The 235628-nt window shown below is 42.3% G+C and overlaps 7 protein-coding genes across 8 annotated transcripts; 5 read left to right on the forward strand and 2 right to left on the reverse strand.

The window, feature by feature from the left end:
• Positions 1-2144: 2144 nt before the first annotated feature.
• On the forward strand, positions 2145-28710 carry SLC43A2 (solute carrier family 43 member 2; the record flags this gene model as incomplete). The annotated part of the gene is made up of 13 exons (XM_082008508.1): positions 2145-2304; positions 9692-9881; positions 10890-10945; positions 11669-11745; positions 18068-18160; positions 18991-19124; positions 19566-19768; positions 20401-20544; positions 24108-24243; positions 24687-24819; positions 25814-25887; positions 27594-27717; positions 28549-28710. The coding sequence occupies 13 exons, from the start codon at positions 2145-2147 to the stop codon at positions 28708-28710; spliced, it is 1686 nt and encodes a 561-aa protein (XP_081864634.1).
• A 6313-nt stretch (positions 28711-35023) lies between these two features.
• PITPNA (phosphatidylinositol transfer protein alpha) lies at positions 35024-56939 on the forward strand (the record flags this gene model as incomplete). Its single annotated transcript, XM_082008743.1, has 10 exons — positions 35024-35043; positions 40357-40387; positions 45963-46108; positions 46695-46794; positions 51505-51579; positions 51844-51927; positions 53308-53385; positions 54319-54429; positions 56068-56190; positions 56892-56939. 10 exons carry the CDS (start codon positions 35024-35026, stop codon positions 56937-56939), a joined length of 816 nt encoding a protein of 271 aa, XP_081864869.1.
• A 6753-nt stretch (positions 56940-63692) lies between these two features.
• INPP5K (inositol polyphosphate-5-phosphatase K) lies at positions 63693-76908 on the forward strand (the record flags this gene model as incomplete). Its single annotated transcript, XM_082008689.1, has 11 exons — positions 63693-64149; positions 64836-64944; positions 67870-67986; positions 68317-68489; positions 70017-70128; positions 70695-70804; positions 73147-73339; positions 73576-73713; positions 74247-74330; positions 75608-75712; positions 76810-76908. The coding sequence occupies exons 1-11, from the start codon at positions 64028-64030 to the stop codon at positions 76906-76908; spliced, it is 1362 nt and encodes a 453-aa protein (XP_081864815.1). The 5' UTR covers positions 63693-64027.
• A 5959-nt stretch (positions 76909-82867) lies between these two features.
• MYO1C (myosin IC) lies at positions 82868-141247 on the forward strand (the record flags this gene model as incomplete). Its single annotated transcript, XM_082008639.1, has 32 exons — positions 82868-82957; positions 119618-119773; positions 120393-120508; positions 123785-123983; positions 124900-124980; positions 125764-125943; positions 126131-126229; positions 126463-126576; positions 127144-127215; positions 127511-127630; positions 127863-127945; positions 128629-128734; positions 129118-129198; positions 129577-129668; positions 130789-130883; positions 131122-131168; positions 131451-131531; positions 131716-131821; positions 132345-132462; positions 132695-132808; positions 132990-133066; positions 133238-133306; positions 133732-133816; positions 134034-134193; positions 134964-135047; positions 136798-136891; positions 136992-137047; positions 137531-137666; positions 139184-139254; positions 139697-139794; positions 140074-140173; positions 141221-141247. Exons 1-32 carry the CDS (start codon positions 82883-82885, stop codon positions 141245-141247), a joined length of 3192 nt encoding a protein of 1063 aa, XP_081864765.1. The 5' UTR covers positions 82868-82882.
• Positions 141248-143839: 2592 nt separating this feature from the next.
• Positions 143840-168406, reverse strand: YWHAE (tyrosine 3-monooxygenase/tryptophan 5-monooxygenase activation protein epsilon; the record flags this gene model as incomplete). Its single annotated transcript, XM_082008374.1, has 6 exons — positions 143840-144402; positions 148453-148589; positions 149413-149619; positions 150424-150530; positions 155974-156173; positions 168343-168406. The coding sequence occupies 6 exons, from the start codon at positions 168404-168406 to the stop codon at positions 144350-144352; spliced, it is 768 nt and encodes a 255-aa protein (XP_081864500.1). The 3' UTR covers positions 143840-144349.
• Positions 168407-175349: 6943 nt separating this feature from the next.
• On the reverse strand, positions 175350-190144 carry CRK (CRK proto-oncogene, adaptor protein; the record flags this gene model as incomplete). Of its 2 annotated transcripts, none has more annotated exons than XM_082008782.1 (3): positions 175350-175487; positions 181348-181883; positions 189901-190144. In XM_082008782.1, 3 exons carry the CDS (start codon positions 190142-190144, stop codon positions 175350-175352), a joined length of 918 nt encoding a protein of 305 aa, XP_081864908.1. The 2 variants fall into 2 exon arrangements, with proteins under 2 accessions (XP_081864908.1, XP_081864907.1); XM_082008781.1 differs by lacking the exon at positions 175350-175487 and adding an exon at positions 178285-178488.
• A 4303-nt stretch (positions 190145-194447) lies between these two features.
• Positions 194448-212801, forward strand: NCBP3 (nuclear cap binding subunit 3). Its single transcript, XM_082008459.1, has 13 exons — positions 194448-194615; positions 196274-196339; positions 199620-199725; positions 200688-200813; positions 203164-203292; positions 205596-205669; positions 206592-206700; positions 207464-207563; positions 207891-207997; positions 209107-209392; positions 210190-210347; positions 211530-211694; positions 212226-212801. The coding sequence occupies exons 1-13, from the start codon at positions 194463-194465 to the stop codon at positions 212459-212461; spliced, it is 1815 nt and encodes a 604-aa protein (XP_081864585.1). The 5' UTR covers positions 194448-194462; the 3' UTR covers positions 212462-212801.
• Positions 212802-235628: the final 22827 nt, after the last annotated feature.

The following is a 235628-nucleotide window of genomic DNA, read 5'->3' on the forward strand; positions in this document are numbered from 1 at the left end:
CCCAGCCCCGGAGCGCCGCAACGGTTGTTGCGCCCGGGTGCGTGTGCCCGTCCCGGTCGGGAGAGCCCAGGTACGGCCCGGTGACCACGGCGGGTACTGGGGGGCGGACGACGACACCGGGGGTGGTGGGTGTGGTGGTACCGGGCCGGGGAGGGTGTGGGGGGGAAGTACCGGGTGGGCGCGCGGCCCGGCACGTGCCCCGGCGGCAGCGGCGGGCGCGGTCATTGGCCGGGGCGGCGACCAATCAGCAGCGGCGCCTGTTTGCTCCGGAGGACGGATAAAAAGCCCGGGGTGGGAGCACGGCGGCGCGGAGTGGGGCTGCGGCGGAGGGTGAGCGGCGGGGGCGGGCTGGGGCCCACGGCGCGGTGGGGTATTTGTGTGGGGTGCGCTGAGGGGAGTGGGTGCGTGCTGGGTGGGGTTTACGTGGGATGGAGGAGCGGGGCGGGGTTTGCATCGGAGGAGGGTAGCAGGGTGCATGAGGTGGGTTGGGGGGGGAAGGGGGCGCATAGGGGGATTCGTGCGTGGGAGTGGCGTGCGGTGGGGGGAGAGGGGGGTTGATGGGGAAGAGCTGGGTGCGTGGGAGCGGTCTGTGGGCAGGGAGCGGGGTGCTCTGGGGGGTTGGTCGGGGAAGGAGAGAGCGGGATGCAGCAGGGCTGTTTTGGAGGAGCGCGGCGTGCGTGGGGAGGTGTGGGTGGGGAGCGGGGTGCGTTGGGGGCGAATGGGGCGCATGGGGGGGGTGACTGGTAGGGGAGGGAGCAGGCTGCACCTTTTGCCACAGAGCGGATCCCTGTGCTGAGGAAGGACGCGGGGGACTGGGGAGGGGGCCTGTGGGGGCAGGGACGAGGAAGAGGAGACGGCGGAGGAAATGCGTCGTGGGCTGCGCTGGGGGAGCGGGCCTGTGCGGTGGGTGGGTGTGCGTGGGAGGGTGCACGGCTGCAGGCTGGCTTCGTGGGGCAGGGGTCTCTGCACCAGCTTCTGTGGCTGGAGGGTGGCCCTGTCCTCCTGGCACCCTTGCAGGGAGCTGGGCCAGGGGTGTGTGTGTCCCCCCAAAGCAATCCAGGGCTGGGGCCTCTCCGTGTGGAAAGCCCTGAGCAACTGCCTTGGGCTGTGGTGTGTAGCCAGCGGATTTCCCCATCGTGCCCGATCAGGGCATGCTTTGAGCTGGGAAAAGGCTCAGCTTGTCCAAAATGGCCACCTGCCTTATGACCCCGGTGCTGCGCACCTCGGGGCTCCCTGGAGCAGCCCCTCGGCCAGCCAGTCCTGCTCCTGAAGCTTCTGCTTGCGCTTGTGGGCCCCGGGGACTTGGACGACTGGAGTTGGAGATGGTTAATCCGGCTGCAGCATCTGTGGGGCAGCCTGGGGATGCCAGTGTGCCGAGGTGGAGGAGCGTGTGCCATGGGCTGTCCTGGCCATTGTACCTGCCTGGCTACACGGCTAGGATGGGGCAGGATGCGGCCTGCCTCGTGTCCCAGCTGGGTGGTCTGGCAGTTAGCAAAAGTGCTCCTCGATGAGCTATCTGTGGTATAAACTGCATATGTAGGACTCATGGCACATATAGGACCCATGCTCACCTTCCAGAACAAATCTGTGCTCCTGTGTGGGGCAGAGCAGACCTGGTGGGTCACTAAAGCCACCGTTAGGGCTGTGGGGCTGCCTCCTCTGTCTCTGCCTCTGCCTGCAAGCAGTCAGGAGATTGGGGTGCTGGCTGAAGCCCCCCTACTCTGGCACGTGTTTCCTCGCTGCCTCACAAATGGGCTGCCTGCCCTGTACAGGTGATGGAGCAGTGGGCTCCAGGCAGTTGATATTTGCTGCATTTTCATACCTGTTGCTCGGGAAGTGGAACGGAGTCCTTGAACGCTCCTCTGTCGCGCAGTGTGTGCACTGGAGGGGCTGCTCCAAGGGCACCTGTGCTCCTCCATCCCTCCAGGTAACTTGGCAAGCTAGTACCTGCAAAAACAAGTTTTACACCTGAGTGCCTTTCATTCAGCAGGCAGGTTTGCTTGTGTTCCAGTGGAGAGATGTAGTCTTAAATCATGCTTTTTTTGCACTCTTTGAGCAGTATGTGCTTTGTCTGTGGACTCACTGGACGTTGTTCTGGTCCCTGCAGGTTGATACTCTGGACGAGGCCATCTTCTCACATAGCAATGGCACCCACGCTTGCTACTGCCCATCGCCGGCGCTGGTGGATGGCATTCACAGCCATCATTGAGAACCTGCTCTTCTCTGCCGTCCTACTGGGCTGGGGGTCTCTCCTCATCATGCTGAAAGCAGAAGGGTTTTACTCCTACCTGTGCCACGAGTCAGGTAAGGATGCTGGAGACTTGTGTGAATAAGTGGCTGCTGAGGTTTGCTGGTGTGGTTCCCTGTCTTAGGGTGGTGTGGAACTAGCCAGAGTAGGGCTGAGCTCTGGGTCAGTCCTGGGGTAGAAGAAAGGGATGTGTGCTCCTTTCCAAAACCGATGGCATCCTTCTGATGGTGTAATGTGCCTGTAGTTGCTCTTGCTTTGCAAAGTGAATGGAAAAGAGGCTTTAAAGATTAGGTAAGGCTTTCCTGGAAAGTCTTTTCCACTTGGCTATGAGTTCTTCCTCTGCGTGGTGGCCTGGCTGATCTCTGCAAGGGAAGGTCTGATGGCTTCTGGAAGATGATGATTTGCAGGGAGGGTATCCTGAGATTGCAGGAGGAAACTATGGGCACTCTTTCCTTAGTGACAGGAAAGAAAAGAGCATGGGTGAAAATGAGATTGGAGGAGTCTAGTGCTGCTGTTGAGAAGTAGCAGAAGTAAATACTACTGATGTTTTGTTACTCTCCCTCTTCAAACACCCAGGATGTGCTCAAAGCAGGCCACGTCTCTGTCAGGGCTGGAGATCCACCTTCTGGCTCAGGCAGAGGAAGCGGTTGTCCATATTTCAGACACAGCGTTGCAGGGAAGGAGGCAATCTTGTGGCGTGGGAAGGATAACACTGGGAAAAACATGTAGGTGGATGTATATCCCCAGCCTGGGCATGGTCAGAATTGTGGTCTGGGGAATCTCACACTACAGTAGGGTGGACAGTGGAGCTAAAAGGAAGCTGAGGGTAAAGGTGTTGTATGGATCTGGAAAGCTGCTTTAGTGACAGAAGGTTTGCATGTGCTCAGAGAAGGGAACAGCAGAGTGAAGAGCGGCAAGAGGTAGGTATTTGGGCTCTGTCCACCGATGTGTGATGGTGGATGAGATGTGAAGGTGGATCAGCCCATTCAGGGCTGGTGACTGTGGAGATGGAGCAGGAAGCAGTAGGGGAAGAAAGAGGTGAAAATAAGAGCATGGACCCCAGAGCTCTCAGTGGGTAATGGCTGAGAATAGTGGGGGAAGTCTGAAATGTGGGGAAACAAAAGTCCAATCAAAAAGTGACTGAATAGTTGTGATGATGCTTTGGGGTTTTTTTCCCTCATTCATCAGCTGCTTGTTACAGTTGTCTTCTGCTTTGCGTGCCAGTGGGCGGCTGCCTCAGTCTTGTAGAGCCTGGGTTGCTGCACCTGGCAAACATGCACGTGTTCAAGTCTTTTACCAGCTGTAGCTTGGCTGCTTAATTTCCTTCCTATCCTCTGATCATAGCATGACGCTACCAAGCGTGTCCGTGTCACTTGGGTCTCCAGCAGTACTGCAGGCTGCATGAGGGAGAGGCCTCAGCAGTGGGAGACCATTTAGGACTTCTGTTCAAGGCTGCTCAGCTCTTGCCAAGCCATGGTGACTCTGTCACAGGCCTGTGACAGAGATCTCATTAAACCTATCGGGTGGAAACTTTCTGTCATTGAGATAAAACACATGAGAGTTGATAAGGAAATGCTGACTGTCTCCGAAAGCAGCCATTTTCCTATCTGCTTCCCAAGATGTGCCGTGCTGACAAGAGCCCCACTTCACTTGGGGCCCACCTCCTACTCTTTGCTTTGATTGCTTTCAATTCATCTGCCTTTGTCCCAAATCTGAGATTCACCTTGGCTTCTCACCCATGTTTGCCAGTCTGTGGTTTGTCTGGCTCTCCCCATGGGAGTGCCCATGCCACAGACCCCAGGGAAGATGCAAATGTTTGGACAGTGCTGAAATTACTGTCCTGGGGGCAATTTCCTCCTCCCAGTGACCAGCCTGTGCCCTGAGGCAGGAGAACTTATTCCCTGAAAAGAAATTTATGTAGTCAAATGTTCCCATTGTCCTCAAATATCTGGCCATCACTGCTGAACTCAGTGATGGCTTGTGATGAGCACTGAGGACCAGTTATGCCGGTTTCCTCGTTCATCCGTGCTTACTCACTTTCCTTTCTTTGGTTTTGTCCTCATTGTAATAATATCATCAATTTGATAGGGAAGAGTCCTAGCTCCAAGTGTGGGGAGAGCAGATTCCCATGCAGCTGCCCTGCAGCGGTCCGTGAATGACCGGCACCAAGCTGAGTTTGACTTCTGCTGGGGCTAGGATGGCCCAGTGGTTGCCTTTTTCAGCAAAAACTATTGAATCCTGCAGCCTGAGTGGGTATTTGGCTGGAAAGTTGGTGCAAACAAATTGTAACTAGTAGCCTTTGGGCACTTGTTGTTCCTAATGCTGCTGTGTGCATGTAAGTATTGCAAAAAAAAAAAAAAGACTTTTCCTAATGAGCCAAAGGTTCTTGGCAGGGCTTTTTGTTTGTCAGCAAAAGCTCTTGCACTTTGTGATGCCTTCCAATGAAAGAGAAAACTAAACCTTGTCCCTTCTGCAGGCTCTTCTCTGAAGGTATCAGCAGCTGCCCAGAAAGTGACTGCAATTCATGAAGGGCTCCTTGTCCTCCTGTTGAATCCCCCCACCCTTGCCCTGCCTGCCCTTGATTTCTGGTATTGGATTTTACTCGGCCACCATGCAAACACGTGGGGTCTGCCGGACTCTCAACTCAGCTGTGTGAGGGCAGGGATGGACACCTAGAAAAAAATCTCCATTAAAGTAACAAATATTTTTAAAGTAATTGCGCAACAGGATTTGAGTGGGGGGTTGTACCTGTTCTGGGCAGCAGGTTTGGCCACATCCTGAGAGGTATGTGTGAAATTTGCTGACAAGGAGTCTGGTAGTGGCACTTTGTTCCCATTTTAATTTTACTACACTACTACTTGGCCCTTAACCAACTGAAGCAGCATCTTTTATTCAGTGTGAGTGCTGATTCTGCAGTCTTTATCAGGATTCGGGCCTTATCAGCTCTTGGGGAACTTGATCTGTTCAGGGTCTTGTGTTGCTGTGATGTCACTGGGATTGTGAAGCTCAAGGCTTGGATCTGAGACATGTTTAAAAAAAAAAGTCTTGGTAATCTGCTCACAAAGAGCAGAGATAAGGAGCCAGCTGAACAGAGGGCCTTCCTCTAAGACAGGGCTGCAGAAAACCAAAGGGATGATAAGCTAATTCACTTACGGCAGATTAATGCACCTTAACATGGGCTTAGGAGGAAGGTGCTGCCTTACAGCATTTTGCTCTTACTTATTTGGGGTCTGTGCTGGAGAACTTGCAGTCTGAAGGTCCCTCCCAAGCTAAGATGTGATGATGTCTTGTGGAAAGGCTGCACGTGCGACCCTGTAAACAGGAAAAGAGTAAATGTGGTAAATGTTCAATTTCTACAGGAAACATGCTGTGTCGATTAGCAGCTGTCAGTGGTATCGGAGAGCTGCTTGGGAAGGTGCCGGCCCCGGGTGAGAATTGCTGCAAAATGAAACAGCAGCTGGGGAGAGAATGGGAGTTTAACTGGACACTCTGCCTCAGTCCTATGAGGCTTTCAGCTGGGTGCCCAGGGAGGGGGTCCTGGAGGTGCACGTGGATGGGCAGGCGGAGAGGGAAACCCAAATTAATTGCATTTGCAGTGGTATAAAACAAGAACATCTCCTCCCAGTTCCCAGAAGTATGACACCATCCTGAAAAGAGAAAACATGTTCTTATGTGGGCAGACTGTAGACCAGTTGTTTGCACATGTCTTTCACTGTGATTTATTTATTTATTTTTTAACCAATGCTCCCAATGCAGGCCTTGATTTCTTTTTTTTTTCCTTTCTTTTAAAAAAAAGAGGAAGGTGAAGCTGTGCAGGCTGTGTCCCACAGAGCTATTTGCCAGGGTGGCTGGGGGTGTCTTGCCTGCTTGGCTCAGTCTGATCCAAGAAACAGATGAAAGGAAACCTTCTCTCTGCCATCTGAGATGGCAGTCAGTCCTGAAAAAGCCAGACTCATTCCTCTGGTACTGCGTTGTGTCCCTGGTATTTGAAGAGGTCAGCAAAGAGTAGTTAATGATTGACCCTCTCATGAAACCTACAGCACTTAATTTGGGAGAAAGGATGACTTTCAATGTTCCAGTAACAGCCTGAACAAATCCCAGTGATGAGCTTGACATAAATGATTACCGAGGCAGCTTTCCTCTCACCTAAGCTGTCATTCTTTAAATAGTAACTTGAACTACTAATTGGGCAGTAGAAATCCTGCTGTTGTAGGGGGAGCGCTGTAAAAATAGGCAGTATGTTCTTCTAATTGCTGATAAAGACTTGCAGCTTCTTTTAGCACGACAGTGAGAGTGGTGGGCACACACAGACTGAGCCTGCACCGCGGGCTTACCTGGGTGGCACTCTCTGTGTGTCAGACCTGGCATGCTTGCATGCAGGTGGACTTGGCAGGAGAATTTGGGGAGGGCAGCCCTGTCGGCACAGAGACAGCCCTTCCCCAAAGCACTGTGGTAGATGGAGCCAGGCACGTAGGAGACTTTCCCCAGCAGTGTGGCATGCACTGATCTGGAACAGGATCTGAGCTGTGATTGAGGGAAACTGCTGTTTGCTGTAACCAGGTGCATTAGGTAGGTGAGTAGTTAGGCAGGTTCTCTGCCCATTAATCTCCTCCTAGCTGCATGTCATATGCTGCCACTTGCTCTCCTGTGTGCTGATGACCTGCTGGCGCACGAATCTGTGCTCCTCAAAGAGACAGCTCTCGGCTGGACCTTGTGCATGCTGCACACACCTGCAGCCTCTCCAAAATGTTCTATTTATGCAGGTGGCTCAAAGGATCAGAGGATGTCAGTGTGCCAAGGGCTGCTTGAATCATTTCCATTACGCCTCAGTGGACCTTCTCTTGTTGTTCAGGGGCTGCTTCTATTTCCACAAACAATTTGTATTTCCACATAGCGCTGTTGCCTGGCCCCTCCTTGGAGCTGGCGATGAGCAGCTGTAAATAAGGTTGTTGGTACAAGCAGGGGCTGAAGTTTGGTGCCCTGTTCTCAGTCTTCCTGGCTGCAGCAAGTCTTCAGAGGGCCAAGTTTCCTGCTGTTTGAGCTGTGTCCTTTTCGCCTCCCGTTGTTGCTGCTCGTGGTGCACGCCATCAGAGGGTCCCCTAGCAGGCGTATGCTGTGGGAGCTCATGGGGTCATGCTGCAACTGTAGACCTCAATACAATAACAGTAATTCATCTACTCCAGCTTTAAATGCTGAGTATTTGTTTTGCGATCTCTTTGTGGAGAGGGCTGACAGGCTCTTCGATGCATGCAGTCAGAAGTTATAAGGTCACTGCACTATCCATGTCCCTCCACCCTTCTTCCACTCCACAGCTGAGCTATCTCTGTAGAGTGCTGACACAGGGAAACCTCTACTACTTTGTCACTCCCCCCCCTCCTTGTTTTCCCAAGTTTAACCTCTCACCCACATCTGTTTCCTATAAATTTATCTTTGTGGAGAGCCCAAAAAGCCTTGATGCTGTGGGTGAAGCTGTGTGCCTGTGCCTGCCTCATGGAGATGCTGTCAGAAGTCGGCATTTAAGATCCTGGGCCACACCAAGAGGAGGCTGTGAGGGAAAGATGGATGAAAAAGATTGAGATGTAGTGTAAGAACTGCAGAGAGCCTCCCAAGTCTGTCCAGGACTGATTTCTAAGGATGTGACTTGGGAGCCTGGGGCTGGAGTGCTGTCATGGGACATGTGGCCTTTTGGGGATATCTCTGTTTATTCTGGCTATCCATGACTGGAGGGCAAGAGAAGGGACAGATGAAGTTATCAATCGGGTCCACATGGCAAAGGGAAGGAACAGTCATCACTGCCCATTGGCGGTTTGAGACCATCTTAGTAAAGGTATTGGTGAGAGCAGTGTAAATGGAGAGGAATGCTGAGTGCCTTCCCTGGAGTGCTGGGAGGGGACAAAGGTAGGTTTGCAGGCAGCTTGTAAGCCTTGGATATCAGTGTCTGAATTCCTGCTAATACCTGCTGTCTGGAAGGTGGAGTGTGACTTGTTTGCAATGGACACAAAGCTGGGAGGGTTGTTTTGGCCAGCTAGGAGAACCAGGGTGACACCAGCGACTGTAATGGTGCTGAGGCTTGGGTAGAAGGGAAGGAGTTATAAGATGGGGCTATGTGGTCTCCAGAGACGCAGGGAGGGCGAGAGAAGCCAAGGGGATCTCCTCCATGAGCCGCACCAAGCAGTGAATGTGAAGTCACTGGTACGTGAGGGATTCCTGCTAACTAACTAACCAGGGCTCGCTGGGAATCTCTAGTCTTGCTTCATGCGCATGGTTATGTAGGTGGCTTCTCTTTCTATTCCTCCTTTAATATTGAACTTTGTCAGATCAATTATTAAATATGGAGGAGAGCATTTTATGTCACTGGCTTGCGGCAGTGGTAAGAAAGCAAGTGCTTTGTCATACCAGCAAAGGTTACTTATAAGTCAGATAAGCATTGGGAGGAGAAGTGGAGTACACTAGAGCTCTGGGTTAATGAAAGTCTAAAGGCACACGTGCTTGCTTGAGGAGTTGTAAGCCACCTCGGGATAGGCTTGTAACAGGAGCAGAAATGACATGAGGCAGTAAAACTGCTGCTGCAAAGAAAAGGGAACTTTTTTTTTTCTTAAACTGTCCTGTTTCTGTCTCTGTTACACAATGTGGGCTCTGTTCAGCATGGGAGTTTACATGCAGAGTTCCTCATGTAAGGGCAAGAACAGAAAGCTGGAGATATAATTGATCTGTATGGCCTACACCCGCTTGGAAAGAATAGAAAAAGCTAATTATGAGGCAAGAGTTAAAGATGCATCAATCCATTAACGAACGGAGAAGGAAGGTGAGCTGCCAGCCCTCCTGGGAATAGGGTAGTTAAATCCAGGAAGGATTTTTCTGAGCCAGGGCAGACGGGAAGCAGGGTGGCTGCTGCAAAGCCATCCCTCATCCCAGTGCCTGCAGTGAGGGTAGGAAGCTTGTTGTTTGAGCAGGCTGTCACTCTGTGCCAGGCCTTGTCAGCCCAGTGTCTGGAAATAACTGATTTGGCTGCAGTTACTGCTCCTAGTTTAGTTAGGGAAAAGATCTGTGAGAACATGCCAGTTGTGGATTAGGAGGACCTTATTTTTGTATTTGTCCCTTCAGGTTCTGTGGGTTTAGTCCCCTGTAATTGCCAGGGCCTTGCTGTATAGTTGTCTTTACAAATTAACGAATTTCTGTCCTTAGCTCTGTCCTTAAGTTGTTACCCTGCTGCTGCTTGGGATACTTGTCCCCTGGGTGCCTGTATGCCCTTTTCTGCTCCCAGCTGAGCTCATCAGGTTTTCTGCTGCTGCTCTTTCTCTTCTCCATTTCTCACTGATGATAATACAAAATGGAGTGTGCTGTGGCACCCTGCATGTGGAGCTTTTCTCTTCCCTCCTTCCTGCAATGCTGCAAGCCCCATCCTAACAAGCTGCAATGATGATCCTCTATTATCCTGCGTAGGAAACACCACCAGCAGCCCTGAACATGAGAACAGCTCAGCTTCAGAGCACAAATGGCCTTCCTGCAATGCCCAGGATGAAATGCTGAACTTGGCCTTCACCATTGGGTCCTTCCTACTCAGTGCAATCACGTTGCCCCTGGGGATTGTCATGGACAAGTACGGCCCTCGCAAGCTGCGGCTGCTTGGAAGGTTGGTGTCCTGGGCTCCCTGGGTGGGCTGAGGGGCAAATTTGCATGTTGTCTGGGGTAGATGGGTGCTGTTTGGGTGCTGTGCCTGTTGCAGTGTCCCTGCAGCCTCACGAGTTGTATGAGGGATGGGTCTGGGAGTTGCTGGCCATGCACAGGGCACCGGAGCAGCTCTGGGATGATTTCAGCCAGCACAGTGAGTTGTTCCATACGGGAAGGGCCTGGGACTCCACGTCCACACTTCAGCTCTCCAGCGTTGCTCTGTGCTCCCTTGGCCAGATGGAGCCCGGAGGAAGAGCGGAGTCATTTGTGAGTCATGGAGGCTAGCTTTTTCCTTGAGCTGGGAGCTATGTCCTGAGAGGCACAAAACCAAGATGTTACATCACCATTTGCAAGCTGGGGAGTTAACTTGGGGATAAACATGTCCTGCTTGCCTTTTCTAGGGCCCTTCTCTGCCGTGTGGTGTGTGTTCTGCCTCAACTAGTGAGGTGGTTAGCTGCTTCCATCATGGCATGTAGGGATTAGTGACTTGTTGGGCACAGTGGACCCCAGCACTGCTGAATTTCAATGCGCTGAACCGTACCAGAAACCAAACTGGCCTGTAAGCAGAGTGGGAAAAACAGTCCCTGACTCGGACCCTACCAGAGAGGAGCAGGTAAAGGCTGTGAGTGCTGTGACCACAGCTGGGTCTCAGGATGAAGGCTGCTGCTGTCTTTGGTCACCTCAAGGTGAGGGTTGGCAAAGCGCTGTGCCAGAAAACCAGTAGGGAATTTGGGTCCAGCAAGAGCTGCGTCAGTACTGGGAGGAAAGGTTGTTGCCTTAGCCATTGTGCAAGATTTGTCTGTAATATTTTGTTATTTCCCTGGATTTTTCTTTCCAAATCACCAGCTTCCCTCCCTCTTACAGAAATTATACTGTGCTTGCTTAACAAGGTGCTGAGGAGGTAGAAGGATGTGTAATTTACTGCATGTGAGGCTGTCTCTAAAACTCACGGTTTTGGTTCCCTTTTCAGTGCCTGCTTTGCTGTGTCCTGTGTGCTCATTGCCTACGGTGCCAGTAACCCGGACTGTAAGTAGGCACTTCTCTGCTGAGCTGGGAGGGCTTTGGGGCTGTGGCTTGTGGTTTTCTGGGGGAAGCAGACAAGCATGCATGGCACTGCATGCTCTGTCACACCTCCAGTGCTGTACTGGGGTCTTGCTGAGGGCACAAGCCAAGCATCTGCTGGCCTGTGGGAGCTAAGCGGCTCTGGGGAGGGCTGGTGTTTCACAACCCTAAGTGGAGAGCGTAGCAAGGGCTAAATGTCTGAGATAGCCAGGTCTCTCAGCTTTGCATTTGGGCAGGGCTGGGTCCTGTAAAGGAGCAATTCCAAACAAGTTCATGGCTTTTTCAGGGTTGGGAAATAGGTAATAGCACATGATGTGTAATTGGCTTTCTCACCAGGGATAGATGGAGCTTGTTCCTCAAGACCAGGTAGTGGGATGACACTTTCAATCCAGTTCTTTCAATTAAATCTTCCTTTTAAGACCCATTCAGACAAGCTGCATCAGCAAGTCTGTTCATTAGGAAAAAAGACCCATCCATCCTGGAGAGAGATGATCATTCCATCCTGAACTCTGTTTTGTAGGAGAGCCCTGGCCCTGGGAGTGTCTGGAGAGATGGGTGCTTGGTCAGGGTGGCATATCCTGAGATATCCATGGAGATTTTTGTGTCAGGACCAAAGCCCTGAGGGCTCTGTCTCCTTTCCCTCTCCACCCTAGTAGAGGCTAAGGGTGTTTTTTTTTCTTGTTGCAGCTCTGTCTGTGCTGATATTCATTGCGCTGGCTCTGAATGGCTTTGGTGGGATGTGCATGACCTTCACATCACTTACGGTAATTGAAGAGTTATTACCTGACTCTATTTTATTCCTTACTATGGCTGTGAGGTGGGCTAGCAGGAAAGAACAAAGAGGATCTCTTGCCTGTGGCCTGAATAGCACATGTTTTTATTTGGTACAAAGGGTCAGTCACTCTTATTGGAAAAGCTGAGTACTAGGTTATTATTCTAAGGCTTTTTTTTCCCCCAGGTTTTTTTTTTTCCCACCTGCCCCTTGCATCTCGGGTGAAGTTGGGGGGTGGGGGGGGGGGGGGGGAGGAAGTGTTTTTGTCAAGGACTTAAATTGTCATATGCCTGTACATGCAGTGCTCAGCTACCTGGCACAGGCTGGACATGTGTTTGCACTGGATTTAGCATTGACATACTGCAGAAAGAATCGGCAGGGCACAAACCCTTGCAGCTGGGCATGACCAGCTTTCTGCAAGTGCAGTTTGCATCTCACCCCAGGAAAATGGTTGTTCTTGAGCACAAAAACTTTTACTCTGAGGGGTGAGTCTCCCTTATGGGTTTCCCTAGAAATGTTGCATTGTTCAATGCACCCAGCTCCATCTGCACAGCCCATTTAGATCTGTTTAGTCCCTGGATTGTATTGCAAGCACTGGTCAACAACTGTCAGCTGGATCTCTGCATTTTGGGGATCTTTTTGCCTGGAGACAGAAGCAGTATCATCCTCCAAGTAGCTGCTTTATTTTCTACCTCATTACAGTGATCCTTGTCAGTGTGGCTTAAACAGGGCTGGGTGGAAAGTCTACCAGAAAACAGTCTGGGCAGCACTGATGTTTCTTGAGCTGTGATTAAAAACTTTCATATTTGAATTGCGTTACCTTGAACTTGCTGTTGAAGTAAAACTTTCTGTTAAGATTACCTCTAATTTAACAAGGCTCAGACACTGGCTGAACTCCTGAGACCTAAATTTGGCAAGAGGCTGGGTTTACAGATAACTGGGTGTACTGTGATGTTGCTGCTGCTGTTGCTTTCATATATTCAAAGCTTTCAAAACTCTTTGCAGATGTCAGTTTCTCCTTCGTATGTAGTGTTCTTCACTGGAAGCCTTGGCCGTGGTCCCAAAGAACTATGGGGCAAATGTCATCCTGCCATGCTTCAAATAAAAGCAAGGAAGAGAGGAGCACATCAGTACTGCTGTGGGAGAGGAGAGGATTCCCATCCTGCTCCTGGCAGCATTGGTTATTGTCTCTCTGGGTGGTTATTGCAGGGTCACAGATTATTTTAGCGGCACTGGTGATGATAGCAGGGAGGGCAAGGATAGGGCAGAAATAGATTGGATGTGCTGTACTGTGGCTTTTAGCACCAGAAGGAAGCAAAGCCACTTATTAGCACCCTCATTAGCGAGCCAGTTCCGCAGCACTAAGGAAGTACAGCGGCAGGAAAAAGGTCGAGTCTTCCAAGAAGAGATCCGAGCCTTGAGGAGGTCTGAAGCAAGTAGCGATGCTGTGAGTTCACACAGGGAGACCTCGGGTGGAGTCCATCCCCCTCCAGACAGCAGTGTGTTTTGTAAAGAGCTGAGGTGGCTTCAGGCCTGACTTCTCAAATCCGGATTCAGGTGTCACTGCTTGTGCCTCCTTGCAGAGCCGCACAGAGGCATTTCGGTACCTGAGGCACATGAATGTGATTAAAAATAGTCTAAAGTGGGAGGGAAGCACTTCTTCACCTGCATCACGGCATAGCTGTGGTGGTGACTGTTAAAAGCAGGTGTATTTTTGCTCATTGGCAGCTCACTGTTTTGTCCTTGCGTGGTTCTGCCTGCAAGCTGGGGCGCTTGCAGGTGGTGCAACAAGAGCAGTCTTCTGCGGCGACATGGTGATGTCTTGTGGGTCCCTTCCAGCTGTGGCCCACGGATACAGGGAGTGTAGCAAGAGAGGGACATGGGGATGACAGGTCCACGGCTTGCGGGCTCCAGGTGACGTGGCTTGCACGCACTGTGCTCTGCATTGTGCCTGGGAGAGGCTGAATTAAGCGCTGAAAGGGGAAACTCGAAGACCTTTTTAAGGACGTTCATTACACAGAGGTGTGAGCACTGATCAACTTCTGGTGCCAGGTAAGCTTGTTCTGGCTGACACAGGCACTGACTGCTGAGTGCACATGTGCGCGCGCAAGTCAAAGCAAGGTGACTTCCTTCTCCTACCAGCCGCAAGTGACCTGAAGTGCTCCAGGAAATGGGTCAAACCCATTGGTGCATGAGCTGGTCCTTGGCCACCCCAGGCAGGTTACAGTTGCTGCTTCGTAGCCAGATGGCTGTGAAGGGAGCCCCTGCAGCGTGTGGGCTTGGGATGCTCACCGGGTGCTGTGGCTTGTAGGGCTTCATCATGTTGAAACCTCCCAGGACACCCACATGTGTGGGCATGGTGTGCTCTAACAGGAGGGCAGGAGGTGGGGATGCACGGTGCTGGAGCAAGGGATCTCTGAGGTTTACAGCCTGGGATGGTACGAAGCTTTGCCTCTTGGGTTTAAAGCCTTTTTCAGTAACAAGTCCCCAGGGTATCATGAAAGCCCATGGCAAGCTGCGGAGCCAAAGCAAGCTGCCATTGCTGGGTGCCTTGCGTTGTGGCATGGGGAAGGGGGGGAGTGAGCGAGTGGTGCTGTTCCCAGTTCTGGGAACAAGGTCAGACTGTGCCTGTTGTTAAAATGCGGCGGGGAGATCTCTGCCTCGTGACTTCATCTTGGCCAATACAAGTGAAGATTGGAAATGGAAACAGTTCTGTGTTGGTGGCTCTGACAGCAACACAGGAATCTGGCGCTGGTTCTGCTCCGAAGCTATTTCATGCAAAGAAATAAACATGTGTGATAAATTACCACAAAGAGCCTTTTATAGATTGTTTTCTGCCCTGTTTTCCTTTCAAAGAATTACAGCTGCTTTGCTCTTATTTTCTGGTACAAACAGCGCCCTTTAATCGGAGCGGGGGGGCATCTCTGTGTAGGGGATCTTCTCTGCTCGGAAATATTAGGAAAACTTAGGGCTCTGTGATCTTTTGTTCATTGGAGAATGGGAACAGGAATTTCCATATGCTTTGGACAAAGCAGGCAGTCTGAGGCTTTCCTGGAGAACATATTTTTAGTGTCTGTATGACTTCCAAATATACCCCTGATAGGGAAAACAAAGTTTAGCTTGAACAAAAATACTGTTCTCCAGTAGTCTAGTTTGCAGTCCCTTGACTTTTTCCACTGTTCTTTCAAACAGTCCTTGCAAGAGGAGGGAAACTGGGTTTTGTAATACCACTGTGGTATCTTTTGTATATGGATGGTCTCCAGGAAAAAGCTGAAAAAATTATAAAAAATTATTGAAGGTCTTAAACTCACTATAGGACAGATGAGAAAATAATCTGCAAGAAAAAATTATTTCATCAGTTTAGGATTGCATAGCTGTAATAAAGGACTCCAAGAAAAAACAGTTATGGCAAAATTAAGTTAGTATTTTTTAGACAGGGCATAAAGTTAATAATGCTTTGAGTATTATTACCTTTAAACAGAAGGTGTAAGAGTTTTTGTTGTTGTAGGTCTTGTGGAATTGGGGCTGTCATACCAGAATGGGCAGAAGCTAGTGGAGGAGTCCCTTCTGGCTTGTAGAGATAACATCAGAGTGAGGATCAGATCTTTTTGGTGGCAGAAAAACAAAGAGCCTACTTGCTCTGTGGCTTGGCTTTTTTTTTCCTCTCTCTATGGTTCATTTTTTCCAATCCTTGCTGCTATAAAGACAGCATGAAAAATGCCTTAGTAAATATTGTGTGTTATTTCAGTAGCCAGTCTTTAGAGGAGACCTGCACAGGCATTGCCAGTGCTGGCACTTGCACTCTCAGAGGTTTTCTGTCTGGGCATGGATGACTTTCTCCCCTCACCTCCCCTCTGCCCCTCCAGGTAGTCTCGGGCTTCTTCTCCCAAGTGCTCAGTGTTTGCAGTTTCTGCTTTAATTGGGTTTGATAAGACCTTAAATCTCCTATGTCCATTTTTTTAATCTATCTGCTTGCTTGGTGCCAAACAGGTTTTTAGGAAATCTCTTAGCCTTTCTAGGCCTTCTGTCCCCATCTAGGCAGAAGCAAACTTTGGGTCTCCCCAGACGTGACTACTTGTTTTTGGTCCTGCTCTGTCTCCAGTAGCTCTCAGAGCAGGAGGATCCACCTGGGAGTTGCTTGTCTGCTATATGAAAAAGGCTTTTTGTGATCTCTGGGGCTCTGGGGAAAACCTGCCTGAGCCAAGAAGCAGCTGTGTTTGTGGAGCTCTTGCCCTGCTCTGAGCTCCCCAGCAGGAGCAGCTGTTTGCTGTAATTTCTGGAGATTATTTTAGGTTTGGGGTATTTGCAATGAAATGAATGCCCTGCCTGGTGACAGTGGCTAGCCTTTTTGCGACCTGCAGGTACTGTATTCTGCAGATGCTGTTTTCTGGGGTGTGTATTTAGGCCACTGCTTCCAAGAAGAGATTTTTGTGCCTGGTAACAGACCTTTGGATCCTTTGCTGTTTCCTGTCTGCAGCTCCTGAAAGCAGCCTTGGCAGCTCTCCCGTATGCGGGGATCTGGGGATGGGTGTGGGGATCTTCGCTGCAGAGGAGTGCAGTGTTCTCTGCCTCTGCTGCGTGCGTCTGCTCGGGGTTCACCAGCACCATCAGGCTCAGCACATCGCTGCTGCTGTTCCCTGGCTGGGGTTATCTGAGGACCTGGAGACTGCACTGCATAGGAAGCTCTGCAGTGAGACAGAGGGATGATAAACAGCCAGATGGATCCTAGAGTGTTCCTGCACAGGAATACTTGTGTTGTAAACACGCTGGTCCTGCCATGACACAAGCCAGATTATGCTATTCCTGGGAAAGATGGATTTGTTTTCCAGCAGTGAAAGGGGAATGTGATGACAGCATTTGCTTGCTCAGACTCAGTCTAATATTTTCTGAATAATTTTGTTCAGCAGCATCTTTATACAGATAAAATGCTGGTAGTGCTTTCAGTCCTAGAAGGCACTTGCAGTGTCCTGCTTTGAGGCCCTCAGACTGACGTGGTGATGCCCAAATGAATTTGGGGAGTAAGTGACCTAAAAAAAGGAGGTGGGAGGGAAATCTGACTGCAGCAGAATCTCTGCTCATTGACCAGCTTCAGGAGGTATCTGCTGAGGCTACAACTTCAAAGCTTCTCCCTGTAATTTCCAGTTTGCAGGCCATCATTAGTCAGTGATGGAAACTTTTTCACTTCTGGTTGTTTAGAAAAACGGAGAGTTCCTCCTTTCCCAGGAGAGTGGGAAGGTCTCTCAGCTCTTTCGGCCTCTTCCACTCTGCTTGTTGGTCCTGAGTGGAAGCAGAGGCTGGAGAGCCAGACTGGGAGTGCTTTTGCTGTTGAGGTGGCAGAAGTGGCTGCTGTGAGCTGCTTCTAGCTGCCCCTGCTGAGAGCTTTGCTTTCCCAACAGATCCTTGCAGAACCAGCCTGGTCTGCCCTCAGCAATGCAATCACACCTGACAGGAGCCCAGGCGGTGAAGTGGAGTGGGTGGCAGGAATAGCAACATGAGGTGCAGTTGCCCACTCCTTGCTGTGGAGTTCAGCAGCTCTGTGGTTGCACTGGGCATAAAGCCTTGGAAATCTGGTGTTTGTGATTGCTTTCCTGCACCTAGCTCCAAGATAGTGTGCTTGGGCATCAGAGCCGTCCAACACATGGAGAAATTACCAGCTTTAGCCCCTCTCGTAGAGAGAGTCTGCTTTCACAGAAGGAACCAGGGACCTAGCTAGAAATGGAAGTGCAAACAGCAGCACAGTTCGTGTTTGTATCTGTTCCTTCTTGTTGTAACAGGAACTTTCTGGTCTACTGCAAAGATTTGGGTGCTGACCCAAGGTTCCTAAACAAATGTGGCAGTTCAAGGTGTTGCGGGGTGTGTTAGACTGTGCAGCAATCGCATCCTGTGTCTAACAACTCTAGACTGAAAAGAAGGTGTAATGTAGAGAACTTGGGCACATACATTTGGGAGAGGAAAAGAGGTAGTGGCTATGGGCTTGGGGTAAGGTTCTCTTAAAGCACCAGGGCTGGAGCAAACACTCCTGTGCTAAAGGGAACCAATGCAAAATATGCTGCTAGTCTGGGAAGAAGCAGTGTCATTAAGCACATAAATCTTAGACTGTAGAGCTTCCCTGATGCTGGAGACACCAATGCAACCTGCAGAGCAATATCCTGAAGAGCTAAGTCATTCTTGAATAAAACTGGCTGCTTCAGATTCTGGTATTCAGAAAGTCTTAATCCTAAATGCCAGATTTATGTCTTCTCAAGAAAGTCTCCTTCCCTTTTATTCCTTTCTGTTGGCAGCAGCCTGTTTCAACAAATTTTTTCTTTCCCTAGCTGCCCAACATGTTTGGTGACCTTCGTTCCACGTTCATTGCGCTGATGATTGGCTCCTATGCTTCCTCTGCTGTGACTTTTCCAGGAATCAAGGTGAGGCTGTGGGATCATGACTCATGACTGGTGGTGTTGTGCTGGAGTCTTGCACCATTTAGCAATAATGTGGCAAGAAAGAGGTACTATTTGTTAAAGCACTCTTTTAGAGATGTGCCTTTGCAAGATTCAGTTCCCATCTCTGTAAAGACTTCCCAAGTGACTGCCTCAAGAATTCAATAAATACTGCAGAGAGAACAGTCTGTTCACTAATAAGCAGTAAAATTTCAAGGTTGTTAAGTAAAAATGAGTAACTGAAGACCTTTACAAAAGGTTGCTTTTTTAAACTCTGAGTGTATATATATGTATTTTTAATACACATGTATATTTAATCTGTGTGATTGTCACAGATGGTAGGCTTTGAACACTGTTCAGAGCTAGCAAACAGCACTGAGGGCACAGAAGAGAGAGTCACTTGGGCTGCCTTGGTAGATCACTAGTGATTCTGAACCAGAGATGTTTCATTGCAGCGTTAGCATAAGGGGGATATAGTAAAGGTAAGGCAGTCTCAAGTGTGCAGGGAAGTTCCTGTTGGCTTTCCAAGGAAAAAGTCCTAGATGAAAACTTGGGATGGCAGTCATCTGCAATACAGCTGCATGCTATTCCAACTGAACATCCTGTTGTTGCTCTAGCTGCTGTTAAAGATGTATGTATACATCTCTTTCTGAGCCTGCATGTTACAGAACTGTTCTTTGTTGCCACTTGAGTTAAACCCACTTTCAATGTAGCATATTTTTCTTTCCCACAGCTTCCTTTCAAACCTCATTCAAAGAATATTGAAGTATCTTTCTGTTCTTATAGCCAAAACCATATTCCCTTGTGATTCCCAGGTTATATATGACTTTGGGGTCTCCTTCATCCTTATTCTGCTTGTCTGGGCAAGCTGTGCAGGACTAGTTTTCCTCAACTGCTTCTTCAACTGGCCACTGGAGCCTTTCCCAGGACCAGAAGACATGGACTATTCGTAAGTGTCCTCTAGACTGGCCTTGAGGGCTAATCCCATTTTTAATCCTCTAGAAAGTGCTGGCACAGCTAAATTAGACGAGTGGACAGGGAACTCCCTTGTGTGTTGTCTATTGCTGCCATTCCTTCTTAGGTTGAGGATTTATGTCTGCCATTAGTGTTAATGTCTTGACTGGTGAGTATCTGTGGAAAGTTGAACTTTCCGAAGTGTAGGAATCATGAAAGAAAATGATTTGTCAGTAGTCATAAGTATTTCTATATTGACCTGTGCCAAATTGGCCTGGGGAAGTATCTCTCTGTGCTCTGGATCCAGACCACTTGTGGGTTTGTAGGTGGAAGCTAGTGCCTTGAATCCATACATAGCCTCTCTGACTCCTGCAACTTTGTTGCCTCTGATTTCTCACCCTGTGTTGCAGCTCTCATGCTCTTTACTGCCCAACAGGGTGAAAATAAAGTTCAGCTGGCTGGGATTTGACCACAAAATCACTGGGAAACAGTTTTACAAGCAAGTAACGACTGTGGGGCGCCGTCTCAGTGTGGGGAGCTCCATGAAGGGCCCCAAGGAGCCAACAGCCTTGCAAGAGAACAACAAGCTCTGTCTGTCTACGGTGGACCTAGAAGTGAAGTGCCAGCCTGACAACGCAGGTGTGGTTCCATGAGTGCCCCAGGGATGCTTGTGCTGGCAAAAGGCTGTCGGCCTCTCTACTCTGCTCCAGACCTGTTTATAAGAGAGTGATACATGATCCATGTGTTGCCAGGGCCACGTGCCAGCCACCATTATTTAAATACAAGTTCAGTTACATAAGGAATCCTGTCCTTGTATACTTGTCTAAATATACCATATGCTGTTGCCAGTGGTGGGGACAACAGCATGGTTAACTGGTGTGGCTGCAGAAGGACAGTGCAGTTGGTCACTGCTGTCTCGGGTAGACTGTTGCCATCATGACCAAGCCTCCCTTACTCATGGGTATGGCTTTGCAATATGGTTTGAAGCTTCCTTTTGCTCTAATCCACAGAATTAGGTGAGTCTTCCTTCACGCTCCCTTGCCTCGGTTACTGGTAGCCAAACCCTAAGCATCTATTGCTGTTCATTATGGAAGTCTGTAAGGCACCAGGTAGTTGCTAACTGTGAACTCCTTGGAGCTACCATTGGCACGCAGTGTTGGAATGACCAGCTAGGAGAAGACCTACTAACCCAGATGAAAGCCTCTTCTGAAACTGTACATGTTTACAAAGTTATGTTGCCTCCTTCAGGGACTCTATTATTCCCTCTGCAGCTTCTCCCTCCTTCATGAAGAGTGTCTTCAGTCCTATCTTGCTGCTCAGCCTTATCACCATGTGTGTCACTCAGCTGCGACTAATCTTCTACATGGGGGCCATGAATACCATCCTTGAGTTTCTGTCTGGAGATGAAGATCAAGGTAGGGTAACCTGAAGACCTTTATCTGCTTCCTTGGAACTGGTACCTGGCCCAGACTGGGTCCTCGCAAGAGGCCAGCGAGCCTGATTACTCAGCAGATACACAGTGTATGGCAATTAGTGGTGTCAAGAGTGCGGCTGACAGCTGCTGGTGGGGTCTAGTGGAGGGCTGGAACTGACCCAGGACAGAGGGGCAGCGAGGCAGACACTTGAATGTCAAGCTAATTTTAACCCAGTGTCTGTTAAATACTATTCCATGTTATTTCCTCAGATGAGTTGTTGAAAGTAGCCTCTCAGGATGGACTGTGATAGTTTTTTTCTAATTGGAAAACCTATTTTATCAGGTATTTGCTTTGCTTATCCTGAGCAAGCACAAAGTACAGAGCAGCTGACTCTCATGACTAATGGTTGGACTAGGTGTCTCAGCCCAGCAACTGGGGGTGGGAGAAGTGAAGTCATAGCTGTTTTGTATAGCTTGGTGTGTGCTGGGGAGGCTCAGGGGTGCTCACTGTGCTGGACTCGTCTGTATTTATAGCTCTGATTCAGTACATGGAGCAAACAGGAAAGAGTACGTTAGTTTACAGTTGTTGAAAATACCCAGGATTGCAAAACAAGACTTAGTCTTTTTTTTTTGTCCTTTGTAGTAAGATCCAGTTTGAACTTGTTAAATCTGGATTGCATGAAGCTGATAAATCGAGAGGCACTCCTCTGAAAACAGGAGTGAGCTCTGGGGGAGGGAACTGAGGAAACTCCAAGTGCCCTGGCATTCCCTGAATTGCTTTGTTTCTGGAGCCTTTGACAGCCTGCAGCATTCAGCTCGTTATCTCCTGGCTCAAGAGCCAGTTTAGACATTAAACAGTAAACAGGACAAACTTCACACTGCCTACCTTTCCCAGCAGTGCTTAGTTTTCTGCTTACCTTGTAACTCTTTCATGCTGAATTTTTTTCTTTTTACTCTGGCTTGCTCTAGTTACTTCTCTTTCATTTTTTCCTCTCCTCCCCTCCTTGGTATTTTAGAATTAACATTAACTATATATGCTGCCAATTCTGTTTACATCAAGCTCCATGTTAAAAAAGGGATTGTGCCCCTCGGGTGTATTGTGTTTTTTTCTGTGCCACCTTTGAGATTTCTTCCCATTTTCCCTCTTCTCCCCCTGAATGTAGCCTGGGCTTGCAATGCAGTCCGCTTACTGTCTTGGTGTTTCCATGGCATCAGCAAAACAGTGGTATTGTCTAGTCGCAGCAGCGTCAGGCTGCAAGAGCAATTCCAAGATGTGTGCAGCTCTCTAGAAATGTAATCTGTGCAGATCAGGAGAGAATGGGATGCTGCTCCCTTGGATTCCTCATTCTTCTTGCAGAGTTATTTACTTGAATGTGACTTGTTTAGAGAGCTCCCTCCACCTGCAACTGCTCTCAGGAGCATTCAGCAAGAGAAGAGGAGAGTTGAGTCAATCCTGCAAGTATTATGGTCAAAGAAAACTTAAATATTCCTGAGAGCAGAACAGGAGAGAAGGATGCAGGGAAAATCATTCAGATAGGGAGTAAAGTCTTTAATTTGCAGTGAGGTACTTGAGGTACTTGTACTGAGGTCCTTGAAAGTCCTGCTTCCTGTGCAGATTATGGTGATTTAGACCTGGTGGAAAAAAGCAGTCAGCCTGTGGCTACTTACCTTCTGAAAACCTCCAAAAATTGGGGGACAAGCTAAGGGGTTGAGTAGCTCTGTAAATGACTCTGTAATTGAGTTGTAGGAAGGCAGGAGAGAGTACGCTTGTATCTAGAACTTGAAATTTGGCTGCATCTTTTTTAAACCAGCACCTTGCTTTCACATGTGGTAATAATACTTGGAGACCTTGGATAGAATCAGGCTCGGCTGGAAAACTCAGCTGTATGAGGTGCTTGCTCAGGATAGTTTTGAGGGGAAAAAACATGTGGAGCAGTGGATGTGAAGAGTCGTGCTGTTGTGTGTGCCCTTTGTCTGTTTGGTCTATCCAGGCATCTGCTTCTGCCATATACTTCTGCTGGTACTTGCTAGGTATTGTGTTTTTGGTTTTTTTTTCCTCCTCCTCAGGAAAGGATGTTTGAGATGATAAATTGAGGAGGCCCTGTTTTGTAGCAGCTACTGTCCCTGTCTCCTCTTCTCTTGATGCCATAAATTTCTTTCTCTGCTTCAAGTTAGCTTCTGCTCTTGCTGTTTAGAGCCCAAGATTAAGTGTTCAGAATAGCATGAAGAGGCAAAACATGACAACATGGCTTGCTTCTTACCCTCTATCAAAAAATAACCAGACAACATCAAATCAACTCCAGGAGAGTCTGTAGAGGGTGATGCCACCTGTCTCTCTTGCCTACAGTTATAGCAGTTGCTATAATGAGATGGGATGTGGGGCCACTTCAGGTCTTGCCTTGCAGAGGTAACGGGGACATGAATGTGAGTTTGGAGGCTGGAGCTGGAAGTTCCTCTTGGTTCCCTTGCTGGCAGCTGGAGCCAGAAGAGTATCATCAGGTGCCATGCCTGGGCACAGCAAGGCAGCTGTGCTGGGGTTTGCTACAACTGTATAGGAGAGAAGGGCTTGTTGGAAGCTTTTCTCCATTACCAAGTTGATTTTGGTATATGTCCTGGCTGATCTAGCTTTGGCTAGACCTAGAAATGCATTAGGAGGGACAAACTAAAATTCCTTTTGGTTGTTTTGCTTACAGTGCTGTAACTTGTAAGCACTCTGTGCTGAGATGGGCAGTTTCAGAATTACATCCTTATTTCAGAGCTGTGGTACACCGTGACTCACCAGCCCTTCTGCATGATGCCTACAAATCCGTCATGTGGGCTGCAGAGAGGAAGTGGAAAAAGCACTGTGGGGTGGGGGAACTGTTCAGTAACAGGAGGAGGCAGTTTCTTCTAAGTCTGCTGGCATCAGCTTTCCCTTAGCAAGCCATGTAGACACTTCTCCCATCTTTAACACATGGGGAATTTTCATCAGTTTGAGGTTTTTAATGATTGCTCTGAGATGCTGTGGTTTTTGCTTCCAGTTTCTGCACCCTCTGCCTCCAAACTTGTCCATTTTGCACAAAATGGGTTAGTCTTCACCTTCCTAGCCTGGCTTGTCCTTGCTGAAGCTTCCCAGCTGGAAAAGGTGTAGCTGGAGCTTCCAGCAAGGCAGGAGAGAAATTACTAAGGCAGGGTTTGCTGTGAAGGATGTATTGCTTGTAAGAACTTTCCCTGTTGGTCCTAGCCAGAAGAAACCTTATTGGCACTAAACAGTTGTTGGGCCCCATTCCTGGAGCCCTACTTGCTGTTGGGCTGATCCTGCTCAGAATACTAGTGCAGGATCAGAATGGTTAAAGCACGTGTGCCCAGTGTGTCCACTCTAATGTCATGCCTCTGGGAGGCTAAATGATGAAGTAGGGCTTTGGTGTTCCAGCTCCTTCAGCCCTGCCTGTGCGTATGCAGAATCTGGGCTCTTAATGGAAGAGCGATCAATGGGGAGGAACAGTTTCTTTCCTGTCTTTTTTTCTGTTGCTGCTATAGTACCACTTGGACTGACAACTTTTTAAATTTTTTTTTTTCCTGCAGTGGCTCTCTACACTTCCATTTTTGGGGTATTGCAACTGTTGTGTTTGCTGACGGCACCTGTGATCGGGTACATCATGGATTGGCGACTGAAAGAATGCGATGATGGCTTAGAGAACGAGGAGAACAACGCTGAGCAGTGCGTAGTGGTGCGCCACACGGGACATACATCCACATAGCAGGCCCCCTCTGCTCTGCATGATGTGTTTTATGATGAAAGACTGAAAAGAATATTGGTTCTTCAGTATAGAAAAGGAAGCCTGAAGGAAGATTTGATAATTGCAGAGGAAAGGACCAAACTACCTTCCATGTCCACTAAGATCAGTCAAGAAGAGCAAATCTAAATTGTAGCAGGGGAGGCTTAGACTTCCCTTCTAGCCTAACAGTAAGAGTAACAGCACTGAAATAATTGCCCAGATGTTCCTCAGCTTCCACTGATGGAGATTTCAGCACTTCCTTAGGCAGACCTCTAGCCAAACTGGTTTAGATAGGAGTTGATATGTGATATGTGGAGAATCTTGCTGTGAGTTCCAGAAGCTGCTGAAAGTGCTTTTTATAACATAGGTTTTGCTATCCTTCCAGAAGTGACAAGAAAAAGAAAAAACGTGATCGTCAGATCCAGAAAATCACCAATGCCACCAATGCCTTTGTATTCACAAATGTGCTGCTGGTTGGATTTGGAATCACTTGCCTTATTCCTAATCTACCATTGCAGGTGAATAGGTCAAATGGGTGGGTGTGCTGGAGGGTTGGCAGCGTGGGTCCTGACACAATGACAGGCATGACAGTGCCAGGAGGGTACTGTAAGCCAGCAGAACCAGGCTAGTGGCAGGAGGGCTTTCTGGCACTGCTGGGAGGCTTCTGTACTACTTTGGGAACCCCAGTCTTAAGCTGAAACAAGTAATACCATGCAGTTTACATCTCTCTCTTGAGAGAACTTAGAAGCAGCTATAGTTAAAATGTCAGAGTTTATCCACAATTTATTCAAACTTAGAAGTTTCTGCAGCTGAGCTATGTAACAACAAATGCTTTCCTACCGAGATCCTCTCAGCAGTGCCTGTGCATTTAACCTGGGCTTGATTTAAGCTGCTGAGAGAAGTTGCTACAAGAAGCATGGCACTGATATAGAGAGAGAGAGAGCGCGCGCTATCTATCTCTATCAGGTTATTTCTGCATCAAATGCTATGCCCAATGGTACCTGTGGGATTATAAACCTGTTAAAATATTTATTTTGTAGCACCACCTGTTTTTGGCAAGGAGTTTAGTGATTTTTTGCTATACTTAAACATGCTTTGATGACATAGGCAAACAGATACAGTTTGCTCAGACTTGCATATTGTCCACAATAACTTGTAGAAAATCAACTAAATAGGCCACAAACATAACAAAAAAGCACTGTGACCCTGGCCACAGTTTGGGGACATGTCCTTGCAGCAGTGCCATCTACAAATGAGATAGGTCTTGTGTGTGGTTAACCTCAGGGGGCACTACAGGTTAGCCTTTGCAAAGTAAGGAAAAGCAGAGCTTTTAGAGATTAGTGCAAATCGCTTCCATTGTGCAGACCTTTCAGTTCTGGTTCCTTGGTTCTGGTTCCTCAAGCCCAGCTTTGTAACTAGAAAGGAGAAGAGCTTTTAGGAATGGCTGTATGTTAGGGTCTGGCACACCTAGGTGGTATCTAGGATGTGACATTTTTCTACTTTTCTTTCCAGATTCTTTCCTTCATTTTGCACACAATTGTGAGAGGATTCATCCACTCAGCTGTGGGAGGCCTCTATGCAGCTGTGTAAGTCTCTGCTTACCTATAATGTGTGACTGGCCAGATAAACTGGTTTGGGATGATAAGCTGTGCAGATGAGAGGGAGATCAGGAAGGGAAGTCAGTCTGATCATGGTCAGTGGGGGAAAAATGATGCAACTTGTTTCCTCAGTCACCACTGGATATGATGGTAGCTGGACTTAAGTCCTAGCTGATGCTTTCCTTCTTTAGAAACAGCGAACCCCTTTGGCATAGCTACTGCAATGAGACAGGCACAGCTATATGTGAGCCTCAGGTGAGACTAGGCTATTGACACTAAGGTTGTATAGGAAAAACTCAAGGCTTTTTTCTCTTATAATGAGTAGTTATGTGCATGTGTCCAGGTAAAACATTAATGTAATTGAATACATTGCTACTGGTCTGCTCTGAAAGACATTGGTAGAGCATTGCTCAAGATACCATTAGTAATGCCTACTCCCTTTCCCAGGACAGATCATCCATCCTGTTTCCAACTTATCAAAATTATCAATAGCTTAACCTGAATATTCTCTTCCTTATTAAGCAATGTTTTTGCTTTTGAAAACAGATCTGACCCTCTGTCCTGAGCTGTTGGACAGAGGAACAGAAGGAAGCTGTTATTTTTCAGAGAATCGCAGAATCGTTGAGGTCGGAAGGGACCTCAATCGTTGAGACCATCTAGTCCAACCCTCATGCTCAAGCAGGGTCAGCTAGAGCAGGTTGCCCAGGACTGCATCCAGTTGGGTTTTGAATATCTCCACGGATGGAGACTCCACACCTCCACAGACTCCTGTCAAAGGTTTTGGTCCCAGTGTCTGGGGAATCCAGACTAGAAAACCCATCTAAGACTCTGCTTCAAAAATGCATAAGCTTTTGGTTCCCTGGCAGCTAGAAGCAGAAGATTTTTGTCTTAGGCAAGGTAAATGCCTGTTGCTGTACATATCAGCTTGCTTGTAAACTAATCCTGTTTGACCATTGTAACTCTCTGGAACTTTGTGGAGTGAGGTATTTTTTCTTTGAATGTGACTTCTTTGAATATGAAGGTTTTGATCCATTTCTTTCTTTCCAAGCTTAGTTTAACCTGACCCTTTTTAAGTGCTGCTCAGTCATGGAAAGAGAAAGATGTTAGACTCTTCCTGAAATTTATTTTTCCATTAGTAGTATCTGATATTCAGCACTTTCCAATCAACAGTATTGTTTAGTGTGACATGGGATCAGACTTGTCCTCTAAAAAGGAAAACAAAATACTAACCTGTTGTGCAGGTTTCACTCACTTCTAAAGGGAGCAAATTGTTATGACCAGATGAAAATGATTGCTCAGCCGCAAATGCTGTCATCTGGATAAAGAGGCCCTGCTTTTAACTTGTAAATATCAACACTCTTCTCCCTCTGCAATAGGAACAGCAGTTTTATAAGCACTTCCACCTGCCTATGGTAGAGCTGCAAAACAAGTGCTGGATCTGATACTACTTAAGTTTGAGAGCTCAGGATGAGAGTAGTCTTGTCACCAGCTGCGTTCTGTTCTAGAGAGCACTGTGCACACCATCGGGTATAACTCAGTACTCTATAAAAAGAGGTAGTTATAAAAGTTCTTCATATTATGCCTGTCTTGGGACTGTGCTCTGTTGTGTTAGTCGATTGGGAATGTAATCTGATCTGGGTGATGTGAACAGCCAAGGTGACATATAATAATGCTGTTGCTTTCTCTGTTGACAGATACCCCTCTACTCAGTTTGGCAGCTTGACAGGGTTGCAGTCGTTGATCAGTGCCCTTTTTGCCCTTCTGCAGCAGCCTCTTTTTATGGCATTGACAGGACCTTTGGAAGGAGACCCTCTTTGGGCAAGTTCTTCTCAAATTTCATGTGAAGTCTTGGTGGTTAAGATAATTTTGGCTCATTTCTTTGAAAACAAAAGGACTCCTGTGCATGGACCAAGGTTAAAAACAGCTGGAATTTTGCATGTCCCTCAGTCTGCTGTTACTTTGGTGCTGTCCAGGAGACCCTTCCCTGTGTAATGGTTTCCTGGGATGGAAAGCCACTAAGGGAGAAGGCTGTGCAAGTGCTTCCTGCTAACGTTTTGTGTGGCGAGTCAAAATCTGTCAGGTAAAAGTGAGTGAGTCTATGTGGACCTCAAAATGCAGTAGTAATACTCTGTTCCCCTGAGAGCTATTAGCTCTGATTACCAGTACATTTTTGGTTTGCCGATGCTAATGTCCGAAAAGCTGAGTGGCTTTTGAGGGTAGGGCTAATGTGGTGTCTTGATGCGAGTCTGCCTGGGCAGCTCATTAAAATCATGACATGGGTGATTCCTGGGGAAGAGTCCTGGTCTCTAGGTTACAGGTGCCAACCCCAGCAGCCTGTGGCTCTTCAGTTGGCAAACTTGGTGTAAAAGAACTGCAGCTTAAACAGCCCTCCCTGTTCTATGGAACAAGACACCCACAGCTGTGATCCAGAGCAACAAATTCTTGCAGCATTTAGGTTATACACGTGGTGCTCAGGGCACAGGAGTGTAAATATAAATACAGTGAAGGTTGTTGCCAATACACAGAGCAGGGCGTCTCCTGGTTTGCCCGCAGCTGAATGATGTGGGCTGGGTTCTGACACTTTGTCATGCGTCACTGGGTTGTCGTCTTCCTAGCCTGCCTAATTTTGTTTTGTCTTTCTTCCTGCAGGTGAATGTTGGCTTGCTTGGCGTGAGCTTCCTGGGTTTCTGCCTTCCAATCTACCTGGTCTGCTATAGACGGAGGCTAGAGAGAGAAAAAAAACAGAAGATGGATGATGCCAAACTCTTCCTCAAAATCAATGGCACTCCCAATGAGGAAGCCTTTGTTTAAACTGGTGCTTGAAATACAACCTCCCCTGTACAGGTTTCTACCACATCCGTGGGTTCTACCTGTGGTGTAAGCCAGGTTTTTTCTCTCCTGGCTCTGCCAGTCTTTGCTCATCATTGGAGTGAGGGCCCAACATCATGACTGAGCTTTCCTCAGATATATGGCAGGAGGAGACTTCCCACTCCTTACTCCAGGACACGGGATGCTTTTCCTTTTTATAAAGGTCATGCAGATATTGTGTCGTAAATTATCCCCTGATCACACTCTCCAGCAGCAGAATATCTGCATAGGAACTTGGGGAGAGAAGGAATAGAGGGATGGGGGAAGAGGGAAGAAAGACTGTAATTTGAGTTTGCAAATGTAACACACTGAAGTTTGTTTCCTCACCCTCTTCCCCCAACCTTGGCTGACGTTCTCGGATGCAAGCTGCACTCCCCTCTCCCTGAGGCTTTATAATGGTCTTTATGCTTGAAATGTAGCTGGACCCAATGGTTTTACTGTCTACCCAGACATACCCTACACTGTTTCTGAGGCAGGGAAGGGGCTTTTATTCCTATATGTGTGAACACAGCTTCAGTGTCTTGCTAAATGTTGGCTGCTAGCACTGACAGCTCCCAAACCTTTTATTACTGCAAATGACATGGACTGTGAGAATGGATCTGCCTTTCACACTGAAATGAAGAGCCTAGTGGATTGCTTGGTCCTAGACCAAGCCTTCAAAGACCCACAAACCACCTCTATGTGTTTTAAACTGTCTGCAGTCCCGGAACCTTTGAGATAGGAATTGGATCTTGTTTACCGATGAAGTGCTTTGAGACTTGTTGCCTTCTTTTCCCTCCGACATGACCCTGGGAAGGGAGCAGCAGCATGTATTTAGTGGAGTAGAGAAGCTTCTTGAAGCAGCGTCCTGGGGCTCCAAATACCTTGGTGTTCACATGTCATGAGCTGACTTGCTGTTGAAAAGGATCAAGAGTGTGGAATGCTCCTTTGTGTCTGGTAACTGGATCCTGTGGACACATGGTAGGGTGATGTGGTGATGTAACTCTTCCTTTAGCCATAGCTTATTTACATTGTTCTGATAGTAGCCCCCAAGCTGCTGAACACCAGGTTACTGTGACTGACCAAAAAGCTGCCGGTTTGGCTGTATTAAGAGCCTTCTACGATGTTGATGCTCTGTCTGGACAGAGTACGTGGTGATTGATTGTATGGTGAAGCTGACTTAGAGCAATATATGTGGGTAAAGGTGGCCCAGGCCTGTTCACCATGGAGGGAATACAAAGGGAATTCTTATCCTGCTTGTTTTTATAGAGGTTTTCTTAAGTATTGTCTAAAGTTGACTTTTCTGCCCTTAACCTTCTTGTTGAGGTTGGAAGCTCAGCCTCTGTAGCCTTGTGACTCGTGTTAGCCACTGTACCATTTGGACCTGCTTGGAGCAGGACCATGCAGTGTTAAGGATGAATGCCAGCGGGTGTGCAGCAGCAAACGCGCTGGGCTAGGCTGAGCTAGTGGCTGCGGGAAGGTTGGGGGTAGAAATTTATGAAAATGTAGTGGTGGTGCTTTCTGAACTGCCAGCTCCTGCATTACTGCAAGGCCTGGCAGGGGGGTAAGTCATTCAACTTCATGTCTGGTGGGAAAAGTACAAAATGCAATCACTGCTCCCTTAGCTCTAAGCTGGGGATTAAACAATGGCGTGCCGGGACCTTCCTTTGAGGAATGACCTGGAAACGGTGTTAACTCCTTTACTGGTGGTTCGAAGCATGCAGATGCTCCGCCCAGCCAGGCCTTCACCTTCCCTAAATAGCAAGCTTGGTGACCTCCCGCAGGATGGCTGGAAGCCCTGCGGGGTCCTTTGCTGGTGGCCTTGCCAGCATGGGATGACAAGGCAGCTTCGTGGGACAGCAGCGCCATCTCGAGTCCCTGCCTCCAGCCAGCCTCCTGCGGGCAGTTCAGATGCTGCTCCACTCCATGGTACCTTTTAGTCTTCAGTCACCTATTTGGAAGTGACTTGCCACTTGAGTATTTTACGTATTTGTAGATTTTTTTTTTTTAAATGTGTTGCCTTTATTAAATGTGCTTGTTCCAAGACAGCCTTATTGCCTGCTGTCAATGCTTGATTCTTCTAGAACTTTTTGTCTTTTGTTGGCCTCTAGCTTTGGTGATGATCCTGCAATCTTCCCAGCTTTTCTTTTGTGTTGAGCAATAATTAAGGAGGCAGAGTTTTGATTTGTTTTCCTCTTCACCTGATGTTGTCTTAAGTACATGTTCAGAGACCCACCAGCAGTAGTTCAGCTTGCCTAGATTTCCAGAGGGCTTTCTGCAGATTTCTGTATTCCATATTACTATAATTACTTCTAAATATTTTGAGAAGATTCCTACTCTTGCTCTGAGATATTTGTGACATGGCAATGACAGATTAAGTATCTTTTTTTTTTTTAGTATGAGCTCAGGTGAGTGTTGGAGCCACAGTCCTCAGACTCATGGTATCTTAAAACAGAGGTGGCTGTTAGAGGGTGGTGATGTGCTAATTCAGCATTACTTCCACTTCAGTTTCAGAATATTGAACGTGATAGCTTCCACTGTTAATGTCGCTCGACTTCATGATATAAATGTCTTTGCAAAATGGTGGAATACAGAGTGGTATATTTTCACAAACTCAGAGTGGAGATGCTGCTGCCTCTGAAGTATGTGCAGCTAAATTAAACAAAGAACACCCTTTTATTCCTACCATCTACCTCCCTACTGCAGTTCCTTGTTCCTGCCCTCTATTAGGAATACCCTCTAACACAGTTTCATCTGATAAAATGGTGGATATATGTGCTTACAGTCTCTGCTGATGTGCCATGGTGTTTCGAAGCTGCTGGTCAGCTGTGAGGAAGAGAGCTTATGCCTTTGAGTCACAGTTTCAGGCTCTGTTTGCAGCCTGAGAGTAAAGGGTGCCTTTGGCTTGCAATCACAAGGACTAGTGGGTACACAATGAAGTTTCAGTTGTTCGGGGTTGAACGGACAGATGGGCGTGCTTTCTCATGCAGCGCAAAGCCAAACTGTGGAATTAATTGCTGCAGAATGTACTGGGGAACAGAAGTATAAATGTTTTTTTTAAAAAGGGGCTGGTTAAACAATGGTCTGATGCATCCACTAACTCAGGGAGATTTTAAGTTGCTGTAAATAAGAAAATTATGCTGAGGAAAGATGACTTTTCTATGGGCTCTTAAGAATTGGTCAAAGATGGAGACAATATATGCTAGGCTAGGTAAAACACTCGTCTGATCTTGTGGGGTTTAGTTTACTCTGACAGTTGTGAACCAAACTAATTTTAAAAGCAGTCTCAAATTGATCTATCAAAAAAACTGTATCTGCATGTAAGATGTGCAAATACTCTACTGATTGTGGCATAACTGCTTAAATGCTGTGCCTCCTGCAGGGGTGAGCCCCTCAGGACAGAGTATTCTGGTTTCAGCTTCTTCTAAATGTGGTCTTGCACGGTCCAAAAACAAACACTGTTGGGATGGTCCTGTTATACATTATTGTTCATGGTCAGTTTGCCTTATGGATGCTTATGGAAATGTATTACTTACATTTGGAATGGAAAACAGCATTGCTACTTTCTAGCCAAGCGATGCAGGACCAAGAAAACTCCTCATGCACTCTTCTGTGTGTGAGCCACCTTGTGGAAAAAAATAATGGGCTACTAAAGGCTAAAGCGCCACATCAATTTAAATCAATAATGCATTTACCTGTAGAACTCAAATACAGGTCAATGTGTTTTAACTGCTTTCATAATTCATAAATGCTAGAATTTGTAGGGTTGGGTTTTTTTAATGCCCCTTGTACCCCCTTACCCTCATCCATGTGAGAAGCAGAAGGAGGGTGGTCATGGGAATGACTTCATCTCTGCCATAGAAGCATCCCGAACTGAATGTAATGAAGCAGAAACCTGATCTGTGAGTACTTCCTTTTTGTAGGAGCCCTCAGAGTCAAGGGTGTTGCTGTCTAAAGGTGATTATACCTTCTGGAAATGCTGCTCCTGGCCTCTACAGACTCACATGCATTTAATATGCATCCATATATTAAAAAAAAAAAAATTAAATTAATGGAGTGGGGAAGGGAGGGTGACAGCTTTTTCCTTTCACTAATCTGTCAGTACCTAAACCCCATCAACAGAGTCTTTATAGCACTAATGCAATGATGCTATCAAGAGTAGCAGAGAAAATCTCTGCTGTTTTGCTTAATAGGATACTTACAACTTTATTCAGTTACTGTCACAGAGTATTTGTATCCTTGAGATGAAACTGGACACAGATGTCTGCAAAAAAAGGCAAATATTGCTGAGACTCCAACTTAACTGCAATGCTGCTACAGCGATTAAAATATTCAACTCCCACAACAAAGCCTGGCCTTTTCATGCTTTGTCTACAATGGAAAATTGTATGAGATTTTAACTAAGACAGTAAATCACTAAAATGTTTTAAAGTAGGAGATTTCCCTCTTGGCAGGCTGATTAATTTGGAAAAGATGCCACAAAATATAAAGCAGATACTGTACGATAAAAAGAATGAAATCTTTAAAACTGCAGGGTTTTTTTTTCCCCCTTTGAGTCTTCTTTGCATGTGCAGAGCTTTTGATTCTCCCTACTTCCCAGTACAAAGTATTCATAATGGAAACTAGTACTACAGTAAGATTTGTGATGGGATGGGACTGTGTTTTGGTTTTGTTTTTTAAAAAGCAAGCCACTTCTGATTTGTATTTCACACTTATCTTCTCTGGAATAGCTGAAACACTGCTGTGTTATGTAGATGCATTCTTATGTGTTAATTATAAACCCTACAGCTCCTTGGTTTTCTGTCTGTGCTGCCCAGCTTGTCTCTGCACAATGTTTTTGTCAGGTGTCCTGTGCTCTACATTGTCATCCTTCCTACTGCTGCTTGTCTGTTCCTTATGCCTGACCCTCTGTCACTTGCTTTTTATTCTTGGGACAATCCCCTTTTTCAGAAAGCTCCCTCTTTTTAACCCGACAACATTATTAACCTCCCCTACCTCCTCCTGTTCACAAAAAATTTTTGTAGTGTTTGTCAAAGTTGCATTGTAAACTCCTTATGGCAGACCTGTGTCATCTTTTCTGTGTTTGTAAGGTGATGTGTATTCTTGCAGTACTATCTAAAAATAAATGTGGTATTAAGTTAATCATTAGTTTTCTGTTTGAGGCTGAACATAATAAAGGTATTGCTTTGTTCCTAACAAGACTATGTAAATGTGAATGCTTTACACACTGTCATCTGCCACATTGCCTGGCTGCACATTGAAGGTTTTCTTGACTCTGTTCTCTAGGTTAGGAGCTAACAGCCTGATTTTAACCAATCTCTAAGAAAATGTTACTTTTTATTTTTTTCGTAACAACATAAATGGCAGGTTAAGGAAGCGCTTGAGGCCAGTTCACCCTGTGTAACGGAACTTAACTAGTGAAAGGTTCACAACTGGGGCCTTGAGCTGGCAATGCTACAGAAGAGAGGCAGAGCACCCATGTGGTTAGCCATGCTCGAGCTGGGTGATGCTAAAACTGTATGGCGTTTTATTTTTCCTATCCAACAACGACCATCGTTGCTCTGTGCTTCCAAAGTAGTAAAACCCGTGCTCTTCAGCTGTTTTTTGAGTACAGATCAATTTTGCACTTGATTTCTAATAAATATCTGGGCTTATTCTTAATGCCCAGTACAGCCCCGCTGGCCTTTGCTCGGAAATGGGACTGAAAATGAGAGAGGCCTTGACAGTTGCCGTAAATCACCACCTGGGGACGAGCCGCAGCCCCATTCCCCGATGACACACGTACACTCTCTGCCTGCCGCCTTGACCTACCCCTGCCTCTCCGCGCTAATACCTACGTCGTTTGTCAGTCTCCCCCGCCTCCCCGAAACAGGGGTACATGTCGTCACGGGGCAGCCGCGCCACAAACCCCGGGCGGTGGCCGCCTGGGGCAGCGCGTCCCCCTGCGGCCGGGCCGAGGGGAGGGGCGGCGTCCTGAGGGAAACGCTCGCGCCCGCCGGCGCGGAGGGCGGGAAGGTCTCGCGCCCGCTTCCCCCCGCCCTCACCCCGCGGCCAGCGTCCGCCCGCGCGCGCGCTGCTTGCTGCTGAGGTAAGGACGCCTGCGTGGCGCCGTGACGCAACCGTTGCCGCAGAAACGCCCCGCCCCTGCTCCCGCCGCCCCGTGTCGTTCCCCCCCCCCCTCCCCGTCCCGGTGCGGCGCGGTCCAGCGGAGCGGCCGGGAGGCGCCTGTCACCTTCAACGGGGCCGGCCCGGGCGGGAGGCGCGCGGTGGCGCCGCCATGGTGCTCATCAAGGAATAGTGAGTGTGGGGAGCTTCCCCCATCCCCGACCCCCTTCACCCCTCCGGCTGCGCTCCGGTCGCTCCCGGCCACACTCGCCTGGGCCTGGCGCGGTCACCAGCCGTGGGTAGGCGGCCCGGCCCTACACTGCGGCCGGCGTCAGGCCGCGGAGAGGGAGGGGGCAGCGCTGTGTGAGGGCCGCGGCGCCGGTGGGGGCGGGAGTGAAGGTCACGGCGGCGGTGGGGTGGAGGTGCCCCGGGAGCCGGCGGCTGCCGGCAGCACTCTCCGCTTGGGCAACCGGCGGGCATCGGCCTCCCGCTCCCCTGCTCGGCGCACCGCCGGTGCGGCTCGGGGAGCCCAGCGGCGGGCGGCCCGGCTTGCGCCCCCCAGGGCCTCCCCGGCCACTTGTCCTCGCCTCCGGCTCTGCGCTGTGTGTGTGTGGAGGGGGAGGTTCCGGTGGCTCGCGGGGGACACTGATGGCGCCGAGGGCCTGGCCGGGGTCGGGGGTCGGGCTCGCACCACGGCTGGGAGCCGCCGGGTCAGTGCAGAGCGCCGGGCACCTTGTCCCGCCTCTGGTTGTAACAGGGGTAAGTGGCGAGCCTGGTTTTCATCCCACTCTTCTCATTTACCTGTCTAATCTCTAACCAGTGACTCGAACAGGAGTGAATGTGCTAGAAATAAGATAGCTCCAAAATACATTTTTTGCGTGGAAACCTCTCCTTGGAGTTCTTTGCTGTCCCTGAGGCTGCTGTGGTGGTTCTGCCCCGTGATGTGGAAGAAGGGTGGAAAACAGGCTGGGTGATCTATCCTGAGTGTACGTGTGTGTAACTATTAGTCAGAATTTTTTTGTAGAATTTCGTTCAGCTGCTTTACGCTTCTTAACGTGGTATGCTCTGTTGGGCCAGTGCACTTTAATTAGGTGTCTTTGAGCTCTGCATACTACTGCACATATTTCTTTCCTGAATTCTTAAGGTTAACTGAAGCACATTCTTAAGGTAAGAGCATTCTATAATTTTAAACTTCTTTGACTGATGGAAGAGGCTTTTTTTCCTTTTCTATTTCCCCTTATAGAAGATAGGTGTGACCCCAATGATAAAGTGGGTTTTTACCATTTAAACGTGTTTACCTACATGACAGTGTCCTCCTTACAGCAATTACTTTGCCAGATCATGGACCATGGTGTGGATTTAAATATTAAAACTATGTTGAGGTTGGTACTGATCCTTGTAGTTGTCTTTAATCTTGATTAACTTTTTTTTTTTCCCACCAATCCTTAAACCCTTGCTATTTTTATCCAACAACAGGGGTGTAGAATTTAAGAGCAGCAGAAGAGCTGGTCTTTGTAACATAGAGACACCGTTACCTTCTGTAGTGTTAAACTGGATAGCAGGCAGAAACCTGGGCTAAGTGCTTGGCTTTGGGTGCATGAAAAGATAATTAACTTGTTATTCTAGAACATCTGTTTCATTGATATTTTCCTATTAATTTAGTTTGTTAATGTACTTTTCCTCTTACAGCACCTGTCTGGTTTATTTCTATTGGCCATTATGTATCTTTTTCATGCTTCTGCTTAGAATCTCTTGCCCTGTACTGCAGTAAAGCTCGCTTGCCAGTGAGCTGTGCTACCTACAGGGCGTCTTGTAAAGATGGGAACATAGGTACTTTGAATTTCCAGATTTCTGTGAGTATTGAAAAATACATTTTGATGAGCATCACTTCCAAAAGTCATTTTACCTGATATTATCATTTACCTCACCAAGTCAACATATCTGCTGGTCTTTCACACTGCCTGTTCCAGAAGCGAAATGTAAAGTATAAATGTTAAGACTAAAGATTAAAAGAGCAGAATTACTAAGTTTGTTTCTTTTTACATGTTTCCATTTTTATTTTCAGAAGGGTCAACAAACCTTTTAAGTCTGGTCATTAGCTATACTGTCCTGTTTCTTTTCTTCCCATCTTTGTGTTTTTATGAAGACGTATGTGGCTCTAAGGACAGTCAAGGTTGCCACTGTGCTTTATAAATGAGCATTTGTTTTTGACTTCTTGCGATTCCCAACTAGCTCTAACAGTTGCCCATGCTGAGTTGTGTCAGTGTATTGGTCCTGGTATAAATCTTCCTTGATGTTGTATATGAAAGTTGCCCACTTTATGTGCTATTTGAGATGTTTTTTGACTAAACCTCATGTTCCAGGAAGCAGTTGTTTAAGGCATGTAGAAACTACTTGTTTTGGTGTGACCTGGATATTTGAAGTACTTTCCTATTACTGTTTTGTCCATTCTGGTTGCCCCAACACTGCATACAGGTACCTTACTGCCCACCTAGTGTAGGTGCTAAAAATTGAGCGAGCTGTAACTGCATGTCATCTGAGCAGATTATTCTTCCATCTCTGTGACCCCTTGTCACGTCCTCCCTGCTAAATCAAATGGATATTATTATGTGCTCCATAGGTATTTTAGAAAATGTTACAGAAATAGAGCAATATAACAAAAACCTGATGTCACCTCTTTTATTGTCAGACAATCTGTATCACCTTTTCTGTACAGTTTCTTGTACTGATGGTTATGCAGTGATAACTTTAATGTTTTTATTTGGTGTCCTATCAGTCTTTCAGACTTATCTTTCATTGCTACCTATTCATGCTACAGATAAGCTGCGTGGGTTTTGTTCATTTGTTTGATTGTATTTTTTTTTGTTTCAGGGTTTGTAAATGCTGGTTCAGGTCTTGCTTGCTCTCTCTATTTTGATTTAAACTGCATTGGAAGACCTTGAGGAGAATCAGAGTGTAGAGACTCACTTCCCTTTCCTGTGAAGTGACGATAATGACACTGACCTTCTCTGCAGCTGTACTTCCCTTTGCTGTCATTTGAGGCAGATTTTAATCTAGGAGGGATCTTAAGTGTTCTTGATCATTTTCAGGCCTTTGATATGGCAGGCAACCACATGGTATATTTTCTCATAAGTTGATCAAGTTCTGTCCTAAAGTTAGGAGTCTTTGTCCCTGTTGCTGCTCCTGCAAAGCTTTTCCTCTGGATCCTCTTGAGTAGTCTTCCCTCCTCCTCCTTTACCACTTGACTACCTATAAGTGTTAGTCACCCCCCCTCCGCATTCTTTGTTTGCTAGGCTAAACGGATTGTAAACTATTTAGCTTCTTCGTGTTTCTGTTTCTCCACTCCTGAACATTGAACTCTAAGATAATATTCATATCTAGTGTCTTCCAGTTTCCTAAATGGAGTTTCATTAGCTTACAATCTTTTTACTCCAGGTGTTCTAAAGAAAAATATTTGAACTCCATTCCAAAGCCATTGTTTCTTCCCTATTTCTTGGTCTTTCACCTTTTCTTATCATCCTACCCCTCTCTTCATTCTTACTGCAGTTTTACCCAGTTAACTAAACTAATGTCGTGCTTGATGGCATAGTCTACCTGTGGAAATCCATTTTCTGGTTTTTGTTCTCCCTTATGTAAGGAATACCGTACTGAACTGGATCAAAGGTCCTCTTTCGTCTTGCCTTCTAGCAGATACTTTTAAGAAACCATATATATAGTGAGTAGAATTATTGTTGTTCAGTGTATCCTACCAGTCAGTGGCATATGGACTTCCACAAATTGATCAAATCCCATTTTAAAATTGCTTATATTTCTTGTGTTTGGCAAGGAGTCCCATAACTTAAGTATGCATGATGTAAAGAAGTACACTTGGTTGGTCTTCAGTCTGCTGCCTAATGATTTTTATTCTGTCCTGAGTTACTCTGTGGTAAGACATAGTCATTGTTCCTTCTCCATTCACTTTTTCACGACTCTCTAATGCTCTACCATATCTTATCCCTTTAACTGTTTTTTTTGCAAGTCTGAAAAGCTACTTTCTTCTCGCACAGAAGCTTTTTCCTATCTCAAATTATCTTTTTTTGCCTTCCTTCCCTTGTTCTGTATCCTCTTTGAGATGAGGTGACCAGAACTACATGTAATATTTCAGATGTTGATGCATGAGAGATTATAGTGGCATAACTGTTGTTTTTTCTGTGTGTATGTATGGTGTTCCAACTTCTGATGTTGTGTTTATTTTTGAACTGCCACTGAGCTGACGTTTCCAAATGCTTTTCCATAAGGACACCAAGATATTTGTTGGTGATAGCTAATTTGGGGCTCATTAACCCAATGTGTTTGAGGAAAACGAGTGCCTATTGTGCATTATTCTGTTTTTATTGACACTCAACTTCCATCTGCAGTTCTCAGTAGTCTCTCTGCAGTACTTTGCAGCTGGTATAAAGTGTTGCTGTCATAAGTAATCTTGCATAATCTGTAAACTTTTGCCCCTCTTGCAGTTTGTCCTGTGGTGTCTTATTGGTGGCATTCCTCTAGCGCAGAAAAAAATTCAATTTTTACCAGTATTGCGTTTTAAAATCACTTTATTAATAAAGAGGACTTTTTTTTCTGATCGCATTATATCCTAATTTCTTTGAGACTAATTCCCAAAGAACTGGGAATTCTTCCACCTGCAGTAGCCATATCCATTTCATAGCTGTATCTTGCTTTGGTTCCTTGTTTCAACATCATCCTTACTGAAAGCAGAGGTCAAATACAAATCTAGTTTTGGAGATCTACATAGTATTTTTAAAGGCTTTAACATGCATGCACCTTTATGAGCTTTAAATTTAGTTTTAGTCTTGTCTTTTTAAAAAAAACCTCAGCGTGACTTCTGGAAGTTTTTGCTCTATAGTCTAGCTAGTTGATTCCAAGGGGCATTCAGGAAACCACAATGTGGGGAAAAAAAAAAAAAAGTGACTCATGTATAGAAATGGCAACACCTTCCTTCACAGTCAGCTCTGAGAAAGCCTTCCGTACAGTTCTCTATTTATTGTTGTCTCTTACATATATACAAATAAAACATATATAAACGTATAAACAAATCTTGCAGTGGCTTGTGACTATCACAGTTCTCTGGAAAATTGTTGAAGCACATAGCAACGCTCTACCACAACTTGACGGGAAATAAACGTGACTGTTGAAAGGATGTAGTGAGAAGGAACATGCAACTGTTTTGCTGCTGTGCAGATTTGTAGGCTGGTAAGATATTACCGGCAAGGGTCTATGAGAATTATACAGTTTTAGTATAGGATTGCAATTATGCTATCTCATGTATTGATTCTCTTTGAGGCTATTGTATAAATGGTCTTGGGACTTATGAGAGTAAGTGCTAGGGATGCTAGCACTAGGCGGATACTGGAATACTGGGGGAGAGGAGACCTGTGTAGCCATCGCTGTGAGGAATGTGTCATGTATATTTTGCAGCTGCAGGGATATTTGTTAACTTTCTGTTTTTGTATTGCCTTTCAGCCGCGTTATCCTGCCTGTGTCTGTGGAGGAGGTAAGTAATTTTCTTGTTGCTTCCTTTCTTTAGGACTGTAGACTTGTGATCAAAGCAGTTTCCAGCAAAACTGGAAAAATGCAAGAGAAGGATATAGCTCTCTTCAGGACCCTGTGTGCTCTTACTCATTCACCATCATTTTGACAAAATAATTTAATTTCTTTAAGCCTGAGGGTACTGATACTCTCTCCCATAAAGTACTTTCAGATGTGTTGATTACAAATCTTGACTGACTTGTCAGCCTGTTCTAAAGTGCAATTTCCTTTTCATTAATACTATTGTTCTCTTTTCTTTTTTTTTAACATAAAGAGGAAGCTTTAGTACAAATTTAAATTACCCTTTAAACTGTGTTTTCCTGGAAGTCTCTTGTTTTAAACTCTTAGACAAAGAGCAACAATTTCTTTTGATTTGTGAGGCTGGTACAGCAAAAGAAAGTTTCTGTATATCTTACTCAGGACTCTTTAAGACATGTGTTCTCTAGCTTTTGCAGAAAGAAAACTTTCTTTTTGTTTAGGTAAAGCTCTAATTGAGAGAAGAAATACAGTTTATAGTGGAGGTCGTAATTTTGATTGCCAAACTAGTCATGAAATAGCTGTGCAAAGTCTGTGGCTGATGCCCTGATGCTTTTTCTGGGTGTTGCAGCTTACCTTTCCAGCACTTTTGCAGAGAATCTGACCATAAAAACGTTTTCAATTTGTTTAATGTTCATACTAGCAAGGTAGATGAGAAATTGAAATGACAGAGTCTATAGCATTTCTGTAGTAGATTCCTCCTTCTGGACATTCCCCCCCCCGTGATCCTTGTCTGTAAGCCTTCGGTTTGTAAGCTCTGATCAAGGGCTTGTTCTAACTCTTAGGGAGAGCTGTGATAACAGCACTCTTGTTCGTTTTTCTTTCTCCTGAATATAGCAGCTACTATGGCAGAGACAGTGGTGAGCCAGATCATGGCAGCACTATGTTGTAAACATAGATCACTGGCAACGCAGTTTTAAACATATCCCTTTCATAACTCTCTACTCCTTTGACAGAATGCAGTTTAGAACTTGCTGTAGTGTATTCCTGCAGCCATGAGATTGCCTAGCTATTGCTTTTCTTTTACTAGCCAGAGTTCCTTGTTCCTGTGGATTAGTCTGCTGTGACAGGCATCACATGGAAAGTCTAGACTTCTGATCAGAGAGTGGCTTTAGGTCTATGTACTATATTAATGAGACCGTTAATGCCAAAAGTGTGCCTGTTGCTTACTTCTTACCTGTAGATTATATGCTTTCTGCATGAATCTCTTTCAAGCGGTTTTAACAGAAGTCTGACTAAAGTATTAGAATAGGTATGTTTAGATCTTTTATTGTGCTTGAGTGCTACTTGTGTGGGGAAGTCCTTGACAAAGAAAGGACTAATGTGCTAAGCTTTAGCAAGTAAGCAAAGGATGCAAACTTGCAAGTTAGAGAAAGTTACAGGTAAATGGTAAGGTACTCCAGAGCTCAATAAACTGAAGACCTTAGCGTGAATAGCAGGAGCCCTGCCTCGTAGTGATATACTTCCTAGGTATCGAGTTGTGTAAAGAGGAAGTCAAAGCATCAGTACACAGATTGTTTCTTTGAGGGGGTTAGACTGGATGGAACCCAGCACAGGGTTTTTCTGAGTTCTCTGATACTAGGATTAGCCTTCATCCAGTTAAAGTGAGTACCTTGTTACGTTCTTTTCCCTCCGGAGCTGGCTGTTCAGTGCCAGGCATGTTTGAGCCTTCCGTGTAGGCTGCCTGTGTGAAAAATTGAGGTTTCGGGCAGTATGTAAATCTGTCAGTCTCTAGCAACCTCCTTGTCTGAGGATGCCCTGGGGTCATCTGTTTAAGAAGGTGTACTCTTCTGGATCGGAGGAGTTCCAGAGAGTTGAGTAACCTACGGAAAAGCCTATAAAGTGAAGAGGAAATAAACATCATTAGAAGAGAAGGAATGAAAATACTAGAGAGAATACCTTAATGTGCTTGGATTATGGATAGACTGCCAACTTGACCCAATTTCATTTCTCACCAAACTTACATATTGTCACCATGTCCCCTGAATGATGCCCCTTTTCAAGGTCTGGTGGTTTTCATAAGATAGGCCAGATTTCAGGAAACAGTTTCCTAAGCAGAAAGAGTTCTAAAGTTTGCTTAGTTTTGCATATATACTTGCGTGGTATGGTCGTTTTGAAAGGTTATTTCCATTATTGACTCAAAGAATGACTACTGCTTTAAATTTGTGTATTGCTTCATCCCCCTTCCTGTGTGGAAAGATGCTGACACATCTGTGCATCACTTGGTCACTACACTGCTGTCTGTGCTCCAAACCAGCTGTTACAACTTCATTGCTTTCAAGGATTTCCTTGTGCACAAAACTTTTAAATAGGGCTTTGCAGACTTCTTGTGGCTCTTGACTGTGTAGCTGCTTCTTAAGCATCTCTGGCCAGCAAGAGGACTTCTGATTTCACTTTAATATGGGAAATTTTTGCTCGAAAGACTTAAGAATTTACGCCTTCAGCATGTAAATTCCTGCCAAAAGTCTGATGCCAATGCGTAAAAAAGAGAATGAAATTAATTGTGGCTTTGAAGCATTGTATTAGGGCTGAGGGAGTCTTCTGTGCTGTTCTGTGGTATGCCAGAGATTCTGTGTTCTGTCCCCTCACCCCTAGCAATCAGAGCTTAATCAATAGTAAGGAATTAAAGAGAAAACCAGTGATCAGGAAGACACTGGGGAGATCTGACTTGATGAATAAAGAGTTCAACGCTGAATAGTTAGCAAAGTAACTGCTAAGATGGGAACAAAACGGTGGAGGAGAAGCCCTGGTGATGACTAAAACTTGAAGGCTCGGATGTAGGAGTTAGACTGTAGCAGACTGTCTTCTATGAGGAAACTCTGCCAAAATGTGGTCCTGCTCAAGTGCAGGCTGCAAGCTGCACTCCTGTGTTGTTTTATACATTGTCGCACTGCAGGGAGGAAAAAGAAAACCACCTTGTTGTATCTTAGGTGCTAACCTTTATTCTTGTACTCTGACCAACATCACGTTGCACAGTGCCAACTCAAAGTGTGGACTTGAGCGGCTGTGTGGGTGTCTTGCCAGCTGCCACTTTGAAATGCTGGTATGGATTAGAGCTGTGTGTACACATTCTGTGCTGCCTCTTTGTTCCTCTCACATGGGAAGGAGCTTGCCAAACACAAAGGACTCTTACTTAATTAATTGTGTTCAAAGCTGCTTTCAGGAGAATAACTGTTCATGAAGATGGCTACATTGAGATCAGGCCTTCTGAAAGAAATTTGGTGTAATGAAGATATGCTGTCAGCTGTATAAGAGGTGTTGTGGAACAGATCAAGAGGGATAACTTCCTGCAGAAGAGAAGAAGGTTTTCAGGAGCTCTCAGGTCTGCAAGGACAGGTCTTCCTGATACTTTGGACTTCACAGAGACAGAATCTGTTTTGCTGTTAACTTTTGCTGGCAGATGCTGTGGGATTTGTTCATTGGGACAGTTTTATCTGGGCCTTTTCCTCTTTTATCAATGCGATTAAAGGATCAGAAATAACAGGGAAGATTAAATGGTGAAGATGCCAAACCAAAGGGCTTATCCTCTTAGTGTCTGAACTTTGACCTGCATATTTAAAAGGGAGAAGGAATGAATGAGACACTGTTACTAAGAGGAATTAATTTGTGCCCCTGGAGACCTGTCTTGAGACTTGCTGCAAAGCAGTCAGAGCTATTCAGTCCTCACCTCTAATGCTGTAGTTGCCAAACTCATGATAAGTTCTCTTCTGTATGAGTATACATGTGGCTCTTCCTCTAATAAATCAACTTGCTTCTAAGATTTCACAACTCTCATGTTTTGCTCTTCAGGAGGGATGAGAGTATTCTGTTTTGTGTGCTCATCTGTAGGGACTCATAAGGAAGGCAATGTAGTGTATGAAATCTCAGAAGGCAGAGAGTTGTATTGCAGCCCACAATCCAGACCGAAATCCAATCTGCTTGGTGACAGTGCAGGAACTGTCCAGCCAAGTTGAGGGGTCCTTGTATAACCTGGGCCAGTACCTTCTGGAGAGAACCAGCAGAGTTGTTGCTCTTAGCTTGAAACTGGTCTATAGATTGATTCTTCTTACAGATTACTTTTGCTGGCTGTTTGTTTTGTTTTGTTTTCAGGGACAGTCTAACAGATAGTCAGGCTTATTTAATATGCCTATGTGTTGAACTTGAGACTCTCTGGTATGCTTTTTGCCCTGTCCCAGATTAACTGGGGCCAGGACATCTAGCCTTACTACTTTGGCTTACCATCTACTACTCTTCCAATAGGAATAAATGTTTTCTTGGTCTTTATTAGCATCAGATGGTGCAAAATACCATAGAGCTTGGGTACTGTTTTTATTTTGGATTTTCTGACAACAAAATTTAACCACTGTAGAAATCTTCCTTCATTGCTGAAGAAGTACCAGCCCAGTGAAGTATTTCTGGGTTGTCAGCTCTGAGCAGTATTCCACTTTTCCAGCCTGGGTTTCAGTGTAGGGAGTGGTAAGTGCTATTCCTGATTCTGATGCACAGCCCTATGCTGGGAAAAAGGAGGAGGGCCTAAACAGTGTTCCATTGCTTTGTAGCTAGTTTTGGAGTTTTGGGGGGTTTTGGTGTTTGGATTTTTTTAATCATTGCACTTCTGATGCTTAATACTTTGTGGATTACCATTTCAGACTGCCTCTCTGTACTGCCTTTGGCAACAGTTGGTGTTCTGCTTGCTTTCAGTTCTGAAGACTCAGCTCTGTTTGAACACTTCCTTCTGACTTAGTGCTTTAGCTTCTTTGTCCTCAAATCTTGTCTGCTCATCTAACTTCACCTCAAAGAGGCTTGTGTGAATTTTCTTCATTTGATCACATTTCTTTTGAGCTCTGCATCCCCGTTTTTAGCTACCAAAGGCAAGAGTGTAGTAGTCTTTACATCTTCTGCAGAGAATAATGTTCTGTTTTGATCATGTTCTTGATTTTCCTTTGCTCTTTCCTGTGAAACATTTGCACATGCTTCTTATGAAAGAGATTGTATAGTATGAAGTAGTTTGAGTGATTCCTGGGAAATAATGCTGCCATTTTGTCAAAAAACGTAATGCCACGTTCTTTGGGATTCTTCTGGATAAAGTACTGTGTGCTTATTAATTTAGGACTGGTGGTGCGTTATTCTCCATTTGGCCCGAACAATGGGAACACCTGTGTGCCAAAAAGATGGAAGAACAATGGATTTTGCAACTGTGTGCCTGAGGTCTCCTGTGTTTTCTTTAAATGTCGTCCTGACGCTCCTTCAATCTGTTTAACTTTCTACTCAGTTTGTGGTGTTATGGAGCTTGAGATTTAAGGGTTAAAGCTAACTATCCTATTGGCAGTCCTTTCCTCTTAACTACCACTCAAACTTTCTATATCAAAATGAAATTAAATGAGCTGCTTATCTGGATGCACAAGTGGATGTCCTTTTTCTCTGCCTTCTCCCCAGATAATAGATTTGTCATTGGCTTCTTCTGGTAAAGTTATTACTTCTGCTAAATTATAGCTATCACAATAATGTGTCTTTAACTTCTTTAGTATCAAGTGGGACAGCTGTACTCTGTGGCAGAAGCCAGTAAAAATGAAACTGGTGGAGGTGAAGGAGTGGAGGTCCTGGTGAACGAACCCTACGAAAGAGATGGAGAGCGTGGGCAGTACACACACAAGATCTACCACTTACAGAGGTATGTGAAACGTTTTATTCCCAGAGTCAGGCAAGGCTCCTTGGGCAAGAGGAAGATGCCGGTAGGGTTGCAGCAACTGTGTAAATCACAGATTATGTAAAGGGTGAAAGACATGCAGGTAAGACAGGAGTGAAACATCAGCTGGCATGTGATCCAGCTGCAAGTGAGCATCACTGGTGCACCTGTCTGCCCCTGTAAGCGTGGCTGTTGTTGTCCCGAGAAAATCTGTCTCGGGACAGAAAATATGATCCTGTTACCAAGGATTTTGATACTTAGATGTGGCTAAAGAGCAAAATGCCTCCTAGATTTCAAGCAGTCTTCAGCGGCCCTCCCTTTCTTTTTCCCCCCCTTCTTTTTTCTTTCCTTACGTAAGGAAGGTTTAGATTATGTTGTCAATTCAGCAGTGTCCGGAAAACATCGTACTCAGAGTGGGGAGAATCCTACCAATTCCACCAGTGTGCACATGTGCAAAACTCTCTAGCATTGGCATTTCAGGTGATACTCTGCCTGTCTCAGTGTCTGGGCCATAGCTCTCGTGACATTTAGTTCTTATCAATGCCTTCCTTCCTATTTCCAAATTCTGCAGCAAAGTGCCAACATTTGTGAGAATGCTGGCCCCTGAAGGAGCTCTGAATATACATGAAAAAGCATGGAATGCCTATCCTTACTGCAGAACAGGTGAGTGTGTGGGGAAGGACTGAGGATTGCTGGCTTTCTGGTTTCGTGGAGGCAAGGAGGGAGGGTGGGAAAGGATAATAAAGGAGGCAACCAGAAGGGAAGCTGTTTCAGCTCTTCCCTTAGATTTCTGTTCTCTAAGCCCTTTCTGTGGTCAGGAAAAGCAAAATATAGTGCTGTGGAGTTAAAAGAAATGTCCTTGTCTGATGTGCTGCTAATGAATGACAGTGGAAAAGAACAGACCAAGAAATGGATGTTAGTCCTACTAAAGGAACAGGTGCGTAACACTAGTGAAATGAATGTATGAGGGATGATTCTATGTACACAAGCGCAGCATAGCCTGGTGGGGAAAAAAAAAATAGAAGATGCAGGAGGGGAACAGGGAAGATCTTGGGTTGCCTCTTGCTTAGTGCATTTTGATGGGAGCAACAGTGTTATGCGATCGATATTTGCTCAATTGCAGTATCCCTGGTTAGTTGCTTCTGGGTTAGGGGCGTAACAGAGATACCCAAATCGCGTGCAACAAGTGTAAAGTGAATCCATCTGTAAAGTCTGGGGTGAGGCTCTGGAAGCTGTGCAAAGTGGTGAAATAATGTCAAACTTTTTTTCCACAGGAGTGTTTAGTATCTTATTTACTCACTGAAGTTATCAGCCACAGTGTTCAACCACTGCTGTTTTTCTGGTCTTTCTTGCTGTAGGAACTGCAAATTTGAGTTTGCCTCCAAACTTACATAGTATTTTTGGCTGTGTTTTTTGTTGTTTGTATCTTTGAAGGATACATTTTCTGCTATTTGGTAGTGATACAGTTGCTATGGGAACTGTAAACTTAAAAATTGCAACTGTTCTTGAAACTCAGTATAGAAAAATCTATTTTTCAGCAATTTACTTAAGAGAATTTTAAATTAAGTGTTTTAAAAGAAGGAAAAAGCTTTGCAGTGGAGGAGGATAACGTTACTTCAGTATGTGAAATTACATGCAGCAGTCTAGTGGAATGGATATTTCAAATACAAAATTCAGGAAGTGTCATCATCAACTGCAGAATAAGTTTTTAATGTGTCACATATTTCAAGATGCTGAAACAAAGTTATTTACAATCTATCTTTCTCATTTTTATGCAGTTTTCTTGCTGCATATTACTTAAATTACCTAATAAATGTCTAGTTTATTTTCATGTTAAGTACACTGAACTGGTTTAAACACAGTTTTTTCATTAACTCTTTAAATTGTGGAAACATATCAGACTAAGTTGACTCCAGTAGGTTTTGTTAGACATGTCTAGCTATAACCTCCTCCTCCTCCTCTTTTTCTTCTCCACCAATTTCTGAAACAAAGGTATGGAGTTAGCTTGTTTTGTCACTCTTAGCTGCTTATCCTTCAGTTACACACTACTAACATTCTACCTAAGTGTAATAAAGTAAAATTAAATACTAAAAATACAAAATACTAAATCAAGTACAAGACTTTCCAACACAGTTGAAATATTCAGATTTTGGTATGCTAGAAATGATTAAAAAAAATCCTCAACTGTAATAAACATCAGTATAATATGAGATAGAAAGTGCTTTGTTGTGGGGGTTGGAGCAGAAGGCAGTTTTTATGCGGAGGCTGACAAATCTGTTTAGAGAATCTGCCAGCCTGACGTGAATCAAGAAAAGCTCAGAGAAGTTGCCGAAACCTTCACTTGCTAGTACTGGGCAGGCAGAAGAACCCATGTATGTGGTGTAGGCTGCCTTGTGCGTTATCATTTTACTTTGGGACGCGCTCGGATATTTTGGTCATACGTGAAGAAAACTTGGATGGCCTCATGTGAATCTTTGTGCAACGTAAAATGCCATGCTGGCTTTCAGTCCTCTCACTAGAGTTTGAAACTTAAAAGCCAGGGACACTGTAAGAACTAAACCTAGGTTGACTGTGTAGGAGTTCGTGGTACTTCTGCCTGTGCCCTCCTGTACCAAGGTGGTATTAGCGTGCTGCGCTCTGGAGCACTGCTTACTTGCAAATCAGCTATCACATACAGACTTTTAAGTTTGAATAAAGCAGTACTTTTAGTTAATTGTGCATCATGGTATTTTTTTTAATTATATGAGATTATCCTTCTTACATTTCCCTATATCTCCTCTGAAAAGTTCAATTATTACTTTATTATGCATATTATATACCACTATCAAAGCAGCACTGCAGGTTGAGGGAATTTAAATGCCTAGCTTATTACTTCCTGCAATTCTGCACACTTGTTTGTGCTGTAATATGTTGGTTTTATGTACTTTGAATGGAAGCCTTGCTTTGCTGCTTTGAGAGTATGAACTGTAAATGAGATTGTTGTTGTATGCACTTAAACAACTTCTACAGTAAAAACGAAGTGAGGATTGCCTAATAGTTATAACTGTGGGCTGGTGCCAAGGAGAACAGTGTTTTTTGTCTTTTCTGCAGTCTGGCTTTAATGTTGCTTAAATGTTTTTAGAAAAGCAATTTGATGCGTGTTCCCCTCTTCTGGGTGTCATCATTAAATACCTGTGGCCAAATGTCAAGAAATTGAAAAGTTACAGCTGCAGCTGAAATGTGTAGGAGCTGCTGCTGTAATGCCTCAAGTACAGGCTGTAATTTGTAGCAAGCTGAGCATTTAAGTTTTAATGGACATTTCTAAAGAGATTAATTTGTTTGCTTTACAAATGAGGAGTCTTCCCCACAGAGAAGAATTTAGGAAGGTGAAGAAACCTGTTTTAAGGCAGCTTCATAGTGATGGTGCATAGTCATGGAAAAGCAGTTTGTCATGGGAAGGTGGGAAGGCTCTAGTTTATAATTACTGCTGGTTTATTCAGTATTTTGCGTGGACTAGCAGGAAGAAACTACTTGCAGAAAGAATTAAATGTTCTTTGAGATGAAGTTCAGCCTTCTAAAAATTAGCCTCTGCTCTGCTTCCTTGTTCTCTCCCTCCACCCCAACATGTCAGTCTAAATGATTAGCCTTCTGTAAATTTGTTGTGAAAAGCAACTTTCAAATTGTTAGGGGTTTAGAGCAGTCCAAGGCCCAGCAGTAGGCAATTAAGGTAGCTGCGTGTGCATGATGGGTGATAAGGGGTGGTACTGTCTACAGGGTGTTGGGTTGGAAACTCACAAATTGTAATAATACCTTTAAAACCATATTGCTTCTCAGTAAAGCCCTCATGTTAAACTTCAGAACGAACCAGCACAGTTCAACTCTAGCTGCAGACATCCTTATTCTTAGAATAGAATTGCTAACATACTCTGATGGCTCAGGTAGAACACATGCTGACTGTTACAGGATCTTTAATTGCTTTTCTGTGTTGAATAATTGAGCCTTACTATCCAGGGAGTTTAGTTACCATGAGCAGTAGAGATGCAGAGGGTCTGGTTACTGCGTGCAGAAGCGATGAGGTCTGTACTGGCCTGAAATCCAGCATGTGTTTGCTTCAGAACTGTGGAGAGGTTTCTTATCTGCAAGCTGAGAAAGGATTGGTAAAATGTCGTCAGCTGAACATACTTATTCCATCTTCTCATCCAGCTGGCTGGAGTCCAGAGAGCTGAAGTGGCAGTACATAATTAATTGCTGGCCCTCTGGGTTTCTCCAAGTCTGAGAATTTCCAGAGGCGAAGGGGGTGAAATTAGCTGTTCTTTATTGACTTCTAGGGTTTTTTCTTCAGTAGCATCAGCAGCCCTCTGGGAAGCTGAAGTTGTCCCTGTTTTGCTGATAGGGGGAGGAGGGCGATGGTTGCTGTACATACTTTTTTTCACTAAAGTACTGTATCTCTTTCTTTTCATGTGTTGATTTCTTGGACCAGTTATTACAGTAAGTATTGTTTTTACTGATGATCTATGGAAACATGTAATGTCTGAAATGAAGCGTTCTGGGTATAAGAAGCTCTTTAGCCTGAGCTAAAGGTACTTTAGCTTTTGTTGTTCTAAGATCGTGTATATTAAACCCCCTTACCCACTGTGGCATATCCGCAAACACTTTGTACCTAGGGACAGGCATCTTTCTTTACTGCAGCAATGCTCAGCTTTACACCATTGCCTAGAAAAACTGATGAAAAGAAAGTTGGCTCATGCCATTATGTCACTTTGAGTAATCTGTCTTCTGAATTTGATATTTCCTTTTTACATACTGAGTGTTTCACTGGCTTGTGCTTTTGTTTCTACTCCCTTGAGGGAGGATAGGGTTACCTTTGGAAGTCCTTTTCTACTCACAGTAATAATGAGAAATGGAAAGTTCTTTGCTTACTTGGCGGAACTGTGTTTCTTGTCCCTTCCCTTTCCAGTGTCAAAAGCTCTCAACACATCAGTTTCATATTGTTGTTCATTTGAAGAGTTTCATCCAAATATATACTCAGTGCTAGATCAATAATCTCTTTGAAAAGACAATTTCTGCCTAGATAACTTAGGTTTCTCCTTCTAAACTCTGAACAGAGTGGCAGCTATTGTCCTTTAAAGAAAAAGCTACTTATAAACTCCAAATGTTTCACTAAAACAATGGAACTTTTTTTTTTCCCAGTGAACAGCTTGTGGTTTATTTCATCTTAGGTATTTAGTGATCAAACAATATTTCTAAAAACAATGATGTATTTACAGATAATTCTGAAGTTCCCTAAGTCAAACCCCAATCAAGTTATAATTCTTTGAGTTGACTTTCTTACTGCTTATCTAGCTAATAAGAAGACAAGTTATATATCCAAAGAATAACAAGAAGCTTTATTTTGATGACAGAATGAGTATATGAAGGATGACTTCCTGATCAAAATTGAAACCTGGCATAAATCAGATCTTGGAACACAAGAGAATGTAAGTACTTGTGCTGTGTATTTTATTCATGTCTTCTCATATATGCTGAATAAAATTGTCCCCCAAACACTTGTTCTATGTGAGCACCTTTGCTTCTTTAGAAGATCTCGTATTGTGTTTTTACCGTGGTGTGTCCTCTCTGTACGAGGAAGGGGGACACTGGGTGTCTGTATCTCCATCTGTTTTTTTTTTTTTTACTGTCTTAGAATGGGAGTGCTCTGTAGTTGAATCAGTTACATTATTAGTCTTGTACTTTCACTGCAGGTTCATAAACTGGAGCCAGATGTATGGAAGAATGTAGAAGCTATTTATATAGACATTGCTGATCGGAGTCAAGTACTTCCCAAGGTATGGTAGGTGGGTAAGAGCTCCCTAGTGTGAGCGGCCTTGTGCTGAGAGGGGGATAATGTACGAACTGTGTTCCCAGGGATGGTCATAGGTAACAGGACATATGAGAGGATGGGAAGAGGAACAAAGGCTTTCCTTAGAAGTGTTTAAGCAAGCTAGAGGAAGAGCTCTTTAAAAAGCTATGTCAAGGCTGTCTGTAAAATGTGTTGATTAGCCTTACAGTGCATGTAACAGTGTATATATGTCGTTCTACAGCACTGCAGCTGATGATAATGCTTGAATAAGAAGAAATGGCACTGCCCTTTCCATACAGGATCTTTTTTAATCTACCTCCTTTTTGAAGCTGACCCATGGCTTCACAAGTGTATCTTGAAATCATGTAGCTAATACTTTGTTCTAAGAATTACTACACTTACTGTAAGAAACTAAGGGATTTTTCTGTACTGTGCTGGAAAAAAAACCCAACTATATAAAAATGGAATGTTGTTTGAGTTTCCCCACTTAGTATTTCTGATACCATTCAAATATGGCTAATTTACCTGTTCTCAAACTTGGCCTTGGGCATTAAAACAGATCTAGTACTTATTTTGGCTTTTCTTTCCAATAAAGATGAATTGGTAGAACATGAGTAGCATCTGATTCTGATAGGTTAGGCAGGTACTAAGCTGTATCAGCAAATGCAAACTACTCTGAATTAAATGTTGTCAGGGAGCAAGGAGAATTCACGTGGAGCCGAAGAATCTGGAAGAAGATGCCATCAGTTGATTGCTTTTGGCACTAAACTGATGATGATTTCAGTTTGTTTTAATTTTAGTTAAATTGGGGGTAGGAGTCCAGTACACACCCCAGTCTTAATCCAAGATGCAGGAAGGGAATGCTGCAAATCATGTGTTGTGCAATAAGGGGTGTAACTGATGCCTCTTTCTTTTTGGTGGTACTGTGAGTTTGACTGTACTTGTCTTCTAGTGTGCAATATGTGAGTATCATACTGATACAGCGCTGTGAAGAATATGAGATAACACAGCTCCAGAGAACATGGCTATTTTCTGCAGCAGCACTGTTTAGCTGCCAGTGGTTACAGGAAACCTATCCTGAGGATATAAGACAGATCTTACGATAGTCTTACCCCAAAGGAGTCCTTACAAAGGTCACATCAGTTTGTTACCACTTCTTCACATAGGTCTAGGACACAGCACAGGGGGGGAGAAATATGTTTCCTTGAAGAGTGCCTGACCTAATGTTGAAGTCTGAAAACAATAGCTCTTGAGAAGGCAGTTAGAGGTTAGTCTTTGCCCACCAGAAAAATAAACCCTTTGTGACAGTGAGCAGCTGGATAACAGTAGGATAATTTGTGTTTAATCTTCTGTGTCTATCCAATAGGATTACAAGGCAGAAGAGGATCCAGCAAAATTCAAATCTGTCAAGACTGGACGTGGACCTCTAGGTCCCAACTGGAAGGTATGTACTGCATGAATATCAAATTGCATGAAAGAAGTATAGATACTGGGGCTTGGAGCCAAAGATATGTATGTAAAACACTTGATTCACTTCTGTAGAAGGAAACGCAAAACTCAGCTGCTGATCTGTTCTGAAGTTCACAGAAATGGAAGGGTTTGATACAAATAGATAGAATGAGTTCCAAGAAATAGCCAGAGCTGTCTGGTGTTCAGCCCAAGGGTTCACCCAAGAGAATTCAAGGATCAAATAGCTGAGTTATGAGCAGCAGTGTTTAACCTTTCATTTAAATCCTTGGCATCTGAAGACTCTAGAAGTGCAAATACGATACCAGTCTTTAAAAGGGACCCTGAATGGGATCTGAGTTGCTATGGGTATGCAAGTCTGATCTCTAGCAGGCAAACTTAGTAGAAGCTGAGGTTGATATGATTCACTTGGGAAGAGTGGATATGGCTCCTGTAAAAGGAAGTAGGAAAGTCCACTTTACAAACCTTGTGGGGTTTTCTTTAAGACTTGATAATTATGTGGATGACTCTGATGATACAATCAATTTCCAAAATTGTTCAGGTAGGAACTTTGTCAAAAGACTTTTAAGGAGACTAAGTAGCCATGGCATAACAGTGAAGATACTGAAAGACGTAAATTTAACGGAAGAAACAATGGAGAACAGAGGAGAGGAAGGAATGGTCCATCCTCAAAATCGAGGGAAGCCCACCTGTGGAAGAAACTGGGTTCTATTTTCATTATGCTCTTAAATACCCTGGAAAAGGGGTGAGCAAAGATGTGACAAAACTTGCCAATGAAAGATAGGCAAGGTTTAAGGACACAAGATGATTGTGAGGAATTGTAGAAAGACTCCATAGTATGACTGAAGGAGCTGCTTGCTTGGAGACATTTGACCTGAGCCCTGATGTGAATATCTTTGTGTCTTTGCAGAAGGAGCTGGGGAAACAGACAGACTGTCCATACATGTGTGCTTACAAACTGGTAACAGTCAAGTTCAAGTGGTGGGGTCTGCAAAATAAAGTTGAGAACTTTATACAGAAGGTGAGTGCTTTGAAGGGGAGGGATGTGGAAATGTTTCCTCTTCCATCTGCCTTAGCACTTCAGCTTCTTCTAATAGCATATCCTGTCTGGACATACTAACTGGAAAGCCAGTCAGGTCACTTCAGGCAATACAGTCAAGGCCTCTGCCTGATACGCTGCAATCAATTAAAGTTCGATTCAATTTGCTGCTAATCCAGGGGCAGGGCTGGCTGATTGTTCTGTGAATTGGCTATTGAACCGTGTTCATTCTAATGTATGAAGATAAACTAGCTGTTTTGCCTTGTTTAATAGATTTGCCTGAGAATTGTGGTTATTTGGTAGTCGATTTGTGAATGATGAGATGATGCATGTATACCGGGGTTATTCTGGTCAGGGGCAAGACATGTTTTTGTGGAGAGATAGTTACAGCTTCAGTTATCTGAGCCTAATCAGCTGAGGATCTTTCTGCCAAGTCCTAGAGCTCTAGTCAAGTTTTCCTCTCATAGTCTGCTGCTTGTAAAACCTGTGTTAAAAAATAAGCAGATGGTGGGAAACTTCATTAACTTAAAACATGAGTAATTCGTATCCTGAAAAGAGCTTTTTTTTGTGGCTGAGTTCATAAACCATGAACTGTAGCAGGATGCTAGACCTGGGAATCAGTATATACAATTTTCCAGGCAATGCCATCTTCATAAAATGCCTGTGACTTCAGATCACGGAGACTTCTCAGTGGTTAATATTGATAAACTACAATGCTGCTTCTGCAAAAACAATTATCTGGTGATATAAATCTAAAGAGAACTCTAAGGGGGAATGACCATGCTGCTGCATGATTTCAAATACCTCTAACAAAAGCTCTGAACAAAGCGGTGTCTTGAATCCCTTTCTGAGTGTGCCTTCAGCTACACGTTTGTGTCAAAGTAGTGGAGATTCTTTTGCTGAGAGCAAGTTATCAGATGTGAAACCATAATTAGTAAAACTGAAGTGTCCTTCCTTAATGAGAACTTTCCAAGAGGCATCGTATACTCCTGTCTAATATAATGATTTTGTCTAGCTTATCTTCTATAAAATGGAATTAAATTGCTCCTAACTTGAAGTAGCTTGTGCGCATTAGTTACCTCTGCTTAAAGGTTTTCAGCTATGGAAAACAAATTTAGGCTTTTTTTAGGTCACTGCAAAAGAAAAAAGCAAGATAGGTACATGTCAACCCTTTATACTTGCTAATATCCCATTTTTAGCAAGTGAAGAATTATTTTAAAAATACGTTTATTCTGTTTCTCCTTTTTTGTGCACCTTCAGGCCAGCTATCATGCTCTAAGTAAACCCAATCTGAAGCACTTTATTCAGTCAGAACAATACTGTCAAATCAAAGGAAATTACTAAAGCATTCACTAATTCTTTCAATGCACTGTGCAGGCTGCTGTCTAGGCTTGGGAGAAAAATGCATTTCTCTGGGGATTCAAGGCTCTAGATATTCTGTTAAAAGAAGAAAAATTAGCTAGCTCCAGTTTCCAATTGTGGTAGCTATATAGAAAGGTGGGCGAGGGAGCTGGTTCTTCAGTATACACATCTCTGAAAATTGTTATGATCTGGTTAGATCCATATTAATTGTCCTATGAGTAAGCTCACTTGTATATTTTATTCCTCCTCCTTTTGCAGCAAGAAAAGCGTCTCTTCACAAACTTCCATCGGCAGCTCTTCTGCTGGCTTGATAAGTGGGTTGATCTGACTATGGAGGACATTCGTAGGATGGAGGAGGAGACCAAGAGACAGCTGGATGAGGTCAGTGGAAAAGCAGGGCAGGTGTGGGTTTTGTGAGAAACTGTTTCTATCCAGTACAGTAGAGAGGAAAGTCTGCTGCATTGTCATAGCGTAGTGTGTATTGTCCTCCTGCTATTTAGGTCATGCTGCTTGTGGTTTGAGTGACTGGCTATGACTCTGTTGTGCTGGCATCTCCTTCTAATCATTATGGACTTCTTCTGTTTGTTGTTGAGCCAATAAATGTGTTGAACCACAGGTAATGAGGGCATGAGTGGCAATGATTCATTTACTGCTTTAATATCTTCTGTTAGCTTTTACCCAAAGCTGAATGGTCATTTTTGTCCTCGTTAGTTTCCAAAAACCAGTTCAGTAAAAGGATTTTTAGCTCTAAGTATTATAAGCAGGTAGTGGGGGTATGTAACAGGGTTCTTACTATGAGAAACATGAATTCGGTAATAATGAGTACATTGTTCCATGATTCGTGTCCTGCACTGCACCCTTCTCTTCCTTCACGCCTCAGAATATTTCATGTACCCTCTGCCCTTTGGATAACTGTTTCAAATCCGTAGCAGACCTGCAGCTTAACCAACATATTCATAAACAGTGATTTGGGATGCTCAGATTTAATCAGTCTTACATAAAGGAGGTAACTTAATGTTCCATACCAAGAAATTTTAGATAACATGTAAGAATCAGTACTTGAATAGTGTTTCCTCTTTCAGATGCGAGAAAAAGATCCAGTGAAAGGAATGACAGCTGCAGATGACTAACATGACTTCTTCCTTGTGCACTGTAGGTATCAAGAGAGTTTGACAAAACTCTGTATTGCTCTATTTAGGAGAAAAAATACATTTGGGTAAGAAATGATCCTGTTCATAGCTTCTGGCAAGCAAATCTGTGGTATTAATAGTTTTTACAGTGAATCTGTTTCACTGACAGGTTAACGAGTGAGTTTACTGTTTTGTTTCAGAACGATTCTAAAGAAATGTTTGACTGAAAAGTGTAAGAAAAATGTGTTAGAACCTTTTGTAGACTTCACTGCTGTTCTTATTTCTGTAATGCATGAGTTACTTTCCATGACTTGCAGAGAAACTTGTGTCAGTCCCGAAAGAATAAGTTGGACCTGCAAATACTTAGAATACATTTGAAAATTGAAAATTCCTTGCAAATACATTTGGAATGTATTTCTCCCATTGTTTGTTAACAGTATTTACACTTGAATATCACAGGAGAAGCAGCAATGACAATTTTAAAGCTTTTGACTTGTTTTTCATCTATTTCATTATGAGTATGCTATCTTGGCAGGGGAGGGACTATCATACTGGAGAACAGATATGAATTTGCCTTTTTTGGCCCAATCCCTAGGCTGTGTTCTAGACAGCATGCTTGGATGATAATGCGTAAGCAGTACTGAGAATGTTGAACCTTATTCTGTTAAATTGTGTAATTGTTTTGGGGTTTGGTTTTGGTGAATTTTTCTTAGACACTGTACAAAAATGTGGTACAGTATTAGGGAAGTAAGAAGGCAAGGAGAAAGAAGAGATTGTCCATTTATGTAGAGAAGTCCAAGTTAGTAGCCACAGCTTTTCTAAGGCAGTAAAACACCATTCTGTCTGTCATTGGAAAGAACAAGGTGGGGCAGAACCACAGCCTTATCAAGGACTGACTGTTTATTTCTGCGTATGCTCTGTTAATCTGCCAGTTGTTTGGTGGTGAGGGAGTGTCTGAAGGGGTGTCTTCTGGTAGATATATTTTAATTTTTTAATGCAACTTTTTTAGTTTCCTCTTCAGTTTCCTCTTCACATTTACTCTAGTTCTTAGAGAAATGAGTTGGTGATCTTCTCAATTGTACTGTAGCCTCTGGACTTGTTAGATTGTTTAAATTGCAATTTCTGTTTGTAATTTTTAGGCTATGTTGGAAATTATGCTCTGGATTAGTGCTGAAGTGTAATGATGCAGTGGACTGGTGTATTGTGTATTGGTGTATTGTCTGCACTGGTGACAGTGTGTCTCATTTGCTTTCTGAAGGTTCAACCTTGACGCTTCTTTTGACACACTGTTCTTCCAAAGTGGTTCTAAAATGTTTTATTGTTGTCTCTTCATTTCAGTTTGCAAAACAGTCATCAGGAAGGCCTGGGGAATCCACACTCTTGACTGACGGACCATCTCTGGATCAAGCCTTTCTATATCCAATCGGCAGGCAATTTTAAATCTCCCATAGCTAATTCTAGATGCCCCTTAATATTGTGAGCAAATAGACCGTCTGGTACTAAGCACTCCAATGTTAGCACGTATATGAAGGAGGTAGCTCCTTGGAGTCGTGTGACTTAGAGATCGCTGTATTTATGACTTCTCCCTCCTTTTTTTTTTTTTCATTGTGTTCAGACCAATTTCCACGTGGCCCTGTTTGATTTCCAAGTGACATTTTTAGCTAAAATAGTCTTGTGATGTGGTGATTTCGATTTTTTTCTTTTTTTTTTTTTTTCAAGTGGGATAAACTGCCACCTTTGTTCCTGCCCAGCCCTTCACCATTCTTTGAATGTCTATTTGGAGAGGGAAACTGTCAGTATCTTAGAGTGCAAAGCTATTCCACAAAATGCTATGCTCTGACCCTTGCTCCCAGGGTAAGAAATTTAATGGCATGTAACCTGAATACATAATCAGGAGTAGCCAGATATAGTTCTTGGTCTGTGATGAATTGTGATACGTGGCTTCTGCACAGCATTACTTTGTTCTGTCTTAGTACACATGAATTAAAGACTGCACAGAAGCTCCGTTCAGTGCCCCTATGCTAGGGCCTTCAGCACATAACTGTTGAGTTTCAATTTAGTGGTACGTGGTCCCTTTGGCCCATGTAGCTATGTTGTCCTTCAGCTGTGTGTGTCAGGCTTACAAAATCATTATGAAAAGTTGCTTGACATATGTTGCAACTTCCTGGTTATTTACTAAGACTTCCCATAACTTACAAGCTAAAATTATTTTGACTAATAATAATAATGTGATTCTCCTTGGACAAATAGGGATGTAGCAAAAGCTGGTGTACAAGTAAAGTCTTAGTATCTAATTACATCCAGGTGCCTGGGTTGGTGGTTCTGCTCAGCAATAATATTCTTCCTATTGCAAGACTGACTAAAATATCTCCTTTTCATGCTATAAAAAAGCAACTTCTAAAGACCCTGCAGTTATTTTCTAGGATATCTGTCAGTTACTATAAATCACAAAGGATACTGTTAATGTAAAGAGCTCTAGTTATTTAATGAACTCATATACTTACTGTAACTATCCTTTATGTTGATATCAGCTTTAGACAATCAAATAAGCAGAACAGTATCAAAGAAAAACTGCTTTATTAAATACATATGAGAAAAAAACCAAAACAATTTCTTTGCTTATGCCTAAGGCCCAATGTTTGATTTTTCTTCTTTTTTTTTTTCCCTAGTAGTAATCACTTTATTTTCCACTTCTGTATTTGGCGGCACTAACACAAAATACTGAATGCCAAACACAGTCGTGGGGTGGGTGTATCGCCACTTTTCAGGAGTCTTCTTGGCGTTCTGTAATACATCCGACTCCTTCAGCCCTTCACATTCCTGCAAATAGGAGATCCTGAAATGATCCCGTGCCATGCTGAGCAAGTATGTGCTGGGATCTGAGCTGTTTCCAGTGTGAGGGAAGATGCTCTGGAGGGAGAGGATGGCGTTTGGTTTCTGGGGAGGGGGCAGTTTATCCCTTTATTTTTAGTTTATTTTGCCTTACTCATGTCTAAGTGCAATAAGCTCTGAATTGTACCAGTAACTCTGGCAGGCTCTTCTCAGTGACCTCAGATGGTTTTGTGGGGTGGGGTTTGAGGGATTTTTAGCAATCTCAGCAGGCAGAAGTAAAAGTAAAACAAATTTATTGTAAAATAGGTGAAGAAACTAAATTTTAATCTGTCAGGCTATTTGGGACCAGGATGTTTTGTGGCATCTATAACTGTTCAAGAAGTATTCTAGGAGTGTAGGCCCCACTTACAGTTCTTTCAGTTTAAAGTATTTTTAACTGAGAATTTATGTGCTGACCTCTGTTCATGTTTGTTGGTTACGTTTTGAGGGATTCTTACACTTAAGGACAACCTGAGAATACACACAGCACACTTGTTCTTTCAATTTGTGTTATCCAAGAGGCTTTCTATCCAATGACGCTGATCGCTCTGGAAGCAGATTGTAACATTCCACCATGCAATCCTTTTTTTGATCCTCTGATTTCAGAGTAAGAGCCTTTATGCAAAGCTTTCCTGATTAGTGGAAAAACTGCGGAAAAAAAATGCAGGAACTCCAGCCTGAATACTTCCACAACCCTCCTTGCTTTCTTTCCTTCCAGTTTAATCCAAAGTGAAAGCATCCCTCAGCCTTGGGATAGACAAATCCCATAAAGACCTTTCAGTCTCGATGCTTGGTTCCTGCTAGTGAGCGTAGCAAAGATCACGCAGCATTACCATGCTGTTCTCTTTCATCGGCTTTGGCAAGAACCCCTCAGCCCGCCAGCTCCCAGCGTGGTTGTCGCTGGGCTCTTTGTTCTGGGGTGATGGCTGGGCCGTGACCCCCTCTCCCATCCACGCTGGGTGGGTTTCGGGGGGCTGGAGGCCGGTATGTCGCCGCAGCCCAGGTCAGGCCCGTTTGCTGGCGGGGCTGCTTGCCCCCTCACACTGCACCTCTCTGGGTTCATCCCTGCTGGGCCTCCCTGACACGTTCCGATCGGTTCATCATGCTCTTTCCTTTGGCAACACACACTTTGTAGAATGGGTTAGATTATCTCGTCGTTTCTTTAAATGTGAGTTTGTGCCTTTTTTTGTCTCCTAAATCTTCCAATACCGGCATATTGGAAACGAAATCTAATAAAATACTAGACAGAGCTTTACGCCTCCGCCTCCTTTGTTTTGGGTGCTGCCGGGGGGGGTGTCGCGAGGCGGCCCCGGGCTTGCGAAGGCGGCCTCGGTGCTGCCAGGCGCCTGCGCGCGCCGCCGCGGTCCTCCCGCCCGCCTGGCGGCGTCTCCGCGCGCCGCCCTCCTTCCGCAGCCGCCGTCCCGCCCCCGTCTCGCGGGCCAATGGGCGCGGAGCGCTGCCGGCAGCGGGCGCGTCGCCGCTGAGGGGAGTGAGGAGGCCGCGGGCCGGGCAGGGCGAGGCCGGGGCCTCCGCCGTCCCCTCCGCAGCGCTTCCTGACCGGAACCCTGGGGATGGAGCCTGCGGGCGCGGCGCAGCAGGGCGCCGTGAGGCAGCTGAGGTGAGCGGTCGGGGGCGGAGGGGCGGCTCGACGTGAGGCGCAGGTCCGAGCGCGGCTTTTGCCAGTGCGGGAGAAAAGTAGCTAAGTCGTTACGTAATTAGCTCAGAATTAGCGGAACTTGTGTTTCTGCTTATTAACAGGGAGTTATACTAATTGGCGATGTTAGGTAGTTATCTGAAATAGGAAAGAAAAGCTGATTTTTCTGATTTGAAAGCGTCGGTTCGGGGGAGGAGTTCGGGTTTCAGGGAGGCTTATTGAGTATTGTTTGGGTCTTAGGACTCCAGAGACCTTCTTAACGTTTAACGAGGGCAAGATCTCCTGTTTGCTGTTAACGTATCTAGTGTCTCAAATTCCTCACTTGTCGTGAGGAGCTTGAATAAATCTTTGACTTCTGCTTTCCTGGTGTTTTTACATTGCATCTTCACGTCGTGCCTTCGGTGGTGATGAGTTGCGATGTCACGCGCTGTGGGCTTGGTTCACTAGAGATATCTGTTTGAAGGGTAGTTGAGTAGTTGTCTGTAATGGGAAAATTAAAAAAAAACACAGGGAAACGAACGCTAACATTTGCAGAAAGATCTTAAAAGCCATCTTAACGCACTGTTATAAACAGTATGACCCTAAAAAATTCTCTGCTCTGGAATCGTGTCAGGAGTCAGTGACACTAAATAACATCTTCACTAGTTTGCTTGTATTTAGGAACATGTTTGCAGAAAGCTTACTTGAGGCTGTACTCTAGCGGTACTGAAAGCTTCCAGAATAGTTTCAGCAGTGTCCTCCTCCCTTTGGTAAAGGCTGGCTTTGTGGCATCAAATGAAAATTGGTATCGCTCTTGTCTCCCCTCCATACTGTGGACAGTACTTGTATGGCCTTGTGAAGTAGTCAGGAGCATCAGCAGACCTTTGGGATTGCATAATGTGGTAGGTTATTTGCTTTGCAGATGCGTGTACTTTCCTCACTATTAGGTTTTTACCTGCAAACATAGTCATAAGCTACAATGAAACTGAATTATTAAGGACGTTCTTGGAATTTTTACAAGCATTTTTTCTTACGGTGTAAATTCTAGTACTGCAGTCTTTCTGTGTTCTTAACAGTAGTGTGAATACTGGACACTTTGAGGAATTTAATTTCTGTCAGTAATGACTGATGACTTCAATATTATTTCAGTTTTATCTAATCAGATAATTGTCTTCCAAATTTAGTAACTTGAGAGAGTTCCCAAGGGATGCATCTCTGACAGCAGAATTAGATCTGCAGCATTCATACTTCCCCCTCCTTCCCCCCCCGAATTTGTTTTAGAATAGGTTTTGTCTGACTTCAGTGTAGTCTTACAAGGAGAATCTATCAGTGAGAGAAATTATGGATCATTGAATTAGTCTGGTATGCAAAGTCACTTTCCAGCTCTTCCACATACATTGTGTGCCACCTTGAGCAGGCAGGTGATTGGGGCATAAAAATACGGCCCTAATAATGGATGTATTGGTGGGATTCACTATTTAACTGTCAGTGTTTGTAGAGTCCTTATAGGACCCTAAGGTGGATGGAAAATTAACAACTTACTATTTTTTAAGTCTGTCTGACGTGTAACAAGACTGACGGTGAAGTGAATACCTTTTTAGAAGCTCTGATGTTGAACTTACCATCTTATAGAAAAACAGTAGACAAGTCCTATGGCATGTGAATGTTTCTGACAGTGCTCGAGAGGAGCCATAGGTTTGCTTGGTTTTGGTCAGAGCTGTGTATTTGTATTTTTGGGAGCTGGAGATTATATTTCTACTAGCCTACAGATGGAGGCACATGATTGATTCAAATCAACATTAAATTCGTTTAAATCTTGAGCTTATAGAATTAATCACATTAAATCTATTGTGAAGAAACAAGTCACTGTGTGAGGTAGGATGTGATTGCAGCTTTTGTAACAACCCTTTGAGTGTGGTGGTAATGCTACGTTTTTTTTCAGCATTGCTCTGTCTACATTTGTCCTTTGGCATTAGAAGCAATGCTGAATTTCACATGAGTGAAAACTTGATCTGGAAGACCCTTAGTCATATGTTTCTTTTATACTTAGGATTTTAATGGGCTAGTCCTTCAGAGTGTAGTTATTCTTTCCTTTTGAGCAAATGGCATCCTTCAGTGACGAAGGTGCATTTCAAGATTCAGCAGCCCTCTCCCTAAACGATTTGGAAAACCTGCACAACTTCCGCAGCCGTTCTGCAAGTTTCAGCAGCACAGGGTCCAGTGGCCGCTTGCAGCTCCGTCAACGAGTAGCCCAGCTTATGGCTTGTGTAGAGGACATCAGCTCGGATGATGAAATTCATGAAGAAGTGTCTCGCACTCTAGATGAAGCTTTCCTTATCTGGGGGAAAAAGCTGAAGCATAAGTGGCAAGAATTCAGGTTTTGTTCCCTCTAGTTGATTGGTTTTGTATTGTGCGCTTTTTTTTTTTTTTAATGCTAGATAGTAGCTTTCTGATTGATGAAAAGTTACAGAAAGTCTTTGTTTTCCATAGAGAGAAATTCTGTGGGGAAATTAGATGCTCTTAGGATTGGTTACCTGTTCACGTTTCAATTTTAGCATTGGTTTTCTGTGATTTTTTTGTTTGTATGTTTGCTTGTAGACTACACTTAGTTACCTGGAATGTAGGCACAGCTTCTCCACCTCCTGATGTCACTAGTTTACTCCAGCTCAATTCACTGGGCCCAACTATGGATATGTATGTTATAGGGTAAGTATATATTAAAGAACTTGCTTTGTAAGTTATTGCAAAACTGCTAAGTCTCAACAGCGTACTGTCTGTTTTGGGAGGACTGTGCTATGTGCATCACTGCCTAGGACGTGGTTTAATATTATTGCTAACAAAAGGTGAAGACTAGGATTAGTGATTTAAACAGAGATGATTTATAGCAAGAGAATCTTCTCTCCTTTCTGCTGTCGTTTTGTGATAAAATATAGAATATCTTTTTTTTAAACACCCAAAAAGTTTTTGGCTGCTGTTTTGTGTTGTTGGCGTGTAGAGGCATATTCATTTTGATATGAAAGTTATCCAAGATTCAGCATCTTTTGAAGAAATTAGTGCAACTTTATTGGGCACTATCTGCCATCATGTTTCCAAACTTTCTTGAAATTGTAAAGACCTGACAGGTTGTTTGTCGTAACATATCTTGAATCTAGCATTGTCTTAAACTCTGTCTTGAGGTGTATATAAGCTCCTTTCACTTTGCTTTTCTCAGTGTTAGATGTGTTAGACCTGTGGATGGGTTAAACTGCTTGTAAATGAGAAACGGAACAGCAAGAAATTTCTGATTTATGCTGAGAGAGGTCTGTTAGGATTTTGTGGTCTATCCTCTGAAAAGGTTATATGAATTCTGTTAAAACCAAGTGATACAGTGTGAGTAATCTTGATGTATTCAGCTTACAGGAGGTGAACTCCAGAATCACAAATTTTCTGTCTGACTTGGCATTTGATGATCCATGGAGCATTTTTTTCATGACCGTGTTGTCTCCATTGGGATATATCAAGGTAATTGTTTACATCTCTTGTCACAGCAGTGAAGGAAAATGTCTTCCCCAGCTCCTTTCGGATTTTTTTTCTCCTTAAACTCTCCATAAAAGATAAGTTTATGGTGGTTTTTGCAGATGTCAGTAACTTCCACAGGTACATGTATGTGAGAAGTGATCGTCATCACACTTGTGTTTTCCAGCTTTGTTGATAAAGGCAATTTTATTTTTTTTCTATTAATAATAATGTCCTTAATTTTAGCAGTAAAAAATTGATGTACAGTTTTTTGTTTCTCATTTGGAATAGTTGGGCAGTTTTGATGCTTTTGCAGCCCAGATGACAAACAACAGGAGGTTGTTCAGATATACTGGCAATGGCCTGTATAAATGCAGCAGAACTGTGTGGTGAATAGAAAAATACTCCTGTCATAAGAAGAATACATTCTCAAGGAACAGAGTAATGAAGATTTATTTAAAATGAAATGCAATGTAAACTTACACTCAACAGCATATTTCTTGTGGCCACAATATTTCTATCTCTCTCTTGTTTGTAGAAATTTTTTTTTTGCTCTGTGCAGTATTGGGGAACTGTATTGTGATGCTTCTAATGTAGTCTGCTTAAGTACCTGCTTTCACTATAAATATCCCAAGCAATGGCAGTGACTTTCGTTATGACCGGTAAGGTTTCTTTTTCTTTTTTTTTCCCCAGCTTGTTTGCAGGTGAAAATAAATTGCATATATATAAAACAGGATTTTAGTGGGTATTTGTATTTCTCTGAGGACCTTATTTTTGACTGAAGACCTAGAACATTGTATGGTAGGTTAAATAACATGATTTTGGTAATATCGGAGGTATAAGATCAGCTAAAGTACTAGCTATTTTAATAATGCAAACAATAGACATAGGAGGATATCCTGACTTTCTCTAATAAAGATATATTAAAAGCCTTTTGAATGTTGTATTGGTTTTCTAAATCAAGCATTATTTCAGGGTGATTTTGCTGAGAAGATTGTATTATCTGCATGCTAATCAGACTCAGTAGTTGTGCTGTTATTTTAACTGTAATTAAACAAACCCATCGGGAATTGTAAAAAGGAAAAAAAAACATTGTTCATTCTAGTGTAAGTAATTGCTGATAAACATTCAAGATCTGGTTGTGGGCTGATTTTCAGGCCCTGTATACAGACAGTTAAAAAGAATTCCTAGTGGTATGCATGGTTGATTTTGAATTCTAATTTATAAATGTGGCACTTCCGGACACACTAATGAATGGATGCTGCCACCTAATGGCTTTCAGCAGGACTTGATTAGCTCTAACAATAAGAGGGGACTGTCAGGCCAGGTCAAAATCAAAACAGGCAGTGAGGAGAGCTTATGCTAGGACTTACCTGGGAAGTTGGCTGGGGAGGAGAGAAACAGTTACCCCTTCTCTGCTGACCTGTGTCAAGGTTGGGTGTAGAGGGGTAGTTGTCCCTTGGGGCCTTCTGTCCCTTCGATAACAGAGTCCATTTTCAGAGTGTGAAGTTGGTTGGAGTCAGTCAATTCTTTCACCATAAACAGAATCACGTCCGCTCTGTGAAAAGTTTTTGCTTGATTTGGCACTACATATTGGTGTGACTAGTGCTGGTTCCAGCAGAGAAGGGATCCATTGTGTTCTGATGTTCAAGACCTATAGAGAGAAGAGTTTTCATATGGATCTTGACAAATGTTCTGGGGACTGGCCCATGGCAGAATGAAATGTAGCAAAGAATAGAGGGACTGAAAGACCTTGGTATCTCATGAACATAATAATGGAAAAGAGAATACTGGTTACACCAAACGTCTGATCAGATACAAATATTTATGCATCATCTAGTAATTGAGAGCCGTCATTTCAGTACACTGCTTAGTATTTTGTTGGGTTCAAGAACAAAGAAAACATTAATGTATATTCTGAAATAATTTAATTGTGTAGATGTGGAGACAAAGAAAGGAGGAATTCTGTTTTAAATTTTGGGCTGAGTTTGTGTACTTCTCCAGCAGTTGTATAGTCAGTGTTATTCTTAATATCAGGTTTTGTTCTAATGTAGTCTTTCTCTAAGTTCATCCAGCATAAAATTGAACTACAATTAATATATTTCAATGTCTGTATTTTAAATTGAAGCATTATCATTAAAACAAACACTTGCAATGAATTTTGTGTCTCATGCCAGGAACATTGTAAAGTTCATAAATTTTTAATGAAGAACATCTTTGTTAGACTATTTCCACACACAAAAGATCAACCTAACCACAAAAAAACCTCAGTATCTTAAAGTTTAAACAGTGTCTTACGTGCTCCCTAAGCTTCTTTGCTTTGGAAGTGTTTGGTAGATCAGTTTTTACAGGCATTGTAGGCAAGAATTACTGCTGTTTGCAGCTCATTGTTTTTGCAAATGCCTAGGAGTAACTGCTGTGCTTTTTAGGCATTTTAATGACATTTAGAATGATTAGTTATATGCTGAAGGATGTTTCAGTTTGAAGAACTTGCTCCTGTTAGAGGACTTGTAGGTGTGCACTATTAAGATGATAAGTGACAAAAAAAGGGTTTGGTTCTTCATGAAGAGGGTGCTAAAGGCAGAAACAAGAGACTGGTGAGGCAGAAGAAAGGTCTTTAAACATGGTTGGGCAAATACATGTGTTTTGAGGTCAGCTTCAGATTTGTAATGTAATGTTACAACTAATGTTAATTTGTTGAGAGATTCATCAGATTTGTTTATAAGCAAGTCTGCTGTAGGAGTGTATTCTTTACAGCACTGAAATGCGTCTGCATTTACTGTGTCACGGTATCGAAGCCAGGCTTGGCAAGGGAATTGCATGACTTCTGCTATGGTGTTGTTCACCTAAAAGCTCCTATGGAGTAGAATTCCAAAGAAGTTCCAGATACCTCCCTGGGAATGACCATGCCCTCTTTCATATCTCTTCCAGCTCTCCTCTGTTCGCATGCAGGGATTACTACTTCTGATCTTTGTGAAGCACGTCCACCTTCCTTTCGTACGGGACATACATACCCACTACACACGCACAGGCCTGTACGGATACTGGGTAAGTATCTGAGACTTGGTTGCCTTGGTTACGTATGCTTATGGTGGTGTGTTCCTCTATATGGTTTCACGGTGGGAGAGAGGCTATATGGTTTACTTAAAAAAGAATAAACTGACAAGCAGTGAGACTCACATGTTTGAACCTTGTATGCAAGTGCGCAGCACAGACCATTTTTTTTACCAGTTTATTAATTGATATACGACTTACGTAGGAGGAAATTGTATTCATTTAAATCTGAATAGCAAGGTGTAAAAATTTATCAATGGTGTTAATAGTTACGTTGGCAGGTGTTGACTAGTTTCAGAGAATGTTGTTAACCTTCCATGCCAGGGGAACAAAGGAGGAGTCACCGTTCGCATGTCTCTCTATGGCCATACAATTTGTTTCATGAACTGCCACTTGCCAGCTCACATGGAGAACACAGAGCAGCGATTGGATGACTTTGAGAAAATTCTAGAAATGCAGTTTGAAGGAGAGAATATTCCAAGTACTTTGGATCATGAGTGAGTTGTTGAGACCCTATTCTGTCTGTATTGTTTTTTATTTTTTATATGGTAAACTCATGCACTGAAGACTTTTGGTTTTGGAGTTTTCATCCATTGCTTTTATTTTAAATGTCTTTTCATCCTTGACCCTGAATCCTGGGAGGAAAAGATAACCTGAAAGATGGAGGTCTATTTTGCAAGACTGTTCTCTTCCAGTCTTAAATTTGTTTTAAATTAAATTTGTTAGCATATGTACCGCACATGTGACATGCTAGAGAGCTGTAGAAGCTAAAGCCTGTTTATATCAAAAATCCTTTCAATCACTATTAAATGTTTATCTTCTTCCCTTTTTTGAGCGTTGTGTGATGTTTTGGGCCATTTTTATTCCTGTTGTAATTTTAGTATCTGGCTGAGGGCTTCTTAGCCTTTAAAACTTTGATTGATGATTTTTGTAGCTAAATGAATTGCACTTCCCTCAGGTGTCTCAGGAAAGAAAAACTCAAAACAAACCTGATCTGGGCCACTAATTGAGCTCTTGTTCCTTAATTCTGCAGCAACTATTTGTATGTTGCATTGTTTTCATATGCTAGAGTCTAAAGATGTTAATACAACCACTTAAAAAAGGGTTGAGAAAAACATTTTAGTTTGGTAGGGTTTTTTTTTAATACCCATAAAACTGCCAGGACAGATAAATCCTAGTTATGTAATATCACTTTAGTTGTTAATGAGTTCATTAAAATTAGGTTAAAATGTAGGACATACGAGTTTCAAAATCATTACTTTTCCTACCTTACTATAAGTGTTTGATATTTCAAACTAACGTGTTACATTTTCTTGATTATGTGCATGGGCAGGTACCAAGTCACCTACTGCCGTCCTCTAAGAAGAAATTACAAATGGCATTAAAATAAAAGTTTTGTTTCCATAAGATTGAGTTTGGGGTATCCACCCCTGAAAAAACGTTGAAAATAGAGATTTTGCAAAGAGAAGTTAGTTTACATGAAAAGGCAGCTTTTCTGTTGTTTAAAACGTTGCTGATAATACACTCCAGTGCTTTATAATAACAACTTGCTTTCCTAATGATGACAGAATGCCCAATATGTATCCCTGCTTTCCCAAGGCACTAAACCACAGCTCTGAGTTAGTGGATTAACATAGCCAACTGGTATATAGGTCATGCATTTTGTGAATTATTTTACCTACTGTTAAAATGTAATTTTAAATCTGTGTCTAAGAGAGATGTAAGTCGTTAGGAGACTCGGGATAAGTTAATATTCAGGCAGTAATGAGCAAGCAGTGAGAACGCAAGGAACTTAATTTACTATTTCAATTCTTTTAAAATTTTTGTTTAGCAGCAGGTTATCCTTGTGTAAGCTTATCTGTAACTACTTAATGTTTGTGTTTAAGCTGTTTAGATTAAGTAATATAAGTGATTAGAGCACCTAATTAGTGTAATGGCTTGTATTCTGTTGAATTCTTCCCTTGTGTTAATGGATTCCTAGAAATCTTCCTTGGCTGCTTCTTTTTTTTTTTTTTTTAATTTAGTGTTCTCTTCTGGTTTGGAGATCTAAACTTCCGGATAGCAGATTATGGCATACATTTTGTCCGAGAAACAATAAATAACAAGCGTTACAATCTGTTGTGGGAAAAGGACCAGGTATGTTGTCTTAATCTGTTTGGGGGTTTTGTTTGTTTGCTTTGGTTTTAATGCATACAAACAAAACACAGTAGTTAACATTATCTCCTGAGTTTCTAACTGCTATTAAAGAACACAAATTCAGAGTAGTCATGAGGTAGAACAGAGCTAGCTGTTTGCTCTGTCACTCCTCAGTCATAAGCCCCAATTAATTACAAACTTTTTCTGTCTTTGCTTAGTTTCTTACTCATTTGCAATGCTTGTGTTTAAAGCTTTCTTTGAACTTCATGGCTTGTGAATTGTTCCTCACCTTAATTTCTCCTCCTTTTTTCTTCTCCCAAGAATTATGTTTAAGAGAAACTTATTGTGGAACTTTTTTTGAGTAGAACTGCTACAAAATTTTTAAACAGATTTTGTCAAGAGTTCTGGCAGTAACAAAGAGGCACTTCTGAATTTACCTTTCCAAATATGTTGTGCTGACTGAGATGTTGAATTCTTGGAAGATGCTTTCTCAGCTCCTTTCTCAATTGCCCTTTAAGCTCTGGTTTTTAAACATAATCTTTAAAAGCTACTTTTTATTTCGGCAGTTAAATATGGCAAAAAAGAAGGAAGCGTTTCTTCAGGAATTCATAGAGGGTCCTCTGCAGTTTAAACCCACCTACAAATTTGACCTTTATTCGGATGTATATGATACAAGGTAAAAGCATAATAAGATGAGTTTAGACATGGAATATTAGAGTGAATGTGGTGCTTCACTAAGTATCACTGTAGTAAGCAAACCTGAATTTCCTGAATGTACTGGTTAACTGGGCCTATTGTGCTATTCTGTTAGGCTCATTCAGTGGTCAAATCTGAATAAATCACTGAAGAAGCCCGAGTCTGCTGGTTGCAATGATGATAGTAGTGAAACAACCTAGCTTTCTTTTTGGAAAGATTAGATTAACAGAATAAACCAGTGGTTGTTTAAGCCACTTCTTTTTTGTTCTTTAATACTAAAAGTGCCCATTGGTTCTCAGAAATCAGCAAAAGGAAAAAAAGTAATTGCAATTTTTGTTTTCCTTCTCCATTTAAGCATTCCATTTGATACTACTGGTATTTGAAAATAAGTATCTTTATACATTTTTTAAGTAGAAAATGGAGTAGCTTAAGTTTCCGGAGTTTTTCTCTGACACTAAAGTTTGTTGTTAAGTATTAGTCTTATGTTTCAACAGAAGGATAAGTTCCTGTCCAAACAGGGGTTTTGTACTGATCTTTTTCTTTGCTTCCAGAGAGCGGAAGTCCCTGTTTTGGTTTAAGTAAGAAGAGAACTTTCTGTATTTCATAGATTTGTAAATATTTCAGAATCAAAACAAAGCTCCTTCCCGAGCTTTTGATTTGATTTTTGTGAAATATTTGAAAATCAGATGACAGCTGATTTTCTTCAGGGATTTTCTGAACCTGTCTGAAAGCTGTAGTGTTATCTACTCTGCTGTTGCACTTAATATTGGAAGTTTATTCATTTGGATCCAAAGACATTTTGCTCCCTAATTGAGTGTGAAGAGATATAATGGGACCAGCAGTAAATCGAGTTAAGAAAAAATACTTATAATGCTCCAAACCTAGACATTCTAAGAATGATTCATAGCTTAATAGTCTGTATTGGCTCATTTAAAGAACAAAAAGTATGGTTACACATAGTGTGTGCATTCTGCTGTTATTAAAGCTAGCAGAGATATTTTGGTCGGATTAGGGGTGATCAGTAGACCACAAGGCATGCCCTCTTGAAAAGTGTGCTTTATATGAAGCGCACAGTATTGTGTTATCTTTGATACTTTTTCAATGTGTATGTTGAGGTTTTGTTTCCCATCTATGGGAAACATATCTAATATACTGTTTTCTGTTAAATAGTGAGTGTATTAACTTTGAGCTCTTCTTCTGGTATTTTCTTGCACAGCAGAGCAGACATATGGTAGCTCTTAAAGATTTCTGTCGGTTTATATAATTACTGGAGTAAGTGGGATATGGGCCCTTAGTTGTTTAAAATCTTTCCACCTTATTAAAGGTGAGTCAGACTTGTGCATGGGAAGGGGTAAAACAAAAGTATGTTGAATATTGAACTAAATGGAATTTCCAGTTTATGATGATTTTGATATTCAGAGTTATTAAACTGACAGTTTTCCTTACACATCCTGCTCATTAACTTTTATAATTCAATCCAGTCCATTCTAATTCCTCTTCCATAGGGTATGATCTTTTCTCCATTTCAATTTGAAGTGATACATCCATACAGAGAGTTGCTGTTAAGTCTTCCTCCCACTACAGAGAGAACCACGAAAGGCTCATGTCTTCTGTTGTTATTGATATGGTATAAAAGGAAACTCTAAATTATGATTATAGTTTGATGTATAGCACAGTTGCAGGCACAACTTTCTTGATTATGGAATTTTTAAAGCCTTTTGTTATGAGACAGCAATAACTTGCAAACTTGAAATGTAGGCTAGTACAAGTTAGAGGAACTTTAAATAAAGCATTGCTGTGTCACCTGTAATTAGTATAAGCCATCTAAGTTTTTCCATTTTTTGTTGTTAAAAGAAACTTGGTCTTAAATGCTTTGAATAATTTCAAACATCATTCAAAGTCTTCGTACATCTTCCTTAATTTTGTGCCCCTTTTCTCAAAATATAACTATACATTTGACGCTTGGGGCATTTGCTGTATTATCTCAATGTTCTCGCATGTTTTTATGGAGTGTTTTAGGAGAAAGTATCATTTCCCCTGTGAAGCTGAATAACCCATTGAAATGCCCTTCTCCCCTTCATTTTACTCCTCTCTTAGAAACCTATGAAATGAATCTGTGGTAAATGGAATTGAGTTCAAATTAAGGAAACCTTGGTTGTAAAGCATATTGAACAGAGCTGTAAAATGAAGCTTGGATGTGATTGCCTTCTTTTATTAATATGTATCTGACAGTCTTTCAACTTTGAGTAGATTTTGCACAGTATTCTTAGCTTTTGGTAACTCTTTTTCTTCTCATTTCACTTTTATCTTACACTTTTGCAGTGAGAAGAAAAGAAAGCCAGCATGGACTGATAGAATTCTTTGGAGAGTGAAAAATCTCTGCCAACATGCATCAAAAGATGGCGAATTCTCTGAAGAAGAACAGACAATTTCTGTTACTTTGAATAACTATATCAGTCACATGAGCTATGGCATCAGCGATCACAAACCTGTTACAGGAACTTTTGGGCTTGAGGTGCTGTCCCAGTTATGTTGTTAAAAAGTTTGTTTTACTAAGTCTTGCCTTACAGAAGCTGATTTTCTAAACTTTGTATGTCATAATCCCAGTGTTTCATCCTGATCAGCAAATTGCTTTCAGGTTATTTCCATTCAGTTAAGAGTCCCACAGCAGGTGTGGCAGAGAATAACCTGAAAAGAATAACTGAAAGAATGACAGACTTGACTGAATTTAAATTCTGTTCTTTTGTCTAGTTGAAGCCTCTTTTATCAGATCCTTTGGTCACACTGAATCCTGAGGGTGAGTGGAGTGCAGAACATGATGTTCTAATCAGCTATTCTGCAGTGCCTGAATTCCCAAGCAGTGCTTGGGACTGGATTGGACTCTTCAAGGTAATGTTACCACATCATAGCTCTTTACTCTTAATAAAGATGGTGCATGTGACTGGAGGAGGTAGTTGATAGTCTTCCTCTCATAGGATGTTGTGATTCTTGCTAGTGCAAAACTCTCTGAAATAGTTGTGTATCCTTGATTGCTGTTAGTTTCTGTATGCCAACAGCTTAGTTGCATAGAATGCAAGCTCTTTTGCACCTTTTAAATTCTCTGCTAATATTTATTTAAGTAAAATGGTACAGAAGCTGTGGAAAGGAATTGTCCTCCCCTAATGCCTTCAGTTCAAAAAATTTGTACAGCAAAGAAAGTACAAAAATAAAAGAAAGTCAGTGGAAGGGTGAGAGAACAGAGCAGTTGCACCCTCTCGGAAACTAAAGATTTGTGCATGCCCCCAAAATATTTTGATCCTAAAAGTGCAGTGTTTTAATTACTTCAGCGAAGTAGTAAACATGTCTCTCAGAACTTTGAATCTTCAATGTGGTGTGGTTTTTGTTTCCTTCAGAAGGCTGATGGTTTGCATCTTTCTTTGCAGGTGGATTTCAGGCATGTGAATGACTATTTTACTTATGCTTGGGTAGAAGATGATGAAATTTCTTCTAACAAAGACAGTAAACAAGTAAGCCAATTATATTTCTTTCATTTCTATATTTCAATTATATCTCTTTGTAAAGTTTCCCACAGAGTAGCATTCAACGTTTGTTTGTTCCATATCCCTTGTGGGTTCTGTGTCTTCTTTCCTAGTCGAAGCTAAGTGGGAGTGATGCTACTGTTCAAAGTCCCTCTTCTTAATTCATATTAATATTCAGATAGTCTAGCATGCCTTCTCAGGTGTGATCATATTGTTTAAGGGAATTGACAAAAAAGCAATTTATCCCTGTAGTGACTTTTCATTGTAGTAAAAACTGCTGTCATTTTATATTTGGTCTCTTTCTGCCACTGAAATAAGTAACGGGCCATTTTTTCATCTGATTGTCAAAGTTGCTCAATGTATCCTAAATATTTATTGTGTGATTTTCATTACAGTTCTAAGTACCTAATGTTACTCATACAGTTAGTTCCAGATAATCTTATACAGCTACAGATTAGGGTTTCTCGGACTTTCCTTCATTTTGGCTATTGCGTGTTTTGATCCCTCTTTAAAAGCTTCTGTCTGTTACATAGCTTTCTCGTAGTGATGGTTTAAAATAAATCAATGAATGAAGCTTACTTTGAATACAAATTATCTGTTCCCAGAGGTATTTATCTGCATAAACAAATTCAGATTTAATTTTGGAGACACAGTGAGTGCCAGGATGGATGAGATTTTCCAGACAACAATGGAGAGCAGTTACTTCTTGTTAGAGATTTTATGAAGTTAACGTCAAGTTTACAACAAGAGCCCAAAATGTATTGTATCAATATTCTGAATCTCAAAATTTCTCTGATATTGTGCTTTCTTATCACTAAGTTTAGAAATGTAAGCACTTTGGACGTTGTTTTAGCAGGATACTGTGGGCTGCAGTTTAGGATCTTTCGGGTAGTACAGAACCGAAGTGGTGGGTTTGCTCTGCTGTTCGATATAACAGCTTACTCCCACCGGGAGGCAGTTCATCTCCCTCCTTGCTGCTTGTGTGGCCTTGCCCCTTCCCTTACAACAGCTGAGTTTCTTCTCACTTCTTGCTGAACCGTCACCTTCCTAACATCGTGAAGGATATTCTCTTTTCTTCCCTGATTTAGTTTTCAGATGGTTTCATGAGTTATGTCTGTCCTCATCCTTTTCAGCTTATGTTTAAAAACTTGCTTATAAATAGTAAATACTGATTTTTATGGTGTCCTGAATGGCAGAGACTTCTTTTTTGTAAGCTTTTTTCTCAATGGAAATTGCCCATTGCTTATTATTATTCTTATTGACAGGTTTACATGAGTGCTGCAGAAATACCCGATATGGGAGGAGAATTTTTGCTTTGTTATTACAGCAATAATTTGCAGTCAATAGTTGGTATCAGCCAACCTTTTCAGGTAATATATTTGGAAGCTTTGATTGACGTTGATGAGATTTTTGTTTCTTTTGCTTTCACATGCATCTGAACATAGGTGTGTGCAGCTGTATTAATCCTGGGGGAGGTGGCAGCAGAAGTAATTGCAAAAAGGATATGTTCTGGCTAACATCCTGTAAAAAAATTGCTGATATGCTGCAAGACTCTGAGTAGCTATTTTTGCAACACGTTGTTGTAATGAAATAAGACAAATTTCTCTGTCTCTGCTTTCATTTTGGAACTTCAGGCTCTGTCAGTTAGGTCCCTAGTTTCGGTAAAGATGAGAACTCAACTCAACTTAAATGCTGCCAAGGTTCTGACAGGTTGTGAGTGAGCTCTTTGTGCTTCATTCTGTGGTAGATAGATTTGCACAGAAGTGTTTCCTGTATATTTAGTCACTTGAATTTGGGAAAGAGAGGACAACTGGAACTCAAGTGATTTGTTTAACAGGCTTCTTTGTTTAATTTCTGAAAGGATGACTTAAATTAACCTGCATAGACTAGATGAAGTGACCAAGCATTGCTTCTTCTACACAAGCACTTTTTTTCCAAAATCATTTTGTGTATAATTTTCCATGCTGTCGTGGCTGTGTGAATGTGTCATAGAATGGTTGAAGTCAAAGTTCTGCGTTGTCGTTGGATGAAGGGGTTTTAGAAGACTCTGAAACTCCGTTACCTTAGGGGATACAGTAATGAAAGTTGCTGGGCTGGCTGGTATATCTCAGTGATACTGTTCATACTTTTCTTTCTATATTGGTGAGAAACGTTGCAGAGTCCAGTGCTTCAGTTGTCTGAGTTTAATATCTACCACAAGCTCTGCAGGATGGTTGTCAGTTGTATGTGGATACAACCCACCGTATACCTTTCTTTTTGCATGACACTTAATGTTTTGAAATCAGTTTAGTGAGGTTTTTACTAAATTTTTTTTAAATTTCATAATTGCTGTACAGATGCATCACTTTTAAATTTCTCAGTTTCTAGCAGGTAAGACATGTTTATATAATGGTGTATTGACAGTACAGAGCAACATAGTGTTTCTGAAATGTGTTAATTTGTTTTTTAACTATTGTCTGTCTTCTAGATTCAGCCTAACAGAACATTAATAGAAAAGGATGTGACACAGGAAGAGAACAGTTGGATGCAGAAACCTGACAATCTGGAATCGCACACAGAGTTCTGAAGGCAGAAAGGGCATTTAGTGGTCCCAATTCAGGAGTCAGATGATTCTTTATGTCTTAGTGATTATAAGCTTTTACTCTTAGAAGATGGAGTAAGACAGTGCAAGTAAGACAGGTAGGATTGTTCAGAAACTTTGTAAGCTCATAGAAGATAATTTATTGTGGAAACAGATATTTTTATTGTTATGGGGAGAGTAACTCTCTTGCACTGGATGAGAACTGTAAAAATAGCACTTAATGAATACTGTATGTTTTAAGGTGATAGACATTTCTAATACAGTGTTTTAACCTAAATAAGTTACAATCTGTAATAGATTTTTAGGCTTGCTCCTTAGAGGATATTTTATTTACAATACAATATTTACTATGCTGTAAACACTTAATCATTGATTTCCAAATTTTGAGTTTGAATGAAATTATTTAAAAATTTATTTATTAGATACAGCTAGTTAGCTTGTTTTAAAATTTTATTTGACTTTCAAATGTAAGCTAATTACCTTTTGGGAAACACATGTGGCAACAAGTCACATGAAAACAAAATCTTTGGAGTGTGTAAATTCGCCTTTGGTAGTAGATCCCTTTTCTTCATGCCTTACTAATAACTGTTTGTAGGATTTCCCATTTCTAATTTTCCAGATTGAGATGCGTTTAGCAAAACACACTTTGCCTGATTTTTTTTTTTAATTCTTCTTTTATAAAACAATTTAGCAAGTTGCCTATTGTGTTTCTCCCTCTGATTTAAAAAAGTAAAATAAACTCACTTTTATACTAGTACCTGGCTCAGAGTTAACCAAGATCTGACAATTTCTGAAGGAAATTGCTTAAGTTGAGAAATGCTTTAGCATAGGTGAGCAGACCATAGTTCATGAAGCACTTGTTGGCAAAGAGCTGATGATCATGGTACTAACCCTGATTGTTTTCTGTTGTCATACTGAATTTAGAAAGCTAAAGCCATATTTGAGTATTTCCTGATACAATCTTGCCACATAATTGCTACGCTTACTACAGAGATGATGGGAATTATAAATGGGGAATTTCAGTGGAACAACTTTGTTCTATGGCATAATCTGTGCTACCAAAATTGTAAATCTCTGCAATTTATAGCAATTGGTCTGCAAAATGTCTGTTTTTCTAGAGGTGTGTAGACCTTAGTGCATCTTGTGCACTTGAGGGTGGTCATGAAATAAGAAAAATCATGTACTTTTAAAAACCTGAAAGGTAGTTAGCTTCAGAAATGGTTTTGTTTCTTGATGAGGAAATGGAGATGCTTAGAAAGGTTTGGAAGAGCCACCAACATTCCACAGAATCTCAGACTGCAGTGCTGTCTTGCAGAGCACTTGTGAGTCTCCTGTGTTCTAGATACACAGCTTCGAGCTACCTACTGTGTATGGTAAGTCAAGTTACTTACTAATCACTGTCATGTTGGTTATGGATGGAAAAAAGAAAATTTGGTTCAAATGGAAGAGCAAAGCAAAGGATGTTGGTGTGTTTATGCTGGAATATTGCTTCAGAACTGAATGGATTCCTTTTTGCTCTTTTTCTCAAAGCCTTATTTTTTTCAGGATTCTTTTGAGATAGAAAGTATAACACCTTGATATGACATTTGTTTTGCAGTTACTTGCTTATATCATCCACTGTATAAAATCTTCTGGGGTTCGGGCATCTTTGTGGAAGCTATAACATAGGTTAACTGGTTAGATAGTTGCAGTGTGGGATTTAAGAACACCTAGCCTCTGTAAATTTTGTTTAGTTGTATCTCAGCTTAATGCTTGGTGTTGGGAACTGTTTCCAGTTGTAAGTAGTGATGGCAGGTTCAGAGGACACTGTGTTCATTGCATGGATTAAAACTGCCTTGAGGTTTACAGTTTGTACATTCCTATTACACTTTGGAACAATATTAGAAACAGTTTTCACCTTTGTACCAGTCTTAGAAGAATTTGTTTTGCACAGAATCTTTCAGATATGTGACTTCTCATGGCAATTAGGGCATCAGACAAATCCCTACCGAATTGCAAAGAGCTTGCAGTTCTTGAGTTGTACTCTGTTTCTGATTTTACTTGTGTAACTGTATTACCGTACTCTATGCAAGGAGATTGTGGAGAGCTCAAAGAACAGTGGTCTTTGAATTCCAGACCACAGCTGGCGACTTATTGTGGACCAAGATCCAGTTTCTTCTAATCAGGGTGCATCTGCTATTCATGAGCAGCTCAGAGGGGGAGCCATACAGCTGCTTTACATGGGCAAGAAACTCAAGATCCTTAATGTTGTATGGGAGCTGATAAACCCTCTCAATCACTGGACATAGAAGCTGCGTTTTGTAAACTAATCCTTTGAATCACAGGACTTCACTGAAAATGCCCACAGCAGCTGTGATTGAATCTGCTTGTGTGTTAGTAGGATGCTGCACAAGTATGTATACTTCTTTAAGTATTATGCACACAGTAGCACTTTTGTTTACTACTGTTACCTATGGTAGCTTTTCAAACTATTCCATGACCTGTAATGATGCAATTTCTGATGAAATTTATCTTTCTTAAAGCAGCTTTAATTGGATGTTATAATCACTGGAAATGTTTTTATACTCATGTGTTTTCCTTTCATGTACCACTAAAATAAATCCTGGCAGTGAAGTGTTCTACATGGCTTCTATTATTTTGAGAATGAACACATTGGTTCAGGCGTGGAGGACTAATTCGTGCACGGTAGCCTTTCTCCAAGAACCTTTCGTCATGTTTAATGCACAGATACAACAGTGTTTTAGAATGGAAATATGTCAGTAATAACATCTGCACTAGGGCTTTGGAATGCAAAAGAATGGCAAGGACAAGTACTATTTTTCTTCTGGACAAAGCAAACTGATTTTTTTTTTCCTATTGAAATGAATCCAGTGTTAAATGGACTTCTGTTTTGGCTTTTCTGTCCATTCTGTCCCCCATCAAGGAGGTGTTGACATTTTCCTTGTAAAAATGCTCAAGCCACTTAAATTGCTTTCTTCATTTTTAAAACCATGTTCTTCTAATTTCACTTTTTCACAGTGTGATTTGAGATGTCTTTTTTTGTCTTTGTGAAAGATCTGCTAAATTATACTTCGTCTTTTAAATTTTGCATGTTTTAATACAAATTTTCTATCAAATCATTTCCATCTAAGGGTAACTTTTCATAATTCCCTGCTGTTAGAGAATTTATTTTAAAATAGGAAATATGTCTACCGAGGAATGTTGTCCAGTATAGTCCTATTTAACTTCCATATATTTCTGATTCCTAGCTAACCTCAGGATGTGCAGTGTATCATTGCACATAGATAGTACAGCTCTGTGTAAACAGGAAATATTTCTAAGATGTCTTGCGTGTTTGTTAGACCCTAAAAATACGTTCTGATAAAGACTATTGTTTCTACTACCAGTACTTCCTTCTCTGCTCTTGGACGCTAAGTGACACTTAGATGAACTTGTCTTAATTAATATACTGCAGTGGAAAGGCCAGTTGAACAAAGCTTGAATTAGGTTTTCCTTGAGAGAGGAAACGATACCTTTTTTGAGAACTCTGCATTACTAAGAGGAATATTTCCGATGGCCCTTTCTGTCCTTGGATATAGGAATTCGCTATTTGAAAGTGATTGAAATGAAGCAATTTCTTTTGTAATAACAAGATGTAGAGATAACAGAACGTTCCTGGTACTCATCACTGCATGAATATCAGTGTTATTTAACTTTATAACTGATGCATTAAGCAGATAATATCCTAGTTTCCTTATACCTGCTTTTTCTTTATACCAATCTTGAAGGGGAATGGAGAAAAAGATTTTTGTGTAAAGATGGCAGTGTTTGAGGCCAGTTGTCTATATGCATATCTTGCTTTCTTTTATCTTTAACTGTCTTTCTTCGGGCGCAAGCTCAAACATTGAGAGTTGTGTAGCACACAGCAGCGTAGTGTAAGCTGTTCTTTGTGTGGCTGCTTTGTGCAGCCAAGGCAGTGGCACTCGCCACCTGACGAATCTGTGCAGTACGCATTGCGTGACTCTGGAAAATCATCTACTCGGGACCTAGGCTGAACTTGTCTGTTCCATTGCATCAACTTAAGTCATGTACCTGTGTGTGTACATCCCGCCTCCCTGTATTACAGTGGAACTGTCATCTTCCGCTTGCAAGGTCTCTCCAATTAAAAGCACAAACTTCTCATATGTGCAATCTAGAAGGTAGCAGGAGAACCTGTGTGGGAGGTTTTGAAGCACGGGTTGAAGAATCACTGGAGGAAAACAGTGAAGTTGGGGGAAGTATGAGATCTGGGAATGCAGACTGGTAAGAGGAAATGAAGACGTGTGGGAAAAATTCAGAAAATAACATTTACTAGCACCACAAAAAGAAGAAAAATACAATAGCAAACATTTTAACTTGTTAACCATGCTTTGTTTGAAACTGATGGTTCTCAAATACAGACATCAGCCCTAGTAGGGAATGTTGCAGTGTTGTTTCTCAAATATGAGCTTTACTGTAACTGGTTTTAAAGTGTACTGCTCGGTCTCAGTAGAGACCACACTACTGTGACCACTCTCTTCCCTCTTCCATTTTGTTTTTCTCTTTTATATATATATATATATGTTTCTTCTTCAGTCTCTTTCTTTATCCTTTTCTTTTTTTCCTCTTGTTCTCACTTGTAGCCTGTTTTCAGAAGTTTTTTTTGCACATAATTCTGGTATGTGCATCACAGAAACCCAGTTAAATAGCCCCCATGTTCTAGACTACTAATCTTTGTAATTTCTCTATATAGGAAGGGTAGATAAGATAGTCTAGGTATTGCTCCATATTACTGAGTAGGGCTGTTTTGTTTGAGGAAGTGACAGCGATGGTTTTCTTAAAATGTGATAAAATCTCTGTTTCAGTAAAACCCTATATTGGGAAGTAAGTGGTCAAGGAAACAATTGTTGGACTGGAACAATCTTGTATATAACAGCTAAGGGAAGTAGACGAATAATTCCAGATAAGAAACACAGAACAGTCACAAGCTATTTCTTTTCAGTTACTGAACAGAAGGGTATTTTCTGTATCTGCTCTTGAATGGCCAGATGCTTGTTAATCTTGACATCTAAGTAGTTTTTTTGACAAGCAGTATCACCTGGAATTAGTTTGTAGTAGAGTTGAAAGTTTCCATTTGGCTATTCCAAGAAGATTGCAGGAATTGTCCCATGACAGCAAGTCTTAAAATACCCAAGATTTAGAGTCCCCAGTCACAGGTAGGATATCTGTATCTGTTGGGGAGGTTTATGGGGCAATCATAGGTCTAGTACTGCATTAATGGATGACATGGCTGTAGTAAAGCTCTGTAATTGCACTTAAGCCAGTATTCACCAAATTATTTTTCTCATATTCATAGGAGGAATTTTTGTGCACTAACGTGCAATTTAATTTCCTTTGTCATGATTAGTTAGCTGCTCAAGGATTCAATTAATAATAATTTCAGTCTGCAGAAATTTGAAGAACTTCCTGTAGTTACCATGGGAGCAATCAGTATTTTTCTATTGCTCTGTCTTTAAACCAAGTATCTTGGAGGCAAAGATGAAGAATCTTTTCTATATGAAATCTCTTGGTAGATTTGTAAAGTCTGCCGTGTAATTGTTTCGTGCTAATACCTATGAAACAGCATCCGCAATGACTTGACTTTTCTAAGTCTGCTGGGACTAAAATGGAACATCAACAAAGTTTGCGGCAATAAACATGAACATAAATTTAAGCTTCTTGGAACTGTCTTGACACATTGTAACTAGTGGAAACTAGTCTTGAACTTAATTGTTGTGTCAGCTCAGACCTACATTTAGTATAAATACAGAGGTTCATCTCTCCCTCTCGCAACAGGACTCTGAACCAAAGATTGCAGTTAGTCAAGGTCTTCTCCCAGACTACTTGGGGAGTTCTGCTGCTGTGCTTTGAAATTGGAACTATCTGTAAAGAATAGAGGTATTTACTAACTTACTTTGGAAGGATGGAACTGCAAATTGAACTTATTCCTACAGGAGAAATCATCTACGTGGTTAGTCGCAATGGAGGACGCAAGACTGTAAGCCTGGGTTTTATTGTTCTCTTTTCCCTTCTCATAGTGTTAGTGCCACAATAACTAATTTAGTAACTCTTCTTCTGAACTGACAAATGCTAGTGCAAAAATGTGAGGCTTCTGCAAAACTGGTTGGTCACTGACCTGACTGTAGCTGTGTTGTGAAGAGTTTGCTCTCACTAGGTGAAACAAATGTTCAGTGATTGGGAGTTTAGAAAATGATTAAAGTGAAATACTTCAGTGTACCAAAGTTGGCGTGACTTGCAGTTGGTGTATTGGCCTGGCCGTATGCATTCTGTCAGAATTCTGGGAGCACTTTCAAACTACAAAGGAAGGGAAAGAACTTAAAAGAGCATTTTGATCCTCTTCAGTATTGATTGACCATATTGTCACTGGATTCATGCCCTGAATGTTATGGGAAGGTTCATGCATCAGAAATTCAGTGGGAGAGGAACTTATTAACAGACTGTTATTAATGTCTTCAGAAACTGGGTATTCTATTAACTTGTGACTTTTATTTACTTGGGTTTGGGGTTTGTATGTAAGGAAATGGAAAATCCATGAGTTGATTATTTCTGGTTTGACATGGTAGACATAAACAGTTAAGAAAGACACAGTTTTCAGTACTTGGAATGAATGGCCATTCTGTGTGTTTTGCTTCAGAATATTTTCTAACTGGCTTTGTATACTTCATAATTAAAGGAGTCTAAAGAGAAGGAACAGTGTAAAAACTCTTTAAAATGTTTGAATGTACCTAAAGGCAACTGTGAATTTATATCTCTTTGTCATAGGTATTTATAAACTGTTCAATAGATCTTCAGTTCTGGTGGCAGATTGCTCTGGGCAGAGCCATCTTGTACTGAAGTACACATCTGTGCATGTTGCTCCAGTTTCCTAGCATTGTCTTTCTAGTAAGTAATCTGAAACTCGATCTGAAAATTGGGTAAAGACGTTTACTGTGTGGATTACACAATTGTTAGGTGGAGTCATTTTAATTCAGAAAAACCTGAGCGCTCTGCCTTCTCGGAAGAGGAGACAGTGGCAATTCTTTGGTTTTGAGTAAATGGTCCAGGAATGTTACTGACTTATTTCTAGTGATGGCAGAGGACACTGAATTGTCTTTCCCAGAGGGAACTGTTCCTTTAAACCTTATCCCCAATAGCATGTGCCAGGATCCTGGGGGAGACAGCACAGAGAGAAAAGCTATTAGTTCAGCTTTCTAAAAAGTTTTGAGCACTCATTAACAGTCCATAAAACTGTAATTTGCTACTTTGAGAGCAGCAGTCTGTATTTGTCAAGTACTGTTGGTGCTGCAGGAACTTCCAGAGAAGAGCAGTTTCTGATGTCCTGTGCTTTAATATAAGCAGAAGCTTATGCTTAAAGAGACTTTAAGCTACTGCAGGAATGGAAAGTGCAGAGCTTTACAGTTTCAGCTCCGTGTGCTTCAGTCTGTTAGAATTGACAGGCAGAATTTCCTGTGGTTCCTGGCTAGACTGCCTCTGGTATTTCGCATGTATGTGAGAGGAACCAAGATGGTGTGGCTGCACAGAGTGGGGTGGTTACCTGAACTTTGTTGGTAGAGCTCACTCTGGCTTTGGGGAATCGCTCCAGGGTGAACTTCACCCTTCGTCCTTCTCGTAAAGATACGCTTTTGATGATTCCCACAAACAGGCGTCTGTGAGGAGGGGGTTGTAAAATTGCCACCCGTCTCCGAGGTTTAGCTGTTGTGCGCCTGGAGGAGGCAGGTGCGGCTGTGATTCCAGGACCGATTTGGTAGAGACGCTCAGGGGCAGGATGCCGCTGCCCTCAACAGCGTACCGGCTGCGAACGGGTTCCTGCCTCCAGCGCCCGGGAGGGGTCACGGTGCTGCGGGGCGCAGCGCTGCCCGCTCCCGCGGGGCCCGCCCCGCGGAGCTGACGGCAGGTGAGGGCGGAGGCAGGGCCGCGGCCTCGCCGCCCGCACTCCGCATGCCCGGCGCTCGGACATGCTCACTAGCGGCGCGGCGCGGCGCGGGCTCCCGTGGGCAGTCGGCGCCGAGGCGCTCACGGAGCCGCCGCAGGGCCCCGAGCAGCGCGTCCCGGGGGGGTGGGGCGCGGAGCGCAGGTGAGCGGGGCGGGGGGCTGAGCGGCGTGCCGGAGGGAGGGCAGGGCCCGGCGAGGGGCGGCCGTGGCCGCCGTCCGCCGCCCTGTGCTCGCCGAAAGGCGCCGGCGCTCGGCCACATGGCCGCGAGCTGCCCGGAGCACGCTGCCGGCGAGGGGGCTGCGTCGGGAGGTGCGGAGGGGGAGCCGGGGGCTGCACCGGACGGCGCCCCGGGGAGGGCGGACAGCCGGCCGCGGCTCGGCCGTTCCCCCGGAGTCCGCGACCTTCCCGGAAACTCCTGAATTTCCACGGTAGAAACAAATGACCCTTTCACAGCAGCCGGCATCCTGGCAGCAGCACGGCTGCCTCCGGTAGCCCGGAGGAGTCCCTCCCCGCTCCCCTTCCGTAACGCTACTGAATGCTCTCCGGTAACGCATCCCTGGTTGTATCCCAAATGCGGGCAGCTCCCCGCGGGGCTCCTGCCGAGGGGAGCCGGGGCTGGAGCCAGGAAGGGTGTGGCTGGGCGTGGGGGCAGGAGGAAAGCTGCTCCGGAGCTGGGACCTGTCTGTGCTGCGGCCGGTCCTGCCCGAGTCTTCTAAAAGATGGCTTTCTCTACACACCTGACTTGTTTTCTGTGTTCTTGTTCTGCTGTGTGTCCTGCTGTGGATAGCACTTACATTTGTACGGGAATAATTCTTCCTTGTTGTGGTAGTGCTTGCACAGGTGCCTAAAAGCACTTCGTGAAGAAAAGTCGGTATTTAAATAATAAATATCTCTTATAGGTGGAGATATTGTCAAACACCGTAACTTCTTTAGCTTAGACCACAGTTCTGTGTCCCCTATGACTCGAGGGTCCCCATCTGTTGTGCCACTTTCTATGCCATCTTTTGTCTTTTCTAATATACCGGGTGTTAGTTGCTTTAAGTGACAGTGATTTATGGAAGGAATCCGACTCTGCGCTGGATGGATGTCTCATTCTAGTAACTTGGACTTTCTAAGCAAGCTGGCTTGATCTACATCCTCGTGTAGAAAAATTATTCCGAGATACAATACAGAGATTATTCTGGTATTTATTCTTTCTATGACTGTTGTTTGAGGTGGAAGGCTTTCCTCGAACTACTTGTAGATGGTAGCTGCCTAGTTTTAGAAGGTGACAAATGAGAAAATTTGCTTGGTTGGTGGGACAAGCCACGAAAGCAGAACCACATCTTAGAGTAATTTGGAAGAAAGGCATTTCTCTTTTCATCTCCTTTTGGAGCAATAGACAATTACCAGTTGTCAGCACATTTTCAAAACTTTCAGAAACTGCCTAAGGCTTACAGAACTGATGAGTTCTTAATTTTTACGGTAGGCCCTGGTATGGCAACCACTGTCATAACAGTTAAGGATTTTCAGTTTTGATGCTGGATATAATCCAGTGTTTTAGGGAGGGCCTGAGTAAGTACAAATCTTGTCTTCTCTTCTGCCTGGCAGGGACCGATGGAGCGCTTGACTGTATGCATGCTATCCCACTTTATCATGACATAAAGGATAGACTTAAAAAAAAAAAAGTCTGAATCATAGTATACTAAGGGAGTGAGAGATCCTCTGTGACTCAGGATCCAGAATGTGCAATTTCTGTTGTCTTTTGCATAACTAATAGTAAAGAAACTTGTGATTTATGATACATCTTCAGAATTTATAATATCTGGAAGAGAAATTATATAGACCCTGACAAAATTATCCAAGCTAGGTAGAAGACTTTTTTTCTTTTTTAATTTGATCTAAGCCTACTGGAGGAAGGACTGTAAAAAAACTGGGGGACAAGAAAGCTTAATAACAGATTAAAGATGGTGTTTCTTTCTATGAATAAGCTCAAACTCGATGGGGGCCTTTATGCAAAGGTAAAATAGTTTTAGACATTTGGGATTTTCCTATTGTTTGTAGTGTCTTGTTGCTTATAGGACCTGGCCTTATTGTGCTGGGAACTGCATGCTTTCTAGGAACTGTACAGATTCCTCTACTACTGTCAAAAGGAACAGTCTGCACCAAATGCAGGAGAAACAAACTGCAGCGGCTGGCTACAGTCACAGAGCGAGTGGCGTGTAAGCTACCGCTCCCCTGCGCTTCGGTCCATTGCCCCCTCCCTCAGCCGAGTGCTCTCACCTGGCAGTTTTGAATAGTTCCAGCATGCAAAATGTTGGGGATCACTGGGCTAGAGCACATTGCCTCTCAGTTTGAAGGAGTAATGGGCGAGGATTCTTCACAGGGTGCTTTCAAACAACTAATGCCTTCTGTAGGGCAATGTTGTATTTGGGAAAATGCAGTGTGTTACTGCTGCTGCTGCAGAAAAGGAGGTGGAGAGAACTTAAAGTGAGTCAGATTTTCCTAAGGATCGTGTGTCCTACTGCCCTTTGGAAGTGATGCAAATGTAACTACATCACTTGTCACTTCATATAAGCTAAAGAACCGTATATAAACGCATATTTGTATGTTGCTAAAACGTTGCAGTGAGGAAAACGATTTGTGTTGTGCTTTGGCTTACCTGTATTGATGACACTCAAATGTGGTTAACTTTTCAGAACTGATTCAAGTTAAAACTGAGGAGGCAAAACAAATAGACAGTTTGTCTGGAGCAGTTTCCCAGCTCAGCTCATTGTGTGAGCATATGAACATCTCAATCTGCACAAAGAATACGATGGCACAGGAAGAAATGTCTGGGATCAGGTGGGGGTTGCTCTGATGGTAGCAGCAGTGCTTTGTACTGGCATAAAGCGATTGCAATTATAGCACGTGTTTGTCTTCCGTCAGGGGTTTTACTGTGTTACATACTGCTTTACTGGTTTATAACCAACTCGTGAGTGATGTGGTTGGCTTTGACTAGGATTACTAGCCCTGACTGATAAAAACCATATATCTAACCTTCTATCATCTTTTCTAGTGGATGAGGTTTGCATGGGTTGTCTTTCTGTGAGATTGTAACACGGTTATTTTTCTGCCCGGAGGGAGCCACTTTTACTGTACCTCTGTCTGTATTGAATGATCTCCCAGCTGGAAAACATCCTGCTATGTGTTTTGTGCCCTCTTCTGCATTACTTTACTCCTTGTTGATGCATTAGTGGGGTAGGTGGCCAGCTCTTCCCAGAAAGCATTAATAAAGATATAAGCAAGCAGTATAAGTAAATTGGAAAGGCTAACAAAGTTTGTTATGACAGAAGGTTCTGAGTGGACAAATCTCAAGTAATTTGTTGCAACTGGGTCATGTTCTGTGGGGGTGGAAGGCCTACTATTCTTTAAAGTCCTGCCCTGCATTATTTCAATACAATAAAGAGCAGCAGAGCCAGTACCCTTTCTAGTTAATACATATCTTCAGTGTATCCTGTCCTATATGGAATTCCTGTACTGGAAGGCAATAAAGGTTAGTATCTAGAATTCCTGTGACATTCATACATGCATGGATAGCTCTCCCTGGCAGCTTTTTTCTTTAGGGAAGCACTTGGTCACATGTGAATGACCATCTAGCTGTTCTTTACTGGGACACTTGTAGCCCTTTAACCGGTACGTTGACCTTGGTCTAGCTTGGCCACCGCCCTTCCTGTAATTTAGTTCAGCTGATAATAAAATGGATATAGATTTTTAGCATTTGGCAGTACCTTTGGAGTGTTACAGTGTTTGCCTTCTAGGCAATAAAGTCCTGGAGCTAGAAGATACAGCAGCCTGCAGTTATTGGCAAAGTTTTGTTACCAACTGGGTAGTGTAATTGTTGGTGTCAGTGAATGTTATGTCATAATGTGTTCTGATTTTTGCCAGGAAATGGATAGTCTGTGAATGACAAAAAAAATCTTCTATCCCTGCTGCCCCAAACAGGGTGTTTTTGTGGGTTTTTTTTTTCTTTCTCCATAAAAGAGCTTTCAAAAATCGCTGCTAAGCAAAAAGATGCATGTGGACAAAAACACAGTTATGATGGCATTCAGCCTGCTGTTTAGATGCAGACTGCACCTCATAACCTATTGCTTTAAAAGGCTGGGCCTTTAAATTATGATTTCAGTAATTTCTTTTGGAGGCACTTTTCTGGTAAAAGTTTACCATGGATATTTGACTCTGTATTTCCTTACAGTGTTCTTATATCTGACCAGAGATTTCAGCCTTACAAAAGGCAACTGAGAGATGTGGTCCTAATCTTTGAGACAGTGTGTACTTGTAGCTGGAGAATAGCCTTTGTACTGGTTTTAAGACTTCAGGGAAACCTTTGTGTCTTAGCAGCTGAGGTTGCATTTCATTAGTTAGAGTGTTCTGTGGTGCCTTATGCCAGCTGACAATCACCAGGTGTATTTGTCCATTTTACTAATGAAGAGGAGGATTATCGGAGGAGCTGTAATTCAGCTAGAGACCAGTGTTTGTCAGAGGATTTTGGTGAGCTTACAGTTGCATTTTTTTCTTTATTACCATATATTCAACATTTTTTGGTTGCCTTTTATCTCTGTTTTCATTACTGCTCTGTGGTCTAGGTGGGATATTCAAGTCCAGGAAAGAATCACCTTTACTTCAGAGTTATAATGACAAACTGAGCACAGAAAAAAGGGTTAACTGGGCTCTCTGACTGTGTTTATTGTTCATAGCTAAGGGCCCAGTTAAGTCAATGTCCAATTTTATAATAAGGAGATAGTGATCTGTTTAGCTTTTTAGAAAATTAAATTCTACTGAAACAGTATAACTGGAATCAGAGAAGTAGGAGGAAGACTTATTTTCCATTCTGAAGTATGTCTTTGTATAGTGTTGTGAGTTGGGTTTTTTAAACTTGCTAACAGTAACTAGTAACTTCTACATTATACAGTTCACACTGAATCATTGTTTACTTAGGGAAATGACTTTCAACAGCCAGACTTGTTTGCTAACTTTAATAACTAAAATATGCAGTTCCATGCATTGTAAGGCGGCACACTGTAATCAACATTTTTAAAAAACAAAAATTGATACATATTTGCAAGACCACACAGTGTTGCATTGAGTGGTATTTCTGCAATTCAGTTTTTGATCTGCAGCAAAGGCCGATGTGTCCAACGGTGCAGTTTTGAGAAGAGGGAAGATTATTGCACAAAATTACTATTTTTTTTTTCCTAGGGAAGTTTTATTGAACCTTAAATTAGAGACCAGAAAGCCTTGTTCTCTGTCCATACATCTTGTTGTTTTAAATAGCAGGTTGTCTTACACTCTTAGGATTTTGGAGTCCGTTCAGTATTGCCTCTTCTGCATCTTGGGAGGGAAAGCCACACCTTTGCACCAGGAAGCCAGGAATTCTTTCTGACAGAATTGGAACTTAGACAGCAAAACAGATGTTTCTTTTGCCTTATTTTATGTGAGTGCTGAAGTTCAGTTGTGAGCAGTTTTCTTGGCTTTTCTTGACTGTTTATCTGCTATTTTGTGTTAGCACATTATTTTCTCACAGATATTACAGGTAGCTTTCCTTCCTGACCATTACAACTATTAAGATAGTAATAACCAGGATTTGTATACCTGATTGTTTTTTGGTGTACTGAGCAAGCAACGCCAAGTGCACGCGATGCAAAAGAATAGAGTTTCTCCATCTGTTTGCTCATGTGAGAATAAAGTGGGGGTGGCTAAGCGTGCCCCACTCACATGGGAAAGGACAGTGTGGGAAGAGTGTTTGGGCTGCTAAAATGTAACTTTTGAAGGTATTTCAGATCTTCCTTTTGAACTTATGATTTCTGAATTTTGTGGTCAGTTCTCTTTTTCCTTCAGAGCTACTAAGTACCACGTAATTAGAAAAATATTGCAGCTTGGAAGAGAAGATGCAGAGGAATATGATTACTGGAAAAGCATAGTAATGTAAAATGAAGAACTGCTTTTATATCTGTTGCACCTTTCCAAAAACAACAACAAAAAAGTACCTACCACACTTCTCAAGTACACCAAATGCTGCATTTTGAATAGTGTATTCAAAATGTATATTTTTAATCTCTCCTAAAGTCACAAGCTTTTTTTGGCCACAATTTTGTCTGAAAATATACAGGAAAACTTAAGGTCTCATTTGAAAATGAGGACAGATATAAAATACATGACTTCCAAAATCCCCATTTTATTTGTGCATGGATTTGTTGCTCTTAAAGTTGGAGGAGGGGATCAAAAGCAAGTTCTGCAGAGAAGTACAGAGTGTGTTTTTGTGTGCTTGATCGTAGCACTCTGTGGGAATGCAGATGATTTCTGACTTTAATCTTACCGGTCTTCTCTTTGGAAAATTCCTGGATAGGAACTGGGAACAGCAGTTTATGGAGATGTTAGCAAAGCTAGAACATGTATTATTTGTTTAAACAAGCATGGTGAGGGTTTGCATCACCCCTAAACTTTATGAAAGTGTTGCTTGAATCTCTGATTTTTACCATCTCAGAATTTCTTGTGTTTAACTTCTCTACCTCCATTAAGACAATTAACTGTGCAGTGCTATGAGAGTCCTAGCAGGATTTGGAGTTAGTGAGGGAGCCAGCATGTTCCCTTGGGTGTAAAATTGTGCTGTGTGACTGTAGGATGCCTGGATGGAAGCTAACTTGTTTCTGGTCAGCTGGGGTGTAGACGGAGAAGTCAAAGTATGGATGCACTTAGCAAGGTGGGACACTGTTGATTGGATAGGGAACGTACGTATTCATAACCTTAAGGGGATTTGAATATTTTGCACTGGCTGAAGGGATGGGAGTCCAAAAGTAGAGGCTGAAAACATGCGGGAGGCCAGAAGGAAAAGTGGAGGCTGGAAAGGGCTGGGAAGCCAGAAAGAAAAGTAGAGGCTGAAAAGGAGTGGGAGACCAAAATGGTGTGGGAGATCAGCAAGAAAAGTAGAGACCAAGAAGGGGAGGCTAGAGAAGTTTGGGAGGATAAAAAGGTGTGGGAGGCAGAAAAGGTTGGGAGGCCAAAATAAGCCTGTGTCATAGATCCAACCAATCTTATTTTCCTCTCCTTTTTGCATCTGCATCCTCCTGAAGTAGTGGATCCACAGAAAACTAGCAGAGCTGAAGAAAATTAAAGCTTAGCCTTATGAAGTAACTTAAGGACAAATGCCTTTATCTTGGTGCTCATTATTTCAGTTGGTGCTTAGTTTCAGCACTTGCAATTTTGGTTTCCGGAGAAAGCATTTCTTTAAATTGTTTGCAATCTTGGTTACTACAGAAGTACAGATGAGCAGTAGCGCTGCCTGTCAGTTAGGTGTTGGCTGCCTTAAAATACTGTCCTTTAAGATCACCAAAAAGGTGCCTCCTCAATTGACCGAAGAAACGGTGCTCTCATGACTGCTTATGCACGGATTGGAGAAAGCTAGGAGCAATTTGGGATAATGGAAGGGGTAATTTATGCACTTTTATGAGGTATTTCGAAAACAGGTGTGTTGGAGTCCCTAGAACATGTGACAACATCATGATACAAGCACAATATCTTTTCTTTTTGCCTGGTATAATTAAAGAATACATGGGTTGATGGTTATGTGCTGTTTATATATTTGGGTAAAGCTTTCAGACATTATTTGTCTCAAGTACAAGCTAATCTGATTTGAGATAGTTGTGTCCTGATACCAGGACAAAGTATGAAGGAAAGCAGAGCAAAACAATAAAGAAAAAGAGTCAAAGATGAGCAGCTCTTCCTGGAGGTAAGTGTAGACAGTGACTACTTTCGTTTGAAAGCTTCCTCTGCTGTCTCGGTGTGAGCTACCAGGGCAGGGGCTGTCTGGAGCCGAGAGCCTGGCCGGGAGTGAGGGCTTCTGGGCTGCTCTGGCAGCTTGGTCATGAGGGCACCATATGAAGAGGAAATGTTGCAAGAGATGTGAAGTTCTGTATGCAAAAAACTTGCAGAGCGAAAGGGGGTGTTTGATCTCTCGCTGTCTTTAAACCGAAACTTGATCGGTTGCCAAGTGTCTGTTCCTGCTCTGATGATTCCGTGTCTAGGTGGGGACACAGGGGAGCTCCGGCCAACCTTAAGCCTTCAGTATATTTACCTGGCAACTGCTGCTATCCAAACCACTTTCTTAGCTCAGCTTGCAATGGGAGGAAAATTCCTCAACGTAGCTCCGTGTAGGATGAGAATGTGAACTATGTCCAGGCTGAAGTCCATGGAACTCAAAAGCTGCGCCCATGTAACTGTTTACTTTTTTTTCTAGAGGCTTCAATTAAGTAGGCTATTTGTCATCGAATGCATTTTTGCCTGAAATACCAATTGTCTGCCATCAGAAACAGGTAGCTTCTATGAAAGGATCACATTGCCACCTGAGTGGAAATGGGGAGTGGAAGAAAATCAGTGTTGCTGCAGGTTGAGTGCATGTATCCAGAAATAAATATTTTCGAAGCATTGTACAAGCAAGTTGTTACTTTCTGAGGAAAGATTTTGTTGTGACAAATTTTGCTTTTTATTTTGGATAGTCTGGAAAGGTAAATTCTGGTATAAAGGTATAAAAGTAGCTGTCAGCTTGGTACCTGCCTTCTGTTTTGAGCAGTGAATTTTTCTGGTTAATCTCTCTAGCACTGTGCTGAGCTCTCGAAAGTGCTTTTCAGGCCATACTTTCAGTGGCCCCAGACCAAATTATCTTAATTGCAAACCACTTAGCTGAACTGATGGTTAGTCAACACAAATGTGACACAGTGCTCATTAGGGTAGAAAAATCAATTGGTGTTTAGTGTGGGCTGGATTGAGATTTGCGAATTGATAGGGAATTGGAAGGTTCATTTGGGTCAGCAACTGGCACAGTGATGGATGGGTGAAGTGAGCTTCCACCCTCCTCTGTGCTTGCAAGCAGAGTCCAGCATCATCAGCCATCATTTTTAAGGCACCTGCCAAAAAGTGTCAGTTGTTTGCAATCTTCTTGAATAGTAGGCCAGTGTATTAGCTGGGCGTGTTTCTGCTGGCAAATCTGGTGGGACATATATACCCACATGTGCCAAGTTAGGTAATTTATATGTTGATGTCCTGATTGTGGAACACTACAGCTGACAATCCTGTAGCCTCTAGTGTCATTGCTGGTCTTGTCCTGGAGGCTGCTAGTGGTGATAATATGCATACATTACTTCTCAAGGTTTTAAACATTTGGAGGCATGTATGTGTGTAAAGGGTAGGGGACGAAGCAAGCAGTCAGAGAGTCTTAGAGCTTCATCCACCTTCCTCTCAATGAAATGCTATTTCTTTACTTGCCTGCCAGGAGGATGTGTTCCCCCAGTATCTAAGATAAGCTTACACTGCCATGAAGTTTTATTTAAATTGGTTTTGCTGTAGTTCTCCACTCTCTGCCTTGTACCTGCACTAACATCCATTTGACTGTTTGATGAATCAATCGAAACAAAGTTTGGAGAACAATGATGAAGGAAAAAGAAGAAAAAAAGTTTTCTGTTTGTTTAATTCCCTGAACTGTCTCACCACAGAGCTGAAGAGATTAGTGGTCCCAGTACAGAGGAGGGAGAGAGCCAGGACAAACACAGCTGGGAACAGGGGATGGACTGCAAAACAGTAATGTCGGCTGTGTAAGTCAACTTACAGCAGCCTGGGACTGCACTCTGGTACCTCAGAGGACACTTTCTGTGCTCTTTTCACCTTGGAGAAGTGTCTGCAATGTTAATGCTGTGGGAGTGATGGCTTGTGTAGCTGTTCTCTTATGCTACTGGTTTTTTGATCCTTGAAGTTGGTGGTAGTGAGGAGAAGTTTGAGTTTGCTAGAAGGTTCTGCAGTCATACTGGGGGACTTTTGTGCCCTGGTGTGTGGGCTGATTGGCACTAAAACCTCCCAGGCTGTGGATGTGGAGCTAGGCCAGCTGTTTGGAACATAAATGGTAATTAGTTGTCTTCTAAATGTTGGCTTTATTAAGATTTACAAATAGAATACACTATCTCCACTCCACTTCTTGTAATGGGGATTCCCAAGCTATAATACTTCCTCTAGCTCCTAAGCAGTACAGTAACCATCTGCCCATGGAGTGTCTGTGTTGCTGTTGCCCATTAACATGGTATCAGGTCAGGAATAGAGCAGCCCTGATAAATGCTGGTACAGCCAGCCAGGGCAAACAGGCTTAGAGATTGAGTCAAGAGAAACTGGTGTCTGTTCTGCCTCTTGCTGAAGCCGCACACAGCGGGGTTGCAAGTGGGGAGCACAGCCCAAGTCAGAGGGGTCCATCTGGGCACTGATGTCTGGTGTGTTTTGCTCTCCCTGGAGCAGATACACCTCTGCCGCTTGCCAGAGCGTTGCCGCTTGTGAAGGAGGTTGGGAGAGCCAGTGCAATGGGGGCCTGGAGGGAGCACACCCTGCCCAGCTGAGGACGCAGGGCTGCCCACTTCTGCACTGCTCTACAGCAGGTCTAAAGGTTCAAAGGGTTTTTGGGCCCTGTGGGACTCGTTAGCAAGGTCTCTGTGTGGGGTAGCGGGACAGGGTTACTGTGTTGTGGTATCTGAGCATGACGTTGTGATCGACACAGGCAGAAAGGGTAAAGAAGAAGGAATTAATTTTGCTGCCAAAACCTTTCGTGCGAGAGGTTGGATCTGGACGTGTGCCCTTTCTGGGCGTACATGCAGGTTTCTGCAATTTCTAGTTGCTATTGCTGTCACCACCAGTAGTGGCACCCAAGTAAACAAAATTTGGGAACACCATCCTGCAATAGAAACTTAAGAGGCTATTTCTAGATGGAATTGTCTCCTTGTGATTTAGTGGACTATAGCCTCATTGTGAGGGTAGAAGGCAACCAAAAGTGGTTTGAGCTGGAATTCTTTAGAGTATTGTTGCTAACACACTAGTGGGCAGCTGGATTAAACTATTTTGGAGCTTTACTCCTTTTTGATACCATACTAGCACTCTTGTTAAAGAGGCTTCATAACAAGCTAAAAAAGCTTGGCAGTTGCTAGTGTGAGCCCATATTTTTAGATGCTCTGTTGATGGTTTTGTTTTTTTTTTTACCCAGAAAAAAGATATTCTGTCAAAAGACAATTAAAGAAGCAACTTTAAAATGTGTATACTAAACACAGAGATTATTACGCAGCAGGTAAGCTGGAGCAGTGGAGGCAGTAATGAGTTAGCACTTGGATTAGTGAATTTTGGAATGCTGGGGTTCAGCTTTGCAGGGAAGGATAATACCTGCATGTAGCTACTCCTGTGAGCCATCAGCTGTTCCAGTAATTCTCCAGAATGTGGAATTTGTCAAATCACCAGACAAGTGTGTGCTGCCTTTTTGCTGCCTGTCAGAGACACCAGGAATCCCGAGAATGTGAAGGACTCTCAAATTCCAGTTCTGTGTGCTTGCCTCTCCCCTCCTCCTCTAGGGGCTAGTGGAAGCAGTAAAGGGGGTCAGGCTTGAAATACAAAGTCAAAGAGGAGGAATTTGTGAATATATAGCAGATAACACTCATCACTCGCTGTACTTTGCCACTCCCCTCCACTCCCCCCCCATTGTGGAAAGTATGATTACAGTCAGCCGCTCCGCCCTGACTGTCTGAACCATACATACATGCACAAATGCCAGATTCTCTTCATTCCAGGCTGCTGACTTCAAGAAGGACTTGCTCTGACAAGCTGGAAATGAGGGCTGGCAGCTTCGTCTGCAACTCAAAGGCTTTATCTCTCTTAGACACTCTTCCTAAAATTTCCCACAAATACTGTTCTGCTGGTAGGAGCTGTTGTATACACAGGACGCCATCAGGCACTTATGAATAAAGCCTTATGTTGTGTAACTCTCCTTAGAACAGGCAAGGAAAACTTCTTAAGAGCAATTGGCATCAGGCCCATAGGAGAGCATGGTCTCGTTGCGCTTCAGCCTCATTATTTGGGAAGCAGTAGGGATAGTCAGCTCAGCCTTTTGATTCTTTTGTATGCCCCCAGCTGGTGTTCTTCCCTTCACACAACTTCTACTGTCCAGCCTTCATCTCCTACTTTGACTATTTCCATCAGCTGATGATGCCATTCATCTCCAGCTTCCACAGCGTATTCCTGCAGTTCATCACCTGAGCCTCTCTTTCCTCTCTGAACTCCAGCCTTCACTTCTTCCCCACTTCAGTATGGCAAGCACAAGTTCTTTGACTTCTAGGATTGTTCTGGCTCCACCAGCAACTGCTGTTTCCCCAGTCTTGCTCCCTAGCATTATTGCTTCACTGCTGCTTCTGCTCAGTGGAGGATGCCAACTGTGTCCACCTGTTAGATTTTTTTTTTTTACATGTGCTTTTAAGCTGTCTGCTTACGCTGCGTATGCAGTCTTTCACTTAGAATATTTATACTCCCTGACCCATCTCAATCAGTTGATGAACTCAGCCTTCAGTAAGTGTTTTCCCGGAGTGAAACGTATTTGAGAGTAATAATGGTTCTAGAGAGCGTCTGTGCCAGTAATCGCAAGATGGCCAAGCTCTTCTTTGGATATTGTTTTTATTTCAAAATTAGTATTAGAGCAAGTATATTTTTACATTCATATAATATTTAACACGTGAAATTGAGGTAACTTTAAGCTTGATGCAGTAAGGCATGACCCTGGTATAAAAATTTATCATAAATCAAATTTGAGTAGTCATTATGGTTGTGACATGATTTCTGCTTAAAAGGGTATCTTTGATGTTATCATCATATTGCTTCAGAAGCAGCTTGCCAGTGTTATTTCAGGTTGTGGAGGGTGTGTACATATATATTAAAACCTGTGAGACCTACCAGTATCAAATGCTTGCCCAGTACTTCATGATTTCACAACTGGCTGTTAATAGACAAAACTTTTTTTTTTGTCTGATTTTTGAGGGAGGTCTGTTTTCACAGGGGCTGTGGCCTTGACTTACGGCCATATAATTAACCATGTTGAGCAGAAGAGGGTTCCCACTAGTCTCTGCTCCAAATCCTCTGTCCTGACCATGGGACTGTGCTTTCTGGACTTTGTGTGAAAGAGATTGGTGAAACAAAAGCTCTCATTTCCCCTTATCTAGCTTAGTATGTGCAAAGAGCATGCAGCTCTGAAGCAGCGATAGAAGAGAATTGGAATCAGTGTTGTAGTGAGGATTTTGGACAAGAAGCCAGCATGAAGAAGTACCCATAGCATTTAACCTCTGTGTTTTATTCATCCTGGAGCAAGTGTAATTTAAAGTGACACCTCTATAATTGATGAAGGATCTTTTTACCATTTGTTTAATTACCAGTTTCACTGTCTAGAAAGCAGTGGATCAATAATTCAGAGTGATGAGCTTCCCTGCTTCCCTGTGTTTTTCTAGTTCAGCCATACAAACAATAGCTCCTGAAACAAACCCTCAATTTTTGATGCTTTTCTTTAGGTGATTTAGAAGAGCTTGAACCTTTTTTCTGGCCATAGGCGTGCTCCAACACAACTGAAGCTGATGGCAGAGCTCCCACTGACCTCGGTGAAGCAGGGTTAATCTAGGCCTTCCTGTGCACACTGTATCAGCTCTCATCTTTTTGCAGTCTCCTCTCATTATTGTAGGGTGGCTAAGGTTGGGCTCATGATGTTGCTACAATAGCAAATGATGGTGCCCTGGCAATATCCGAGAGCTGTTAGAAAATTTAAGCAAAGGAACGAAAGCTGCTGCCTGTGTTTTGTATGTATTTCTTACATTATAGGCTTTGATAACACGTATTGGTTTTTCTGTGGGAGATACCTATTCTTGAGACTCTTGGACCCTTCTTTCAGATTAGAGCTCAGATTCCCTCCTGGCTCTGTATCACTCACTTTCTCCAAGGGGACCTAGAGAATCTGTGCCTGTCAAATCAGAGGAAAGAAGGTCTTTCCTTCCCAGCAGGATGAGACTTCTGACAGTTCCTGTCGTCATCCTAGCTGCCATGGACAGTGGGGTTTGCTCAGACAGCATCAGAACAAAAGATCAAAGGATATCCAACTTCCATGAGATGTCCAAATCTGTGCACATCTAGCAGGATGTGGCCTTATGTGGAAAGGACTCCCACCTACGCACTGGTGGCCTCAGGGCAGAAGGATACCTTTCACTTTTTTGAGGATGTGCTCGTTATCTGCATCAGTACAAGTGGATGCTTCCCTTTTCCTGCCTTTTGTTCTTAGGGGTGCCGGTCCCCATCTTCTGATGAAGAACAGAATGCTGTGGGACAGTTGGCATTTCTGAAATGTCACAACCAGCTGATTATACCCAAGTAACGGGAGCTGTGAGATCCTTCAGGATTTCTTGTTTGAGTTGGAGGTCACAGCCCAGACATTTTCTTTGATATGGTAGATGTAATGCATCAATAGGAAGCTTGCTGAGCCTGCCTGTGACTGCCTGTTTTGTCTGCCTCAGCAGGATTTATGCAGTTTTTCAACCAGCCAATGTAGGACTATAAGAAAATCGGAGAGAGAAAAGAAAGGATTTGGACCTAGAACAGCTGGGGAATGAATGTTTCCATTCACTGCATAGGCCCATGTTTATCCAGATGTGGAACATGCATTCCTGAGAACCACAAAGGAATGGGCTTCTTCATTATTCTTTAGTGTGTATTTTGTCTTTGGTTTTGCTTAAATCTATGACCCTGATAATGCAGAAAATCTTGAAAATGATGTGAGCAGGATAGTGTAGTTCTCCCAAGTGAGCAGGGAGTTGAAACAATGTCCTGGAGATGAGATATTCCTTACACTTCAAAGGGTGCTTACTAAGTTGCAAGCCAATGATTTATTTTTTTAACATCAGTGTGATTTTTTTTTTCTTCTTTTACTTTAAAAAATCTTGATTTAATGTAGTTTTGATTCAGTAGTATCAATTTTTAAAATGTTGGAAAACAATATTCTGGATCATTTGATGAGTATGGTGCTGGTGCCGGTGGATGTGGGATGTCCTTCTGAAATGATGTCTGTATTTTCCAGGCATCCTGGAATACTTCTGCAAACATGATGACAACTCATCATTCCCTGCTTACAGTTAAGTGAGGATATATCTTTATCTTTTAGGATAAAGATGTTTGCAATTCACAAAAACGTGAAAGACTTTTCACTGTGGGATCTTCGGGGTACTGTCAGACTGGTCAGAAGGAGATTACCTCAGACAATACCCTTCATCTGGTGGCTTTTACCCTCTTTTTCAGAAGCAACAGAATAGACGGGGTAAAGGGAAGCAGTTCAGACATAAGCCAGCTGCAATATCATCTGCCCACGTGCTCCTGTTGGTTGCCAGGCCTCAAGTCTGACGCGCTGCCAGATAGCCAGTCTGCACTGTGTGTCTACTTTTCTGTCGTCTGCTTTTGGAAACTGCTTAGGCCGGGTTTTTTGGGGTTTTTTTTTTTTTTTTTTTTTGCATAATCTGGAATTTCTGCAGATCACTGGGTATTCTTATTTTGGGTTCATGATCTAGTTTTACTCCAGGCTGTTGTTGAAACTCTTTCCTTAAACTTTTCATAGGGGACTTATGCCATCACAATAAATGTAAAATGCTCTTTGTTCCCTTACAAAGAAGGATTTGGAAGAAGTTCAGTACCATATGTGTTCCTAACAGTTTTATTAGAACGTATTTATAACTTTTCACTGTCCCAAAATAACTGCCTGCCTTAGGCCAACAAAGTCAATTTGGGACAGAGGGAGAAAAAGTGGTGGAAGTACAAATTGTGCCTGTAAACTCTACACTTATAAATCATCACATTAAAAACTACTCCACTTGTTTGAATGTCTAAAGCACTGAATGCGCCTTTTTTCTGGGCTCACAAGACTTGATTCCACTTGGTAGTTTGTAGTTTACTTACCGCATTGCTAAGTTTGCGTTAAAAAAGAGTCACACCCAGAAGGAAAATAAGAACTCGTTTCTCCCAGGTATCACCCGCTTCTGGCATCAGAATGAAATGTTGCAAGAATACTTGCAGATTGGCATGTTGGGTGTTGTTTTTTTTCCTTAAGGAACCCGTAGGCTTTACATGGAACAAACCTGTGACAGATGCCATTGTGCCAATATGAAATGTTGTTCATTTCCCTAAATTTGGGGTACCAATTATACTGACATATACACCTTTATGCTACTATAAACTTTCCATACTAGGCGTTTTGTTATTGCACTAACAGGAGTGAGGAGTAGGAATAGTTGGGGCATCACTCATGTACCAGCTGCTTTATTAAAAACCCCAGAATTTTAGGAAACATATTCCATGTGATCCTCTCTCCTGTGCTTTTCAGGAAATTTTTAGCTATTTGGCCTTTATTTTGCTGACATTGGTAGCTTGAATATACTTACATCGTCTAGATACTACCTGTGCTCCAATCTCCACATAGCAGAAAAGTTCACGGTTTTGACAGCAAGCTAGGGGTTCAACAATAGCTTTATTCAGACTTTATGAAAAGGACAGGCTTCACCTTAACTAAAACAATTTCATTTGTCTGTTTTGGAGGGAGGTATTTCCTTTTAAAACTATTTTTCATAGTACCAAATGGTCTGGTTTTGGGTGTGGTTTGTTTTAATGCAAAACTGCATTGATGAAAGTTGTCAAAAGAAAAAAGGACAGCACAGGACAAGTCAGTCAAGTTTAGTTGTTTCATATAAAGCAGTCTGATATAGCAGATAAATCTGTTATTTGGATTTCTGTAAAATGATATGTGTTGACACAATTAAGAACAATGTCATTCAGATAGCCTTCCCTAGGTTTCAGATTTAACTCACTAAAGACAATAAAGCAGCTTAAACTTAATTGTTTTGGTGTCAGCAGTTCTAAACAGACAATTCCTATATTTAGAGAAGAATTTTACGATTGTCATTGGTGGCATGGGGAAAACTTGGGATCCTGTCAATATAACATGAGTAGGGATGGTTGATCTCTGCTTTCAGACTCCTAGTCTCATACTTGTGATTATTCTCACTTTTTAGAGCCAAGACAAATATCTAATTTCTCCTGGAGCAGACTTTTTAAAACTGAACAAACAACTTACTGACTGCATCCTTTGACTTGGCGTGAAAAAGAAGTAGACAAGACAAGAGCATTAGGGTCTAGGCTTAAAGCTGAGACTTTGTACTGACTTAAATGTTACAGGGATCTAGCTCCCAAAACCTTGTTTTTTCCAAAATTAATTGACTTTAAGATATCACTGAACACAAGCGATACCAGCACAGGCCATCTTTCTGAATTGCTTTATAATTGTTATAGAGCAGTTACTACATGAGAAAAGAGGCATAAGGGTATTTAATATAAATGCTTCCATGTAGTTGGTTTTCTCTAAGAGTCATCACTACTTATGTTTACTGGTTCTGAAAAAAACCTGCCTGTTACCTGCACTTGTTTTCCCCCTCGCTGTGCAGGCAAGAATGTGATTTAATTGGACAAAAATTAAAGGTCAGTTTAAAAATATTCAGAAATCAAGATGTCCCTAAAGATAAGTCAAATATGAAACATCCTCTTGGGACGGAATTACTATATGCCCTGGAAAGCTTAACACACCCATGAGTGCACACCCTTTTCTGGCCAGGTAGTATGGGGACAAGGACAAGGTATGAACAACTGGTGAAGAACGTACCTGAGAGCCTGGTTACACTGGAGCAATCCTCTGGAACAGTATAGGGAACTGTAAATCTCAGCCGTGTTCTCGCTGGGACTGTGAAGCGCTGGTGCCGTGATGTAGAAGAGTGCTTTTGCTGTCAGGACTCTGTGTTACCGTCTCTTCAATGAGTCTTTCATCAGGGTAGCCGAGCTTGCTTTTTTTAAGGCTCTCAGCCTAACTTTGCTGTGGCAAACTGACCGTTTCAGCTCAAGGAGGTCTTACCAGCTAACACGTTGAAAATCTGGGCTGGGATTTGGCCTCAAGTTCCTCTAGAAGCTGTGCAGCTCTGCAGGGGCTGCTTTTGTAGGCAGGGGAGACATAGGATGTAGCAGGCTACAGATACAAAGTTATTTGTACATTTTGTCACAAACATCTATTGCTGTCAGGAAAAAAAAAAAGTCTGGGTAATAAACCTTTCTAGGAATGTATATTGTACTCATTTCTGTGGCAGCTATGGGATTGTGTCAGACTGTTTGCTCAGCAAGCTTCTCTGCACTGGGAGCTGAGAGCTTCTGGCCTTATCCAAAGACAAAGCAGAGATGGAAAGATACCCCTCACTGGGGATCACAGGGAAACGTTCCAGTTATATCACTTTATCCGAACGACGTCTTTGTGAGCATTGTTGTAGAAACTCCCTTTCATTTGTATAAGAAGGAAAAGCTGTCTTTAACTGGGCTTGCAGGTTTTGTGTCTGCTGAAGTGATAGTAAAAATTGTGCATTGGAGCTACAATTACAGCTTCAGACAGAAGTCAGCCTGACAGTTTTGCTGAGATGTACACAGCCTGTTGTAGCTGCATGCAGCTGTCGGCCTGCAAGACATTAATGCATGCAATTATGTGGGAACACTTTAAAAAAATAAGTTAAATGGCTCCTTCCACAGGTGCCCAACATCTTTACAGTTTAAAACAAAATGAGTTAGAGAGAGATGTCCGGTTCACAAAATGCAGCTGCAAACAGTTGAGGTCCATGGATCTGCTGCCCAGGAAGGGCAGGTACGGGAGCTGTCAGCCTTCCCTCTGCATCAGCACTGGCCGCGCCATGCCTTAGGACGTGGCTGTGTCTTTTCCTGCGCTTTCCGTATCAGAGATGCGCTCAGCCTTGCTTAGCAGGTGCTGTTCTGTAGATCTAAAAGTCTCTTCTGTCTGTCTTTTTCCTCCTGTGAAGAAAAGCAAGGGCATGGTAGAAAAAGCACATAGCAGCTTTAATTCGTACATTTAGTTTTCTATTTTGGGCTGTGGGAGAGGCCCCTCTGCTCGGGAGAGGAGTCACAGGTTAAATGCCCTCCATCTCTGTGGAGGGGAACCTTCGGTTACTGCGTGCTGTCTTCCCGGAGAATGCTGATGTGTGAAGAGCTCTGCCACTTGTGTCCCTCCTCAGTAATCTTACATGTTCTTTTCCAGACTGCAAACAGTTTAGTGCTGATCTAGCCTTATATAGTAATTTCCTATTATTAGAAACATTTCCTTGGGATCTTGCTCAGGGAGTAGCAGAGGGAAATCCTGTTTCCTTCATCTAACATGCAGGCAAAGCACCAGTGTTCACTCTTTCCTTATCTCGTGTCGATAGAACAAGAAGTTTTTGTTATGATATGCTTTCCAATCTTATTCCCTTTCTAACACTAAGCCTCTTTTCAGAAATGCAGGAAAAGAAATTTGAAGGAATAGGAACTGTCAGCCACCAATGTGAGCTGTAAACCGTTGTCTACAGCCTGTAAGTTTTGCCTATTCTTTCTCAGCCATGTTTTTCCCTCTCAGATTTAGGTGTCCTAATGCTTTGGAAGACCAATTCTCTTTTTCATGTTGGTGTGTTTGAAAAACAGTATGATAGGATATTTCACCGGAGTCTGCCAAGGTATCGGTAACACAGCTAATGGCTGTGTTAAAAAAGAGGAACTGCTTTATATTAAGGAGGGAGGAGTTTTTGTTTTGCGTGCAGCAAGAATATGTTTTTAAAGGAGAGATTGGTCACTGAAAGCACAGAGATATGCACAGGCTTTGAACACTTAATTTTTCCTGTGAAAACATTTTTTCCCCTTAAAAGGAAGATGTAGGTCCTGCCACTGGGAGTGACTGTTTAGAAAGTCAGCTGGGAGGAATGCACATCAGCTGAACTGAGTCAGGCTGTTTGTACTAACAGCTCTGTCAAAACGGCTCTTCTTGTTCTTGCCACAGACTCTGCAGGGGAGCTGCTTAAAAATGATTGTATCAAAGTAAGGGCAAAGCAATCAAACTGAATTAACTGTTGTTTTCAAACTCTTTGCTATTGTAGTTAGTTCAACAATTACTGTTGGATTCAGAATGGGTAGGGTGTGTTTGTAAAATCAGCTGAAGAGGCGACCGTCTTGTGGTCCTGTAAAACAACCGGCAGAGCTGTAACACAGGGCAGTGCGTGAGCGGGACAGAGTGAGAGAAGCCACATGCATGAGACAAACTGGCATCATATTAAGGGCATCTGGTAATTATAAAGTGGGACTTTGTTCTGATGGTCACTGTCAAAGCCAGTCATCCATTTCTGTTTCACTGGTTCAGCAGAGAGCAACAACGAGGAAAATTTATCTTAATTTGTTAGATTAACCCAGTTTCGGTTTTCATTCACGTCACAGACCCAGAATTATTGTGTGTGTGCGGGAGCCATAACTAAATACGAGTGCTGCATATGTGCTTTTTAATCTGCCGTTTCTCAAACACATCTATCATCAGAGGTATCAAAATAGTGAATAGCACTTACAGAGAAAGTGTAGGAGTCCGAGGAGGGGTATGCATCTCCATCTTCATTTTTTGGTAATATTCCATTTTTTTGGTAATATTCTTGTTTATTTGTGAAGACTGGGCTTGCGAAGAAGAGATGTTTAGTGTTCTCACTGTTGAAGCTTTCTTGAAACAAACAAAACCAGTATTGACAGTTTTGGGCATTACAAAGCATAAATTAGAATCCAAAATAATAATTTAAATATTTTTTGTCCTCTGGTTTTTGAAGCTTTTTGGCCACACCTATCATGTTTTTAAACTTTTGTCTATAACCGTGCAAACACATTCACACAGAACCGGAGAATTCAGAGAACTTGTGATGATGTCATGAAGTTTGCAGTATAATTAAGGAACTTTACCATCTTGAGACACCTTTTGAGTGAGTATAACGGGCTTTTGATTTAACCTTTATAGGTCTGCAGTTTCATACTTGACCAGGAATGTTGTGTCTCCCTGGACCAATGTTCTGTGTCCAGGCTTCTGTTCCTAACTACTTGTTTGGGAGGGGGGACAGCTGGCTATGCTGCATGGGGAAAGAGGAGATGCATTAATACAGACAAAAAGAGGGTAGAAAACAGACAATTCTTAGCAGAGCTAATGGTATGGGGAAGAGGTTCTGCCTCGTTAATCAAACCTGTTACAGTATTTAATGTTGCTTCTTTGGCAGGGCATTGATTTAGCCCGTTCCCCTGCAGTCAGACGTTCATCCTCTGCTGGAACAGGGCTTTTTCCCTAAGCAATGGGCCGCGTGCCCATCAGAACCTCCAGTTTCTGCTATAGGGTGTCTTAGAAATGCATGGCATTTTAATCAGTTTTAGATCACTATAGTCTGGACAGCAGGATACATGTGATAGGTTAAAGAAATTTCTATTTTTTAAGATGTTCCTCTGACCTGCAAGAGGAAAGGCTTTCAAATTCCTGGCCTGTTTAGGGTAGCTTGTTTCCCATGATATCTTTGCCAAGTGCTTTCTAATTATGGAATGTGTGTTATTCTGAAGTTCTTTAGCAAGGCAGAAATAATGAATATTATAAAAATCCAGGAAAAAAAAGATATGCCTTGATAAATGAACTTCATACCATTTGCAACAATGTAGTTGTGGTCTACACTCATTTTTGAATAGCATAAACTCAATCCAGCATCTCTTAACCTCCAGATTTATATTGTGCAGTGGAATCTGCACAGCAGAGGGGAAGGCTGGTTTGCTGATGTTGGTTTCATGGGGCCAGACTTTTTTTTTTTTATTCAGTAGAGCCACTGCTTGCAGGCGTAGCTTAGCAAGTCACGCACTGCTCTGTGAGCCTGTCGGAGCAGGGCTGACAGGAAAGGTTTCCAGTCCCCTTGCTTTGAATGTGAAATTGTATGCAGGGAATCAGCTGCTTATCAGCAACGAGCAGAGCAATCCCAGTGCTCTAATCCAGGGTTTATATGAGTCACTTCTAACTGGTGAGGCCTGGAAAACTTGATTCATACCTCTGCGTGTAGTTGCCTGTAGTAGCGATACAGACCTAGCCAGCCATCCTCAGCAGAAGTCACAGACAAGGGCTGGGCTCTGTTGTTGAAAAGGAAGAGCCTGGTTTTATCACCTTAATACTCTGTGATCAAGATCTTTTAAATCACAATTATGTTGGTTATCTCTGCTTTCCAATTATTCCTTTTTCCTCCTAATTTAGGTTAACCCACAGGTAGGAGTGTTTTCTTTGCCAACAAGAGTGGGGCAGTAGTTTGGCTACAGAAAAAAAAAAAACATTTCGAGTAAAGGTCTTCCCAGTGGATAAATAAATAAGGTTTCTCCTGCAAAAGCCAAGGGAAATGTGTAAAAACAAAACAAAAAACCACCCCTCAAAAAAACGAAACAAACTTCTGAATATTGGGCTCGTGTATATTCTCGTCTTACGTGGCATTTTCAGTGATGAGATGTGTTCTGAGAAGTGTGAGGTGGTGTAAACTAGGGGAAAGGTGAAACTGTTAATGTGAAGGTAACTCTGTGCTAATACTTAACTTAAAATTGTAATGTGAGTTGTATTGACTCTGGCTACAACTAGACTGATTTGAGGAATGACGGTGGAGAACTGACATTCTCCTCCTTAAGAATTAGAGCCGCCAGGCTACAGCTCTCATTATACCTGGAAAACTCCTGGCTCAGGGCTTGCTGTTGTGATTCAGTAATGGCTAATGTGGCTCAGTTTGGGAAATGTAGCTCAGATTACCTTTGATCTCACCTGTGCTCCTGCACCGAGCAGGGCTTTGGAGTATTGTCGATTTCTTTCAATGCTCTAAAATGGACCAATGCTTAACCCACCTCTGAAATGTGTCCCGAGGCTGCCTCCGTTAATATTTCACCTAACTCCTCGGTTGGCGATAAGAAGTGAATAAAAATCATGCCAAATGGTTGTGCAAGAATTGAGAGGTACTACGAATAATTTTTCAAAATGGAATCTGATGAGGGCAGAAAAGCTGGTGGCACCACGGCACTCTTCAGAAGTGTTACCCAAGCTTCGTCAGAAATCCTTGTAACGGTTGGCATGTTCTTCCTGTGACGCATGACGTCCACCACAGCGCAGGATCTCTGGGATCAATGCCTTGGGCCAGGGCTAATTAGAGGGGAGCGCTGCACCGAACCACTGACAACATCTGCTGCATTTCTTTGGTTTTAAATAGCCTCCTATCCGAGTAGTGGCCGTGCGTGGCTTTGTTTTACTTTACTTGCTTTACTTTAAAGCTTTTTGCTTTTTATCTTTTTACTTTAAAGCTTGACTTCACCCTTTCTGTAACAGAATTTGGTAAGAAAAACAAAACAAAAAACCGATAAGCAGAGCTGACTCCAGGTAGTGCCAGTCAAGAAATACCAGTAGTTGAGCTTGGGAATGATTTCATGGTTTAATGGCTAGAATATTGCCTGTTGGTGCTGCAGAGTTTGGGTGATGTCTGCCATGTGGGACCACTTTAAATGGATCCCAACCTCTGAGATACTTGTACGGTTGGTTCTGGGCAGATACGTAGAGTACTCAGTAGTGCTGCATGCTGCTTGGGGTCCTGCGATCATGCCTGATCAGAGGCTAATACACCTAAGGGCCAAAGAGCCTTTTTGGAGAAAGGGAATTGTTTTATTTCTACTTTATCCTATGATCGTGAGCAAAGCCTTCTCCACTTAGAAAAGGAAAATGAAAAGGGAAATGAAAATAAGATAAAATAAACAATATCCTCCAAAAGAGTCTTACATGATGACAAAAGGGCATTGTTCAGTTTGCCACCTCTGTTTGCCTGCTTATGGTAGTGAACTGGTGAGGATAGCTGACATTTTGTGATAGTGACTTCAGTGTGACACCTGAATTTCAGAAGTGCTTAAGCAGATGCAAGAGAGAGTCTGCAGCAGTCTCTTTCCAGAAGACCATGCGCAGCAGGAAAGATATTCCCATTAATTTTTATACAGTTCCTGTGGAAAATCAGGCGTTTGGATCAGGCTTATGTTTGCTCAGTGCAGATGTGGCCGCCTGCATTTAGAGCAAATGACCTCTGAAAATTCAGCTGATGGGTCTGTAGTATTAGACTTAAGCTTGAGACGCTCCTAACTGCAGGTGCAAATTAGGTGTTTTGTGTAGTGTGTGTGTGGTGCCTTGTACTCTGTGGGGGAACCTGCATCTAGTTTGCACCCCTTTGTCATGCTCTTGGCCAATTACAGATCATTTGAAGAGGGGGGTTTGTTAGGAGGGTTGGTATAAAGGAGAAATGGGTGATGATACGCTTTGTGTGATTATCTCTGTTGGGAGACTCGCTGACAGACACCCATCTTCTTCGTTAGCTGCTACCAGTCACATCAAATGGCTAATTTTTTTTTAGTTACTGATGCTTGGAAATGGGGGGTCCTCTTCAGGGCAGAAATCCTCTCCTTCGGGGGTCTGCCTGGCCTCTGGTCCAGCTGCCAGGCAGCAGCTTTGTATGCTCACCGTGTGAACTACTTGTGACCTGCGATACCTGACGGGTACCCTGGGCCCAGAGCAATGTGCTATCTGTAACAGATCTGTAGCTTTATTTGCTATACCTGTAATTCGTTTTTAGGATGGACACATAGCTTAGACCATTGAGGAGCAAAATTGATTAATAGAATCATGGAATAATTTTAGATTGGAAGGAAGCAGTGAAGATCTGTGGTCCAACTCCACTTCCAAGCAGGGCCAGTTTAGATCAGGTTGCTCAGGCATTGTCTGGTTGAGTCTTAAGTATCTCCAAGGATGGAGTTTCACAGCTTTTTGGGGCTCCTGTTCCAGTATTTGAAAGCACTAATTGTGAAAAAAAATTCTCAATATCTCATTTCCCTCCTTCCAGCTTGCATCTATTGCCTCTCATCCTTTCACTTTCCACCTAATGCTAGCAAAGGCTAAATATACATCTTAATTTTTGTCAGCATGCCCTTATCTCTGAGTGGTGGTGTTTTTTGACACTCGTGGTGTAGCTATGGCCATTAATTTTTTTGGGTCTGAGACCAAACCCTGATGGCTTCAGAGACAGCTAAATGTCCTACTTCTGTTTGCAGGGGCTGGAGACTAAGGGCAACAGTGGCTTGACTCTGTCCTGCTAGGAAGGGTCTTACTTGGTAGTGCAGGTTATTTTGTGGTGAGAAACTTGGAGACCTCCATCCAGGGCGGGTGTGAGCCAATTTGCGAAGTCCTTGCAAGGGCAGACGAGGCAAACTGTCTTACTCCTGGGCTCTTCGTGGTCCTTCGATTTGCTGAGAGAGTGTAAGCCCAGGAGATTTTGCTGCGCTTGGGCGTGAGTGGGAGTGGGTTTGGGGAGCCCTCTTGATGCTGCAGCTGTTTCAGTGCAAAAATCTGCCGTAATGGAGCGTATCACTTCCGGTCCTGTTTGCTGTGGTTTTGCGTGTTGGGCTCTGCACCAGTTTTTCCAGCGCCTGTGATTGCTTTTCTTTCCGTTTTTCCCTGTCGTTGGGCAGCGGGGACTCCGCAGCAGGCAGGGGACTGCTGCCTTCTCTTGGACTGCCTGTCTTCATCCGTGCTTGTCGGGCTCTCCTCTTTGCGAGGGGAGGAGAGTTCCTCTCCCTCTCCTTGTAAAACGCCCTCTCCAGGATGCTCCAGTAGGAGCTGGTGGGAGGGAGGGAGTTTCTGACTGCACCGAAAATGTCATAAAAAAAAAAAAAAAAAGAAGAAGAAAAAAGGCAACTGACAGCAGTGAGAACTTGTCCTCAGATTCCAGCTTTTTGCAGCAGCGTAAACTAAGTCTCGACGAGTGCTGCGGGAACTGATAGGAGGCAGAAATGAAGTTCAGAGGCGCGGTAAGATTTATTTAACTGTTTTGGTGTTCTTGCAGCTTTCGGATGTGTATCTAGTCTGAGAAGAAGGGAGATAAATGTTCAAGGTTTCAGCAGGAAAGTTTAAATGCTTCAGCCTGCATTGCAAAAGACCCCTTCATTGGAAAGTTACGTGAACGGGGTTGAAACGGGAAAAAAAACCAAACAGGAGATACATGTTTTGAGGAGGAAGCCAAGGTGAGAGTTGAGAAAGTGGGAAGAGAGGGGGAAAGCCGTGCGCTGCGTTAGGGGAGAAGAAAGGGTGGAGCTTTTGCTTGGGTGGAAGGGGCACGAGCATGTGAATGTACCGTGCTGGGGCTGGGCTCTGCGTGTGTCCTTCCCAGGGACACACGGCTTCTTTCTCTGTAACCACCGCCCTGGGGAACAGCAGGAAATACCTGCTTTAGGATTCATTGCCACTCAGGTCCTCCAAGGTGTATTTAGTTCAGCAAAACTTTGTCCATGTTTTAGCAGCAACCAGAAAGCCTGGGTCTGCGTACTGCATTGCAGGACAACCACCACCGGCAGCTTAGGGAAATTGAGTATGTGGCGACAGATTGAGAAGACTAGGATTGTTACCTGGAAAAAGAGGTGATTAAGAGAGGACAAAAAAAATACATACAATAGTGCCACAGACAAGGCAGATTGTGAGCCCCCTTTTTCTGTGTTGTAACATAGGAAGAGAGACACTTAGTTAAAGTTGCCAAAGAGATGCAAAGATTATTTTCATACAATGCGGAACTGTGCCACAGAATTCACTGACACCGAAAGATGTTGAGGTCAGGCGTGAGGGAACATTATAAAAAAAAGTGTATGTGGGCTTTTGATTGGATAAGAATATTCAAGGCTTTAATTGGTAAACTTACCAAATTTAGGAAGAGAAGGATTGAAAACGTCGTGTCTGTAGATTTAAGCAATTCTCTGACTGTTGAAGAGTTAGCATGGGGCTGGAGTATCCCATGCCTGCTCCATCTAGAGATCCTTGCGTGTTTTCCCAGGTAGTCTAGCGTTGAGCACTGTCTGAGAGAGGGTCTTAGTGACGAAGGGAAGCGCAGAGCTTCTGCAGGACCTGCCTAGTCCCTCCCTGCAGCAGCACATTCGAAGGTGGAGACGATGGTGCTTGAGAGGCTCGCGCTTGGATTTCTGTTGGCATGGGGGACGGTGGAGCCAGCAAACCTCTGTACAGCTGTGGATAGAGAGAAAGGTTTTTAGACGTGAGAGTGTGTGTGATAAGCACTGATGTTGTCTAGGGTGGTGCTTGATATCTCAGAAAGAACACGTGGGTGTGGAAGTGCCCTTCACATGCCCTGGGAATGCACTGGAGCACATGTTCTGTTCAGAAAGTTTTACTATCTCTGAAAGACTTAATGGTCTGAAATGGTTGTGTGGGACGTGTGGAATCCAGTGGGGAAGGTGGGGAAGGGCAGAGTGCTGCATGAGTAAGAGCGTGAGACCTGCAGTATTTGCAGGGAGAGGGGCGAAAGGATGAATTTAGCGGGGAATACGAGGGCAGTTACCAAAGGGCGGCAAACAAGGGCGCGGGGTCAGCACCCCGTTGCTGCAAGCCGGGGCAGCAAGCGCGTGCCGTGAGTCTTACCTGTAGGCCAGTGTTTGAGTTTCTGCTCCCCTCTCGCCTGGTCGCTCTGATCTGGAAGTCGATGGCGAAACTTACTTGGAAGGGCAGCGATCTGAGTTTTTGCTTTTTGTGCCGTCTGTTTGTCTTCTGAAGCCACTGTGGGACGCACACGCCTGTGGCCTGAGGTCGCAGGTAGTACTGCCGTGCATACCGTCATCGGCAGCATCTTTTAACGCACAACAGCTTGTGCCATCTGCTCAGGAGCAAAAATGTCAGCTCCCTAAATATAGAAATTCAGTGTATTTACTTTTCCAGCCTTGGTGATCTTTCTGGTTTGCCTAGTTCATTTTTCTTACTGCTATTTTATATTTAGCTTGTTGATTGCAGTATCGGCATCCCCTCTTCGGGGTAAACATTTGTCCTTTCCTTCAAATCGGTTCTTATAACTACTTTGTTCTTCTAACTATTAATCGCTTCTCTTTTTTCCTAACTTACCCCCCCCCAGTAAAGTCTAGAAAAGATAATTATGTTATAAACATTGAACAAATTATATTTCCTGCTTGCTGTGCAAATCCTCATGTCTTTCTTTGGTTTCTGGTCCATCATAATTTGCATTTCTAATTTACATCTGAGCTCCTTTAGCTGGATTCTTACTATTCTAAATGTTGCAAATGCCAAATGTCATTGATTAATATATTAAGAGCCATAATTCATTGCAGCAACATCCTCACCCTGCATTATTGTTTTGCAAAAGATTAAATGTTTGCTTTCACAGCTCTAACTCCCAGTGACCTACATACATTTGATAGATACTTAAAATAATGCACGCAGTGTGATACGTTTGTCACATTTCCCATTCCGCTTTGCGTTTTAGGGCGGGAGATTAGATGGTTCTGTAGCTTGGAAAGTGGGGGAGGCAGAACTTTAACTTCTAGGCAGTTTGCTCGTGGGGATGTAACAAATCTTTGTGAGAGCAGAATAAGCTTGCTTCCCCTGTATTTTCAATTATTTTATGTTTTAATGTGTTTTAGTTTGTCTCTACTTAAAATATGGAACTTAAATAGTTTACAAGAATTAGTCAAGGAAGTAGCATTTCTCTCTCTTTAATATAATTTTTTTAATAGTGTATTCTGTAGTTAAATCCTTTTAACGTGTGGTTTAGGGTTGGAAGGGAAGTATCAGAGGGAGAACCAGGTTCTGAGCATGGACAAGTGCTCCCTGACTCCAGACATTCCTTTCTTGGTGATGTATTGCTCTAACAGAAGCAAGAATAAAAAATGATTCTGCTATAAATGGTCCTTGAGTGGCAGCTGCTGACATCGTAACTTTTTTTGCCAGTTAAAGTTGTTCCCTTTAACTCTACTGGTCTGTGATCAGAGTTGTTATCTGGTTTTGATCCTGTTTGATCTGATGGTTCTGATTTTTCTCAAGTTGTCTGCTCAGAACAGCTTACCACCTTGTGGGAAATAACTTCATTGGGCTTACATAATTAAGAGCAAAGTAAACCATTTCTTTTCGTTATTTAATTTTTTTTAACTAAACAAGCCAAATACATGGGATTTGTGTCGTACAAATTATTGTCTGAGCTCAGGTGGCTTCAGAAGGGGCAGATAAAGCCATGTGGTTGGTTGCAGAGCATTTTTACGCGAGACCCGGAGCTGCCCCTCAGGCAGCCCTCTTTCCAACCCAGCTGTTGACTAACAGAGAGGTCTGTGTCCAAAATGTGCGGCTAATTTTCAGTGTGGCAAGAGGGAGGAGGATCCTACGTGGCTGCACTTCAATCTGTCAGGGATTCGCTGGCAGGCGGCAAGTGCTTGACTAAGATCCCTCGATTCAGGTCCACCTCGGTTCTTTTCATTATTGCTTTCTCCATGTCAAAGGAAAGAGGAGCTATCCCATTCTGCACCTCAGGAATTGAGGCCCTGGATAAAATAGTTGATGTTTTTTGTCTGCTGTGCTGTCTAGCCCATGCCGTGTCCAAACCCTTTGTCAGGCTGTAGAGTGGAGTAGAAATCAGAGGAGGTTTTTTTTCCCTTCCTGCAGCTTTGGCATGACAGTGAAGAATGTCATACTACCCAGGAGACAAATGTGTTTTAACTGCCACCTCCCCACAAGAAGTTCGTTCTTGGTTCAGACTTCTTATTGTCTTCCAGAATCTAATCTGAATTTCCCTTCCCACTCACATTTGGTTCTTGCCTGTTCTTCCGTTCCCGGCTTTGTAACTATTTCTGGAACGCGCAGATCAATCATCTTTCATTTGATACGGAGATAAAGATGCCTGCCTCTGTCCATATGGCACCCGCTTCCTGCGGTCGTTTTAGTGCAAATCTGCTGGTTTACTGAATGGATACTAGCTAAGTTGTAAAAATGCATTGTCAGAGGAACATATTAAAACATACATTTTAGCTCTAGAAGCAGAAATTTTGTTTATGTTGTGTGACTCAGATTATAAAGCTTCCCGGCTCCATAGAAGACCATTCACTTCGAGAGCTCCAGGTGTTTTCATGGGCATCACTCATGGATGCTCCAGGAAGGAGCGAGTTGCCTGAGCTGCCAGGTGCTGCCTGTTCTCTCAGCGTTCAGCAGCACTGGTGTGTCTGGAATTGCTGTGCGAATGCTGACCACTCAGGTACCCCTCTGGGAAAATCAAGGCTGGGAAATTTTGGTATAAAAGACTCCTTCCTACACACATGTTGGGCTACTGGGTATTGCATGGCCATAGACCAGCCAATGGACAAAGCAGTGGTGGGAATTTCTTGCTCAGTTCACATCGTCCCTGGACTCCTGTGCTCGTGGTAGGGTTGCCCTCCACCTTTCTTCACAGAAGAAAATGTCCCTGATGTGCTCAGATTGACTGACTCAAGCACTTTGGATTTTGTTGTGCTGAGCAAAAGGTCTTGGTTTTCATTTTTGAGGTGTATTAGATCTCCAAGTCGGAAGCAGAGAAAAGTCTGTACCATACTTTGGCATTTAGCATCGTTTAAAAGAAGAGTATTTGTTTATGCCTTCACAATAATGTGTCAGACTTACTAGTTCGGTTTAGAAAACTCTTTGGTATAGTCTTGAGTGCTTTTGTACTCCCAGGAGTTGTTTGTAAAGCGTATTTTTTGGCCTTGTTGACTCTGTTGTATGAATACAAAGAAAGGCTGGAACCTCAGCCAACATAAACCTGGTTCTGCAGGCTGTGTAGCACCAATTTACACCAGCTGAAAGTCTTTCCCAAAATTTAATCACACGGAAGAAAAAGGCATGTGGAAGTAGTACCGCTTTGGTAATTGCACTGGCTTGGTCCCCACCATTCAGGAGTGACGGCTTTTCCTTTCCTGGCAGTCGGCCACTGTTGTGCTGACAGCTCTGGAGAAGAGATTAAAAGCAAAGAGTGGGTTAAAGTAGTGTGGGAATGAGTCCCTTGGAACTGTACTTCGGGGTGGGTTTGAGAAATGCAGTGGCAAAAGTCAGCCCATACACTCCCAAGTAGGAGTGACCATCAGGACGGTGATTTTGGGATGGGATAAAAGGCCAGTTTGAGAGAAGACACGGGCACTCCTAATCCCACGGGCACCAAGATTAAATGGAGATTGCTCAGATTTTTGCAATTCCCTGTTTGCAGCCTGTGCTGGGTGTGGCACTAGCACGGTATAACCTACAAAGGTTGGGATTCTTAGCCTGGTGCTCCTTCTGTTCCTTGTAGGCAGGGTGAAGTTGCACATGGCTGAGCTAGCCTAACTGCCCTGTTGCTGTCAGAAGGGCCTCTGTGCTCCCTTGCCTCCTTGCCCTGGGTCTGACACTCACCTTGATCCCATGGGAAGGGGATGCAGCTCACTACATTGACAGAAAACTACCAGCTGCTTTTTTCCTGGCTCAGTGAGCTGCACTGGTTTGGCTGGGAGGCAGGGGATTGCTTGCGTTTACGCGAGCCGGGGAGGCAAAGTTCCGTTTCGAGGGGCTGTGTTCCGTTTCGGTGGTGGTGAGCTGTTAGGCTACACCTCGCTTGCCTCTTGGGTGGTAGTCTCACAAGCACCTCAAAACGGCAGGAGCTGGCCCTGCTGCTGAAATGCCACCTCCTGCCCGTCACCGCTGCGGTTCGCAGTCTTGTGCTACTGTATCTGTCAGCCATTGCGAGTGATTATGTGTGGAACCAGTGTGGGAAAATGACCTGGCTTAAGATTTAAAAAAAAAAAAAAAAAAAAAATTCCAATCTAGTTTATCGCACTAGAGACAGCGCAAGCCGAAGGGCGCAGCCGCGCTGCGGGCAGGTGGGACGGCCCTTTCGCCTGTGTTCTCACTCAGAGTGGCTCGTCTGCCACTCTTAGCAGCTTCAAGAAGTAGTGATTTTCACACGGCAGGGTCTAATCAGACCCTCGCAGCCTACATTCTCCTAATTATCTGGGATACATACTCCCTGCCGTAGGGCTTTCAGAGTTGTCCAAGCTGATCTCTTGCATAGCACAGAGCAGAGGCAGCCTGTACGTCAGCCGGAGGCGTTTTGGCAGAGAGAGATCTATCCACTGCAGAGGCGTTAAGGGAGCCGGTCCTGTCCATAGGCAAACTGCTGTAATGGTTAATTAGCTTCACTGTAACATATTTAACCCCCCAGACTGGGTTTCCTAGCATTAATTTACAGCCACCAGATTTGATGTCTGTCTGCTAACATAAAATAACTAACATTTTAGTTATTTTAATTTATTCAGTGCCTTACTGTCACACTCATCATTCAGTAGGAACATATGGTCATCATTGTGATGATTTTTTTTTTTCCAAATAATGTCGTCTTTCCCCACTTTCTTCCTTCTGCTTTACTGTTCTGATTCCATTTTGCAGAAAGGATTTATTTTCACCTCCTTCTACATTGCATCTCCTGAAGCAGTCAAATAGTTAATGTTGACATTTTAACTTGGTGGTAGACTTGGACATAAGCAATAAAGCAAATGAGCAAATGCTGGCACAGACACATGCATATTGCTCAGCTGTGGTTTATAACTGACGTTTATATTTGCATTGGGCTTAGGCTTGGGAGGGTACAGCACTGAAAGTTTACATTCTGGAGAATCTGACTGTATCATGTTGACTAGGTAACCTGGTCACATTTAATTATTGCTGAAAAGTTGCATTTTGTTTGTTTGTTTTTTTCTTTAAAACTGACTGAAAATTTCAGGTAGTTACTTTGCTCTCACGGAGAGGGAGTTGAATGAGAAGAAAAAAGCGTGAAGGAAACCGAAAGCTACTCAGCCTTAAATGCCTCTCCCAGAGGAGGCGGCCAAAGTGCAATTTTCTGTGTTGTAAGTGGGATAGATTGCCTCTTCCTTAGGCTGGATGTGCACAGCTGGGATCACTTTGTCCTGAGCTGGAGGTAGTGACTGATGAAAAAGCTGCTTAAACTGCTAAGTGACGTTTTCTGTGAAAGTCTTTAGGATTATATAAACTTGGATTAACTGTGCGAGGGTGGAAGTTTCTCCTCAGTCATTTTTGAGGCAGCTGTGTTTTAAAACTGTATTCGTAAACTTACCCGCTTGAAAACTAGTTATTTTCTTTTGGTTTTGCATTTGTTTCTGTTACCTTGTCCAAAACCTGCTCCAAGATTGCACTGCTCTGATAGAAGGATTCCGATTTCTAGGCAGGGTTTATTTGTATGTGATCTATTTCTTTTGCCAGTGTTGCCCTTTATCTCACCACCTTCCTTCTCCAGGGCTTGTCCCTTCCCTCTTCACCTTGGCAAAGAGGGTAGGAGACGACAGCAAAGCACTTTGCTGAAGGTGTGGAGGAATTGTCTTGGAAAGTTTTGGGCATTTAAAAAAGATTACTTAATGACAGTATCTGCAGAATGCGTCCCAAACTGGATCTCTCAAAGCTTAGAAATCAGGCCCTTCAGACCATGAAACTAATGGGGAAAAATAAAAAGGGAAATTAAAATGATGTTTCTTTGTGATGTTTGAGCCATTAGAGTGGATCTGGATTTGAGATTTCCAGGAGGAACTAATTTTTCTTTCCGAAAGCTGCTAGTTTCATGCAGTCACTTATGCCCAGGCACTGGCCTTTAGGGAAGGAAGCCAATTAAAACTTGCAGAAATAGGCAAAACTGCATTTATAAATGATTGGTAAGTCTAAACAACTGCAGATGGAGATAATTTGCACCCGTTTGGGCCCGAATTTATACTTCAGTGGGTCTTGCCTTTACCTTAAGTTTTATTAAGTAGTAATAAACTTTCTTCTGACCAAGGTTGTTTTTATTTTTTTTTTTTTTCCCCCCTGCACGCCATCAGTCCCTGTGCTCTGACCACTATTATATCTTGAGAAGGAGCAGAAAGGAACTACCTAACAACGTGAGTCAGCAAAAATCATCTACATCATTATGCAGGGTTTTGGGGCTGGATGACAGTGTTGGAGCAGGGATCCGGCATTCCCGGTTTGTAACACTAATACAGGAGAGGGTGCCTGGGTGTCACTCTTAGTGCGTGAGCCCGTTTAGGCACAAGCTCCAGTGGCATTTGTGCCAGTGATGGCAACGTCTCAGAATATTGCAACAGATTCTCTGAAATGCATTAGTGCTTTAGGGAAATGATTTAGGAGAAGTGTGCTCGCTGCGAGGAGTTTGCAAAGTAAGAAGGATTTAAGAATACGATAAGGAAATGCAGGCAGATGTGAGGCAATTTGTTTAATACGTTCTATCTCCTGTCTCTGATTTCCATAGTGTCTCTCGTCTTCTATGCCTTGGACATGTAGAAATTTTCCCTGCAAGTAGCAACTGAGTCACTTGGTGCACATTTCCTTTCCCTGTTTAGTACATGAGGTTGAGTGAAGTAAAAAGTCAGCAGACCTGTGTTTTCCAAAGATGGTTGTGTCTGAACCACATCACATTGAAAGTGTAACCTTTAAAAGAGAGTCAGGGAATAGAAGTTGCTTGATGCATGGGATAGATGTTCGTGTCACCAACATCTATCAGATCAGTTGTAACTGATGAGAAATCAGATGTTAGTAAATTCAGTGGCATGGGATGCAGAAATGCCCATTTCTCATTAGTTATGAATTTTCCCATTGGGTATTTTGATAAACTTTTTAAAATGGTCAGCAGTGTGAAGCTCCTTGCTCATGAGATGAATCATCGTTAGTCATAAAAAATTCCTTACCTCGAAATGACTTCCCATTATGAAATAAGGGAGGAGTAGAGAGGAGAACACATTTCAGTCTCGCTTCTGCTAAAGGATGCCTGGGAAAGGAAATCCAAGTTTTATTCTCTTTATGAAGTGCTTGTTTGCTTGATTTGATTGACTGAAAGTTATTGGAAATTTAGCAATAGCTTTTTCCCTAATGCTGGCTTCTCTTCCATCAAAGCAATTAGTATAAACCAATTGATAAAGCATTAGTATACATTGATTAGCTTTTTCAACAGTAGTGGGGTTATCCTAATATCCTCTCCTGTTTGTAGGTTGTCCGTGGGTAATTGTGGTTAATGGTTCTTGTGGACTCAGTGAGCTGCATATGAAACCACAGATATCCCAACCTTCCTCTGCTTTCGGTTGCAGGGAGCGGGGACTAACGGTATTCGGCTGACCATGGAGAGCGCTCTGACGGCCCGCGACCGTGTCGGGGTGCAGGATTTTGTCCTGCTCGAGAACTTCACCAGCGAAGCAGCGTTTATTGAAAATCTGCGTAAGCGCTTCAAGGAGAATCTGATCTATGTGAGTAGCAGAGTGACAGAAGCCAAAGTGTTCATCAGTGACCTGAATTTGGGCGTTGCTGCAGAAGACATGCCGTAGCTTTGCTCTGCAGTTGGATTTGGAGGTGGTGGTATCAGCTTTAATAGACCATGGTTGCTTGTGTCAGAACCAGTCTCGGATACTGTCATGGTAACAAACGTAGGGACTCGTTTGCAGTGCTCCAGTTGAGGTCTGCTGGCATTCACAGGTCTGGCCAGCTCTGAAAATGCAACTTGCACCACATCCTTCCATTTCATGAATTCACTCTGTGTGGTGGGCTTTCAGCAACCCCAGGCTTGACCTTGATCCCAAATGGTGTATCAGAAATAATCCAGTATTCTTGCTTGTTAAAACTGTAGGTGCTGGGTTTTTTTCAAGAAGGATAACGTGTCTAGCATAACTCCTGCAGTGTCATTCTCACTGCGCTGAGAGGTGACTTCTTCAGCACCCTTGGCCTCTTTGGAAGCCCTCAGCAGCATCCCCAGCACACTGCTGCAGGCAACCCTTGTCAACAACATACGGCCTTCAGAGCAGTCTGGGCTCTTGGAGAACCTGCTGCCAGACCTTCTGTAACCTCTCTGCTTTCTGTTGTCATTTTCAGACGTACATTGGCTCTGTTCTGGTGTCTGTTAATCCATACAAGGAACTGGAAATCTACAGTAAACAGAACATGGAGCGATACCGTGGTGTCAGCTTCTACGAAGTTTCTCCTCACCTGTGAGTGGTCTGTGGGTAAACGGGGCAGTTTGTGCCGTTCCCGCACAGGCGCGTGCAATAACGACGTGTGAAAACAAGCAAATAGGACTTTTCCTTGTCCCAGCTGCAGCACTGAAAATCGTAGGGATATAAAGGATCCTTCAAAGGGTGTGGTGTACGGCTCCTTCTATTCCTGTTCCTCTCTCCAAAGAGGATGAGTTGCCTTTGCAAGAGCAGTATTTGGAAAGGGAGTTGGTTCCTTCCTGGCTGGAGGAACAGAGCTGCTTACCCAGCCCTGGCAGGACAGGAGTTCATTGTTCCAGGGTTACTTGGGGTCTGCGTGGCCGGGCTGTGAGTTTCCCCCGCTGCTACATCGCTCATTCAGCACAGGGCTGGCTAGCGGAAAGCGTGTGTCTGTCTGTGCGGTGGTTTCTTTCCTACCTCTGCTGTTACTGCCTGGCCAATATTTATCTGGTATTTCCCTTGTTGCTAAGATACCGTGAGCCTGTTGGAACAAGGAATGTATTTATTTACATGGTCTGGCCTGGTGAGCATTCCCAATTTCCCATTAAAAAAAAAAAAAAGTTTGAGGTTTAAAGTTATTTTTGAAAGCATTTGGTTGGTTTTTTTGTGTGGGGGTTTTTTTTTGTTTTGTTGGGTTTTTTTTTTTTGTTTTTTTTTTTGTTGTTTTTTTGTCAGACTGAAAGAGAAAGATGACTTAGAGCTGAGGACATTTGGCTCCAAAATGCTTTCTTTCGGGGCCAAATTCTGAGCACCTCTTGGAGGTTTTTTTTTTGTCCCTTTTTTTTTTTTTTAAGAGGTCTTGGAAGAGTAAATGATATTATTTTTGAGCAAACTATTTGGATTGTTTCTTATTACTGGCACGTAGCCCAAGAGAGCAAGCAAAACAGAATGTGCTGCGAGCACAGAGAGGGAGGGAAACACAATTACTTGGTAAAGTCTGAACACTTGAAGTTTTGTTTGTTATGATAAAAACGTGATTTTTATAGTGTTTCAGGCTTCTTGTGTAGACCTATATTGGGGATGATTAAACCTGAAAAAACCTGCATTCAAACCTGCTGTGTTCTCCCCTTGGTCTAGATGTGTCGGTGCATCGTGTCGATGTGCAGGTGCCCCAAATCGAGATCTGCCCCGAGGAGGTAACTGGTAGTGGCTTTTGCCTCTGATCAGGGCATTCAAGGGCTTCTTTGTCCTTGGGTGAGAATTTTGTGACTCTCTGGAAAATCGTTGGGACTGTGGCTACCTTTTTATTTGTGTGCAGTAGGTACAGGACTGAGCACGATGGCAAAGCTCACTTATAACATTGAGTGCTAAACAGCTCTGCTTGAATTCCTGTCTGTGCTACACAAAGTGACTTAAATCACAGAACAACTGATTATTACTTGGGCTGTTCTCTTTCTTGTTTTAATTACTCCCGTAAGAAATTGTAAAACCTGCAACTCATAAGTAAACCCTTGAGAGTACTGAATACCAGTGCTACTGCAACTGGGAAAACAGTATTTTTTAACTGTTTTTATCGTCCTATTAAAAACCATTACATTATGTGATTATTTATGCCTTTAAAAATATTCTGAGGAGCACTGAAATGCTCTGTACTGCCGTACTCTCTGCTTTTCCTTTGACAGTACTTCAGGTGTCTTTTTTTCCTCTTTCCCTTATTCTAAACTGATTCTAGAAAGCCAAAATACTTCAAGATTGCTATTCCAGTGTCAAAATAGCTTAAGGCTAGGCCTGAGTGCTGGATTTTCTGGGAAGTGCGTCACACGTAGTCATTCAAAGGAGAAAAGTTATCCCTATGGGCTTGAGCACAGCATACTTCCCAGAGTGATCTGTCATATCCTGTCCTATTTATAGCCTGCCAGGGGGTTCAGAGACGATGACTACAAATGGGACCATAAACATCTTTAAGTAAAGTGATTCTGTATGTGCTATGCTCGACTGCTAGCCTTTTGCTTGAACTTACAGTACTATAAAACCACGCAATAAAGGCATGCAGTCTAGAGACTGTTCTTAAAATTTAAATGAAATTTACATTTATTCAGCCGTTTTCAAAATACTCCAGAGACAGAATTTGGATGGGAGAAGGACTTGACGAATTTAGTGGGGTAAGCGCGCAGTTGTGTTGCTAGGTAGCTCGTTGGTGTTGCCTTAGCACCAAGTATTAATAGACTTGAGAAGGCCACGGCTGTTATTTTGGTGTGATTCCTTCTAATTAATTTCACAGCATGAGAGTTAAAAAAGGGACAAAAAAAGAAGAAAAGCTACTAAAAGGTTGTCAAGTGTATGAACACAGGATATCTGCTTGATCACCATGTGAAGACGGCTGAAAATACTGTTATGGAGGTCTTATATGAGTGCATTATGAAGGGCTAATGCTCCTCTTTTCTCCTGTCCTCTTCCATTGCACCTGTGTGGTTCTTTTCCTCTCCCTCCGTAAGTGGTTGCCCCTGTTGTCAGACTCATCCTCCTGCTCTCTGGTGTTGTAAAAGCGTGTGTGATTCTTGATGTAAGATCCTGTCAGGTCTATCGCAGGGAGGGAAAGAGGAGAGAAGGAAAAAGCAGCAAAGGAAGAAGCAGGGGTCCGGGGCCAGCAGCCATAAACCCTGGCTGTACGCAGGCAGGAGGAACAGTCTGGTATTTTTTTTGGGTAGTGTTTGGCCTGAATTGGCTGGTAGCTTATGTAGCCTGCAGAATGCTTATCGGTCTGCGCTGGCTTATCCAATTCTTCCTACCATCCATGAGAAGCTGAGAGGCTGGGCTGTTCTGGAGCCACGTTATAGGAGCTATAGCAAAGTGCACTTGTGACCTTCTGAGTATGTCATCACTTAAAGGATAAGCTAGAATAAAGATTGATGGAAAACAAGATGTTTCCTGAATGTAAAGCTTTTTTGTCCTGTGGGACCAATGCTGAGAGATCATGTACATTTAGACAAGTAAGTTCATCTGCACCATGTAGTCATCTTCTACAGAACCTCTTCTCGTCAGAGAGACTCAAAATAATAGTTTTTAAAGAAATTTGATAGATTTGTGCTATCACCCTGCAGAAACTAGGCTGGTTAGTGGTTAAGATATGTATAGAGATGTTGAAGCGTTCCCGGCAACCTCCTGTGTCATCACCAGTGTGCAGAAGCAATACGCTCTTACCCAGCCCATGCGCACGTACTTCTTTTTGAGGTGTCTCCGCTAGGAGTTCGCACTGTGGGATAGTCTTAGCTGAGGAGTCTCTGCCCTTCGCTTGTGGAAACAAACTAATGCCTGGTTATCATTGTCCCTTAGCTACGCTATTGCAGACAATTCATACCGCTCCCTGCGCACGGAGAGGAAGGATCAGTGTATTCTGATCTCCGGGGAGAGCGGGGCTGGCAAAACAGAGGCCACCAAGAAGATCCTGCAGTACTACGCCGTGACCTGCCCAGCCAGCCAGCAGGTCGAAACCGTGAAGGACCGCCTGTTACAATCCAATCCCGTCCTGGAGGTAACTCTAGAGCCTGCAGCGCAGGAACTTGACATTGAAGCAGTACTCACATTTTCCAGCCGAGGGGTGGGGGCAGCTGGACCCCACGGGGCATGACTGAGCTGTCTGTGCAGAGCGGATAGTGTATCCTGGGAACACTGGTTCACGGCATGCGGGCAGATGGTTTGCAGCGCACGCAGGGGAATCCCGGTCTGCTTCCCAGCCAAAGAAATGGCCGTCTGCTGCTGAACTCACTTGGCCCTTTCCCGTCCGCCAGGAGCAATTCTGGGCTGGCCAGGCTGCAGGGAGAGGCAGGCGTTCGGTGTGGGAAGAGTTCTGGTGTGCTGCACGAGTTTGCAAAGCCAGAAGTGAACACGTCTGCTGCGGGCAACGTTGCCCTCTGATAAATGCATTTGTGGGTCCATTTTCTAGTGCTGTGGTGTCCTCTAGTGCCCAGTCCTGAGCTGTCTTTGTAGTTCCCTTTGATATTTCCGCTCGCTCCGTATCAGATGTGTGCTGCGTGCATGGGAAAGGTGTGCTCCCCATGAGAGGGGCAAGTCTGGCAGGCCTAGGCCTGTTAGGATAGTGCCTGCTGCGAGCGGAGCTGCGGGTGGCCGTAAGCAAATAGCTGTGGTGAGAGAGGAAGCTTTGAAAAGGCTGTCAGACGTGACATATGTTATCAGCAGCAAACTGGCATTAAAATAAGCTTGCTGAGGGGATGGAATTGTTTTCAGAGGTCTGCTCCATCTGCAGTGTTCACACTGAGTATAAAGATCAACATTAGAATTCAGGTAGCAATCCGTTCCCTTCTTGGTTTCCCTTGCAGAAAGGACAAGCCTAGGCTTTAATGGCTGTAACAACTGGCAGCTTCGCCGAAGTGTTTATAAATAATCTTATTTGATACTTATTTATTTTTCCCTAATCGTTTTCATTTCAGGCCTTTGGAAATGCAAAAACCCTTCGGAATGACAACTCCAGCAGATTTGGGAAATACATGGATGTGCAGTTTGATTACAGGGTAACTTAAAATTTCTTTTATACTTCAGAACTGGTCCCGGTCATAGCAGGTCTCTGTTGCCTGTGCTTTCATGTACTGATGTGTGCCTGCGGCAATTGTTTTGCATTCCCTTGACACAGCGTGAGCAGAGTCTGTGGTAGCAAAGTTTTGGTTCTAGAGGATTTTATAGAACACACTTTCCTTTCTTTCTTCCCTCATTTCTTTATATAAGGAGGCAGCAAGATTAAATCGTCTTATTTTTAGGGTATATGTGCACCATGCAAATGGATACTCCCAAACTAAATCCATGTAAGCCTGTGATCTGAAGATAAGCTCTGTCCTGTGTAACTTCGCATAGTGTTTGTTTCGGTTCTGATCCAAATTGCCCCACTCTATGAAGGTGAACATGGTGCAGGAACTGAGTCGCTCAGCATACAGCAGTCTGGTAAACGTCTCAATATGTAACCCCTCCACGCTCTCCGTTTTGTTGCTTTTACTTTGTGTTGAATTCTTTCTGAGAAGGAATTTTACACAAGTCAAGATCCTGTTCAGTATGTGCTGTAGCCATGATCTGTGTGATGGCATGTTATTTTCACTTGATAGCTCATTTTGCGTGCACTTCGAAACTCAAATTGCCGCTCTGTTTTAGCTGAAATAGAGATTGTGACGCAAAACGACAGATAGTTTTCTGTCTTTTCATAGGCTATCATTTTGTATCCTCTTTGTCTTTGAATAGACCACCAGGAAGCAGAAATATTTTCCTCTATATTGATGAACTATTTCAATGCATCTGGTTTGATTTAGGGGGCTCCTGTTGGGGGCCATATCTTGAACTACCTCCTGGAGAAATCCCGAGTTGTGCACCAGAATCATGGAGAGAGGAACTTCCACATTTTCTACCAGCTGCTAGAAGGAGGGGAAGAGGACTTACTGCGAAGGCTGGGCCTCGAAAAGAGCCCACAACAGTATCACTATTTAGTAAAGGTGTGCATTATCTAGTAATTCTCATAATATTATGTTATAGGACCGGTATATTCTCAGTTAGCTTTGTAGTTTCCTTCCCTCGCTTCAAAAATAACACTGAGATTACTGCTATAAAAACAAACACATGGCATGAGTAATATATCTTTGACAATTATTTACTTATTTATAGCAAACTGTGTCTTTTTAGGGCCACTGTGCAAGGGTCAGTTCCATAAACGATAAAAATGATTGGAAGATTGTGCGAAGAGCCCTGTCCATTATAAGCTTCAATGACAATGAGGTGGAGGTAAGACACGTTTAACAGCACAGCTGATTTTCCTACTCTTAAGGAATTTTTCTGCTTTGATTTGTTATTTCTGACTGAAGGCAGCCTTCAGAGTGAATGTATTCTCTGCAAAAATCCTGAAGGAAAAAATACAAAACATTCTCATAAAATGTTAATTAGTACAAAAATCTCACTGCCGTTTCTCATGGTGTTCATTTCATCATCTTGATTTGTGCCTGTTGCTTCTGTCCTAGGATTTGCTGAGCATTGTGGCTAGCGTCCTCCATCTGGGGAACGTGCAGTTTGCTGCTGATGACCAAGGAAATGCTCAGGTCACTACAGAGAATCAGATTAAATACCTGGCTAGGGTGAGTATCACCAGTTAGAGATCATAGAACATGAAAGATAAATTGGAGAGGTTTCCTTATTTTGAACTTGGTACCATCGCACCATTTTAGAATATGATTTAGAAGTTTTCATAAGTTTACTTTTATTTGACCTAAATAAAATGCAAATACTAACATCAAAACCCTTTAATTAACAACTTCTGTATTTACCGCTTGATCCACCACTGACTTGAGGTTTTTGCCTTCAGGCAGCGGGATAGGAATAGACCTACTCTGGAGGTTTAAAGTTTTAAAGTTTAGAGTTTTAAAGAAAGAACAACCCTTGTGGCTTTGCTTAGTCAGTTCTTTGTGGCAGAACAATCAAGCCAATTTATTTGTTAGCTCCTATCACTGGCAGAAAGGAGGTGGTGTGCGGGAGGAGAGGGAAGGATTGACGTTGCAAGAAGTCTTGCAGTGCGAATGAGAAAATAAAGGGTTGTCTCGCTGGAGTGTGCTTTTAAGGACAAGCCTTTCTAATCTCTTAAAATGACTACGGAGAAATTGAACGTACTGTTTCATAAATTAATTTAATATTCTACTGCTTTGCAGCTTCTGGCAGTTGAGGGTTCTGTTCTTCGAGATGCATTGATCCACAAGAAGATCATAGCAAAAGGGGAAGAGGTAAGAACATGAACTGGGGATCTGGGAGGCACATGGGATTCAATCAAGCTAGTGATACACTGTCAGCTCTCTTACCAGAACTAGAGAGTTCACCTCTCACTTGTCAGAGGAGGTTGGCAGTGCAGGAGTCCCATAACCTAATGGTGACTTGCAGCTTGTACGGCTGGCAGACAGTGATATGAGCTGAGCCTAGATGGGATGCCGTTGAGTGGCTGTTTATTAACAGTGAACTGGGGAAACTGAATTTCTCAGTGGAACGGCTGTTGAATAGCTTTTTTTCTCCTTCTGCACTCAGCTAATCAGTCCTCTGAACCTGGAGCAGGCAGCCTACGCAAGGGATGCACTCGCTAAGGCAATATACGGACGCACCTTCTCCTGGCTGGTGAACAAGGTTAACAAGTCTCTTGCTTACAAGGTAAATGAACCTTTTGTTTGTTGATATCCAACCAAGTGTGAAAGGAAGTTACAAATCTTTTATCTGCAAAGCAGAGAAATGGTAAGTTCCATGCTCTACAGTGATTCCTACATTCATTTGTTTTCCATTAAGAGGATAGGAGTAAATGCTGTAACTAAATGGGTAGGACCCAGTGATGGGTTGTTAGCTGTGAGTACATATCAACATTTTTTTTTTTTCCCCCATATTGCAGGAAGGAGAGTTTCCGGGCTGGAGAAGTACAACAGTTCTAGGATTGCTTGATATCTATGGATTTGAGGTTTTCCAGCACAACAGGTTTGTTTCAATTGGTGTCTTTGAGATTTTGAGTAAACTCTGCATGACTTCATTCATTGTAATGTTTTCTCTGTTGTGAAGTAAGACAGTATTCTGTCTCTGGTTCTGGTAGTAACAGAGAGATGACGTTTCGACTTCAGGAAATCTGCCGAATAACTGATAATCACAGGGCTTCTAACACTCGGGGCATCTAGCTAATATTTAGCATTTACAGCTGTTAATATTCCTGGTATTTTAAAGAGAGTGTTGCCTTTTGGGGGGGTATTCATGTGTTACCCTGAACCATGCCTGTGTCCAGCCCTCTGGCACAGTGGTGGCTGTTGTTCTGGCATCTCTCCATGGTGGTGTGAATGGGGAAAAACAGCTATAAAACGGTGCATGGGACCATGTCAGAGTCTGGAACCTGACTCTAGCAGATAGCAAGGACCGGAGACTCTCAAATTTGCAGTATTATTGGGCCCTTTTTAAAAGTTTTTGTGTTCCATCCCTCCTTCTGGAACTCTTTCATGAGATCCACTACATAATAAACTTACTAAACTAATACATTCAGTAAACAAACATTTCACAAAATCTATTTCTCTTGATTTACAGATACGTATTCATGCTGCCGCCCACTGCAGCAAAATAACTTCTTTTACTTGTGGTACAGTGTTAGTGATTATTTTTCTGATTTTTGTTTGCAGCTTTGAGCAATTTTGTATTAACTATTGTAATGAAAAATTGCAGCAGCTCTTCATAGAGCTGACATTGAAGTCGGAGCAAGAAGAATACGAGTCAGAAGGCATAGCGGTAAGAGCCGATATCATCGCTTCCACTGTCTCCCTTGTAGCACCTCTTGCAGGCCAGAGGACAGATTAGAAAGGAGCTGCTAATAATGGTCTGCCAAGTAAATGAATTAAAGAACTTTCCTTTTTCCTTTCTTTTTGAAACACTTTGGTAACACTGTGTGATACAGCTAGAAGTGAGTAATGCCATTCCAATCTTTTACTTTGTTGAAAAACCCTGCCTTTTAAAAGGAATGTAAGGAAAACAAATTTGAGTGAAAAAGCTTTGATTCAAATTTGACAGAAAGATTATTTAAATTAGGTGCTGTCTGAAATGTTCTGAAGTTTTCATGTTTTTTTTCCAGTCTAGAATTGTTTTCACCCAAGTGTGATTTCCTCTCTTTGTAGTGGGAGCCAGTTCAGTATTTCAACAACAAAATAATTTGTGATTTGGTGGAAGAGAAATTCAAAGGCATCATTTCTATTCTGGTGAGTAGACAACAGCTTTTAAAATCAAGAATTTGAGGCAGCGTAGTGGAAAACAAGGGAAAGAACACAGAGGGGAGAAAGGTCTAAGCTTATCTGAGGATGATTTGGGCAGGTGGGAAGAGTGACACCGTTAAAGTCATACTCTATCACCTCCCATCTGCTCTCAGGAAAGAAGCTTCCAATCCAGGCAGTCCGGCAGCAGGAAAGTGTTCTCCTTTTCAGCTCAGCAGTTCTTCATTTGTTGAGCTAAGAGCTGGCCTACCTGTTAAAAGGCCAAAGGGTCAAACTGGGGCAGCGTTTCAGTCAGACAGAGTTAGAGCTGGCCGGTGCGCTGACAAGCGTAGCAAGAAATCAATACTAGACTGCGTGTGTTTGTAGGATGAAGAGTGTCTGAGACCTGGGGATGCCACAGATACAACATTCTTGGAGAAATTGGAGGAAACTGTGAAGAACCACCCTCACTTTCTCACGTGAGTGTTCACATAGCTGAGAGCAGTTATACTGGTAGGATCCAAGTGTGTGCTAGAGCTTTAATTATGCCTCAATAACATTAAAACTCATCATGTGTATAACTGGGTCCCACATAAATGGTGATTGTGTTTTCTTTTGCAAAGAGATTAGATTGTGAGTTAAGATAATACAGAGTAAGTTGCCAAGACTAACTGCCTTGCTCTTCTCAAGACTACACTTCAGAATACAATAGGAGCAACAAAACTCTTGTTACTGGCTTGCCTCTTCACCAGTCTCTTCCTGGCATCGAACTGCTAGTATGTCCAAGGAATTTGGAGGCTTGCAGCTTCTTGGCTCTTCTGAGATCTGGCCCAATACTTCAGGTGTGACAGACTCTCTGGTATGGAGTATTAGGCCAGATCATTCCCCAGTGTTGATGGCTTCCTGGGGGAAGATGACCGATGACACAAGTCAGGCCTACGAATAACATGGAGCAGAATTTTACTGGTGAAAGCACTGTTCAGAGGTGTATATGCACTAGAATGGTTTAAGTAGTGTTAGTGCTTTTGAAATTGAGAGGTTTGTATTACACTAACGCACCTTTGCGGGCACCTGCTTCTGAGACCATGCTGATGTCCTTCCTTTGACGTTGGTAACCTATCCACATTGCAGCCACTCTGCTTTAATGGCTGTGAATTCCGTGTTTTACCTTTCAGATTGTTTACTTCAGTTTTGGAGCTCCGAATGTCTTTTTATTCTTACCGACTGTTCTGCTTATGCTCAGATTAGGATCTGTACAGCGTCTCATGAGTATGCCAGCCTGCTGCCAGCATCTCCACTGCCCTCTTGCCTGCTGCCTCTACTCTAATTTCATGTGCACACAGAGCCACTTTGCAACCTTGCCAGGAAGCTGAAAGTTCATCCATTCGAAATAAACATAAATACATTTTAAGACATTTTTATGATTTGCTGGTTGATAACTATTTACTTTTGGTCTTGAAAATCAGCCAGTCGGATTTATTCCCCCCCTTCTATGTTGATGTAGCCGCACTGTGGGATCAGATGCCATAGTGCTTTTTGAAGTGAATCCCCCGCCATGAAACAAATGTTTCTCATGAAGTTTCTTCACTTTCTCACCAGGCACAAGCTTGCTGACCAGAAGACTCGCAAGTCACTGGGGCGGGAGGAGTTTCGGCTTTTGCACTATGCTGGAGAGGTCACCTACAGCGTTGCAGGTAAGCGTGTGCATCATCTCTGCTGTGTCTCACTCTTTTCTCCACTCTTTTCTCCTCCTCCCATCCTCTGCCCTTTGAATTAAAACAGCTTCACTACACAGTAAAGAAAAAACTGGGCATAGAATACTTCTACACATCATTTGATTAACCAGATTAATTTCCCATCTCCAATTCCTGCCTTGTTGTGAAGTTCCTGTGGAACAGCGGTGGCAGCCTGAGCGGTTTCTTTTTCTTCCAGGTTTTCTAGATAAAAACAATGACCTTCTCTTTCGGAACCTAAAGGAGGTGAGTGTGGATAGAGGACGCTTCCAATACTCAGCAGAATGAGCAGTCGGGTTTAAAATGGGGTAGCACCTGAGGGAAAGGATTCTTCTAGACTCTACTTGGAGAATGCGTGTCCGTAGGGCTGCACTATGAAAAGACAAATTGAGGTGCCCAAAGTTTATTTTATTATTAAAAAGCAAAACAAAACAAAAAAACCCAAACGAACAGTTTTGGCCCGTGTTTCTTTGACAGTTCTCTGAAGAATACTTTGTACTTTATCTCTGAAAATGTTTCTCTCTGCAGACCATGTGCAACTCTGAGAATCCTATCATAAATCAGTGTTTTGACAGGACGGAACTGACAGACAAAAAGAGACCCGAAACGGTAAGAACACAAGAGCTGGATGGAAGTGTGGCTATTTCCTCTTTTTAAAAGATATGTCCTGTCTAACACGGTAATTGGAACTCAAGCCTCCTACATTTAAAGCTGGGAGACTGAGGTTTGTTCTGCAGTCACAAGTACTAGCTGTAAGTCATCGCTTCGTACAGTTTTCTTTCTTTTCTCCTAGGCAGCAACTCAGTTTAAAAACAGCCTCTCCAAACTCATGGAAATTCTGATGTCCAAAGAACCCTCCTACATCCGCTGCATTAAACCTAACGATGCTAAACAGGCTGGTATGACCCTGGTGACTCTTCCTCTTTTCTATGACAGCTATATATAGGCCACTAGATCCCAGTTCAGTGGGGCACGGAAGGGAGATCAAATGACGAAGTCCTGCAAGATTTTTTCATTTTGGGTCTGTGCCAGAGTTTCTTGTAAGGAGGTGGTGGCAGTACCATCAGCCAGGAATCAGAATGGGAGCACTGGGCTTGGGTGGAGTAGGGTCCTGTTTAAAGTGAAGAATTATTAACCTTCGTAACTTCCTTTTAACGGCCTTTATTCTCCCTCATTTCTTCCTCCTGTCTGCATAGAACATCCTAAAGGAGAACTTCTTTTTGGAACTAAATATAAATGTGTATTAAAGGGCACGGGGGAAGACAGGAGACACAAAGCAAGCTGTGTGGGACTTGCACCGTGAGGGTGGGTTAGAGGTTAAAGATAACTGCATAAGCTATAACCAAGAACTGACACTCCCTTCTCTAGATGAAGGGACAGCTATATATGAATCACATTTCTCTATTTTCCTCCTCTCTCAAGATCGATTTGATGAAGTTCTAATCCGACATCAAGTGAAATACCTAGGGTTGATGGAGAACCTCAGAGTGCGTAGAGCTGGGTTTGCTTATCGACGAAAATACGAAGTTTTCCTGCAAAGGTAGGATTACCTTGGACTTCCCTCTCCCTGCTGCTCCTTCCCCCTGCTCTGGGTCCCACAGCTCTTGAGGCTGGGGAGCTGTTCCAAACAGCAGAGGCAGCCAAAGAGGCAGCCCGTACACCCAAAAGACTTATTTTCTTGAGGGAACGAGAAGCACGGCCTCTCTCCCTTCCCATTGCCCTGTACGGACTGGACTTCTCTCCCTAAGATTTCTCCTGCTGTTAATTCACAGGTACAAATCACTTTGTCCAGAAACATGGCCTACATGGGACGGCCGGCCCCATGATGGGGTGGCTGTGCTGGTGAAGCATCTTGGCTACAAACAGGAAGAATACAAAATGGGACGGTTAGTTCTTCTATTTTCTTGATTTGAGATTATGAATCATTGGATGTCCGTGCCATTGCTTTTAAGTAAGGCTTCTCTCTGTAATGGGTGAGGAAAACATTAGAGATCCCAAAGGGGCTGCGAAGGGCAGGAAGCAAATTTCTCCGGCATGTTAAACATAATCCTGCATTTCTATCCCTAGAACAAAGATTTTTATCCGCTTTCCCAAGACCTTGTTTGCAACAGAAGATGCTCTGGAAGTGAGGAAGCAGAGTCTGGGTGAGTCAGACACTGCAGTAGCTTCATGGACAGTTAGCTGTCTGTTTTCTGATTTTTTAAATTTTTTTTTCTGTTTGTTCAGGGAGGGATTTTTGTTTGAAAAGTTGAACCTTTTTCTACCAAAATCTGCTTGGTCACAATTTCAAATTGCTGTTTTTCTTGCAATTTCAGCAACAAAAATGCAGGCCACATGGCGAGGTTTCTACCGTCGAAAGAAATTCCTGCACATGAAGCACTCAGGTACGAGAGAGAGGAAGCTGCAGCTTCCTTGGTGCTGTGTAATTGCATGGTTTGAAGTGGCCACTTTTGTCAGATGCGACTTGAGTTTGATGGGCAAGAAGGAACATTCCCAAAGCCTTGCGGGAAGTAGAACGGAAGACGGTGTAGTACCCAGTCCTTCCACCATTAGTCTGTGAGACTCGGAGCGAGAGAAGCAGACTTAATTCATGTTCACGCAGCAGTTTTCGTCTGCTGGTGCTTTTTATTGACATTTATCCATTGTGTCATGTTATTAAGAACTTAAATTATATTCTTTCCCACATGCCATGTTGAAGGCTGTTTACTTAGAGCGGGCTTTCTTAAGCACTCTTTGTTGCCCGTTGTGTGTGGAGTCAGTATTGGTAGGAAGGAGCTCACCTAGTGCAAAATCTTCATGTTGTTTTTAGCAATAGCTATCCAGTCCTGGTGGCGGGGAACCTTGGGACGCCGAAAAGCTGCCAAGAAGAAGTGGGCAGTAGAGACTATCAGAAGGTGCGTAAAGAATAACACAAGCCATCAAATGGGTACTTATTTCTTAACAATAAGATCATGATAATAAACTTTCTTGTCATTACAGTATCAGAGGTTTTTTTTAAAAATTACAGCTATTAAATAAAGCCCAGAAAATGGTTGGATTTGAAGAGACCTCTAAATATCACTAATTTTGATCACTTCTCTAATTTTCTAATAAAATTTTCTTCTTCCGCAGGTTCATTAAAGGTTTTATTTACCGGAACCACCCTCGCTGCCCAGAGAATGAGTATTTCCTTGATTACATCCGCTTCTCCTTCCTGATGAACCTCAAGCGTAATTTACCAAAAAATGTTTTGGACAAATCGTGGCCAACTCCTCCTCCGTCGCTCTGTGAGGTAGGCACAACTGCACTAGCATCAGGCGAATGACACGCAGGGTGGAGGAGACTAACGGCAGTATCAAAGACCATGGGCCACCACCGGCCTGCGGGGAGCCTCCTGCTATCAGAGCAAGAAAGAACCAGGTTCTGGTTCAGGTTCCACACTGCGTTAGCATCTCTGACTAGCAGAATTAATCCAGACATCATCACATGGGTGTAATTATAGCATATCTGTAAAATTATTAAGAGTTCTTGAGAGCCCGGTGCTGTTGCAACACCATTTTCTAAGGGTTTTCTCATCCATTTCTGAATTTTCCTCCCCTTTTTCTCTCTGAGCAAATTAAGTTCCCCCTGGACAGTTAAACTGGCTGCCATGACAATGTGGTTGCTTGTGAAGAACATATTAAACTTCCTCTGTTGCCATTATTATTCTGCATCTGGCAGAACTGGTTTTTTATCTGATCAGAACAAAATAGTGCAGCAAGTCCCAGTTATCCAAAGGTCCTTGTTTGTTTGGATTGCAGGTACAGCTGGAAGCGAGGAGTGGCACAGCTGTGTAACACGGAGTGCTCCTGGTAGTCCTCCTCCATTCTAAAGCAGTTGGAGCATGTTGCAGGGCAAACTCTTAGAGACGGGGAAAACAAACCTTGCATTATTTAATTTAAAAAGGAACTCTCAGTAATGAAAGAGTATTTAGATTTGGCAGTGCATTTTCTGCAGTCGCTGTTTGAATTGGTTTGCAATAATTTTGACCTATTCTTATTTACCGTGCGATTTCTCCTACAGGCATCCCAGCTCCTGCGACAGCTATGTATGCAGAACATGGTCTGGACCTACTGCAAGAGAATCAGCCCAGAGTGGAAGCAGCAGGTAAGAGACAACTTATTTCACAAAGTACGCTGATGGTGCCAAGATCAGGAGGGGGTTCTCAGCATTATTGGTTGTAAGAAATGAAGGAGGGGAGCGGCTGGGAGGGACAAGGGTACTACTGTAGAGGGAGGCACAGAAGCAGAAGATGGGAGAACTCTTGAATCACTGCATTCTTCAGTGGTTGGTTAACAGTTCCACAAGAATATTGTGATTTTTTTTTTTTTTTAGGTTACAGACAAAAACCTAAAAGACTAGAATGTGCATAAAATAAAGTAAAAAATCATTATATACATAGTGCTATACATACTATATAAACAGCATTATATAGCCATGCCTAATTTCTATACTGTAAGGCCCTGTTGTTCCTCCCATGGAAGATAAAAAAATGTAACAAGCCACATTATATTCTGGTTGTACCATAAAGTAGAGAACAAGAATTCTGCAGACACAAAACTTTGAGGCATTTTCCAGAGAAGTTACGTGAACAGTAACAGCTGCAGTTCTAGCTAAAAAGAACAAAAACACCACTGAAATTTGATTCATCTTAGTCATGGAAAGGTAGGGGGATGGAATTTCTTGTATATTTATAAAAGCTCAGTAATGAAGGGACATCATAGGAAAAGTTACATCTAAGCTGTTTAATGGATACAGCTATGAGAGGAGAGTAATAGTTGTCTTCAGGCTTTTTTTTTGCACTGCATAGTGTATCATACCACTTATAAAGGCCTGAGAAGTATTAAGTACATGTAATGAAATGCTGCAGATTAGTCAGGGGCTGAGCCTGTGATTAAGGACACAGGATTAATACCAGCCGTTACTGAGCTGGAGGTGGAAACTCAGCAGAACACTTGCTTTTCCCCAGTAAACCAGACTCGCTGATAATGAGTATCTTTTACCCACATTTTTACCTGTACATCACCTCAGGTACTTTACACTGTAATAGCAGCCCTAACGCACATTTGCCCCGAGTAAAGCAAAGGCACTTTCCCGTTTCCTCACTCCCTGGTTTTGTTCTGACTCTGAAGGAGCACCAGTGGGGAGCTCAGAGCACAGGTCCTATTTACAGTGCGGGGTGTCTGTGCCCTGCAATACGGCCGCTCGTTACGGTGACTAATCACTTAAACAGGAACTCCCAGGGCGATGGGGTAGCTAATGGAATTGTACTATTTGTCAGAGGATAAGGTAGAGAATACAGAGTAGATCAGAGCGCCGTAATCAGTGTGTTACACGGTGTTACACAGACAAGTTTTTTATCAGTACTCCAAGTAAAGATGGTGACTAGCTGAAAGGTCTTGGGGTGGGACGGAAAATAAATACTCTGAAACATGAAAAAAGCCATATGGGGTGGAGCAGGAGCAGAAACTGTTGAAGCTTAAGGAGGAAGAGGTTCTCCCTCACTGCAGTGGGAGGATTCTGAGACTTTTAAAACACGGGCATTTTCAAAATCCAGAGACTGGATGTCATGTCCAGATAAATTCAAACCAGAAATATGATGCATACTTTTGAGATGAAAGAAAAGGGGAAAAAGGAAGAAAATAAAGGAAATTTCTATGCTAAAGGTTGGGTAGCTGTTGAAAATTTAATGTGTGGAATATTTTCTGTAACTTCATGACTAGTATGATTTAGGAAGTCAGAACTAGATGGTGACTGCTAAAATACTAAAAAGATAGTATCTCTTTTAACATAAATTGATCTTTTTATTTAAGGAGACATTTTGTACTAAACAAGAACACATCTCTCTTCCTTGCAGTTGGAACAAAAAGTAATTGCCAGTGAGATTTTTAAAGGTAAAAAAGACAATTACCCTCAGAGTGTTCCTAGACTCTTCATCAACACTCGACTGGGTGAGTAGGTGTGAAACTTCAACAGGAAGTAGGAAGTTAATCTACTCTTTTCTTGCTAGAAATTTCTCTTTCTGACCTCACCTCTTTGGTTTTAATACAGGTAACGAAGAGATAAATGCTAAAGTCCTTCAGGCTTTAGAAAGTGAAGCAATTAAGGTGAGATATGTGTCCTAATACTTTTGTCAAGCTTCTGGAGTTATTCAGCAGAATATCAGAAGATTAGATTTCTGAAGAAAATATACCGAGAATTTTACATTACACTAAGCTTGTAATACCTTAAGAGATAGTCTATGGGAAGAGCTCACGGCTCGGAAACTGTTGCCAGAGATTATGGCAAGCTTATGTCAGTCAAGAATCAAAGGGGTTGCAGCTGGCATGGCTGGAGAGGAAAGGAACGATGAAGAAACCTACACAGGCTGAAACTAAACCTGGATTTTTCAAGCCCACAGTCAGACAGCCCTGGTCATCAAGTTACTGTTCAGAACTCCTCTAGGGCAGCAAGGAAGTCTGTGGCAGAACTGAGGACTCAAAAGGATGGTCTCCGTTCTCAGTTTACCACCTGCAAGCTCTCTAGGCTAGAGGGAAGGTAGCTGACAATTAAACAAATTGCATTTTTAGCCCTGTTAACACTTATTTCAGTATGCAGTTCCTGTGATCAAGTATGACCGGAAAGGATACAAAGCAAGAGCACGGCAGCTGCTTCTTACCCAGAACGCAGTCGTCATAGTTGAGGAATCCAAAATCAAACAACGAATCGACTATGCCAATCTGACTGGTAAGAGTGGTAACATAAAGTGGGGTTTGGCTCACTTGACTGAAGTCAGATTTCACCTTGGCTACAGTTACATAAGTAATAATAACCAATTTGTCTTTGTCCTGGACAAAGAATGGAATTATCTGATACTGACAAGCATTTTAAGTCTGCAATATCTTGAAATGGACTTTTCCTAAAATTAACTCCATAAAATGTCACAAAAATTATTCAATTCATCTCCCCCAAGCTCCATCCTAAATCATTTCCCAATTGCCCATCTCTACTGCAGGGCAGTTGTGCCATTATTACATAGCAGTGGCTTGGGACACTGCTCCAGCTTTCAGCCCTCTACGTACTTGACACCGACTTGATACTTTTAGAGGGGGAACTTGGTCAGACAGAGAAAACAGTGCTGAATCTGGGGCAGCGTAGTCATTACTTGGCTTTGTCTGAAACCTCTCACCTCACAGCTCCAGCTCAGCTACAGTTCCTCTTTACAGCCACTTTTGGTGCTACTCATTTCAATAGTTGCATCAGGCTGACATCTACTGTATTTGTAACCGTCACCCTTTGAAGCAGTTTCCAAAGGGAACACTAATTCGGGGTTCTGAGATTCCCATAAGATGCTATTACAGCAGAGACATATGTTTATCTCCGCTAGGGTCAGGCTAGCTCAATCTAAACAGCTAATCCAGTTTGTTTAATATCTTGACACTAGATACAAAGTCCAAAAATAAACTCTGAAGAAACAGACACTCCTGAAACACAGCACAGTGCTCCTTACCTAATCCCTACCCCCATGCCCCAGGGAGAGGATTTTTTTTTCATTTATCAACCATGAGCAACTCCTGGCAGAGGCTAAGCCTCTTTCTCACTCTATGGTCACACTGGGCTGTGGAATTCAGAGCCTGAGTCAGTCACAGCGCAGCACAACAAGAACCTGCAGCAGCTCCGGATCTGCAATGCTCAGTGTACCAGCAAGCACAGCGGCAAGGCAAGGAGTTCCCAGCAATAACAACTTTCTGGAGCCAAGCTCCTGCAGCAGCTCTGGCCTTTCTTACCCAGTGTTGGCAGTGGGGGGAAGACAACAGTGACTGCACCGTTCCAGTTGTCCCTCTCCTTCTTAGTGCCCCAGTAATGTCACCACTTGTCCACCTACAGGGCTAGAATGAAGTATCTGTCCAGTGGGTGCTGAAAAGTAAAATTTTGGTCATAGGTCCCTTAACTGGCCAAGTAGCTCTTTTTCGAGGGCCATGACAGTTTGTAAACAGGCATTCTTCCTACTTCTGATGGACAGAGGCATCTGAAAGTTTCTTTTCCACCTTAAAGAGCACAGTTACAAGCCGATTGTCTGTCACCTTGCAGCCCGTTCAGCCTCTTTGCTGGCATGTTAGCGCAGTGCGTCTATGCAACTTCTCAGCTGTCGGGTGTCTTGGCGTGAGAACAACAGTTGCCACGTTCCTGGGCGAGGTTCTGAAACACATGCAAGAATCCCAGCAGAGTTGTCTTGGGTGTCAAATGGCCATTCTCTATTGCAGGCATCTCCGTCAGCAGCCTGAGCGACAACTTGTTTGTGCTGCACGTGCACTGCGAGGATAACAAACAGAAGGTAGTGGGACTCCTCCATCATTTCTCCAATCACCTCTGGAGTTTTAAAGGCACAAAGAGCAGAAGATCCAACTGGAGGGTGGGAGTGGAACACACATGGTGCCATGTAGGGGTGAGCAGCCCCCATCTGTGACTGACTTTGGGCCAGCTCTCAGCAGCATTTTAGTTACATTTATTTGTGCTCACAGATGGGATTCACCAGTGACTTGCTCACCAGCAGGACTGGTGCTGTCCCTTGCCCCCATTATTGATACCTTGTAAATTCATTAACTGCTGTAGGTACACCCAGAGATCTCCACCAAGCTTGATCCTCTTGGAGGAGCGTTCTTCCGTGCTAACCTATGGAGCTAGTCCTGGCCCTGTTAATTACAGCATAATGGCAATTTTGGTATACTGGCACTGTAAAGCCATCATCATAAACCATCATCTCTTTTGCCTCCCAGGGAGATGTTGTACTTCAAAGCGACCATGTGATCGAGACACTAACAAAAACAGCCATGCAGGCAGACAAAGTCAATCATGTCAACATCAATCAGGGCAGGTGAGTGAAGCCAAGCCCCTCTCAGGAGCTGCCTTGGTTTACTTGTGTTGGTTCTGAAGAGAGCTGTTTCAGCATTAAAGGGCTACAGAAACACACCTACATGACATCAAAATGTACCAAATCGATCTTAACTAGACTAAGGCTCCCTTTCCTCAAACAAGCAGCTCTGTCACAGCTAAGCATCAATACAAAGCAGCCACTTACACAAGGGTAAAACTATGCTAGTGGAGAAGACACAAATACTCATCAAATCTGTTCTTACCTCTTGTCTCTTTGCAGCATAAAATTTACAGTTGGGCAAGGCAAAGAAGGCATCATTGACTTTATATCAGGATCAGAACTGCTTATAGCCAAAGCCAAGAATGGCCATCTAACAGTGGTGAGTACAGCCTGAGGTTGGTAACAAATGTTCTTCACTTGCAGTGATCCAAACCCAGACTTTGGCATTAAACTGTATTTGCAGCAGATGGACACATGCCACATGACTTTCCTGCTGAACACACTGCCCTGGTCTACCAGCCTTTTCCCCAGCTGGAGCTGGGTTTTCTCTTCCTGCAGTCTCAAGACTGCCAGGCTTATTCACACTCATCAAGTCTTACCACTTTTTTTTTTTCCCCATCCCCAAGATTCAGGCTTTAATGCTATACTCTATTGCAAATCAAATTTTAGAAAGAGGATTTAAAAACAGGAACCAAAACACACACACCCCCTTCCCTTCTCAGATTATTTGTAGTCTTTCTGCTAGTCAGATACAGTCATGCAACCGATTTATGCATTGCCAAATTAAAGGTTGTTCAGAAAGAAGTCCGGAGCATACTTAGCCTGCACTCGCTCCCCTTCCAGCATCAGAGCTAGAAGAGTGAGCTCCCCTGCCCTACTGCAGGCTGAGTAGCCTCAGAACAGCAATCACCATTTCCACTTTGCCCATCCTGTGGAACCCGCAAACGCAGCCCTGCCAAGGGAGTTCCTTGCTCTATGCCTACAGACTGTACGCAGGAAGAGCTGACATTTGTACAAGCATGCTGAAATGAGGATTGTGCTGCTTCATTTGCTATCAGTAACAGCCTTTCCAAGCCAGCCCTAGGAACATTTTTCCAGTTTTGCCCCTCCCTCCTCAGCAAAGCAGTCTCGTACTGCTAGCCTTGGGAGAAGTTTTTACTGTAGCCTCAGAGACTGGGGTGTAAGAGCGCTGTGGACTCCTCTAACTTGCTGAGCTCAAATGTACTGAATTGCCAGTACCTGCTTTTGTTCCCTGCTGAGATTGGCCAACTTCAGAGTAGAGCAGACTCTACATACTGTGGCCTAGCAGCTTAATTCTACAAGCCAATCTTCGTTGCACTTCACTTCAAAGATGTGTTAGGAGCTAAACCTGTTGCAGCATCTTTGTTTTCAACACACTTCCTAGCTTGTCTTTCTTCTCCCACAGGTTGCTCCACGTTTGAATTCTCGATGATAAAACGTGCCACCACAACAGGACCTTCTCCTCCATCAGTCTGACTGTACCCTATAGAATTGGCTGGACATTGTTCCCAGCAACATCCCCCCTCCTTCCTCGCTTTGCTCATTTTGTTTATTGCTACCAAAGACCTGCACTTTCAGAAAATCCACAAAATACATCTTGCTTTCTTGTCTTAATATGAAAGTTCCAAAAGAAAGGCCTTCTCTTCCTTACCTTAGTGGCAAACGCATGGGTCCAACGCAATGCCTGTGAAACTGTGGCTCATGAAACATAGTCAAGCTGGGCTTTGAGGGAAAGGTAGCTCTGCTTGTTAGAGTTTAAGCCCTGATGGAAACAACCAAAATTTGTGCTTGTTGTCATCAAAAAGCACAATCAGGTAACAAACAACTCTGCTGCTTTGCCAGCCAAATCAATGAAATGCCAAACTTTATATTCAGAAAGAATGTTTTATGAAGAATTTTGCTCCAAGACATATTGTGTTACAGTATATTAAAGCCATATTGTGTAAATGAGTAAAACCCTGTAAATACTTTATAGCCGAGTATGAGATGCACTACAAGAGATGGAGTTGATGTGGAAATTTTTGTGTTTTAGATTTGGAACTTTTGTTGGTTTTAGTTTATGATTATAAGGTATTAATCTGAGGAACCCATCATGTAACTTCTTTGCTGATCTGGATCCAGAGACTTTTACCTTTTATTTGAAGTCACCTGTCCCATTTCTTGCTCTATAGTGATATTTTTATACCGTAGGAACTTTTTCATATCCACCTCCCCCAAACAAAATGTAAGCAACACAACCTGTAGAGGCCACCACTTCTCTGTGCTGCTCTAGGCTGGAAATGAAACCTGTAGCCTAGGGCCACAGGCTGTGCACATGAGCTTTCCCTCCCACCTTGTACCTGTTGGGAGTCACCACTGCCCCTTCCCCCCAGCTCACCAGGCTCAGAGCAGCACCTTCAGAAAAAATTGCTTTTCCTCTTTTCAGCGATAACTGGAAGTTTTGAGCTCCCACAATAAAGCTCCACAATGTTCATACATAAATGCCTCTCAGTACTGCCTTGAAGAGGAAGAGAGGGCTAGTCCAGCACCACTGGCATTACTCACCAACTGCTGACAGCTCCTTTGCATGGAAGCATCTTCCCAAGCAAGCTGTGTCACCTCACTCCAGTCCTAACCCAAAGCTAGAAGGGATGCACGTTTTGAATGCTGTGTTACAGAGGTTAATACTAAGCACCTTCACTTAACAAAGAACCCAAAAGGCTACAGGGTGGACAGCTGTGTGACAAGCAAATCACAGCTCCAGCTTCCATTTCCAAGTTCTAGACCTCAAACTGTGCATTTTGCACTCTACCTGCCTTAGAAATCCTTCACGTTCCACCTCTGTCCTGATGCAGTACCAACAACAGTTCCAGTAAGCCCTGAATAAAATATAACCAAACATGTTGCCACTCACATACGATCGGCTTGGTCTCCTACTTTCTGGTTTCTGACATTCTGCAGTTACCAAACACTGCCCCAGGCCTGGAATGCTGTATACACTGTAGTGCATATACACCATACCACTGTATATGCTAGAGTGTATATACTATACAATGCTGTATACGCTATTATAACCTCTTCAAGACTACGCTCAATAAATTTTTACAAAAAACAACTCCACATCTTGTCTTTGTTGTAGAAACTGTTTCATCGCATGTCTTAATTTTTTGAGAGGGAGGGCATGGTTTTGTTTCCTCACTTGTCACACAGCCCAACTGAATCTCTGGTTCTTGAGTCAAATCCATCTACAGAGAGGGCAGCCCTGCTACCGTCTATTAACAAGAAGCAGATCACTCCTAGAGATCTCTAAGACAGTGGACATTAAGTAACATGTTTCCCTTCTCTCCATTTATGTAACTGAACTGGATGAGGAGTGCCATAAGGGCAAGAAAGATGAATGCATCAATCAGATCACAGCTTTTTGTGCATTCAGGGAGGGAAAGACTGAATAAATGGCATGGAAGAGCTTCTAACCCCTCCTGATGCACAGCAGGCTGTCTTCCAGGAGGCTGGCCTCATGGCTATACTACTTACACGTAAGACTGGGATCTATCTTTATCTCATGTCTGAAGAACAATGCTGTTACTTCTCTTTCTCTCCCCCTCCAAATGTTCCTATTACAAGCAACAAAGGAAAGTTATTCTTGCTGAAATAACTAAAATATAAAAGAAAGTCACAGCAATATTTGGCATTTTTAATTTAGGTTTGTTTTATTTAAGTTTAATGTTAATTCCATGCTGTGTTTCAGTAAGAACAATACAGATTCTGTATCTGTGGCTCCAGTCAGATATCCAGTAGTACAAATTAGCTTCAAGTTACACATACTGAACAAAAGAGGTTGAGCGAGCGAAGGGAGATGGGGAAAGGGGAGGGAGAAAGAAAAAATATTGAACACGCATGCAGGCTTATCAATGCCACCTTCAATGCTAACCTGCTTTGAGGAAAAGTAAAGAATAGGCAAGAATGAGCAGCCACGGATTGTTGAACTGTTACCAGCACCATGATTTTCAGCAACATTTCAGCAGTTTGGAAACTTTTTGTGTTTATACAGTAAAACCACTACAATGTATGTCCCAATGCAACCTGTAACTTCAAGCTAAACACCCAATTAAGTTTAAACATTGGTATAAAATTCAGTTTAAACAGTTATAAAAAAAGAAAAATGCCACCACATGCCCACTACCTTGCCATAAGAAATATCTCTCCCCTACAAGTCTAATGGCCTTCAGGTGTAACATCCACTTCTAGTGGCAATCTCGCCACATCTGGCAGGAGACAATACAGTAATGCTGAAAGAGCCTTTACGCAGTCCTGTTAGTGTCTTAGAGAACCTAAAAGCTGGCACCAGTAAAATCCACAGAAATTCACTCTTGCCTTTAAGAACTTTTAAACTGTGTAAAAAAAATAAAAATAAAGAAACCCAACAGGGCAGGAACCTAAATTCTGAGACCCAATGTAAAAGTCAGATTTTGGTGGTTCTCAGAGTGACACTGAGGGTTTTTGTGGGGAAGGGGAAGGGTGGTCAGAGATGGGTTCTCTTGTTGGCCTTTGTGTCTCACTGGTTTTCATCTTCCACATCCTGCAGCGCTTCTTTATTCTGTTCTTCACCTATGAAAGTGTTTAAAAGTAAGGAAGACATTAACTTTTAAAAATGAGACCTGCAGAACGGCTTAAGAAGCATCTAGAGATTAATAGTTTCATGCAAGTACACACGCTCACTCACACACTTGCGTAAATCTCACACACACTCTCATAGCCAGTTCTGGAGTGAAGTGTTTCCATGGAAATTAAGCCTTACCACTACCTCATCACATTCCATACAGAACTGTAGCACGGGCTATTAGAATACATACGCTGTCATAAGTACAAACAACAAACCACCACTGCTGAAAACTAAGACTGTGCATGTGATCAGTCCTGTTGATCAAGATGTGAACAGCCAAGACAAAAGTCATCAGAATGGCTATAGATCAACATCCTTAAATTAGAACATACCTTCCCAAACCCCTCATCTCTACTCCAGGGCACGCTAAGGACATCTATCCACTAGCTACAGAAATGAGACCAAAACAGTTTTTAGAAATTCAACTTTTTTCTACTTAAGTCCACTCAAGTCTCAACAACAGCAAGGTACTGCAGTCAATTCTGCAAAACAACACTGACGGCACGTATTATTAAAGGTACCAAAAGAAATACGGAAAAATGTCCCTACTTCAAGTCCAACACGACAAGAAACCCTAGGCTTCAGGTTATTAGAGAAAAACATCACATGGAAATTCATCTCTCTTGAGAAACAGCCAGCTTGGACCTATTCAACCAGGCTGCAGCATGCAGTAAAATGGAAGTCTGTTCATAAAGACACTTGCAGTAAGTGGTTACACTTCCGCTGCCCTGGGTGAGATGCATGCAATGCCTTCTGCACATCTTTGCCCGAGTCCTACTGCAATAGGAAAAAGTTTAATGCACTTCAGCTAATGCCGTAACACATGCATGATTAAGTTTAATTGATAAGAGAAACTGAAAAATGTTTTCTTTACAATTATCCTTAACCATGGGAGATGGTACTCTCTTAAGGGCAGTAAACAAAAACTACCCATACAAAAAAATTAATTGGCAATAAAATCCAATCAAATGAGACTAATGACTTTCAGCATATAATCAGAACGCCTGCTCAGAGCATGCCCAGATTCAGGATTCTCACCACATACAATACAAGGTAGTTTGGAAAGAGGTGGCCTAGGAACACAAGACATCTGACATTCAACAACAACAAAATTTACATTTTAAAATTACGCAACGCATCTTTTAAGATAAAAAAAAACAGAGGCCCTAACCCAGGAAGATGATTAAAAGAAGATCTGAGCATGCTCTAGCCAACGCACTTAAGCAAATACTCCTGTAACAGGTGATAGTGAAAGTACTTTTCATGCCCAAATATTCTTAATATCCATCCAGGTATGCAGCTCAATTCCCAAACATGTAAGTTACTTTGGATCTTAGTCAAGCATTTTGGACCTGCATAGGGGTAACAGGTCACACACTGGTAGAACATTGCTTAGCCCTGGAATGGACTCAAAGATACAAGCAATTTATCAGCAGCAAGAGAGTGACAGAGGCAAGCATGATTAGTGATCAGAAAAAAACTGACTCTGAAAAGCTCACTGAGCCATGATGAAGACTTACAAAGTAGAGTTTTTAGGAAATGAACAGTTGGACTTTCCTTTAGGAATCTATACAGCAGGAAAGAAGGGGAAAACAGGAAATCATATGAAGACGATATTACAAGCGTGAAAATAAACTAAACAGCTCATCTATGACATGGTTAAAAGATACAGTAAATGAGACGGAGAAGTGTAGCAGCTGAGTAACACCTGATTTTACAAAGTCATTCCCTACAACCTACACAACTGAAATCACAACAGGCAAAAGCTTAATGTAAAAGAACAAGCCTTTTTCAAGTCCCCCACCCCTTAAGAAACTGCTAATTGTGATGATCTTTCTGAATGCCACTATTAACTTTTACCAATCTTCAAAGGCTTTAACCCATTTCAGAAATATGGAGGTTCTGGAAGCAACAGTTTTAAATGCACTCAATCAGCACATGAGTATGGTATGAGGAAACAAGAAAAACTTAACTTTGCACCTATGTCTAAACGTTATGTATAAACACCGTATTTTTTATGGACCTGAAGAACTGCACCACGATTTTAAGTAGTTTGTAATCATTATCCTTCTGGCATGTATCGTAAACAGTAGCTAGGAAATACTTCATGAAGAACAAAAATAGCTATTTTCTATGCTATGAAGCTAATTAGGAAACAAGAAATTTGAAGCTAGATTATGCAAAAGAAATATAAACAGCCCCTGTAAATAATCTTGTTGAACTTCTGTGATACATGAGATACAGGAGACATGTTAGTCAGCTTACATGCAAACAGAGAGAGCTTTTGCAAGATGTTCTAATGCTACTATCTCGCAACAGCAATCCAGCCACTGAAATGCCTTCCTCAGTGTTCCCACAGAGCACCAGGATATTTGGCTCCATTAAAAAAAAAAAGTCATACCTCAATTGTGGGAATTGGGAACAAAATTTCTGTTTCCAATGCCTACCATAGCAAGGCAGGCATCTAATAATACCTGCAGTATTTAGAACAGAGCCCATACAGATCCATCCAGGATACATGCATGTGCTTCTGCACCATTAGATAATCTTGCATCTCTGAACACAAGGCATGCTGCCTTGCAAGAGACTTAAGCACTAGGATGTAGGGTCACCTAGGAGCCAAGACCCACACATCTACAGTTTTCCGAGTCAAAAGCCCAAAGAAACATGGGTAAAACGTGACCTGCAACATTCAATGCTCACCATCTATGCAAAGAGCTAGAAGCTATCAAGTTAACAATACTTCTTTAAAACAAACCCATCGATCCTACAGAAAAACAGGTAGTCAAGAGATTCTACAATTGCTTTCAAATGGACACTACACCAACAAAGTACTCCAAAATAATGCTATATGGCTATCACCATGCTTCAAGTAACATCTTACAAAAAAAAAGTTCAAGACACTCATTTATTTAGCTGAAGTTAAGCAGCAGTATTGTTTCAATCCTCTGCATTTCTAACTACCTAATACACTTTAAACAGGACTGACTTTTTTCTCCCTCCAAGTTAAAAGTAAAGACAGACAGCTCTTTCCACTTGTCTCTCCAGGATGTAATTTTTGTAGAAAAAACCCCCACGAGTTTAATCTTTCTAGATAGAGAGCATGTTTAATTCACTACCAGTAACCAGTAAAACAGAAGGCTTAACTCAAAAAAAATCTGAACAGTAAATTTGTACTTAGCATTGTATGTGAAAGTTTAAGAGGAAAAAGTCCATTCAGTACGCCAAAAAAACACTTTAAAAAAGTTGAGTAACTACCAGATGTTAGTAAGCATAAGCAATGTCCCACCCTCTGGTACTGCCAGGGGATGTATTTGGTATTTGCTCTGGCAATAGCCCACTTTAGGAGTTGCAACCTAGCATTTTTGAGATCATTAAAGAAAGTACTTCAAACATCTCAAGTAACAGATTTTTTTCCTGATAAAATATTTTACAAAATCCCTTTTCCTTTCGCCTCTTCTTTGTACTCAGTTCTTCATAAGAAGAGTATAAGATGCAAAGTGCTGTAAGGTGAAGTGATTAATATGATGGCAGTAGATCTGCCACTATAATGCCAACAGAAATACCGAGCAAGTTGAAAAAAAAGGCGGGGGGGAACAACTAGATCATTTGCAATACTTCGTCCTGCACTGGAAATTCACATCTCGTTGTAATGACAACCATAGATGAACATGACAAGCCTTAAGAAAGAAAAGCTGAATTAAATGAAGTCACTGCTTTTAAAATCACAGATGCCTAAACAGCCAGGTGGGGAGAAAAAAAAGGAAAATAATGTTACTAATTCCATACCTCCTTCCTTCAAGTAAGAGCTGAAAAGCTTCTCAAAACAAGATAGTGCCACCCCCATCAACTTACCACAGTTAAAAAAAGGACAGAAGTTCAGGAGAGTCAATTATTAGGAAAGACAGAAGTAAAACACCAAACCAATCCACATTTCCATGCTGTTTCGTCAGCAGCGGTCAGGGGACATCAGCATTTTAGAGCAGTCTACTTACCATCACCCTGCATGTCTGAAGTCCATAGTGTCAGATTATCACGTAACAACTGCATGATAAGTGTAGAGTCCTTATAGCTTTCTTCACTCAGTGTATCCAGTTCTGCAATAGCATCATCGAAAGCTGCTTTTGCCAACCTACAAGCAGAGAATGAATCAGACTTAACATATATTGCTAAACAGAATGCAGAAGCACACAAGTGAAACTTGTGCCTCAGAACACCTATCTTCTAGTTTGGCTACATGACATCCATAGCTTCTATAACACTGTTAAATAATTTAAAAATTTGTTTAGATGTTCATCCAAGTATCTACCATCTTCAAAACCAGTCACTTTGTGTGCTTAAGAATATTTTTACTCAAGGACATTGGTTTTAAACATTTCTATATCTTGCGGTACAACTGATCAAGGTCTGCTTAAAAGAACGTGTATTACACAGCCTGCGATGACAGGAATAGAAGATAAATGGTATTTGCTTCAATCATCACTTTCATGCTCACATGAGCTGAACCACTACAGATGGATAAGCTATTGTCATTCTATACATGCTCACAGTTCACAGAAATTAGGAACATGATCCCTCTTACCTTGTGTAACAGCCAACAGCAAGAGAGGCAAGTTAAATCACCTCACACTTTTGGCAGGATAAGGGCATGCACAGACTTAACATGGCAAGCTGTTAAACTGCCATTAGTTGATCAATCCAAGGTTATCACTATTCTGCTTCTCATACATGATCTACTCCCAGAAAAACAAATGGGTCTGGACTCAAAAGAAAAGGGCAAAAGTTGAAAACTTTTCCAATGAATTGACCTCAAACACAGCAAGTCATCAACTACTAGCAGGAAGAAAGCCAGCCCAGTGTTCCCATTGAGGAAGAGCAGTTACCTAAGTAGCAACCACTTCTGGCTTGTCTGGCATTCACACAGAATTTCCCCCATCTTCCCAGTCACTACCTACCTGCAGGCACGATCAGGAGAATTAAGAATTTCATAGTAGAATACAGAGAAGTTGAGCGCAAGTCCTAAGCGGATAGGATGTGTTGGCGGGAGTTCTGTCATTGCAATATCACTAGCAGCTTTATAAGCCACCAAGCTATTCTCTGCAGCCTCCTTCCTGTCATTTCCTGTAGCAAATTCAGCCAGATACCTATGGTAGTCCCCCTTCCTGAGAACAGAAACAGTAATGAGTCAGTAGTCCTTCTTTCCCCACCAGCCACTAAATTAACAGCTTAGTTCCGAAACCGATGTTTGTACATTCACAAAAGACACTGCTGCTGAATTGCTGTCTAAACAACAGAGCATTAGTACTTGAGTAAATTTTAAACCATCAGGCAGGAAAAACAGTTTGGCTTCACTTATTTTCTTGCATTAGTACATGAGATCATCGTATTACCGTCTCCATTACCAAACTGTGTCTCTGTACAATTGCATTTCATCTGAACTAGACAACTCTTTGATCTGAAGGATAGAGACAATTCAACTACAGGGGAAAACACGTTCTGATCACTTAAAAGATTTAAATTATGCTTCAGAAAGTACAAAATATGCAAAATAGTGACCACAGCAACATACTCCAAGGGCAAGTTTCATTTGATAATGCAATTTTAAAGTTATCCGTCTACCTAATTCTCTTTATGAGTGTACAGGTCATGCAAGAAAACACTGAAGCAGGGATGCAATTTCTATGTTATTAGCTCAAGAAAACAGTTGTTTCTTACATTTAAGAGCTGCACAACAGCTTACGTTAAGTTCTCATGACCTTATTCCAAACAACAATCAATACAAAACCACACAACCAGGATACTAACACCTCAAAGGTAGCCAAAAAGTGATATTGATTAGACATGACTGAACTGCCCTCCTTCTAGAGGTTACTGTGGTCGAGTGGGCAGAACACATGTATATCTACTTTATTTCTGTCTCTAGTTCAGATACAGTTAAGAGGTCCTTGCCTCAAGAAAATACTTACATTTTGTAATAGAAAACCTTGGACTCGCCAGTGTTAGCTGCTGGAATGAGGTGTTTGTCCAGTACATCCAGAATGTCACAACAGATTAACTTCAGTTCAGTCTCAACCTATAAAAAACACCCAAAATGAAAAAAGGAGGCGAGATTAGCACATAAGAGTAAGAGCTATTTCAAAAATATCAAAACATCAAGAAGGCCACACCATAAAAATCCAAAGAGGTGGGGACAGAAGGAAAAAAAATACAGCTGCTCCACAGGTGCGTTAAGCAACACAGTTCTGCATAATTAGCTGGCACACAAAAGAGGCAAGGACTGATGTATGACAAAATGCTTAAGTGAATAATGGAATTATAAATGCCCTGGAAAACATTTTGCTAGACAGTTGCATTAAGTTTGTCTCAGGATATAATTCCTTACTGTAAGGCTTGCGCAACTCCTAGTTCCTTACATTTTTGATCCTGGAAAGCTGCCCTAAAAGTGACAATTTGAAGGTAATTAATACAAATCAGCTAAACTCCCATTACACCCCAAAGTTAAATGGCACTTTCAGAACAAGTTTCTAGTGACTACTTGGGAGGCAAAACTAACAGGAGAGCCTTAAAGACAAAAATCATGGAGTATTAGAACAGAATAAAGTGTGCCACACAAACAAAAAGGTCAGATACAAGAGGAAAACCAACTCCAGAAGATACAGACTTCAGAAGCAGGGAAAAAAGCAAAGTGCAGCAGCAACTCAGAGAAAAAGCAGAAATCATCAACACTAACAGTGAGATCTGTGGCCAAAGAAAATAAAGCATTATTTAAAAACAGATATTGGATTTTAATAGCCAAAGTGAAAACATGGGCACATCACCTTCATATTTTCTAATGTAGAATATAAAGAAAGGTCTATGAGGTTAGGTTTTACCACAGAGTTTCACATCTGAAAGCAAAGAAATGAAGCATACCAAAAAAACTAAAAACTGCCTTTTGCCATGAACGTTGCCAAAACCAGACTTGCTCTGAGCATCCTATGTCATTCACAGTAGGAGTGGTTGGTTAAGTCCAGATAGTTACCTACTGCTGCTCTTTTATGATTTTGCAGTAACTTTCACAGCTACACCTGAAGACAACTCTGGGTCAAATTACTTTTATGTACTATTAAAGTAGAGGTTTTCAAGTAAAGGCATCAAAATCAGATACAAGAACTACCAGGAACTGCATGTCTTTGATCACAAGAGCAGCCCCACTTAGTCCACTATCCCTTCCTATCCTCCCTCCCACGCAGTTCTCTCTCCTTTCTTTAAGCATTTCTCTTGCCATGTAATATTTTTATCACCATATAGCTCCCAAATTATTAAGGTTTACAACTACAACATCTATCCTCAAAAGCTGTTAAAATTACAGATCCAAAACAAATGTTAAACTGGCACATACATACACATACCGATTTCTACAAAATGACTTAACAGATTTGCAAAAGTTCCTTTAAAGAAGTTAATCTACAGCAAATTTCATGTACAAACAGTGTCAGAATGCCCTAATATTCAGAGGAAGAGTTAGACACTATACTTAGTTATATGGTAAATGCTTAAGGAAGTTGCTGAATTATGGTCATTTGAGACGAATCTACTTCATATATTCTTGGGCTACAAAAGCTATAAAACCTTTGGCCAGCAGTCAGTTCCTGCAAACTTCTTTCCTCTTGATCCTCTTTTTCAATGACTTCTTTTGCAGAGAGATCTTCAGCAAAACTGCAAAGAATTAAATCAGTTTCTAATCCTCTTTTGTTAAATAACCATACACGTACAAACTTCTATTTCATCTCAGACAGACCTTTTTCAGTTTTGCTTAAAGGATCAGTCACACAAGTAATCAGAGATCAGCTGCTGTCCAGGGCAATGTAAATGTCCTACCCAAGCTTAAGTTTAAAAAGATTTAATACAAATCAAGTTGATTAAGAACAAAACAAAAAACCCCACAACAAAACCCTAAAAGCTCTTTTATGAAAGGATCTGTTCTAGACAGAGTGGCTCAATGAGCTCTGCAAAGCAGCAAACCAGCACAAGAGCCCACACTAAGCCTGTTCAGGGCATTCAGAAAAGGTAGGTTTAGGATCTATCACCATCTCAGCTCCAAATATGACAAATGGTACCACAGGCTCTGACTGGCAAGGAAGGACTGCTCACCCTGATGGGTGCATAGAAGCCCCCACAACCCATCCTGCCTCTCTATTTTAGTGGTAGTGCTGGCTTAATCAGATTCCAGACCATGTTCTTAGCTCTGTAGATACAAAAGCTTGTAAACCACCTGGTGATCTAAATAAGGAAACTTATTAGAAGCAACCAAGGGAAGGGTGGCCTGTACTAGTTCTTTGACCTGTTTTAATAGGTAGCCCCCAAAATAGCTGCACCTCACAACTGAGAGGCAACATGAAACTAGTACGGTAGGGAACAATTGCTAAAGCCTGTAACCTACCTCCTTCCCACCCTGCCAAAACAGACAGGCCCATAACCCACATTTATGCCAATTCATAGCCTAACCTAAGAAGAGGGGAAGGAGAAGACAGCCTTGCAGCTGCTCCAGAATACAACCCAGAGCACTAGAAACACACATTCTCAAGTGCCACAAATATAGACCAGTAAGAAGGGGGCAAATACTTGTCCTACGCTATTATAGAAGGGATTTGGTTTTACCACAAGGAAGCAATCTCCATTATGTGGAGATAATACACCACTTCATCCTCTCAAGGATGAAGAACACAGGCCCCAGTGTCTTCTCATCTACAGAGATGCAGTCAGACAAGAAAGCCAGGGGCTCTACTTTTGTGTATCCAAATGGCCACAGGACCGAGGAGAGCAGCAAGTAAGTGGCATTTTTCCCCATGGCTATGTATGCGTTTCACTAGTTATCTTAAGGGAAGTAGAAAAACAAAACCACTTAAGTGGTTTGGATCAAGGCACAGCCTGGCACCTTCCATCATCTCTCAGTATTGCCTAGTTTGCGCTTCAGACAAAACCAGCCTGGCCCTACTCTAACACCACCATCATCCCTTGAGTTCTGCCCCAAGTCATACTGGCTAGTAGCTCAACCTCCAAACAATTTTGAGACATGCTAAATTAAATGCTGATGTAGACCAAAACCATCAAAGAACTACTTTCACACAAACTACACCTTCCATTTCAACTCAAGCAGCACTCTATAGCTGAGCAAGGTCACAGCTGGTTCTGGTGGTAGGCAAGAGATGTGTTTTTCTAGTGATACTGGTTCTCTCCAACTCCCCAGTGCTTTAGACTTGGCCAGTCAGTCCCCAGGCAAGTGTTTGGTTTCTTGGGGTGTTTTTCTTCTTCTCCAGTGCCTTTCAAACCTGGGAAGAGTCTCCCAACAACACTGAACTTACTCTGAAAAATGCTACAATAGTGTGTATTTGTTGACAAGGTAAGCATAACACCTAGAACTCTGCTGAGCCTGCACTGGACTTTCTCTCTTACTTGAGAAGCACTGAGCATCACAACAGGGCAGCTGTGCTGCTGTTCCAGCAGTGACAGTGAGAAGCATCATCCAGACCTTTGCAGTACATTCTTCAGGTCCTTACTGCTCCCATGCCATCTTGCCAAACCCATTAACACTCTCCTTACAGCAGATGCTAACTAATAGTAACTCCCAGCAGCTACAACACAATCTGGCATGGCACTGCACTTCACCTGGCCTCTTGCTCTTGATACCTACTTCAAGGACTATATACATTCATTTCTTGTGCACCAGTCTGTTCTGCATAGTACTTGCTCTCTTTACAAAGAGAGATGCAGAACCATGCCTTTTTTACAGTCCTTTCAAAAACAAGAAAAAAAGTCTTTTCACTGTGAAAAAAATCTGGAAGGACACAGTATAAGACAAATTCAAACAATCATCTGATAGTTATTGTCTTATTTTATATGATCTGTTAGAAAGATTTCAGACACCCATCAAGAAATGGTATTTAGGACTGTATGTAACTGGCAGAGCCTCATCCCATCAGCATGCCAGCATAAAATTAGAAACTCACAACTTTAACAATTCCATGGAGCAACAGAAACCCTGTGAGTCAACAGAAAGTAGTCCAGAGCCATTCCTGAGAAAACATTTCCAGGCCAACATCATTTCCATTGGTGGTATATGAATCAGTGCCAGGTGATATAATAGACACCACTGTTTCTCTGGAAGTGGAGATGTGAACCATGTGGAGGCACTTGTACTCAAATAATGGAGATTAAATCTCTACAGAAATGTGTGGGATTTAAATAGTATGGGAGCATGCCTGCTCCATGCTAAACCATCATTTAAGGAAAGGGGGACCAGCAGGAGAACAACTACTCACTGTTCTAATAGCTGACAGTTTCATTAGCCCTTACTGATGGGAGTCAAAGCTTGCTTCAAGTTCTCCATTTTAAGTAAAGTTGCACAGACTGACTAGACTCAGCATAAAGTTATGTGGATCAATTTTTCCCTCTCTCAAGAGAGAGAAAACAGCAAGGCCCTAGAGGTTATTACACATGCAAGTTCCACAGCTGAGATGACCACGACATCTTCAGATCCCCCATCCCCAGGAACATGGAGTGCTTTATCCCAAATTGATTGCTTTAACTGCTACCAGTGTAACTGACCAGCTTAAGGAAGAAAAAAAAAAAAAAAATCTGCATTTTAAGCACTAGATGCTGTCAGAGAAGCCATACTATCTCAGCACTCATTTCAACACACACATAGCTGCCTGAGCTAATAATAGATCTGCCAGTTCAATTATACAAGACCAACTAGGCAACTATTGTTCAGTCACCCAACTGCTAAGCACTTGGTTTACAGCAACTCCTGCCAAGTTTTCATCTGGGGGTGGGGAAAAGTAACAAAACAAGGCCAACATACATGAAATGCAACTATCACAGTGATAAAAGACAAGGTAAAGGAGTCAAAGGTGCCATCTGGCTTTACACTGCCTGTCTTTATGCCGAGAACACCAAAGATCCGTCCCCATTGGCATTCCAACTAACAGTATTAATATTGTGAACCCTGTAGGACAGAGTACTGCAATAGCACCAACTGCATCCGTAGTCTGTATCAGCCAAAGCAACTTTTATCAGAAGTAGAAGCTTAACAGACAAACACCTCCTTTGACACCGTTAATTTAAAAAAAAAAAAAAAGTTGCTTGGGGTAAGTCAGGTTGGAGGGGAAAGAATAAAGCCTCCTAAGCACAAGCAGCCTCATACTTGAGTAAGCAGGGAAGAAACAAAGTGCCAGCACAGTTCAAATACTTAGCAGGTATGTAAATGCACTGGACAAAGAGCCCCCACTTTCTACTTCGAGTCTACAGCCTTTTTAGTGTTTACACAAAAATACCCAAGCCCTCCCCTCCACCAAGCATATTTATTCTCCAGACAAGGAAGGAACAAGCTTCATCCTTTCAAGACTGGTTATACAGGTCACCACACTGGTCACCACACTGCAGGCAGTCTAAAACACCAGTGCAGTTTATAGCAAGGGTAACAAAAATAGCCCTTAACTAAATAGCATTATGCCGTAACACCAACTACACCTTACCATTTGCCGATATTCCCGAATCATTTTTAATTTGTCTTCTCCACCTTTGTTTTCTTCTTTCTGTTCAATGCTGCTGATTATTCTCCAGGAAGCTCTTCTGGCTCCAATCACATTTTTGTATGCAACAGAAAGCAGGTTTCTTTCTTCCACTGTCAACTCCACATCCATTCCAGCCACTTTCTTCATTGATTCAACCATTTCTAGGAGGAAATGGTCAGACAATTATTCTCATAGCTAAAGCATCTTTCAAACCTTTCAATAGAAGTTATACATTAATGATAGCTTATGAAAAGAGGCTCCCTCCTCCTTTCATACACAGTTATTCCTCCCTTTTATACTTGAGTGTTCCAACCAAACCAATGAGCATGTACACAAATGAAGTGTCTGATGTTCTTTCAAATGCATTTGACAAGGGTCCCAACAAAATTATTTGTGTATTTTTTTGTTAAGAGACAGACAAAAAGGATTTAGCAGCAAGCATGTTTGAGTGGATCATAGTTATCAGTACAATCCTACAGGAATAAATATTCTTCAGAGTGCTTCAGAAAAGGCAGTGAATAGTGAGAAAAGCATGAGCAAATGTAATCTGGCTTTCAAGCATAGTAAGGATAAACTGAAGAATTACAGCACGCTCCACTGATTTGTCAGCTGGAATACAGTGTAACATGGTAATTAACCAAAAAATAAAATCCAGATTTGAATAGATGTAGAGAAGTATGAGTACTATTATTAGGGAAGCAAGTTCCAAGAGGAACCACCAAAAGAAAAATTAGATGGTCGGAAAAGTAGCAAAAAAGTCATTCTTTTTTTGAGGATAATCAGAGCAACCATATCTACTTATGCCAAGCAGCTATTTACACTGAAAAGTAACACAGAAAATACAAATTAATTGATACGTATAGTTTAAACCTTTTGGAAAGGACTTCTAAACCTGAGGTTCAAAAAATTATTACTAAATATAGCTTTCCTACACTCAAGTGGAAGCAAAAGCTTGAACTACTTAAGACAGGTTATAATCCTTTCATTACCTAACCACATTAAGATTGCTTGGGACATACTAGAAAAGTAAAAGCCAAAGGTGTTAAATATACACTAATTGAGGGCTTAGTCTGAGACATCCAGGAATCATAGCTTTCATCCTGCCACACAGTGCTTTAGTACATTCACCATTCACCTTCCAGATTCTAGAACTGGTGGGAATCCCACAAGACAGAAAACAAGACCATTAATGAATGAGACTAGGCCCCAACTACCTTATCTACTCAACAGGACAGCTGTTCCATAGCTATCTGCCAGGTAGAGGAACACCAGAACAACATTTAGCTTCTACCAAAAGCTTGATGATGTCATTAGGCTATATCCCCCCTAATACGATGCCTTACTGTTCTGTGGCCTATTTACCTTGCCCACTCACCATCCTTCCCCCACCATTTCACCTCAAGTTCTGCTGTGTCATAGCAGCACAAGCAATGGGAAACTAATTAAGCTTAACTGCCAGTTTTTTTCCCCAGGTGCCAAAGCTCACAATCTTAACAGGCATAAGCTTTTTCAGCAACGGGAAACTGTAGGCTCAATCTTTTTCCCTGACAGGAGCAATGTTAACAGTCTCCAGCAGATCTCCACACGTGTAGGACAAAATTTTACTGTGGCTCTGTTCTTACCAGAGGTGGAAAAAATCCCCACCTCTACCAGTAGATTTTGCTTCTCCAGATCACAGAAAATAACAAAAAATCCACCAAGGATTTGACAGAACATCACCCTACTGCTGCAAAATAGGGAACTGTTTCTGCTGAAGACTTCAACAATTGCTGTAACACCCCACATACACACAGTTAATATTCATATAAGCACGCAGTCTGGTAATTTAAGCTAGCTAAGGTAAAGGCAACATGACAGAGTTACAAATATGTAACTTAAATAATGCAAGCACTATGACTTACTTCCTGAAGGATGACCCTACCACCTATACAAAGATTTTACTTCAAAGTACTTTTAAATTATGCAAGCTAAGTCATCTCACATCCAAGTTTCTTAAACCAGCACAGCTACACCCAAGATAATGTGCCTGACAATTTTTGTGAACAATGACGACAAACAGGAATTAAGGCTTGCAGTCTCTGCTACCTGGGTACCTTTGCCAAGCTCCAGCAAGAAACACAGGGCTTGTCTCTAAGCTTAATGTTCAACTGCCCTCAGATAAGAGGATTAAACTCCAGATGTAGTGCAGTTACAATTAAGAAGTTAACCTCTATCTGAGAATGCACAGTCCTCCCTTCAACTGTCAGCTGTAGAAGTTCATGAGCTGAAGAGATAGCCTCTACGTAAATACAAATAATTTCAGTGTAGAAAAAGGAGGGAGTAGTCATGCCATACTATTTATTCATCTATGATGCTCATTCCCAGACATCCACCATCACTCTGAAGGCCTTTGGTCTGACCCAGGATGACCAGTATGCTTTAATCAAACACGCATGGTTTTGGCTGTGTGGCAAGCTTAACTAACCAAGATGACATTAACTTCATCCTATTAGATCTTCTCTGAAGTTAGGAAAGCCAGAGGAAACTGAGTAACACTAACACCTTCTCTGCAACTGCCACGTTTCTGAAGTACGCCTTGTCTTTTTCCATTACACTTGTGTGTACCCCACAGGTAATCTCTAACCATCATACAGCAGCACAGAGATTACAGAAGATCTAGCTGGTCTTTAAAACAGAGTTTAACGTCTTTTGTACTTTACCAATTGAGATTAACTACAGAGCATTCCTGTCATACTAAGGGATGCACTACAACACTTCTATAGAAATCCTGCTTCTTGATGAAGTAAAATAAATATTCACACCTATCTCATAACAATGATACATGTGTAATAACTACTTCAGAAGTGTGGAGGTGAGAAATATGTACAGTAACAGTTTCCAAGATCTTCTGGACTGTATCAGGAAACTGCCAACAACTGGGGAAAGAAATGGGCAAGTTTTAACAACTGTACTACAATTTTCCTTCACAATTCTTCCCTAGAAGCAGATTTCTCTAACATGGGAATTTAAAAGAAAAAAAACTATACACAAGACTTGCTGTTCCCTGTAAATGAGCATCTGATTCTCAGAACACAATCATATCATTACAAATTTCATCAATGGCTTAGCTGCTGCAGGATTTTTCCATTGCTAGCCTAAACACATGAGCCCTTGAAACAGAGGTCCAACATCTCCGTGCACTGGAGGACAAATCAAATTTAAGCCAAGCGATAGCTTTTACAGAGGCATACCTAAGACCCAGTCCTACAAGAAGCACAGCCTCCGGCAGTACATATCAGCCCTGTTGCATCTCTTTAGTCTTCTGCAGAGGTCATTAGCTATCATCTTGCAGAACCATAACCACAGAAACAATGGTGCCAAAAGAAAATGGGTCAACTGCTCAGAACTACTACCAGAAAACAGGCCTCGTCACCCCAAGATTTTTACAACTGTGAGTTGTTAACAAGCCAAATAAACACTTTGCCAAGCGACAGACATCAAGAATAAGACGAGGAGTCGAGCGGAGCACCTGAGGTTCTCCTCATTTGTGCTGAAGCACGTAACTCTCAAGCTTCACCAACTCTTCACACTAGGTACACAGACTGTCTTAATACGCTGATGAACTGAAAGGTCTTCTCTTCAAAATCTTAATCCTGTAACTAGTTAAATACACAACGACAACTTAGAATCCCACCCATAAACAAGTATCTTACCCAAAGAGAAAAGATTTATCAGCCTACATACAAAGCTGTTGGGAGAAAAAGGTTTCTAGTTTACTTGCAATAAAAAAATCTGGGCTGGTATTTCAACAAAACAATATTATGCATATACCTTGTTCTTCCATGGTAAAGCCGTAATTCAGCCCTAGAAGGTTAAGGCTAAGGAATAATCTTAAAAACTCCGGCAATACAAAAGCAAGAGGACAGCATATCTGTATCTTCTTCAATAGAAACCTAATTCTATAAAAAAAAATAAAGCCACCTATGCCTGCCAACAGGACAAATATTTTATATTCTAAGTGCAGCTTTACCTAACTGGGAGATTTCATAAGGACGTGAAAAGCTCAGAGACCATTTAAGACAAAATACAAGTCTGAGATTACATTTCGGTACGAAGGATTACTGCAGTAATGACAATTCCTTGTATACACAATCTGGAGATGCTTACACTGTATTATGGAAAAAGTGATATGCAGATTCAAAAAGACAGAGATTGTAGTTTAAGTGGTTAAGTTCCAGCCTTTCAGCTGACTGTGTCTGTCACCCTATTACGCTACTGTCAGATCATGCCACCAGAGCAGGAAATCCCAGAAGAGTAAGATGTGGAAGGGTATAGGAATATTCTGGAAAATGACATGCTTGCCCTAGATTTACACCCTTCCCCAGCCATTTGCTGTTGGTTATTACAAGAAATATCACAAATATCATAATAAACATACATTTGGCCTGATCAGGTTTGCATGTTCTTACAGAAAAAGGCATTTAACTGAGACTCAAAACAACTGCCTAAGATACTACAAAACCGTAACAATACTCATGCCATTTTTGAAGTTCCTATGTTCTACTACTATGATTAAGATGCCTGGCTCCTCATAGCAAACATTGCTGACTCACCTCCAGCCACTGCAGAGTAAAACAGTAGGGACACCATGCATAGTTTGTAAAGCACAAAGAATTCGGACAGTGGTTGCCACTACAGCGAGTGCTACCTGCAAAAGGTTTGTAAAACAGCCTGGTACATGGCTTGGGGTTGGGGTCTTTCTGTTTTAATAAGAAAGATTTAATATGAAAGATGAAGATTATGCCTTGTTCTAAGCTAAAAAATAAAGGGGAAGTTCACAAGTGTCAAGAAGCATGTGTTTGATAACCATCCACTAGGGGCCGACCAGAATTCATACAAGGGGCACAGCTAGTTAGTAATGAATGCCTCTTCACCAGGTAGAGCTGAGAAACTTTTACCTCTCTGTTGCTTCTCAAACTCTAGAGATCCAAGTAACTTAGGGGAACTGGAATGTCCCTGTGTAAGCAAACATGGAAATAGGTAATGTACAGCAAATTTAGTGGAAAGACTAAAAATCTTCCCAATATAGGATAGAAAACTTAAACGGTAGACAATAGCAAAGGAGTAGCCAGTATCTCACAGTTCTATGAAAGTTTGTGCTTCTAACAGAAACCACCTGCCCTAAACAAATGCTGATGCACTAAAGAAGGGAACCCATTGGGGCAAAACTACAGGATTTGCAACCTCTAGTTCAGGTATCATATAGTGCTTAAGTCTCTCACTAACCATGATGCTACAGTGTCTGCTTTTTTGTTTGTTTTATGAAGCATCTAGTTATATAGCATACAACATGGTACTCCTTATCTGATGAAAAATTTTTCAATCATACACAGAATCTACTTCAACTGTACTGCTGAATTAACTATCCCTTGCCACCACATACATTGCTTCAACATGACCACAGGAAAAACAAGAGCGAGAAAAATCTGTTAGTGGTGTGCTTAACTTCCAAAAGAGGAACTAAAGTGAGAAAGCTTGTTAAAATAAGAAGAGAAAAAGAGCTTGTTGAGTAAAGGTGGGATAGAGATGACTTGATGGTCATCATACTGCAGGCTCAAATAAAAGTGAACCTTAGGAAAATGCAGAAGGTGGCATTCTTAAATACTATGAAGTTTATATCGGCAGAAGCACAGCACTTCAGAAAAGTGTTTTAAGTTTAATCCTTTTTACTCCCCTTAGATAAGAGGAATAAAGCAGACCAAGATCTTCAAGCTTCTAAGCTGGTGCTCAGTATCTATGTCAGCATTTCAGTAGCTAAAAGCTGCAAATGAGCATCCATGCAGTGTGATGTGAGGATGGGAAGAGTACAGCATAAAAAACAAGTCTTCCCATGTGTGTTCACCATAGAAGATCGTGCACCATAGCCAGTATTCAGAGAAGACTCAGTACAAGTATTAGTCTTGCACTTGTTCATTCTTGGAATGAACAAAAGATGATCAGTGGCAAGTCACAAGAACTCAAAATAAAGTATCTGATCCTAAGCTGTTGTGTATAACCTCTCTACTAAAGTTAAGACTTTAGTAGCAGCAGCAAACACAAAGTGGTTAACACTATGTCAATTTTCAAGAAAGGTTCCAGTAGACACTCAAGAGGAACTACAGAGCAATTAACCTAACACTCACAAGGGGTCAAGTTAACAGGAATTACATAAAAAAACCTGAACAAGTGGGAGTATTCATAAACACTATATTGTAGCGCATGGCCTTCTGCAAACACAAGTAATGCCTCACAAATCTACTGTGATGCTTTGAATGAGCCAAGCATATGGACAAGGAAGACATGATTGTTATAGTCTACCTGGATTTCCCAAAGGCATTTGACAAGGTCCCTCACTCAAGGTTCTTTAAGGAACTCAACTGCCATGGGATAGGAAGGAAAGTCCTCACATGGATAAACACTTGGCTGAAAGACAGGAAACAGGGTATGAATATAAGACTGAGGTGTTCAGAACAGAGAAGGATCACCAGTGGAATCACAGTGATCTGCGCTGGGAAGCATGCTAACATTTGTAAGTGATCCAGACAAACCGAAGCAAATAGTAAGTACTAACTTAGTAGTAGCAGCAAAGTGGTAAGAACAAACACAAAGACAAAAAAAGAATTGAAGAAATAGGGACAAGCGTATTTTCTTCATTAAGTGATGAGTGTAACCATGAAAATTAATGCCAATAGACTGCATTTTCCCTAGAACTGCAGGCCTCCACCTGGCATCAGTGGGCACCATCCTGTTCACTACAATGATCAGCTACAAATTGAAGCCAAGAGATGGCAGGGCTCATCTTTCCATCCATTAGGAACTCCTCTTCTACACACACTATTACACCGCCTGCATTAGGTTTTTCTGTTCTCTTAAGAAATACTGCGTTTGGCAAGTAAGACTTGAGAGGGCTAAAACCAGTCCAGCAGCTTGTGGGGGGGTGGGCGAGTGGCTTTCCCCTCTACCCATATCAATTCCATCATGCCAGCTCAGTATTTCTTTGACCTCTCAACTGGATGATTCAGGTCAACAGCTCAGAAAAGAAACAAGTCTTGCTCAAAGAAAACTGAACTGGACCTAAGGGTCAGACTAGAACCCAAGTAAACATGAGAAACAGCCAAGGGAGAGAGGACATCCCTTTTTCAACAGTGAGTTGTTGGATTAGCTCACCCCCCACTTTGCAGAACTGTACCTTTAGTTTATAAAAGCATAAAATGAACACAACATTTACCCTTACACACTACCTAAGTTTCTGCGATTTTTCTTCAAGGTCTTCATGTGGTTGAAGCACCCGGAGTAGATTATTACAGGCAATTAAAAGCAGGGTGCAACTACTGAGGTACTAAAAATTGATAATCCTATCTTAAGCTCCGTATCTAGAGCATGCCACACTTACCTCACATACAAGTTTTATACAAACAAGCATAAAAACCTAACAACTGTATTCCCAGAAGTTAAGACAACCAACAGGCAGAGAGGGGTGAAAAAAGTTCCAAAGAACATCCATACTGCACAATGGCTTAGACTATGTTTTTGTGGAGAAAGTAACAGGTTATACTGCTATTCCTTGTATAAGGTTTACAATGACTGGTGCAGCCAAGACTCTTCCAACATTTGACCGCGTGACTCTGCAATATAGAATCACAGAATAGTTTGGGTTGGAAGAGACCTTTCAAGGCCATCCAGTCCAACCCCCCCTGCAGTGAGCAGGGGCATCTTCAACTAAAGCAGGTTGCTCAGAGCCCCATCCAGCCTGTCCTGGAATGTTTCCAGGGATGGGGCATCGGCCACCTCTCTGGGCAACCTATGCCAAGGTTTCACCACCCCACTGTGAAACGTTTCTTCCTTATATCTAGTCTAAATCTACCCTCTTTTAGTTTAGAGCCATTACCCCTTGTCCTACTGCAACAGGCCCTGCTAGAAGTCTGTCACCATCTTTCCTGTAAGCCCCCTTTAAGTACTGGAAGGCTGCAATAATGTCTCCCCAGAGCCTTCTCTTCTGCAGGCTGAACAATCCCAACTCTCCGAGCCTGTCCTCATAGGAGAGCTGTTCCATCCACAGTATACAGTTCTACAAAGCATACCTGTACTTTTACATACTCAGAGAAATAGCTGGGTTAAGGCCAAATTATCCAAGCATCAATGGTATTTTCTGCATAATAAATCCTATGGACTATCACAAGTCTTTCTAAATAAGAGGGTTTCTCCAGTATTTGTAACCAAAATTTTAGTCTGAAAGCAAACATAAGCAAATCTAAAGACTGAGCCTCAACATAGATTTCTCTGCTTGACTGAGATCTGCTACTAAGTAATCTAATACAAGTACACAAGTGTACTCCAGTGTAATGGACACCAACTCAGCTTCTGGACTCCTCACAGATAACCAAACCATCTAATTGTAGATGTTTGTCTCCTCTGGTTGCTCTTGGTACCTCAAGATAGCCAAAAAAGCCATTACAGAAAAAGGTATTCTCTCACATAAATCCTCATGATCAGAAGTCAAATTTTATGGCCCAGTATGTAAACAATTATCACTTAAAAACATTAACAATCTAATTCCTCCAACATTTGTCTTGGCCATACTCTATCTACCTCTTTGATTCCTACATTTCTTAGGGATATGCTAAGATTTTTCTGGCTTTTAGCCCTTTCACAGCTACCCAATTCAGAGACAAAGAGAGCAGTCATACCCTAGGTCACTAGAACAGTAAGACCTTTGACGGACAGGTATAAGTACTAACCATTAATGTGAGGAGAAGGAAAAACAAAACCACTTAAGTGTGTTTGACATTTGCTTGAAAGAGACAGGTCCTCTGCAAACTGAAATTGAGACAATTTTTTTAAAAAACGGGTTCAAATCTTGAATTAAGTCCATTGCTGCACACATTACTGCCTTCATAATAAAGACATTTTCCTGATAGACAATTTATGAACACACAGGAGTCACATGTTAAGTTTGCTGTACTGGGAGCCAAGAGAGCTGTCAAATAGTTCTGTTGGCTTTTTTTTCCCTTCTTACCTATACCTTGACCTATTAGCTGTTTTTTGGGGGGAATCCCAAAGAATCCCCACACACACCTATTTCACCTCACCTAAGTTATACCATATGTAAATTTGAAGTCATATACCTCAAGATCTATAGTACTAAACTGCTGTTTAGAGTTTAAGTATCTGCTTACAGTTTACCCTGTGTCATAGCATGTTTCTCACCCAATTAAAAGATGTTACCTAGCTTCCACAATGAAGAATTGGTTTCAACATTAGCAGCAGTCTACAGGAATGCAGATACATACATTCTCTTAATATAAAGAACTCAAATATTAAAGAGGTAATTTCACAAACCAACACAATGTTACCTACTCCAATTGTTTTCCAAAACCAGAAAAATTTATAGTTACATATTATTCTATTAATAATAGTCTTTGAAGAAACAGCAGTAAGTGAGATTTCTCACCAAGCTTCCTGTATTATAAGTAAGCTTCATGGCATTTTGTGATTTGTCATGACATGCCTAAGCAGGTCTGTGAAGACAGAGAGACACCCAAATCTCTTAGTACCACTAGAGATCAGAGCTTAAGTGCTACTTACACTGCAGAAGTACCGAGAAAGTTGTCCCCTTAATCTGGGCCAAGATACCGAAAACAGTACAGATACAGGCCTGGTTTTCCAACAATTCACAAGTACAGTTTCCAAGACTTCATGAATTCCATTAAGTGGGTCAGGTAAGTAACACCAGGGAAGCTACAGCTAGATGTCCACCATGCTGCTATAAATGCCATGAAACATACATAAAAAAACAACCTACCACACACCACTCAGTCTCAAGGAGAAAGAAGATGGGACAGAACGTAAGACTATCCTAACATTAAACACAAAAATTTGTTATATTCAAGTTACACAAGAAACTTGATTACAATATACCTGTAGGCAGTACTTACCATTACACCATATTATAAGTGTCAATTAGTAACATTGACCGTGTATCTCGAAGATTAAACTGAAGAGCAAAACTAAGAGTAACTTACACTTTCACCATATTGCTTCCCAAACAATTTTGTTCACAGAATTATTTAGCAGTCTCAGCTATGATCTTGGCAGAACTGCAGTATTTCATACAAGCAAGAACAAATTATGCCAGTAGTATTTAATTGTTTCAGCTGAACAAGAATACAGAATTAGATGCTAAAACAGTATCTACAGTACATATTCTGCCAGGCCACGGACACGACAGACATGAAGCTGCATTTAGAACACCTAGCAGAATAAGAGGGTGCACCTTAAATTTGTTTACCCAACTTGACTCCAACAAACTTTGGAAGTCTAAAAACCACAGCATTGATTTAAACATGACAACTTTAAGTTCAGTGCTTCCTCCTAAATGATAACAGTCTCATTAGCATTCAGAAGTGATACAGCAAAAAGAAGTCTTTCACATTTTGATCTAGCCAGCTTGTTTCACAAACATTCACGATACTGGTAGAATAGAAAGTCTACTGAGGAAAATGCTGCACCAAGGCAATCCCTATTAATCAATTTTTATTAGTTGACAGGGAGTCTGATTGTTTTGCAGATCTCTACAATGGAGTAGAGTCTGATCACTTTCTAAAGAACTGATTTTACCACTGACTTAAGAAAACACCAGAATGACAGTCATGCCTCAAAAGCTCCCAAAGATGAGGAATCCTCCAGGATGTTGGCCACGCATCCAACTTGGGTTTCCACTCAAACCAAAGTCAACACTTTCAGTTGCACTGACTCATCTATACCAGGTGGAGAACCCTTTCACCAAACCTATTCCAGGAATGCTGCTGGAATTGGGACTGGGGGCCAGGGGGAAAGGCATCTTTCCATCTCACACCCTTTAAGGTAGGCAATTAATATACCGAAAAAAACCCAAAACCCTTAGCAGAAGTCGCACACTTAACTGGGAACATGGAATTGCATGCATCCATCTACCCAAATCAATTAAGCTGTACCCCAATACCTGTTTTTTTGGGGGGCATTTTTTTGTCTAAGTCCTTACAGTTATTGTGGAGACTGACTTCTCTCATTTAGTGGAATTCTTAGTTCCACTTTATTTCCCTACCGCAACTGTCACAGAAGGGAGTCTTACTTAGGCCTTTCTTTTTTGTTGTAGTTTCTACTTACCTCCCCAAAACATGCGTTTTTCAGATGTTCTGCAATACAGCTATCAGACACTTTCTAAGCCCAACTCAGTAAAAATATGTTATTTGGCTACGAAAATTATGAACACAAAGTATTTGGAGTGTCTTCCTACCTCTAAATGAAGTGTAACTGCATTAACACTTTTTCCATACAAGGGTATTTATTTCACTTTAAATGAATAAGCACAAGGTCTGAGGGCAAAAGTAACAGTCCCAGAAGAGCAACGTCATTGAGAAAATTAAAGGCCCTTTCTATTATATGCAAGGGAAACATGTTTAAGGAAACAGTTGCAAGACAGATGTTTGGGGGGCAAGAAACACCACCCAGGATGTTCCTCCCCTCTACCACTTTCTCCCCAGGTATGAAATGATCGATCATAGTGCAAAAGCTCCCAAGGGAAAAAGGATGAAAAGACAATGCTGTGAAAATAAAGTGATCTGTAATAATTTCTACCACATAATGAAAGCATATGCATTTTCTTTAGGCAATGAAGTGCCATGTACTCGATCCCTCCAGGGCGAGTGCTCACTCTCTCTGGGTTTGCCTGGGGCAGCAGTATCTCCAACCAAGGGCAAACGAAGAGAAAGAAAAGCGCTAGCCCCCTCCCCCGGCACCCAATACGGCGAGCAAACCTCTCCTCAGCATCGCCTCCCGAGGGGCCCAGAGAGCCGGGCACCCACCTTCCGGAGAGCACGGCACTGGGCGTTGTCTGCGGCAAGCCGACCTCAACCCCACACCGCCGCGCTCTGCGAGGTCCAGCCCGAAGGTAAGCAAGGCCCGGGCAGAAGAGAACCACCTCAAGCCGCGCCAGTCAGCGGCATGAAGAGAGATACTGGGGTCTCTTTGTCGGACCCCCTGAGGCGGGGGCGGCTCCCCTACCCCCCCCTGGACTCGCCCTTCGCAGCCGCCATTTTATTCCCGGCTTCTGCCGCCACCGCCCCCCGAACCGGGCCCCGCCCAGGCCCAAGCCACCCACTCGTTCAGGCCCCCCATCCCCAGCTCCACCAGCCCCTTGGGGCGCTCCCAGTCGCCATTTTGTCTGTGCCCCCCTCCTCCCCGCCTGCCCCCCCTCCCCCGTCCAGCCGCCATTTTGTGGCCGCTCCCTCCCTCTCCCCTTGGCCTTGCACGGCCTTCCTAGCCAGCGCTCACCATCGTAGCGCTCAGCCTGCTCAGCCAACTTGGCCTGATAGACGAGGTCCTCCCGATCGTCCATGTCCTGCAGGCGGGGCGGCGTTGGGGATTGCACGGGGCGGATGGAAGCCGATGGGTCTGGGGGGCTCGCAGCTACCAGCTCGCTGCTCTCCGGGCAAATATGGCGGCAGCACCTCCTCCCCCTGCATCCGGGCACTTCCGCAAGTGCGCGCATGCGCCCTGAGGCCGCCCATGGCAACGGCGGCTCCTTGGCAACGGGCGGGTAGGCGGGGGCCGGAGCCGCGGCAGGCGGCAGCCCGGCGGTGGCGGGGACGGAGCCGCCCGCTCCCCCGCCCGGTTGTGATGGGGCCGCAACTGAGAGGGCGCCGTTGTTCTAGGGAGGCGGAGGGGTGAAGTGCGGGGCCGCCGATGGCGGGGTGGGGCCGGGCGGTGGGTCCCCGCCGGGTTGCGGGCCCTGCCTCGCGTGAGGGCGGGCCGCCAGCCGGGCCCCGCGCCGCGGGCTGGGGGTGCTCGGGGAGAATGGCATTTCCTTCGATGCATCTTTTTCTCTCGGAGAACGTGTTTCTGCTGCCCTCAAACGCTGACAGAGCTATTTGAATAGCTCTCTGTGTTTTTTACAAATCGCCGGGTATGCTCCAGGCATAATGGTGAATCTAGAAATGAGTAAAAGGCAGAAGGTCCGATTTAGCAGGTTTCTGCGATCTCTCCAGGGTGTTTACTCAAGCGAAGTATCACTTCCAATGCTATGGCTGATTGTAGGATATGATAATTTCACAGTGTTAAGAGGCTAGAAGAAATAGAACTTAAAATGTTTCACAAGTTCCTCACAGAGTACTTCTGAAAAAAATGGAGCATACACTTAAATTCAATTTCCAAAATCAGAATGGTTTGAGAAAACTAAAAGGGATTATTCCTGGCTGCCATAAATTTAATCTTCAAAGATTTGCTCAGGGTAGCTGTGAATGAAGTCTCATATCTCTTTTTTTTGTTTATTTGTTTTCCTCCCAGTGTCTCCTAGGATGAGTGGGCTAAAGATTCTCAGCCTTCCTGCAGTGTAGAAGTGCACAAAGGCCTCTCTAGTTTCTGATGCACAGCAGAGACTGAGCAGACCTTGGCACCTCTTGGACACAGTATCAGGTATCCTTCTATTTACTCTTTTGTATTGTGCCCACCAAAATGGAGTCCTGGTGTGTGACGGAGGGCACACATGTAAAGCACAATTTAAAGCACATTTTTAAAAAACAGTTTATTGTTTCCTGATTAGTTTTAACATACATCATTTCAGTTGGTGAACAAGAGCTTTAGGGTATGAAAATTAACATAACTTTATGGTTTTCTCACAAACAAATCTAAAAAAAATAACAGTATGATTTTTGTATCACTGTCTACCCAGAATATCAATGGTCTATTTCCATGGGACATTTTGGGCCCCAACTCTTTTTCAAATCTCAGCAAGCATTATCTAATTGGAATTCCATAAAAGAAAAAAACAGACATTAGCGTGTCTGGACCAAGGTGAAAATCAGGTGTCAAGTCCAGAAAAAGATTGCTATTTTCAGTTTAGTCAAAATACGATCAGAAAATGCTGATTTTGTTGAAATTAGGAATCATTATATACCTTTACCTCTGAATTGTTTGTAAATACACAGCAACATTACCAAGGCAGTTCTGGTAGGCACCCAAAAGATCCCAGCAGTATACAGAGTTACAATATATTTGTATAAATAGATTAAAACTCATTGTGAGGCTTGCCAGTCATCTCTGCACTTCATAAATCTTGACCATAAAAGTCTATTTTTCAGCAACAGAGGCTTAGTTTCATATGGGAGCTGTGCACAATAAATTATATTTGCATCAGTTTAGGAACTTCTCTGTGATCCTCATGTTCAGCAGGTACTCAAGTTGTAGAGAGCTCAACAATCTAAATAAACCAGGCCACTTTAAGCATACTTATTTGCTAGAAGTGAGGTGCATCCTTGATACGCTTTCTGAATTATAGAGTACTGTCTAAATACTTCAAATATTATTGAATGCACTTGTTACAGTTGGCATGCAAATATTTGGAAATTGGTCAGAGATTTGGCAAAGCACGAGGAATAAACAATCTAATGCAGGGAAATACAGTGTAATTTACTGATGCAATCCTTGTTTGTTGAGTTGATTCAACCACTACTGCAGCTGAAAACCGTTGTTGGAAGGAAGGGGAAAGGAAAGAAAGGGCAATAGGTTTCTGCATGAGCCCTGTGTTACATCAGCTCAGAGTTCTGCAAATACCAGTCTGAGGTTAAGTAGCAGGCAGGCATGGCTGTCAGGGCACCATGGAAAGGCGTACAGAACCTCTTCCTTTTGGCTGTAGCGAGCTCTTAAATTATCTCAGGTAATCTCATTAAAAGGCACTCTTGGATTGCAGCTTCTCTGCAGCCAAATTGTATGAACACTGAAGCAAAGCTGGGGGCAATACTTTTACCTATGAAAACTTAATTTTTTCCCATCTGAAGCTGATAGAATCATCTTTATTGTGTGGCGACGTAACAGGAAAACTTGGCTGGCATCTCAGTACGCTTACATGCAAAGTCACTCATTTAACAAGTAACATCCCACTTGGAGGCTCCACAAAACAGTGTTGACAAAGGAAGTTATCTGTAGCAGGCAGCCAGCTGAATATGTATCAACTAAAATATAAAGAGCCACCACTGTAATGGAGTGACTAAGAAAACAAATGTTGTCCTTGCCCTTACCAGCAAGGAAAATGATTACAGCAGTACTAACATTGTCAAGACCGGTCCTTGTATACTTTTAGAAACAACAGACAGTGAAGTAAGTAGTTTTAAGTAGTAAGTCTTAATTGGGAGTGTGCAACATGGCCTTTTCCTGCAACAAGAGCCTGTGGAACTAGGGAGCACCTCCAGGAGTACAAATGCTTTCAGGGATTTTGAATGCCTCAATGTTTTGGTCCATGATTAACTAGGGCACACTCCGCTGAGCTAAAGGAACACACTGGTGTGGAGCTAGAACCGTTCTTTGCTGTATACCCCAACTTAAACTGTTTGGCTTACAGATATAGTATTGCCATCAAGACTCTTGCCCTTGGGGGGCTGAGAGGCCACTGTCCTCTTGCAGTTTTTAAGGATTACAATGGCAAAAATAGGTCTAACACAGATTCAGGTTACAAATGTTCTCCCATGTGGGATATATGCATTCTGGTCCTCATTTTCTGTGCTTCATCCCTTGACAGTACACTGCACATCTTAGACTTTCATTGAAATAGTGCTCTCCCACTACCACACTTACAAAGAAGTCCTTCTGAACCTAATAGACTCCCATATGAGATATGTGCTGGTATTAATTTGTATTCTTAATGTAGGTTTTTACTGACAATTCTAAGAATGAATGCACAACTTTTATCTTTCCGAACAGACACACACCATCCAAAGAATCCCCAAACTATTTCCTGATACACCTGTGTAGGTAGAAGTGAGACTAATAGCTGCAAAGTCTCACCTTAACATTCCTCATGAGTCCTCTTTTGTATACTTTTTCCCCTACCCCCCTGACTCAAGCAACTAAATTGATTACAGAAAGTCACCTTGTTTTAAAAAAGCCATATTTTACTGATTGATAAGTTATTTTAGTTACCTTGGTTTGCCTTACTTCTGCAGGTGTTATATTTAATTGTTTTCATACGAGTACGGCCAATTAAAAATGGCCATACTCACAGCTATATTTTTAGGTTATTAAATGCAAGTATTCCAATGACAGCTGACTGAGAATGACACCAAGTCAAAGTTTTGGCTATACTTTTATTTACTTCACATACTATGAACATATACATTACATGCTACAAAAAAATAAAAAAAGACTTTAACTGTCAAGAAAGTGGATAGTGTTATAATACAATGGCACATGTTCATATTTTTCTTCAAACTGGTTTGGTTAAAATCCTTCCCCAAAACCATTAACAAAAATGAAGTGTTTTACTCTTAAAATGATTAGAAATTATTTGCATTATTAACAAATACAATTCAAACAGATTAACAAGATTTAACCAGGTCAAATATTAGTAAAAAGGCTGGGGTTTACCAAAATGAAATATATATTAAAAAACCATAGCAGCCAGTTGTACTTTTTAGTGTGATATAATGTGTAAATGCACCAGAAGAACACAGTGTAATTGAGCATTCTGCTTTCACGGTGTATTTCTAGAAATGATTATTCTAGTTCTAACACCTGCCTATGCACAAGAGACCAAAAACACAGCCAAGTAGAGACAAAAGATTGTGACCAACATTCTTAGCAATGATTTTTTTTTTTTCACGCATTGGGAAGAAGGGAGGGAACAAATATAAGAGGATAAACAAAGGCCACAAAAGGATTCAATCTACATGTTCATGAACATATGTTCTACCTATTTTCCTTTAAGAGCTTGATAAGTTGAAATGTCTATTTCATCCAAATGCAAACATACTCATTTCTATCACCTATGAAACAAAATCACGTTTCGGCTTAGAACTGAATAGTGGAAAACAGTTGCATTAATGTATCAGTTGACTAAGAAAAACTGCTTGACAAGAACTTGAGATTCTAGTGCAACAGCAGCTATTAAGACTCCTCTAGTTTCTTTTTTTTTCCTCTTTTAAAGTGTACAAATAATTGCAATTTATACAGTCTTAAAAGCACATCTATAAATTTTGCAGGGTATTTGCTAATTAATTCAATTTATGTCTTTCATAACAAAAAGACTAGATTTGCATAATAAAACTCATTTCAGAAAAATGTTCTTTTGGTATCTTAAAATAATTGCTCACTGGAAAGGTACACACATATGGGCTTTCATTAACTACAATTGGAAAAAATAATTTGGAACAAACTGTGTTACTCTAAAACACACAGTTCATTGTTTCTTTCGCAATACCTGAAGAAAAATATAAGCATATACGGGCAACTGATAAATTCAGTATTAAGTCTGTTATTTAGATTGCAGTTATTAAAAAAAAAGTCATAGTTAATATCAAGGTCAGAGGAAAAATACAAATTAGCCTTAAAGAAACCAATGTGTTGCAGAACCTAGAGTTAGTTTCTCATTTTTCCTCAAAGTACATTTTGTACTAAGCTAGAAGAGATCCCACAATCACCAGCGTATCACCCTAACCAGAACAGCAATCCAAGCTAGAACAGTACTGCAATTCCTTTGTTACCGTTCTTCTTACACCACTGTCACAACTGCCAGTTTTCTAATAATCTTCAGTAGTGCTTATGAGATTGGTGATGGAAAAGTATGATTAATGTACATTGGCGTCAGTCTACACAATTAATGAGTGCCCATTACCTGAACATTAGTCAGACTTGCTGATGTATTAGTTTTGAAGTAAAACAAGTAGTACTTAAATATAACAGAAATATTATAATTTCCAGCATGTTACGCAGTTCTGAGGTAAAGTGTTACCAATATTCTGTTGTACGGGTCGGTGCCTTGCAGCAATAGCTTTTGCAGTGGGAACTAGTCCTTGCAGCATTTACAACCAATCAGCCATTCTAGTCAAATGGTTTGTATCAACCAAAATAACATTTTCAGTTTGGTACTATTTAGAAAAACTGTTCTGTATGGATTACACTGTAGTCAAAGTTACAAAATTTGTTTGCTTAAGTTTGGTCACTAGAGTGCTGTGCTTGGAAAACAATCCAGGGTACAGGCAAGGGATAGTTACTTCAGTGTTTAATTTCAGTTTACAAAACTTACTGAATCCATTCTGATTTATGCTAGAGAAAACCAGATAATTAGAAGAACAGACTAAAAAAAAAAAATAATCAAGCAGTGCATAATACCACTTATTCAATGCACTGATTTGCATTATGAGCTATGAAGCCATAGTTACTCTATTATGCCTTTTGAGAATCAATCCAGAAGCACACAAGTATTTTCCATTAGTTTATTAAAAATAAAATCCTCATGAATTCACTATCAAATATTTTACAGATGGGAATTAAACCAGAAGAGTCCCCAGAGTAACTTTAAAATAAAAGTAATATTTGGTTTGTCAGTTCACCATGTTTGACACTGATTTGTACTGTAAGACTATTGTACAACAGGAGTATTGAAGAATTCTAGAAAAATTAAACTGGCCCTATATAATTTAATTTTATTGGAAAGCAGTGTCAATATTTTAGTATAATTAGTGAATCAAACACTGCTTTAAAGCTATGCATTAAAGTGCTATGCACATATTTTTCAGCACTGATATGGATGTTTGCACTTCCATAAGCCTTGTATTTGTGGATAAAAAGATATATTGGTGTGTTAATAGACATCTTAATTTAAAATCAGCTGCTATGTTTGAAGCATCAACAGTACTGAAGAAATCAATCTAGTGTCCACAAACTTCTAGAATTCCGAAGTTGATCTGATCTGTCATTTACCATTAAAATGGTAAGCATCTGTAAATCATAAGACTGTCCCCAATGGGCTCTGCATAAATCTGTACTATGCATAGTTAGCTGACCATGCAAAGTACTATATAGCCTTCCTAGGACAGAGAATTCAAGATGGAAAAAAAAATATGGAGAAAGCTCCAGGGTAAATTTGTGAAATTTCTACCTATATATTGAATTGTCTAAGGTTGACGTTCATTGCCTGAGGAAGAAGCAACATAAGCAATAGGACCGGAGAGAGCTATAAATGTTATCATAACATCTACGGTACTGCTTTCTCCAACTGCTGCTGCTGGCAAGGTCCAGTCTGCTGTGCACATGGACATAAGCAGGCATTACAACCTATAATCATGTACTAGTTCTGCCACTTGACACACAAGTTATCTACTGTCGTACCCTGAATTACATGACCCTTGATTAAGGAATGGTGGTGTTCAGTCCCAGGGGTTTGCAGGTTATCAGAATGCTTATACAAGCAATACCGCTTTCAACATCTGTCGGAACATAGTCTTGATGGCATCTGCAATAAAAACAAGTTGAGATTGTTCCCATCTGTAAGTGCAACTGTTGAGCCACACTCAGCTGAAGTCCTCCTCAGGATTCTGTTGATCCAGCAGGCGGACATGCGTGAATGGAAAATGACCACGTCTGCCATTACACTCTCCTTCCCACTGACCGCTCACGTTAATCTTTGTGACCTTTACCAGCTCACCGACCTGCAGGATAAGAAATAAGATGATGTTACAACTCACAAAAACACATAGGATGAGCTGCTACCCCTCCCCTTTGGTGGCAATCACCCAAGCGTACCAGATACACTTCTATAAAAAGTAGTTTTAGTCTTGACCATTTTTGACATACCAGCCTACCACCTGACATTATTCACTCTTGAAGAAAAGTACAGAGAGAAAGAAGCATACCTAGATTAGGTGAGAACTACCTAAATTGAAGAGCCTGCAATCCAACACCAATCTTTCAGAGCACTCGTGGGGCTTGATATCAGCCACTACCACAATAAATGCATCTCACTGAATTGACAGAGGCTTGCGCTCTGCTTGCACTCCATCAACAACCTCATTAAAGGAGGGAAGGCTTGCAGGCGTACAAAGCGAACACTAATCTGCAAACTAAACAGCTCCTTAATTTTGAAATTCCACTGAGTGCTTTTCAGGTAGTATTGAAAAACTTCCAGATAAGTGGGAAGTTTTGTATCTATCCACAGATACAAAACATTGGGAGAATATGTGGGGAAACAGGTGGTGTAAAGCTGCTCTGTTCTTACTCTGAGCATCCACTTTCACAACTAGCCACTACCCAGAGGCAAGGCCAGCTGATCTTTCAGTCTCGTCCACCATGGGTTTCTTGCATAAATAAATTCCATGGGTAAAGACAATCAATGCCTTCTCCCTCCTACACCCGAATTGTTTGGCTAGAAAAATAAAAGAATGGTTACTATGGACCAATGAAACAATATGCTGTAGTTTAAAAGTGTCCAGTTCTAATATACTACACTAAATAAAAGCACAGTAATATATCTCATATTCTAATCTCCAACCTAATATATATTCACCATAACCAATTCTAAAGGTATTGTCTCCCTTTGACAAAGGTGGAAAACTGCACAGCAGTCACTTTCCCAAGGCTGTGCAGTCATGTAGTTCAAGTCGGGGCCAGGCCACAAGTCTAGGCCTAGTTAGTCCCCAACTCTGTTGAATCTTCAAGGGTACTTCAATTAAGTAGCAGTTATATAACGTAAGAAAGCACAATTTACACTGTAAAGACAGTCATTGGAGAGTTAATAAATGCAACATTGAAAAGCTGTCTACCTGTTTCTACCCCTCTGTATAGAGTTTTATCAATAATCCTATTTACAAGTAACATACAATAGTTTTCAGAATTCCTCCTGCATCACAGATGGAGAATGCTTTTGGGACAGATATACTCTATTTTCTTTCACTAACACTGTAAATAAACTCTCAAGGAATGGCCACAAGCCTTACTGCATTTCACCCAGAAATTCACTGAATATACAATTACTAGTTTACGCAAATGCTTATCACTATGTTCCAAATTTATCCACAACAGAATCTCATTATTCTCATTCTCCAAGCAGTGAATGAAGAACAAGGAAAACAATTCAAGATGTTACCAATCTCCATTAACTTTACAGGTTTTAATAATTTGCAGTATTTTGCCAGAGCAGCTTTAAACAGTTCATAAATTCAAACCACTACATGGACATTTAATTAAGCTTCCCATACCTCTGATGATTACTTATCTGGTAATGAGAGGCACACTTGGGACTCTTGCTGTAGCTTTATTTTTTTCCTCTGTACTCATTAGTATAGACGTTATAATGAATCATATTTTGAAGAAAATCCTCTTATGTATCTGCCACAGGCAAAAAGGAAGCCTTCCTCGACTACTGAATGCTAGTTTTAGCTCTTTAGGAATTTAATCATGCAGTATGTATAATTCTTCTACCACTAATAATCACTGGGGGGTTGTACCAATAAAAATACTCTGTTGACCAAAACAATACATCAGCCATAATTTAACAAGGATAAGATTAAATGTGACAATACTAGAAGCAGAAAATCTTATTTCCTATCACAACCATTACAAGAACACTATCCTAGATAACTTCAAATTGCTTCAGACCTGGATATAATCTATGTATTGGCGTTCAACAGAAAATTATATAACCTCCAACCCACTAGGAAAGAAAAAGCACAAGTTGCACTTAAGCTTGCTATCTCAAAGAAATTTTTCTTGGACTGCTGGCCTCTGTGCTCTTACTGAATATCACCCACTACTTTATGTTCATACAGAGTTTATCCTGGATACCTTATGACAAACTCACCTGCAAAAGGTGGGTTCAACAGTGTAATGACAGAGAGTTAAAATATGGGATGCTTGTGACTCTCTCTCACTCCCAGAAGCATACTGTAGCTGTTTATTTGGTTTTCAGGGGTCTCTCAGGGTCATTGCAGCAAAGGGATATCCATTTATGAATCCTCGTTACTATAAGAAGCTACGCTTGAAATTTGCATTTCAGTAATTGTTAAAAGAGGAAAGACCTCTGAGCTTAAACATTCCTTTTTTACCATTACAGTAATTTCATTTAGGGACGACTCTCTTTCTGATACAATCTTTCACTCACATTTCATTTATATGTATCTTCTCATTTAATTTTTTTATATCTATCTATATTTACACCTATCAAAACAGGACTGACTTTAAGTAAGCATGGGTCATTTCACAAATGCTAGCTTAATAAAATGGCTCCATTAGTTCCTTAATAACTTACAGATCTTCCTAGATCTGCTTTGAAACTCTGCATATTAATCTATAGTTCAAATACACTCCTGAAGACAATACAGAGAACCTTTCAAAAAAATTACTCATTATTACAAGTGCTGGAATTTTAAAACATTTAGACTAGAAGTGGACGTTCTCTCTGAATTGTCCTCACTTTTACCATTAACTTATGGTATCATTAGTCTATTGTGCATCATCCCACCAAGTACAGCACCTCAAGAACAACACTGTACCCTGCTATAAAGCCAGATTTGTCTCAGTCTTCATCAGAAGTTTTAAAACTAAATATATCCCATATGCTTCAAAGCAAAATTGAAGGTTCATGTGAAGACTTCTGTATGCTGTGGTTTTATTCCAAGTACTCCTCTTTGGTAAGGTCAAAATGGCAGAGTTCTGCTACTGTTACAAAGAAAAAAAACATTGATCGATCTCAGAGTCATTCACCACATAGATTTCTTCCCTTTTTCTCCTCTCTTAATTAATATAAACTGATAACTCCTTGAATAAGGAGTTAAAAGCAAAATAAAAGTTATCTTCTCCTGATGAATCTTTTTTCCATAATACAGCACAGCCTTTATTAGAACATCATTTTCTCCAATTCTCCTTCCTTGAGCTCTTCAAAACCATGTTAGTTTTAGAATAATACAACAGTGCAGATATTCTGTTTGCAGTGTGGACCAAGTATGTTTGAAGTTAAGAATCTATTTTCCTAAGAGAAACAGTGGGATCGACCCCACCCATTAATACTGCCAGATTTACGGATAAGAGTTCTCATTTGGAAAGAATCCCACTTTCTATATTTATAGTTATTAAGAGGTCTGGGCAAAAATGGACTGATAAGATTTACATAATGCTTTCTACTAAGTTATCTAAGAAAGAGATCTCTAAATAAACAGTAGGAACACCATGAAGTGAAAGGGAATGTGAAAAAAAGGAGACAACAAGAAACAGTACTTTGATAGACAGGATGAAAAAAAACTTGGAGAAAATGAAGTGCATATTGCTATTTTTTCCTGTACAGACACTGGAAACAACTCAGTAGCACTGTGATTTGAACTGATAAAAGTTGCAAAGCAGCAAGGAAGGCCTACTAGAAGCAGTGACAAATGGCTTACATTTTAAAACTAAAATTTCCCATATTACATACAGAATGAAGAACCACCACTATTACTGCATTTCTTAAATGTAGAGCTATGGCAATACAGGAATACATCATTCTAACCAAGAGGTTCAACATGTCCACTAGTAAGTACTGAAATAAGTTTACAAGGCCTATAAAGGCCATTGTTCTAATACAAAGGTAGAAAAATGCTATAAATCTTACTTACATCTTTACACAGATGGGCAGAGCCTACACGCTTCTGAATTCCCCCCTCCCAAACACTTCAGCTATCTAGCCTGGTATCATGAGTAAGACACTGGTGGTGCAAGCTAGCTCAGAACAGAGAGATACGTCCTCCATGAAACTACACTCTAAAGCACAGCATACTTGACAGATCATGTGAGTTTTACTGAAGAGGACTGAACTAACATATCAGGCATGGCAATTGAGCTGTCCTTTAGCATGCAAATGATTTTGCTTTCACTCAAATTGCTTATGATGGCCTGGATTATCAGTATTTTCTCACTCTATTTCACTCCACGCTACCAAACTGAGTTGGGCAGTGTTGTGGGGTTCTACTTTAAGTGAAATAAAACATAAAGAGTTAAGCTTAAGAGAACACTAGTAGCACACTAATAAATAAAAGCTTAAAAACAAAATCCAGAAGGAAACCCAAAAGGATTTGATAAATATGCCACAACATAATATCCAGCAGCTCTAAGAAAAATCTAACATCTGGTAATTGCAACAGTCCACATGACATTCAGGACTATTTTCAAGCTCCAGGTGTTGGCTGGGTGGAGAGTGAGAAAAAGAGGGAAAGAGACAGCATTTTAGGCTGTATGAAAGTCTGAAGGTTAAAATCTTCACGTTTCTCCAAAATCTGGTGAGTTGGCATAAATTTCTACATATGCTTCTCCACCCAAAAATTTACATTCTGTATCCTAGCTCTCTTTTGATTTGGAAGTATAACAGAAGGTATAGTAACTCAGAGTATTGCTTCCCTAGAAAAATTTTTACCTACAAGGGGGAAAAATTTCATGTCTCCCAGGTTGTACATCAATTATCAGATCTGCTGCATTTGCCAATTCTGTACTAAAGACACATACCTATAGTTGCCACATCACTGAAGTGCCTTTTGTGCCATGCATGATTAAACAAAGAATTTGAGAATGAAGAGGAGATGCTCTGACTCAGCACAGAAACTGTTTTTTCCCCCAAGTACTTAAAATGTTATATAAACAGGAAGTCAATTAGGTATCAGGAAATTCCAGAGCCTTTAGCTCAAAGAAAGCCTAGATTAAAGGATACAATTTACATATCATCCTAAAGCAAAGGTCTTCCACTGAGAATACCTTAGTCTCAATTTCCTCAAATGTAACTTGGGGGATAACTATCTGATGTGTAGAGATAGAGCAGTCTAGTCTCCTTTTTAAGAGGAAAGAAAAATCAAAAAGGGCATGGACCAGTACTTGATCATATCAGGAAGCGAATCAACCTTAGGGAAACTCACTGCTTTATTACAAATCATACTCCATCAATCACTGCTTTACATGAGACCTCCCTAATGAATTGTAATGTATGTTCCTGCTTCACAAACTAAAAACCAAAGTAATCTGCTTGAGGTCAAGATGTTACAATAAAACCCTATGTGTGATCATCGTCATCATCTCAGTCTGTAATTTTAAAGTGGCTATCAGTGTTTCCACTGATTGCTTTTAAACTGCTGACAGATTGGGGAAATAAAAAAAGCAAACAACCCAGCACACCTTTTAAAGATTGGGGTGAGGGAAGCAACAGTGAACACAGGTTCAGACACACAACTTATGAACTGCTCCCTCTCCCTCCCCCCTACCATGAAGACTTCAGAAGTGAAAACATGAATGAGGAAACACTTATGTTAGTGATGTTTGACAAAAGACATGACATTGGTTCAGTAACCTAAACATGCTATAATAATCAAACTCTATTCTACAAGTGACTCTAGTCACTTACTCATTAAGAAAAAAAGCTTTTATCCATAACTTGTTAATCATGATGTAAAACCAGTATTACAATGCTTTTCCCTTTCTTATTCCTACAAAACTAGAATGTGATTGAAAGGGAAATCCCTTGAACAGATCTCTTCTTTCTAAATTTTGCCCATTATGTACCTCCAAAGCCAAGGCTGTCTTGTCGTAGGCATTAGGGACTCGCTTCTGGATAACCCGGGCATAAATAGGGCCATTCTGAAGGTTAGGGAGCGGAGTGCTGATGCTGGGCTGGGCATAGGGCCCTGGCTCCGGCCCACCCAGTGGTTGTGGGTGGGAACTATCCTGGTTACCTCCAATCAGAGTAGATACTGAAGCAGAGGAAGGTCTATACTTCTCGACGTAAGGAACAGGTATCATTCCCCTCTTTCCTTCGCTGTCTTCAGCATTCCACCATTGCTCTTCAGGTTTATCCCGGATTCTCAGTATGTCTCCTTTCTTAAATGGAAGATCTTCTTCATCATTTCCATTAAAGTCAAAGAGAGCTCGAACATATTCAGCTTCCTCCTGCCTGAGGATAACACCACTATTCTGCCTGGATCGAGAAACTGGTTCTATCAAGGTTGTAGTGTCCAAATAGTGTATTTTGTAGAATTCCAGTAAAGATGGCAAAGAATCAAACTCTTGGTCACCTATTCGAAATCTGGTGGGATTCAACCCTGAAAGAAGAATGCAATATGTCAAAGAGAGCATACAACAGTTAAAATTGTAAATTAAACATTTGAGAAGATGAATACATTTACAGATAAGTAATACGATATTGAATTTGGTCATCTTTAGATCAACATTCATCATATTCAGCTCTTCTGTGTATTTCAAAGACAGCACTATCATGATCATGAGGATAGAGTTTTATTTGTAAAGATTCTGTCACAGGAGGAATAAAGAAATTGTTTGGCACTGCAGACTTCTCCAGTTAGGATAAAAATACTTTCCTTCCTTGTATGTGATATGGACCCAAAAGACAAAAAATATTCAGTACATCCGAGTTGCTCAGGAGCCTATACAATTTTCAGTAACAGACAATTCCCTTTTTCCTGTTTTATACTCTAAATCTAGGAAGCAAATGAAATTTTGGTACAAAAAATCTCCTCAAGTTGTGCCAGAGGAGGTTTAGACTAGATACTAGGAAAAATTTCGTTACTGAGAGAGTGGTCAAACATTGGAACAGGCTGCCCAGGGAGGTGGTGGGGTCACCATTACTAGAAGTATTCAAAAACCATGTAGACATGGCACTTCAGGACATAGTTTAGTGGGCATGGTGGTGTTGGGTTGATGATCTTAAAGGTCTTTTCCAACCTTAATGATTCTGTGATTTCAAGGAATTGATTTACTTTTTTTTAAAACTCTCTTTTGCAGTTCAAAGTTATTTCAAAAGGACAACACTGCAATAATTGTTATTTACCTGTTGTATCTTGGGTTAAAGGCACAGATACTACAGAAAACTGCTTAGCAGAGCAGCAAACAATTTATGTGAATGAGCAAATGAAGTTATTTTTCATCTTGATAAAAGGTACCATTAGAGAAAATTATGTGTATTTTATGCAATGCAAAGCAACAACATATCTTTTTGTAATGGGAATAATTCAATCGTTTCATCTCAAGTCTTGTAGTTTCTTTGCCACATTTGTTAGATGGAGCCTAAGCTATAAATCTGAACCTCAAACACATTTAAAATACTGATGATGTTCATATTCAAGTCATTAGAAGTATCAAAGTGCAGATATCCATTTCAGTTTTCAATCTGTCTGCTGCACTTTTTTTCCGTTTTATGTTCTTCAGCCTCAGCTGGGGAAAAACATACACATGATGTTCTATTTCCACCATACACTGTGTAATCAGTTATGGGAAGAATTGTGGAAGGCTGGGGGAGGGTAGTGGAGAGGAAAAGATTTATGCTTTAATGAGTAACTCTTTTAGCAAGAGAGAGATGCTTACTTTGCAAGTCTGTTTCTCTGCAGGGAATATCTAACAGTTCCAAGACTTAGCTTTCGAGTACAAAGCTAGCAGAATTCTTCAAGCTGTCACTGACCCAAAACCCCCTTCAAAGTAGCACTGTCAGCATGGAAAGCTAACATTACAAGAAGTTCTTTCAAGAGAGCAAAAATGGGTTCTAATAGAGAAAAGGGCAGATTCAATAAGATCAACATAGACGAACACCCGATAAATAAGTTTTGAAGTATCCTGAAGGAACATAAACATTAGTGAAGCTGGTTACAGGAGATCAAAGCAGCAGAACTAAGTCATTGGAAAATGCACACTTGCACACATTAACAGCCCTGAAAGAGTTTCAGAAGAAATGAGCACAAATGCAATGAGCCAAAAACCAAAAGCAATACCCTCAAAAAATTACAAAAAAACAAAACACAAACTGGTATCACCAAGAGATAAGGAAGCTAATGTAAATATTAGTAAGAAATATGAATGCAGCATGGAAAGAGAAGTAACATACCACTTTATTCTCCCAAAGCATAATGCTGAAAAAATGCAAAACCCTCTCAATTTTTGTGGATGAGATGTAACTTGCAGCACTAGACTTAGCAAAAACTCTGGCATTTCATCTTAGTGGAAGTTCTTAGCTCCATGGTCTCACAGGAGATGACTTCAGGCTGGACAGGCAGCATCTCTACACCACTTCAAAACAGCTTAAGTTCACTACATAAGCATATAATATGATCTGTGAATGCTGCACTTCCGCTAGCATTGGAAGTGGGAAACCATGCTTTGTAACAGGTGGTATAGACATCAAGTTTCAGACTAACCTGGTGACAGAAATGCAAGCATATATCTGCTACAATTTTAGATGTGAACCTTTAAGGCTTACGTAGACACTGATGTCAAAAGAAAAAGTCACAGAAACTTTAAGAGGACCAGGGCAGCAAAGATCTTTGAAGTGATATGGAGAAGACTGAATCTCAAGTAAATTCACAGACATGGAATTTACTGCATGTGATAGAAATCTAGAGCCTGGAACACTAATTTACCTCTGTAAAACCTGCTACAAACTGACTCAGACAGGAGGCCGAGATCTCTGTCTCCAGCAAAGTGTACGCAGAAAAACCTTCAAACACAGGAAATGACCAGTCCCAACAGCACCATTCGTCAGTCTAGTCAGCACCAACATCATCACTAGGATGAACAAGGCTTTTTGGGGTGTCTTTTTTCCTTTTCTTTTTGACCAGGTTCACCCTCTTGAATTAATGCATAACAGCCTGAAATAGCTGCCAAATGTACCCAAATAAAACCTAAGTCATACTCTAAGAGGAAAGTCCACTGGAACCTTACGTATGGGGATGGAGTGACTGAAACCAGTGTATTCTATCCTGGAAAAATCATATTCTAAAAGACATTTTGCACAATTGAAGAAGAGCAAGAGAACAAAGACCCTCCAAATACATTCTAGGAGCAGAAAGAGCAATGCAATCCTTGAAGGGACAAACAGATAAGCAGCAGAAAGGAGAGACATTATCTTCACAAAGAGAACACTCCCAGAATACCACATGCACTTCTGATGTTTTTGTTTAAAAAAAAAAAAAACACGCACCTAAGGCAGCTACAAAAATCTGAGGTCTGAAAAACCTCTTTGCAACAAAATATTTACAAGCTTAATCCAAATGAATTACCAAAGAATATAAAGGCAGCAACCTGGCTGCCATCTGGAGAACATAGATAGAAGACTTCTAAATTCAGCTAAAATAGGCATAAAAAGGACAAAATAGTTGAAAGTCACAGCTGCAAAAACACAGGTTGGAAATAAAATACAACTACACCTTACCAAGCAAGTGGTAAACTCTCCATCAGTTTAAGTCTTTTGTGTACGCTCTTATTCAGCTACATGGTAATGAGCTGAATGATGCTCACTTATGTATCAGGGAGATAATTCTATTCGTTATGGGCTTCGAAGTTTTGTCATTCCCTGGTATAATGAAATTCAAAGATTAACACATTTCAGGCTCAGAGAATTTCTTCAGCTTCTTGTTTGAACTGCAACACTCCTCATACCTGTAAGCCAATGGAAAAATTAAGGCAAGATCTACCACAGGAAAATGTTACAGGAACAAGGCAAGTGTGTTTTGGTGAAGTAGAGCTGTTTTCCTTCATGATTCTGTGACAGTTTTCTTGAAGGCACAAGTTTGAGCAGCACATTGTCCGCATCTTCTGAGGGATCTCAGGAAGAGGAGAAGACATGTAAAGGTAAATCTAGCTACTAGAGGAACTCTAGTCACTTCCTATTAAAGTTGTACAACCAGAGTACTAGAAATTATCTTCCCCTCTCCCCAGCTCTGCACAGCAGAAAGAAGAACAGCTGTTCAGCTTGCACCTCTATCAGCAGCACTACTCAGTTCTGTAAGGATGACTCCTTTCAGTGAGAAGCAAAGGGATAAGTATCATCTTTCTTATTTATTCCATCCTAGCTCCATCTTGATTCCATCCATTTCAGCACCTCAGAATGGCTAGTGAAACTTCTGCTCTCAGGAAGGTGAGGAAAGAGTTAAAATCCAAAGTGTCCCAGAATCAAAGAAAGTTTCAAATCCGGACCCTGTCAGTTCTCAGTTTATGATGCACATTCCCTCCTGACAAAACACTTGCACACTGTGTTGGCTTCATGTCAGTCTGGAAGAGATTGCTTATATATGTTTTAAATATTGTACAGATACTGGGGAAGCAGAGGTATAAAACACCTAATATTCTACTTCATGAGAGGGTGGGCAGGGGGCGTAACCACAAGGCAACTCCGCACTTTCTCAGATGTCTCAGGGGTTTTACATTTCTCTCTTCGCTCCAGTTGTGTTAGTGCCACTAGGCAGTTTTCCCTTTATTCCTAAGCATTGGTAAGCTTTCCTTTTCAGGGTAGGGAAAACCTCACAGAAATACAGGTTTTCATTTGTATTTCTAGATCTAGTCTGTAAGGGTGCTCCCCTCCTTCCCCCAACTTAGAAAGCACGTTTTGGGCAAGAAAAGCTGTTCTTATCATACAGGGTACTGAGACACAAGGCTCTCCTTTCAAAGTAAGACATCACAGTGATGTAAGCCAGCTTCCTCCTGGAGCATATGGGAATTCTGCTATGAAGGCATCACATTCCAGCCTGTGTGTTTCCTCCACCCCCACAGGGACACCTTTTTTACTTGTTCTTAAGTACCTCACAACTCATGGCCAAGCAAAAAACTAAGCACCCACGAATGCTCTACAAAAACAGTAAAACCCCATTCACTGGCTCCTGAGAAGAGCTCTAAGCACACCAGGAGAATAGTCTTATATAAGTTACATATTGTCATTTCTGTAGATAATCAGAGGATGAGAGAAAAGTAGATGTCTAATGCATACACCTTCCAAGCTTCCAACAGTTTGCATTTTAAGACCTTAATATAAAAAAAGGGACACACCACAGAAGAACCCCAAGTGTCAAAGTAAAATCATACTGCTCACATACGTCTAAAGCCATTTCATATAGAGCTGAGTATGGATAGCATTATGTAAAGATTATACGATTCCAGGAAGTATAGTCTGATTTTTTTAAAATCACAGTGGAAGTGATTTAGAAGCGTAAGTTAAGCAGCGTAGTCTTAAAATGCCTATGTAGTGAAAACACCACCTTCTGCACTATATTTGCCATACTTTCCTACTTTAGAGACAAATTTTACAACACTATAAGGTTTCTGCCTTTATTACGCTGTACTTTCAATAGAAAGTATATCTTTCTTTAGATATTTTCAGCATTTTGTTTTAGTGCATATCATACATTTTTACCGCAGACTCCTACGTCAAATTGCAAACGTGATTTATTTAAATATCTTCTCTATTGTCCATTACTGGACATGCTAATGCCTGCATGGAGTAGTTTGTCTTGTCTGGGATTTCTTTAGCCTGTGACTGCGATATTTCATCACAAATTATACCCTAATTCTGATTCAGTTGTTAATCTTCATGTCCACTAGAAACAGTGGTTTTCTTTCCCATAATTCAGTGATTTATCCTATTTTCTTTTAATGGCCTTGAAACATTTCAGAAAGATGTTTCTATTTTGAGAAGTTCCGTTTAATTTTTTTCCTTATGCTGAAAAATCACCTACAAGAAGTTACAAACTGCAGCATATCAGGCAAAAGTTGAATTTAACAACAAGTTAGCAAATGTTATACTTTAGAAACAGAAGAAAGTATCAAATTTTTGTGACACTATGGCTTTTTATATTAGGGAAGCCAAAGCTCCTCATCTTATTCATTATGTATTGAAGCTAGGCTCCCAGCAAAGGTAAAGCAGTCATGAATTGCACACACACTTACTGAGACTAATAAAAATCAACCTAAGAACTTGATCTGGCATATTCAGATTTCCCAGTGAGAAGTGTTCATTTGCCAAACATTCAATTGCTAAAAAAACTATATCACACAATTAACATAGTAAAGTTGTTCCTCCTAATGTTTTAGCTTGACCACAACAAATAAGCATGACAATTTGCAAACATTTACCTCATTTTACTGCATTAGTTTCCCTATCCAAACATGAAATCAACTTCAAAATCTTCTACCAATCTCCCTCCCATTGCAGAACATCCCCCCACTTACTTTTTTCTGAAAGAAAAACTTAATTACACTTGAAGCGTAATTTAATACGCACACCCCCACACCTTCTTTGATTTGAGTGTAAAAAGACAGCACTATCAGCATGGAGGCATGATTTATTTAAAACTACTAAAATCTCAGCATAGGAGTATCTGTGGTGCAGGAATGATGCATCACTTATCCTCATAACATACAGAAGAAAAAAAAAAGAGACCAACCAAAACATAATTATAATTTTCAACAGATATTAAGCCTGCTGTGCCAACAGCCTACACAGCTACAATAGCAGCTACTCTTCTAAAACACTTAAACATTTAAAACAGAAGTGATTTACCTAAGGGGCATTTAGCGATTTTAAAAAAGAATACCAAAACTGCAGAATGTTTTAACACTCATAACATCAGCCAGCCCACAGAATGCCAAAAAACGTTACTGATCTTAAGAATGTAACACAGTAAAAAAGTTAGGATGGCTATGTACTAAAGTGATACCACAATAACATGAAAAACAGTGTTTTTCCAGAGATGAAAACAACTGCCCAGAAGTGACAGGCACACATACTCCAGTGTTTTTCACCACTATTGTCTTTAAAATCCTATTAGGCTGGATTCCACAACAAACCATCCTGGTAACTTGTTCTGCTCCACGGAACACCAGTCATGTATTTCAACAACTCACGCACCAAGCCTCCACATACCTATGGCAGTAAATCTCTGTCTTCACAGACATGAAACAATGGCAGATCCACCACATCCTTGTGACAAACCATTTTACTACCCACGGCAGTAGTGACTTCCACTTTACTTCCAGCTGAATCCAGCCACCTTTAACTTCTACCTTGTAGAACTTTTTGTGAAATGAGTGCACTCTGCAGCTGTAGTAGGTTCCTGGGATAAACACCATGACTTCAGGCTTTCCCAAAGTTGCCAATTTGAAATGTTCCCCTGAGCAAGGGAAATTACTGTATAACAGTGCAAACTTACTGGCAACAGTTTTGGTGTTTTTTTTTTTTTTAATTTACAGTCTGTGCAGAGGCTGAAAAATCCTTCCCATAACAAGTATTGTTGCATCTTCCCAATATAGGACTCTTATTCCAACCATAAATCTACATCAGAAAGTGACTGTCTCTGTAGCAATTCATGCACTGTTTACTTTCTGCCAAGTAAATTCACCAAATCTCTTGTTACATAGGTTTACTACACTTCAAAATTATGTAGTGGTTCCTTTCCAAGATGCTAGCAATACGCCCACAGCATTTTGTGAGCATTAATATCCAAACTTGAGTAGTTCTGCTACCAACTTCACTAATGCTCCCAGTAGGGATATTGCTGCCTTTGTATTACATGTTCTTACACATCTAAGGATGCTGCATTGCTGGGGGCTCTTGTTCATTTAGTTACGCTTGTACTAGCAGAAATGCTGCTTCTCATGGTACAGCTTTCCCTCTGACACAATTAGTATCTTCTGTTCTATAAGCATTACACTTAAGCATATTGTTTTCATTTCAAATGTTAGGTTGATGAGAAATAATATCAGATCTTCCCTTCCAACACACAGGGGGGAAAAACTGAACTTCACAACTGATTTAAAGGAACAGTTGCCTTTACATTCCTGAAGAGTTCTCACCACTTACACTATCCACATAATACCTTGACTCATGACTCCAAACTTAAGTCTCACAGTCTGCTTTCTAACGCAAAACTATCTTGTCAGAATTCAGACTTTTAGATGACGCTTCCATAAAACCGTCCCCCGGCTGAGACGACATGCAAAATCTATTAACTATAGTTAACTGGTTTATGAAAACAAAAGAACGTGCGAGCACTACAGCTGTAGGATCTTTCAGGCTGCAATAACCGCTTAACTCCAGTATATGTTTAAACATGATATTAGGTCGTTAGAAAGCAGGTGCAGACAGACGGCTAAGCTCGGTCAGTAACCCCAGCCGCAAAACGCGACTTAATTCCACTACAAAAAGCTTCACGACTTGAAACACCGCCCGGGAGGAGAGCGGAGACGCCCATGGGGAGGCGCAGACCGGGACTCGGCTGCCCCAGCTGCCCTCCCTGGGGCGGCAGGGGCTGGGGGGCACCACTAGCCCGGGGGGTCACTCACCCGGGGCCCCAGGGCCCTCGCCGCCGGCCCGCCGGCCTCCCGCCGGCCCCAGGCTGTTGACGATGTAATGCGAGACGCGGGAGCTCTCGGACACCGAGAGCACGAAGTCGCCGGGGATGGTGCCCGAGTCGCGCACCAGGAAGGTCCCATGGCGCTGCCCCTGCAGCAGCGACACTGCCTCGGCCCGGCTCAGCCGCCCCCAGTACCAGCTCGCCCGGTCCTCGGAGTCGAACTGCCCGGCCATGGGGGCCGCCCGCCCGCAGGCTGCACTCGCTGCCCCTCCACCGCGGGCCGCCGCCGCCCGCGGTGCCCCACTCCGCGCCCAGCCCTGCCACCCAAAATGGCGGCCCCTGCCCTGACCTCACCTACCGGATGTGACCGCACGCGGGAGACGCGGAGAAGGCGTGGCGTCATCTCCCCGCGCGGTCCGAAGAAGGAGGGGTGAGGGGGCGGGGGGGTGGTTGGCGCCCTGCGCATGCGCTGTAAGGGGGTGAGCGGGTGCGCGGGCAGAGCGGGCTGGAGGGGCAGGCGGGAAGGCGGCGCTGAGGGGAGTGGCAGAGCCGTGGGGTGTCTTCGTTCGCTGTGTAGGTAGCCGGTGAGGCCTGCCCGCGACGGGGCTGGTCCGCTCCGGGTACCTGAGCGCAAGAGCGGCCGCCTCCAGGGTCGGTCTCTCCTCACGCCCCGCCGCTGTTCTCCCATCGGCTTCTCTGTCACGGGCTGGCGGGAGGAGGGTTCGGGGTGCGAGTGCAGCCCGGCCCTTGCCCCAGGAGGGCGGCTAGGGCTTGTCCTTGCAGTTGGTACATCCCGTTAGGAGAGTTGCACGGTATCCTCCTGAGTGCCCCAACTCCCTATGGCTTCCTAACTTCTGCAGCTCGCTGTGGTAGCTTGTGTGCAGCCAGGCTTCTGTGCACGTTAAGGGCGCAGCTCGCTGTGCTTTTTCCTCCAGAGCTGTACCAGCAGTTCCTGCCCTCATCTTCCCTGCCAGCTGCACATTCGCACCCCACGGTTGTGCCGGCACAGCTGTTTTCATGGGACTGCATGCTGAATTGGGCCAATGAGCTATTCTGGGTTAAAAATAGCCCTGCAAAAACAAAAAGTTTATTTTTAGACAGGGCAGTTCACTGAGTGTGTTACTGTAGGCGCCTGCAAACAGGGAAGAGCCTAAGTTTCACTGGTGCACCAAGGAATGTGTGTGTGTGCGCACATGCACAAATCAAGAATGCTATCTGTAAGAATGGAGCAGTATTTGCCACTTTTAGACTGTTCTCCAAGATTTTTTAAATTCCAGAGTAATGTCTATAAATGTGTGTTGAATTCTGTTCCAGCTCTGCTCAATTCTGTGAGCTTTTTCCAGAAAGGAATGTGCTTTTTCAACTGTGGTCTCCATGTGGCAGCACTTGCATAAACATAGAGCACAGCTGTCCTTAACTGTGAGGGTGCTGTGTTCCTGCCGGCCTGACAGCATCTCTGCTTTCTTGTAGGGTGCTTTGGAGCCCTGTAGTTGTCTCATGGATGGGACTTTGGCATTGTGTCAGGTAACTAAGGTTGTATTAACCTTCATAATATCCCAGTGAGAAAATATTCTGTGTTACAGGTGGGAGTATATGGTTCACCAAATGAATAAGAAAACACCAGGTGCTTGATTTCAGCTTATCCAATGGTTTAACAAATGAACATCCTTCCTCTGCTGATCCTGTTCGCTCTCCAGATGGACTGTAGGTAGGAGCCAGTCGTAATCTATTTGGAAGCTAGAGTCCCCGTTCCCCTGGTGACGTGTGGTGTTTGCTAGCCAGTTGCAGAAATGGCACACTTCCATGCCCAGGTTTTTCACAGGTTTGAAAAGCTGCAGATCCTTGTTGAGAGCCCGGGACATTAGGAGAGTTAAATCACAGCAGCAAGAAAAGATGTCCATTCTGTTCAGTCGTTCACAGACTTCAAACAAACAAATTGGGACTTTCTTACAATGGCAAAATTCACCATTTTTCTGACTCCTGTCAGACCACTGTAAGAAAGTCTCCTTTTGACTGAGGGCCCACGCAGTGCTGCTTTTTTCCTCCTTTCTTAGTCCCCACCCTTGTACCCCATCTCTCCCTCTTTTCATCTGAACCACAAAACTACAGGAGTTTTGTGATGGCGGAGGTTTTCATCAGGTTTGGTTTCCTCTGCCGCAAGCAGGTGTGAATTTTGTTGCAAGAGTTCCCTCTTGTGGTCAGGAATGGGGAAATTAATAACACGTCCCTGCCGTAAAACGCTCCTTTTGCTACTTTTATGCTGGAACGACTTCTTGTTCAGTCACTCTCTGGCCTTCATTATTTGTAACAGCCTTTCCTTACTTAGGGCTTCTCCAGATAATGACTGGTAACCTTTTCCAAATACCTTTTTCTTCCCGTATTTAACTCCTGCACTCCTCAGTAGTTTACTACCCTTGACCCATCCATTCTGCACAAAGGCTACAATAAACGTGGAGCCCTTCTGCCCAAACCTCCTTCCTACCCTGGCCTTTCACAGGCAGAGGGATTGCAGCCTGAGATGAATGTGAAAGAAAAACGAAGCTCATGGCATTGGTCTCAAAAGAATAAAACTAAATCAGCTTGTCATTCTGAAGAATTTACTGTTAATAATGAGATTCTGAAAGAAGTAAAATATAAAAAGAATATGCCACTCACCTACCTGGCAGTAAAAGCCCCACCAGCACCCAGGCCTGGTTTTCCTCTCCTGATTTGATTGTGCCTAGCAGTCAACGTAGAGATGATTTTTTCCTAAGGAGCTCTAAAACTTCGTCAACTCATCTAAAGCTCCAGTTAATTGGTAGAAAGTTTCTTGCTGAGTTCAATGAGTGAGTCTTGAAATTGTGCCAAGTGGGGAGTGCTGTAGTATAGCAATGTCCTGTTCTAGGCGACATTCAAGGATGTTAAAACAAAATACGGAAACATCTGGGTTAACTGAAGGTTTCATCTGCTAATGACAGCACTGCCTGGTGTCACGCAATCCTGCCCTAACTGTTACTTTAAAGGGTTAGGCTTTGTAAAACTGGTCTAGATCGCATAGATCAATACTGTCTCCTACTTATAAAATTAAAACTAAAGGAGGAAAAGGTGCATCTTTTGGTTTCTTTTCCCTGTGACCTCAAGAAATAGTGTTTCTGCCATAGAAATGTGTTTCCTCTTGCAATTATTTCACACCTACTGCTGGCAGTAGGTGCCTGTGTCCTGTTTATTACTGATGTTCACCTTGTGTGTGTGTGTGTCCTCTGCCATAACTATTCACACCTGGCTTGGAAGTATCACCTGTGTCGGACGTTCCTGCCAGATGCTGGCTATGTGATGTCACCACCAAATATAGCACTTTTGATGAATGCAAGTGACATTAGCTATTGTGTAAGGACCTCTGCGCAGAGACTGTTAAAAATAAACAAGCTTGGAGTGTGTCATGGGTAGCAAGAAGATATATTAGTCCCACTGGATTATGTGTAAGGGGAGGAGCCTTTCTGTTGGCAGCTGCAAAGTTTCTTTCTGATTAAGTCAAAATTTGCTATTGAGTTTTTCTGGGAAATATTGTCAATTCGGAGGGAAAGTGATGTATCACAGGTGACGGGCTGGGGGGTTTTGGTTTGAAAAGATGCAGAACTGAAGAATGGAGCAGTCTGAGCAGGGTGGAAAGTTCCTGAAGCCGGAGAAATGTTAGGAACTCTTAATGAAATTGCCTGGGTGTGACTGAAAGGGGGATGATAATTCACGGTGACAATGAGATGCAGCTGTGGAGCCTGTCAAGTTGTGGTGTTACACCACTGGTGGGGGAATACTGATGCCAAGGCTGGAGCAAACCCTTGGCTAGAACACGGTTCTAGTCCTTTGTGTGCGAGGAGGACAGAGCTGATTACCAAATTAAGGGAATGAAGAACTTGTCTCATGGGGACAGACAGAACCAGTATCGCTTATTCAGGCCAAGAGGTGGTTGGGCTTCTCTCTCCAAACAGCCTAAACATCTTGAGTGGGAAATCTTGACAAAGAGAGTAACTGAGCGCAAGAATAACACAATACAGACTCAGTGCAGAGAACTTTAAGCTGAAAATTAGCTTTATTTTGTCAGAGAAGTAAAATTCCGGAGGGATCTTCCTATAGTATGGAAGGGAGGGAAAACTCTGAACATTTTAAGAGTTCAGATCACTGTTGTAACAGTCATTGTAGAAAGCAGAGCCTGCTATAACAAGGTCCTGACCTTACAACCCCCCCACCTCCCTCCAGTTCTGTATTTCTACGCACAGCGTGTATTTTGCCCCGGTGACGCGGCCCCAAGCCTCGCGGCGGGGCTAGGGGTGCCTGGGGAAAATGGCGGTGCGGCCCTCACGCTCTCCGTAGCCCTGGAGGACCGGCGGCGTCTCCGCGCTCTCCCCGTGTCTCTATGGCCGTGCTGTGCGCCTGAGCGTATTGGCCCTCAACCGGCACTAACTCCGTGTGGCGCTCTATCCGTCCGAACGGCTCGGTGGTGGTTCTGGGTGGCGGCGCTCTGTGCCGCCGCGGTGCTGTCTCGCTGGCCGGGCGGAGGGCGGGCCTGGCGGAGCGATGGCGGCCGTGCGGGGCCTGCGGATTTCGGTGAAGGCGGAGGCAGCGGCGACAACGGCGGAGCCCCGCGGCCCGGAGCCTGAGCCTATGGAAGTGGAAGACGGCGAGCTGCAGACCATCCCTGTGCGGCGCTCGCTCCGGGAGCTCATTCCGGTAAGGGACATGCGGCGGAGTCACGGGCAGAGAGGGACGAAGGAGGGACCAGCTGCAAGGGGGGGCAGGGTACGTAGGAGGGATTGAGGGTGGCTGGGTGGGGGTCTGCGGGGATCTCTAAGGGTATTTGGGGGTACATTCGTTGGAAAAGGGGTGGCGTGTGGTGTTTGGGGAAAAGTCTTAAGAGGAAGCGGCCAGGATGTACTTGGGGACGAAGGGAATAAAGGAGGTGGTGGAGAAGAGGATTCGGGGTGTAGTGGTGGTCTGTAGAGGAGGCTGTGTTTGGTTTTTTTTTTCTATGAAAAAGGAGGGAACAGAGGGAATATCTAGAGTAGGGAGCAGGGAGGTGATCGTGGGAGAACTGAGTTGGAATGTGGGCTCTGATGACTGGGTTTTGAAGGTTTCCTTTCTATTTTTTTTCTACCCCCTTTTCACGTTTGCGAATTGTTTCTGTACAAATTTTATTAGGATCAGGTTTAATACATAAAAATGGGTCACAATTTTTCTAACCTCCTAAGTAGTCTTTTGCTCTCAAAACTTGTGTGGAAATTACTTCAGAAACTAATCTCTAATTAGCTGATTTACCAACATGCTTGAGCTTCTACCAAATACGTGGCCTAAGAGACAGCACCCTACTGTACTTCCTTGTGCTCCATGAGTCAATCTTAGGCAGTGGGAGTCTTTAACTTAAAAAATAACGCTTATTTTACTTTTCTTTTTAATAGCTTTAAAAATTTGCCAGCTTTAGAGAAACTTTGACACTGTTACTAAGACTGTGTGTACTTTGGTATTTCTAAACTGAGACTGGCCTACTTTCCAGAAAAAGTCCTTTAGCCAAAATAATTGTTGCAGCACAAGTGTGAACAACACATTTATTCCTAGAGAAAGCAGGATGTGTTCTTCCAGCTCCAAACTTTTGCCAGGTGATGGTCATGAGGGTGCCAGAATGAAGGAGTGCCATTTTGACATATGCAAACCATGGAAGGGACAGAATTGTGTCATTGGTCCAGGGTGTGTGTGGTCTTGTGAATCCAGCAGTCCTGGTTGATGGAAATGAAACTTGTAATTTTTTTTCACATCGTTCTCCATTTTTACTCTTTAACAGTAGGGTTGTATCAGAACAGTTAATGCTTCATCTTGTTGGTATTTGGAAGTTGGGTTTGAAATATTGATAGGAATGGAGGTAAAAGTTACTTGTTTAATTGTGGATACGGCTTGAGGCTTTTGAGAGTAGAAGCTGCAAATTGATACTTCAGGAGTCAAATATAACTGTTAAATCTATTAATGTTTTACAAGGGAATTATACCCAAAACCAAAATTGTGGAAATTTTAGTTAGGAAAGGTATTTGATGACTTCCTCTGTATCGCTGAGAAAGTAAGTAAAAACCATGGCAGTGGCAGACATGAAAACTAAATTTTGCCGAAGAAAGAATCCTTATAGTATGGGAAGTTTGGTCCTGTTCATATGCTTTTACCTTCACTGACATCAGTGAGAGTTATTGCTTGTGTACTTGTCCATCAAGGGATGTAGCCTGGAGTAAGGATCAAGGAAAAGAGGGTGTATTTCTGGTAGAAATGGCCTGATTTTTTTTTCAGCATAGCAAGTATGTTGCTTTCAGTGTTCAGTGAGATTTCACCACCATTGTGCTTTGTTTCAGGACACTAGTAGGAGATACGAAAACAAAGCTGGAAGTTTCATTACTGGAATAGATGTAACCTCCAAGGTAATTTCTGTGCCATTGTTCTTCAACATATTTTAATTATTGCTACTGTAAAGGTAGTAAGAAGTACTTACAAAAGTAAGCTTCTGTAAATGCACAGAAGCTTAGCCTCATGTTCAGAGAGCTGGCATTTTTCAACAACTATGGAATTTTCCTTTTGTTGGTTGTGGCCTGTATCGGGACCTGATCTCTCTTGTAAACTGTGAGAATTAGCATTTTTAAGTTACAAAAGTTTGTGTGCCAAAACCTGAAAATGTTTCTATTGAAATTGCCTTGGTACCACTTGATATTGCAAAACAAAGCCCTCTGAGACAAGTCAGCTGAGTTTTTTCTCTTAGGTGAGTGACAGAAGGAAGAAAAGTGCTTGGCAGGAAAATCTGGTTTTATTGCCTTGCATCTTCCAAGGGCATGTTATTGTTTAATTATTTAAGACATAGTTTGAAGAATGTGAACAGCTGTTGCATTTAAATAACTTAAAGTTACATAATTCTGTGGAACTTCAGAAATTAAATCCTACAGCTCATCTCTGTACATTTAATACCAAATTGTCTGTTGTTTCATATTGTACAATTGATCACTATATCTAGTATTTGGTAGTGGAGGAAAAGCATTTAGTCATACACTTTACAGGACTGATACAATTTTACATGTCTGTGGTGGGTTGACCTTGGCTGGACGCCATGTGCCCACCAAAGCTGCTCTGTTGCTCCCCCTCCTCAGCTGGACTGGGAGAAAAAAAATAATGAGAAGCTTGTGGGTCAAGATAAGGTCAGGGAGAGATCAATTACTGTCACAGGCAAAACAGACTCGTCTTGGGGAAATTAATTTAATGCCAATCAAAATCAGAGTAGGATAATGAGAACCAAGACCAAACCTTAAAACACCTTCCCCCCATCCCTCTCTTCTTCCCAGGCTCAACTTCGCTCCCGATTTTCTCTACCTCCTCTCCCTGAGCGACGCGGGGGGATGGGGAATGGGGATTGCGGTCAGTTGCGTTGTCTCTGCCGCTCCTCCCTCCTCAGAGGGAGGACTCACATTCTTCCCCAGCTCCAGCGTGGGGTCCCTCCCACGGGAGACAGTTCTCCACAAACTTCTTCAACGTGAGTCCTTCCCACAGGCTGCAATTCTTCATGAGCTGCTCCAGCCTGGGTCCCTTCCATGGGGTGCAGTCCTTCAGGAACAGACTGCTCCAGCGTGGGTGCCCCACGGGGTCACAAGTCCTGCCAGCACACCTCCAACGTGGGCTCCTCTCTCCACGGGTCCACAGGTCCTGCCAGGAGCCTGCCCCAGCGCAGGTTTCACACAGGGTCACAGCCTCTTTTGGGCATCCCCCTGCTCTGGCATGGGGCCCTCCCCAGGCTGCAGGTGGAGATCTGCTCCAGTATGGAGCTCCATGGCCTGCAGGGGGACAGCTGGCCTCCCCATGTTCTTCATCACAGGCTGCAGGGGAATCTCTGCTCCAGTGCCTGGAGCACCTCTTCCCCCTCTTCCTTCACTGACCTGGGTGTCTGCAGAGTTGTTTTTCACATAGTCTCACTCCTCTCTCGAGCTGCAAAGGCTGCCTGCCTTTTTTTTCCCCTCTTCTTAAATATGTTATCACAGAGGTGCTGCCACCCTTGCTGGTGGGCTTGGCCTTGGCCAGTGGCAGGTCCATCTTGGAGTCAGCTGGCGCTGGCTCTGTCAGACATAGGGGAAGCTTCTAGCAACTTGTCACAAAAGCCACCCCTGCAACCGCCCCGCTGCCAAAACCTTGCCACGCAAACCCAATACAATGTTCTAACAAATGCGAATCCCTACCACAACAGTGTCGTGACAAATGACATGAATTCCCATTTTGTATTACTGAATCTCAGAAGATTGTGCTTATCAAAGAGTACAAAAAGGATTTCAGATGAAGACTGAGCTGAAAAATGAGCTTTTTCACTTCAGTATCTAGCTTGTGTGTATTGTAATTGGATAAAGAATTTGAAGTTCCCCTAGCCAGGGGTAATCTGTCATCTTTTGTTATGTTCTTTAATGATGCAACTCTGAAAAACTTTTAAGAAATGTGGTCAAAGATGTTTGGCAATCTTTAAAAACTAGTAAAAAGCCCGTGTCTATTTGGATATCATTGGTGGCAGGTTTTGCTTAATCACAGTTTGTGTTTCCAAATTAGGTCCAAAAATCTATAATGCTTTTTAATAAATTCTGTACAATAAGCTGCTTCTCAGTCAGTTGCAAAAATTGCAGAAGATCCACATACGCTGTTGCTCATGAGCTACTTAAAGGCAGCTTGAATTGCTAGTCTCTGTAATCAGCACTTCAGCTACTGTTGGTAAATTCACGCTCAGAGAGACAAGTTTACATTTTTGTATATATTTAAAAAAAACAGGGAAAAATTTCTATAATCTTAAAAGATGAATTTTCCATGTGGTGGAAATGCTTGTTTTAAGAGAGTTTTTTTTGAGCACAGCCTCTGTACGTTTGTTAGGAAGGAAAAGATAATGTTACTGTTCCATCATGGAGTCTGAGCATTGTCCAAGGTAGCGTGTTTTCCATGCATCCTGATTCCCATTATGTTGCAGGTCCTACATGTCCCAGTTTTGGCTGGGATAGAGTTAATTCTCTGCCTAGCAGCTGCTATGGTGCTGTATTTTGGATTTAGGATGAGAATATAGTTGTGGCTAAGCAGTGTTTACATTAAGTCCAGGGCTTTTCAACTTCTTATACTGCCCTGCCAGCGAGGAGGCAGGGGGTGCACCAGAAGCAGGGAGGGGACACAGCCAGGACAGCTGACTCAAACTGACCAAAGGGATATTCCATACCATATGATGTCATACTCGTACTCGGCATAGAAACTAGGGGGAAAGCTGGCCAGGCGCCACTGCTCGGGAACTGGCTGGACATCGGTTGGTGAGTGGTGAGCAATTGCATTGTGTATCACTTACTTTGTGTATTCTATTGTTATTGTTATTTTCCCTTCCTTTTCTGTCCTATTAAATCGTCTTTGTCTCAACCCATGAATTTTACCTCCCCCCACCCACCCATCCCGGGTGGTGGGGGTGAGCAAACAACTGTGTGGTGTTTAGCTGCCTGCCAGCTTAAACCACAACACTGCATTAAAGCTGTTGCATCACAGAATTATTTCTACATTCTGAAACTTGCAGGTCTCTTCAGAATTAATAGAATCATTAATATAGACTGTTGCTGTCTGGTAGATTTTATTTTAAATATCTTGTCAGTGCATCTTGTTGGGAATGCTGCTGTGATTCCTGTTTTGACTGCATTGTTTTGCATTTTGCAGGAAGCAATTGAGAAAAAGGAACAAAGAGCAAAACGCTTTCATTTTCGAGCTGAAGTGAATCTCGCCCAAAGGAATGTGGCACTGGATCGGGACATGATGAAGAAAGGTACGAGTTTATCCAACAGTCAAGAAGAAAAGATCCCTTTGTTTACTTCCTCACAGTTCCTTTACTTGATTTATCCTATAATATTTCCTGCATCCCCAGAGTTTTTTCCAGATCATTGCCAAAAGAAATTACTTTGGGTTTTTTTCACCTTTTTGTTTTAATTTCATTACTTCTTAAACTACCTGACAGTTTTACCAACCCTGAAAAGATGACATTTTTGTGTACTTTACTACTTGGTAACGGCACCTAGTGCTACATGACCAAGATTCATCTTCTGGATCACTGCTGCTTTACAAATCTTTAAGTTCTTTGAACAGGTCAGACCTTGAGAGCTGTTTTTATATGAGTGAAGGACTCTGTGTCCCATGCAGGGTGAGATCAGATTCTGTGCTGTATGCTCAGGGAAGCTGGACTGATTGCGCATGTGCTCTTAGATGGCAAGCTGGGCATGTTGGAATATAAGCAGATCAACCGGGAGATGTGTGCACAACAGATTGGTGCTTTTGGCATCCGGTTAGTTCTCAAGGCTGTTTTTTCCAACTGGCAGCTTGGACCCACTAAGCCGTGGCCTATAACAGCTCTCCACCAGATGATACAAGTGGAAGTGCTTTGTGCACATGTCCTGGTCGCAGGCCTCATTAGCATTCTGTCTCTTTAGTACTAAATGGCTGTACTTTGACAGCATTTAAAAAAAAAAATTAAGGCAGTTTGACTGCTATGCAGTGCCTGCATTTACCAGCACTTGTAATGTTACCTCTTTTTAATTCTGAATTTTTTAAAGTTTTGCATTGTGGATTAATAAGTCAAGTTACAGTGTTTCAGAATGGTGTACATCATATGTTGCTTTAATTAGCTTGCCTTTAGATTATTTAAAATCTTTGCTTTATAAACCCATATGTTACTAATATAAAAGTTTGCTCTATAGAAGTTAGTACCAGTTTTGTATCTCTTCCTCTTTATAGCAATTCCTAAAGTGAGACTGGACACAATTTACATTTGTGGGGTGGATGAGATGAGTACGCAGGACATCTTTGCCTATTTCAAAGAGTATCCTCCTGCTCATATTGAGTGGTTGGATGATACATCATGTAAGTAAAATGGAGTCTTCTGTCTGTAATTCGTACTCTTTTTTTTTTAATATTGGTCATAGCTGTACTTCAGGTATCTTAGTGGCTTTCAAAGTCAGTGATCTTTGTCTGTCTCAGTTTCCCTTTCATTTACCTTAGTCAAAAGAGATTTAGAAGGAAAGAATTAATAGCATATGGTGAAAATCAAACCCACTATCTGTTTGAGTATTTATTATTGGAAAGAGGTAGTATAGAATAACTTGCTGGTCTCTAAGTGGACAAAAAAAAGGTCTAAAATTTTGTGCTGCTTACATCTTGACATAAATAGTATACCTGCTCGTCCGTGTTGGAAAAGATGATGTTCTGAGATAAGATTATTGATCTGTGTGCAGTTAGGCAAGTTGGTATGGTTTTGTGCTGCAAAGGAGCAGACTTGTTGCCATATTTATTTAGTGCATTCTCAAGGAGAAATTAGTGGGTGGAAGAAGGTAGCAGCTGAATGTGATTTACATAGATTGGAAAAGGAATGTAAATTCACATTGCAAAGGCTGTTTCGGGGGGTAAGTATGCAGTGAGGTTGCCAGAAAGATAAAAGGTTGTTGACAGTCATGCTTTCTTCAGTCATACTAAAGACTGTACAAGAGCTGTTTGCTACAGTTGGGTGCTGCATCATGGAACTGGAAGGCTCTGAGGTTGTCATGTGGCTAGAAAACCTGTAACTGAAATCATAAGAAGTAGGAGCTGGTGTGGGTTTTCCAATTGTCTTGGGACTGCTGGAAGTGGTTTATTGACAAGCATGGCTAAGACCTGAGAATTAGTAGCGTGGTTCCCTGGAATGACCCTGAAGGAATTATGTGCCAGTGCAAGACAAAAGATACGGTATACTACAAATTGTTGGTAACCTTGAAGTCACTGTGTATGACAGCTTGATAAACTGCCACAAGCTGACAAAAAATTTGAAATGCAGTGAGCCCTGAGTGGACAATTGCAGTAAAGAGCCGCTAGATGAACCTGTGGTGATACATGAGCTAGCAAGTGCACAGCTTAACTCTGTATCTGAGGCTGCATTTCTAATTATCCTTCTTCTGATTATCCCTTTTCTTAAATGTTACATGCATCAATTTAGTGTGGAACCAGAGTGAACTTGCAGTGCAAAAATGCAGGCTTTAGATTCATAATGGTACTTTACTGAGTTATAGTTAAACCCCATCTTTTTAGTGATGAATTTTCATGCTGCATCTGACTTACCACGCCAACTACACTTGGTGAAAATACTAAGAAAAAGCATTGTCTTTTCAGTATAGATATGTATCACAGCATGGGAAAAATTTTAATGTTCCCAACTGAATTACATCTCAAGGTGTTTTAGTGCAAAGGTGAATTTAGACAGTGTTCTGTGTTTCAAACTGATGAACATAAAATGATAAAGGCTTTGAAAATTTGGAGATGTGAAGAGCAGGTAGGCATACATAAATGAAAAGTTATTAGCCAGGCATTGAAGTTAATACCTGGGTGTTCTTCACCTTGTAAATCTTGTCTGTTCAAGTAATTTAAGAGAGAATCTTTTATTTTGGGACGCTGTATAGTTTTCTTGAGATCTGAGTGCACTCTGCTTAACAATAAATGACATTTGTTGCTGTATTTGCACTGAATGCATCTGTGCAGAAACATGTTCAAAACCTGTTTCTAAGCAGTTTTAGCGTGCTCAATTTCAACACCTGTGAAATGCTTTCAATTGGCATAGTAATTTATATTTTAGTACCATCTGCTGATACTTGAGGCATGTATTGAATCATATTGTTAACCTGTGCACACTATAATCTGTGCAAAGTGCCTGAGCAGTCTCTCCTATTTTTCCCTATTTTCCTGCTTTTTGGAAAAGACTAACAGAATTCTGCAGTAAGGTCCAAGGTTCTGTTAAATTGCCAAAGGGGAAGAAAAATCAAGTCATCTTTCTTCTCCCCACCTCACCTCCTTAATTCCATTTGTGTGCTTACACGTTCATGAAATACACTAACCCTGATTCAGTATCCTAATTTTCTGTGCTCAGGAAGTGTTCTCAGGAATGCTCAGGAACCAATATATGTGGTTGTACATTTCACTGATTTTGGTTTTGATCAGTTGTTGTGTGTGTTTTTTTGGTAGTATGATGAAAGTTGTGTGTCCTCCAGCTTATCAGGTGCATTAAAGAATATGCCTTTCCCTGCAAGAAGTATATCTGATTACTTTTTTGTCATATCCCTATATCAAAGTGTTTCTGAGCTTTTGTTAGTCATTTCCCTCCAGTAAGGCAGGGGGAAATCACAGTGTATGTGACTGCTTGATTATACAAACTGCATTTTGTTTTTGTCTGTGTTTATATATGTGATAGGTAATGTGGTCTGGCTTGATGAAGTAACAGCAACACGGGCTCTAATAAATATGAGTTCCTTGCCTGATCAGGAGAAAACAAAAAGCAGAGAAAACAATGAAGAGAAGACAGCTGAAAAAAACAAGAAAGGTAGATTGAAATATGCATATATAGACATCATCTAGTTGAATCAATGAAACTGTAAGCTTGTGCTTGGGTACTGCGTAATCTAAATTACTGAAGGAGCTTCTATCATATAGTTTCAGGTAAATGTATTCTGCCACTTTAAAAAAGGCTTTCATCTTGGAAACCTTTTGAAGAAGCTGCTTCTTAAAAGGTGGGTTGGAGCTAGACCAAAAGCAGTAATTTAGTTGATACTGAACATGTTAGATGCAGGGTCATATTCAGATATGATATTTATTGTGGTACATGTTGCACAGAAATAAGTCTGTGTGATGTCCATACAAAGGCAGTAAAAGGATGGAAAGCGTGGAAAAAGCAAGTGTAAGAAAATACCCTACTTTTGAAATACCACAGTTGATTCCTTTCATGATACACCACCATCCTTTAAGTATATCCTCTCAGTGATGTGACATTGTATCACTTTACCACCGTGTATGATCTCTAAATTTTGCCATTATACTTTCAAGAAAGAAGCACACTGAAAGGTCAGTTATAAAAGAGAAAAGTAGTGAAAGCACATCTTAATGTTGTGATAAATCTGGTATCTTAATGCCTTAATTATAAATTTATTTTACTTTCATGGGTGTAAATTAAAAATAAGGCTTTTGCTACCTTAGGACTGTTTTGCTGTTAGGCTGGTGTGATAAATTGTTGTGATTCAAAGTACTGTACCACACAGTACAAAGCAAAGAGAGATGTTGTATTTATTAACTCTTCCACAGATCTTGCTTAAACACGCTATATGAACAAAATGCAAATATCCAACCTCTCTATTAGATATTTGCAGTGCTACCAAAAGTCTTTCTAGAAAGTTTGGGGTTTAGGGCTTTGTTAAACTTGTGGATCCTTCTAACTCATCCCCTTTTCTTCTTGTTGCTTTTCTCCACAATGCAGTGGCTCCTCAACCATCCATGTGACTTTAATTTTTGGGCAAATGTTGATAATGCTTCAAGTAACACTTGTTACGAAGTTTGTGAGAAATTAGTCACTGTCTTGTTTAAATGGAGCATAAATTATGTATGTAATCTGGTTGGCTACAAATTACATATTACATCATCATTACACCACATCTCAAAATAAAAACCGTCATGTAAATTACTCTTGTTGATCTGGAAAAGTGGGATATCAGATAAAGTACAAACTGTTCAGTTACATCTTAAAGGTGTGAGATGCATACAGATACACTGGAGTAATCTGGTTTGGTTGCATTCCTTTTTTAGATAGGAATTTGAGGGCTATTTAGGGAAGCAAGAGACTAGTCTTTACTCTGAGGAGGTTATCATTTGGGGGGGGAAAAAGTGCTTGAATGCTGTCCCTGATGGAACTTAATTATCCAGATTTTAATTTGGCTCATTTTTTTACCTAAATGTTCTCTTTGGTTTCCGTTTGGTTAATTGTCTTTACTCTTTCTCTCCCCCCCCCCCCCCTTTTTTTTTGAACTTGGGTTTCAGGACCTTTTGGACAGCTACTGCTCTCTATTTTAAGTTTTCAAGTCTATTGTTGGATGAGATTAAGATAAGGGACTCTGAAGTATAAAAGAGGGTTTGGTGTTTTTTTTTTTTTGGTGTTACGTCCATGAAATACTGTGAGATATTTGCAAATTATATTGGTACATATTGATAACTGTCCATATTCATTGCTTTTTTTTTTTTTTTTTGTGAGGACTGTTTGGAAAAAAAAAACCCAAACCCTCTAATATCAATTTTCTCTACTCTGAGATAAAAAGAACCCTGAAAAATCTATGCAAGCATGCAAGCATCTCTCAATTTTCTGGAAGTGTGCGCTCTTCTGTTAGTTATTTCACTTTGAAATTGTCACTGTTTTTTTTTTTCTTCTGCGCTCTCTCAGAAAATTCTAAGCTTTTGAATCTGTTTTACACTGCTAGTATTGGGTATTTGTAGGTACTTGCTGCATTTTACAGGGAGACTGAAGGAAATAGGCTTCTATATGCCTTTTACAGTCTTGGCCTTGCTGATCTCTGTCATACCCTGAAATGCAGTGCAATTTCATTTGCTTCCAAGGAATTAATAATCCATGTGTGCGGCCACAGGCAGTTATCTGCACAGAGGTTGTCTAGTTGATGTTATTCTGCGCTAGCGCATGCTTCAAATTTCTGTAGATATTTACTGTTTTGGTTATTCTAGGCTGCAGAGAAGAAAGGATAACACCTTCAGTTTGACTTCAGAGAACGTAGGTAATAATAATCAAATGTGACTGACACACTAAAATGGAGTTTTGTTTTTTTTTTTCCCAATTATTTTCCTTCTTAGAAAAACAGGAGGAAAGTTCTGATGATGAGACAGAAGAAGGCGAGGTTGAGGATGACAATCCAAGTGATGTTGAGGTCAGTACAGAAGGAAAGTGCAAACACTGTTATGGAAGTTTTGCTCTGACTGGTATAAAGTCTTCATAGCAGTAAAGCTTGAACCATATATATTTGCAATTCACAATTTAATTATCAAAGTAAATTAGATGCAGAAATGACAGGAAGTGCAGATATGCTGTGTGGTGAGAAGAACTATGTAAGAGTGGTTTGGGAAAGTAGATTTTGAAGAGTGCTAGGGTATCCACCATGTTAAGAGCTAGACCTGCTGTTCTTTTCTGCTGAGAGAAGGCAATGAAAGAATGATAATGGAAGGCAACAGCCTTTCAGCAGTGAAGGCAGTGCTTAAAGAGACAAATAGGATTTAGGCTTTCCATAGATATGTGTGGGAATCAGCATATGCATTGATGTTTTGTAAGTAACTTAATCTTCACTGGCTGAATATATAATAGGTGTGATTAGTATTTTCTTCAGGAATGGCTCAGTGAACACTCGTACATCGTGGAAGTCTGAATTTTAGTTTCTATAAAGCAGATATAAGTGAAAACATAAAAAGCTTTTTAGTCATTCTGTGAGGGCATGAGAACCTGTTAGTAAAACCATTTAGATATGAAACAAGCAAAAAAAAAATCAAATAGTTGTTTGTCAGTGTCCAGGTTGTGCTATTTATTTTCTGCATTTCAGTCAGTAGTATAGTGTCATTTGAAAATTATTTGGTTTAATAATCTGAGATAATGTTATGAAGGAAGAGAAGGAAATATTTTAAATCTGTAGGGCAAATTAAAAATTCACATTCATTTGTCAAGAAAAAAATGCAGAGTTCATTTGAACATAAATTGAAAAGTAACTTTCTTAATAATCAGTTGATTGCTTCGCTGTAAGCAATCCATTTTCGTTCAACAGTAATTTTATATGTCCAAAATACCTTTTTTGCCCCCCAAAGTTGGATGCCCTCTCCCAGGTAGAAGAGGATTCTCTCCTGCGTAATGATCTTCGCCCTGCCAATAAACTGGCTAAAGGAAACAAGCTATTCATGAGATTTGCTACGAAAGGTAAATGAACAACTTAACAAACATAATGAATTAATCGCTTGTAGTAGTTTTATTTGCTGACTAATGACTTGAAGTATGTAATTTTTATTTGCAAAATTGTTAGGTTTTTTGCTAATCATTAGGTATTAAAATCTTGCAATAAATTCACATTTAACGTGTGAATTAAATCCAGTTCAAGTTGTATGAAAATTATCATACATAAAAATTTTATCTTGGGCTCAGGGCATTCTTCCCAACACTGTAGAAGAGGGTTTATGATGCTCTTCTCCACAGAGGTAAATTTCATGTTTTCTATAAGTATGAAAATAATCTGAGATGCTTATGAGATATTAGTGGAAATTATTGCGAAGTACAGGTGAGCTATTAAGTGATATTTATGAGTAAAATGAAAATCTGTATAATTTCTGGGCCATGTGGCAAGTGACACATCCATAAAGAAAAGAAAGGTCATGTATAAGGTAAGTATAGCCTCCAGCAGTTAAGTGGGATGTAATGCTCTGTTAAGCTGATATGTAGAAACTCAGTCTCCTTAGAATTAAGTTTCTAGACACAAATAAAACTGTGGTGGTAGGAGAAATTTCAGCAGTGTCAGCAAAATTGTATCCTTCACAAAGGAGATTGAAGTAATGCTGATCTGTAAGGCATATTCAGTCTTACTTTCACTCTCTGTGTTGTTGACTGGATGGTTATTTACTTTTATGCTAGTGTTGTAAGGTATATTCTAGGAGGGAAATATTCCTTTAATTTATGGGGTTTTTTTCAGATGACAAAAAAGAGCTGGGAGCTGCAAGGCGAAGCCAGTATTACATGAAATACGGCAATCCGAATTACGGAGGCATGAAAGGGATTCTTAGCAATTCTTGGTGAGTATTGGATAGAGTAATTGGAATGTTGTGGGTAATTGGACAAGATAGTCTAAACCAGTTTTAATTTGTGGTTTTTCTTTCTATTCACTTTATGTAGATGCTTCTTATGTGTAAATAATGTGTTTGCAATGTGACTGTGATTTGCAAGGGGAGTATTTTCTCATGAAAATAAAGAATGTTTATATTCAAAACAGATCTGTGATGTAGATGTATGCCTACAATTAAAGTGAGTTATAATTACATACGCTTACTCCAGGACTGAATATGGCTCATTCACGATGCCTTTTCTGTGACAGGAATGTCATTCTTTTTATGGTGTTTCAGGAAACGAAGATACCACTCACGTCGAATCCATCGGGATGTGATAAAGAAAAGAACGCTTATTGGGGATGATGTTGGCTTGACTCCTCCTTATAAACATCGTCATTCAGGTAATTGATGCCAGCATGTCGACCCTGTAAATACACAACTGGGGAACGGAGGGCTGGAAGGGACCTTAAACAATGCCTCATGTAATCCCCTGCAGTGCTTGCAAGTGAAGTGCACTTTTTTTTTTTTTTAAAAAAAAAAGCTATAACTGAATCACATTTGAAGAGTTTGCGGGGAACAACTGAAGCATAAATTTCACACTGCTCATTGGCTTACCAAAATAGCTGCTACTTTTTATGTAGTATTTTTCGTTTACAAATTTAGGACATGGGGGCTATACAATCACGGGCAAAAAGAAGAGATAACTTCTTTAAACTTCTTGGCAATTTATTATCCTTGCTATGTCAGTTCTTCCGTTTTATGGAAACACAAGCTGTAGATGTAGAGCAATAAAGATTAGAAAATTCTATTAATTAGGCTTGAATATCTTCACCTACTCTGTAAGGTAGGGGGTGTGCTATAGAAAAATATTTGGTTTAAAAGTCATTGATGTGAGACAAATACAGTGTCAAAGTTTCATATGAGTGGCCTGTTAAAAATACAGCCATGGATGTATCAAATCTCATGGAAGATATTGCATGTTGATAATGTTCTGCTTTCTGAAAAGATGCTTGCATGCTGCTGCTGACTAAATCTTAAGTTGTTGATTTATATTTAAATCAGTGTAAGTATGATACATACCTTTTTTTGGCATTACTGCTTACAGAACTTGAAAGGGCTATTGCAGAGCCAGCAGTTGTCACATTAAGCCCTGCAGGATCATAGGAATTGTTATGCTTAGTTCAGGAAGTATGAACTGCACCTACTACGAGAGGCAGTTGTATTTTATATATTCAGTCCAGCTTTATGCTTGAGCAGGCTTCTGAGATGGTGAACACCATGGACTTCTCTTTTTCCTGTGGCAATTTTCTTCCACTTAGGCTAATCTGTAGGGTAGATTTCACTTGGAATGTTTTGCAAAATATTCTCTCCCTTTAGCCTTAGAGAACTACAAAGACTCATTTGTAGCAGATCATTAGTTAGTGATCTTTTTTTTTTTTTGCCTTGATTTTAAGGTACCTTGTATGAACAATGAACTTCAGTTTATCAGAAACAATTTGTTTTGCTGCAGGCTTAGTAAATGTTCCTGAGGAGCCTATTGAGGAGGAAGAGGAGGAGGAAGAAGATCAGGATATGGATGAAGATGACAGAGTTGTGGTAGAGTACCGTGATGAGCTACAAGCTTTCAAACAGTCCCGAGACCGCAGTGCAGCAAGACGATCGAGTGCTAGTGCATCTGATTCTGATGAAATGGACTATGATCTTGAACTGAAAATGATATCAACACCCTCTCCCAAAAAGAGCATGAAAATGACAATGTATGCAGATGAGGTGGAATCACAACTGAAAAATATTAGGTAAAAGTTTCTTATTCTTTAAGGGTATCAGTGAAAAGGCATTCTAAATTTTAAGTAGTGACAGAGCTGCCAAAGTTTAAAGACAAACTGTTGAAGCTACCTTTTCAATTTTTAACATAATTTTGTAGTAGATATTTTAAAAAGTACAAAATACAGAAAACACCGATACAGGCTTTTAATTACAATTAACATTTTAAAAATACAGCTTCCTTTGCAGAGTACCTTGTTTATTGGTAATAATGAAGCTCAAAGTGGAATCAATAGAAACGTATGGAAGCAAGCACAATTAACTTCTTGCATTTCATAGTTAGGCCAGGGAGAAATAACTCCTTTTTCTTTTTTCCCTTTAACCCTTCCTTTTTTCTCAGAAAGAATAAAAACCTTTAAGTGTTGATGACAAAAAGGAATTTACATTCATTATGGGCATATTAACCAAAATCTACTGTAAATTATTAAAATAACTTTAATCATACTACTGAAGGGACACATGTTATACTTTGTTATAATGTCAAGTCTTTTTAACAGTTTTGAGGTTATCTGCTCTGAATTTTGACCCAGAGGCACAGCTTAAGGAGGCAAACTCGATACTTGCTTTGAAATGGATACTGGGGTATAAATGTCATTATTGCTAGACTTAGCATTCTGACTGGAACACGTGCTCTTCTAAGTAATGTTTTTAGCTCTTTCTCAGTAGGGAAATCCTGATACTACTGTGATGTAATTTTACATAAAAGAAGACTGAAGAACTATATTAGATTTCATTTAAGGGATGTTAAATCTATTATTTTTTATTTTAGGAATTCCATGCGAGCAGATAGCATAGCAACCAGTAACATCAAAAACCGGATTGGTAGTAAAGGATCATCGGAGAAAGTTGCAGATGTAAGACTACTGTTAGAAGAAAAACGTCAGAATAATACTGGGCCACGTCAGCCAAACAGCACTGTAAAGTCAGGTAATTCTAAACTCTTTTATTGTGCAGAATCACAACTGTTTCATTAAAATGGATATATTAATTTCACATCAGTGCTCCACTGCAGCTAACAAATCTGAGGGAATTCTGTTCAGCAGCAGTTTCTGCACTAAGAGGCTGGTTTGGGATTGCTTTGGGAAACAATGAAGTACGTTTGAGTGAGAGTAACATTTCTTTTACGCAGCTTACTTGCCTGTTTCTATTTCCCTGCACTTTGTCCTTTTTCATTTGCTCACTCCTTGAAGCAGAGATTCTGTATGACTCTGAGAAGCATAGCATATGGGGAGTTTACGTACAAAATGAAACATGAAACACTAGCTACTTATGTGAAAGAACATGTATTACATGAATATAGATGTATTTGTCATTTGGCAGGGGTCATTTTTGGGCTTAATTGACTGTTGCTTTTTTGACTCAGATATGTGTAATTCCAGCTACATAGTATCCAGGGGATTATCTGACTGATAAGTGAAAGATAATCCCTTGTATCAATGTAATGTAGAAGTTATGTTAGTGTATTTTACCCCTCCTGCACATTTTGGAGCTCTGACAAGTTGGCACATAAATCTTCTAACTTCCTTTGCTTTTATGTTTTTGTTTGAACCTTCTTTAAGACTATGAATATCTACCTAAACCAGAAAAACTTCAGAATGTAAGATTTGCATCGTGGATTAAGTATCAATATGTTTAGGATTCTTATGTCCTGGTTTCATTTTATTCTGCAAAATATCAAGCAGTATTAGAATTCTAGAGCAAGGTATCTATTTTCTGAAAAGAATTATTGAAGGCATACCAATTTTCATATGATTGTACCTCATGCTGGATACAGACAGGCTGTGCTGCTAAAGCAGAAATGCAGCAAGCCATGGAATACCTTACTTTTTCGATCTTCCGCACAGAGCACAACCTGAAAACATCAAGTGTCAAAGTTATTGCCAAAAAAAAAAAAAGAAAAATTAAATCTGGATAAATTGTATTGCAGACATTGCCAGGACTGAAATCTGAGTATGAAAGACTTAAATAAAATGACTACAGAAAAGATAAAAACAGAGAATCTGTCTAGTTTCAAGTTGTACAAATTGTGAATGAGTGTAAAATTAGCTGGCAGAACTAGAATAAATGCAGCGTGATTTTTGTCATTTTAATCACTGAAAATATCCCTAGATGTGCGGCAAAGACTGGGAAAAAGACCACATTCTCCAGAAATTAAACCTCCGAGTAGTACCTCTGCTCCTCGGCGAGAACCAATATCAGATGTACACAGCCGGTTAGGAATCCCCAAACAAGATGTAAAAGGCCTCTACTCTGATACCAGAGAGAAGAAATCAGGTTAGTTCTATTGAGAAAACGTAATACTGCAATTCCTTTGATTTTAGCGTACAAGAGATTTCAGCGGAATATCATGAAGGATGTTCAGTTGAGTGAAATTAAAGATTAATTCACAAATGTTTGTTGAGAGCTTTGAAATCTAAATACATGTGGGTAGGTTGAGCTGGGTATTTTTATGAGCAATATTTTTATATATCTATGCTGAAAAGTAGAGGACTACTTTAAAACTCAAGTCAATCAAGTCAGGGCATGAAAACAAGTGTAATGAATGCAATGGCACTTCAGACCTGTGTGTAGCATTCTCTGCAAATAGGAAACAGTGAACAAGACTGCACTGAGCCTCCTGTATTTTAATTTCAACTACCACTTCAAAGCATAGTAAGTTCCGTGCCAAACATTAAGGTGAGAGGAGTATGAGGAGTTCAAAGAGATGCAGTGGATTTAAGACTAGGTTCCTCAGACTTCCTCCAGAATTCCTCTTGGTTCTGTCTCTTTTTTTTTTTTTTTAATGTTTGTTTTTCATCTGATTAGGTAATTTATGGACCCGATTAGGGTCTGCTCCGAAGACACAAGAAAAGACTTCAGATAAACCTGAAAACTCTGTAGCATCTCCTGAGGAAGATGATTCAGAGCTCCAGAGGGTTTGGGGTGCTCTCATTAAGGAAAAAGAACAGTCTCGGCAAAAAAAGAGTCGATTGGATAATTTGCCATCTCTACAAATTGAAATCAGCCGAGAAAGCAGTTCTGGATCAGACACTGAATCATGATTGTTTTTACATTCTGATCCTCAAGATTGTGACTCTGCAGTGTGGCAAGATTTCCTTTGCCCAAAAGCTGGACACTGGCAAAGACTCTGCAGTGAAGGTTCCAGAAGTGTCTCTGTTCCTTTTATACAAAAAGAGGTGCACATACCACTTGAAACCTAAAGCAATCACGTTTGTCTGGAGTCTGTGGTTGGCCCTGTGTTATGTAGGGCATTGTCATATGTGTTTATTACAGCAAACCTGTAGTTAATTCTAGCAAAACACTTTTCCCCAAGCTTCGAACTTAAAAGAAGAGGCAGAAATGCTCTGTATTTTTAAAAAGAATTTTTTTGTTCTTGATATTTTTAACATGGAGCCTTTTAACAAAATATTTTACACAGTTCATCCAAAGAACAGGGCATTTCATAATCAACATTATTGCCTTGCCCTTCTGGCTCTTACCAGCACCTTTCCTTTCCTCTTGAAGTAATAACAATAATGCTTCCTGGGTAGGCAGCCAGCAAGGATAAAGCATGAAGGGACTATCATGTTCCCTTCCTCCAAAATACTGAATGTAAATTTAAGTTAAACGTTTCAGTACAGTGAAATTTCACATAGTATCCAAGTAGCATCACTGCTCTCAAGGAATTCTGCTCATTTATTTTGGTGATACTATGTTCTGCCGTAGTAGGGATTGAGATGTTCAAGGCTGCAAAGTTGGATGTTTGAGAATTGTGTAAATTTCCAAGGGTTTAATTTTTTTTGTTGCATGATGAGAAATTATTTCTTTCATTTCATCTGTATTATGTTTTGAAGAAATTAACAATTTAAAAACATACTTTTTTTTTTTATATTTGTGAGAATTTTCCCTGTGGGACACGGTGAAAGCTATAGTGGTGTTTTCCTATGTGGTGTTTAACTATATATATATATATATATATATATATATATATATATAACTGAAAGAGAAAAGGAAAACTATAGGATCACTGTCTCATGTCAATATTTTTAAATGTTCTTACTGTAGACTACACAGTGTGGATGTGCACATGGTTGACTTGTTACGTTCAGCTTTTTTACCCGCGTACCCTCTGTAGGTAGGAAAAAGGTTTGATCAGTGTGCAACTGCAATTTTTTCTTGTTGCCTATGGCATTTATTTCGATTGCCAGTAATTCCAAATAAAGAATAATGCTAGCACATCACATTCTGATAAACAGAACAGGTAGCAAAAACATTGCTTCATTTTGATTGTCTGAAATTTTGTTTGCGTTGTCCTTACTTCCTACATTCTGTCAGTCCAAAATGTCTATGAATATCTCTTCCCTTTTCTGCTTTTTAACAAACAAATGTTTTATCTTTTTTCCCCTATTTTTGTACTAAGTTGAAGTAGGTTTAAGGCCTCACAAAAGCAAGGAATCTGCAACTAACTTTTCCTACTGCTTTATTATGTGTAAGAATAGCAACATGTAAAATTAAAGGTAAAATGAAAGGTACAGTGACTAGAAGGGTAATCTGGGGGTTGACTGGGCTTCAAGCCTTATTATTTCCTTGTTTTGTGACACTCATCCTTGATTTTATATTTAATTATTGAATATATAAATATGTCTCATAAAAGTGTTGTTGAGAGTAAATGACTGCAATGTCTGATCACTGTAATAATTTTAACATGTGCTTTCATTAATATCCCTTCCAAAGCTTCCAAATGGAATCATACCCATAGCATCCCCATTTCTCAAAATCCTGATAAAATTTATTTAACCAGTGTCTTTTTGCCAGTAAACCTTTGTGTTGTATTACTGCTTTGAATCCATTATGACCTTTCCTTTTCCTGAAAGGACATGGTAGATATGAATCCTGCACCTGGTCTACGAAGACAGGCTTCTGCATTGTTGTGAACCATTGCATGTTTTTAAGCTCAGCAACTGGTGGTGCTCTACTGTTAACGTTGCTGATAACCACTGTGTTTCCATGTAAATATGAATAACTTGAGCCTGGTGAAGGACAGACTAACTGGTATGAAGGGCAGAATGGGAGTAGAGAATCTCTTCAACTGATACAAAAGATCTGAACTAATGGCTATGTGAAATCAAGAAGAGCGAGGTAGGCAAAGGCTTGCATTCGAGGAAGAGGAGCCATTAACACCAGTCTTACAGGTAGCCATAAATACACCTTACAAATGCCTCCATGTTAGTCGGGTCTGTTGTGTTTTTGGTTTGGGGGGATGGTTATGTGTGTTAATGAGACCATGGCAGCTTAGCTGCAAGAAAAATAGAGGTTTACTGTTGAAGAGACCTACTGAGAGGGTTGGTTTTTTTGTAATTGAGTGTTTGCCTGGTTTTGCTTTTTGACGATGTACAGAGAAGCCTTGAAAAGTGTTGCTGGTGTCAGGAATTCTAGCTTTGATCTTCCTTAGTTACCTGAACATGATCTGCTGGGTTTTGATAATTACAAATGAGCACTGAATCTTTAGTGAAAGATTTACATTAACCGTGTTGGTGAAAAAGCAATTTGACCTTGAGAGACAATGCATAATTTTGTTGTAAGTCCCCTTCTCTTTGTGATCAGCTGTTTTGCTCTTAGCTAATGTGTTCTTGATCTTTCACTGAACTCCCAGAATTATCATCTTCAAGGAATTTGATGCAGAACTTACTGTTCTAATAACTTATGTGTTTTACTAAAATGAACTTGTGTTGAAAATTGCAAGAAGGAGAAGTTCAACTTTGGCTTTTGCTGGAGGATCTATGCCTCGGAGGAAAAAGCGGTTCTGAATTTTATGTGATTTGTTATAGAACCATGCTAAGTCCTCCTTTGGGGAATTTTTTTCTGTTGTAAAAAAGTATTTTTTTGGTAGATTGTTCATGGGACTGTTAACAGTATGCAAAAGAAATTGTCGTGGGGACTATGGGCTTTGTACCTGCAGTGGTCCTCGGGCAGATTCTGAACATGTGGTGCTGATGGTGAGAATTTAAAGTGAGGGCTTTGGGCTTTCTTTTTTTTTTTAAGATGATGGCTGATATGTTTAACAGGGAAAAGGAAAGCAAAAAACCCCTTATTTTCAGTTCAAGATTACATTATAATGTGAAAATAATGACACTTCTATTTAAACAGCTGTTCTATTCCAAATAAAAGCGGTCTGAAATCTCCTGATGTAACCAGTTTTCCTGAACATACATAACAAAGGACAGTGCTGCTCCTCCTCTTGGTGCAGGGCCTGTGCATGGCCCCCCGGCTGCCCTGAGCGGGGCTTGTGCCTTCCTGGGGGCAAGGTGAGGGTCCCTGCTTCGAGGTGCAGCCTGTTTCAGCCCAGTCTTAATGCCACCACTTTCCTGCTTTCAACCGAGTCGAGGGATGCCTAAAGTTGGGGTCCTACCGATCTAGCGAAGCTGAGAGAATGATGAGCCGGCTCCCTCTCGGGCCCCACTGCAGGAAATGGACGCCCCGGCCCACACCCGCCTTACTAGAGCAGTGGCACGGCCCGCCCTCTCCCCCCCCCCCCTCCAAGCTGCGGGATGGTACGTTCCAAGCCTTTATAAGCGGCAGCCGCGGCACTTTCCGCCTTTTCGTCCTGCGTGCCCGCTAGCGGTAAGGTCGTGTACGCGGGGCTGGGGCTGGGGCTGGGGTCGGCGCTGGTTGGGTGTAATAGAAGGCGGGCGGGGGGGAGGCGGAGGCCTAGCTTGGGGAGCGAGGCTGAGGTGAGCCCCCCCGCCTGTGGCCAATGGTGGCGACCGCTGTGCTTCCCCCACCCCAGGCCCACTCGGGCTGGACCCGACCACTCGAGAGAGCGATGGGGGGAGCCTTTTGGTGAAGCCTAAGTGCCGCGCGCAGGGGAGGGGTGTGGCCTCGGAGCACGTGGCGCCTGACTCCCGTTGTCCCTACAGGCCGGCTATGGCGGCGGACTCCGGCACCGGGCGCTCCCGGCCGCCGGGACATGGCGAGCGGGGCCGGGACTGTGCTGGGGCTGCTGAAACGTCTCTCCGGTAAGTCAGAAGGGGCTCGGTTGAGTTGGGAGGCCTGGGAGCTTGCTGTGTGCGTGAGGCAACGGCAGGCATTGCTGCCTGAGCCGCAGTCGGGGTGGCCGTGCCTTAGGCGAGCTCATGGAGCTTGGAGTGAAAGGCTTGGGAGGCTGAAGCCTGGCCCCGCTCGGTTCCTTCCTCCTCCTCCTCAGGAGCCTCCTGGCTGCTCTCAGGCTAGTCCCTCGCTGCTCGCGGCGTCACGTACTGCTGGGGCAGAGTCCTGTAAGCGCTGTGGAGATGAGGCGTGTGTGGTTAGTGCTTGGCATTCGTATGCCTTCTGTTTCTATTTTTATGGCTCTATTTGTAGCAAACGGGTCAGTCTTTTGCTTCTTCGATGTGCCAGACACTGTGCGATGAACGTTACAATTGCTGTTGTGTGGAATTTCAATTTAAAAAACGCCCTTATGTCGAATGCAGTCTGGGAAGCTGCATAAGGGAGGCTTCAAAGTTTCCCGACTAAAAACAGTTGAGAGCGGTTTGTTGACTACTAAATGCCATCTGATAAAGATTTTCGTAATTCATGATAAAAGCACAAGTATAGATGGAATTACAAGCAGACTGTTCGTGGTGAAGTGGGTTTGGGGAGTTTTTTTCTGCATAAACCTACCTTAGGATTTTCTGAAATTCTAAAATTACTGCAGAAGAATATTGTAGTAATGCTGCTTTTGCTTTTATTTCTACAGCAGAAAGATGCCTTGAAGTAAAGAGTAAGTTAAAGTTTATTTTGTACTAAGCTGCACAAAGTTGTTAAGAAAGTTCTAGGCCTTTACTTGTATGCTAAGCAGTTAAATACAGGACTGTTAATCAAAAATAACCTGTGAATACATCTTAAAGCAAGTTAAATAAATAAAACCCAATTAAATCTAGTTTTACGTACCATTAACTTAACAGAGCTAATGTATTTTATAAACAAAGTGGAAAATGTACAACAGTTGATTCAAGATGAGACAATTACTGCTTTAAGTAAACAAATACAAAAGTTGTTGGCTGTTCATGATGATAACCCTGAATAGGAAGTGCCGTCAGATGCGAGAACTGACGATAACCTTCTTATTTGTCTGAAATACAGCTACACGTGTGTAGAGTTAGAGTTGTCTGGAAATTTGTCTTCTAGAACTAATCAGGCAATTTTTGTTTATGCTTGCTTTCTGTGAAGACTGCTCTTGTAATATCTAACATAGCTTCATGTCCACCACTTTCTCTGCAGAGCCTGGTCTTCCCAAATAAAAGGCACACAATTAGGACTGGGAGCGGGTCGCTCTTCAGAGACGGCCCTGATGTGAAGGTAAGTGATGAATTTCACCAGACTGTGTAGAGCTTTATACCAGGTGGGATGTAAGTTGAGAATAAATGAGGCTTAGAGACAGACAAAAGCTTGAGAGGCACATTTTGTAGGTTCAAACTTTATAGCTTAAATCAATTTGCTTTCCTCCTTCTCTTCCTCAAAACTTAAAGCCCTGTGATGCTTATTCCTGGTATCTCTGTATTTAGGTACAGCTTGCAGGTCTCGACTGCCATGTACTAATTGTTACTAATAAATACCAATTGATGTTACAGTTCTTCACAAATCCTGTGGAAGGCGGTCAGACAGCAAGAGCAGGAGGTTGTTCTGGGTGAGTTAAATATTTGGTGTGCTGTTAGTTCAATGTGATGGTTTTTGGCTACAGTCTCAGAAACACTATGTAGCTGAGAACATTCTCATTGGCTACATTTCTATTTCTATATATTTGTAGCTCTAAAAGTATAATTTTTAGGCAAAAAAATACTTTGTTAGACTAAAATATGGATATCTTTCTGCTAGAAATGTATTCATTTACCTAAAGATATCATATGATGAAACTAACCAAAAATTGCTGGAATTACCGGCAGATTGACTGGTGGTGAGCAAAGGTTTTTCTGATGATATCCGTTGCATTAACAAATGGGTTAATACTCAGTGTTGAATGGGTAACTTATCCATGCTGTTGCATTACAGGTGTTTATGCAGAAAATGTCTGAAGAAGAAAGAAGCCAATAAAAGATGCATGTGAGCTTGGGGACTAGTGTTTGTAAAGACTACATATTTTTCTGCACTGAGATGTTAAGAAATGGTAACAGTTACACAGTTTTGATTACACATATATTAAAATTCTCTCTTAAAACAACTGGGTCTGTTTTTGTCACTTTACTGCATTAAGGAATGACTTTCAATTATGCAACACATTTTTAATAAACATCCTGAGCACTCCCGTAATTTGCTATAATATGATAAAGTAGCTGTATATGCACTGCAGTACGGTTACTGCAGATAATGTAAATGGGTTTTAGTTGTGTAAGCATGCTATCTGCTGTTTGGTAATTTACTTGCTTTAAACAGTTTAAACAAGTGGTACTAATACTGCTGCTGTAATTACTGGAGAGATTAGGCCTTAAATACCTCTGCAGCAAGAAAAGCAAACACAATTATTTCTGTAGCTTGTTTCCAGACTTGCTATTTCTTGTTTTGGCCTCAGCCTTTTTTAAAGTCTGCTACAGAGATAGCAGGATCTCTTCCTGCAGCAATAGCGTTCCAGTCAGTGTTCTGCATCTCAGTTCTAAATAATGGTCCAAATGTGCAAATCTAGCATTAATTGCCAGATGTGGAGAAAGGGAAAAAAGACTTCTACTCTGCAACTTCTCAGCATTCTTCAGTGACATTAGTAAGTAAAAAAGGCTGCTTTTGTGAGATGACTCGTTCCAAGATTGGTCTACAATGGAGGTTGATAAAAGTAAGAGTTTCGGGGGAATTTTGGGGACTTAAAATGGAGGTGCTTAAATGAGAACAGCAGCATCTGAGGCTGAAACTCCCAATTAGATGCATTATGTCGGTATAACTGTCAGGCTGTAACATTTCAATGCTCTTTTTATAAGTGTGGAATGTAAAGAGTCTCCTCAAACCTAGAGTGATTGAGCATGTCCACTGAGGCAGACTTAATGCAGATGTTGCTGATCATTTTGCCCACTTGGTGTCATCAGGTGAAAGATTTTAGTACAGTTGTCTTTAGTGTCTGCTTTTTGAAAAAGGTAAACATCATAAACTAAATCCTCGTGAGCGCATGCTCACCCTGTGCCAACGAGTATCGAAGTAATGTTAGTGGTACAGCTCCCAAGTAGAAGGTTATCTTGGAATTGTTTCTGGAAGTGATGAAACTTTCACCCAATTGGAAATTTTGCCGGAGGGGGTGTGGCTAGGAAAAAGCCATGTGGCACAGCCAACAAAACTGTCAAAAATGGTAGTTTGTGTTTGGTAATATTTTTACTGTAGTCTATAGTGTGAATGGTTCTTGGTTGCCATAAAATAAAAAGCAGGGATACAGCTTCACCCGGGGCTTCATAGTCTATAAAAGCACTGTCACAGTGCAAACTTGCTTATTTTCACGATGGAACGAGGGAAAAAGCGGTGGTGACAGTGGAACATAAATTTATTTCAGTCCTGGGTCCTGGATGAGGCTTCAGGGACTGTTCTTGCTGTGACTGCCCTTCCCTGCGTAGTTCAGATAAAGACCTGAATCTCTTTTTATTGACCTCCTGACTGAATACCCAAAAGAAAGATGATGCTATAGCTTGTTGCTGCCCATCTGGCATCACAGGGCAGTGTCCCCGTCGCTCTAATAGTTCAGGTGAGCCATGATGTCTGATGGCTGTGAACTAGGTGGAATTAGTGCATACATCTGAGCTTGGGGTGTGAAAGGTGGGATTTCACAGAGGTTTCACACTGAAAAGTCAGTTACGTACTTTAATCATGGAAGAACAGGTTTAACATTTTTCAGAGAAATGTCAAAAAGCAATAGAGTGTCCGATACTATAATGCGCAGGTAAATTAATCTGGATTTTTCCTAGGAGCATTATGGTGATACATGCAGGGTTTAATATAAACATTCAACCTGGGTAATGGAGTATGCAAAACTTACTTGGAACTACTTAGTTTCTTTTTATCCAAGTGTGTATTTGAGCAGTATGAACAACAGGTTGCTACAATGTTTATTTTAATTAAAATTTTAAAGTAGAGTTATATTCTAAGTGTTTAATGAAACAAAACTATTTTTGCCTGGTTTTAAGAGCTTGTGTATTAGAATGTGTTGACAGAAGATACTTCTTAGCTGATACAATATGCACTGGAAATAAAAATGGTTTTAAAGGTTTCAGGAAGAGCACAAAGAATCTGCTGCCCTTTTCTAAATGTGATTTTGTATGCCATTAATGCTAACGGAGGTAAGTGTAGCCACATGCCCTCAGTAAATGGAAACAACTCAGCAAATTTTTGCTCGGGTCCTTAATGTGCTGTTTAATTTGCTCAAGATAGGTTTGCTGCAACTTGTTTTTGTAATTGTTCTTTCTTGTATGTATCTGAATTGCCTCATGACAATAGAGAAGAGTTGATCTGGGAGTACTTATGTAAACAGGAAACAGTTTATATGGGTTTATTGAGGTTACAAGTTGGTGGTATCTACTATAGTTAAGTATTTATGAGTTTCATTTCAATATTACTTGTTTATTGTTTTCATCAAAACCAAAATTCCTCAGCAGGGATCCTCTCACAGGCTGTTTTTTGCGAAGGTGGATGATTGGAAAACTGTTACTTCTACTGGAATATGGTGCCTTTTGAACAAAAAGTGTGTCCTAGACACATTACTATGATCATAAGTGGGAGCATAGATAATCTTACTATTTATATTGCAGTGCTTGTGAGGACGGGAAATAAAATTCTGTTTTGATTACGTCTGGAGCATGTCAACTTTCCAGTGTTGGGGAATGAGCAAAAAATCCTGATTTTAAAATACAGGTTTTTTGGATTTTGTAAAGGTTTAAGAGAACAGTTGGCAGGAGTCCCTGGCACTTAGCAACAGCCAATAACCACAGATAAATCTAAAACAGATGAAAGGATTAAATCAGAAAGAAAAAACTTATGCAGTAAAGCTAAGAATGTTTTGAGTGCCAGCTTTTAGCAATAAGGGAGATGGCAATGTCATGTAGTAATCCATTTGTGAGAGAAAACACAGTGATTATTATCCACAAAATAAGTGCTGTGACTGCTGACCTGATGGAGAGTGGCTGCTCTGGGCAATAGTCTTCTCGTTTGTGTCTTCTGTGCTGAGATGGTGTAGAGGATGCTAGCTGCAAAAATCACTTCTGTGATGTGAATATGCATTTAGTAGTAACTAGGCTCGAATCCTCAGGCTCCTATATAGGGCACCAAACAAGATTGGATGGGACTGACCTGTAATCTCTGTCCAGGGAATTGGTCGCGTGACCATGGTAAGAGGCACAAACCACGGGCAACTCATCGCACATAGCGTTTGAGGTAGAATGAATTAGAATGGGCATCGTGCAGATGGCTTCCTTGCATGTGCCAGGGAAGCTGCATTGGCTTTGTCCCTTCTTTCCGAAGTTGCATGAAAACAAGGAAGGACAGGAAAGCGAGTGTGGCGTGGCACACGTCGCTGGGGGGAGAGACATTAATGTGGGGAAACGGCTGCCTTGCGAGTACTCCGTTTCCTTTTTGTATATCAGAAGCTTCATGTTTCATATAAATGCCGGTTATCGTCATTATTTCTTGATTAATATTCTAAAGCAATCGCATCTACATCAACATTAAAATAATCACTCTTACAAACCCATAAATTACTATAATTAATTTATCCTAGCTATTAACTCAAATCTAAAGATGTGTTCTTTCTTGCCTTGGTAGCTGCTGCTTCAGCTGAATCGGTTTTAGCTGGCTGTATCCCTTTAATGAGAAGCGAGGAAGGGATATACTGCATATTTTACCTTTTCAGAATGAAATGGATCCTAAATTGTGAAACTTTACTCCTTTTCTCTCAGAAGGCAAATGGAAGAACAGTCAACTTTTCAACTCTCCCTCCTTTCAAGTGAGTAAAAGAAAAGCAAGGCACTATCAAAGGACTTGCTGTTTTCTAGCAAGGGACAACTAAGATGATATTGGTATTGTGCAAGGAAAATTTATGGGTTTGTTTTCTTCCAACTGCCACATTAGCAAATGCTTTGTCTGTTACAATTTCTCAGATGCTACAGGCAGAGACTCGGAGTTGCTCTGAGCAAAGAGTGAAGGCTCAAAATAGCTGGGGGGTGTTTGGCCTTTCTTGTGCTAGCCCAGGGCTTGGGAGCAATGTTCCTAGCACCTGATTGACTTTGTGCTGCCAAAGCTTTATCACATTTCACGTGCTCCTGTAAAGGACAAGGTCAACACATCATGTAGTGGTCTGGTAGGACAAACGTGCAGCTTGTTTTTGTCAGTTCATGTAATTTAGTGTCTCCATTTTATGCTTAAAATCAATTTTAGCCCAAATGTCATGAACTGATCCTAGTACTGCTTAAAATTGTAAGAATTTAACAGGTGGAATTTGATTTAGAGCATGCAAGGAGGACATATTTAAAAAAACAGTAAGCACTTTGTGCTCCTGCACTCTAATTCAGGAAGAGGGAGAAAAACTTCTGCCCTGTTTTACCTCCTGACACTCGAGCCCACAAGATGGTGCAATGACCGAGTTCAGAGAATTTATTGTAGAGAAAGATTTTGCAACCTTGGAAGATGCTTGTTTGGGGAAACATGGATTTACTGCTGCTTCCTTCCCGGTTGTCTAAGAAGATTTGCAACTTTCATTAACATGCAGAGAATCCCCCACACAGTGAAAATACCACTCTTTAATTAGCTGTTAATAATGTTTTTTAGTGTAGGACCAGCAAAGCCTGAGCTTCAGTTTTCTTTGATGGTATGCAAACCCATTGTGGGAACGGGCCCAAAGCGTTTCTGGTCTAAGCAGGCAGCAGTGACATGAATAAACCGTGTGTTGAGGAGCCAAAGGAGTTAAAATTTAATTTTTCTTTAGTAAAAATAAAAATACTTGAATTGAATTATTTGCCCTTCGTTACCTTTCACTCAAATGCATGCAGCCTCAGGACTTGCAAGCCCAGCTGCTTGCTAAAGCCCACGACTGGTGCAGCAAAGCCCTGCTGTGCCTCCTTGGTGGTGGGTGCTGAGCTTCAGCGCAGCTGAAATCAATAAACACCTCGCAGCCCAGCACCTGCGTGCGCAACTGGGAAACCTGAACACAATACAAACGAGGAAAATCATTTGTACGATGGAGAATGAATTTGAAATCCCTGCTGTTTTAATCAACTTGAAATGTTAAAAGTTTCATCTCCAATAGTTAAGACCTTTTCTGGATGTGCTTTTTTTTAATTAGAATCCTGTTAGTTTTTGCAAGTCAATACTTAAATTTTTTCGTAACAGGGATGTTTAATGGTTTGTGGTAAAATAATTGCATAGCACAGCTGCAACATGAACTCTAAACAAATGAAATAATGATCCATATTTCTAAAGCTGCCTATGGCTTTCTTGCAGGCTGTCCTTGTTTTTTTAATAATTTTAATTTATTTTCTGGGTCTTTTTAAATTACTTCCTTGCTTGTGCTTTTCCAGATCCTGTAGGAGGATAGTTTCTGCAGGTTTGGTTGTCATCTTGTGCCTCCATTAGATAATCTTGAACTGGCCTGCCAGTGTTCCTGTGAAGCCGTATTACCTCCTCATTACAGATGAGAAACTGGAGATCAGAGCCTCGCTGGGGTGGGTGAGTAGAGGAAAGGCCAAATAGGTCAGTTGTTGGATAAAGCAATTTTACTTAACTGTGTCAAATCAGGTATTTATTACCTTCAACTGTAGCAGTAAATAAAGTCTTTGTGCCAAGTGCTCCTTGGGATGTGAAATACATAGGATACCTGCTGCGAAGATGATGAGAATTGTTTCAAAGCAAAATGCGAACTGGGAGCTTTGACATGCACGGTGGTTTCAGAAGGTAATGGGAAGATGCCGTACCAAGGTACGTGCACTTTGAATTTGATTTAATGTGTATCCAGTTATCTTCCCTAAACCAGCCCGCACCCTTCTGTACTGGGGGAGGAAGATGCTCTGTGTTCGCAAGAGGCAATATAAAGCTTTTGTGTCGGTACCGGGCTGTTTGGTAGTCCAAAACGGGAGACCACATCAAGGGAAAATTATTTGAAAGCTCAGAGGCTCAAGCTAAGGAAGAAGAAGGGTGTCAGGGAGGAGAGCAGGACCGAGGCAATAGCAACAACACCAAAATTGTTCAAAGAACTGATGTGATAACTGGAACCGCTCACACGGACGAAGGGACAGCGCTGGTCTGACGGCTGCCCCTGCTCTGGGTGCGGATTTTGGGCTGGTTCAGGGAGGATATTTGTGCAGAACCGTAAATACAAAGTAAGGTTTACAACTGTCGGATGCAGCGGGGGCTTTTTCATCAGAGCCCATAGGTTCATCCTTCACAGGCAGGTCTTATCCCTGATCTGAGGCATTAAAATTGCATCCAGTCAGGCTGGCAATTTCTCTCATCATCCCAGCCCCTGAAAATCTGGTCAGCTGTTAAAAAGCAAAGTCTGCAGGTCATTGCAAGACCCAATGACCCAAGCTGTGTTGAACAATGTTAGAGCTTGAATAATCTCGCTAAAAGCCTTGAGGCTGCTTGCAGACTGATGCAGGGCTTGGCCTGAACGGGGTCAGGATGTTTGCTGACCCTTATTGACTAAATAGCTGGTGCCTGTTGGGGGCCCCAGGTGAGGCTCTTTACCTCCATTTCATTTTAAACATCCAACCCTACTTAAAGCTCCCCCTGAAAAGGATAGCTGAGGCCCAGGACAAGTTACTCTCTGCCCTTAGCAGAATCCCAATACTTTATAAAAATAATACTACGCTCATCTGATTTCTGCTGCTGCTCACAGGGTGGCAAGTGGCAAGCTCCAAGGATGAAACAGCAAACTTCTGGGCAGTGCTGGGTGGTTTTGGAGGTAGGTGAGGAGGAAAAGCTGTGTTCTTGATTGATGATTAAGCAAGAAGCCTTTGAAGTTGTAGGCAGAAGGTCACACTTGGAAGAGGAAGAAGAGGTGGTACCTATATCCATTAGAAGAAGAAATTAAAGCAGGTAGGAAAAAACATGATTTCCCAGAGGAGCTGGTGTCTAATCACACCCTTCAGATTTTCCTAGAAATTAAAGAGGGAGAAGGGAATAATCTGTGGTCTTGGGAAAATACTGATCCTGGTGTGTGGAGGGATTTTGAGAGGAGGCTGTTAGTGTCTGTTACTTTGGAAGAAGTTTTGGTGGGCTAGGAAGGAAAGCGAAAAGAAATGGATGATTTGAAGGAACAGATTAAAATAAGGACAAGATAATGGAGACCTCTAGACACTTAAATATGTAAGAGCCGTACAGCACAGGTGATGTTTTGTTGTGAGTATGTGGTGTTGCTTCAGAAATGCCCTGGTCCGGAGCTTATTTCCTATCAGATATCACCAGTTGCTTGGCTCTTGCTTGGCAGTTATCATCAGAGAATGCTGGTTTAATCCCTTTCATGTGAGCTGTGCTGAATTTGTGTGGGACTAACTTTTAAATGAGGCTTGCTTGGCACATGCGGAGTTGGAGCAGACTTTGCCCGCCCAGTGGGTAATTTTGCTGATGTGCAAACCTAAGCTGCTAGGATCGGTCTGCAAGATGTAGCTTATATGAAAAGCACCACCTAAATAAAAGCCGTGGTTCCATTGTGCGTGTGTACTGCGTGTTGCGTAGGTGTGGGAAAAACAGCTCTTGCCTTTTACCACTTCCTAATTAATATTATTGCTTAAAGAAGCAATAGCCACTCAGGTTAATGAGCTAGAATAAGGACAGTTTCAGCAGGGAGAGACGTGTAGAAAACTGAGTTTTACTGCCTCTGAGACGGGAAGCTGGGCTTTCTCCCCGCAACGCTGGGGACTTGGTTCATTGAGCGCATTGCAAACATCTTCCCTGCTGCCAATTTCCCGAACGGGCCTGTCGTACCGCTGACGTGAGCTGAGGTTTGGACATACGCTCTAGAAAAGAGCAGTAGTGAAATGCAGCTCGTATCTCCTGAGCGTTGCAATGCTCTAAGCTGTTCTGCTGCTTTGTGGGTTGTTTGTTTGTTTGTTTGGTTTTTTCCTGGCTGAACAATGGAGTGATTTTTACAGTCGCTTTTGCCAGTTGTTGGGAAAACGCGTATCACCCAGTTGGCTTTAAGCATGCTTGCAGAGCCTCTCTTCCTCAGCTGCTTGGAAGGGAGAAGTAGGTGCTTTGTTCTTTTGAAAAAGGCTTGTCATTTGCCTAATGAGCTCTTTTCTTTCCGTCTCTTGCAAAGAGCCTGACCATAGCTGGCAGGTTTTCGTGGCAAAGGGAGGCTCACGAGGGGCACAAAAAAAGACTAAGCTTTGCATTTTAGCCGCAGCTCTGTGCAAAGCCGCTTCCAGTGCGTGTGGCCGAGGGGAGCTCTGAGCTTGCAAGAAAGCACAGCTTCCCGCAGCGCGGCTGGGAAAATACTTAGCCTTTAAATTCATAATTTAACAAGCAGGTGTGTACAACGGAGGAGACGAAATAAACCAAAAAAGTAATGGTGATGTTCCTCTATTGGAAAGCGATGCGTGAAGGCACGCAGTCCGAAGCAGATGTGCTCTTTTGGTTTGTGTTTTTGAAAAATCTGTCCACTGCTGAGGTTTTCTGCCTGCTCCTCTATGAGTGTGTTTGTTCGTACGTACCCGGAGTATGATGCACCTGGTGCTCAGAGATCGATTCTTTACTGCCACCTTATATAAATGAAATATAAGACAAGCTGGAATTGCAGATCTTACCTGGAGGTAGTAGCAAGACAATAAGAAGCTGCAGAAGGGGAAAAGGGAGGCTCGTTCCCATGGTGATGTGTGATGTAGCTGGATTTTCCATATTTGTTACAGCCAATGTCCCTTTCTTTATCTTGTAGTTTTCCATACGAATTCCTGTTGTTTTCCATATATATCTGAATGAGTCCCTGTATATCTGTTCCAGGACTTTACACCTGTAGGACAGGCATGCCTGTAATAAGGTGCTTTGAGGTCTAATCGTGTAGCTGTGATTTTTCATAATGTGTTTAGCATGTTTATCAGTATTGCTTGTGGTCCTGCTGCTGGCAGAGACCTTTGGCTGCTGCTTTGCGATGCAAAATCCTAATCGCAGAGCTCTGCAAACGCTTGCACAAACCAAGGGGATCTCTGGTTTCCCCTGGGGAAGGACACAACTGACAGGTAACACAGTGAGCCATTGGGAGAGCCAGAAATAGAGCAGCCTCACCTAGAAAAAGAGAGTGATAAACGCATGGGCCAAATCTTCAGTGAGTTATATATTGATTTTTCTCCTCTTCTTGGCACAGCACAAAGCACTGGACTTATGCTTCTCTTTTCTAAACTTCAAATGCTATTTCTGCTTCCGCTAACAACTCATGGAGGGTTGCAGCATACAACAGGCTTAGTGAAGAGCTGTGCTGGCCACTGATGGCTCAGCCAAACCCTCCAGATGCAGCTAAGCAAACCCTTTTTGAAGGATTACCTTCAGGTAATTACCTTCAGACTCCACTGGTTTATTTTCTCCTCAGATTGAATTAATACAATTGCAAAGAATAATGAAGGATGGCAAAGAAATAATGGAATCAATAAGCTATTAGGAGGCAGAAAGTCTTGGGAATGAATTTAGAAATCTGCACAAATAATTAAATGTGTTGGTGAACAGGTTGCACCTTTTCTGAGTCTATTAAATCAGGTCTTCAATTTTATGTAAAACCATAAACTAAGCCAAAGGTAAAACCCAGCTGTCTTCTGCATATTTAGAAGATAGAAAATGCAAGCACAAAACTGCCAGAAGGGACTGTAAACAAAGCATCTCCAATTCCCCGTCCATCAGAGGTAATTGAGCCATGGGCTTATGCAGTTTTCATGCAAGAAGTTGGCACTGTGTTCCTAAATACCTGTCCTGCACCACCAGCTTGGCATCCAGAGTTCCTCCTGTCCTTCCCTGTTAGCAAAGCTCCTGCAGTTTGTCCTTCTGAACAAATTCTGTGCTAACATTTGTTAATGGTAATGCACAAGCAAAGTAGATCGAATACTTTTCTTCCCCACCAGCTTAGTGATTATGGCTGCACAAAGAAATAAGCTAACATCCATATTTTATTTCCAGCAAGCCTTCATCTCAATATAAATCGCATCTTTTGGATGTACAGTTCTTTTTTGCCATTCTTTTACCATGTTGCTTGGAGACATTGGTTGTTGCAACATCCGAAAAAGGAGGTCAGTAACTTTGGTTATAAGCTCGACCATCTCACAAGGTAGCAGAAGAGCAGGAGTTGCTACCGCCTGGCCAATTGCTACTGCCTTTCTCTGTAATAAAGCTTCCTACGAGTGATCTGTTGTAAATTAACTGGTCGTCCATCATGCAGCAGCTTTCCGCTGGGCAGGCAATTAATGGCGCAATCAATGAAATCTACTCAATTTAGCTGTGACCTCTGAAGGCTGATCTGCCACCTTAATACTCGGAGGCCGAGAGCTGCTAAGGTAGCCTTGCAGGCTTTCTCTCGTTGCTCTCACTGCTGCGGGGCACGCAGACTGCATAGCAAAATCCGTGAGATGTTTCCAAAGCCAGTATTAATCCTGACGGTTTAGGAAAACTGGTCTTATTTAAAGAAGTGAGTTGGGAGTCGCTTTTGCTGGTCATTAGCTTTGAGCGCGTGGTGGAAGGATGCTGTGCTGCCCGTGGTCATGGGCAGGAGCTGTCCTGTTTCTACAGCATCTGCTGCAAGACAGCCTTGATCCTGGCCAAGACCTGTAGCACTGCTATAAGCATCAAAACAATAGGATACATCAGATATTTTGTTTATTATTGTGGTTTTAGTAAAAGGGAAATTTCACAATTGGGTGGAATATTTGCTCACTGAAATGTGGGAGGTAATCGATGGGCTGGAAGGGGAGAGTGGCCTGACCCATCCATCCATCCCGACTCACAGGAGGCTGGTCCTTCCCAGTGCTCGGTACTTGCCATCTGGCACTTCTTTCCTGGGCCCTAAAGTGTTTTGGCATCAGCCTTATCACTCCATCAAGGAAAATGATTCCAACAAGAATTGCACATATCTGAACTGTAATGTCACTTTGGTTCAGAGCTCCTTGATCAGCAAGAGCTAAAGCCCCTCTGGTTTCTAACTGCTCACTCCGTATTTTGTATGTAAAACAGGTAGTCCTTGAGGGATCATACCTAGTTACTTTTCCAGATGCTGCTATATGTTTTCCCCTATGAACTGAGCTTGAGCAGACTTCTTGCTATCTCTGGGACCAGCATTTGACACACCAGCATGAGCTGCCAATAAATAACGCAAAAGATTCCCCTAGCTAGGACTTTTTCTTCTATTAGTAAGGAGACGAATACCAGGCTTCAGGTAGCATGGGAGCAGCTGAAAGCTTTAGCCTAACCCCCTCCTGGCTTTTTATGCGGATGATTTTCTTAATCCCAGATATTGTGGGTGAGATTTGCTTAGGTCTCAACCTTCTCCCTTTTGTGTCCTCCTCCCTTTTGCAACTCCATCAGAGTCACCTTTTCCTGGGAAAACCACATCCTGCAAGCATCCTCCTTCACTCCTACTTGTTCCTTCTCTATTCAACCAGCTGCAGCTGAAGCACTCTCACAAGAGTTTATTTTCCTTGCAGTAACCAGAGTATTCATGTAGGTTTTGTTATGGCCTGGCTCACAGCCTTCAAAAGCGCTCCCCAGCTGTTGAGTTATGTTTTAGGTGGAAAAGGCCTGATTTTTGTATGTGGCCCAACTCATGATTTTGGATGGAGAGGTCCTGGGGCGCATGTAGGGCCGGCGGCTCTCCTCTGGACCCGTCTGCTCAGGAAAATGGCAGCCTAGCATTCCTAAATTTCGGATGTGGGGATTTCCATTGAGATTTTGACGTAGCTCCGTTCAGGGCAGCTGGGCGCGCTCCTGCCTTCAAGGTTTTGGTTGCACCCGTGCCCAGGAACGGCAGCGTCTGCTCGGTAAGGCACTCGCTAGCGTAGAAATCCTTCCTGGTCCCTGTGGAAGCACTCTTCACACTCCCCAAGCACTTCATTTTCCAATAAATAAGTTTGTAATGATGACAGAACTCGGCCAACATGCTGCTCTCTGGGTTTTCAGCTAGGTCAGCTTTTTCTTGTTTGAAAAACATGTTTTTCACATTGAAAACCCACCTTCTTTTGCAGCAGTTGTGATTATTTTTCATTCACCCGTTCCCCATAAACAGCCGTTTCCTACGAACCTGCTTCTTTACAACCCTGAGGCTGCAAAATAAAGATAAACGGGGAAAAAAAACCAGCCTGTACACACCACCCCCTCCAGTTTAATTACTATTTCAGTTCTCCCCTGCAGTGCTGTGTGTTCCCGGGCAGCACATGGGAAATCCTCCATGCGCTGCAGCCCTGCAAATGTGTTTTTCTTTCTTAAAGCTTAGAAGGAAACGAAAATAAATACAACGCACGTTGGGTTTTGCTAAGGCAGAGAGGGGGCTGCATCAGCGAAACCCCAGTCCTTCAGCAAGTGCAGACAAAACCATTTGCCTGCCCTGCCCGGAACACCCTCCTGTGAACCTGGTATGGAGTTTTTCCTCTGAATTAAAGAAGAGGAAAGATGAGGAAGAAAAAAAAAAAAGATTATTTGTCCTGAAGGTGGGTGTAAGTAAAATGAGCGAGAATGTGAGAGCAAAGGATGCGTTGGGCTGTATGCATCAGGGAGAGGGGCCTCGATTCCTGCCCCCAGGGCTTGGTGTTGGTGGGGAAAGGTTTGTACCTGTGTGGATTTGGAGGAGCTTTACTGGCGCAAGCAGAGCATGGATTGCAGTGGGGTGAAATAAGTGGGCAGCCTTGCAGCCAGCCCTGCACTGGTCCCCATCTCCTGGCTATGAGCCTTCCTGCCTGTCAGCAGTCACCAGCTGCAGATATGTGCATTTGTGATAAAGTTTATGGGGTTTGTAGCTCGGTATGGCATTGCCCAGGCTATTGTACTGGGCTCAGAGCGGAGAGCATGGCTGTAGTCAGTGCAGGGAGACGGTGTTTGCTCCTCTCTTTGCTTTCCTCCTGGACAAGCTGTGCTTGACCACACGTGTAAATACACAGTAGGACCCAAATCTGCTCTATTTCTTATTTTTTTGGGCTAGCTTCATGCAATAAGTAGCAGTCATGATGTGCTGCTTGGCTGTGTGCAAACCCATGTCTCGAAAGTGTGCAGTTGCTGACTATGGGGTGCTGCAAGGGAGGGGAGCGATCCTCATCGAGCCTTTAACTCCACTTCATGATCTTAGAAGACCTCTGTTCCCCAAGGCATGGAAAAGAAAGGCTGAATCTCCAGATCCCAGCAGGTTCTGGTATCGCAGGGTCATCAGCTCCTTTTGCTTATGGCCGTTGAGCATTTGAGAAGATTTCTTGAAGATGGGGCCCGCTTGTGCGAAGTGGTGAGACTCGGCGCTGGCGGTTGTGGGAGGACTGCGAGTGACCGATCTGGTTTCCTGTTTTGTCCTTCAGAATTTAATGCTAAAGTCATTTAATAAAGCTCGTTTTGCTGTGTATAGTCTGCTGGTGGAATATGGCCCCCAGGCAGATAAAAACCAGCTGCCCCTGCAGCGAAAGAAGAGTGGGATCACTGTGATGTTTCCAGGACAACGTCTGTGTACCAAAAAGGTTGGGAAGAGATTAAATCTGTCGCTCAGCTAGAAACATTACACTGGAGAGCTTAGGTTAGTTGTTTTTCTCCCTTCCTCATAAGCATCAATACGTGCAAACTGCTAATAAGGTCGGTTGGTTTCCTTGGCAATAGCAGCTACCTGCAATGTGCTCCCAGGTAATGGAACGTGGGAGCCTCTGCGTTTCGGAGGGCGCGCGCGGTCCCTGCACGAGCTCAGGAGCCGCCTCTTCTCTCGCTGCTGAACGAGGTGTGCTGAACCGGGGGAAAGCGCTGAAACGTTTGATAACCCAGCCTGGTTTCGTTGCTGGGGCAGCCTCTCCCCGTCTCGGCCACTGCTGCCTCCCCGCTGTCCACCCAGGTCACACTTTTGCTTCTCCTCCATGGCAGTTTTGGGTGGGCGTGTGGGCAGTTTTGGGTGGGCGTTTGCAGTCTTTTGCTCCAAAGGAGTGGTGAGCATCATGCAAAGCTTTTGGCCAAAGTATTTTTGATCTTCATTGATGTCTTCAACAGTGCTTTCTGTGCTCTTGGCTTTCCAGCACAGTCCCTACTTTGGCATGACCATCACCAGCCTTCTTGCCTGCTCCCAACATCCCCAGGAACATAACCCTCATTTTAAATGAATCATCACCTTCAAAACCCAAACGGGGCTTGTGCAAAACTCTTCTGAGATAACCCAGCTGGAACGAGCCATCTGAAAGACGTGGCAGCAGCTCTTTCATGCCTTTCTAATTCCTCGCCTACTGTTTTGATTCCCCTCGGTGTGGGCTCTTCGATCTACACAGGATGATTTCCAATTACATTTTTGTTGCAGAAGACGTAAATCTTCTCTCACAGACTAGTTTCTTTCATGCACAGGCAGAGCTGTGTGGTGCTGGTGGAGATAACTAACCAAACCAGGCTTGGATATTTTATGGACTACTTGTTTTATGGTGGACATTTCTTCCCCTCTTTTGACAACAAATGACTCAATCAACTTTAGTATTCTAACAGCAGTGATTTTCAGGACTTGAATCCTTCTTCTAGGGCCATTTAAAAGCTTCTGAGCAGAACGAGCAGCCCAGCGTAGCATCGAGATTACACCGATTACATATGGAGTGAGCCCCAAGCTTGTTTTGATGCTGATGGGCTAGGAAGGGAAACAATCTCATGCTGCCTTCTTAAAAAAACCCCACTCTTTACTGAGCCCACAGGATCACTGTCATCCTGAAGTGCGATAAATGGCTAATTGACCTAATCCACACTGCGAGGAAGAGACTGATTATTAGCTAAAGCCCTCGTTTTTATAACCGAGTAACTCTCTCTACTAGAGCTGTGGTGTTTTCTTTTCCTGTGAAAGTCAGTAATTTGGTGCATGCTTCAGCATGCACGAATATATCGATAAAAAGCCCTTTCTAATTATTTCCCTTTCTCCGAAGGGCTAGATCCTCTCTGGGCACAGAGATACTGGCACAGCCTGTCTGTACCGGGGGAGCAGAGCTCAAGCAGTGCGACGTCTGCACGTGGCAAAGGGCTGAGGGACGTGGGGTCTTTCTCTGGAGGCTTGTCCTTTGCAACGTGGTCCTGGACGGTCACGCGAGGGACCCAACCGCAGCATTTCACGGCAGAGGGGAATGGCTGGGATGAGGTGCTGCCGAGTCGTGGCAAATCGGCAGCAGCGTTGGGCACAGAGCCGCAAATTCAGCCCTCTGCGGCTGAGAGCCGAGCTGGTGGGCTGCTGGTAGCTCCTTGCAGAAAGAGCCTGATAAATGCAAAATATCTGTCAGTTGACTGATGTGTTTCACAGCAGGTAGAAGCTCGGTTGGAGGGGAAATGCGGCAGGAGCAACCTCCCGGGTGGTTTGTGTCGGTGAGGGGATTGAGCGTGCGAAGTATCAATAAATGATGCAGCACTCTAAATGCAAAGTGCCTCTGGTTTATAAATTTGCATGGCCAAACTGAGGGGTCCAGATGGATGCTGAGGTCCAGGACGGCTGGCTCCTGTGAAAATACTTAGCAGAAAATAACCTTGCAGCAAGGAGCTTGCGATTTAAATAATTTAGACTGGGGGGCATGAGCTGTGCATAGGAAGGAGGGAAGCCCAGTTTTGAGTATTGAGCAAACCAGTGCCTGACAACTTACAGAAGAAATTGCTGGAGTTTCTTTTTTGCAAGGAGACCCCTGCGTGTGGCTCCTGGGGAGGGAGAGAAGGGCCCCTGCCCCTGCCATGGTCTGGGTGCCGGCACAAACATCGCGTATGCAGTGCTTGCTGCAAATAAAAAGCCATTTCCTTCAGTGCGCTGAGACTGTAACACTGGAGATTCCCCTGTGGAGCAGTATTCCATCCTCAGTGTTCCTTTCTCCCATGTTAGTTTTGCACACTGGTGACATTTAAAATTTAACTTACGCTTTTCTGATGCTTCGGTGTCCACCCTGTGCCCATACTGCAGAATCCAGCCCATAAACTGGGTTATTTATTTCTCCAGCCAGCTACAGCGACCCTTTTTTTTAAGCGCCCAGGAGAACCCGGACCTGCAGCACTTGGCACTGCTTTCTCCTCCGGTCGTAGTTTTTGCTGGGGTGCTCTGGGCTGCCGGTTGGGCATTCAACCTGTACAGAGGAAAAATTCAACGCTGGGTCTGTATTAAACATTGTTATTTATTTTGATTACAGAGAACTCCTTTATTTCAAACAGAGCGGTTTATTCACTGCAAAGGTTTTTCATGCCTGTTGGGAAGAGTTAACATTTAAAAAAAAGGAAAAAGGCTTGGATACATGCAAATCATACTGAACTTTGCCAAATGTATTTAAAACGAGTAGCAGAGTTTCTTCTAAGTTACCTACTTGCATACGGAGGAGAAACAATCACCGATGGCATGAAGCCCCTCTGAAAAAAGCTTCCCGGTGCAGTGATGTTAAATGAACAGAGCCAAAGAGACGACCAAAAAGTCTGACTGCATCTGCACTCAGACAAAGCAAAGCCAGAGAGGGTCACTGCTGCGAGCCAGGAAAATGAGGCTGGAAAGCTGATCGGGGAAGGGCTTTGAACAGATAGAAAGGGACCCCCTCTTAGCAAAGGGAGTCATGTTTGGTCCTTTGAACCTAAGGGAGAGGAAGTTTTTCACACTTTCCTGCCTTACCCCAGGTTTAGGGTCAAATGAAACTCTGGTTCAAAAGCCAAAGTGCACGTTCCAGCGCTGCTGCTCTGGGGTGATCAATTTTCCATCAAAAATAAAAATAAAACCAAAACCGTGTCTCTTAGAAAAAACCAAACCAACATTTTCGAAAAAAAGCACTTCTGGTCCAGGGGGCAATGGGCACAGCCAAGCGACCCAACAGCCCTTCTGAGGCTTTAAGCCTCCAGCCGGCTGGGTCTGCCCAGCCCTCAGTGGCAGTGATACAGGGATGAGCCCCAGGATTTTTTCTTTTATAAACCTTCAGTATTGTGGTTTCTTTTGTCAGCAACAGCAATGAACCTGAGCCGAGCCCTGGCTCCGGATTTTGTGGATGGCTCCCCAAAATGGTTCAAATACTCTCGGTGTTGCTGGTGCAAGCTCCGCACCGCACTGAAAGCTGTGGAGTTACCGCAGCAGCACGGCTGGTGGGAAACTGGATTTTACGAATGAATAAACACTGG

The sequence above is a fragment of the Phaethon aethereus genome (genome assembly GCF_964289735.1).
Source record: "Phaethon aethereus genome assembly, chromosome: 19".
Lineage (NCBI taxonomy): Eukaryota > Metazoa > Chordata > Aves > Phaethontiformes > Phaethontidae > Phaethon > Phaethon aethereus.

Bases quoted from the DNA above. Each gene is read 5' to 3' on its own strand.
- NCBP3 (XM_082008459.1), top strand. From the start codon at position 194,463: ATGGCGGCCGTGCGGGGCCTGCGGATTTCGGTGAAGGCGGAGGCAGCG. The intron at 196,340-199,619 runs GTAATTTCTGTG...TGCATTTTGCAG, and splicing joins GAATAGATGTAACCTCCAAG to GAAGCAATTGAGAAAAAGGA. The intron at 207,998-209,106 runs GTAATTGATGCC...GTTTTGCTGCAG, and splicing joins TTATAAACATCGTCATTCAG to GCTTAGTAAATGTTCCTGAG.